Raw genomic sequence first — 222,779 nt, 5'->3', positions numbered from 1 at the left:
CTTGCCTGAGAACCCAGAGCTAGCTGGTTCCTCAGATTTCTAATAAAAAAATTGAGGACAGAGACATCTACTCATACTTGTCAAGGCTGTTTTGGCTTCAAGTGACAAAAACCCAATTAAAACTAACTTCCACAAAAAAAAGGGAATGTATCAGTTCATTTAATTGAAAATTCTTGGTTCAGGCATGGCTAGATCCAGCTGTTCAAGCACTGAAACCAGAAATCTGTCTCTGTCTCTCTTTCTGTCTCTGTCTGTCTGTCTGTCTCTCTTTCTCTCGGTCTCTTTGTTATGTTTTAGCTTCATTCACATGCTGACTCACCTTCAAGAGGTAAGGACTACTCTTTCCTGATATTCCCACAAAAATCTTGGGATTGACTTTAATAGGCCAAATTTGGGTTACGTGCTCATCCCTGAAGTGTGGACACTGTGAATCTCTGTGGACAGGGTGATGTCATAGGAAAAGGAAAGGATATACTGGGCAGCCAAAAACATCTGTACAAAGTGTCTGACACAAAGTTATAAACTCTCAAAGCATGGTGGCTATGACAATCTTTAAGGTCCTTTCTAGCTATGAAATTCTAGGATTCGTACAACTTCATACTTTGATAAAAATCCAGCTGTAAATGTTGGCCATCAAGGGAAGAACTGGATAACAACTTGAGTCCATACAAGGTCCAGTCAAAATATCATAAAATGAGGCGGCTTCCTTGGCCATGCAGTAGTTAAGACTCCATGCTTCCACTGCAGGGGGCGTCGGTTCGATCCCGGGTCAGGGAGCTAAGATCCCACATGCCTCACACTGTGGCCAAAAGAAACCCCCTCAAAAAAAAAAAAAAAACCATAAAATGAACTAAGAAGGGCCTGAAAAAGGAAGCTGGCCTAACAAGGCTGGGGAGTTAATGATCTCCTACAGCAGAGGATAGCTGCCTGTGGTGTGCCTCCTTTTGTAGCTGAGCCAGAGACAGTGGCAGTGCCAGGGTCAGAATGGCCCTGGAAGGGATTCCCTGTGGCTCTGGGGTCTGCTACATCCATAGCCCCTTCAAAGGATTCTGCTTCACATAATCTGGCTGGCCTGGTGGCTGGACCAGTTCTGGGAGCTGAAGGTAAACATGGACAGGCTGGAGGGGAGGACGGAGCTGCAAAGACTGTCCAGTGTGGATGCTTTGGGTTAGGTGGTAACCAAGAGATCCCATCAGAGCCTTCTCTGAGGCATGGGTATTGTACTTGTGCGTGTAGGTGGCAAGTTCAGAGGAGGTAGGGCATGGAGCTTAGGTAACATCCTGGGGCTCATTCATACTGTAAACCAGGTAAATGATGCTCCCTGGAGGTGTGTCTTGCAACAGCTCTTCTGGCTTCCATAATACCTGGAAGTGGGAGGGAGGTCTGTGCCACCAGAATGAGGTCCACATCCAGCCTGTTTCCCTGCTGCCTTGGTCCCACTACCAAGAGTTGTTTGGATATGGTTCCATCCTCCCTCTTTGAAAAGTTATTCTTTTCCCAGATATGCTGAGTATTATAGATGTATTGGTCACCTAGAAGGCAGGCAAGGTCAGAATTCCTCCTGGCAGAGAGGATCAGAGAGGCCCACCGAGTGTCTGAGATCACAGAGCAGAAGGAACAGTTGTATTCAATCCCAAGTCCCCTGTCCATCAGCAGCCTTTCCTAGCACTGTAGAATCCCATGATTCAGGAGCAAAAAACTCATGGTGGTGTCCCCACCAGATAATGAGAGCCCCAGCAACAGGGCCAGCGTTTTGGAGTCTTGGGTCTGGGGTCTTTGGAAGGCCCTGGAAGCTACTAGTCCTTCCCTCAGGCCAGAAGAGCTGCTCCTTAGGCAAGAGACATGTATCAGCACCAGGAGCCTCTGTCAGCTTTTGATGAATTTTCCCGCCACTAGTGCTAATTTCCTGAAAGCCTTTTCTTCCACCTTCAGGCTCCCCTTCAAAATGGTCCTGGCTCATTCACGGTAGAAGATACGTAATGGTCACCCAGTGACTCCTTGGTGAAGCCACAGGCATGCTTCTCCATAGCACGTACGGCTGCACAGGCTGGGAGTAGACAGGAGTCCTGGACCATAGCTGGAAGGGCCCGGGGCTGGAGCAGTGTCCTACCCCAGAGATTGCTCCCAGTGCACTGAAGAGTGGAAACCAGACCTCGATAGGCAAGTGGCTCGCTTGAGGACACACACAGAGGAACAAGCCTAGACAGGAACACACAGCTCCCAAACTCTGCCTAAAAGAGATATGTTGACCTCTGCTCCGTGAGGCCACCTGCTCTCAGCCTCTGAGTTCTTTCAGGGCTCACGTGGACCTTCCTCCCCTTCTGATTTGCTCCACAGACAAATAGGCCCAGACTCAACCCCCTGTGGCCATGGAGCTATTGCTGCAATGATAGAGGGTCAGTGGCAGGAGGCTGTAGTACTATCTTGATTAGCTTATGCAGGGGGAGGGGGCGTGGAGGGGGGAGCTTCCTCAGCAACACCTGGCCCTGCCTGTGCCCTCACCTTGGACTGGACTCCCTCTTGGGGCTTTTCCTAGTCCCACTTGGTTGGGGCAGAGATACCCCAGGCCCTGCGGAGGGTTCACATGAGTTCCCAGGCTGGGCTGGGTGGGAGAGCTCTGAGCCAGGGGCCCACCTGTGGAAGGGGGAGAGGGGGTGTTCAGAGTTGACCTCGCTCATCTGCTTTATGAAATTGTTTGCTCTGTTCCATGTCCAGAACTCACTGTCCAGTTCTGCACCACCCTCCCCCGGCCTCCCCACTTCTTCCCTCTCCTCCTCCAGTTGCTCTGTACTCTGTAACCTCCTGGAAGATAAGCCTGACCAGGACATGTCCTTCCCATGGCTCCCCAGTACCTCAGGGTAGAGGCCGTGCTCTCTCCCAGGCTTACAGGACTGGTCCTCCAGCTCTGGGCCTGGTTCCTCTTTTAGCCGTCCTGTGTGGGCCAAAATGACGCAGAACTGTTGGGATGGAACAGGCTAATTCCTGCCTCCAGGCCTGTCTTTCTGCTGTGCCTCTGATGCAGCTCCCCCTCCCTCTCCACCTCCATCCCCTCCAGTCTTTCCTACTGGTCCTTTCAGGTGCTCCTCCTGGAAGCCCTCCTGACACCCCAACCCAACCCAAGATAGGTCATCCCTGTGCTCCCACAGCCTTTCCAGATGACCCTTTCTATCATGCCCCCAAGGGCCTTGGCAGTCAGACAACTGAGATGAGAAACAGGGCCCACTGCCCCCTTCTGAGTGCCCAGGTACTGCCCTTCTCCAGCCTGGACAGCCCCCGGCACTGCCCTGGCTCTCTGTCCATTTGCTTGTCTGGGCGTGTGTCCACCTGCTTCTGTTTCTTTCCTCCACTCCCTGGCTTTCTCGGCAGATCGTTCCACAGCCTCTTTCACCTGTCTCCGTACCTTTTCTCATGCTTTAATTCAATGCGCTGTCATCTCATTCCACAAAGGACCCAAGGTGCTATCTGTGTCATTGTCTCCCTTCCTCACTCAGTCCCCATGCCCCAATTTCTCAGTTTTCCCCCCTGCCACACACACAGCTAATGAGCTTGGTACGGAGAAAGGGGAATTCTCACTCCCTTAGAAGTGATCCCTTCTCCCTCACAGCAAGTCTGGCCCACCAGGGCCTGAGTGAGGTTCTAGGGCACAAGGCAGGCCCCCAGCCCTTCCCTACCAAGGCCAGACCTGAGTGGGGCGGGGGGGGTCACAGGGAAAAAGCCACCCTGAACCCCACACTACTGCATCCAGGACTGGTCAAGGGACTCAGCACCTCTAACCCAGCCCCTTGTGGCACAGGTGGGGGAAACAGAAGTATCCTGCAGTAGATCTCTTTGGTGAACCCCATTTGTGAACCTTCCTGCCAAACCCTTCCCCACTGCTTCTTCCCTTCCTCAGCCTCATCCAGAGTGTGTCCTGGGCTTAGGCCCACCTTGTCCCTCAGTACAGGGCTCAAGTGTGTCCAGCTTGGGCCGAAAAGGAGTCAGTTGGGGGAAGGGGAAGCCCTGAAGTGGTAGTGCCTGCCCCTTTCCTTCACCTGAAGTCTCCCTGGACCGCAGAGTTTCCATTAGCTTGGGATCCCAGCCAAGCCCCTGGAGCTTCTGCCCACAGCCTGAGGGCTCCTGGAGGGCAAGACTGATGCCTCTTGGGTCTCCCAAAGCCTACAGGTGGGTGAGGCAGGTTGTGCAGGGCAGGGACCCAGCGGAGGAAGTCCATGCATTCATGCAACGGTGAAAGAGACCTGTGGCCTGGCACTGCCCACCCACCCTTCTGTCCACCTCCTCTTGCACGGGAGCGTTAATCAAGCACAAGCCGAGGCTTACTAAAGTCAGGTCCTGCTAAGGCTTCCAAAAGGGAACTGCTCTGGGCTCAGCCAGCCTAGGCCAGAGCTTCGGAGGTCCCGAAGTCAAAGGACCTTGAGGCTGTAAGAGGGCCTCCCCCACCCTCCCCCACCCCCACCCGCCCGTCGCTGCGCCGCTGCAGCCCGCCTGCCTGGCTATTGAAGAAGGCAGGCGCTGGGGCGCAGGCCGTCGGGGGTGCAGGAGCCCTCACAGGGAGGGAGGCCCCGTTCCGCTCACCCCCACCACCCAGCGGTGGCGAGTTGCAGCTCCCGGCGCCCTCGCGTCCGCCCGGGCTCTGGCCCCACGCCAGGCGCCTGGATCCATCACTGCAGTTGGCTGGAGGCCGGACGGCGCGTCCCCCGGGGCTCCCAGGCGGCTGGCGCTGTCTGCCGGGCAGGGAAGGCGGCGGCGCTGCGGGGCTGCGGTCAGCGCGGGCACAGCCGAGGGGCTGCGTCTCCCGCACTAATTGGCCCTTCCCCAGGCGCCACGGCCGGTAATTGCTGCTTCAGTGGGTGGGGATCTCGGGGTGTTGGAGGAGAGGAAGGGGCGAGCTGAGCCGCAGAGGCCCGCAGGAGACGCGTGTGCGCGCCCGGTTCCTAGGCCAGCTTTGCAGCGGTGCGCCTCCGTGCTCAGAGTGGCCCGGGCGAGCCGAGGTAAACTTGGAGAAAAGCCACAGAATTGTCCTGGGGTCTTCACCAAGATCTAATCATTTCTGAGAACCGCTCCCTGCCTGGTAGGGTCTGGCAGGGGATTTAGGAAGGACTCTGGGTGGCCATCGGGGGATCCCAGCGAAGGCATGAAGACAGGGTGGAGACAGGGCAGTGGGTAGCCCTCTCCAACCCCTTCATCCAGGAGTGCCATCCGCGAGGAGCAGACAGGAAGAGAGGTACCCTCCGGGGCGGATGGGGAGGGTATGAGGCAGGGACGATGGGAGGCAGGGGCCCAGCTCACCATCCAGGCTGCCTACCGGAGTTCTTGCTTGAATTCCTAGAGAAGGTCCTAGAGTTTCCCAAAGTCCTTTATGATCCTCGCAGCTGCTGCAGCCTGACTGGCTTCCGCTCAGCTGCTCTCCCTCTAATTTGGGGAAGAATAGCTTCTGGGTGGCTGTTTGGAGAAACTCCCTTCCCCAGACCTGTGTGAGAAAGCCTGAGGAGGGGAGAACTGAGGGACCCTCAGAAGCAGGTCTGGACCAGCCTGCATCCTCAGGGCAGAATGTCCTCTGTAGGCACTGGGGTGAATCAAGCCCAGCTAAACCTCAGCCAGGTGATGAAATGATGAAGACTCTGAGCACTGCGGTGCTACTCTGGGAAATGGCCTGATGGAAGAGACCCCAGGCTAGGGGTGATGTCACCTGCAGGGGTGGGGAGAATTGCACCCATGAGATGCAAAAGTGGGGACCACTGGCCATGGCTGGGCAGCCTGAAGGCACTCAGAGAGGGCAGAAGCTGGGAGGGAGTCAGGAGTTCTGGGCTGGAGTCCTAGACCTAGAGCCAGTGCCGTCCTGTCTCTGGGCATCCTTGTCCTGGTCTGTTCAACGGGCCCCAGGGGTCCCAGAGGGGATCTAGTGTTGTTATAGTGGTTCTGCTGGTGTAACAACCAGAAAGGGCCTCCCTCTGCTGCTGGGCTAGCAGTGTGGGAGAGGGGGCCATATGCTTCCCAGGGCCCCAATTATCTGCACTGATAGCTCTTAGCCTTTCTCTGCTGCCCAAGTTGGGGGGAACAACCATATCTGAGACCCCCATCCTGTCCCTTGGGCACCTCAGACTTCATGTGCCCAAAACTTCCTCCAGCCACACCCTATCTGGGTGTTGTCCCTTACCCATAGCATCCACCTAGCCCCAGGGGCCTTCCCTCTATCCTCTGGTCATCCGTATGCTGCAGCTGGCCCTGTCCTGTCCACTTGGCCTCCTGCATCACTCTGCAGCCATCCTCTACTGTCCATCCTTTCTACCTCTATTTCAGAAACAGCCCCCATTAGATATGCCACCCCCCACCCCAAGCTGGTCTCCAAGCCTCTGCTTGTGCTTCTTTTTAACCCAGTTCCAGCAGACTGAGCCAACTCTAAATGCACATCTGATTGTGTCACTCCCCTGCTTAAAATCTCCCCCTGCTTGGGACTTCCCTGGTGGCGCAGTGATTAAGAATCCGCCTGCCAATGCAGGGGACACGGGTTCGAGCCCTGGTCTGGGAAGATCCCACATGCCGCGGAGCAACTAAGCCCGTGCGCCAAAACTACTGAGCCTGCACTCTAGAACCCGCATGCCACAGCTACTGAAGCCTGCGCGCCTAGAGCCCATGCTCCGCAGAAAGAGAAGCCACCACAATGAGAAGCCCACGCACTGAAATGAAGAGTAGCCCCCACACGCAGCAACAAAGACCCAATGCAGCCAAAAATAAATAAAGACCTGACCTTTAAAAAAAAATCTTTCCCTGCTCTCTAGTGCATTTTCAATAAAGTTGCTTAAGTTCTCTGGGCCTCACTTTCTTCATCTGTAGAGTGGAGAAGACTTCTCTTTTTGCAGAGGGAAGAAAGGGAATACTCTTCTTTTTGGATTGTTGAGCTTATTAACAAATGAATACACCTAAGGTGCTTAGAAGAGTGACCGGCACATGGAATGTGCTCCAGTGTTTGAGCATTGTTATTGTGGCCCACAAGGCCTTGTGTGATGTGGTCCCTGCTCACTGCCCAGCCACATGTCCCTCACAGGGCACCTGACCTTACACCCACAGTACAGGAACACTCCAGGTCAGTGGTACCCCAGGAGTCAGGGGCAAAGCCCAGTCTCTAACCCAGGCCTGACTCCCAGGCCTGGTCGGTGGCCCCAACCCTGCCCAGAGGGCAGATGGGGGGCTCTGTTTCAGGCATAGAGCTCTGAGGGAACGTGGAGGGGCAGGAGGTGCTGGGTGATCTTCATGGCCCACCACATCCATAGTGTTAGCATTGCCCTTCCTGGGCTGGCTTGGTTTTCTCATCAGTGCTCCCTGAATGTAATGGACATCCTTGGCTGTGCGGGGCGTACCCATGGCAGGGGTGAGGGCAGGTCTGTGGACCGGAATGTTCTTGCACATGCAAATCTTCACACGTATCTGTGCAGAAACCGTAGGCCATGCGGGCCTGCGTCCCTGCTTTGGTCTATCTGAGTACTGCACTCACCAGTCCCGAGATGCACATGGCCCCTGATGACAGGCCAAACAAGGTCACCCAACCTGGGTCTCCGCCGAAAGGCTGCGATGTTCTTCGGCACCCAGCGCAGAGCTGCAACCTGGTCCCGCGGCGCCCAGTTCCCGCGGGCCTGGCTATCGCCTGTGCTGAGCGCGCGGGGCTCACGATCAGGGTCCGGAGCCCCGACGCTTGGGTACTGGGGGCCCCCGCCTCGCCCCCTGTGTCCCTCAGAGACTGGGTCTTACCACCGCATCTCCTTCCTTATAATTGGGCACCGCCCCATTGAGGCGGTAGCAAGCACCTGTCTGCTCCAACAAGCATTAGACCATGCCCCTGTCACGCCCCTCACGCGGACACGCCCCATAGGGCGTGCCCCTTTCCTTCCGCCCAATCCTCTCTTCCCCCCTCCCTGAGCCCAAGTCCAGAGGAGGCCCCGCCCCTGGTCCCCGCCTCGGGTTCCCGGCCCCGCCCACCTAAGGAAGCCCAGGACACCGAGGCTGTGGTGCAGAAGCACTAGCACCACTTTCTCCCGGGCCGCCAGTTTGGAGCCATCATACGTGGAAGCGGAGCCCACGAGGAAGGCGTGTCCTGGGAACCAGACCATCACCTGGGCGAGAAGGGCTGAGGCCTGAGCGGGACAGTGGGGTGCTTGAGTGGGATGGTGCGTGGTTGAAGGCTGAGTACTCACAGGCAGCAGAGGGTCCCCGAGCGCTCCTACTGGCGCGCACACATTCAGGTACAGACAGTCCTCACTGAAATGCAGCCACTTGTATTTTTTGTGTGTGTTGAAGTACATGGAGGTGATCTGCCCCCAGGACTCCTGAAGGCACCTGTGGGCACGATGTGAGTTGGGGCCCAGCGCTGCGAGAACAGTGGGGAGAGTGGTTTCAACCCAGGTTCTGCAGTGAGGGGCCAGAACCCAAAGCAAAATCCAGGCAATATGTGTGTATGTGTGTGCGTGTGTGTATCCGTGTCCTAGCAGCCTTCACTAACGTTAGGTCCAGGGATGGGAGGCAGGTTGGCACCCCCTGCCTGTGCCTTGCCTTATGGGTCTGCCTGGGGAGCGGTTCCCTGCTCCTGCTGGAGACACATTGGTGCTGTCAAGCCATAAACCTGGGTGCCCTGGGCACCTCCTTTCCTTCATGCCCTGTCCTCCGCTCAGTCTCTGTTCTGCCTCACAAACAACCTTTGAATAGGCCCCCTCTGTCCATCTCAGGGCTGCTGCCCTGTGAAGGCCACCACCACTCTGGCCAGGACTCTGCCCCTGCCTCTTCATCTCCCCTGCAACTCATCCTCCACATGCTGGCCAGAGAGATTGATAGACAACACAAATCTGACCACGTCATTCCCCTCCTCATTACCTTCCCTGGCTCCTCCTGCCCTCATGCACCCACACTGACCTAGGCCCTCCTTGCCATCTAGTCATCTCCTTCCCAGCCATTCTTTGTTCCAAATACACATGACCCCTTGCCTCTCACCTGCAAGCCCTTGTACTTCTGTTCTGTCTACCAAATGCCTTCTCCTCTGCCCAGCAAACTCCTACTCACATTTAAGGTCCAGCTTAAGTGGTGCCCCCTCTGCTGGGCACTTTCCCCTCTGTGCTTCCCAAAGCTCTATCCACCATTGACTACAATACTGGGTTGGAGTTATTTTGATTGGTTGTTTTTACTCCCAAAGGGCAGGGATGTAGGTGTATTCATCTGATTCCTGGCACTTGGCCCTGTGCCTTGCACTGTGTGGACATCTGGTATACTTATGGAGCTTAGGCTATTGGTCCACCTTGCCTTTTCTCCCTGCTGGCCCAGCCCTGAGGGTGGCTATTCTTATAACAGCTGGGGCTGGGCCCATTTGACTGAATGCAGGAATCCCTGTCTACCTATTCCTCTGTTCCTTTCTCTTGTCCCAGCCTGTCTTCAGTGTGTGTATGTGTGTGTGAACGTAGGTGTAATCCACTCTCACCTCCCTAACCCTAGAGCATCACCTGCTCCCTTTCAGTCTTCCCAACAGCACTTCAACATACCTTGGTCCAAACCTATCCTCTACCAGCCACCTTCTCCAACAACTATGCTATCTCTCTCTTCCCCTCAAGGCCAAATGTTTCAACAAGTTGTCCTTCCCTCCGCCCCCACCAGCCGCTCCAAGGTCACCAGCAGGCAGCTTGTCTCTGTCTCTACAGATTGTCTTCGGCCTTCCTTGCTTGACCTCTTGGCAGCAGCTAGTGTTGTTAGGATGCTGTCCGATAAATCACATGCAGCATCCCAGCAGGAAAGCCAGGTCTCTTACAGCCTAGAACAGGGGTTATAAGCATTTGAGGCATCTGTCCCCAACCCGCCACCAAAGACATTTTCGTCCAGGTCACCAGTGACTTCCATCTTGCTGAATCTCTCTCATCATCTTACTTGCCCTGGTAGCCCCTCTATATGGTTGACCACACTCTCCTTCTTGAACAGCTTTCCTTCTCTGGGCTTCTGTAATCCCACTCTCCTAATTTTTCTGCCACCTCACACCTCCTCTTCTTCCTGGCCTAAGCTGGAGAGCGGCCCAGGCCTCAACCCTCATTTCTCTTTTCATGCTGATTATTCTTTCCTGAGCTGCTGTCCTTCAGGCCTAGGGCTCCACACTGTTAACCTGCTGATGCCCAGTCTCCTTCCAGCCCCATTTATCCAGACTACCTACCCCACATCTCTACATGGATAACTGTTAGGTATGTCAAACTTAACATGCCCCCAAATGAACTCTTGTTTTGCCCAAAACTGCTCTTGATCTAGTCTTCTCCATTTCAGTAAATTGTACCTCTATTCCCCTTGCTGCTCTGCCCTGAAACCAGTTATTATCCTTGATGATTATTCTTCCCTCGTGGCTCACATCCAATTCTCTAGCAAATCCTGTCAATTTTACCTTCAAAATAAATCTGGAGCCTGACCACTCCCACCACCTCCACTGTAACTACTCTGGTGGAAGCCACCATCTCTGTAACAGCTTCCTCTCTCCCTGTTCCCCACTTAATTGCCACCCCACAGTCTGTTCTAAGCCATCCACACATTCTTACACCTAACACTCTGTGTCCCAAACAGCCAGTGTCTGACAGCTCATGGCCAATGTTCCAACAACTGACACCCAGACTCCTATGCAAGGGACACCCCAATCTCTAAACCCTTGATCCTCAGGGTTCTAACAATGGTTATTCCATGTTCTGTCACCTGATCCGTGGAGTTCCAAATAACAGTCACACAATGTTCAGAATACCTTGGTTTCTCTTAGTGATGGCCAGTGTTTTAACAACCAACATGCCAGTGTTCTAGTAACAGTCAATCATGTTCTAACAGTGGACTCCGTGTTTTTGGGCTTCCCTGGTGGCGCAGTGGTTGAGAGTCCCCCTGCCGATGCAGGGGACGCGGGTTCGTGCCCCGGTCCGGGAAGATCCCACATGCCGCGGAGCGGCTGGGCCCGTGAGCCATGGCCGCTGAGCCTGCGCGTCTGGAGCCTGTGCTCCGCAACGGGAGAGGCCGCAACAGTGAGAGGCCCACGTACCGCAAAAATAAAAAATAATAATAAAAAAATAACAGTGGACACCGTGTTTTTAACAACTAGACATCCAGTGTGGTGGTTGTAGTTTTCTATATCACCTGACACCCAGGTTCTCACAGTAGACATTTTTCTAAAGCCAATACTTTATCCAACTGATGCTGAACACTGTTAATGTTCACCACAGAATGTTCTGGACAGTGGGTTACTCAATGGTCTATGTAAACAGTAAATACACTTGTTCTTGGTAAACTGCCAAGCCCAGTGCATCAAAGGGCAGCCATTGTCCCAACATGCTCATGTGATTCAGGGCTTGAGCCCAGCTAGAGGTTGCACTGAGACCCTGGGACATTAAAACTGAAACTGAGCCCATGCCCTCCCCATTTTGGCCTCCTTCTGCAGGGAAGGGCTGGTGGTACCACGTGGGCTTGTTCTTAGGTTCAAGCACCAAGGAAGAGGGAAGAGCTCAGGGTTCACTCTGTGTGTGTGTGTGTGTGTGTGTGTGTGTGTGCGCGTACTGCTCCTCACACACATTTAGGGAAACTCAGCTCCCCAGCAGGTCCTGGGGGCACAGTCAGTATGCACCTCCTCCTTGCCTGGAGCTCTCGCATGAGAGAATCAAGAACAACATTAACAGTGCCTTAAACACCATCTGGACCAGCCACTTCATTATATAGGTTTGGAAACTGAGGCCCAGAATGGTTGCCAGGACTGCCTGTGGCCACACAGAGCACCCTTTTCAGTGGGTTGTACAAACCCCGGCCCAGAGGCAGGCATAGGTTCACCGCCTTCCTCAGGGTCTGCCCACCTCCCAGCTGACAGTCCTCTGGCTCTTACATTGGGGCATAGGTGGTAGCATCTCTGAGTCCTTCCCAGGACTCTGGGGGTTCTGGGGCAGTGAACCTGCAGGCACCCACAGGAGGTCTGTAGAAGGGAACTCCTAGGAAGGCATTGATGGGTGTCTTCCCCACGTGTACCTGCTTTCTTGGAGGGTCCCATATTTGGTAACCACTAGAGGCTCCTTGGTATGCAAGGCACCTAGGAAGAGAGAAGAAGGGTCACCCTGGACACCGAAAACACCTTGGCCCATCTGCCACGGGCACCAGCACCAGCTTGAAGCTTTTCACAATTGTGTATTTGTCTTCTTTTTCTGTGTTCCTCTTAGTATTTTTCTCTATCGTTATTTGATTTAAGATTTCAAAGTTATGTTGGTAGATGCGTAAAAGTTCATGTCTGTTATATGAATACTTTTCTGTTGGTCATTTAATGTATCATTTAATGTCAATAAATGTGTCATTTATTTTGATTTCTGTTTGTCTGATATTGGTATGACTATATATCTTTCTTGTTGCTAACATCTGCCTGGCATTTTTCTGGGAAGAAGTCACACACATATATGCATTCTCACACATATATCCACACTCACATTAATATTTACATGTACACGCAAATTTATACAAATGGGTATATATGAGCACAGCTCATTTACAAAAAAAAAAAACATGGGGAAACACAAGAGTTAAATGCATGCCCAGGGCTTCCCTGGTGGTGCAGTGTTAAGAATCCATCTGCCAATGCAAGAGACATGGGTTCGAGCCCTGGCCCGGGAAGATCCCACATGCCGTGGAGCATGCCTGGCTCCACAACCACTGAAGCCCGAGCGCCTAGAGCCCATGCTCCACAACAAGAGAAGTCACGACAATGGGAAGCCTGCACACCTCAACGAAGGGTAGCCCCCACTCACCGCAACTAGAGAAAGCCCACGCGCAGCAACGAAGACCCAACACAGCCAAAAATAAAGTTAAAAATTAATTATTAATCTTTAAAAAATGTGTGCCCACATGCATATAAGTATAGTTATATATAGGTTACAATGTATCCATATGTAGCATACATTCACATCTGTACACTACAAGCATACCTACACCATAGCTATCTCTTGCAATGGATACAAACTACACCAAGTTGAATTTAGACTCTGCCAATGGACACCTCTTGTTCTACGCCCTCACCCTGCCTCGCTCCTGTTGCTGAGGGTCGCTGAGACCTCACATTTCTTGCCCCTTCCTGAAGCACCCCTGTCCTTTCTTTCTCCTCCTCCCCATTTATCAAAACTGAATTTTTTGGGAATTCGCTGGTGGTCCAGTGGTTAGGACTCTGCACTCTCACTGCTGAGGGCCCGGGTTCAATCCCTGGTCAGGGAACTAAGATCTCACAAGCCACATGGCAAAAAAAAAAAAAAAAAAAAAACCTGAATTTTTCTGTGCCCTGGTCCCCTGGAGGCTCACTCTGCAAAGTGACAGAAGGCAAATCTGATCCAAATTTTATTGAACTTGATTGTGCATGAGAATCACCTGGGGGAATCATTGGGAAATTCAGACCCTTAGGTACCCCCTACACCCTCTGAAAGGGAATCTCAGGTTGCATCAGGAAATTAGATTTACAACCCTCTCTAGGAGACTTTGATGCAACTGCTTTTTGGAACATCATTTGGTATTGGTGTGGTAAGAACACGCCCTCACACCCCAGCTGCAGGTGGCCAAAAATACCTCTCTGCCCACATCCCCAGGTCTCTCCTGGTCTTACATAAGCAATATCCAGGCCCAAAGAACTGGCTGTAATGGTGGCCCTTCAGGCATGGAGGCAGGTCAGTGGCAGCAAGGGGCCATCTCAAATCTCCTCTGTGTGTGTAGCCCTTTGCAATTTACAAAGCCCTTTCACATGGTCCTCTCACATAGGCTTCTCATTTGCCCTGGGAGGAGTGGGGTGAGGCTTGGAGGCCCAGAGATGATCAGTGACCAGCCTGAGGTCTCATAGGACAGAGCCAGGAGGCCAAGGTCTATCATATTACCCAGATTTGCCCTGAATTCTGGGTCCACTTATTGAATAGCCGACGACTGTGATTGACTGGGCCTTGATTATAGCTTGGTGCTGTGCCAAACACTTATGTGCCATTTTACCTCATCCTCCTAAAACATGTATAAGGTAACTGTTACTATGTTCCCACTACACAAACGTGGATGGAAGTTCAAAGGGTTATATAACTTGCCCAAAGTGACACAGAATGGCTCACATCAGAGTTCTGCTCTAAAGAGTAGTATTTTTTGTTTTTGTGGTACGTGGGCCTCTTACTCTTGTGGCCTCTCCCGTTGCGGAGCACAGGCTCCGGACGCACAGGCTCAGTGGCCATGGCTCACGGGCCCAGCCGCTCCGCGGCATGTGGGATCTTCCCGGACGGGGGCACGAACCCGCGTCCCCTGCATCGGCAGGCGGACTCTCAACCACTGCGCCACCAGGGAAGCCCAACAGTAGTGTTTTACTGTCCTCACCCCAGCCACTGGGGGCACCTAAGCACGTGACACAGTGCTCTACACCCCTGAACAGGAGCTGAGGTGGAGTGGTTTCCATCCCAGCTCTGCTATCCAGAGGCAATATGTAAGCACTTATGAAAACAATATTCCACATTTTTAGTAGTCATAAAATGTTAATTAAAACCAGGAGTCACAATTTCCACCTAATAAATTACAAATGATGGCACCCAATTGTGGTAAAGATACAATGAAAAGGACATTCACATATACTGTTAGTGTAGGATAAATTGATACACCACCGCAGGAAAATAATTTGGCAAATGTATAAGAGCCATAAAATGTTCACATAGTTTTCTGACTATTTTCATAAGGGGTCCCACCCTTATGAAAATAGTCAGAAATGCATTAAAAGAAAGACTTTTATGAACCATAGTCATATATGCTATCGTGAGTACGGGAAGCATTATTTGTATCTGGGGACCAGGCAACATAAATATAACTATAAACTTAAGTTATAAACTGTTTATGGTATGATTTTAAGTGAATAAAAGCAGAGTATAAAATTGTATGCATGCTAATATCACAGCTATATACAAATATGCAATAAAAAAACTGAGAGAAAATGTGCCAAAATGCTAAAAGCGGTTTTAGCGAAGTTTCTCTCAAGTTAAAAAATTTTTTAATGCAGGGACTTCCCTGGTGGTTCAGCAGTTAAAACTCCAGTTCCACTGCAGGGGGCACAGGTTCGATCCCTGGTCGGGGAACTAAGATCATGCATGCTGCGTGACGTGGCCATTTTTTAAAATGCATTAATATGGGCAAAACTTATTTATGATAGAGGTCAGAACAGTGGTTACTTTGAGGGTATTGACTGGGAAGGGGCATGTCAGGTGCTGGAAATGTTCTAGATCTTGATCTGGTTGGTGGTTACATGACGGTTTTACACACACACATACACTAATATATATATACTAATATAATACGAATTTTATATAATATTAATTTTATAAAGAATATAAATATACAATCATAAATTATAAACATATAAAATTATGTAAATTATAAGATACATTTAATAAAAATGTAAATATAAATGTCCACACTCCCAGCTCTCTACCACCCATCCTCCCAGACGTCTAAGAGGTTGAGCTGTTGGCCTGTCCCTCTGTGTGTGAGTATCTATGTCTGGCGCTGGGTATGTACATGCTTGCCTGTGTCTACTGGGAGCATCTACCAGTCCCTTGCCTGGTGGCTGGGTCCAGGTGTGCACGTCTGATCCTGCCGTACGCCCTGGTGCTCACACACTCACAGTGCTCGCAGGACCCTTCCTGTCACCCTGCCACGGAGAGGCTCCCTGGGTCTACCAGTGCCTGCCCTGCAGGGCCTGTTCCGTCTGAGTTTGTGGGTGCCCCTGGCTTGCTCCCCTCAGCTCTGTGGCTCTGGGTCCTGGGGCAGGGCCATCGGTGGATGGAGGATGCCCTGGCCGGCAGGGGAGGGGAGTTCCGTGAGTAGTGGCCCAGGGAAAGGAGAATAAAGAGGCAAGAAGACTGGAATCCCAGGAGCACCCCTTGTCTGAGCACTCCTCCAAGCCACTGGGGCCGTGCCAGGCCATTCCCCTCCCTCCCCGTGAGGAGAAAATCCTAGAAGCTGGGGGGAGGAGGAGGAGAGGCAGGGAAAGTTGGCAGTGAGACAGGGTCTGAGGCCTCACCGGCAGGCTTGCCCAACCCCTCAGAGCCCTTTGGCAATGGTCACACCAAAGCTGGTGACGTCCCCCGCCCAACAACCCCTGCCTCCTCGTGGCTGCCAGGTGTGCTGCACCCTCAAGCCCGCAGGAAGAGGCCTGTTTGTACATCCAGCATGGTCAAAACCGAGCGCTTGATTCCCAGCCCAGTCCTGCCCGCCTCCATGCAGCCCCGGGAAGTCTTCCTTCTCCCACCTTTGTGTCCCCCTGGATACCAGGTCTGCCTGTTGCTTCTAAATCTAGAGCCCACCAGTGCCTTCCACCTACCCAGAAGCCCCCACTGACCCCCTCCCTGCTCTCCCTGTCCGCGCTCTCACCGACAACCTCCAACCTGTTCATGTCATCCCCGGGTTACCAGTCCAGCCCACAAGGGCCCTCACAGTCTGGTCTTTGTTGGCCTCTCCAGATGTACAGAACTGTGTTTTCTCAGCACATCTCAACCTCCAGGCCTTTGTTCCTGCCGTTCCCTCTACCAGGAACACCCTTCCTCTTTGTTCCCATCCCTCGAGGCTACTCTTCTGGCCAGTGCAACTTCTGCTTGTCCTTCAGGTCTCAGTTTAGATGTCCCCCCTCCCCTGTCCCAAGTCACAGCCGGTCTATGCCTCCTCACGCCTATAGCCCCCTTTGCGTCCCCAGTGACACACTGGGAATGGGGCCTGTTTAACCTGTCAGGCTCTCTTATCAGCTTGTGGGGGCAAGTTTCCTGGTGGAAAGAGGGGAGAAGAATAGGAGGCCTTCAAGGCCGGTATAAAGAACTTGAACTTGCCCCGGGGGTGACAGGGAGCTTTTGAGCAGAGGAATGGCACGACTCAGAACCCCTCTGGTTTATGACTCTCTTTTCTGCCCCAAATAAACTTTCCCCAGACACAACTGGTCTCACCTGCAAGTGTTTTTCATGTAACCGTCAGCAGCCAGGAACTTAGTCAGACTGAGGAAGGGTATGTGTGGGACCAGAGTTGGCAGGATGGGATTCAGCGGGGGCAGGGGGAGTCATTGTGATATGTATTAAAATCCAGATTTCTCAAGGGAACGGTGCATTGATCCTCAAAAAAAGAAATGTGTGCCTCCCTACTCAAAAACCTCTGGCTGCTTTTTACCTGTTGTAGCCTGAGTGGGTAGACCTCGTCTACCTTGTGACAACAGCCTGACTGATGCACTAGTCCAGATGCCTCCCCCAACCTGTTCTCCTGTGTCCCGGTGGGTGCTCCGCAACCTGTGCCAAGCAGCCCAGAAGGTGATCTTCCCTAGCTGGAGCGGGAGGAAAGAGCCCAGGCAGGCCATAAAGGGGTGAGGTGCTGGCGCTGGGAAGCTTGCATCTCACGTCCAAGGGTCAGGGCTCTGGCCCTCCTGGACTCTGCTCTGCCTTGTACAAGGGCCAAGACTGGGCAGCACGGACAAAGGGACTTCCCTCAGCCCTAGTCAGAGGCCTCTGGGGCCTGAGATCTGTTCTTGGCTGGATCCCCTTATGCCTCAGGACTCCTCTGACTCCAGGTCTCTGCCGTCGGAGTCCGCCCACTCTTCTGGTCAGGGAGGACAACACCTGTGCAGAACTAAGCGGAGCTGTGGTGCCTAAAGGGCCTGGGTTCAAGTCCAGCAGTCACCGTTCTCACACTTTCTCAGTCTTTCACTCACTCACCTCTGATTCCAAGTCCTGACTGATCCAACTATGGGAGATGCAGAGTGCGGTCGGGCTGATTTCCACACTCAGAGAGCTTCTCAGAGCAGGACAGAAACACTGACACTGACAATGCTAGCTTAGAGTGGGCTATGCTGTAATGGACACAGATAGGGCCAGGACCAGAGAAGGCAGGGAAGACTTCCTAGAGGAGGAGGGTCCTCTGGGGAGCTTGAGGTATGAGCTGGAACTCGCCATGAAGCAAGTGGGAAGAGGGAGAAGTTTGGGCAAAGGCCCGCTAGATGGGCAGTAGGTGATATGTCAAAGGAGTCATGGAGGGGCTGATGCTTTAAGGGACATGACCACCCATCAGCCTGGTTTGGGTTAAAGTCTCTTAGCAGGGGTGAAGGAGGCTGCCTTGTTGGGACGTGGCCACCCCTCAGGTTGGCCCCCAGCCCAGAAGACCCAGGACCTGCCTCCGAGCTCCCCCTGGGCCTTCCTGCCCTTCTGCTTCTGCTGCCACTGCCAGATCTTGGTGGGAAGTGTCTCTGCCCAGAACTGCTGTCAGGCCTTCCTTAGCTTCTGGCTGACCCGTGGCACCAGGCTGATTTCCAGGTATTGCTCTGAACAGTTGAATGGGGGCCAAGGAGGCAGCCCCTTGCCATTGGGAACCCTGGCTGGGAGGAATGAATGAAGACAGAGGTCTCCTGTATTGCTCCCTGGGAGGCAGATCTGAGTAGTCTAGGCCGAAAGCCAGGCATGCCTCTTTGCTTACTCACCCTGTCCAGGAGAAGTGGGTCCACTGGGCCATCATGGTGAGGCTCAGCTCCTGCTCCTCCCCTGTGGCTTCTGGAAAGGTTATGAGAGGGACAGACCTGGATCAAGGTCACGTGGGTCCTGGAGGAGACTCAAGGGTCCCCTCTGATGACCTGAGACCTCTGTTCCTGCATGCCCCGCCCTACCCTGGTGGAGCCGGCAGCCTAAGGATCTTGTGTCCGTTCATCCTCACCCGGCATGGAGCTCTCATCCATGAGGAAAGGACCCCCGAAGATGAAGGTCTTCTCAGCCCCATGATCAGCCCGCACCCAGGCCGGCTTGATCTTCGCAAAAGAACTGGGTCGATGCTGGAACTCATAGAAAAAGATGGAGACCCCAGAATCTGTGGAGAGATGGCTGGATGAGAAGTAGATACCCACAGCCTGATCAGGTCCTATCTTTGGTAAGCCAGGCTCATCATAACACCAATACAAGTAATAATAATGATGATGACAAAATGATGAACAGCAAGCCTTTACTGAGTGCTTGCTAGGTGTTAAGCACCATTCCATGTACTTTATGTGTCATTGTTCATTTTATCCTCATAAAGACCTATGGATTGGGCTTCCCTGGTGGCGCAGTGGTTGAGAGTCCGCCTGCCGATGCAGGGGACGCGGGTTCGTGCCCCAGTCCGGGAGGATCCCACGTGCCGCGGAGCGGCTGGGCCCGTGAGCCATGGCCGCTGGGCCTGCGCGTCCGGAGCCTGTGCTCCGCAGCGGGAGAGGCCACAACATTGAGAGGCCCGCGTAACGCAAAAAAAAAAAAAAAAAAAGACCTATGGATTAGCTCATTATGTATTATTATTGCCATTTTACAAATGAGGAGACTGAGGCACAGAAGGGTTAGGTATCTGCCAGAGGTCACAAAGACAGGAACCTGGAGCTGTTCTAGGACTGTGTTAGAGATTAGCCATGAGGTTTGGAGGAAGCAAAACTTTTCTCCCAGGAGAAGGGCTGAAAGCAGAAGAAATCACTCATGAGTCAATTGAATCCCTGAGAATTGGTGATAAGTCCTGCTGGGTGACCTTTGGCAAGTCACTGCACCTCTCTGTGCCTTGGTTTTCTCCTCTGCAGAGTGCCCTGCCAGAGTCGCCTCTCATTGCTGTGACACTGCATCCCTGAGATGAAGTGGAGAGTGGGGGTAGCAGTGGAGCGTGGCACCATGTCACTTGTGATAACTCAGCTCCTGGGCCCAGGTGGGAAAGGTGGGACAGGTAGACAGGGATAGGCTTACCTTGGAGGTTTCTGGAAAAATTCAATGTTCATGACAACATTGCTTATCAATTCCTGGAAGGCTTCTCATTTGGCTTGTCCATCTGAGCTGCTGTGTAGGTATTCATCTATAATGGTGGCATCACCTCAGTGGGCACATCCTGGGGCAAGAGGCCTGCTCAGGTCCCACAGCCACAGCAGACCCTCCCAAGAAGCTCCACACCCTCCTGCCTGGCCTGTCTCATGTCCCAGGGCTCATGTGCCAGGAGCTAGCCACTTGCTGTCCTTGGGGGTTCTAGATGGTGTCTGGGAGGGATAAGGTCAGATCTGGAGTAAAATGCTAGCTCTGCAATCACTGCTTGGCTGTGTGACCTCAGACAGGTTGCTGAGCCTCTCTGAAAGGTAGCTCCTCCCTGGAAGGTTGTTTGGCAGCCTATGTGAAGTACAGCATTCTGGCCTGGAGCACGTGCTCAGTTGAAGTTAACCAGGAAGTTAGTGAGAGAACAAATCATGGGCACTCCCCATGGCTCCAGAGAGCGGTGATGAGGTTGTGTGAATGAGGAGGGCTCTGGGGGGTCTCAAAGAAGGGAAATGAACATAGATTGAGCACCTCCTGAATACCAGCTCCTTGGTAGACTCTTCAAATGCAGCATCCAGTATTCTTCTTAAACAGCTCACATGGGTGGGATGTATCATCCCCATTTACAGGTGAAGAAATGGGCTCAGAGGGGTGAGGATAACTGTGGACAAGTAGCTAGGGTTGGGATTTGACCCCAGGTCCACCTGGTTTCACATCTGACGATGCAATCTTAATAGCTGAAGCTCTGGGATCAGACAACTGACTCAAGCTCTGCCTCTGCCCTTTACCCATCATGAGACCTGGAGCCTCAGTTTCCTCATCTGTAAAATGAGGATAATGAAAGTCCCTACTTCACAGGGTTGTAATGTGGGGGATCAAAGGAGATGAATGCCTGTCCCAGTGCTCAGCACAACACAGTTCCTGGCAGAGAGTATGTGCTCATTAAGGGGCAGTCTAGGGCTTCCCTGGTGGTGCAGTGGTTGAGGGTCCGCCTGCCGATGCAGGGGACATGGGTTCGTGCCCCAGTCCGAGAAGATCCCACATGCCGCGGAGCGGCTGGGCCCGTGAGCCATGGCCTCTGAGCCTGCGCGTCCGGAGCCTGCGCTCCGCAACGGGAGAGGCCACAACAGTGAGATGCCCGCGTACCGCAAAACAAACAAACAAACAAAAAAACCAATTGTGTTTCTATACACTAGCAATGAACAATCTGAAGATGATATTAAGAAAACCATTCCATTTACAATAGCATCAAAAAGAATAGAATACTTAGGAATAAATTTAATAAGGGAAGTTCAATACTGTACATTAAAAACTAGGAAACATAATTGAGAGAAATTAAAGAAGACCTAACTAAATGGAAAGATGTTCCATGTTCATGGGTTAGAAAACTTAATATTGTTAAAATGGTAATACTTCCCAAACTGATCTATACATTCAGTGTGATCCCTATGAGAATCTCAGCTGCTTTTTTTTTTTCCAGAAATGAACCAGCCGATCATAATTCACTTGGAAATGCAAGGGACCCAGAACAGCCAAACAATTATTATGGATTGATATGTGTCTCCACGTAAAATATATGTGGAGTCATAACCCCCAGTACCTCAGAATGTGACCTTATTTAAAGATAAGGCCGTTAGTCAAATTAAGATGATTACAGAGGTGGGCCCTAGTCTAATATGCCTGGTGTCCTTGTAAAAGGGGGAAATTTGGGCACAGAGACAGATGCGTCAGAGGGAAGACAATGTGAAGCCAGAGGGAGAATGCCATCTATAAGCCAAGGAATGTGTGAGGCTACCAGAAACTAGGAAAGAGGCATGGATTCTCTCACACAGCACTCAGAAGGAACCAACCCTGCTAACACCTTGATTTCAGACTTGTAGCCTCTAGGATTGTGAGACAATTAACTTCTCTTGTTTAAGTCACCCAGACTGTGGTCCTTTGTTATGGCAACTCTGGCAAAATAATACAGCAACCCTGAAAAAGAAGAACAAAGCTGGGGAATTCACACTTCCCAATTTCAAAACTTACTACAAAACTACAGTAATCAAGATAGTGTGGTAGTAGCATAAGGATAGACATAAAAATTAACAGAGTAGAACTGAAAGCCCAGAAACAAGCTCCTTCATTCATGACCGATTGATTTTCAGTAAGGGCACCAAGACAGTTCAATAAGTGAAGAATAGGTTTTTTTCAACAAACGATGCAGGGACAGCTGGATAACCACATGCAAAAGAATCCCTAATTCATACCATATACAAAAGTTAACTTCAGATGAATGTAATTCATTCATGTAGCAGTTAAAACTATAAAATTCTTAGAAGAAATCATAGAGGTAAATCTTTATGACCTTGGATTAAGCAATCATTTTTTAGATATGACACAAAAAGGTCAAGCAACAAAAGAAAAAATAAATTAAACCTCATCAAAATAAAGAATTTTTGTGTTGCAAAGGTTACTGTCAGCAAAGTGAAAAGACAATCCACAGAATGGGAAAAATAGTTGCAAATCATATATTGGATAAGAGACTTGTATCTAGAATATACGTAAATCTTTACCACTCAACAATAAAAAGGCAAATAATCCAAATGGTCAAAAGATTTCAGAAGACATTTCTCCAAAGGAGATATAAAAAGGGCCAATAAGCGCATGAAAAGATGTTCACTATTTTAGTCACTAGGGAAGTGCAACTCAAAACCACAATGAGGTACCACTTCACACCCACTGGGATGACTACAATCAAAACAAAAGATATTAACAAGCATTGGCAAGGATGTGGAGTGATTGAAATCCTCACACACTGCTGGTGGGAACATAAAATGGTGCAGCTACTTTGGAAAACAGTTCAGCAGTTCCTGAAATGATGAAACAAAGAGTTGTTATATGACCCAGAGTTTCCATTCCTAAGTATATAACCAAGAGAAATTAAGTCATATGTTTGCACAAAAACTGGTACATAAATGTTCTTAGTAGGGGAATCCATAAGAGCCAAAAATGTGGAAACAACCCAACTGTCTATCAAGTGATGGATGGATAAACAAAATGTGGTATATCCATACAGTAGACTATTCAGCCACAGAAAGGAATGAAGTACTGATACCTGTTACAACATACATGAACCTTGAAAACATTATATTAGATGAAAGAAGTCATACACAAAAAACCATATACTGGGATTTCCCTGGTGGTCCAGTGGGTGAGACTCCGAGCCCCCAATGCAGGGGTCCCCAGTTCCATCCCTGCTTGGGGAACTAGATTCTACATGCGTGCCACAACTAAGAGTTTGCATGCCGCAACTAAAAGATCCCGCATGCCGCAACTAAGACCTGGCACAGCCAAAATAAATAAACAATATTTAAAAACCAAACGACCCCCCCAAAAAAAACCCCCAAACCCATATATTGTATGATTCTATTCTATGAAATGTCCAGAATAGGCAAATCCATAGATTTGACAGAAAGTAGATGCGTGATTGTCAGGGGCTGGGGGTGGTGGTGCGGGGAGGGGTGGGAAGTGACTGCTAATGGGCACCGGCTTGTTTTTGGGTGATGCTGATGCAAACGTTCTGGACTAAGATAGTGGTGATGGTGGCACAACTTTGTGAATATACTAAAAACCACTGAACTGTACACTTTAAAGGGGTAAATGTTATGGTATGTAAATTACATTTTAAAAAAAAGTTGAGATTTGGGCTTCCCTGGTGGTGCAGTGGTTAAGAGTCTGCCTGCCAATGCAGGGGACACGGGTTCGATCCCTGGTCTGGGACGATCCCACATGCCGCGGAGCAACTGGGCCCGTGCGCCACAACTGCTGAGCCTGCGCTCTGGAGTCTGCGAGCCGCGGGTGCTGAAGCCCCCCGCGCCTGGAGCCTGTGCTCCGCAACAAGAGAGGCCACTGCATTGAGAGGCCTGCGCACCGCAACTAAGAGTGGCCCCTGCTCGCCGCAGCTAGAGAAAGCCCGCACACAGCCACGAAGACCCAACGCAGCCAAAAATAAATAAATTTATATTTTTTTAAAAAGTTGACATTTAAAAATTGTGGTCTGCAAATGCTGGTAAAGTTGCAATGAAACTTGTAGACTCCAGGGACTTCCCTGGCGGTCCAGTGGTTAGGACTCCACGCTTCCACTGCAAGGGGCATCGGTTTGATCCCCGGCTGGGGAACTAAGATCCTGCAAGCCGTACAGTACTTCCAAAACAAAGCAAGACACCTGTAGACTTTGCTGGTGGCAGTTTAAATCGGCAGAGCAGTTTCAGAAAGTGTTACGCCAATGGTGACATGTAAGAAATGGAGAGGTCTCCATAAGGTATATGAGTTACTTTCCATGGCTAAAGCTTTCACCATGGATATTTAGTAAACAGCTAGTTGGCTGAAAAATGTACAGTTTATGGAAATTCACATAACATACAATAAACCATTATAAAGTATACAATTCAGTGGCATTTAGTGTGCTTGCAATTTTGTGTAACTACTGTATCTCTCTAGTTACAAAACTCTTTCACTTCCCCAGCAATACACCCTGTACCCATTAAGTAGTCACTCTCCATTCCCACCCCTACCCCCCTCACCTCACACAACAATACCCCCATCCCCTGATGACCTGATAACCATTAATCTGCTCTCTGCCTCTATGGATTTACCTATCCTGGATGTATCACATAAAAGCAATCATACGATATGTGACCTTTTGTGTCTGGCTTCTTTCACTTAGCACCATGTTTTTGAGGTTCATCTAAGTTGCAGCACGTATCAGTACTTCATTCCTTTTTCATGGCCGAATAATATTTCACTGTGGCTGTACCACAATTTTTTTTATTTTTTTATTTATTTTTTATTTTTTTAACATCTTTATTGGGGTATAATTGCTTTACAATGGTGTGTTAGTTTCTGATTTATAACAAAGTGAATCAGCTATACATATACATGTGCTCCCATGTGTCTTCCCTCTTGCGTCTCCCTCCCTCCCACTCTCCCCCTCCCACCCCTCCAGGCTGTCACAAAGCCCCGAGCTTATATCCCTGTGCCTTGCGGCTGCTTCCCCCTAGCTATCTACCTTACTACGTTTGTTAGTGTGTATATGTCCATGACTCTCTCTCGCCCTGTCAAAACTCACCCTTCCCCCTCCCCATATCCTCAAGTCCGTTCTCCAGTAGGTCTGCGCCTCTATTCCTGTCTTATCCTTAGGTTCTTCATGACATTTTTTCCCCTTAAATTCCATATATATGTGTTAGCATATGGTATTTGTCTTTGTCTTTCTGACTTACTTCACTCTGTATGACAGACTCTAGGTCTATCCATCTCATTACAAATATCTCAATTTCATTTCTTTTTAAGGCTGAGTAATATTCCATTGTGTATATGTGCCACATCTTCTTTATCCATTCGTCCGATGATGGGCGCTTAGGTTCTTTCCATCTCCGGGCTATTGTAAATAGAGCTGCAATGAACATTTTGGTACATGACTCTTTTTGAATTTTGGTTTTCTCAGGGTATATGCCCAGTAGTGGGATTGCTGGGTCATATGGTAATTCTATTTGTAGTTTTTTAAGGAACCTCCATACTGTTCTCCATAGTGGCTGAACCAATTCACATTCCCACCAGCAGTGCAAGAGTGTCCCCTTTTCTCCACACCCTCTCCAGCATTTATTGTTTCTAGATTTTTTGATGATGGCCATTCTGACTGGTGTGAGATGATATCTCATTGTAGTTTTGATTTGCATTTCTCTAATGATTAAGTTGCAGCACGTATCAGTACTTCATTCCTTTTTCATGGCCGAATAATATTTCACTGTGGCTGTACCACAATTTTTTTATCCATTCATTCATTGAAGGGCATTTGGGTTGTTTCTACCTTTTGACTATTATGAATAATACTGCTATAAACATTTATTTATACATTTCTCTGTGGTCCTATGCTTTCATTTCTCTTGGCTGTATAGCTAGGAATGGAATTGCTGGTCATATGGTAATTCTGTGTTTAATGTTCTGAAAAACAAACAAGCTCTTTTCCACAGTGGTTGGATGATGCCGTTATAGAGCCTCAGCACCTTGGGCCTGAGCAGCTCTGCCAAGGGGCCCGAGGACTGAGGATACCCAGGGTGTATGTTGGGGGTGACTCTCAGGTAGGCCTGCTCTCTTGGAGGACCCTCAAATGACAGGGCAGAAGCAGGGCACTACCCTCCAGTGGCCCTGAGACCCGGGGTAGGGATGATGGAGGAAAGGGGGCAGGAAGACTGCTATTAACAACTCGAATCCCATTCCAAATGCAGGGAAGATGTGACTTAAGAGCCAGACCTCCTGCACTCAAATCCTGGCTCTCCCAAGCGGCAGCTGTGTGACCTAATACAAGTTACTTCACAGCTCTGGGCCTAGTTTTGTCATCTATAAAACAGTGATGATAACAGGAACCAACCTCATAGGGTTAAAGTGAGGTTACATTGTGAAAACACGAGGTGAGAAACCAGAGCCAATGGGAGCCTGTTCTTGTGTCAGGACAGGGTCTCTCAGGGTGTCTGTCTCTCTGCTGGCTTGGGAGACTCCCACTCCAAGGCGGGGCAGGACTTACCTCTGGGCCTCAGTGTCAGGAACATGGCTGGCTGGGAGTGGGAGGTGGGGGGATGGGTGGAGAGTATGAGGCACTGGCAAATACTTGCTGATTCAAACGGTTGGATGTGCTGATTCAATGAGGGACAGGGTGAGGGTCATGCCTGGACTAGGTGCCAGATCCTCTCCTGGGGTTCCAGCTGGCACCTCGAGTTGGAGAGCCGGAGGATCAAACTTCTGCCAGAAATAACCAGTGCAGCTTCCTGAATCCTCTTTGGTTGGAAGGCTCCCTGGTGGGGCTGTTCCCTCTCCCATAACCTTGACACATAGGTACATTCAGGGCCTCATGAGAAAGAGAGAGACTGAGAAAGAGAGAGAGGCAGGTAACCAACCACAATGAGATGCCACTACATACCCATTAAATTAATCAAATGTAAAAGACTGATAAGACCAAGTGTTGGCAAGGGTCTGGAACAATCGGACCCCACCTATAGGGCCGGTGGGCGTGCAGAAATGGGGCAGTCAATTGGAAGGCAGTTGGGCACCTTCTTTAAAAGTTAAGCACACACTCTCCACATGACCCTGCAATTCCACCCTTAGCTATTCACTACTTACAAAATGAAAGCATACGTCCACACAAGGACTTATCTGAAAACGTTCATAGCAACTTTACTGAAAATAGCCGAAAAATAGAAATCACTCAGATGTCCATCAATGGATGAACGGATAAAAGGTGGCATGTCATATATGGAATACTATTCAGCAAGAAAAGAGAACTACTAGTTGAATCTCAAAAACATTATGCTAAGAGACAGAAGCTGGTAAAAGAATGATTTCACTTCTATGACATTTTAGAAAAGGCAAACTATAGCAACAGAAAGCGATTTAGTGGTTGTGAGGGACCAGGGTCAGGGCAGTGCAAAGTGGCGTAAAGGAACTTTTTTTTTTTTTTAAGATTTTTTTTTGATGTGGATCATTTTTAAAGTCTTTATTGAATTTGTTACAATATTGCCTCTATTTTATGCTTTGGCTTTTTGGCCACGAAGCATGTGGGATCCCAGCTCCCCGACCAGGGATCAAACCCACACCCCTCGCATTAGAAGGTGAAGTCCTAACAACCGGACCACTAGGGAAGTCCCTAAAGGAACTTTTCTGAGCAGTGGATGCATCCTAAAACTTGATGTGATGGTGGTTGTATGTCTTATACATTTATCCCAATTTATCAAACTGTACACCTAAAATGGGTGAATTTGATTGTATGTAAATTATTCCACAATAAAGCTGTTAAAAAAAAAAGATTAACTAAAACTAGTCCTAAAAACTAGTTCTGGGAATCCACTTTTGGGAAGTATACTGTGCATATTCAGGACTGAAAAACAGAGGCATGCATGCCATAGGTGCTCAACAAATGCTTTGAGGATGCGGGGGTGGCGGAAGCATTAGCACCAGGCAGAGTTCTTTAGATGGAAAGCTCCTTCCGGCTCCAGAGTTGGTCATCTCAAGCTTAAGGTTATGCTTGTCTGCCATCTGGTGGCCATAGTTGGCAATGCAGGAATCTCCAGCCTTCAAGCCCAACTTCAGGAGGCTCTATGGTGGGGCAGAAAGAAGGGGGACCTTCCTCCTGGGAAACCTGGTGCCCAGAGGGTCAGAGATAGGGAGTCCTGGATCTATGAGAAGAGGGATACAGCTTCTTAATAATAGAGAGAAAGTACTTTGGTTGCACAAACAGGCAGAGTGAACATAATTGGTACCTCTGCATGTTGAGATAAAATGTAAGATAGGGTTTTTTTGTGGGCTGGAGATGGTGCAGGGGGAATAAAAGTTTGGGGAAAACAATGAGATAAGTAGGAAAACTAATCACGTGGATACCCACATTGAATTGGTGAGTTGGGCGATGCTCAGCAGAGGGGGTGGGGGAGGGGGGCAGGGTAGCAAGGGGAATTCTAAAAGGCAAGAGGAGACCTCCCTGGATGAAGAGGCCCTTGGGAGCCAGCCGACAGGAGTCTCTTCCCCTAGATATGCCTGGATCTTCTGACCCCTCAATCCTACTTCCAGGAAACATCCCACAGATAAACATCTTCATGGATGTGCTACAGTCATGTAAAGCTTGGGCCCTACAGTGTCTGCAGAACCACTGAGAATGAAGACAAACTTCCGGAGGCAGTGACTGAGGAACCTGCCTGCTTCTCCTGGCCAGTGGGCAGCTGGTCCAGGCTCCAGGGACCCATGGACAAGCCCACTCTGAGTTCCTACAAAAAATGGGGTCAGTTACCTCCGTGGGACACTGATAAGTGAATGAGTAGGTTGTTTAAATGTCAATGATAGACAACACTTAATCTAGGGGACAATGAGTGGGGACAGGGACACTTATATTCTTAGTAGTTGGGAGCCTCAGTGGGGCTGAGATCTCAGAGCTCCCAGGCTCCTGGTATCCAGGCTTCCCATTGGCCATTTACAGATGGAAAGCATGGGGGCCTTGCTGAGAGCCAAGTGTGGGCGACATGCCCCAAAGCACCTTCCTTCAGAGGGAGAGGAGAAAGAGGGTGGGGCGGGAGTGGAGGTGAGGAAGGGAGGATGGGGCCCAGGGCCCAGTGGGGTGTTGAGGAAGGTAAACTTCCATTGGGGTTTGCTCATCCAGCTTCCTGGGAGGGTTTATGGATTGTGTCTAACAAGAGAGGACCCATGGCAGGCTTGGGAGCTAACATCGTGCAGTAGGTTCTTCAATGTTTGCTGGATGGATGGATGGGTAGACAAATGAATGAATAAATGAATGGCTATGTGAATGAAGGAAAAAACTACTGGCTCCTCACTGGGTGTGTGTGGGCACATCCAGCAGACCCCCACCTACACTCAAGCCCACCCCTCCACCCCCCTCCCCCCAGACGCAGGCAGTTACAGTTCTGTGTGCTTCTCCTTGGCCTCCATTAGCTCCCGTATCTTCTGGGGTAGGGTCTTCGTCCAGAACTGCAGCCTGTGGGCCTTCAGGGCTCGGCCCACTGCAGGCTGCGTGTTCAGCTGCATGTACTGCTCCTCCTGGTTGAACACAGGCCAGTGGGGCAGACCCTCGCCGTTGGGGTTCCTGTAGACATGCCCTCCCGTGGGGCAGTGTAAAGGTCATTGTGGGCCCTACCCAGCCCAGACAGAGCACCGTGACTGGGATCAGGCAAGGCAGCCAAACAAGCTTGGGGAATGGGGGTGGGGTTCCAGAAGGAGGAAAGAAGCTACCTCCCACCAGAGCGTCAGCTCCGCAGGGGACAGGGCGGCCTCTGTCCCTTCCTGATAGAGGGAGGCTCTGCAGATAACAGCACTGTCACCCCCCATCCAGGTCACCCCAAGATGGAATGAGTGTCCAGCACCCATAAGGCCCCTTTCTGTCCAGGAGGGTCCTGGAGCTGGGGAGGGGGCTGCCATGCAATTAAGGACACATCCGCTAATGAAGTCACCACAGACAAGGGGAGCCCAGGATGGGCTCAAGCCCTGCCCTCCCCACCGTGGAGGTTAAAGTAGGAGTGTGACACCTCACCCATTTCGAGCAAAGTTGGCCCAATACTTCATCATCTTCCTGCTCAGCAGCTCCTCCTCCTCAGTGAGTTGGACTACAGAGCAAGAGGACAAGCGTCCAGGTCAGGGCAACTCCGTCCGGCATGTGGGTCATTCCCCCTCACCCCATCCCAGGCTCCTCCCTGCCATCCCAAGGCCTGGCTCTCTGCCCGCTCCCCAGGCCCTCTCCTTGCCCAAACCCCATATATTCATCCCGGCCTCTGGCCGACCCAACACTGGGCTCATCCCTGACCCAGAAGGCTCCCATCTTCTGACAGCAGAAGGCCATTTAAGAAATAAATATGGGGCTTCCCTGGTGGCGCAGTGGTTGAGAGTCCGCCTGCCGATGCAGGGGACACCGGTTCGTGCCCCGGTCCGGGAAGATCCCACATGTCGCGGAGCGGCTGGGCCCGTGAGCCATGGCTGCTGAGCCTGCGCGTCCGGAGCCTGTGCTCCGCAACGGGAGAGGCCACAACAGTGAGAGGCCCGCGTACCGCAAAAAAAGAAAGAAAGAAAGAAAGAAAGAAATATGAAAAAGAAAGAAAGCAAGGAATGAAGGAAGGGAGGGAAAGAAAGAGAGAGAGAAAGGAAGGAAGAAAGAAAGAAAGGAGGGAGGGAGGAAAGAAAAGAAAGAAAAAAAGGAAGAAAGAAAGAGAGAGAGAGAGAGGGAGGGAGGGAGGGAGGGAGGGAGGGAGGGAGGGAGGGAGGAAGGAAGGAAGGAAGGAAGGAAGGAAGGAAGGAAGGAAGGAAGGAAGGAAGGAAGGAAGGAAGGAAGGAAGAAAGGCCTTTCAAACACCCCCTCTGCACCCATGCCAGAAACCCAAGGTCAGGGTGGGGAGAGGTGGAGGGAGCACGGGTTCCAGTCTGAAGAATATTACACTCCAATTCAAGCTCAATCTTTCTAGCTGTCACATCTTGGACACCTGATCCCCTCCTCCCGCTGAGCCTCAGTTTCCTCGTCTGTACAGTGAGGGCAATCACCCTCACTCAGGGTCTTAGCCAATGTCCCATCCCACATCCTGGGAATGAGGAGTCTCTGAGAGACCCCCACCTAGGAAGACTCACTGTGGCTGCTCCCCAAAGGACTTCTGAAGATGAAGTGAACCTCATCTCCATGGTCTGCCCTCACATAGCTCGGCCTGAAATCCCTGAAGAAGCTCGGCTGATGCTGGAACTCGTAGAAGTAGACAGGGGCGTAGGAACCTGGGGAGGTGCGGAAGACGGGCCGTGACCTGGCGGCCCCTCACCTGGGGCTTTCTTGCATCACCCATGGTGATGACATAGCTAAGTCCAAAGCTGGTTGGAATCTGGACAATGGGGTGGAGGAGCCCCAGGCTGGAGCAAGGGCAGTGGGAAGGGCCTGGGTTCAAATTGTGGCCTTGGAACTTCCTAGGCTATGGTTTTAGACAAGTCACTGAAGGTCACTGAACCTGTTTCCTCCTCCGTAAAATGGGGTAAATGTCTGTCTCTTAGACTAGCCATGAGGATTTACCACGATGAAGGATATCAAGTGCCAGGCACCAATAAATAGACATGGTCTATTTGGACACCAGTAGACCTCATCTGGCACCTGCAGCTCTGAGTGGCCCCCTAGCCAGTCTGCCCTTAGTGCAGATGTACTCACACTGCAACTTTGCTACTTGGAGTGCAGGGATCACGAAGATGCAGTCCCCCAGGATCTCATGGAACTGGATTCGGAGGGTCTGGGGGTCCTCACTGTCCCCTATGTACTCCTCCATCAACAGGTCACCAAACTCAGGCGGCATCATCTGCGCCAGGGGATCAGGAAGAGGCAGGTTAGGCAGGCTGGCAGGGCCGGGACGCAGCAGAGGCAGGACCGGGAGACGGATCCTGGGATGGGATAGGGAATCGGGGAAAGGGGCCAAGCTCTGGGCGAGGGGTGCTGCTTGCACAGGATATCTGGGGGCTGGGTTTCCCGTGCCTTGGGAGAGGAAAGGAGCCCCCTCCCCATGTGGGCAGGTCCCCAGGAACCTCACCATCATTTTTGATATTTTCTGCAAGCCATCCTTTATGGTCTCTCTGTCCATTTCCTTCTGGGCGTCAGAATTGTTCATGAACTGGGTGGTGGGGGAGTATGGAGTTGGAGATACGATGGGCCTGGAGCTACGAAGCCCTGAGGCCTTCCCACTGGATGGGCTCCCCCGCACCTGGAGGCTTGGGAGTGGGCCTCACCGAGGGGATGATCCAACTGTATTCATCGTTGTTTACACCAATGATGCTGGGGACAGGGTGCAAGTCGGCAGAGGCCAGCAGCTCCTGGGGGTGCTTGGGCAGGAAGATCCCGTCCACCAGGCCAGGGATGATGCTGAAGGGCTAAGGGACACTCAAGGTCAGGTTGCAGACAATCTCTGATGCCGCAGACAGCTTCCACCCCTTCTTGGCTCGTCCCAGAATGCTCACACCCACCCCAGCAGGTCCTATACCTGCCTCAGCATGGCCTGGCCTCGATTTCCCATCCAGGGCTGTGAGGACACCAAGGTGAGGAGCTACAGTAACTTGCCCAGGGAGGATGAAGGGCACCCAGGCTTGCCTGCCCCACACCTACTGGACCCTTCCCTCCACAGCCATGTCCATCAGTCAAACCTTGTTGATGGCCAGAATCTCCTCTTCACTCTTGTGCCGCAGGCAGTCCACCAGGGCCTCTGAGTCAACCTGGCCACAGGCAGACAGGTTGGCCACCACCTGTAAAGAGACCAGGCAGCGGCTGGCTCATGCTTCCAGGTAGGGGAGAGAGGTTTGCCCAGTGCCCCAACTGGAGGCAGGTGTACCCCAAATCTCACAGAGTATTGTGAATGGATTCCTACAGTTTTGAAATTGTTCCAACTTCCCTGATGCTCAGAGGACTCTGCCAGGGGGGCCATCCCACCTGCCTATATGGTCCTGCCTATGATGGGGGCTCCCAGTGCAGCAGTCTTGTGGGCCACAGAATGTACTCAGCCTCTGCACTGACAGAGGTCTGTGAATTCTGACCCTTGAACAATCCCCACATAGGTGGCTGTTTCCAAGGTCCTCTGATGGCAGGGGAGTCCTTGTTATCCCCATTTAACAGACAGAGTAATGGAGGCTGAGAGGTAAGAGATGGGGCAGCAGGTCTGGGCTTCCCACGGTTGGGGGCACTCACTGTGGAGACCACGTCAGATGAGTTGGCGGTGAAGCTGGGCAGCAGGGCCACGCCACTCTCCATGATGGCACAGTGGAAGAGTCCTTTGGACATGGGGGACACAACATGCAAAGACACGCTCATGCCACCCGCAGACGCGCCAAAAATGGTGACATGGTCAGGGTCGCCTCCAAAGTAGATGATATTCTGCTGGACCCAGCGTAGTGCGGCCACTTGATCCAGGTAGCCCCAGTTGCCAGTTGCGTGTTTGTCTCCAGTGCTGAGAGGTGGCAGGGATGAGGGTCATGGGACTGTCCTGGCTCCATCAGCCTGTGTTGCCGAGCCCAGCCCCAGTCTCACCTGAAGAAGCCCAGCAAACCCAGGCGGTACTGGATAACGACCACCACCACGTCCTCGAAGGCCGCCAGAGCAGAGCCGTCATACGTGGAAGCCATGCCCATGACAAACCCACCACCGTGGATCCACACCATCACCTGGCGAATCCAAGGCACAGACACCATATGGCTCCCACCAAGCCCAAACCCCATCAGTGCTGCTACCTAAACTAACCACCACTTTGGCTCTGTCCTCCTAGCCACACGGACAGAACTCCAGCAAGACAAAGTGGTGTCTTCACGACCTAGGCTGAAGGCAACCCAAGTTCTATCAGGAAAACCGGGCCTCCCACACTTTGGGGCCCGTCCCACATACCGAAGCCCAGCTCCATTTCTCCCAGAACCCTCTCTGACATGGAAAGAAAAGGGATGTCTCTCTGATCACCCCACATGCACGCACATTAATTACAAGTGTGCTCTATTCTCATTGGCCCAACAGATAATCCATGGCTGGGGTCTCCGGCCACCGCAAAGTGCATCCCTCAGCACCTGAGTGGGTCCTGGGTATGAGTTGGTTGGGTATAGGTCCTGGGTCCCTACCAGGGCCACAGTTTCTGACGTCTGGGAGCAGCCAGGGTTCTGTGACCCTGTGCCCAGGTATCAGCCACACATGCTGGGTAAGAAATACTCTCTTGGATCTGATAGTAAGAAGCTTCTTAACAGGGTCCACACTGCAGTGGGGCCCAGGCTGATCTTGTTCTTTTCAATCTTCTGCGGAAGAAATGTCCTCCCACCCCTTAGCCAGCTGTGGCCTGGCACTCACAGGCAGCTTAGAGCCCTCATGGGAATGGGCAGGTGTGTAGATGTTGAGGTACAGGCAGTCTTCAGACATGGAGGTAGAAGGCAGGGTCACATTCAGTAGTTTCAGAGTCAGTCCTTTCATGCTAGCGAAGTCCTGCAGACACCTGGTGACCATGGCAGGCAGTCAGTCCTGGGGCCATGCAGTGGCCATAACCAGATCCTGGGCCCAGATATGCTCCCAACTACCCTTAGTCCCACTTCCTCTGATACCTCACGCACATGTGATCCCTCCCTAAAGCCCCTTTGCACCAAGCTACAGGCCACAGACTCTGGGGAAGCTGGGATGGAGCCTAGTCTTCCAGGAGGCCTCAAGCTTATGAGGGCCTTGGATATCAATCCTCCTGAGGTTGAGAAATCTTGACTCTGGAGGGTCTCTATGAGAACGATTGGTTGCATGTGTTGACATTCACCACCATATCACTGTACTCAGGCAGACCTGGAACAGGGGAGTAGCCTGTATACATGTGCTGCCAAAAGGAATGGATTAATTTCTCATGAGAAGGGCAGTGGGACATCCCTCATCCCAAGTCAGACTCTCAGGGAACCTCATCACTCCCACAGTTTCCAGTTTCAAGAACATATACACACCCCTTGGTCAACGGCATCTGGCCCTGTCGGTTGGCACAGTGATTGTGCAGAGCGGGGTCTTCTGCTCCTCAGGGATCTAGTGTCTGCTGCTAGAGTCAGGAGCTCCTACGAGGTTCAAACCTCTCCCAGAGATACCTCCTCTGGTGGCAGAGATCACCTGTCACAACTAGAACCTAGGGAGTTGTGTGTCTCTGCTTGTCCCTTCAGCTTGTGGCGCTAATGCTCTTTGAGTGCTAAGCCCTCAGTCTGGGAAAGTTACTTCACCCTTTCAAGCCCCTGCATGCTTATCAGAAAAATGCATGTGAAAATCCACCAAACTCAGAGGGAAAACTGGCTGTTTTGAAATGACATGAAATGACAACTGCAGCCTGGCCCAGAGCTCAGAGTACCCTCTATCCCAGGGCTTAGAGTTCCCTGGACCCCCTGCTTACTTGGCTGGGTGGGAGGTCCCATCCTTTACACCACTCCAAGATTCCGGGGGCTCCGGGGGCGCAAACCGCAACAGCCCTAGAGGTGGCTTGGCGAAGGGAATTCCCAAGAAGGTGTGGATCCCCACATCAGTGTTCTTCACATGGACGAGGCTCCCCCGCACCTGGCCCGTGTGCGTGGTCCGCACGGGGCTGGAAGAGTCCTGGCCTGTGGGCAGAGAGATGGACATCAGGGTTGGGTCTCCCCATTTAGCCGCCCTCACAGACTGCTGATGTCGCCACCTCCTTCCTGTCCTCAGCTCAGCTCAAGGGACACTGATCTACCAACACTTGCTTTACAGATTTCCTGCCCGTAACTCTGCGCCCCCCACCCCCAACTGCCTTCACTGCCCCAGCCTTTTCCACCATGCTCACTGAGGCTCCTTGGGGCTCGGCACCATGGTTTAGCCCCATAGTTTAGCCTCAAACAAATAGTCACAAATGAGCTTGATGGAGTGAGAGTGTCCTTTCTACTCACTGTGTGCCAGGTCCTAGGAGGCAGTAGGAGAACTGTGGGAATCGGACAGACAAGATTCCTGTCCTTAAGGATCTCACACTCTAGGTGGCAAGAATGACATAAAGAAAGTATCCTCCAAACAAAGAGTGATAGTATGAGGAGAACTACAAAGAGAAGGGCAGCTGTGTCTAGAACATAAAAAGCACAGCCCGCCCTGCTATGGGGATCAGGGAGGCAGAAAGAGATTGAAAGTCCCCTAACAGAGAAAAAGCTGATATTATTATTTTTGTTTTTTAAATTTATTTATTTTATTTATTTATTTTTTGCTGTGTTGAGTCTTTGTTGTTGTGCGCAGGCTTTCTCTAGTTGCGGCGAGCGGGGGCTACTCTTCATTGCGATGCACGGGCTTCTCATTGCGGTGGCTTCTCTTGTTGCAGAGCACGGGCTCTGGGTGCACGGGCTTCAGTAGTTGTGGCTCGCGGGCTCTAGAGTGCAGGCTCAGTAGTTGTGGCACACGGGCTTACTTGCTCTATGGCATGTGGGATCTTCCCGGACCAGGGGTCGAACCCGTGTCCCCTGCACTGCCAGGTGGATTCTTAACCACTGCGCCACCAGGGAAGCCCAGAGCTGATATTCTTAATAGATAAAGAATTTCTATAAATGAATAAGAAATATGCCAGCTACGCATATTTGGTGAAAGAATATTTTCAGACAGAATAAGGAATATCAGTAAATGGCTCTTACACAATGAGGAGATGTTCATCTCACTCATGCTAAGAGAAATGCACATTGAAATCTGACTGTGATGTCAACAACTTATTTTGTCACAGAAAGCAAGACAATCAGACATTCTATGTTTTCTGTTGGAAGTCCACTGCACCACATATGAAGTAGTCTTGTCCCCAAACAAAACAAAGCAAAACCTAAAATCTGAATCTGATCAAGCCTCTGGAACATAAATACAAGTTTACAGGCATACAGGGGACAGAGAAACAGTTAAAAGACACCCTAGGGATGTAATCAGCAAGACCCAAACTCTGTTATATGTGTAATCTAAAAAAATGATACAGATGAACTTATTTACAAAACAGTGACTCACAGACATAGAAAACAAACTTATGGTTACCAAAGCGACAAAGCGGAGAGGGATAAATTAGGATTTGGGGATTAACACAAACACAGTACTATATATAAAATAACCAACAAGGACCTATTGTATAGCACAGGGAGTTATACTCAATATCTTGTAATAATCTATAAGGGAAAACATTCTGAATATATAATATATATAACTGAACCACTTTACTGTACGCCTGAAACTAACACAACATTATAAATCAACTATACTTCAGGAAAAACAAAAACAAAAAAACCCTCAAACTCTGGGATACTCTCCAGAACAAACTGGTTTCTTCAACACAGCAACAAAATTACAAGAAAAATAAAAGAGAGGCAGAGGAGGAATCTGAAGATTGAAAGAGACTCATGAAATACTTCAAAAAGATAGATAATAATAAATATTGGAAAGGACGTGGAAAAACTGGAACCTTTGTATATTGCCGGTGGGAAGGGAGAATGGTGCAGGTGCTTTGGAAAACACCCTGGCAGTTTTTCAAAAGGTTAAACATAGGACTTCCCTGGTGGCGCAGTGGTTAAGAATCTGCCTCCCAACGCAGGGGACACGGGTTCGAGCCCTGGTCCGGGAAGATCCCACATGCCACAGAGCAACTAAGCCCGTGCACCACAACTACTAAGCCCGTATGCCACAACTACTGAAGCCCGCGCACCTAAAGCCCGTGCTCCGCAACAAGAGAAGCCACTGCACCGCAACAAAGAGTAGCCCCTGTTCGCCACAACTAGACAAAGCTCGCGCACAGCAACGAAGACCCAACACAGCCAAAAATTAATTAATTAATTAATTATTTTTAAAAAAGGTTAAATATAGAGTTACCACAGGACCCAGCAATCCCACTCCTAGGTATAAACCCAAGAGAATTGAAAACATATGTCCACAAAAAAACTTGTGTATGAGTGTTCATAGCAGGATAATTTATAATAGCCAAAAAGTGGAAACAATCCAAATGTCCATCAACTGATAAATGGATTGATAAGATGTACCATAGCTATACAATGGAATATTATTCAGCAATAAAAAGAAGTACCAAACATGCTACAATACGGATGAAACTTGAAAATACGCTAAGTGAAAAAAGCCAGTCACAAAGGGCCACATATTGAATTATTTCATTTATACTTCCAGAATTGGTGTATTCATAGAGACAGAAATGTTGGGGAAAGAGGAATTGATGTGGTAAACTCTGTGACTATACTAAAAACCACTTTAAATGGGTAAAAGTTATGCCATGTGAATTATATCTCAAATCTGTTATTAAAAAAAGCACATCTACTAATGTTTAAAGAACTTTGTTTAAATCATGGTTTTAAAAAAGTCATAAATATCATGAGATAATATGAAATAAGAATATTTGACTAGATGTTTGATTACATTAAGAAATTATGAGACATATATTTCTTCTTTTAGTAGGACATGATAAAAAAAATTACAGGTGAGGGGCTTCCCTGGTGGCACAGTGGTTGAGAGTCCGCCTGCCGATGCAGGGGACACAGGTTCGTGCCCCGGTCCGGGAAGATCCCACATGCCGCGGAGTGGCTGGGCCCGTGAGCCACGGCCGCTGAGCCTGTGGTCCGGAGCCTGTGCTCCGCAACGGGAGAGGCCACAACAGTGAGAGGCCCGCGTACCGCAAAAAAAAAAAAAAAATTACAGGTGATATGATGTCTGGGATTTGCTTCAAATAATGGTGCAAAGGAGAGGTGATAATCCAGACAAAACTAAGTTGCCCAGGTCTTGATAACGTTAAAGGTAGATCATGGTACACTGAGTTTGTTATATTATTCTCGCTACCTCAGATGAGGAGCCCTGAGGTGCTGTGTGACCTCGGGCAGTCCTGACCCTCTCTGTGCCTCAGGGCGCAGGGAGGTATCCAGTCAGGCTCCCAATTCCCCTGGTGTTATCTCCACTGGCTCCCACCTCCCTAGCGCCTTTCCTCCTGCAGGCTCAGGCTCTGCTTCTGCAGAATTTGGCAGATTTGAGCCTGGTTTCATAATAAAAAGTAAAAAAAAAAGAAAGAAAACAAAAAAAAAAACATCCTTATGGAACTATATTACCCTACACCCATTAGATTAACGTGGATGAATGCACCTGACGACACCTGGTGTGGGTGAGGCCGAAGTTAGCAGCTATTCACATGCTCCACAGAGGGCAACTGAACAATGCCTTTCCAAGTCAGAAGATTCATCCTTCTCCCGAGGAACACGCTGTCTACATAAGTCCTTTGTGGGATGTAACGTCTGCCCATGTAATTCACTGCCTCCACCGACCTTTAATGCTTGATGTTTGTTGTAGCAAAAGACAAAACCTGCTAAAATGTTCCTGAGCAGAGGCTAGTTACATCAAGGATGCTTCCTCCTTGAAGAGAAGCCCTTTCATTAAACAGTATGAATAAGTTCTACCATGTGGGCATGTGGAGAGGTCACTCCCTGTGTCAGGAAGTGGAAAAGCCAGGGACCAAAAAGGGAGACAATGTGTGACCATTTGGGTGAAAACCAAGGATGCATGCACACATCCATTCTTGGGTAAACTCCTGGTTAGTGTGTGGAAGGCCCTGGGGACCTAGATGGTCCCTGCCTATAAGCCAGGACTGGGTGGGAAAGGAGAGGGTCAGACCCATCATCTGTGCTTGCCAGTTCTTCTTTTCTGAAAGTGGGTCCCATCCAACATAGCAACATTTTTAGAAAGAGGCATCAGCGAGGCCTCGCAGATCGTGGTGCTGGAAGGTTCCAGTGACCTCTTAGAGCCTGGTGAGCAAGGGGTAAGGGCAGAAGCACGATGGGTTGGGCCTCGGGGTAGTCCTGAGTGTGGACGCTACCCAGGCAGATTCGACTGGGAAGGGAGAGGATAATCAGGTCCCACAGGCAGAGCCCGTTTGGATTAGAGGATCACGCCCTTCAAGAGGAGTGCAGGGAAAAAAAAAAAAAAAAAGAGGAGCGCAGGGGACTTCCCTAGTGGCCCAGTGGTTAAGACTCCACACTCCCAAGGGGGGGGGTGTGGGTTCGATCCCTGGTCAGGGAACTAGATCCCACATGCTGCAACTAAAAGATCCCACGTGCTGCAACTAAAGATCCCGCATGCTGCAAGGAAGATCCTGCACGCGGCAATGAAGATCCAGCGTGCTGCAACTAAGACCTGGCGCAGCCAAATAAATAAAAAAAAATTTTTTTAAAAGAGGGGGCACAGGAGCTGGAGCTGTGCCCAGGTGCCGTGCCCACATAGTGTAACCTATAAAGGCTACCAGTAAGGGCTGGCACAAAGAGAGATCACCTTTGCCCTGGAGGTCAAGACCTGCCCTCATTCGGGGTGGGTGCATGGGGTGAAGAGAAGCACGTGGAAGTCTGATAGTAGGATGTGGTGGCTGGGGATGGGGGCTTCTGTAAGCTTAGCCAGTAACCTTGCCCAGGGCTCCTGTGGAGAGGGGATCAGTGGGTGTCAGGACACCCCTCTGGCCAAGGGCCGAGCCAAATGGCGGCGGGAAGGTATAATTATTGCTGTTATTACCCCCGTCAGCACCAGCTCCACCACAAACAGTCGCAGGGAAATGTCCCAAATAACTCCCCAGCCCCAGCGATGCTCAGAGCCCCTAGGGCCTGCTTGCGCCTTGGGGTAGTGCGACTTGGGGCAGCCCAAACTCTCTCTGCGCCTCAGGGGGCGCAGAGATGGCGTCGTATCCCTCACACGGTTCTGGTGCTGGAACTCTCCACCGGCTCCCACCTCCCGGACGCCTTTCCTCCCGCAGCCTCAGGTCCTGCCTCTGCAGAATTTGGCAAATCCTACCCCGGTACCTGCCGCCCTGCGTCGGAGCCTCACCCTGGCCCGGGACAAGGAGAAGCAGGACCCCGAAGGCCACGGCTCTCAGCCGCTTGCGAAGTCGGTCCAGCTGCATCGTGGGCTCACAGGTCTTTTCTGCACTATCGACGGACATGCTGCTTTTCACCAAGAGGCTGCGCAGGGACGCATCCAGCCGTCGACGATTGAGTGTCTCGCCCAGGCCTGGACTTTGTACTGGGAAGGGAGTAGGCGGGGAAAGACGGGTTTGGCAGGAAAGCAGGACAGAACGGGTAAAGGCCAGTGGCAGGTAGGGGCTAGCACAGCCACTTCCCCTCTGTCCTCTTGGGCCTCCTCCGCAGGGACCTTGAGGCTTCTGCAGCCCCTCCGCAATACCAAGAACCCTCTCCACAAACCTGTGTTCAGTGTCCTTATAGTCACAGGCCCGACAAGTGTGTTCCGAGGGGGAGAGAGAGGGAGCAATAATCTGTGATTGGGGAAACGAGGAGAGCTTCCTTGACGAGGTGCACGATCAGGATTCCCATAGACAGATGAATAAAAACGACCTTCGTTCAGAGTGAAAGTAACTGCCCGAGTAAAGGCAGGGAAGTCTGACGGCCCTTCATTCCAAAAACTCCTCCTTGCTTTCGGGGATCGATTTCCTGGGTCCGCCTTCATCCCCCTATTGTCCCTGGTCTGAGGGTCTCTGTGGGCCCTCCTCCCTACTCGGCAAAGGCCGGCCTTCTGAAATGCACACCTGATTGTGGCACTCATCTTAAGGACACCCTCAACCCCACCCCGTGTCTTTCCCTGTCCCCACCTCCCGTCAAAATCGAGGTCACGGTCCTTTATCCATTGGACAAACATTTGAAGAACGTCTTCAGGGCCGCACGCTGGGAACCGGGAGAGCACTCCCAGGCCCAAGGTGCAGCGGGGGCTGCAGGTGCGTCACTGGGAAGTTCCGAAACGCAGCGAACCGTGCCAGGACAGAGGCAACTCTGGGCGCCCGCCCAGCCTAAGGGGCAGGCCTCTCGGAGGAAGTGATGCCTGACGGTACGCCTGGCTCAATCTCAAGACGGGTCTTTAGTGCCCCAGCCTTGGCCTGCGCCGCCAGGAACCCTCCCGATTCGCACACCGTGGTCCCTTTTCTGTGTCTTTGTTGGAGCGCTCGGCATTTTCTCGGATCCGCGTAGAGAGCGCGCGGAGGCAGCCGCCCCACCCAGACCGCAGGCGGCATACCAGCAGGGCCGGGTGTCCCTCGCGTTACCCCGTCGCCACGCCACGCCACGCCCCCTTCCCGTTCCCCGGAAATGCACCGTAGGAGCGGAAGCGCCCGCCTGCAGTTGCCGGCAGCAGTTCCGCGATGGTGGGCGGCGGCGGGATGGGGGGCGGCCTCCTCGAGAACGCTAACCCCCTCATCTACGAGCGCTCTGGGGAGCGGCCAGTGACCGCGGGCGAGGAGGACGAGCAGGTTCCAGACAGCATCGACGCGCGCGAGATCTTCGATATCCGCCGCTGCCGGGCGCGGGCGGGTTCGCGGGGGCCTGGGAGGTGGTGGGATGAAGTGATGTCCAGTAGTCGGTGGAGCTGTAGTAGGGCCGGGCAATCCCGGGGGGGGGGGTTCTGAGTGGGCAGAGGCGCAGAGTCCCCTTTCCTTCACTTGCCACATCTGATTCGCTCCATCAATGACCCGGAGCATCCACTGACGCTGGAAGAATTGAACGTAGTAGAGCAAGTCCGGGTTCAGGTGAGTCACTCGCAGCGTCCAGGGGAGCGACTTGTTCGGGAGAGTCAGAAGGGCTCAGCTGTGCACCAGGGGCCTGGCGTTCTCTCAGCTCACGGACTCCTCAGGGGATCTTTGGAATGGTGTGTGTGTGTGTGTGTGTGTGTGTGTGCGTGTGTGTGCGCGTGCCCATTTTATGGATGAAGAGACTGAGACGCATACTGATTAGATGACTTCCCTGAAGCAACAAACTAAGAAGAGGGTCAATGGGCTGGACGGGCCATGACTGCTAACATCCCACCTCCTAACATCCCACCTCTCCAACCAGGTGAGCGACCCCGAAAGCACAGTGGCCGTGGCCTTCACACCCACCATTCCGCACTGCAGTATGGCCACACTTATTGGCCTGTCCATCAAAGTCAAGCTTCTGCGATCCCTTCCCCAGCGTTTCAAGGTAAAGTGGAACTGAGCCCTGGGGGTGGGGCAGGCATGAGTGTCTGCTACTGAGGAGGACATGGAGAGCATGAACTTGAACATCAGAGTGAGATCTGGAAGGATCCCAGCTAGCAGAGATGAAACTGGGAGGAGGCTTTCCAGTTGGATGGGACAAGAATAAAGACCCAAGCTGGAAAGTGCAGAAAAGTAGTGAGGAGTGTGGCAGGAAGGGCAGTAGGGAGCTGTAGGTAAGTTTGGATCAGGGATGGGGCGCAGGTGGGCCTTTAAGTCAGTAGCAATTGGCCAGTCCTTTGGGTAGAGATGGAATGGCTGTGAGTGGGTTTGGGGTGTAATGGAAGGGCCGGAGTCCAGAGGCATGATTAGGAAGAAGGATCAAATGGAGGTGGTGAATGGGGAGAGGGGAAAAGGGGGTAGCCAGGTGTGTGAGTGCTCAGGCCCCACCTATCTCCCTCCCAGCTGGACGTGCACATTACACCAGGGACCCATGCCTCGGAGCATGCAGGTAAGTATGGGCTGGTGTTGAGGCATTAGCCCGGAGTCTCCCCGCTTGCCATGGTGGTCTGTAGGGCAAGATTAGGGGGACGGTTGGGGGTTTGGCACTAGGTGGGTGACTCCCCAGTGGAGGTGGCAGCCTAGACCTAAGCTGGCCTGACTTGAGTGTCCTGTGTTTACCATGTTCTCCCACTCCTGCCCTCTCCCTCTCCTAAGTACACAGGACCAGGGTTGTCAGGCTTTATAGTATAGGAAGCAGACATGAGTGGCCAGGTGGGAAGGGGTCACAAGAAGGTGGGGTAGGTGTGGGCTCAGGTGGTTGGGGTAGCCTGACCAAGGTTTGGGATCCTGGGAAGGCGGCGACAGGAGGGCTTTGTTGGTGGGGGTATAAATATATTTCACCACTCTCTTCTTTCCACCCAGTGAACAAGCAGCTTGCGGATAAAGAGCGGGTGGCAGCCGCCCTAGAGAACACCCACCTGCTGGAGGTTGTGAACCAGTGCCTATCAGCCCGCTCCTGAGCCTGAATTTTTGCTCCCAGCCCCACGCAGGGCTCATGGCCTTGTTTTCTTGAACCACTGACAATAAGAAACATTTTGCATTTTGTAATAAACCCTTAATTTATATTCATTTCCCAGCATGCCTGAGAGTCTTTCATCTCAGTGGGGGTCACTCCGGGTTTGGGGTAGGGGTGGTAGTGAGTGCCTATACAGGCTGGGTCAATGAGGTTTGGTTCATTTTTTAAATTTCTGCCAATGGTTTGATTGGGAAAAGTTGCAAGTGTGCCAAAAAATTGAAAGAATATTGTAGTGAACACTTTTGTATACCCACCACCTAGATTTAACAGTTGTTAACATGTTGCAGCTTTGGTTCTATTTATGTGTGTGTAGAATATAAATATACTTGAAAGTAAGCTGCAGACACATGACCCTTCACTTCTCAGTACTTCATCCTGTGTCTCCTGAGAATAAGCCTGTAACCACAGTACTGTTATTTGGCCCCTAAATGAACAATTCTCTGACACTAATATCTAATATCCAGGCATGTATGAATTTCTCCCAAAATGTCATTCATAGTTGTTTTTTAAGTCAGGCTCCAGTCAAGTTTCATGTATTGCATTTGGTTGTCATCTCTCTTTAGCCTCTTCTAGAACTGCCTCTCTGCCTCCCTACCTTTTTTTTTTTTTTTTTTTTTTTTTTTTTTTTTTTTTGCGGTACACGGGCCTCTCACTGTTGTGGCCTCTCCCGTTGCGGAGCACAGGCCCCGGACGCGCAGGCTCAGCGGCCATGGCTCACGGGCCCAGCCGCCCCGCGGCATGTGGGATCCTCCCGGACCGGGGCACGAACCCGTGTCCCCTGCATCGGCAGGCGGACGCTCAACCACTGCGCCACCAGGGAAGCCCTGCCTCCCTACCTTTTAATCTTTCTTGACACTGACTATTTTGAAAAGCCCAGGTGAGTTGTCTTGGAGAAGTCCCACAGTCTGATTTGTTGTTTTGTCTGCTGTGTTTCCTATAAACTAGGAGTTGGTTGAGTTCAGGTTTGAGTTGACTAGTGAGAACCTTGCCCAGGAGTGTTTTATGTATCCTTAGCATCCATCAGTAGCTGTGTGATACCAGCTTGTCCCCACTGTTGGTGATGATCAGTTTGGTCCCCTGGTCAGGGCAGTGCCAGCAGATCTCTCTGCTGAAAGCCATCTGAAGCACTGTCTCCACCAGCAGCCTGGGAAACGTGTGGCACCCCAGGTGCTCAGGTCTGGGGCCTCTGCCTCGCTGAGCACAGTTGGTCACCAGGATAGACCGTGGGGCTTCGACTTCGGATCAGCCAGTCAGGAGTCCTAATGTCACAATCCCCTGCCTGCATTTCCTTCTCTGAGGAAAAATGCAGATATTAAGAAGACTTGCCCACCTGGTGGGCAGAGGCCTCAGCAGGGACCCTGGCCGCTTGGCAAATCTGTTCTTGGGGGCCTCCTGACAACATTGGACCTGTCCTGAGAGTGGGCATTGGCCGAAGGTTTTATATATACTATCCAGTCAGTCAGTCCTCAAGCCAGCCCTGTGTGGCAGTTGCTGTTCTTTATCATCTCTGTTTTGCAGATGAGGAAAGAAGAATCTAGAATAAGTAACTGACTCCCCAAGACCTCCAGTTAGGGAGTAGAGGAACCTCAGCTGGTCTGTAACGTCAGGTACTGCTCAGCTGGCAGGGGGTGCTGTTGCCTAGCTGGAGGGGCCTACGCCCACCTCCAACCCCCACTTGCAGGCGGGAGTAGCTTCGCCACCTAGTGACCAAGATCTGGCCGCTCAGAGGGGTTAAGCCATCGACCCACGTCACCCAGTTTCTTCATGTGTCATGTGGGGAGACACAATAGCTTAGGACTGCTCTGGAGATTTAAAATGGATCTGGGACCATTTCAGGTGATCTTCCAGGCAGAGTACCTCCCACTCAGTGCTCCAGAGAGGCAGGAGGCCACCCAGGGCCCCGCAGGCCCCAGGGAGCCTCCCCAACCACCAATACCCAGCTGTAGGCTTTACGACGTGTGTACTTCTGCACTGACAGCCCGCTGTGTCTAGGTGTCTGTGGTGTCTGTGTTCACCTGGGAGTGGGAGGTCACGGGGGAGGCAGGTGTCACTGAGTCATTCATCTGGCTCTCTTGGCATCCAGGCCACGGTGGACGAGGATCATCAAGCTGCTCGTATCCAGCTGGCATATCAGATTGTCCCCTTGTCAGTCTTGACTCATCTGTGCGTGGCCCACGGCTGCCTGCAGGGACACCATTTGTGAATCCTGGGCTAGTGCCCAGGGAACTTTCTGGAATCCCAGCTGCTGTCTGAGAACATGGGGGTTCCCAGTCTCCACACACCCCAAACATGAGTAAGGAAGTTTTAGGTCCCTGAAGCCCTCCACCAGGGGTGTGTGGCTGTGCTGTTTCTGGCCTGTGACTTCTCAGGCCTCGGTTACCATGTCTACAAAATGGGAACAACAAATCATAGCTGAGTGAGACGGACCCAGAGATTAGATGACATGTACGAACAGGCCCAGCTATGTCCATTTTTGCTCATCATCATTCCCAAAGCACAAGGGCCTGGCACACAGTAGTAGGTACTTAGTACAGGTCGGTGGAATGAATGAATTGAGACTTAGAACGGAAGAACTGGGGTGTGGGAGCTGTGGTGTAAGGAGGGCCGGGAATACTGAAATCCAGCCAAGTTGCCTTTGCAGCATTTTGCTACCCGAGGGAAGGGGAAGGGCATGGGGTCCCACAGAGAAAAGGTGGGTATGGGGGAGAGGGGAGAGGTATCTGCATCTGCCCCTCTCCTGGGCAGACCACCATTCTGGAGAGAATGGAGCAGAAGCAGGAAAGAAGAAGCAGGAGAGGGCCCAGGGATTCACTCAACCTGTCCTGTCCAACTAAGGGTGATAATAAAAGTGTTCATATCAAGATATTACTATAGGCCAGACATGTGCCAACCACCTTACCTCTGCATATTGTGTTATTTATATCTTATAACAAACCCCATGAAGACATTATCCCTGTTCTACACAAGCGGGAACTGAGGCTCAGCCAAGCTAAATGGGCAGAGGTGAAACAGCTAGTAAGGTGCAGAGCTGGGATTTGAAGGCTGGGCTATCCTAGGGGTATTCAAGCCTCAGTTTGCTCCTTCTGGGCAGCCAAGCTCAGCCCAGAGAACTGAGAGGACCAGGAGGTGGGAAGGGGGGTGTTTCAAAGTCATGTCCTGGCATGGTTCCCTGGGCCCCTGGCCATACCGATACTTGTGATGGGTCTGGCCTGTTGCAGAATGCTTGGGCCCTGAGTGGCCCAATGTGGATGCAGTTCCCTTGGCAATGAGGAAACATTGCTGAGGTCAAGAGCTTAGATTATCAGAGGGGAAACCCAGCCCTAATTCCTTGCATGGCTCCCTGCTTGGAAGGACCACAGCTACCCCCCACACCCACCCTCTGTTGGACATCCAGGGGCTCTTGTCAGCAGCAAGGTCATGTGTAAGGTGGTTAGGAGGGGCCATAAGCAGCCCAGCAGCGTTCCTGATGGGAAGTAGTTTGCTGGCTCTTAAGACTTTTGTTCCTTTTGTTTTGCTTTGTTGTTTTTTAATTTTTTGGCCATGCCACACGGCATGTGGGATCTTAGTTCCCCAATTGGGGATCGAACCCATGCCCCCTGCACAGGAAGCGCAAGGTCTTAACCACTGGACTGCCAGGGAAGTCCCAAGACTTTCGTTCTTTCACAGAAGGCTTAACCCATGACTCCCTCTTCCCTCTGGATCTCATCCAGGAAGCTAGAGCCAACATGGGATTGCCCAGGCCTCCAAGACCCCCCAGGCCATGTGAAGAACACAAATAGATAGGCCTCAGTCCAGGCCTTGTCTAACTTTGAGGACCTCAAGTACCAGACGGGCCTGCATGAACCCTCTTAAGCAGGCCCTCCTCATTCCAAGGCCCTCTCAGATGTTGCCAAGGAAACTGATGCAGCAGTCAGACAGACCTGACCCAGGTCTCCATGACAACCTACAGCAGCCCACTAGGATCCATCCCTCCGTGATGTCACCTGAGCCCTGAATGGGTGCCCCCACCACACTCATCACAATCATACGTCACTCTAATAGCGAGTCCCTGTCACAAAGTACCTCACAGCGTGCCTGTTCCCAGTCTCCACACACCCCAAACATGAGTAAGGCAGTTTATAGCTGGCCACCCTGAGGCTGGGAGGGAGACAAGACCCAGGAGCCTGGAGGCAGATTCAGGACTAGAGCCCAAGCCTCCCCATTACATCTCCTCCCCTCTGTGCCCCAGCACCCTCCCTGGGTTGAGGAGGGGCTGATCTCTGGGTAGTGGTAGCACCAAGTGGTGGCTAAACCCCTACCCCGCTGACCCCATCCCTACTCTACAACTATGCCCCTTCTGAATGGGAGTCTGAACCTCCAGGCCCTGTGTGTGCCCTGAACTGCAGGCGCAGTCTGAGACTAAAGGGAAGGAAGGAGACATTGCAGACTCTTAGAGTGGCTGGAGCTGGACCTGACCCTGATCTAGTCTCACCCCTATCCGCTCCTGCTGGCATCTGACACCTGTCTGCCAGGATTTCCCCAACTTTGGGCAACCTCCAGGCCAGGAGCAGAATGACCAGGGCCAGGTATTTTTAGCAGAGTTACAGGCAGCTGCCTGGAGGGCGCTGAGGGGGAGGTGGTGCTGACTTCATCCTTTTCCTTCTCTGGGCCTGTATTCCCTCCCCAAGGTTCAAGCTGCCCCTCTACCTGCACCACACTGCCAGCGGGCCTCCCTTCCTTGCCCCCTCCCCCAAACAGCTCTCCAAGGGCCCCCAGGGGCTCAGGTGTCACTAACCCTCATCCTGAAGGGCAGGCTCATCAGGTGGAATCTTCAACTGCCAAGGGCAGGGATGAGAGTGGGGAAGGACCTGGTGCTGAGGCTAGAAGCCTGGATTTAGGGCCCCTAAATTCTAGCTCAGATACCAGCGGGTGGGGAATGGGTGACATGGGCAGTGAAGGGTGAAGTCTGTCCGACCTGTAACTGGTCTGCTTGCTTGGGCGACAGGCCAGGACTGGGAGAGAGGGAAAGGAGAAATCACTTTTAAAGGGCCAGACCTCAATTCTTCCCTAGTGGGGACTTGGCGCACTCGGCTGGTCGGGGCTTTCCCCCTGGCCCCCACCCGTGGTGGCACCCTCCACCTCCATCGCCCTCCTCCGCACCATTCACGTGCTCCCTTTTCCCTCCTTACCTGCCCCCCTCCCCCCCACGCCCCCCCCCCCCGCCACACACACACACACACACACACACACACACACACACTCAGACCGGGCCGTTGTCTGCCCCTGCCCCGCCCTGGCGGGTGAGGCGGGGGCTGGGTGGGTGTGAGGTTCTAGGAGGAGGGCGGGGAATTCCCCTCGGGAGAGGGGGACGGACACGTCAGCCCCCGGACAGCGCAGCCCTGGGCGAGCGCGGGGGTGGCGGCGGGGGCGGGCAGAGGCTTAAATAGGCGGCTCTGGAGCCCGGACCCAGTGCGGACCGAGAAGGCAGCGGCTGCGACAGCGTCGAGTGTCCGAGCCTGGGTCTGCGAGTGGACTGTATCCGAGCCCGGGACCTACCTAGTCCTGACCGCGTCCGTGTGTGACTGGGTAAGTGTCCTGGCAGAGCGGGGTGGGGGTGGTCTCACCGTCTAGGATGAACGAGTCAGGACGATGGGTCACAAGTCAGGGTGCAAGGACCTTCTGCGGCATGTCCTGGGCCCCGAGCATCTTTCTTGACCCGTGGTCGGGCAGGCGCGTCCCGGGTCCAGCTTCCCACTCCATCTCCACCGCGGCTCACGCGGCCATCTGGATTCCCGTTCCCCAGACGGCGTCCGACGCGATGACTCTGAACGGCGGCGGCAGCGGAGCGGGCGGGAGCCGCGGTGGGGGCCGCGAGCGCGAGCGCCGTCGGGGCAGCACACCCTGGGGTCCGGCGCCCCCGCTGCACCGCCGGAGCATGCCTGTGGACGAGCGCGACCTGCAGGCGGCGCTGGCTCCGGGAGCTCTGACAACGGCTGAGGCTGGGACTGGGGCCCAGGGTCCGAGGCTGGACTGGCCCGAGGGCTCCTCCGACTCGCTCAGCTCAGGAGGCAGCGATTCAGACGAGAGCATTTACAAGGTGCTGCTGCTGGGGGCGCCTGGCGTCGGCAAGAGTGCTCTGGCGCGCATCTTCGGTGGTATAGAGGACGGGCCTGAAGCAGAGGCCGCAGGTGAGGGGCTGGGAGGGACTGTTCAAGGGAGGGGCGAGCACAGGGTTAGGACTGGGAGCTACAGGACTGGGGACCAGGATTAAAAGCAGCAGATAACAACGGGATTCTGAAGACACTTTGAGAATCTGCCTCTACCTACCCCTTTCACAGATGGGGAAACTAAGGGAGAAGGTACCCCAGCCCTTAGTAGGGAAAGAAGTGCTTAGAGTAGTAGAAGGGCATACGATTAATTACTCTGTAGTCTGGGGACAGGATATCCCTCCCTGCCAGGATGGGCAAGAACCCAGCCAGAGGGAGTTTCTAGGAGAGGAGTCCCAGGTAACCAAGGTCCCCAGGGGATGTCTGTTCTAACTTAGGCCACTGTGGTCAGAACCACCCTGGGTCTCAGGCTACAGGAGGGCAGGGAGCACAGGAGTGGCTACCCAGGACATTGCTAGCTTGGGGAAGGGGTGCCTAGGTGGAGGCCAGGCACACCGTGCCCTCCAACCCCCCATTTCTCAGCCCTGTCACTTCTGTTGCTACATAGCAGCCATCAGTGGAGGAGAAGGTTAGGAGGGCTCTGGGGAGGAGTTGAAGGGTGTGGCCAGAACAGGAAACCTGGTGTATTGGAGGAGGGTGGCTCTTGGCAGCCAGCAGGTAACCTACTGGTCTCCTGCCTAGGGCACACGTATGATCGCTCCATCATGGTGGATGGAGAAGAGGCAGCGCTCATGGTCTATGACATTTGGGAGCAGGTAAGATGCAGGCTGAGACCAGGACAGGGTGGGAGGGGTGAGCTGGGGGTAGGGACCTGCTGGGAGTGACAGCCTTGTAGCTGGGGCGTGAGGACTATTGGGTAAATATGTGTCTGTGTTCCCTAGGATGGGGGCCGCTGGCTACCTGGCCACTGCATGGCCATGGGAGATGCATATGTCATTGTGTATTCAGTGACGGACAAGGACAGCTTTGAGAAGGCCTCAGAGCTTCGGGTCCAGCTGCGGAGGGCGCGGCAGACAGACGACGTGCCCATAATCCTAGTGGGCAACAAGAGCGACCTGGTGCGCTCTCGTGAGGTCTCCTTGGATGGTGAGCAGGGAGTGGGTCAGAAAGGGAGGGAGATCCTGGCTGGGCTGTGGTCCACTCAGTCTTGACTCAGCTCGAGTCCCTGGGGATCATCAGTGGCTAAAAATGTTTAGGAAGAAAACTCAGGGAGATGGGGGAGAGCTTCTGCCCTCCCACAGGACTCCCAAAGACCTGAGTGCTGGGGAAAGGACCAAATGAGCTAGGGGAGGTGAAGGCTGCTGGACGCTGGGCTGGGCCACCTCAGAGCCCTTCTTTTCTGTCTTCTTTGTCCCTGGCCTGGCATATGAGGGGTGAGGAGAGTGCAGGGAATCAGGCCAGGAGTTCAGAGCCTGGATTCCAGGCCAGGGCCAGTCTCAGCGTAGTCTTGCCCTTGGGGAGCAGCCCCCTCTTGGACTCCGCATCATCCTCTGTGGCCCCCAGACCTGAGCCCCACAGAGGAACCAACCGTGACTTGGTGATGTCCCCCCTATTCTCCCCATCATTCATCATGATATAACATCAAGCCATAAAACACTAAGCTGTTCAGCAAAGTTTTCATTTTGTTGACTACTACAGCACTTCCATTTAAATATCAAACTTCAAATTATTTCAATAAATGAGTCTCCTTTTGTGGGCCTCTGTGAGCTCCTTAAACGTGGGCACACTCTGCCAGTTGGGTGACCCAGTGATGCCTGGGCCCCTCTGTACAGGAGCTGGTGTCTTTGTGTTTCTGGGGAAGACCCAGGGATGTGGTAGCTGCCATGGGGTGGCCAGGGTTTGAGTGGGCTGCTCACCCCCCGCCCCACCCTTTGTTTATTGACTTGTGCCTGTCCGCACCCACGCCAGAGGGCCGGGCCTGTGCCGTGGTCTTCGACTGCAAGTTTATTGAGACGTCGGCTGCGCTGCACCACAATGTCCAGGCGCTGTTTGAGGGTGTCGTGCGCCAGATACGCCTGCGCAGGGACAGCAAAGAGGCCAACGCACGTCGGCAAGCGGGTACTCGGCGGCGAGAGAGCCTTGGCAAGAAGGCGAAGCGCTTCCTGGGCCGCATCGTCGCTCGAAACAGCCGCAAGATGGCCTTGCGTGCCAAGTCCAAGTCCTGCCACGACCTCTCCGTGCTCTAGGTCCTGGGGCACTCACCGTGTTGTGCAGACAGATGGGCAGATTGGTGGGCTGGCCCAGCCAACTGCCCGAGGTGCCCCAGGGCTGGCTCAGACTCTGGGTATCCCCCACCTCATGGTCATGGACAGAGAGACAGTGCTGCCCAAGGAGGTGGCTCCCAGTGGCCGTCAAGGGCTGGGCCCACAGAGATGCCTGTGCAGGCCCCTGTGCATCCACGCAGCAGCCTGAGCCCAGCCTGTGGAGCAGGCCTATGAGTGGGGAGAGGACTCTGCCTTTCTCTGCACCCGTGGTGTGCATGCCCTGGAGGGAGGCTGTTCAGTGCCGTGGCTATTTGTTTACATGCAGATTTTTGTAATAAAGACTATTTCCTGATAGGTCAGGGCTGTTGATTCTGTGTTTCCTTTGATTGGGGGGCTGCAGGAGCAGGAAGGTTTCCTGAAGTTGAGGAACATACGAGGCTGGTTCCTGAAGCCGCCCCACCCTAGTGTGTGGCCTTGACTATTCTAATGTTTGGGCCCAGATATAGCCAGCTGGGTCAGAGGGGCAGGTGTGGGTGGGGACCTGGCTGGGGAGTCTAAGCAGCAGGAAGAGACATGAATCCCAGCCAGCCCGTTATCCAGATTCTTCTGAGCTGGAGCCTGGCATTGCCTAGCTGATAAAAGGCTCAGTTACCCCACTATATGTAAGGGAAATGGAGGCTGCCCAAGGGACCATGTCCTGCCCCAGGTGTCATAGCCAAACAAGAACCCTGGGTCTGGCTCCTGGGCGGGTGTCTCTGCCCTGCTCCCCACTGAGGGACTGGAAATCTGCTGAGGTGGAGTGGCTGTGGAAGACTTCTGAGACTCCCTGGCTGGAGAAGGAGGCCGCTGGTTTGTTAAGGCTGGGATGAGGAAGGCGCACTCAAGCAGACTTGAGTCCACATGTCTCCCCACCTCCCGGCTGAGGCTGGCCTACTAGGAAGGGAGTTGGGGGCGGAGGACAGGGAGGGTTCACTGTTCTCCCCGCTGTGAGTGGCCAGGCCAGAGCATCCCATGCTCCGCATTGGCTAATGTGGGAGCAGGTCCCTGGAGCCCTCCTTTCCTGGAAGGAGAGTCCTTGCATTTACGCATAATGGAGGTGTGCATCTCCCCACCACCCACACCTGGGAAGAGGAGCCTTCTGGGCATTGGTGCCTGCTAGGAGTTTGCCCGCATCATTTCAGGAGGGAGCATCCCCATTCAGCAATGGCAGACAGGGGACAGAAGCACTTGCCCGAGGCCACACGGGCAGAAGTGGCTGAGTGGGGACTGGTATATATGTCTGCCCCCCTTGGGAGACCAGAAGCAGCCTGGGGCAAGGCTGGGGACAGTTTCTGAGAAGGTTCCAGGCCAGGGTCCATACATTTTTTTTTTTAATTTATTTTTATTTTAATACAGCAGTTTCTTATTAGCTATCTATTTTTATACATATTAGTGTATATATGTCAATCCCAATCTCCCAACTCATCCCAACACCTTCCCCACCCCTGCTTCCCCCATTGGTGTCCATACATTTGTTCTCTACATCTGGGTCTCTATTTCTGCCTTGCAAACGGGTTCATCTGTACCATTTTTCTAGATTCCATATATATGCGTTAATATATGATATTTGTTTTTCTCTTTCTGACTTACTTCACTCTGTATGACAGTCTCTAGATCCATCCACATCTCTACAAATGACCCAGTTTCGTTCCTTTTTATGGCTGAGTAATATTCCATTGTATCTATGTACCACATCTTCTTTATCCGTTCATCTGTCGATGGGCATTTAGGTTGTTTCCATGACCTGGATATTGTAAATAGTGCTGCAATGAACATTGGGGTACATGTGTCTTTTTGAATTATGGTTTCCTCTGGGTATATGCCCAGTAGTGGGATTGCTGGGTCATACGGTAATTCTATTTTTAGTTTTCTAAGGAACCTCCATACTGTTCTCCATAGTGGCTGTATCAATCTACATTCCCACCAACAGTGCAAGAGGGTTCCTTTTCTCCACAGCCTCTCCAGCATTTGCTGTTTGTAGATTTTTTGATGATGCCCATTCTAACGTATGTGAGGTGATACCTCATTGTAGTTTTGATTTGCATTTCTCTAATGATTAGTGATATTGAGCATCTTTTCATGTGCCTCTTGGCCATCTGTATGTCTTCTTTGGACAAATGTCTATTTAGGTCTTCTGCCCGTTTTTTGATTGGGTTGTTTGTTTTTTTAATATTGAGCTGCATGAGCTGTTTATATATTTTGGAGAGTAATCCTTTGTTTATTCGCTTGCAAATATTTTCTCCCATTCTGAGGGTTGTCTTTTCATCTCATTTATAGTTTCCTTTGCTTTGCAAAAGCTTATAAGTTTCATTGGGTCCCATTTGCCCCCTCATTGGGGGCAGGGCCCCTGGTCAGCCCTGCAATTCCCTCAAGGTCACCTGAGCTGGCTCAGTCTTTTCTCTCCTTCTCAGAGGCACAAGACAGTACATTTTCCCAGCCCGGTCGGTGTCCAGGGGCTAGTGTGAGCACTTAGGGAGGCTCAGGGGATCTCACAGGCTGCTGTCCCCCCACCCCACCCCCTGGTCCCACTGGTGGGTGGTGTGGAGCCCTAAGTATCCAGTTCAGGTAATGCACTGCTCCCCTATCCTGCACGTGCCACCTCTATCTCCTTATCTTAGTTCCACAAGCCACCTGGGAGCTGCCAGGGCCGGGCAAGGGCCAGATCATTACTGGGTCCCTGATTTTTGCTCTGGAGGGCTTCCCAGTCTGATGGAAGAGACAGCCAATGACAACCTGGTGTCCTCTCTGTGTTGATAGAGATAGCACTTGTCATGGGGGCGTGGGTGGGGGCCAGATATTCCCACAGGAGAACGCTGAACAAGCTTGGGAGTCCAGGGAAGAGTTCCCGGGAGAGGGGAATATTTGAGCTGAGTACTGAAGCCGGAGCAAGTGCTTAGCAGACAGATGAAGGGGTGGGAAGGGCATTCCAGACAAAAGGAACAGAGTGGGCCAAGGCACAGCTGCACATGCTGGTACGCAGCGGGGAGAAGGGGGAGCGAGTCTGGAGCCACGGAAACAATAGGTCCAAACCCAGAGGGCTGAGAAGTATCCACTGGGCCGTGTAGGGGTGGGACAAGCACCAGGTCGATGATCTCCCCACCCCCTGGGGCCGGCGGTCATGGATGCTGAGCAGCCCCCAGCTTTCCAAAGTCAATGAATAACTTGGGGGGCTGGGCAGGGCCAGGCCTGCTGCTGTGGGCCCAGTGGTGTTTTCCACTCCTGAGCGAGCATGGCTGGCCCGCCTACCTGCTCAAGTGTCCGCCCTGCCCTGTTCCACCCGGTCCGGCCTGGCCAGCACTCCCCGTAGAAAGAGTTCTCTCACCTGGAGGCTGGACCAAGGAAGCCAACCTCAGGCACCGGCGGGTGAGGGTCTGGGAGTGGAGGGTGGGCAGGGCTGAGGATGGTGTTGGTGGTGGGGGAAGGAGAAACACTGCCCTGTCGTCCAGGGAAGAGTTCCCGGGACTGGTTGGCGGGGCTGTCTGTGCTCTGTGCGCCCAGCTCCGCGCTAAGTGCTGGAAAATGCTGAGACGAAGGCAGGGCTCCTGCCCCGCGGGGACTCCCCCATGGCTGAAGGATGGCAGTGGGCGGTAGAACAGTCCTGTAGACCCTGAACCCTGAGTCCTCTGTTCCAGGAGGAGTTCTCCTGTGGTCAAGTCTTCCGTGACCTTGGTCAGGCTCTGCCCTTCAGGCCTTGCCGGCAACGTGAGGCGACCACAGGAAGTGGCCCTCAGAGTCGTCAGGGTCTTTCGAGTTTCAAACTTTTGTGACTTGGGGTGCTTCTGGGAAATGACCACTTTGGGATCTACGAGCTGGGGAGGCCATGGGGGGAAGGAGACAAAGGTCTGGAGGTGAAACTCCCATGGAGACCCTTGTGGGCACAAGAATGAAGAAATGCAGGGCAGCTGGGCCTGGGGGTCTTGATGGGCCTGGCCAAGGAGCTGGACACTACCCTGCAGGCAATGGGGAGTGGCAGGCCCTTAAAAGGGGAGGAAGAGGAGGCCAGTCTGTCCTGAGGGCCCTCTGGCTATGTGTATGCAGTGGGCTCAAGCAGGGGACAAGGGTGGGGGCAGTGTCCAAGTGGGTGGGAGGGGGAGGGGCAGCTCTGAGAGTTGCTGGTCCAGCTGAAAAAGGAGGGACCGTTGTACCCCATGGGGCCTGGGGAAGCCATGGCCCCGGGGCTGAGGGGGGATGAGGGGAGGAAGACTTCCTAGAGAGAGGAACCATCTTGCCCACCGATCTGGGCTGGATCCTTACTGCCATGTCCCTCAGGCCCATCCTGACCATGGTTCCTGCCTGGCTGTGTCTGCTTTGCCTCTTCATCCCCCAGGTGAGCTGGGCCCTGCTCCTCACCCTCAGATCCTAGCTTTGGTTGGTACCCTCGCCCGCTACTCTACCTGGACCAGTTGCACTGACTATGGATGGTAGTGTTTGGGGGATGGTGATGAGGGCTGGCTACAGGCCTGTTGTGGGGTCAGGAGGTCAAAGGCCAGGGGGTGGATGGGCTAAGGTATGGCCAGGCCCAGGGAAGGGGCAGAATTCCCCTTCCCTGTCAGGTCCCGGCCCCCACGGCAGGAAGGTACAGCTTGCTGACGTGGTGAGAATCCTCCCACAGGCTTTTCCTGGGGCCCAGCCTGCAGAGGTGTATGTGGACGTCCCGGAAAACTACGGTGGAAATTTCCCTTTGTACTTGACCAAGGTGAGCCTGAGATATGCGTGGGCTGCCCTCCCCCCAAGTCCTGCTTCCCCTACCTCCAGCACTCCTTTCTCTTTCTTGCTCTGGCTTTCTTTCAACCCTGCTTTCGAGACAGTATGTGGTATAGCGTGAATGACTAATAAGATTTTAATCCCAGAAGAAAGTAGAGCTTTAAGTTTAAGGATGAAGTGACGGAGGGGGGGTTTCAAGCTTTAGAAAGTAGGTCACAGAGTATAGAGAGCATCAGGCACAGAGGAAGGAGCCCTGGCTTTGAATTTCCGCCCTGTTCCTTACTGGCTTTGTGACCTCAGGCAAGTGCCAACGCTCTCTAAGCCTCAGTCTCCCCACATATAAAATGGGGCCATAAGATGGAGCGGGCATCCTCCAGGCCCGGCCCCCACTCTCTTTACCTCTGTTCTCTCCTCGCCAGCTACCACTGCCCCGTAAGGAGACTGAGGGCCAGATTGTTCTGTCAGGAGACTCAGGCGTGGCAGCTGACGGCCCCTTTGCTGTGGATCCACAGTCTGGCTTCCTGCTGGTGACCAGGGCCCTGGACCGGGAGGAACAGGCAGAGTACCAGCTACAGGTGTGACTGGGCCAGGGGTAGGAGAAAGCCAGCAAGGCAAGGTGGGGCACTGACTACCCTTCCCTGCCAGGTCACCCTGGAGACGGAGGATGGACGCGTCTTGTGGGGCCCGCAACATGTACTTGTGCGCGTGAAGGATGAGAATGACCAGGTGCCCCATTTCTCCCAGGCCATCTACAAAGTTCAGCTGAGCCAGGGCACCAGGCCTGGTGAGTGCCCAAAGCAGCCAGCTCACAGCAAGGTCAGGTGGCCACTGATGGGAGAACAGAGAGTAAAGAGATGGCCATAGAATTGGCATAGGGACAAGGCAGTCAGGGTCCAAGTCGCCCCCTCCCATTTCTGTCCCATCCTGCACCCTCCCTACCGCACTGAGGGTCCACAGGTGAGTTCCATCTACTCTTGGCCTCAGTTTGCTCATCTATGAAGTGGGGTGAAGAGCCATGGCTCACCTTCAGGATCCTGATATGATGATGAATACAGAAGGAAGACCCAGGGAGAGATAAAGGAAGCTTGGGAGACTCTCCCCACCCCTTCACCCCTAATGGTGAACCCTCTCCACACATACCAGGTGTCCCCTTCTTCTTCCTTGAGGCTTCAGATGGGGATGCACCAGGCACAGCCAACTCGGATCTTCGATTCCACATCCTGAACCAGGCCCCATCCCAGCCTTCCGCAGATATGTTCCAGCTGGAGCCTCAGCTGGGGGCTCTGGCTCTCAGCCCCGAGGGTGAGCCTGAGCTGGGTGTGAAGAGGCGGGAGGGTTGGGAAGAGCTGGGGAAGGTTGCATGTGAGCTGCAGGATGGGTTGGAGCTTGAGAGATAAAGCAGGCGGGAAAAGTATTCCAGCTGGAGAGAGCAGCAAGGCAAAAACATGGGGGGAGGCAGGACGATGCATGGAGAGTTAAGGAATGGTGTGGATGGAAGTGCCTCAACCCTACATTCTGCAGACTTGGGCCTAAGAGACAAGGATATGAGAGACCTGAGGGGTTATGGCCCAGGACACTGCTGGGAGACCTTGGGAGTGATGGCAGGAGAGACCTGGACCTGGGAGTTCAGACCAGAGGCACAGGTCGGGGAAGGAAAGAAAAGCCAGTCACACACCCACTCAGCCAGCCACCCATTCATCCATCTACCACGCAAACGTACATACAGTCCATCTAACCAACCGTCCATCCACATGCCCAAATCCCCATCTTTCTACCCTCTCAAACCCCCATCCATCCACCTAGTCAACTGTCCATTTATCCAACCGGTCATTCACTCATCTACCTATCCACCCGTTTACCACCCCCCATCCTGGTCATCCACCTACCCAGTCTATCAACCATTCATTGTGTGGACAGATGTGGAAGTGATTTTGCAAACCGTCAAGTCCTGGTCAGATGCTCACAATGGTGCTAAGGGTCCCTCTCATCCATTGGCCAAGAGAGTATCCTGAACACCTGACATATGCTTGGCTTTGTGTTTGGTACCAGGATGCACTGGCCCCCTGTTCAGCTGACCACCCTGCCCCTTCTAGGGAGCACCAGCCTAGATCAGGCTCTGGAGGGGCCATACCAACTGTTGGTACAGGTCAAGGACATGGGTGACCAGGCCTCGGGCCACCAGGCCACAGCCACCGTCGATGTCTCCGTAGTAGAAAACACCTGGGTGCCCCTAGATCCTGTCCACCTGGCAGAGAATCTCCAAGTTCCGTACCCACACCACATTGCCCAGGTGAGTAAGTGGGTGTTAGCAGCTGAAATAACCCCATGGATGGTGTAGCTGGGCCTGAGTCTCGTGGAGATTTGGGGGGGTGGGTCTGGGGCTCAACTTGACCCCCTGTTCCTCCCCTACCTATGCTCCTCCCTCCACTGTCCCCATCAGTTCTCAAGATGGAGTGAGCGTATCAGGCCCTGGGACCAGGCCCTTTGCTCCTCACCTGCTATCCTCTGGCGGGCGTGGCTCTGTGCTCTGACCTCCTGAGCTGACCCCAGGCTTCCTCAGCAGAACAGCTGCCACCTCCTTGCTGCCATGGGGATTGTCACCCGGGCCAGGAATGTCTCAGGCTCCTCGAGGAATGCCCTGGGGTCAGGCCCAGCCTGAGAGGGCAGAGAACAAAACAGCCTGGTCATCCAGGCACTTTGGGCAAGATCCAGGCTTGGACCAGGGCAAGGCCACCGTGGAGCTGTCACAAGTGCCCTGAAAGAAAAGGACCCTACCTGGACCCCAGACAGGGCAGCAACTTGCCTGGGGTCACAAAACAGTTGGGGCCCAGGCTCCCTACCCAGGAACAGTTGGAATATAAGGGCTGACATGGGCTATTCCTGCCCCTTGTCCTGGGGGCCCTCATTCTGTGTCCCCCTCCCAGGTACATTGGAGTGGGGGGGATGTACATTATCACCTGGAAAGCCAGCCCCTTGGACCCTTTGATGTGGACAAGGAGGGGAAACTCTACGTGACCAGGGAGCTGGACCGAGAAGCCCAGGCTGAGGTGAGGTGAGGGGGAAGCCAGGAGGACAGGCTGAGGGGTGCTTGGTCCCCGTCCAGTGGGCTTCCGGGGGTGTCACATCCCCCACGGGCACTGAGGCAGAAGAGCTGGAGCTGGCCACCAGAAGGGAACCCAGACCCAGGCCAGGCTGGAGCTGCCCCTGGTCTTCATCTGAAGCCCTCCACTGCCCGCTATAGTACCTGCTCCGGGTGCGGGCTCAGAATACCCGTGGCGAGGACTACGCGGCCGAACCTCTGGAGCTGCCTGTGGTGGTGATGGATGAGAATGACAACATGCCTGTCTGCCCCCCACGAGGCCCCGCAATCAGCATTCCTGAGCTCAGCCCCCCAGGTGGGCTATGAGCCTTGTCAGGGGGTGGGGGAGGGGTGAAGTCCCTGTGAGCTATCCCATCTTGCTCTCCTCTGGGATGAGACAAGCCCCAGGCCCCTATATCAATGTCTCACCCCCAACACATACACACACACGCACACACACACAAGAAGAGTGGGTGAGGAAAGGCCTCGAGGCCTGGCTGTGGTCCCATCCATGTGGGTGATGTCTTCGCAGGCACCAAGGTGGCTAAGCTTTCGGTAGAGGACGCAGATGCCCCCGGTTCCCCCAACTCCCACATTGTGTATCGGCTGCTGAGCCCTGAGCCTGAGGAGGGGGCAATGGGGAGGGCTCTCGAGCTGGACTCCACCTCGGGCAGTGTGACACTGGGGGATGCCCCCCTCCAAGCTGGCCGGGACATCTTGCTTCAGGTGCTGGTCATTGACCTGGGAGGAGCAGAGGGCGGTAAGTGCCCTGAAGGTGACCAGGGATCCCTGACCCCTCTGTTCCCACCCTGGCCTCCCCAACATGCCCTCCCCTGCCTCAGGCCTCAGCAGCACCTGTGAGATTGCAGTCACAATCACGGATATCAATGACCATGCCCCTGAGTTCACCACTTCCCAGGTAAGCAGGAGCGGGGAGGACACCTTGGGAAGGTGCTAACGGGGGGGCTCACAGCCCCTCCCCATCTCTCCAGATTGAGCCCCTAAGCCTCCCCGAGGACACAGAGCCTGGGACTCTGGTGACCACACTCATGGCCACTGACGCCGACCTTGAGCCTGCCTTCCGCCTCATGGACTTTGCCATTGAGGCAGGGGATGTGGAGGGAACCTTCGGCCTGGATTGGGAGCCAGGCTCTGGTCGTGTCCAGCTGCGACTCCTCAAGGTAAGGGGCTAGGGATGGGGGAGTGGCGCACGCATACACACATTCATGCACAGGGTGCCACGCCGTGGCCCACACAGTGACCCGGGCCCCACTGGTTCCAGAACCTCAGCTATGAGGCAGCTCCAAGTCACAAGTTGGTGGTGGTGGTGCGGAGCGTGGCAGAGCCGGTGGGGCCAGACCCAGGCCCTGGAGCCACAGTCACCGTGACTGTGCTGGTGGAAAGGGTGGTGCCACCCCCTCAGTTGGACCAGGAGAGCTACGAGGCCAGTGTCCCAGTCAGCACCCCTGCTGGCTCCCTCCTGCTGACCATCCGGCCCTCAGACCCCATGAGCAATCCCCTCAGGTGAGCCAGAAGACCAGCCCCTTAGCTGGGCTGGACCACCCCTGCTTCCTCGGATGATCCCAGGGCCTCAGAGGGAGCTCACATTATCTACAGCCTGCAATGTTCCTCAAACCATGGTTAATGTGACGGTTGTGGCTCCTGGTGGGGATCAGGGCTGGATGGAGAGGGGTGTTTGGACCCCGTGAGGGCTCAGATGTTGCTTCCCCATACTGTCCTGGACCAGGCCCTCTTCCAGCCGCCCACCCAGACTGCAGCACCGGGTGCTGTTCCCAGGCTCTCGCTCTATCTGGCCCCTTTGTGGGCTGACCTGGGAATAGTGGAAATGAGTCAGGCCCCCCAGGCTCTGAGAGTCCCCTCCCTCAGCCACAGTATCTGTGGTTTAAGCCCTGCCCCCCAACAAGTCCCTTAAGCTGGAGCGAGATCACGGGCACTGCTGCTGCCCTCAAGTCACAAAGGGCATGTGGAACTTGGGCAGATCACATGACCCAGAAGGTCTCTGGGCAAGACATCATATGTGGTCCCTGCCTCCCTGCCCCATCTTCTTTGACCCTCAGGTTCTCCCTGGTCAATGACTCAGAGGGCTGGCTCTGCATAGAGGAGGTCTCCGGGGAGGTGCACATAGCCCGGGCCCTGCAGGGTGCACAGCCTGGGGCCATGTACACAGTGCTCGTGGAGGCCCAGGATGCAGGTATGGCCAGGCTGTGGTGGGGGCCTCTGGGAAGGTGAGAAAACCTAAGACAGACAGGCAGGGCGAAGCTTCCTCCCCAGCGCCCTTGCTGGCACCCGCTCTGCTCCAGGCAGGAGGCATGGGCAAGGGGCTGCGGCCAGTATACTTCTCTGAGAAGGCCTGGCCTCTGCCTCCCCTCTCAGACCACCCTTCCCTCCAGACACACCTGCCACCCCCCAACCTCAGCCCTGGAGGGCCTCTCAGGGTGTCAGTTTCAGACACAGGCTGGGAGCAGAGGGGGTGGGACTGGGGCGTGGGGAGGGAGGGCCAGGGGCTCTCCTGGGGCAGGCGTGCCAGGAAGTGAGCCTAGATGGGACGCTGAGGTCAGGTGGGGAGGACTCTGAATGCCATTTTGACAGGCTGAAGAGCTGGCCCAAGGGTGGGTCCGTCAGGAAGGCAGGTTTCAGCTCTGAGCTGGGCTGTCCTGTGACAGGGGTGAGCTCATCTATAGTCAGGGCATTTCCACATTGTTGGGCCCTGGCACCAGGGGCCAGGGTGGGGTGGGGGGACAGTGAGAACGAGCTTGGCGTCCAGAAGGGCACAGAAAGGCCTGGCAGCTGTTTAGATAGTGAAGGGGTAAAGTGCATTGTGAGGAAGAGAGAGGGGATGGAGAGGAGGGGGTCAAGGGGAGGGAGGGGGCGTGGAAGGGGACTCACAGGGTGAGACTGATGGGCTGTGGGGAAGGGGACCAGGCCAGGGACTCTGAATGCACCCCACCCCCAGAAGGGCCCAGGCCAGCTCAGCACGACCTCCTCTGCAGATGAGCCAACGCTGAGCACCTCTGCGACCCTCGTGGTCCACTTCCTGAAGGCCCCTTCTGCCCCAACCCCGACTCTGGCTCCTGAGCCCTCCAGACACCTCTGCACACCCCGCCAGGACCGTGGCGTGGTTGTCGGTGGACCCAGAGGGGACCCTGACCTGGCCGGCGGACACGGTCCCTACAGCTTTGCCCTTGGTCCCAACCCCACGGCGCAGCGGGATTGGCGCCTCCGGGCTCTCAATGGTGTGTAGTGGGGGAAGCAGGGAGGCTGTGGCCAAGGTGGGGAGTGGATGGCGCTTGGAAGTGAGATGCCATGGGGCTGGGCCTCGGGGAGCGGGCTAGTGACTCTGATCGCTGCTTATGGTCCCAACAGGGTCCCATGCCTACCTCACCCTGGGCCTGCATTGGGTGGAGCCACGCGAACACGTAGTCCCCATAGTTGTCAGCCACCATGACCGGGTGTGGCAGATCCAGGTCCGAGGTGAGGCCGGGCTGGGGTGCAGCCAAGGTCAGGGGCCTGTGGTTCCTGAGGGAACCCCTGAGATGCAGGGGGAGGAGCTGGGCAACACATCTACGGGCTCATAAGGACAGCATATGCCTGAGTACACCTGCATATGTGTGGCTGGGCGCACAGACTGCAGTGCACACACGCACGTGCACAGAGGAGCTTGCATCCCCCTGCCACACACATGAACACAGCGTATGCACCAAAACCCACATACTGACCAGCTGGGCTGGGCTGAGGGCTCTGAGGAGCTGGGGAGCCCGCCTCCACTGCCCTTACCTTCCTCCCCTGCCTCTCCCCAGTGATCGTGTGTCGCTGCAATGTGGAGGGGCAGTGCATGCGCAAGGTGGGCCGCATGAAGGGCATGCCCACGAAGCTGTCAGCGGTGGGCATCCTCGTGGGCACCCTGATAGCAATAGGTAATGGAGGTTGGGTTCCTGTGTGGGGGAGGGCAATGGTGGCTGGAGCCACAGCCTCTGGATAAACAGTGCCCCCCGTCCCATGGTGTCCCCACAGGGATGGAGAAGGAGCCCCCCAACTCTTCTAGTCATGATGCTGTTGCCTCCTGTTATCATAGTCAAGATCATCCTCATTGATAACAGCATTTACTGTTACTGCTATGCATTAACTGTGTATCAGGCCTTATGCCAAGCATAGGATTATTGCGTCAAATCCCCCCTACAACCCTGTGGCGCTGGCATTTCCCCATTTTCCAGATGAGGTCACTGATGCTCAGAGAGGTTAAGTGATTTGTCTGAGGTTACACAGCCAGGGTGTGGCAGAGCCCAGCTCTTTCCAGCCTAACTCAGTCCAAGCCTCCCTCTCTATCCCCTTTGTTTTTTAGCCCCTTAAATTTTGTTCCTGGCTGGTTTTCTTTGCTGGTTCTAGCACATTACTACAGTGTGCCTTTCTCTCAGAGGTCCGTGGGAACAACTCACTGGCTCCCAGATGATCCCCACCCAAACTGTTCCCCAGAGAAAGGGGTCTTGGAGGCTGGGGTGTTCTGGCCCTGGTGAGGGCTGAGCAGGCCAAGCAGTCAGGCTCCTTCAGGCACCGGAACCACAGAGTCATACCCAGCCCAGCCTTGGGGATGCTGTCTAGGGAACTTTGCTGCCTTATTAAATCAATACCAACAGCAAGGAGTCCCTAGTGATAGACAAGTTCTATGGCCCTTTCAGAGGGCTGATCCATCCCTCTCCGGCCCCTCAGGCATCTTCCTCATCCTCGTCTTCACCCACTTGACCCTGGCGAGGAAGAAGGACCTAGACCAGCCAGTAGACAGTGTGCCCCTGAAGGCGGCGGTTTAAATGGTCCAGGCAGCCCCTGCTGGGAACTTGGCCTCTGGCTCCATCTGAATCCACTGGGAGATGGCCCAGCACTCCAGATCCACGAGGGCCAGGACAGGGCAGAAGCCCCTTCACCTGCCCTAGGGTGGAGGCAACATCACCAGACGTATCTGCAGAGCCTGCACACGGACTAAACGGGCTGCCCATGGGAGCACTTCATATGGCTCATGTTTGTCCAATAATAAAGCCTCGGAGAACTGGGCGTGGGTCCTAGAGGACTGTGGGCCCATGTCCAGGTGTCCATGTGCGTGTGTGCATTATCCATGTCCACCTGCCCTTTCATCCCTTCCCCATCTCCAGCTGCACAGAAAGGGTGTGGGGGCTTGAGGGATGAGCCTGGGGTCCCCAGCGGGGAAAGACACAGGGGCATCATATGGGCTCTTGGTGAGATCCTGAGGCTAGAGCAAGGTGGGTCATTTCTGTGGGCATTCGGAGAACACTGGCTGCAGGCCCTGCATGGGTTAACTGTCCAGGTGACGGTTGAGGAGGGTGTCCCTGAGAGTGTTATTTCTGTGTTTGCCTGGATATCATCTTTGCTCTGGGGGGGTGCACCTTGTGAGTCCATGTCCTGTACTCATGTGTGAGCATACTCGTGTCCAGTCTGCAAAAAGAGAAGGGGGAATTATTCAGATGGACACCACTGGGGTGGAATAGGAACCCTTGTGGCTCACCCTGCCCCTGCCTCAGGTGAACCCCTTCCCCTGGCCGAAGATTAAGCCACGGCCCTGGTGCTAAGCCCTGACCACATCTCCAGACTGACTTCTAATCCCTGACCTTTGACTGACCCCAGACACATGCTGATCCCCCATGCCTTCATCCCAACGGTCTCTGGGGAGCCGGGGTGGGACTTGTTGTCCCAGGCACCCTGAGCTGATGATGGTAAATCACGGGGAAGGGAGAAAAACAACCTCATTGGGGCCCAGGCCCTATTTTTAGGAGATAATCTCTTCACTCCTGGCAGATTCTGTGGGATGGAGGCCAAGCCCAGCCAAGAGAGATGGGGCAGGCATCCTGGCTGGCCTGGGGGAGCGTGGGAAACTCAGCCTGGATCCCCAGCCCAGGGAGAGACTCTGAGGCTGATCCCAGCCACTCTGGGCCCAGGTCCCCTCTCCCCACCCACACCCCCATCCTCCACGGGAGGCTCTGCTGACTACTGTGGTCCAAGCAGAGCTTCCCGTCCCTCTCCTAGGATCCTCTGCTTGGCCTGTACCCACTCAGAAGTCTTCAGGGTGCAAAGTTCTTCGAAAGCAGGTCTCATCTAATCTTTCCGTCAACCTACGAGGGCAGGCTTATCGGCCCCATTTTCCAGTGAAGGATCTTGAAGGTCAGGGAGATTAAGGGCTGCTGCTGGGAGTCTTAGAAGCAGGGCACAAGGTGAGACTGTCTGGTCAAGGTTTATCTTACCTCTCCAGCAGTGTCCACAGCCTTCAGCTGGGCTCTGCCCCCATGAGATCCCCCAGAAGAGCCTTAGAGAGCACTGAGGCCAGCAACTTCTAATCAAGTTGGAAAAGTAAATCACAAAGAGGTGGGGAGACCTTCCCAAGTTCATCCAGCCAGTGGGATGCAGCACCTGAGCTGGAACCCTGGAATCCCTGCTTTCTGGGTCCTTGTTCTGGATAGATAGATAGGCTGATAGGTGGGTGAGTAGATGCATGGATGGATGGGTGGGTTGGTGGATGATGGATGGGTAGATGGGTAGATGGATGGATAGGTGGTGGTGGTGGGGGTAAATGGATGGATGTATGGGTTGGTAAGCAGGTAGGTGGAACCCCAGCCAAGGAAAGGATGGATGACAGGATACCAGGGCATATTAAGGCATCTGCCCCAATTTGAGGGCTCCTTTCTTAAGCCTCCAGACCTCAAAATACTTTCTGCTTGTGGGGCTGACAACAGGGTCCACAATCCCCAGTTTTCCTGAGCATTTGTGGACATAAGCCTCTCCTGCAATCCTCAGCCCCTTCTATAGAGTAAAGTGAGGGTCATAGAGGGGCGTGGCTTCTCCCGGGTCTCAGAGGGAGAGAAACAAGAAGCTGGTGCTTGTTTGTGGGCTTGTGCAGATTTGCGCTAGTGAGCGGGCCTTACTCTGCAGGCAGCGGGGCCTGGACCCTGCGAGGGCCAAGTGGGGGATAACTGGTGGCTCAGTGTGGGCAGAAGAACACGTGATTCATGCTCTGCCTCATCCCTGCTGTGTGTTCCCAGGTGAGTCTCGTTACCTCTCTGAGCCTCGGTTTACTTGTTGATAAAATGGGCTGGCTCAGATGGAGCTGTTGAGAGGACTACGCGAGATAATCCCCCCAAAATGTGTAGCATAGTGCCGGGCACACAGCAGGAGCTCAATCAACATGGCTTTCCCTGGTCCATGGAGTGTGGGGAGGACTTACCTCAGATGCGTATAGCCACAGACTCTCACAAACTCCCCATGGGCCCCATGGGCCCAGGCTTTTGCGGGGCGGAGTGTGGAGAGGGGCCCCAACTCCAGCTCTCACACGGCCCTGGAAAGACATCTGCCTCCAGCCTTGGCTCCTTGCCAGCTCCAAGGCTCTCTCTGGGTGACGCTGAGGGTTCTCATGGGGTTCAGACTGGTCTGAAGGCTACCCCCGTTGGGGAGCTCATGGTCTCCCTCTCCCAGGCTCCTTCCAGAGGCACAGGGCCAGATCAAAGGGACCCAGCACTGAGGATTGGGAGGCGGGCTTGGAAAGAATGTAAACATGAGGATATTTTTAAACTTTTTCCAGCTCCAGAGATTAGGGCTCTTGAAGCAAGAGGCCCAGAGGTCAGTCTGGCCCTTGCTCACAAAGGAAGAAACAGTCTTGGGACCTCAGAGACCCCCCACCCCACTCACATCCACCAATACCCATCCTAAGACTCTAGCTTGGGCCTCAGGGCAGGAGTTCTTCCTCTGATCTCACCTCCAGACGTCCTGCTGCTGCGGGGTAATGTGTCTCTAATGAGGGGGTCTCAGGGACATGTGAGGACCCAAAGGGTTGAGGGGTTTGGGGGGCCTACCTGAGAGCTAGTGCTAAGAGACTGAGCCTGGAGACACCATGGCAGCCCTGTCACTCCATCAGGTGTGCGTGTGTGCCTGTGTGCACACGCATGTGTCTATGGGTGTGTAAGTGTGCGTTAAACTCTAGTCTGCATGGTGTAAGCGTGCGAGGAACCCATCCCAGCCCCTTCCTTCTTCCCCCTCCCTAGCATACCTGGCCCCTTCCCCCTGGGACTCCTTGGGTCAGTGGGGGACATGGGGGGGCAGGCAGGAGGTAGGCTTGAGGGTCAAGGAGAAGAGAACAGGGAAGATGAGGAGAGCAAGCGTGCTGCGAGGGGTGAGGAGGCTGGGGGAGGAGCTGGGTCCAGGTCTGAGCCATGCAGTGAGTCAGGCTGTGAGAGCTTCAGGGGCCACCGATCTGGGGACTGCAGAACTCAGCCTCATCTCCCTTAATTACCCCCAGGTGTCACAGTGACTCAGGAACTTGGATGCAAGCCTCCTTAGATGTCCCTGCCTCAGATAGCGTGGTGACGCTCATCCTGGGTTCCATGACAACAGCCTCTTCCCTCAGAGTGATGCAGCCACCCTTGCACACCCATGTGACGCAGTGGAGCACACACAGGAGTGTCACAGGGAGACTCATAGAGGGGACTCAGCCACAACATGTGCCATATCCCAGGGACTCCCATACCCTTACCCCATCCACATCCCCACTGACCGGGAAGTCAAAGGGTCAGAGTTCACACGGGCACTCAGGAGACGCCAGGCAGCAGGTACCAGGACCACAAGGGCCCCTAGCATGTGGAGAGGCCTTGCTGGCCATTTTCCATGCTTCAGGGAGCTGCTGTGCTACCTTACCCTGCTTATCGGCCCAGTGTCTGGCTCCAGGTCACACAGCTCGTCAGTGGAGGGCAGGGCTCAGGCCCCAGGCCAGGATCCACAGGGCAGTGTGCTCCCTTCCATGTCCCTTCCACTGAGGCAGCAGGGGAAGAGGATGAGGCTTGGTGCTTTATCATAAGGTGTGGTGGGACTCAAGGACAATGGGTGGGAGGTGGCGAATGAGTCTGATGGGAAGAGGGACATGGAGACTTATCCTCAGTCTGAGGGCCAGAGCTGCCTGCCTGAAGCTGTCGCTGTGCTGTCCCTGTGTACATGCCCACTCAGCAGGGCTGTTGCTATTCTTACCCACTTGGTGGTGGCAGCAGGGTCAGAGATAGTGGCTAGGTGGGAGCGAGTCATGAGCACCAGTCCCTTATCGGACACGTTCCCTGGAAACTTGGCAGGGGCTGCCAGGCTCTGGGAGCCTGGACAGGGCGGGTGAGGCAGTCATAGGGACAGGGTGGGGGGATGGGCTCACTCGGAACAAGGCCCTGTGCCAGCTCAGCTGTCTCTCCTACAGCTAGGCAAGCTCCCATCAGAATTGGCCAGGGGTTTCCAGTGGAATTTCTGCCCATGTGGTCATTAACACCCTCAAGTCATCCTTAGCTTCCTACCCAGTCCACCCCAGAATGGACCACCTCTGAGCTTTCAATGCCCGAGAAGGTAAGGTGTTGGCTTCCCCAGCGAGGCTGTAGGCAGGGGCCACATTTACAGGGAGAGCACTGTCCTGTGAGCCACAGGGGCCCAGGCTGACCGCTGTCCTGCCCGCTTTCTAGCTGTGTGACCTTGGGTAAGTCACTTCCCTTCCTCTGAACTTCTGTTTCCTTGCCATTTCCGGGGCTGTTGTAGGAATGACAAAGTCCAACAGTCAGGAAGGTGGACTGAGGGCTGCAAATACGTGTGTGTCTCTGCACACGGCCAGGATGGGGAGAGGGAGACACGTGGGTTCCCCACCTTGGAGACTCCCGCCCCGTGGATTTTCCATTGGCACGTCGGCACCCTCTCCCCAAAATAGTCCCTACGAGCCGTATGCGACAGAGCCCAGACTGAGGGGACTTTTTTTAGCCGCCCTTTGTCAGCTCTCGAGCGGCCGCTATTTTGAGCCCCAACGCCTGAAGGAGTAGGGCCAAGTGAGGGCTGGGGTCAGCTCAGTGGGTCTGGCTGGCTCCCCGAAGGCATCCCCGAGGGGGCCAGCCATGCCCTCTCAGGCCCAGCGCTGCTGGCAAGGAGAACACAGCATCCCCTGTGTATTGGGCCTGAGGGCTCAGTAGTCCACCTCCAGGGAAGCTGCAGACCTGGCAAAAACCATCCTCATTTATGGCGCTTACCCCATAGGTCACTGGCCATGGCCTCCGAGAGACGAGCACGTTGTAGGGATTAACTGAGATAACACAAGCAAAACCCTAACTTAGCACAGGGGCTGACACATAATTGGCCCTCAAAAAATGGGAATAGCTAGGATTATTATTGTCATCACAGCTACAGTCATTCTTGGTTTAGTTGTTACAGTAACATTTTTATCAGGTTTCCTTCTAGTCTTTTTTTCTGTGCATTTATCTTATGTCACTGAGTTCAGGTCACAAAACTCCTCCCCCCTCCACACACTTGATTTCAGCAGAAAGGAGCCCCTAAGTCTGCTGGGGTACCTCTCTCTGCATCTCTGGGCCCCACTCCCAGGGATCACCCCTCTATAAATAGCCTTTGGGGTCCATGACCCCTAAGACTGTACTTGACCTTCCAGAGTGTCTATGGTATGCCCACAGCTTCTGTCATCTCCTCAAATGTCATCAACCACTGCTCCATAGGATTCCAGGGTCCAGAATCTGAAAGTTGAGTTTAGGAGCTGGCTTCCCAGATGGCTCCTGCACCTGGATTCTAGAACTCTCTGGCTACCACCTAAGGAAATGGGGCTTGCTTCCACAGATAGATGTGAGAAAGAATTTTCTGGCTGTTCAGGTGCATAAGATTAAGCAAAGGACCATGAGGACAAATGATCCATTTGTCAGTTTCCTAGTCTTTGTCGGGGTTGGGGGAGAGTGTGGGCTGCCGGGAAGAAGGGATGGGGGTAGGGAGCCAGATTCTGGAACGTGGCTGGGCAGGGCAAGAAAGGGAGCGTGGCTGAGCCAGGCCTCCGCCTTCCCCACTGGGGTCAGTTCCCAGCAGGTCAGCTGGGACTGGGGAGTCATACGTTTTACCCTCACCCCAAGGGGTTACTGTACAAGGTGAGACTTCCTTGTTACCCGAAGGACAAAAATAGATCCCAGGTGATGGTCAGTGATCCATGCCCAGAACCACCAAGGTTATTCTGAGGGTGGCAGGCACAGGGCCAGCCCAGGCTCGGTCAAGTGGGACTGAGCTGGAAGTCGCATCCTGAATCTGCAGGCTGTCCCTGCCATGTTGGGAATCCTGAATGGGGTGGGGGGACTGGAGCCATAAGCAGGCCGACCCTCAGTAGGTGGGCTTAGATAGAATTCTGACTTGGCCATGTGACCTTGGGCAAGCCACTTGGTATCTCCCAGCATCGGCCTCCTTGTCAAACGATGGGGACCTTGATCCCTGCTTCTCAGGGTGGTTGAGAGAACCATGTGAAGCTGACAGATGGTGCTCAACAAATGCATGAATCTCCACTTCAGCTGTCCTAGAATCCAGAGACGGGACTTCCCTGGCAGTCCGGTGGTTAGGACTCTGCACTTCTACTGCAGGGGCATGAGTTTGATCCCTGGTTGGGGAACTAAGATCCCACATGCTGTGTGGCGTGGCTAAAAAAAAAGAATCCAGAGAAGACAAGGGCCTTGCCTGTGTAGCTCCGCCACCAAAACGCCCCTGCCCCGCCAATCCGAAGGAACCAGAGTCAGGCACAAAAGCACATTTCTGGAAGGGCCAGTGGGGATTTTCCAGGAACAACTCCATCTAGCTGGAGAATTCCATTTCTGGCCCTGCTGCCCAGGGCTCAGGCTAAGGAGGGGATGCTCTGGCTCATTCCAGTTCTGCCCACTTCCTGCTCCTCGCCTGCAAAGCCCAGATCAGGGTGTCCCACACTGTATTCTCTTGCTGTTTTCTCTGGAGTGTGAGGGACCCGAGGTTCTGAGGTCCCCCTTGGAGCCCTGACACAGAACAGTGCTGGGCACACAATTGGTCCTCTCCTGACCCCCCACCCCTTCCTGGGGTCCTCCCTTTCCTTCATCCAACATGTCTTAGCATTTTCCATGGAGCCAACCCCTGACCTCGGGGTCACCCCCGATGAACACGGACAAGCCAATACGATGGACACTGACCTGGGGGACAGATGGCACCTGACCCAGCTCATGGGTGGAGGTGACCCAGGCAGCTGGAGTGGGGAAGTGTAGCTAGTTTGGGACAGCTGCCTGGGCAGAGGCTCAGAGGGTTAAGACTTACTGGGATGTTTCCGTGAAGGAGAACGGGTTTGAGGGAGTCGGGTGGGCATTGAGGTCCAGGTGGGAGCTGAACTGAACTCATTTATTTATTGAGCTGGAACTGGACCCCAGTCCCCTTCCCAGTCCAGGCCTCTCCCCTCCACAGCTACCTGCATGAGGGTTTTCCCTGGGTTTGTCGAGAAACGGAGAGAGTCCTCTCAGGGGAAGGCCAGACTGGCAAGTAGGAATCTCAAGACATAACAGGGCATTAGAGCTGGGCCTAAGGGGACGCAGCTCAGCTCACCACAAGGGATATTCCACCCTCTAGGATATTCCTGCACCCACAGTATGCACTTTCCGCCCACAAAGGTCCCTGTGGAGTGACAGGACACTCTGATCTGCTGGGAGCAAAGCTCTTATAGGGTCCCAGCTGGGCCTCATGGACCCCTAGACCCATTCTGCCATTTTATCGCAACTTCAGCCCACCACCTGTGCCGTATCCAGCTTCGGCCACCGCTCTGCCCCTCGGGACGGGGAACACGGTCCCCCTCCACCCTGTAGGCTGGCGCCAAGGTTTATGATCCAGCACAAAAGACGCTGAGAGCCACAAGGGTGGAAAAAGTTACCCAGTTCTAAATCAGCCAGTCTTTGGGTGATCTCATCCCCTTCCCAATATAGTCGCAGTCCCCTCCCCCATGAACCAGCCCCTGGCCAATGCAGTTAGTCACGAGGGAGCTGGTGGAGGGGCGGACCGCGCGCGCCTGCGCGCGTGCACGCATGCGTGTGCGTGTGCGTGTGAGTGTGTGTGGGGGGGAGTTCTGGGGGGAGGGATTTCAGCTTGGGGTTGTACTGTACATTCTGTTTTGCAATCCGATTTCCTATCCCCTCATTTACAGGATTTACATTTAGTAGTTTTCCTGTCCAATAATAAAGATCTTCCATCATCACTTTATTTTTTCACTATCACTTTTAAAGTCCACCAGGATGGTTGTGCTAGAATCTATTTGTCCAGTATGTAGAGGAAGGACATGTCAGCAGTGTCCAGTTTCTCTTTCTTACAAATACCAGTGCTATGACCATTTTTGTTCAAACCCCTTTGTACCGTTGCCTGATCCTCCCTCCCTCCCTCCCTCCCTCCCTCTCTGTCTGTCTGTCTGTCTCTTTCGGATAAATTCTAACAGGTGCTGGGTGAGAGAACAGGCTTCACTGTATGACTGATGAGTTCTGAGCCCTCCCCTAAGCCAGAGGTGCCAGGCCCAGGGCAGGGAGGGGATCCAAGACCAATCCAGGGCCACGGGGTCAGGGGAACAGGGCAGGCTGTGGTCTGCTGGTCCCTCCTGCTGCTCAAGGCCAGCCTCCACCCCTAGCTTCCACCTGCTCTTGCCTCCCCAACTCCACAGGCCAGACCGACTGGGGACGCAGGGAAAGGCCATATACGAGGTCTGTCCTGTGTTGTATTCACATAGTCCCACCCCAGGCACAAGAGGACCCCACAGTCCATCCAGTTCTCGTCTTGCCAAGTATTCCCCGCAGCTTCTGCTAGAATGCTTCCACGGACCAAGAGCTTACTCCATCCTGCCAGGCTTTTGGGGAGCAGACAGGGCATTTTTAAAAAAATCAGATGAGTAGATATTCAACAGAATTGCATGATCTCTTAGCAATTGCACGAAAGCTACAAGGAAGCTTTGGAGACAAGCACCAGGGTTTGAAACTCAGCTCTGCATTTACTAGTTTTATGACCTTGGGCACATAATTTTACCCCTCCAGGTTCAGTTTCATCATCTGTAAAATGGGTTCATAATACTTGCTTCATATGGTTGCGAGGACAAGGGATTGGCTCTTGTGATTATGGAGGTTAAGTCCCACCATCTGCTGTGCAAGCTGGAGGCTCAGGAAAGCCAGTGGTGTGGTTCCAGTCCAAATCCAAAGGCCTACGAACCAGAGGAGCCAAGGATATAAGTCCCAGTCAGAGTCCAAAGGTCTGAGGTATCCGAGGTCAGAAGATGGATGTCCCAGCTCAACAGAGAGCAACTTTCCTCTTCCTTCCACTTTTTTGTTCTATCCCAGCCCTCAATGGATTAGATGATGCCTACCCACTTCTTTACTCAGTCTACTGATTAAAATGCTAATCTGTTCTGGAAACACCCTCACAGATGTGGACCTTAAAACCCTTACCTTAAACCACAACCAGGAATAAGAGGTGGAGGGTTCTAGGCTATATCCCAGAGGTGACAGGGCGCTGGCCTGACCCTTACAAGAGGTGACTCCAGCTTGTGGGGTAAGACAAAGACCGCTTTCTCTTTTCTCACTCCTTCCTCTATGTGTGACTGTTGTGCCCGCACACCTGGGGAGGAGGATTCTGAGCTTTCCCTTGGAGCAGAGGAGTGACACGGCCAGATTTGAGTCTGACCAAGACGGCTCTGATAGCTGTATGCTGGGAGGAGTTGACCAGAGAGGGCATCTATTGTTTGGGGGTGGAGGAGGGTAAAGGTGGTTTGGACCATTCTTGGGGCTGGGACAGGTGGTGGGCAGGAGGCAGTGAACCCCAAAGCTGCTGGTGGGGGCTGTGGGACTGGCTGCAGGGAGCAGAGTGTGGAGGTGGGAAGGGTTCAGAGATGTGGGGCAGTCCCCAGAAAGGAACACCCACACTGGGGGAGACCAGAAAAGGTGACAGCCACCCCCTCGCCTCTCTTAGGATCCCAACAGCCCCTTCCCCACAAGGCAGGGCTGCGTGACCGCAGGACAGGGTCCTTCCCCTCCTACCACCCACTCGTTCAAGCCCCAAGGACATCCAGGGCCAGGTGAGGCTTCCGGAAGGGGGTTCCAGGCTGCAGTCCCCGGAGACCCTGCTCCACCTGGGCGTGAGGCTCAGGGCCTCGTTTTCTCTGGAACGCTTTCCTCCCACTCCTGCTGCAGCGGGCGCCAACGTGGCTCGATGCTGACATCTAGAGGCAGCCACCCGCCTCATGTTGCTTGACCACAGCATCCCACGGCAAAGGCCTGTGCCACCAGGGCTCCACGTTGGTGCTCCTGTCATGCCATCCTCAGATTTAGAGACCAAGCCACCAGGCAGAGCTCTGAAGAGGTCCAGCTCCTCCACCCTTCCCTGCCAAAGCCCAGTGTGTGGTCAGCAGGGCCCCTGGAACCCCAAGTCAGCCTGTGGACACCCTCACCTTCCACAACCAAGGAGCATCTTGGCTTATTGACGACATTCCCCCATCCCCCCACCCACTGCTCTGCTTTGTTTCAGAGGAAGGGTCATCCCAGCAGCTCAGCTCTCACAAAGCCAACTTCTCATCTCTACCTCACTGTCTAAGCCCATCCTGTGTCCTGAGTCCCACGTGAGACTACACAATGGCCCTCATCTTTCCTTAGTGATCTTTTTAGCTAATTGTTCATTTTCATCCATCCACGCCCACAGTCTTTTCTGGGTCTGGACACTCCTCACCCGCCTCTCCTCACTTCCATGCCACCCACTCATAGTTTTCCCCCTACTTCTCTGATCTCTCTTTTGCTGGTTCCTCTCTATCTGCTCCTCCCTCGATCATCCATCCATCCATCCATCCATCCATCCATCCATCCATCCATCCACCCATCTGCCCCCCATCCCTCCTTATTCATTGTACAATCAGTAGGACAGGGGGCTAAGCCTGACATGACAGGGATGAGGGTGGAGAGGAGAAAAACAAGGACAAATGCCCAGCAGCACCTGGTGGCAACACCGCAGGGCAAGTGGGGGGATTGAGGTGAGGCTTTCTGCGTTGCCCCACCCCACTCCGCGCTGATGAAGAGCAAGCCATGTCCTCTCTGAGGTCGCTGCGTGGCCTTGTCCACTTCCCCATCCCCAGAGATCACCTGAGGGGCTCCTGCTTGCCCACTCAGCCACTTTTGGCCAGCTCCCCCTCAACCTTCGCTACAACTTTTGCCCCTACTTCCACAATATCCCCAGAGCCCGTCCCAGACCCCCGGGCTGGCCCTTCCCCATCCCCATTGTGCCCAGTGTCATGAGCCAATCCCTGGACAGCTCTGCATGCCGGGCCCCGGGGCCACACAAGGTGTTTGCAGGTGGACTGGACAGAGCAGTAGCTCATGGCAGACATTCCTTCTATTCATCTGCTGCACGGAGACGGTGCTGTGAAGCCACACACCTCAGATGGGACTCGAACCCACAATATTCCAACTGAAAACCACAACTCGTCTCAGGACTTAATGAAACTCAGGTTCTTTGTGTCTCGGCACAGAAGTAATTCAGCAAGAGGCAAAGTGACAGGTAAGAAGTAAATTTATTAATAGCCTTTGTAAAGAGGCTGCAGGAAAATGGGGCCTGAGAGGATGGTCACGTCCCAGGTCTCTGTCGAGTTCCTGGGACGGGCTGCCAAGCGAGGGTCCCTGGCTTCATGCAGGGGAGAATTCAAGAGCTAGCGAGCCATAGTAAAGTGAAAGCAGAGATACACATTTCCATAGGCAGAAGGTGAGGGGGCCCTGAAATACAGGGTGGTTAGTTTTCTGGTTTGGGGGTTTTTAAATTTTATTTTATTTATTATTTATTTTTGGCTGCGTTGGGTCTTCGTTGCTGCGCGCCGGCTTCCTCTAGTTGCCATGAGCAGGGGCTTCTCTTCACTGCGGTGCGCGGGCTTCTCATTGCGGTGGCTTCTCTTGTTGTGGAGCACGGGCTCTAGGCGCGTGGGCTTCAGTAGTTGCGGCATGCGGGCTCAGTAGTCGTGGCTCGTGGGCTCTAGAGCGCAGGCTCAGTAGTTGTGGCGCACAGGCTTAGTTGCTCCACGGCATGTGGGATCCTCCGGGACCAGGGTTTGAACTCATGTCCCCTGCATTGGCGGGCAGATTCTTAACCACTGTACCACCAGGGAAGTCCCTAGGTGGTTAGTTTTTATGGGCTGGGTAATTTCATAGGCTAATAAGTGGGAGGATTATTCCAACTATTTTGGGGAAAGGGCAGGGGTTTCCAGGGTGATGTCTTGGTAATCTCAATCATGCGCCTTCTGGTTCCAACCAGTCTGAGGTCCACAGTGCTTGTGGTGAGCCCGCAGTCACCATCCTCCACCTGGGGTGGTGGGGTGGGGTTTAGTTCCTTCAGAACAACTCAAAGCTAAGTGTCAGATTGCTACGTATTCACCTTGAGGAGGAACCGTTTTATCCATGAGCTATTGTCATTACTTTTGTTGTTTAACTGGTTTTCCTTTGTTTCTGAATTCCCTCACTTCCCTAATTAGTAACTCTTGTGCCGCTCTTTGGAACTCTGGGAAAGCCTAGGAGACCAGGGCCTTTTCTACAAATAAAAAACAGGAGACGGGAGGAGGGGGGCAGCTTTTGTATCCAGGGGGCCCCACAGGGTCCTGTTCGGTTTCACTTATTCCATTGCCAGTGAAAGTCGGAAGGGGAACTCTGGCCCCCTTAATCCCCACTTGCTCCTCCCAGCCAGGAACAGGTAAGGTCAGGGCTCAATGGAACAAACACACTATGGCCCATGGAGGTCCAGTAGAGGGAGTTGCTTGGAGTGCCAGCTACCCACGATACAGAGGGTCACTAGCCTGGGAACTATTTAAGGCCATTTAGTAGCATCAAATAAAATGGAAACAAAAACTCTAGAGGTGAAAAGAACAGTATAAATTGACTTTCCCCTCTAGTTAAAGAGCGCAATGTTTAAAATTTAATTCTCCCTGTTTTCCCTCTATGTTTATCAAGTTCCAAATGATGGGATATTGGAATGCATGGGTTATTCATCTAGCTTCTTGTCACCAAGCCCTACTTCTCCACCCACCCACCCTGTGCCAAAAGTGGGCCATGAGATTTTTCCTGCATTATTATCCCTTTCTGAAAGCCCAGTACTGGGACATGTGCACAGCACGGTGGACTTGGTTCAAATTCCTGCCCTACCACAGTGTCAGGGGCAAGTTTTCAAGCCTCTGGGCCTGTTTTCATCATGTTATAAAGAAGGAAACAGCTCCTCCATCACCCTTAGCAGACCTCAGACATTCCCTTTTCTATCTTTCTCTCCCCCAAATCTGCTCCTCCTCAAGGCCCAGTTTAACCACCCTAGCCCATACTAAATTTAACAACTTAATAGTTGTATTTGCATTTTAAGAAGCACCCATTGGAGCTGTCCTTATGAGCTGTATCACTCAGAGGCAATAAGATAAAACTCAGTCAGGGGGGGTGGGATGGAGTGGGGTCTTCAACTCTATCTAGGTAGCTAACTAGACATCTTCCCCAAAGCTGGCTCTGAATTTAAGATTAACAAAGAAGCTGGTTTTACAAGGCCAGTTAAATAATGTGAAATCCCAGCAGGCCTTGGCCCTGAGTGTGTGGAGACCCTCACAACAAAAGCCTTCACACTTCCTTTTCATTCTTTTCAGCTTCCCACACACTGTTAACATTAAGCAAGGACTTCCTGTGTGCTCAGCAGTCATCGAAAATTTGCAAAGAAAATTTCTCTTTTGGGTGGACTATTGAATAGACCAGATAAAGGTGGTGAAACAAAGGCTGGCCTAATCTAGTACCCTAAGGACCTTAAAAATATGAATATTCAAAAACAAAAGAAACCAAATCTCATTTTTCCTCTTATTTACAAATTTCATTTAAATCTCTCTCATGGTTAGAAAATCAATGTCAAAAAAACATTGGTATACACTTTACAATACAAATGTCAGTAAATATTAAAGAACATGGTTAATAATTTTTCCAAGTAAATGTTTGATAAGAAATATTTTCAAGGAGGCCAGTTAAACTAAACGTCAGGTGCCCAAGGCATCGGGAACAGAGCCTCAGCCTGCTCAGTAGACAGTCGCACTGCAGTCCATGTGTGTTTTCCACTTGGTAACACACGTGGCAGCTCACAGGAAAAAGCGGTACCACCAGCCTTTATTCCCCAGCCTCAAAGCCACACCAGGGCATTCTCTGCTATGGGAGTCATGTTCAGCGACAAATGAACCACTAACAATGAAACTAGGATAGCTCAGTTCCAGGATATCCTGATTTAACCTGGGAAGTTAAGGTTTCCCCAAGATTGTCAAACGAAAAATAGGTCACTAGGGGCTGATGGATGGAAGAGTCAAGCTAGACTCATTCCGAATACACTGTCGTGTTCTATACAATTAATTATTCCATTCTTTAATTCAAGCTTGAGCTGTTTCTATTTCCCTCATATAAAAGGTGTCAGCTCAGTTGTGTCTAAACTAAGTCTTAACCCACTCGATCTTTTAGGCCAATCGTACTTCTGGGAAAAATATGTTTATATATTAACATACCTCAAAGTTTACACTTTCATTATAATAAATTAGCTTTAAGGTTACAAATAACGTCTCAGCAAACTGAATAAGTAACTTGACCTAGCGCGCTAACTTGAATTTAGAACTTCTCTATCCATTTTGACCAATCCCCAATCAGCACAACTGTATTATTTACATATAAAACAACAACTAAAACAGGCCAATATTACCATTTCTTACCTAAAACAGTAAATATGCTGTTTAAAGCACCAAAGCATACTTTATTCAAAAGTGACATCCTAAACATTAAAGATTCAATCTCATTTTTTTAGTTCATTTCAGAAGTCTCAATATCAGAATCTTTACATAAAAGGAATGATAAATGTTTCCGAAGACCTGACAAAGTACCACCAACCCCCTCTCAAATCCCAGTGTCCTCAAGTGGTAGTCCACGTGCCTCAGGAAGGCCAGTGACAGCAGAACTGTGGTCAGGGAATCAGACATGCTGGGGTTTAACCAGAAGGTGCTCCGTGGAGCATTCATGGCAAGAGCAGACAGAGTTCACAATGGCAAAAGGCAGACAAGAAACCAGCCTTTCCTCTCTCTCAATATACCAATTAGAAAGCAGGAAATCTATTAGGCTGAGAAAAAACAGAGATACCCTTGAAGGAACAGGTGGGAAGTCTGTATTCTCTCAACTGTCACACAGGTTACTTAATCAGATGTATTTATGACCCAAGCTAGGCTCCAAAACAGGATTCAGACCCCGTAATCCCGGTAAATGAGAGCGTGCACCAGGGTTTAGCTCGCATAAAGAACAAGGGTATCAGACAAGCAGTCTTCGGCTCTAGTAACAAACCGTCATGCAAGCTGAATGACAGGGCTTCACGTTTTATTTCTGAGTTAAGATCTAGGAGATCAGAAGGAAGATTAATAGTTTCAGAATAAAAGGACCAAGGCTTAAGCACTCAAAGGAGAATTTCTTAGATGAAGCCATATCAGTAAATGCACAGGGCAGTAGCCGCAGGCTAGAAGTTTCTCAACACTTGAATGTCCTGAATGTGGACAAAAATGTGGAAGTCAAACCTAGCTGTTTGCTTTCCTTTCAGTGCGAAAGGGGGTGAGGAGAGCGATCAATGAAGACAGTGCAGGAACATAAAAAGTGTCAGTTTTTGTGGGATTATATTTGTGTTTCCACTTAGGGACACATTTCCTGTTTAAATGCTACAGCAATTCAGAACATGAAATTCATCCCCCCAGAAAGGATCCACATGGTTTAATTTTCAAATAAACACAGACTGTGCAGCCCACAGAAGCCAGTACAGGTTACATTTGTTTTTGCCCCAACTCCTATACTAAATAAGGCCTAGTTCCTAAGGAGTAGCAATGGCCATTTATCCCACAATCTATGGGCAAGTGTCCCATCTGAAAAATCTCACTCCTCCCTCTTCCCCACTGCCCCTCGGGATGCATGCAGCTAGGGAGACTAAGTGACCGTTCTCAGGTCCTTCATGTTTTTACGTCTCCAGATTCAGGCTGAGTTTTAAGTCTACAATCCACTGTATAAGCTGTCCTGCCTAAACTGTCTGTCACAATTACCACATGCAATCTTGAATTTTCTCCTTCCCTTCAACCATGTGAATTGGGAGCATTCTTTCTAGACAGGATTGCACAGTCAGCAGCAGGGTGAGGGAGTTCAACATAGCAGAGGGGGAAGGAACATTAGGTGGAATTAGAAGAATGTCTGAGAGGTATAATCAGAAAGGTTAAGTGCTATGAGTAAATCTGCAGAGATTTACTAAACCCCGGAGGAAATTTTATTAATGCAGGAAAGGAGTTAAGGCTCAGACAGAAGTAACCTCCTACCATGGCTCAAAGGTTCAGGGGGTGGGACTCAGTGGAAAGGTCCGAAAGCTGCACAAATAAATTCAGCCGGTTCAGAGGCCTGGCCACCTTCACCCTCAGCTGAAAACCAAGAAAACTCATTCCAAGCATGCTCGCTTAGAGCAGGCCTGTTTGCAAGTTTGAGGACTCAATTTTAAAATAAACTAAATCGGAACTAGAATGCAGCATTACAAAATGTTTTCACAAGTAAAATCACACACACAAAAAAGTTAGAATATTGCATAGAAAAGTGTCCTGTAATATGCTTTATAAACCTAGGTCTTTAGGAACTTCAAAATAAAAAACAAACAAAACCTCCCTTCATAGTCTAGAAGGCCATGATTACGAATTGAGAATTACCAACTTTGCAGATTTTCGTATCAAGACCTCATAAGATCCTGAACTTCTTCATATCCTTAGAATCATGATTAATTTTATACTTCGCAGGCTCAGGCTGACACAGTTTAACAACAGTGTATTTATAAAAGGACTTGGGTTACACGAGCCCCAGCCAAGTCTACGGTCTCTGTGTTCCACCCTTTCTGCGTAGAAGAGGTGACCAAAACATGCAGGGACATAAAATCACTACTATTGTTTTTAATCCTAGGCTGTTTTTTCTCTCACGTTAGTCTATTATTAAGCAAGCTACATCTGCCTGCCCTTTAACAACAAGGTCTAAATAGCCAGTTTAAGAGTAAGTGAAAATGTCTTAGAAAAGCATTTAAGTTAACCTTGGCAACAGGATGGGAGACTCTTAACTCCCCTTGTAAGATGCACCAATCGAGTCTGAGTTAAAATATACCACAGTGACAGAGATATCATCCCTGTACATCCTTGCCAAGTCCTCCGGCAATGTCAGCATCGCCGACAGCCGCTCAGGCTCCATCTCCCCGTACTCGTTGCTGCCTATGGCGTATCTGATCAGACGTGTGGCTGCGTTTTGGTCGGTGGCGTGGAGCCCCTGGGCTTTCCTCTGCAGCAGCAGGCTCTGCATGAGTCCCAGGTTGGCGGGTCTCTGGGCCAGGTCTGGCTTGTGCCGACACACTTCAGCCAGGTGCTCCACCACCAGCCTCACCACATCCTCATTGCCCAGCACATCCCACAGGCCGTCAGAGGCCAGCACAAGGAACTTATCCTGGGGCCTCAGCCTGTGGTATGTGACCTCAGGCCTGGCCGTCAGGTAAGGTGGAGTGTAGTAGTGTGTGGGGGTGAACTGGTAAATGTTGAGGGCCTCGGTGTCAAAGCCCCGCTCCAGGACACCGCGCTGCAGCTCTTTACTCCACTTCAGCTGGACGTCCCCGAAGGCCCTGCAGGGCATGAGGACACCCAGCAGCCTGTTGTCCATGATGATTGTCCTGTGCTCTGACTCAGGATGCTCCCTCTTTAGCCGTGACAGCTCGGTTGGGTTCCAGGCATTGTGGTCCCGGGTGAGGGGCAGACAAGACCACATGCCATTGTCCTCCTGGACACCAAGGATGGCCCGGCAGTCACCAGCGTTTGCCACATGCAAGTGAACTCCATTGACATGGGCCATGCAAGCTGTTGCCCCTGAGAAAGCAACCTGGAGTGAAAGGTTCCTGGTCATCTCATCTTCCAGGGCGGCCTGGATCTCTAGCGAGATGTCAGAATCCAGCCTCTGGAAGGAGTACATTAATGCTTCCTCAATGTTCAGCCCCATTTCCATGTGCAGGTTCAGCAGCTCCTGCCAGTAGACACGGAGGTGATCAAGGTGCACTGACGTGACATCCTTGTAGATACTGTCCCCTGGGCGCTTGAGCCACTGCAGAATGGGCAGCAGGGGCTTCATGCTTTCCATCGCCCCCTCCATCTGCTCCAGTGTCTGCTGGGACATCAGTGACACTGCCACATAGTAGAAGAGCCTCTCGCTTACCGCTTGAGCACATGCGTGGCCCCCATGTCCATCGAAGACACCAAACATCAGCCCATTGGTCTGCAGGCAGGCGGCTACACCTCCCCGGTCCTCCACTGGGAAATTGGCAGCCAGCTGGTTGCTCTCAAACCGCAACACCGAACTTGGGACTCCACTGACAAGGTCAAGAATCTTGTGGGCCGACTCACCGGCTCGCAGCACTTCATTTACCTGCTCAGGGCTGAGCGGCAAGTGGAAATCATCTTCCTCTGTTGATGTGTGTCTATAGGCTTTCTGCAGAGCAATGCCACCACATGAGGCATTGGTTTTTAGGGTGACTGGCCCCTGGGGAAAGAGCCTCCATTTTGATTTAATCCTGTTTGAGGCATATCTTGAATATAAACGTTGTCCCCCTTGTAATGTGGCAATGCTGTTTCTTGCAGAATTGAAAATCCAGTAGGACACAGTACTTGACATTCTGAAACTGTATGAGCGAATGTGTTCCTTCAGCAAAAAGGGTTTTTTTTAAACCTGAAAATTTGAGAGTTTAAGAAAGTTTTAAATTTAATTTTTTAAAAATAATGACTTCTGAAAACACTAAATCTCAAAATACTTAAGCAAGTCTCCACACCTCCCATTATAATATATAATCACATTTCAGAAAATGGGTTTTTAAACACTCTCTGATCTTAAAGAGTCACTGAGGGCTACCCCAGAGGCCACCTTTTCCTCCTTCCCAAATCCTTTCCCTTGCCAGGGCCCTGTGCTCAGCTCCCACGTTCACTCTCCCCAGTAGGCTTTAAGTGTTCATTTAAATATAAGCTCGTTCTTGCTCCCCAGCTATCTTGGTGGCTGCTTTCTGTTGGACGCCATCCAGCACCTAAACCAGGAAGATGGTGGCAGCAAAGAAGATGGAAAAGTCGCCGGAGACAGATCAATTCTAGGGTCCAGCTGGTTATGGTAAGTGGAAAGTATGTGCTGGGGTACAAGCAGACTCTGAAGATGATCAGACAAGGCAAAGTGAACCTGGTCCTCCTCGCCGACAACGGCCCAGCCTTGAGGAAATCTGAACTAGAGTACTACACCATGTTGGCCAAAACTGGTGTCCGTCACTACAGTGGCAATAATATTGAATTGGGCACAGCATGAGGAAAATACTACAGAGTATGTACACTGATCCAGGTGATGATTAGAAACAAGCCAGAAGAAACTGGTGAAAAGTAAATCATGCAAAGTTTCTTTAATAAAACTGGCCAGAGCTTGTTCTACATGTATGTAAATGAATGCCTCAAACAGTGGCTAAACATGGCCATTTCAGAGGCCCAAAAGCACATTAGGTATGATACTAGCTGTCTAGCAGCAGACACACTACTTCACTTGCCTGAGTTCCAGTTGTCCATCCGTGGAATGGGAATATTAGTTTCATACGGTTTTGTGACGGTTTAAAGAAATATAACCCTTCGGCTCCGAAAAAGGTATTATTACTTTTATCATTAGGTGTATCATTGGGGATTAGAGGTTGTTTCCACTGTGTCTCTACTTATAAAATACCAAACTGCAACGCCTAACGCCTCAACCTTTCCCCTACTTAGGGTTGTTTTTTGTTTTTTTTTTTTTCTTTTGTGATACGCGGGCCTCTCACTGTTGTGGCCTCTCCCGTTGCAGAGCACAGGCTCCGGACGCGCAGGCTCAGCGGCCATGGCTCACGGGCCCAGCCGCTCCGCGGCATGTGGGATCTTCCCAGACCGGGGCACGAACCCGCGTCCCCTGAATCGGAAGGCGGACTCTCAACCACTGCGCCACCAGGGAAGCCCCCCTACTTAGGTTTTAACCTACTTATTTCCCAAGGCTGGCATCAGTAGGTCAAAGGGTGTAGACTCATATTGCCAAACCGAGTTCCAAATGGTTCACATCTGCCTCCACAAGGGCATGAAGGAAGCAGTTTCCTAGCACTTTCAACAGCCTCTGGTGGTATTTTTCCTTAGACAAAAAAAAAAGCTGCTCTATTTTCTATTTTCTCTGGTGACCCGGGAGGAGAGTTTCCACGTGTTTTCAGATTTCGTTTATGAATTCTGCCCTCCTCAAGTTTGTCTGTTGGGGTGTGGAGAGCGCCCACACTTGAGGACCGCCCCCTCTCCCCAGCCCACCCCGCCGAACTACGAACTGGTGCGGTCGGGCAGGGCGCGCAGAGGGCGCCTCCCCGCGCCCCCCAACCCCACCCCCAGCCTTGCAGAGAAGCCAGGCGGCGATGCCCGACGCAAGGCGGTCTGCCGCAGACCGGACCCAGACAATTTCGCGTATCTAAAGAAAACAGATCCCAAAGTCAAGCCTCACAGATAAGAAAGAGCGCTGCCTCCTAAGTCCAACAAGCCCTATCTCCCTCAAACCCTGGAGCGGCCACGTCCCTGAGCCCCAGCTTCCGGGTCTATAAAAAAGGAGAATTCAGTTGAGATGCTGAGCTCACAGAGGGTACTCCGAGGGCTAAAACAGCTACTGCGGAAGTCCCAGTACACAGCCAAAGGCCCTGAGCAAGGCCGCGAACCCACGTGGCGCGTGCGCGCGAGACGGGTGACCGTAGCTGTGACCAAGGCCCTTCCCTGTCCGCCGCGGGCCCGCCCCCTCACCTCACCTCCACTCTCCACCCCATCACGTGAGCCGATGCTGCGGGCCGGAGCGGACCAGGCGAGGTTAGAGGTTTTCACATCCCGAGCTCACCCCCTTCCTTACATCGCACCCTGGTCCTCCTCTCACCCGCTTGCGCCAAAGCCGCCGGGTCCGCCAGTCAATTCTGCGCCAGCCTACGGTGCCGCAGCTGCCCCCACCCCGGACTCACCTCCCTGAAGGGACCTCTTGTGCTGATCCAGCTAGAGAAGGAAGCATCCTCTCGCCACCCTTTATTGGTTCATCCGTGGAGGCGGGCACCTGACGGACAGCGTAATTGCCCAATGGCTGAGGAGGGAGAGAGGGCGGGATCCAGAGGGGCCCAATCTGGTTCCTCCCCCTCCCCCGCCCATCCTACCCAACCTTTACCCACACCCCCCTCAGGCTCTGACCTTGGGTAGGCTCGGCGCCGGGCTTCGGGACCAGGCTGTCTTGTGGCTGAGCACCCCCACCGCGTGACACCCCCCCTCCCCGTTCTGCGCACCCCAAACCGAGCAACCTCTCCCATTCCTCACTGTTGTTAATAATACCTCACGGCTTCCTCTCCATTTCTGTGCTGACCAGTTCAGACCCCTCTCCCAGGCGCCACACCCTTCTATATCCACTTGGACGCCTCCCTCTGGAGGCCCTATGTACACCTTAAACATAGCTTGTCTGGAACTCATCTTTCGCCAGACCTGCTCTTCCTCTCCTCCCCTAACCCAGTAACGGCCCCATCATCTGCTCAGAGACCCAAGCCCCAAGCCTGGGAGTCATTTTGACTCCTCTTCCCTCACCCCCACCCGTCTCCTGTCTGTTATCTAATCCTGTTCATCTCACCTCCTAAATATCTCTCCAATCCAACTATTTGCCTCCAGCTACCCTCCCACTCCACTGCAACCTTCTCATCTGGTCTCCCCACCTGTGACTTCAACTTAGCCCTAGTTGCTCTGCTTCTACAGATCAGGTAGGTGACCCTTCTACAGCTCAAATTGCTGCTGTAAAGACTTCATTGGCTCCCCACCAACCACTGGGCCTTGAACTGACAATTACATTGGCATGGCCACTGATGGTTACCATAATAGTTAGTGGTTGGTACGTTGAGAAAGGCTGAGAACCAGGACACCAGATATTTCCTCAGTCCCTTCCATTGTGGAATTCCAGTTATGGCCTGCTGAAATTGCTTTACTAGAACTCACCTATTATCTCTGATAAATCAAGTGCAGTCTTCCCTGGAGGCAGAGAAAAATAGGAGACGACCAGAAAAGGCCACTTAGAGCCCTGAAAAGGTGGTCTTCTGGAAGGAAGACACACTGGCTTACCTGGGGAGCCTGGCCAGCCCACCTGGATCCAAGGACATGGCTGCCATAAAACAGCTCCTGTCAGACTTGCCTCTGATATGATATTCATACCGCCACTCACCCTTGGCCCTTTCCGGAAGTTCTACCAGTAAGTAAGAATTTGCAATATCTCTCTTCCTGGGTATTAAGATGGCTGTTTCATACTTAAACTAAAAATAACTCCAAGGGATTCTAAATAAATGGGTACAATTATTATTATTTTGTATAGATAGTCCACTTGGGGTTACAGAAGGTTGTCCTTCAGCACAGAGGCAGCACAGCTTATAGGTGCCTACGATATGTCAGGCCCTGGGCCAACTGCAGGGGACACACAGATGGCTGCCCTCACCACACTTTCCTGAGAATATTACATCACTCTGCTGTCTGAAACCACTGAGTTTCTAAGTTACCACACACACACCACTTCCAAAGTAAAAATGCACCCTTGAGGATTTTGTGTGCACTGGAACTTTTGTTTAAAGGGTATAACCAGCTTAGTTTCCCTATACATGATGGCTAGCCCAAGAACCCTATCCAGTCTCCCAAGGCTTCCTTGTCACAAGGTCTTATTAGAACAAAAATGAAGGAAAAGGACTTATCTCTGCCCTGAGAAAGGGAAAGCAGCAGCTCAGCTGTCATTTTCCAAGAAAATATGTAAAAGTACTCTGTCTCACTCAAAACCAAGCAAATGTGAATTAAAATGAGATACTGATTTTTTTCAGTCAACCTGACAAACATTAAAACATGATTAATACCTAATGTTGGTGAGTGGGCATTGCTATCTTGGCAGGTGGGAGTGTAATTTGAGGCTGCCCAATGGACAGATCTTTGACCCACTAATTCTACTTCTTCTAATTTATCCTACAGAGGCAGTCAAAGGCAAACCTTACAAATTTTCTACAATAAATACACATTACCCCATCTGTATAATATCTTGTATAATTAGAAAAAAAAAAAAAGAAGCAGGGGCTTCCCTGGTGGCGCAGTGGTTGAGAGTCCGCCTGCCGATGCAGTGGACACGGACGGGTTCGTGCCCTGGTCCGGGAAGATCCCACATGCCGCGGAGCGGCTGGGCCCATGAGCCATGGCTGCTGAGCCATGGCTGCTGAGCCTGCGTGTCTGGAGCCTGTGCTCTGCAACGGGAGAGGCCACAACAGTGAGAGGCCAGTGTACTGCAAAAAAAAAAAAAAAGAAGAAGCAAAACTGTATTTTAAAAACGGAGGAGTGGCGGGCGTAGGGAGATAGATCTCTTAGATGATTCTGGCCAAGTCCCCTGATTCCCTAGCAATGCAGATAAGACCATCTATGGAATGTTAAGAAAGCTGGATTTGAGGATGATCTTGTGTCAGGAGGAATTGAGATGGTGGCAGAAGGTTTTTGTCTAACTGTCAAAATCATATCTGGCCTGATATCTGGGAGAGTTTATTAAAAAACCTCAGATGGGGCTTCCCTGGTGGCGCAGCGGTTGAGAGTCCGCCTGCCGATGCAGGGGATACGGGTTTGTGCCCCGGTCTGGGAGGATCCCACATGCGCGGAGCGGCTGGGCCCGTGAGCCATGGCCGCTGAGCCTGCGCGTCCAGAGGCTGTGCTCCATGGCGGGAGAGGCCACAGCAGTGAGGGGCCTGCGTGCCGCAAAAAAAAAAAAAAAAAAACCTCAGATGTCTTCTTTGCCAACATGAGCTTGCCCTTGCAATGTTTCTGTGTTATCATTGCTGCCCAAGGCAGCTGAATAAGCCCAGAAAAGCCTTCTTGCTGATCTGAGCACATTTGTGCCATCCTAAATCAAGTGATTTAACTTCACCACCTTTTAACCAAGCAGGTGGCTTTCCCTGGCACTGTCCTCTCCCAAACTGATCACGCACGGGCACGTACACACACACACACACACACACCACCTCCATTTCCTTTAGAGGGAATGGTTACCAATTCCTGCAGAGCAGCAAACTCAGGGACATATTTAGCAAGTCTTGAGGATGCTCGTGACAAAGGCTTGGGAGTTTTTGAAAAATACAAGTCCTGCCTCAGCGCTCTTAAACCTGTTCTGAAGCAACAGCACTGACAGACTTGCCAGTTTATCAGGAGGCCTCAGAATGGTTATGTTAAGCTCCTAGCTTCTAGAGCCAACCTAAGATTGCCCTTCAGTAGAAGATGGGCAGAGCTTTTGAGGGGAAATACGACCTGTGTTTCTGTCTCTTTAAGGCTTCTCCAAACACAAGTCAATCTTTTTCAGCTGCCTGATGGAACAGCTGCAGCCAGGGCTGTGATGACCTAGGCCAGGGGGCAGCTTCTTCTGTGACACTCAACTAATCATTCCCTTTGCCACCACCATCCCACACCCATTCTCACTCAGGCCATATTAACTGGCAAGCTCAGAATTTTCCATCACCCTGGAGTCCCAAGCCTGAGGCCCAGCTCTGCCACCTACTTGCTATATGATCCTGGGCCAGTCATTTCCTCTCTTGGAGTCTCTGTAGAACTACTTGGAGAGGGCAGTTGTGTGGCCCTTGGAGTTGTCGTTTGGACTCTAGGTTGCCAATGACGTATCTCTTCTTGAAAGTAAATCTGGAGAGAAGTAGAAGAACAGAAATAGGGGCCTAGTGTGGGGAAGAGGAAGCAAGAGGAAGTTGGGAGATGACCTGGAGCCCCCCAGAAGCACACTTTCTGTTCTTTCCCTTGCAGCTCCATCCTTTGCTACCCTGTGAAACAATAGTCCTCCGGGCAACTTTGAATGCTCTCTTGCCCCTCCTGTGGAGGCCACGCCCTGAGCTCCCAGGGTGCCCCTTTCAGGCAGGGTCAGAGGTGGAGTGTCAGCACCTTGGCCTGAGCACACCCCCAACGCCCAACAGGAAGCCAAGAGTCAGGTTGGAAAGTCCAGGAAGGAGCTATTGACCAGGACAGAATTCAGATGGAAAAACCAGATTACAACAAAGAAGAGAAGGCATTTGATAATAACAGCAATTATTTCTGCATCTCTCCCACCCCCGCTTTCTCTTTGCACATGCCTTTGTGGGCAAAGAAAAGTTTAGTATACTGGACACATGCCAGCAGTTAACAATGATTATCTCTGCAGGAACTTTCACATCCTTTGCCAGTCCATTTATTTCTTTATTTCCTTTTTTTAAAAATGTTTTTAACAGGCAGCATGTATTTAATAATCAGAAAAACCCCAATAATGTCTATCCGACATAATTACACATGGGAGTGGGAAGGAAGAAGGCACAGCACAGGCTTGGTAGGGGCTGTTCAGGGGCAAGAGAGGCAGCTGGGGATAGGACAGGGTCCTGGAGGAGCCTGATGTTTTAGATGGGGAATCAGGAAGTTTTATCTGATAAGATAAGCTTTGGACAGACATCTGAAGGAAGTTAGGGAGTAAGCCTGGCAGTATCTGGGAGAAAGCATTTGATGGAGAGAAAATAGCAGGGACAAAGGTCCTGGCCTTGCTAACCAAGGGAAGGGCTTGAATTTTATAGCCAGGTCTGCCTGTCTCATCTCCAAGACTTTGGCCAGGGCTGGGAAGAACTTGAGGGAGCATCTCACCCATGCTTTCCTAAAGTGTGCTCCATGGAACATAATCCCAGAAAATATTCTGAGAGAAGAGGACCACATCCATACTACCCTGCACTGGAAGAGATTCACAATGAACAATGGCTTAGTCAAGGTGCTGAAAAATTGTGCAGTAAAAGAAATTCATCCGGGCTTCCCTGGTGGCGCAGTGGTTGAGAGTCTGCCTGCCGATGCAGGGGACACGGGTTCGTGCCCCGGTCCGGGAAGATCCCACATGCCGCCGAGTGGCTGCGCCCGTGAGCCATGGCCGCTGAGCCTGCGCGTCCGGAGCCTGTGCTCCGCAACGGGAGAAGCCACAACAGTGAGAGACCCGCGTACCACCAAAAAAAAAAAAAAAAAAGAAAAGAAATTCATCCAACTTCATAGCAGCAATTCAAAACAGTTCACCATGAATCTCCTTTTTGCTGTAAAATCTAGTCACATCTGGCAGAACACATATACTTTGTGAGATGCCCATATATCCATTCTTGGAAGAGCAAAATAGAGTCCGAAGACCTGAACAGACTTCGGCATGTTCTCCTTTAAGCTTGTGGTTAAGAGGAGTCTGGGCCTTGGCCTCTGCACTCTCAGCCAAGCCACATTCCTAGAAGCTTCTTATCTATATTTGATAGCCTGAGGGACCAGTTTAGGCTTCTCCAAAGCCAGAGAGAGAGCCCCTGTACACTGTACAGGGTACCCTCTCACCATGCTGTGTTTTTGTTTAGCCATCTTTAGGTAAAGACTATAACTTAATAGGAACTTCATCTTCATGGATGCTAACAATGTATGCGTCTTTTCTGAACCTGGTCCTCCAGTGGGCAATGCAGGGCTGGTGCATTTCAACCACACTCATGACAAATCAAATATACTTTAATCAGGCAATAGTGACAATTGAAGCCTCTATCTGAACACCCCACTTCTGGTAGAAGGCTGGGAGTCTGTGGACTGGGTTTGTTTTTTTTTCCTATAGGATTTTTTAAAAATTGAAGAATAGTTGATTTACCATGTTGTGTTAATTTCTGCTGTAAAGCAAAGTGATTCAGTTATACATACATATCCATTCTTTTTTAATATTATTTTCTATTATGGTTTATCATAGGGTATTGAATATATTTAGTTCTATGTGCTATACAGTAGGACCTTGTTGTTTATCCATTCTATATATAATAGCTTACATCTGCTAACCTCAACCTCCCACTCCATCCCTCCTCCAACCCTCTCCCCCTTGGCAACCACAGGTCTGTTCTCTATGTCCATGAGTCTGTTTCTCTTTTGTAGATAGGTTCATTTGTGTCATATTTTACATTCCATGTATAAGTGATATCATATGGTATTTGTCTTTCTCTTTCTGACTTACTTCGCTTAGTATGATAATCTCTAGTTGCATCCATGTTGCTGCAAATGGCATTATTTTGTTCTCTTTTATGGTTGAGTAGTATTCCACTGTATATCTGTACCACATCTTCTTTTTCTTTTCTTTTTTTTTTTTTTTGCAGTACGCGGGCCTCTCACTGCTGTGGCCTCTCCTGTTGCGGAGCACAGGCTCCGGACGCGCAGGCTCAGCGGCCATGGCTCACGGGCCCAGCCGCTCCGCGGCATGTGAAATATTCCTGGACTGGGGCACGAACCCGTGTCCCCTGCATCGGCAGGCGGACTCTCAACCACTGCGCCACCAGGGAAGCCCTGTACCACATGTTCTTTATCCATTCACTTATTGATGGACATTTAGGTTGTTACCATGTCTTGGCTATTGTGAATGGGGTGCATGTATCTTTTTTTTTAATTTCTAAATTTAATTTTATTTATATTTTTATATAGCAGGTTTGTATTAGTCATCCATTTCATACATATTAGTGTATACATGTCAATCCCAATCGCCCAATTCATCCCACGACCACGCCCACCTCCCTGCCACTTTCCCCCCTTGGTGTCCATATGTTTGTTCTCCATGTCTGTGTCTCTATTTCTGCCCTGCAAACCGGTTCATCTGTATCATTTTTCTAGGTTCCACATATATGCGTTAATATACGATATTTGTTCTTCTCTTTCTGACTTACTTCACTCTGTATGACAGTCTCTAGATCCATCCACATCTCTACAAATGACCCAATTTCGTTCCTTTTTATGGCTGAGTAATATTCCATTGTATCTGTGTACCACATCTTCTTTATCTATTTGTCTGTCGATGGGCATTAAGGTTGCTTCCATGACCTGGCTATTGTAAATAGTGCTGCAGTGAACATTGGGGTGCATGTGTCTTTTTGAATTACAGTTTTCTCTGGGTATATGCCCAGTAGCGGGATTGCTGGGTCATATTGTATCTTTTTGAATTAGAGTTTTGTCTGGATACATGCCCAGGAGTGGGATTGCTGGATCATATGGTAATTCTATTTTTAGTTTTCTGAGGAACCTCCATACTGTCTTCCATAGTGGCTGCACCAACTTACATTACTTACTTGCCAACAGTGCTGTGGACTGGGTATTTTTTCTTCCCTGCTAAGGACCAGTGTGGCACTGTGGCCTTGGGACTCATTTATGAAATGCCAAGCCCCTCAGTACTTTTTACACCTGCCTTCCCAGAAGACAAGAGCCTCTTTTGCCTCTGAAAGCGCACCCCGTGTAATGTGGTTTCAGAGGCTGGGCCTAGGGTTGGGCAGACACAAGAACCCCAGCTCTGCCATTGATTGGACACATGACTTGGGCAGGGGGCCTCGGATGAATTTAGAGCCTCTGTTTCTCCATCTGCTGAATGGGGGCAGCCATTCCCATGTATGTTGTTGGGGTGACCCCCCCCCAGGTGTGTTGTGACTACAGAATGGGGCAGGGGACAGTATGTGGAGTGTTGAAGCAGAGCTGTCCTCCTTTTCTTGGCTCCAGAAATATTTCTGTCTAAAGAACTAGGACCTGTCACTGTAATCAGGGCACCCCCGCCCCCAGACTCTGCTGGAGACTGGGTCAAATTTAATTCAGCTTTTTTCCATGCTCACCTTCAGTTCCATGTAACTACCTCCAGGCCTTTGTCCCTGTTGTTCCCCTGCCTGGAGTGCCCTCCTCTATCCTCCATACCTTTGGGAAACAGTGGGACCACTGTCTCAGACTTTCATGCATGCCCTCTCCCCAGTAGCCCAGTGGTCTCGGTGGCACTGACCAGCTGCCTACTCCACCCAGTGCTGGACCCCCTGGGCAGCAGAGGAAGCAAGAGCTTAGGATGCTAGTGAAGCAGGAGCACAAACAACAGCAAAAAATATTTTAACAAGTAGTAACCTGCTGGGCAAGTTTGTTTGCCAGCACAGCTGGGCTGGGCCCCCAATAGTGATCACTGGCTGGGATGGACCAAAGACCAAGCTACACATGGCCACCAGGGGGCGTAAGGCGTAAACACACTGCGGGAAGCACCTGAGTGTGTTTGTGTGTACATCCCTCCACAGTGCTTAGTGCCAGGAACTGACAGTCAGTGGTGGAGAGGCTGAATGCCTTTTAAGGGGCTTACAGAGTGGTGGCTCAGGCTTGGCTCTGAATGTTGGCCAATGCTGATCCCAGCAACTCCCGCTCTGTGACCCAGAGCGAGTGTCTTAATCAGTCTTATCCTCAACATCTCATCTGCCAAATGGGAATAAGAATGGTGCCCACCTCAAAAGGTATTGGGTTTAATTAAATGAGTCAGTCCATGGATTGTGTTCACTGGTTGCTCACACCGCAGGCTCATGGAGCATGTTCTCAGGGTCACCAAAGGAAGGTGCTTTAAAATAATTTTTTATTTAATATTTTATTAAAATAAAAGCATAATGGGAGAAATCAGAACTATGTTTAACTTCTTTATAGTTACCTGTCAGTTTCGTATCATATTGTATTGTTTTTGTATCTGATTACACAGGTGAGGGTCCTATAATCCTTTTGGTGTTTGGCTTAACTGGCTTTTCAGCCCAGAGAGGTCCCCAGAGGTCCCCAGCTACAGATGATGGGGCCCCCATGTCTGTTGGGAGGTGCACTTCCTGAGAGATCCAGAGCAGTTGAGCAGATGTCCATGCAGGGCCCAGGAAAGTAGGCCCTGGTGGCATCCTCTGAGGGAGGAGTTGGGGGATGGGTAGCAAGGTGCACATAGGGTCCCCAATCCTCCATGCCCAGAGACCAGCCTGCTACCCAGGAGCTGGCCATGGGGAGGCCCCACCTTAGAAACCCCATCAGTGCTCTCATCCATGCCCCCTCCTCCTTCAGGTCACGCCCAGCCTTCTACCCTACACCCCCCCAGGTGCACACCCTGTGGTTCTCTGACCCCCAGATGACCTCCCCATTTGTCCCCTAGACTTGTGGTACCACCCCAGAAAGCATTTGGAGAATCTGGGGTCAGTTGTCACATGGCTGAGGAGACCCTGGCATTTGGGGTGGTCAGGGTGCTAGGAGTCCTACAGGATAGATTCACGCAACAAAGGATTGTCTGAGTCTTGTCCCACCTTCAAACATCTCACCTGGATGTTCAAACAGGTGAAGAATCTGTTTATCTCCATTGGAGTCTACAACCTTGTTCCATTTTATTTGGAAGTACAAAGTAATGCCTGCACAGGTTTAATATGTAGCAAATTATCATACTTTGTGTCATTTGGTATTTTACCAGGAGTTGTTCACCAAATAGGAAAGTCTCACCATGATGGCAACAATACTTGTGCTCCTCTGCCTGGAATGCATTCGTAGCTGCCATGTTATAGGGCTTCTGAGTATGGGCGCAAACACAGGAAGACTTCACTACATCCTTGTGCCCCAGCATTTACATACTGCCACACATATCACTTTATTGAAAATTATATTATTTGTATATATAAATATATCTTGTTATGCATTATGAATGACTGTGCTTTATATTACAACTAAAGTGTTACACTGATTTTTTGAAATTATGGGTAGAGATAAGTTATATTTTCTTCAGTTTTCATTGTAGGCTCATAATGGGAGGTATGGCGTTTATTATTCTAAAAAGGAGGCTCTGAGAATCTCACGAACATACTATGAGCAAAAAATCCAGAAACCAAGGATATTTCTGAAGTAAATACTTTCATTTAGTTGAAGTTCGAAACCAGACAAATGTAATTTATGCTATTAAAAGTCAGGACAGTGGTGACTTTGGGGAGGTAGGAACGTAATGAGGACTTGGGGGGTATGGAGTGCTGGAAACATGCTTTTGCTGATCTGGGTGCTGGTTGCACATGTGGGTTCAGATTGTGAAAGTTCATTGGCTATATGTACTTTTCTGTATATATGTTATGCTTCCATTTAAAAATAACAACAAAAAACAAAGTTAACATCACCAGTGATGGGACAAATCAATACCATGTGCTGAAGCAACATGGGATTGTTTTGTGATATTCCCACAAAAAGTACATAACCCGAGTCTCTTCAAGAGAAAACACCTGACAAACCCAACTGAGGGACATCCTACTACATCACTGGCCTGTGCTCTCCAACCGTATCAAGGTTGTGAAAGACAAAGATGCACTGAGGAACTTGTCCAGAGAAAGGGAGACTTAAGGGACTGGACAACTGAATGCAATGCATGGTCCGGGAATTTGGGGGGTTTACAGAGACGTTATGGGGACAGTGAGGAAAATTTGAATAAGGTACATTGATTAGATAATAGCAATGTAACAGTGTTAATTTCCTGATTTTGATTCTTGTACTGTGGTTATGTAAGAGAATGTCTTTGTTTTTAGGAAAAACCACTGAAGTATTTAGAGGTGAAAGGGTATCATGGCTGCAACTTATTCTCAAAGAGTTTTAAAAAATGTATATATGAAGAAAGAGAGTGGGAGAGAGCAAAAGTGATAAAATGGGGAGCCTGGGTGGCCAGTCTATGGCTATTCATTGTATTTTTTCAACTTTTCCATAAATCTTAAAATATGCTATAGTAAAACGTTGAGATTTAGGGGCTCCAGGTCTGATAGTGGAACCCTAAACGTTGGCTCTTCCTTTTTCTTTTCCCACGGCCACAACCCCAGTTCTCCTGGGTGTCAGTGTGAAGAGGGACAGATAAAGAAGGAAGTAAAGCCTGGCATTTCCTGACATGGTGGCGAGGTCTTGTGTGGGCGCTGAGGGCCCATCTCTAAGCGTCTTAACTTACAGCAAGGCTTAGTGAAGTTGGCTGGGGTTGGTAGCTCTTGCCAGCTGCCTGACACCTGACTTTCTTTCCTCAGCATGACCTCTGACCTCAGGGGGCACTGGGATCAAGGCAGGTGCCCCAAAGACTGTAGAGCTGGCTGCTGTGCCCCGACCCCGGCTCCCAGAGTTGCCGGAACTGCCACTGGCGCCAGCTAAAGCAGCCAGATTGGTGCTCAGCGTTCCACCCCCAGCCCAGGGTCAAAGGACGCGTGTGAGCAACTGTACCCGGCCGATCTGAGCTGCACGGGATAAGGGCCCCCCCTCAGTCCCCTCTGCTGCCCCCAGAAACCACAGGCTTCTGGATTTAGTGCTGGGGCCAAGGCTTTGAAGGCTTGGCTGCCCCCAAAATATCTTTTCAGCTCACCTGCCCCTGCCTGAAATTATGCCATTTGAGCTCTTCTCTCCTAGGAGAGACCATTTCCAAACACTGACTTCTAAAGTACAGACCTCGTGTTGCAGGGGTCATAGTTCATGGACTTGGGTAAACACATTAAATGCCGTTATTTTCTGTAAATCAGTCGAATCTAGCTCTGAGCTCCCATTACATTGGGCTGGGAGGAAATTCATCCCAGGTATTCTCCCGTCACATTGATGGGCAAGGTCCTGGGGGTCATGGGAGGCTCTTCTGGTCATCTGTCCCTGCAGTTTTGTCCCAGCACTATGTCCCCTTTCAGTTAAGGGGGCACAGGGGGTCACCTGCATCCTGAGATCCAGAGCTGTCTGCCCCCCACTCGGTCACAGCCTGACTCTCCCTCTGGGAAATCTGCTTTCTCTCCTCCCTCAAGTCCTACCTTAAGCCCCTTGGGCCTCCCATTAACACATTTTACAGATGGGGAAACCAAGGCCAAGAGAAGAGATCACAGAGCAGACTGAAAAGGAGGTGATAAAGTCATCCCCCCGTAAGTTACTGTGTGCCCCTTCCAGAGCCACTTGCCTTTCATCAGAGAACCATTCTCAACTGTGAGCACTGAAGCTCAAATGACAGGATTTCAGGCTCCAAGATAGGCAAGCAGGGAGTAATTCGGTGTAGGGGTCTTTCTGCTACATTAGGCTCTCGTGATGGGTGAAGAGCACAGGGCCAGGGGTCATAAATCCTACCTCTCCCACCAACTTATTTCAGCAGACTCTGTACTGTGTCTGGGCCTCAGTTGTTCTATCTGTAGAGTGGGGTCAGACCAGGAATCCTCTAGGCCTGGATGCTCTGGGATTCCCTGAGCAATTTATTGATCCCTGACATGGCTTCCTCTGGCTGAAAAAGGTATACCCCCAAATTCTACTCCTGAACACTCAGGAGAAACAGCAGCAGCAAGGATTCACCACCCCCCAGTTCCCCCAGAGGCTGGGCAACCGGAGAGACAGGGCAGTGAGACACCCGTGCCCAGACACCTGTGCCCAGAGCAACCAACAACTTGTCACTCAGAGCAGGAACGGAGAGAGGAGGAGCAGGATAAAGAGCCCCTTTCTGAAGACCCAAGAGACACATGGGGGCCCAGCTGAGCCCGGGGCACCTGTGTCCCCATGCCTTCCCTGCAATGCCTGTCCCAGTAGGGCAGCTCAGTGGGAATAAAGAGCTACCAGCTCACCTTCACATGCCCCTGAAGACAGCATTTGGGTTGCAGCTGGAGGGATTTAGATTAGACTCACAGACTGCCAAACCAGGAACTGCCAGGGCACGGGCATGAGTCCATTCAGCGGGGCCAGGGAGGGGCAGCAGGAGGAGCTTATGAACTGCACCTGACAACATTTGCACTTGAGCCCCGAGTTAGAAGGTGAATTCAGGCCAAGATGCCCAGTGCTTTCTGAGCCTCAGGGAGAGTTTTCTTCCTCCAATCTGGGAGGCTTTTAGCCCCTGCTGTAGCCCTCCAGTGGCTCCTCATGGTTCCTGGATGTAAGGGCAAACTCCTGCCTGGCATTTGAGGCCTCCAGAGCCTGGGGACTCGTGTGTCCCCAACCACACATCTCCTCTTTGTCGATACATGCTGAGCAAGAGCCAGGCCTCCCTCCTCTCTGTCTGGTAAATGTTCACTGCTGCTGAGGTTTTTGTGCCTCCGCTGGGACGCCAACGACTTTGCTCTGGGCCCCTCTTCCAGGAAGACCTCCCAGATTAGTCAAGTCTCCTCAACCAAGCCAGGATCCTTCTCAGGGACACTACCACCTCCCCCAACTCTTGACAGTCTCTTGAGATCAGTTCCTTCCTGAGGGTCTTGGGCTTTTTCCCAGTGGAACAGCAAAGGTCCTGCAGGGTGGTCTGGGACAGGGCCAGCCAGGCTGGAGGAAGGTGGGGAGTTCGGGAGGTTTCCTGGAGGAGGGAGGCCCTGACAGAGGGAGCCAAGTTGGTATCAAATGTTCTGAGAATGCCCTTGTCGAGGACAGAGGCTTGGAGCAGATCTGACTCATTCCTGCCATCGCGTTGTCTGGCTCTGGGCCCAGCCAGAGGGCCTGCTTGGACCCCTTGCTAGCAGATGGCCTTGCAAAGAGTGACATCTGTTTTGGGCTATGCTATCCAATCTGGTAGCCATTGGCCACATGTGTTCTTGGGCACTTGAAATGTGGCTAATTTGAGTTGAGATGTGCAGTGAGTGTGAAATACTCACTGGATTTCAAAAATTTAGCCCCTAGGGCTTCCCGGGTGGCGCAGTGGTTAAGAATCTGCCTGCCAATGCGGGGGACATGGGTTTGAGCCCTGGTCCGGGAAGATCCCACATGCCAGGGAGCAACTAAGCCCATGTGCTACAACTGAGCCTGTACTCTGGAGCCTGAGAGCCACAACTACTAAAGCCCTCGAGCCTAGAGTCCGTGCTCCGCAGCAAGAGAAGCCACTGCAATGAGAAGCCCGCGCAACCCAACGAAGACCCAAGCCAGCCAAAAGTAAATTAATTAATTAATTTTAAAAAAAAATTAGCCCCCCAAATAATGTAAAATATCTCATTAATTTTTCATATTGATGATATGTTAAAATGGTAAGATATTTTGGATATAACTGAGTCAACTAAAATATATTCTTCAAATGAAATATACATTTTTCTTTTATATAAGGTTTTTATTATTTTAAAATTTTATTTTTGTTTTTTTCTTCCAGTTTATTGAGATATAATTGACATACATCACTGTATAAATTTAAGGGGTACAGCATAATGATTTGACTTATATACATCATGAAATGCCTGTCACAATCAGTTTAGTGAACATCCATCATCTCGTATGGATAAAAAATTAAAGAAATAGAAAAATCTTCCTTGTGACGAGAACTCTTAGGATTTACCCCTTAACAGCTATCACGTATAACTTACAGCAGTGTTCATTATATTTATCATGTTGTACATTACATCCCTAGTACTAATTTATCTTATAACTGGTTTGTGCCTTTTGACTGCCTTCATCCAATCCCCCCCTACCCACACACCCCCGCCTCTGGTAACTACAAATTTGATTTCTTTTTCTATGAGTTTGTTTTTGAAGTATGATTGACCTACATCACTATGTTAGTTTCTGGCACACAACATAGGGATTCGATATCATGATACATTTCAAAATGATCACTGCTCTAAGTCTAGTTACAATCTGTCACCATACAAAGATATTACATAATTCTTGACTATGTTCTTCACATTGTACATCTCGTGCCTGTGACTCATTTATTTTGCATGTGGGACTTTGTACCTCTTGATCTCCCACATCTATTACTTTCCTCCGCCACTCCTTCCCCTGGGCCCTCCAGTCCAGATCTCTTAGAAGGTCACCTGGCTGCCCTGGGAGGGCCTCTCTGGGATCTTGGGGGCGAGCAGAGCCCACCTTGTCTTGGGTACCCCAAATGTGCTCAGCATTTGCTCCAGGAAGCAATCTTGCCATGGATGAGGATTCAGGACCCAGTCCTGGGTCCCTTGAGGTTGGCCATCCCTATTGGATGTAATAGAGTCAAACCTTGCACTGTAATTATAACAGAAGAGGCCACTTTGGTTTTAAACTAGTTTTAAGTTTAAAAAATGGGGCTTCCCTGCTGGCGCAGTGGTTAAGAATCCGCCTGCCAATGCAGGGGACACGGGTTCGAGCCCTGGCCCGGGAAGATCCCACATGCCGCGAAGCAACTAAGCCCGTGAGCCGTAACTACTGAGCCTGCACTCTAGAGCCCGTGAGCCACAACTACTGAGCCCATGTGCCACAACTAATGAAGCCCACGTACCTGGGCCCGTGCTCCACAACAAGAGAAGCCACCGCAACGAGAGGCCCGCACACTGCAGCAAAGAGTGGCCCCCACTCGCTGCAACTAGAGAAAGCCCATGCGTAGCAACAAAGACCCAACGCAGTCAAAGATAGTAAATAAATAAAAATTTTTAAAAAATAAATGAATTAAGTGGAAGGATGTAAGGAATGAGGAATCTTGGCAGCCTTGGGATAATTATTTTAAAATCAGCTCCCATTTCTCAAGTCCTCTGCAGTGCCAGGACTGTGGTGCCACCATCCCTGGGAGGTGGCGGTGGGGTGCTAAGATCCCTGGCAGGACCAGTCGTATTAGGCCTATTTGTTCACCACTATGCTCAGTGCTCTGGCGTAGAGCAGGAGAGTTAGCAGACAGATCCAGCTTCAAATTTTGCTTGGCCACTTGCCTATTTAACCTCCCCCAGCCTCATCTTCCTCATCTGTAACATGGGTGTGATGACAGTTCTTAGATCATAGGGAGAGTCAGACATCTGCCCCAGGCCCTTTACCTGCCTTCAGGGGCAGCATTACTAGCGTTACTTCCCTGCGGCCACCTGCCCCCAGGCTGGGCAAACACTGTCCTCCAGACAGTATTCTTTTCACCATTTCCTGAAACATGGAGAGAGCAAATGGCCCCCAGATTGGGCCAGGGGTGCCAGCCGGGCTGAAACTGTGTCTGGCCCTGTGCTGGAGCAGCATTTGCTGAGGGCCAATCTGGGGACAGGTTTGCCTCGAGCATGAGAATGGAAGGGGGGAGTCAACAGAGCAAGACTCTCCCTTACGTGCCTCTCTGGTCTCGAAGCTAGAAGTCTAAGGCCTAATTCTACCCTCTCCTCGTGGCCTCACCCGAAACCCAGAAGTATCCCATGACCCTGGAGTGCCCTTCTGGTATAGTGACAATGACAGGAGCTGTGGCCAAAGTGAGTAGACCGATGCGCCCCTAGCCCCGCTGGTACCTGCACCTTGGCCTCCTTCCCAAGGATGTTCAGACACACCACCGGCCCATCTTTCCAAAAGCCTCGACCCTGTGCCCCCTCAGCTATCACTTTCGTCCCCTTCACAACCACACGTATACATTTGCTGTCCCAGTTTTACTTCCCCTCACTCCTCAGCCCCCTCCCTGTCCACCACCTGCCCCTGTCCTGGCTCATGGGGCACAGTGATGGCTGGGTCTCTAAACCTTCTGGACTGGGGCCGGGACTAGGGTGAGTCCAGCGAGGCACTTACGGTGCACATTTAAGGAGACACGCACCCTCAGCGTCATACAAATGCAGCGTCGGGGCCTGAGGGTGTGTGCCTCCTTAAATTTTGCACCCTAAGAGATCACTTGCCTCACCCCAGCCCCAGCCCTGCCTCAGACTCCTCAGCAGCCCCCAATGCGCCTTTCCAAACTCTCTCACCTAGGTATCTCAGATGCCACTCTGTGGCTTTCCCTCTGAGCAGATCCTCCACAGGGTCGTGCGCTGGTTCTGTGCTAGATCCTGGGTCCCTTCTCTCACTGAGCACCCTCCCCCTCCCTCCCCTCAGCCTCACCCACCACCTTGAGTGAAGATGCTCCAAAGCAGCCCCCTCTACCCTCCACCTCTCTCCTCGGCTCAGACACCAACACCCCAGAGCTTCCTAGCACTCCTCTCAGGGCCCCACAAAAGCTGTGTGTCCATCCTGGTCTGCTGCTGCCCAGGCTTTCCTGTCCTCTGTCTCCGCCCAGGGACACACCCTGCACTCCCCTCCACCCTCACAGAGAGCCAAATGCTATCTTTGGGCTCCACCTCCTAGGTCTCTCTCATCCAGCCCCCTTCTCCCGGCCTCCACCACCCTGTATTCTTTCTCCTGGCCACCGGCCACCACCTTCTCTTGCTGCCAGTCCTACCTGCCAACTCACACTCTACGGGGATCTCCCAGCCTTTGCACATCTGCCCCTGCCCCTCCTCTACTCCAGATCCTTCCTGACTCTCATTAGCCTTGGGAGAGAGTCCCAGGCCCTCCCCCAGGGCTCCAGCCCCACTCCTTCTTCTCTGTTCCACAAACACCCTGGGCTCTCACCTGGGAGCCGGCACACCTGCTCTTCCCTGAGCTCAAACATGCTGTTCCCTTCTCTCTACCTTGGAATACTGGTTGGAATTTAATTTCTTCACCAGATGAGGACATCACAGTGTGAGCTCAGGGTGGGGGAAGTAGGCTCCCCCTTTTCTCAGCCCCCACGGCCCCTGCCCCGCCGTCTGTATCACCCTCACCTGTTCGGTGCCCACGGCCCTCTCAACATCCTGTGCTTGACTCATCACCATGGCCTCCCCGATGCCTGGAACAGCACTTGACAGAACACAGGCACTCAACGGGTATTTGTTGCATGAATGCATGAATTTATTAATCAGTGCATGGATGGATTGTCATGTAGGTGGCTTTGGTGGCTGGGTGGGGACGAAGGGAGATACTCCGTAAGCTGTAGCCAGTGCCTGCCTATGGCGGCAGGTGGCTGGAGGGAGAAGGTCATGTCACCTCCAGCAGGCTGGGTCCTGATTTTAATGGCCTGGCAGTGAGGTGCGTGCATGGCGGAGGCCTGCAGAAGAGGTAACACCGAGAGGGCAGCTCTGCCCACTTCTAATTATTGCTTGAGTCTTTCTGGCAATGCCAGCTGCCTGCCCTGGAGAGTTTGGTCTCATCCATCACAGTGTGAGCTCAGGGTGGGGCTGCTGCCATTGCCAGCGGGGAAGACAAGAGGAGGTTCCCAGGGGCCTTTGGGTGTTGGAGAGCAGAGGCAGCCTTAGGCTCGGACCATGCTCAGCTCCTGTCCTTCCTGTCCCCAGGGCAGCTGAAAGGTGTCCCCCGACTTGAGGGTCCCATCGAGAAGCCTCCAGCATGGCCAAGGAGCAAGCCAGCTGAAGTGGGGTCCACAGCAGCCCTAGGCAGGGAGCCTTGGATGGTTTGGTGTCTGCTGACATGGAAGCCCTTGGGAAGATGGTGCTTCAGTGGCCGGCTGGGCAGGTAGGCAGCTCAGGCCCAGAAGGAGGCCTTGACCACACGGCCCTTCAGTGGCTGTGGCGGCCGGAAGTTGTTCACCATGTGGACCCTCTCATCATCCTCTGTGGTGAAAAGCAGGCTCCGGAATTTCTCCATCTTAAGGCAGAAGAGATACTCAGTGCAGAATGGGGGCGCTGTGGTCCTCTCTGATCCCAGACACAACATCTGGCATACCCTGCCCAGCCAGTTCTGCCCCTCTCTCCTCTTCCCCCTAGGGCTTGTCCCTACTTCTCCCCACTCATTTCCTCTTTGGGAACCCAACCTCAGTTACTTACTCACTAAAGAGCCTCTGAACCTGGACCCCGCTCCACCTAGTTCCAGTTCCCGTCTAGCTAAGAATCATCGGCAAAGGCAGCGTTCAGATTCTAACACACGAGGGGTGGTCCCAGGATCCAGGGATCTCTCCTTCTAGTCTGTGTCCAGGTCCTAATAACTAACAACCAAGCTGACTCCCACCCAAGAATCTAAACATTTATTAGCAAAAGATGGGAGCCTTGATGGTGGGACCACAGGCTGTGGGCTGCTGGTTGGGAGAGTCACACTGTCCGGGTGTGCCTGAGTGTCGCATCCTTCCATCTGGTACTCTGGGAGGGCTCACCTGCCTCTCAGAGATGCTGATGGGCTCCCGGAGCACAATCCAGGTGACGCTCTCGCTCAGTGGGGGTGTTGTCAGGGAGCCAGGGTAGGTCCAGTAGTGCCGGCTGGCAGGCAGGAGGTACTTGGGGTTGAAGCAGCTGAACTGGGCCTTGGTGCCCTGGGGCACGGTGCGGGACCCAGGAGTCAGCAAAGACCTCCCAACAGGATGAGACCAACACCCTCCCCACCGATTTCTGTCAATAGGATTTAGGCTTCTCCTTGGCCCATTGATGCAAATTGTGGCCAGATGTCTGTGATCCCAGAGGCTATATTCCAGCCTGGCTGGCCCTCTCCACCCATACCCTTGTATGTAAAAGCTGTGGTTCCTAAAGCTCTTTGGGCACCATGTTCTCTCCCTTGCCTTCAACAGAGCTTCATGGCGCTGCTGGTCAGAGAACCGTTAATGTGACAGGCATCTCATCAATCCTATGCCCAACCAGACTTCACGCTGGGCATTCAGTGGGGCCGTGGACCCTGATGACGAGGAGTCAGTTGCAGGGCACCACAGGTGCTGACCTGCACCCTTCACCTCTGCCAGGGTTTGCTGCCAGGATGGAGGAGTGGATGGGCCCACTCCATGATCTAGCCTCTTCCTTCCTCCCCACCAGGCTGCTGTAGATCAAGAGCATGGACCCCTGGTCTCACCTTAAACCGAACCATGTAGAGTGCATCTGTCAGACGGTTCATGCTGGGGTGCTCGTCCCCCGTCTGTCAGGGAGAAGTAGTGTGAGGCCAGATCTCACTGTGTCCTGGAACTAGGGGTGGTACCAGGCCTCCCACGGCCTTCTGGGCCCAGGTAACCCCCTCACCTCCAGGAAGACACCAACCACAGCCAGGCCATCGGGTGCTGAGGCCGCCTCCCCAAAGGTGCTGTACTTCTTGGCATTCCAATGAACCAGGTGCAGCTACAGGGGCAACGACAGGCCAGGCCAGTGCTTAGTGCCTCCCAGGGGCCATGGGAGCTCAGAGCCAGGCTTCCCTCACTCCCACCGGACTCCTGGCCCCTCTGCGGGAGGGGCGGGCCACAGATAGCATTTACCCTGTTCTGGGCCTGACCCTTTTCTGAGCCCCAAGGGACCAAAGAGATCAGGCCCTGCCCTCCGTGAACTGTGAAACAGATAATGACTATCCAGTGTGACACCTCCCTGAGGAAGTGAAGCCTGCAGCTGAGTCCAAAGAATAAGAAGGGGGTTATCAGATGGAACTCTTGGGACAAGGTATTCCAGGCTGAAAGAACAGCAGCCTGGAGATACGAAAGAGCCAGGTGTGGGCAGGGGATTCATCACATGCAGGTCAGTATGGGAAGAGGTCAAGGGAGATGAGGCCAGGCAAGGCCAGTTCATGCAGGGCCTTGAATGCCAGGCTTAATCCTTGAAGGGTTGTTAGTAAGGCTGTGGTGGGACTGGATTTGTCCGTCATAAAATTCCTTCTGGACACACAGATCAGGACGACAGTAGGCAGAGTTCAGGTGGAAGACCTGAACTTCAGGTGAAGGGCGTCTCTCCCAAAGGTCCCCGAGTGACTTCACTCTCTCCAGTACCCCACACCAGGCACCTGTCAAGACCCTGGCTCCCCAGTCCCCAACTCCTTCCCCAAGTGGTAAAGGGATTCAGGTAGAGGAGGGTCTTACTTCGCTGGGGAATGACTTGCCGTCCACCGTGTGCTCTGAGCCCTCACTGTGCTTCTTGCCCCAGTGGAAATGGAGCTGCTTGAGCCGGTAGGGCCCATCCAGGGGGCCCCCAGTCACCACTGCGGGGAGAAGGGCGGTGTGTAGCAATTGCTGTGAGAGAGCCCACACCGCCCGCAGACAGCAGCGCCAATATCAGGGCAGTGCTCAGGAGAGGGATAAACTTTTCATTTGCAACATTCCTTGCTCTAAGTGGACTTGGATCAGCCCCCGCCCAGTTCCCTATGCCCTTAGCTGGGCCAGGGCAGAAATCCTGGAGCCCTGTAGGTGACAGAGGAGTCTGGTACACTGAGTGGGTATATCTCTCCATCTGGATCCTCCCCACTCTTGCCCAGTTTCGAGTGGAAGCTGGGACTTTGCCTCTCAGGCCCCGATTATCACTAACAATAGACCTCCCAGGTCTGGAGCCCTGACCCACAGCTGGGTCGGAAAAATTCTTTTCTTTAGTCCTCATAGTAGCTCATGAAAGACAAAACCTATTATTATTTCTATTTTATAAAGGAGGAACTGAGGCACAGAGAGGGCAAGGCATTTGCCCAAGGTCACACAGCAAGGCACTGAGCTAGGATATAAGCCTGCATCTACTTCATATAAGTTCAGAGCCCAAGGCCCTAATCACCAGGTCGTGCTGCCTCCCCAGAACCTGGAGGCTCCCCAGGACCTGATGTCTAGAGGCCAGCTCCTAAGGGTCCCCACTCTGATGGTCAGGCCCAGGTACCTCCAATGTCCCTCCTTCATGCCCTCTTTGGCAAGCCCCACTTATGCTGGTTTTGTGAATTTCCCACTCTGATACCTGGCGAGCTGGGGCCACTCACAAGGCCTCCTGGGACTGATTGAATTTCCAGCTGAAAGAGATCTGGCAGTGGAGGGAGCCCCAGCCAGGGCAGAATGTGAGCTCCTGGATCAGGTGACGGCCCTGGGCCCCTTGAGGGCGGGTGACCAGGGCAGGGCCTTGCCCCCTGTGGGCCCTTCAAGGAGGAGGACCATGGGACAGCCCAGAGGCCCATTCTTGCTGTCCTGCCTCATCTGAGAAGCGGGGCCTGTCCATGGCAATGCTGGGTGGTTGACTGAGCCTGGGGGTGATGGCTGTGGGCCAGGGCCCAGTCAGGCTGCTCCATCCTGGGGAGGCAGGAATAGGCAGCTCCCTGCTATGGGCTGGGAGGGCCCACTCTTCTGAGCATGACCCACCTGGGACTCCACAGTGCAGTCTCTTAGGGAGTGAACTGCCTCCCTAAACCTTGAGCTTGGCTCCCTTAGCCTCCTCCCTCCACCCTGACCATAGAACACACTGCCGTTCACTGTGTACTTCCTATGTGTTCAGCAGTCTGCAGACATTAATCCCCACAGTGACCTAGAGGGGGACACATTGTTACCTGTTACCCCCTTGGCCAGACGTGGGACTGAGGCTCAGAAAGGTAGGTATCCTGCCCAAGGTCACACAGCTGGGGAGTGGCAGAGACCCAACTGTCTCACTCCCAAGCCTACTTTCTTCCCACTGGTCCTCTACCCCTGAGGCCTGGGCATTCTGATAGGGGACGGAACCCAAACCAAGTCAGAAAGTGAACCCCTGGATCAGTGGTCCAGAGGAATGTTTCCTTGGGCCTTCCCCTGCCAAGAGTGGCTTTCACTGAGCTATTGATGTCTGAATTGAGCCCTCAGTGCCCTCTGAAGGCTGTTTAGAAGATCCAATTATTTGAAAACTGCTGCTTCATAAACTGTGATCTAAGGTCATCAAGAGCTCCATGTCCCTCCCCAAAGTTCTGGGTGGGAGGCTTTTCTTAGAATTCAGTACCAAGAATGCTGTGTCTCTCTTCTGAGGATCTGTTGGATTTCCTACCTTCTGCAACATGAACTATAACTGATCCTCTTTCCCCTTTTCCCTAGCCTACCAGGGAACTCAGAGTTAAGCAACTAAGATCATTCCTATCTGGCTTTCCTCCCCTTCTCTGCCCTTTGATTTTCTATTTGAAACTTAAGTTTCCCTGAGTGCTTTCATTGTGCATATGGGGGGGTTGGGGGAGGCGACAGAGGGGCAAAGTACCAGTCACTTCCTTACATAAGAAACTTTAGCAGGTTCCCTCCTTACCCCACTTCATCCCTCACAGGCCTGGTCATAAGGACAAAAATCCCTTTACTAAGGAGCACTCCCGAGGCTTCTGTCCAAGAATTTATCATGAAGGAACCCGAACTCTAATCCCAGGGCAAAGAGACCTTGGAAGGAGCTGCTACAAGTTCCCACTGGCCTCTCTTTTGTCCAGGATGGTTGGGATCTTGAGGCTGTAGGTGGGTTGGAGAAAAGACCTTTGGAGTGGGACCAGGCTGGTTCTGGCCCTCCCCAGCTCAGTGAGTCTCTACTTGCCCAACTTAGAGGTAGGTTCTTGAGAAGAATAAAAGAACTGCCTGTGACCTTAGCAAGGGGCCTGGCACACTGAACATTTTATTTCCGTTCTCTCTCTGCTGGGCTTGGCCAGATCACACAGAGAGGAGGGTTTGGCCTTAGGCCCCACAGCAGCTCAGTGATGGGGCAGGGAGTGAAAACAAACCTGACCTAAAGCACAACTGAAACAGAAGAAAGAGAATTAGCATTTCTTGAGCATCTGCTATATGCCAGCACTACAAACATCACTTCAGTTTTTCATTTCTCCTCTCTATGATCCTAGGGAGGAAAATAGGGTCTTAATGCTCCCATCCTATGCACCAGGAGACTGAGGCTCAGCCTAAGGCTTCACAGCTGGTAAGAAGTGGAGCCTTCCTTCCCTACCACAGCATGCTGCCCCTTCTGAGCCTGCCCGAGACAGGTTAGGATCCCAGGGGGAAGGGTACCAGGGTCCGGCAAACATCACCATAAGGGCCACTTACCAGTTCGGTCATCACTGTCATTGAAGTCCACTTGGACAGAGTGGCCATTGTTGGCGATGCTGAGGGACGTGCAGGACTCATAGGAAAGCTCCAGTGTCCTCAGGCTGGGCGAGTACACAGCCTTTCTGGATACGATATTGATTGGTGACTGGCGGTCTCCCTGGGCAATGGGATACAGCTTGTGCCAGTGTGAGGGGCCTGCAGATGGGGAGAGGGCAAGGACTCAGGCCAGCCTGAATCTCTGGGCTGCAGACTGCGGGCACCTGTAGGGGATGGTCCATGGCTCCCTGCTTTGGAGCCATGAAGTGTGGAGCTCCAATCCCAGCTCTGCCACTTCCCCTCTCAGCCTCCATTTCCTCGTCTGCGAAATGGCCTCACTAAAACTCTCCACCCAGAGCTGATAGGAGGCCCAGAGAGGTAATGCATGGAAGGCAGCACAAAAAAGCTACAGGCTCAGGGGCAGTTTGGGGTAGTGGGTCCTCCCCGACAGGCAGTATTGCTTAGAGAGGTCCCCGGGCTCCCGAACTCCCTTACCTGACCCTACCAGGTATCTGGCCTCTTCCTGCACTTTGGCCAAGTTCGAGTTGGTGTTTGTGAAAGTGACAACAAAAGTTCACATCAACCTCGCTTTGGCTCTGTGACATGAATTTGCTCCTCATACCAGCCTCGTGAAGTAGAAACGAGCATGATCCCCATTTCACAGATGAAGGAACTGAGGGCCACTGGCGCATGTGCGCGCACACACTTGGGCACTGGTATAAATACACAGTGTGTGCATGCATTGCCCCCAGCTGCCCTCCCCAGACATGTGCAGGTCCGGGGAGATTTTCACGTGTGCACACATATATGCACAGTGACCTGAGCTCACCGCACCCAGAGCCATCAGGCCCAGTAACACATGTGTACAAACACATAGCCCTGCCAACTACCTCTGACACACACATACGCACCCTCACACACAGCTATCCCCTTGCAAACCCAGGTCTGCACTAAGAGACTACAGCAAAACACATGCTCGTGCACACACATACACACACGCACACACACGCACACACACCTGCATGCACACCCACGAGCACCCACCACCTGCCTCCCAGAGACTCCATCTGCAGCCGAGAGGCTCGGCATCTCCCCGGGGAACATCCTGAGATGCAGCCTATTTTTAGAGCTATTGCCGGCTGGTGCTTCTCCCCGTTTTTGGCTTCTTAAGTTTTCCTGAGAAAACAGCAGCAGGTGCCGACAAAGCTGTGTCCCCAGTGGATGACTCAGAATCATGGCCCAGACCCACTGGGTTATTTTTGAAGTCCTGTGAGCATGCTGCATGCCAGCACCTCCATCCTCTGTCTTTTCCTCCCTCATCGCAACTAGACTGGATGGCCCAGGACTGGGCGAGGGGCAGCAGCTTCAGGGTGGCCAGCTATGGGGCAGGCCTATTGGGATACTGGACACAGTGCTGGTGGGCAGGACCAGCAAGAAGGCTGGAGTCAGGGGGAAGCACCCCGAAGCTGGCTGGGAGCAGGTGCTGGGAGGGAAGAGGATCTTCTATGGGTCGTGTCAACCTGCCCCTTCTCTGCCTCTCTCTACATCTCTGCTGATCTCTGTTGCCTTTTTCTGAAAGTCTCTTTCTAGCTTTTGCATGTCTAGATTTGGGGTTCTCCCCTCCAGAATATTCTCCTGTGTGCTTGGGGTCCCAGAGGGGCCAGAGACACCACAGCACCTCCCTAACTCCTTCTGGCCCATTGTAACCTCCAAACCCCCAGACTTTGTAGCCTAGGACCCCCGCCCACCCTCACAGAGTGCCTGTCTCTCCTCAGATGAGTGGGACGGGGGCGTTCCTCCCACCAGCACTTCCGCTTCTCCCCACCCCCACCTGCCTTGCCTGGGTTTCATCCTGGCAGCTTGGATCTTGGCTCCTCATTGTTCATCTCGGGAAAAGCAAGAAACCCTTATCCCACACCCCGACCCCAGTTTGGTAAGAAATAGCCCAAAAGGAACTGACTTGCCCCAGTCTCACACTCAAGCCTTCTGGCTCTCACCGTCGGCCTCTTCTCCCTTCCTCTGCATCTTAAGTAAACTGAGGCAGGACCGAGGAGCTATTCTCCCGGTCAGACCAGGAGGCTGGTGTGGGCCACGGGCTCCCATGCCTCACACCTGGACGTGCTCAAACACCCTGCCCGAGGCAGACACCCAGACACATCCGTGAGCCCCCAGATGCTCCCTTCCTTCACATACCTGCCGACTCGAAAGCTCGGACGCTTCGACCGGGAAACTCTCTGCGCAGGACACCGCGCCCTTGCCCACGGGGAGCCCAGCTCGCCGGAGGTCCCGGCACACACGCGTGCGCGCTCCCCGCACAGACACCGCGCACAGCGCTCCGCCGGGACCGCCCCCCGCTGCCCTGGGCTACCTTCACCCGCTGCGCACTCCGACGATGAGTGAGTGTCCCGGCCCGGGTCAGAGCGAGCGGGGCCGTCAGGGGCTGCGCGGAAGAGGCGGCTGGACGCGCTCGGCCGCGGGGTGGCTCGCTGGCGGCGGGGCCGGCCGGGGTGCAGCGCGGACTTTGCGCCAGGTGCGGGGGGAGGCAGGGCTCGGGCCGGGCGGGTGGGCCGGGTTCTGGGGGACGGATGGGAGAGGGATCCCGGTCCCGCCTAAAGGATAGGGGGCTTGAGGGTCCCGCAAACCCGGCTGGGCGCGAGGGTCAGGAGCGAGTCCCAGCGGGTGGGGGCCGGCCGGGGTCTGCGCCTACCGTCGTTGTGGCCGTAGCCCCAGCCGTGGTGGCCGGTCATGCTGTTGCCGTCCCCGCAGCCGTGCACCTGCCGGCGCGGCTCAGTTCTGCTCGCTCGGACTGCGGCTCCGGCCCCGCTCGCTGCCGCGGAGCAGCCTCTTAAAGCGGCGGCAGGCGGGAGGAGCAGTTCCCAGGCGACCCGCCCCCCCCCCCCCCCCCCCAAGCAGGGCGAGAAGGGCCGGCCCTGCCCCGCCCTCGCCCACCCGCCCTCAGGCCAGTTGAGCCCCGAGTTGAGATGCGAGATGCGGGGGGGTGGGTGGGGGGCGGTCAAGGGGACCTAAACCCCAGCCGCATCCCCACCCTGGCCCTGGTCGGAGCACTCTCCCTCCTTACCTCCAGCCCGTGTACAGGCTCTGGGGCAGGAGAAACGGCCAATGCTGAGGGCGGCCTCTGTTTCTCCACATCCCATCTATTCCCCAGGCTTGTCACTGGGCAGTAAATCCCACCACCAGAGACCTGGGCTCTGGGCCCTGAGTCCTCTTGGACTGGGACCCTTTTAAACTGCAGATTGCACTGACCATCAGGTGTCCAGAACTGGAGCTTCCCCTGTTTGCCAGACACTGGCAAGTTCTGGGCCAAGCTTTGGGTCCTTCCTGTCATCTAACCCTCTCAGCTTCCCTACAACAATGGGTGGTCCTTCCATTAGCCCTATTTCACAGAACAGGAGACTGAGGCCCAGAGAGGTGAAGTGACTTGCCCGAGGTCATCTAGCCAGAGAGTGAGGGATTTACTCTTAGTTTGTCTCACTCCTAGGCTCTTGTGCTCTTTACTACTTCCCCTTGGTGCTGGGGGCAAAGGGGTCCTGTGGTTGGGATCTGGGAGCCCTGGGCTAGGAGGAGGCCTCAGGCAGAACCGGAGCCTCAAAGCGGGAGTGGGGAGTTTGGGCTTTAACCACTGGTCATTAAGACAGACAGACCCACAGACACCAGCTGGCTTTCCCATGGAACTAAGTCTGAGGCTTTGCCTCCACCCTCTCCTTCTCCTCCTGGCTTCCTCCTCTGTCTGGGTCTCTTTGCCTATTCCTCTACAGCCCGCTGTTTGTCCCTCCTTTCCTTGCCTCTCCATGACCTTTGGCACACCTGCTGGGAGCTCAGGGCCTCCACCCTGCACTCAATCTCAGTGTCTGCCTTGGCCCAACATTTTCCCACCCACGAGGCCTGGTCCTTGCTGTGCCCTCCACCTGGGACGTCCTCTGTCTTCCACCCACTGGCTCCAGCCGGCCCAATCCGACTCATCTGAGGATGTGGCCTTATGCCAAGGATAGGGCTTGTCTCTGGCTAGGCCGCAGCAGGCAGTTTTGGGAAGACAAACAGATGAGTGGATAGAAGGACAGACAACTGATCCCACCCAGGGGCTTGTACCCAACCAGAGTTGAAGGGCCGTTTGTGAAATGTCTGCTGGTCTGACCTCTATCAGAGGAGACTATTTCAGGCCCTGTTGTTGGCTGACCTTGTGAAGGAATGTGCCATCTTTTCTGCCAGGCTCCCCTATATCTGTGTGGCTGTCTTGGTTTCCCTCTCCCAGGCCCTGAACCCCTCAGGTCCCCAAGTAGAGTTGTGGAGATCAAGGGACAACTGGTTGCTGGGCCAAGGTCAGTCAGTGACTTCCCAACACTGCCTAGATGCTCCTCCCTGATCCAAGAGCTGGAAGGGGCCCTTAATAGAAATCTGACCCTAGGGCAGGGGGGCAGGGCATCATAATAAACATGTAGGGGGTGGCCCCCAAGACTGGCATGTGACAGGGCATGCAACCTTGTCAAGGTCCCAGGTCTCCAAACCAGAAATGTCATCTTTAGACCAAGAAGACAAAGACTAGCTTCAGAGTGAGGACTGCAATCTCTGTTCATCTCCCAGAAGAGCCAGCCACTCTTCTCCTGGGGGAGTTGCAACACTTTCAGGGCCTGGGGATGGGCCCAAATGCGTCTACTTCATTGACCTACTTCCCCCTCACTGTGACCCAGAAGACATTTCCATGTTTATTTATAGTGCTAAAAAAGTTGGGATTACTTAGTTTTGAATCCAGTTTCATCCGCACAGCAACCCCACTTTACAGATGAGGAAAGCAAGGCTCAGAGAAGTTGAGTTAGGCTGTACAGTGAGCAACTGAGCAAGAATGAAAACCCAGGGCTGCTGAGTCCCTTATTCAGCATGTCAAAAATCACCAGGAGAGGAGAGGAAGTGGATTTTAAATTTGATTATCATTTGTGTATATATGCAAGACTCTCTTCACAATGACTTAAGAGAAGCTAGGGAGAGTGTTTGCCTCCAGGGTGGAGACTGGGAGCCCCGAAGGGTGGGGGAGGGTGCAGAATGGGGGTGGGAGGGACACTCTTTACTGCCTACTCCTTTTGAAAGAATTAAAGTATTGCCTCTTTAACAACCAGATAAAAGTTGATCTAATTCTTTCCTTCCTATATCCTGTCTTTGGCAATTTTCTCTGGGTGCTGGAGAACTGGGAACTCAGGTAGGTAAGAGGAGCTGATGGAGTCTGCCTGTCTCAGGTGAAGCTCCAGTTTCCCTGCAGCCCACTCAGGTCAACTTGGGAAAGACTGTGCCCCCATTCAGGCACCTCCTGTCTCAATTACGTGCCGTCTTTAAAGCTGAATTGATTTCACTGCTCTGGAGTTTACTCTTTGGTCTCACTGGCATCAGTGGCCTCCTGGATTTGCTGTTTCTGGCGGAGAGGGAGGGTAGGGATGTGTGAGCCATAAGGAAGGGCTGGAGAAGGAGGGCAGGAGCAGATTGCACAGCCACACCTCATTCATTGCGAACTTGACCAGATCTCACTTCCCCTCTCAAAGTTACAAGTCTCTCTTCTCTATAACAATGAGGTGATTAGGGCATCATCTCAGCCCTGACCACCTCATGGGATCCCTGTGAACATTGGTTGAGACAACAGTTGTCCAGTGCTGCACCAACAGGCAGAATCTTGCCTGCTCTTCACTGTGTGTTGTGCACATGGCCAACGGGCCAGACCGAAGACCTAGAGACTCTAAGATCAAAATTACAGCTTATTGTGGGTTGTTTTTTGTTTTTTTAAAAATTTATTTATTTTTGGCTGCATTGGGTCTTCATTGCTGCACGTGGGCTTTCTCTAGCTGTGGAGAGCAGGAGCTACTCTTCATTGGGGTGCATGGGCTTCACATTGCGGTGGCTTCTCTTGCTGTGGAGCACGGGCTCTAGGTGTGCGGGCTTCAGTAGTTGTGGCTCGCGGGCTCTAGAGCACAGGCTCAGTAGTTGTGTGTGGTACACGGGCTTAGTTACTCCGCGGCATGTGGGATCTTCCCGGACTAGGGATCGAACCCGTGTTCCCTGCATTGGCAGGCGGATTCTCAACCACTGCACCACCAGGGAAGTCCTGCACCTGTTTTCCGATCTATCAGATGGGAATAGAGAATCGAGAGGGCTAATAGGATGGTCAGGTGAGGTGATATCTGTGAGTGTCCTGGAACCAAGCATGTACTCTCAGACCTCTGTTCTTTCCCCTTCTCCTTAGCTTGTTTGGGCATATTTAAACCAAACATTCCTTTTCCAGTTACAGTGGTAGCACCTATTTATTGTAGAAAATTTGGGAGAATCAGAAAAGCATAGTAAAGAAAATTAAAATCACTGGTCATATTACCACCCAAGAATCACCACTGTTAACATTGTAGTGACCATACTGCCGGGCTTTTTCAATATGTATTAGTAGTACTTAAAAGACAATCGGAATCATATGTGGAGCTTTGTGACCAGTTTGGTTTTTTTTCACTTCATGCCCTATGATAAGCATTCCCCTGTGTCATCAGTCTTGGAGAACTTGACACTTAATAATTGCACAGTGCTCTAGTATGTGGATTATTTCCAGTTTTCACAATTGTAAATGCACTGCAGTGGGCATCCTTATTGATACATCTTTGTGTGTGTGTGTGATGATTTCCCTGGGAAAGTGGTATAACCAAATAAGATGAGGTACACATTGTGGGTAAGGCATTTTAAAATGTAGAAGGTATGGTGGAAATAGTTTTAGAAATTTATTCTTTCATTCAAAGCATTTATTGAAGACTTACTAGACGCGAAGGGCTGAGCCAGGCATGGGTGATACAATTGTGAACATTACAGACCCACAGTTTTCTCAGCCGAGGGGTGGAGGAAAGAGGCAAGAGATTGGCCAATGAGCACCAGGATGAGAAGGGCTGGGATAGATAAGGTCAGGTAGGGGGGGCTAGTGGCTAAGGCCTGGGAGTGTGTCCTAGGTTGTGATTCATTCTTCCTGGCTGGTTTCCCACAGATTATAACCTCTTCCAGGGCAGAGGTAGCCCCAAACTTCCTGGAAGCCCAAGTATCCTGTCTCCTCCAGCTGAGACCAACCAGGATGGGTAAAATAATAGACCTAAGCTGGGTCTGGCTAGATCTGTAGGGGTGTTTGTTTCTAATCCCTGTGCCACCTTTTAATAGCTGTGAGAATTTGGAATTTTACTCACCTCTCCAAGTGTCTGCTCTCTTGGGTATAAAATGGGGTAAACAGTAGTATCTATTGCATTGGGTGAGTACAATGAGCACAGAATGGTGATGCGTGTCAAGGGCCTGCCTGGCATATGAGTACTCAGTAAACAGAGGTTGCATAGGGATTTGGGGGCTCAGTTTTCCCACCTGTTCAGTGGGAGATTGGCCTAGGTTGGTGGTTCTCAAACTTGAGCATGCATCAGAATCACCAGGAGAGCTTCTTAAAAGTTTCCGAGGCCTCACTCCAGAGTTTCTGTTTCAGCAGGTCTGGAATGGGGCCTGAGAATTTGCACTTCTAACAAGTTCCCAGGTGATATTGATGCTTCTGGTCCAGGGCCTCACTTAGAAAACCAATGGTCTAAATGAATGCAGCCTTTGTTTCCTGGTCTGATACCTTTAATTCCCTGTGTTCTATAATAGGAAGAACTTGTGAGGTGCCCTGAGTTCCCAGATGGCGGGGTTTGTGTCTGGTCAACCGCCATGGCTCCATCACAGGCACCTTTACATGCTGTTATGGGTTGAATTAGATTCCCCCAAAAGTTGTTGAAGTCCTAACCCCCAGGACCTTTGAATGTAATCTTATTTGGAAATATGGTTTTCGTAGATATAATCAAGTTAAGATGAGGTCATTAGGGTGGGCCCTGATCCAATGTGACTTATAAGAAGAGAAGAAATACAGAGACATGAGGGGAGAATATCTATGATGATGCAGGCAGAGACTGAAGAGCTACATACAGGTGTAAGCCAAGGAGTACTAGCAAACCACCAGAAGCTAGGAAGGCAGGACAGATTCTTCCCTTTAAGCTTCAGAAGGAGCATACTGCGCACACTTTAATTTTGGACTTCCAGCTTTCAGAACTGTGAAACAATGAATTTCTATAGTTTGTACCAGTCTGTGGTACTTTGTTACAGCCGCTTTAGGAAAATAATACACTGAAGTATCTTTTTTATGGGACACCACCAACACAAACCTTTTTCAAAATCTTATATTTCTTCATAGGCAGTATGACTCCCCTCTGCCAAATTTGGGGATGTTTTCATTCATGCAGTCCATGATTGCACTGAACCCTCACCTGTTGCCTTTTGACCTTCCCACATTCCGTGGTTGTATTTTATTATCCCTTATATTTCACCTGTCCAATTGAAAGGAGGACATGTGACAGCATAAGCACATGACAAACTGGGAGAGTCTCATGCCTCTGTTTCCCATCAGTTGTGTTCCATGGGTGCTATGTAGGGATCAGGGAAGTCATGAGTGGGTGTGCCCCCACCTGATCCTGGAGAGAGCACCTGGGGGAATTACATCCATCATTGCTGCATCATTACTGTCAAACTGTGCTCCTTCCCCTGTTCCCATTCCAGGGTGGGTTGGGGTGGAGATCTGTGCCCATTTTCACCTTATTTCAGGTAATTATTAACCTGAAGATGCCTGTAGAGTCTGGGAGATAGAGAGGAAGGAATCCTCATGTCCCTCCAGTCTCCTTTCTCTCCCCCTTCCTCATGGGGTAATCCCCTTCTTTGGCATCCATCCCCAAAGGGATGTTTCTTTTCAGGAAGTGGAGGGCTTTAAATTCCACCTTGCTTTTATGTTCTCTTCTCAGTCCTCGTGACCTGGCCCCTGCTGTCCCTCAAACTTCCCCTGACCACTCCCTACCCTTCACCTAACTCCACACCACACCAAAGTTTAGTGCCTCAGCCTGTCATGCCTTCTCTGCCTCCCAGGGATGACACCGGCTGTTCCTTCTGCTTAAAACATTCTACTTTGCCCACACCACGTGAAACATTCCTGGAGAGGGGGAGTGGGTGGGGTTCCTCTGCCCACCTCTCAGCTCCCCAGCTTCACATTGTCTAGTGAGTACTCGTTTACTGTCCCTCTCCTGTCTTGGGACGATGAACTCCCCTAGAACAGAGCCCCAGACTTATTCCTCTTTGCATCTGCATCCAGGAGCAGCTAGCTTTGTGATTGGAAACCTGCCCTAGTGTGAGCTTGTTGAATGACAGGATGGAAGAAATGGGTGAATAATAATGATCATAATAATGAAAGTTATTATTCAGACATGATTTTTTGTGAGTCTTGTTCTGTGTATTCAAAATCTCATTAAAGACTAATAGAACTCTGTGAAGGAGGCTCATTTATCCCCATTGCACAGAGGAACAAACTGAGGATATGAGCGGTAAAGAGCAGATCTCACAACCAGTAAGTGGTTAAAATCTAAATCTACCTGATTCCAAAGCTCGAGTTCCCCACAGCTACTGCGTACATATTCTCGGACTGGCGGACTAGAGGGTCTGGTGCACTGGGGAGGACTAGATTACCAGCCCGGAGACTGAGCTTTGGCCGCACACGCCTGGCGTACAGGCGACGCGTGCGCAGTGCAGTGACGGCGCCCCCTGCGGGCAGCGCGCAGGAGGCAGCTGCAGCGAAGGGGGCTTAGTGCGCCTGCGCGCTCGTGGAGGTGGTGGCCGTTCTCGGTAGTGGCCCGGCGGCTCATCCGCGCGGCGGGCGCGGCCATGGCGCAGCCGGGAAAGCTGCTTAAGGAGCAGAAGTACGACCGGCAGCTGAGGTGAGCCAGGGCTCACCGAGTCGGGCGGGCCAGCGGGTTCCTCTGCGTCCGGGCCGGGGCTAAGCGGGCGGGCGGCGTGGTTGGGCCTCCCTCAGGCCTCCCACCGGGCTGGGCCGGGCCGTGCAGCCGGCGCTCAGGGTTCCGGCCTGGGGCCGGAGGTGCTTCCCGAGGGCCGGGACTCGCCTTCCCCGAGGGGCGCGCCCGCCCGCTCGCCACGCTGTGTGCAGGTCGAGGTGCACCGTCCCAGCGTCAGCCGGGTCACCGGGGCGGCTGCCAGTTCCACCTCGCTGTGCTCAGGCTTCTCGTTTTGCAGAATGAGGGGATCGGGAATACCCCATCCCGGCCGCAGAGAGCAGCACCGAGTCTTAGGTATTGTTCTAAGCCGGAGCTGTCCACTAGAAATATAATGCTAGTCTCATGTAAACCACCTGTGTAGTTATATATATTTTTTGGTAGCCACATTGAGAAAGGAAAAGTAAACAGGTGAAAATAATTTTAATAATGCAGTTTACTTTATATAACCCAATATATCCAAAGTATTACCATTTTAATGCATAATCAGTATAAAAAGTTATTAGAGATATTTAACATTTTTTTCCATTCTGTCCTTGAAATCCAGCACTTTACACTTATAGCACATCTCAGTTTGGACTAGCCTTATTCATTAGCCACATGTGGCTAATGGCTACCTTAATGGACACTGCAGGTCTAAGCCATTGGGCTGGTTCTTGACTACTTCCTCTCCCATGCCTTTTCTCCTAACACTCCCCATTCCTTATTTATTGATCATCTTCTGTGTGTTAAGGCAGCAGAAGTAACACAAATGTTTGGCCCGCTTCCTTTCTGGAGCCCCCAAGCCAGAAGTTACAGTATGTCCCTGAGGACTGGAACCCATTTGTACCTACAGCTTAGTGCTGGGTTAGGGGCTTTATGCACTCAATTCGGAGAGCAGCCTTGAAGGTAGATATTCTCTCTGCTTTATAGATGGGGAAACTGAGTCTTAGAGAAGTTCTGTAACCTGCCCAGTTTCCCATGTATTTGAACCAGGATGTAAACTCAGGTCCTTCTGGCTTTTTCAGAGCTGGTACTATCTGCTCCTGAGCTTCTGGGGAAAGAAGCAAGGTGGCAGAGCCCTTGTAACCAACTTGTGTTCTCTTGTAAATTCTTGGAGATCCTTGTGTTTTGAATGCAGATGTAACCATACATGACAGAGCTGAGAAAATATTTTAGATTACTAAGTAACTGTGACAAAAAAGCATTTTTGCTGAGTCCAGTCCATTAAGGAACTGTTTATTGGCTTTGAAGTGTCAGAGGGAAGTGGTTACAAGCAAAGCAGCAAAGCTGTTGAGCCAGCTAGCAGTCAGCAGGCCCTGCTTTCCTTAGGCCAGCAAGAGAATAGAGAGGATTGATTTCTTGTTTGGGCCGTTTCTTGAAATATATTACCTAGGGATGCACCAGTATTCTTTTAGGCTTACTTTCCAACTACCCGGGTATCCATCAACCAAATATGTCAGGTGTCTTCTGTGTGCCCTACTTTCACAGAAAAAACAGACATTTCCAGTCTGTCTGGTTCTTCTAGGCTATTCCTCCATGCATTTGACAGTTATTCAGTGATCACTTATCCTGGGCAGAGCACTGTATCGGGCATTGGGGTTCCAGTGGTGAACAGTGGGAGTGGTCTGGACCCTTATGGAGCTTAGAGTGGAATGGAGAGATGGGTGTTCAGCAAATAAAACACCAAATGAGGGCTTCCCTGGTGGCGCAGTGGTTAAGCATCTGCCTGCCAATGCAGGGGACACGGGTTCGATCCCTGGTCTGGGAAGATCCCACATGCTGCGGAGTAACTAAGTCCGTGTGCCACAACTACTGAGCCTGTGCTCTGGAGCCCACGAGCCACAACTACCGAAGCCTGCGCTCCTAGAGCCCATGCTCTGCAACAAGAGAAGCCACCGCACTGCAACGAAGAGTAGCCCCGGCTCGCTGCAACTAGAGAAAGCCCAGGCACAGCCACGAAGACCAAGCACAGCCAAAAATAAATAAATAAAATAAATTAATTAAAGAAAAAAACCCCAAATGAGGCAGTTACAGTTGTGATATGCTCTGGAGGACATATGGGCTACATAAAAAGAGGGAATCTGCTTTAGATCAGGTGACAGGGAAGGCACCTTAAAGTCTATCAGTCCTCCAGGCTATGAAACTTTTCTAATGACTTGGGCTCCCCCTCTACTAGTTCCTATACTGACAAGAAAAGATATATTAGTTAATAGGCTTTCTGGGCGAAGGTAACCAGGTTGGATCAGCTGTCATGATGCTTATTTGATCATGTACCTTGCCATGTTGATGATATGCTGGTGTGACAGGATATAACATATATTTCAGGTTATAACATATATTTCTAATCCTTATTACATCTTTCTGTTTGTTAATGTATGCATTTATTAATCATGCTATTAGAATGTTCATTGGGAATTACATTTTAAAGCACTCTTATTGAAGTCAGTGTGAAGGCTTTTCAGATGATAATTCAGTTTTCTTGGTAAAGCTTTTCTCACTCTTGCAGACGTCATGGTGATAAGTCCTATGTCAAGATCTTAAATATTCTGGATCCCTATAACTTAAGGAAAAATGAAATAGAGAATAATAGGTTTTAAATCTAAGGTACTTCTCGGGACTTTCCTGGCGGTCCGGTGGTTAAGATTCCACACTTCCACTGCAGGGGGCGCAGGTTCAATCCCTGGGAGGAGAACCAAGATCCCACATGGCCCACATGCCGCGTGACACGGCCAAAAAAAAGAAGAAGAATAATAAATAAATCTAAGGTTCTTCTCTAATGTTAATGACTACAAAGACTTTCTGTTCTGTAAGTTATCTGGCTTGAAAAGAGTAATGGACTAGGAGCTGGAAGACCAAATTTTTAGTTCTGATTTAACTCCCCCTTTAACCATGCCAGGCATCAACCTGTTTGAGTCTCAGGTTAGTCAGCTATGTAATCCCCATAACACCTCCTGCTGTTCCTGTCTCGCATATTTGCCGTGGTTGTCACATCAGTTATTCTATACGAGAACACTTTAAAGATCAAAGATCATGATTCAAATAAAGTTGTATTTTCATGAAAGCTTTGAAAACGTTAAATTTGTGTGTTCTTTTGTAGGTTGTGGGGTGATCATGGGCAAGAGGCTTTAGAATCTGCTCATGTTTGCCTAATAAATGCAACAGCTACAGGAACTGAAATTCTTAAAAACTTGGTACTACCAGGTATTATACTTTTGTTGTTGTAAATTTACTTCTTTAAGGTTTTGAGCTGGAAATATATATTCTTGACTGACTCTTGTTTTGTCTCCCAGGTATTGGTTCATTTACAATTATTGATGGAAATCAGGTCAGCGGAGAAGATGCTGGAAATAAGTATGTTCTATTCTTTTCAAATACCTGCATGTTAGGGAAGGCAGTGCCTTGTCATGGGAGAGCAAGGCCTGAATCGCAGCTTCAACTCCTCAATCAGGGTGACTTAACTTCCAGGTGGAAATAGTCCCTATGCTTAGGATCATGGCAAGGATGAAGTGAGTTAATATAGGTAAAGTGCTAGCACAGTGTCTGGCAAATAGGCCTTTAGTAAAAGATACCCATCATTACTGTCTTTATTGTTGTTATTAATGAAAAAGGGTAGTCATTATTACTTTATTTGTGAAATCTGGATCCTTCCTGAGTCCTTATATTGATTCCTAGATGTTAGTATATAATTAACAATAATTGTATTTTCGGATTATAAGATAGTAAAAGCTACCTTTTGTTTGTGGTGTCTTCTAAGCTTAGTCCAGGTATATCTCTTTCTACACTATACTGTCTGTAAAAATGCTGTTCGTTTTTCTTTTTATAAATTTATTTATTTATTTTATTTTTTTGTCTGTGTTGGGTCTTCATTACTGTGCACAGGTTTTCTCTAGTTGTGGCGAGCAGGCATTACTCTTTGTTGCGGTGCGCAGGCTTCTCATTGCGGTGGCTTCTCTGGTTGCGCAGCACGGGCTCTAGGTGCGTGGGCTTCACTAGTTGCAGCACGCGGGCTCTAGAGCGCAGGCTCACCAGTTGTGGTGCACGGGCTTAGTTGCTCTGCGGCATGTGGGATCTTCCCGGGCCAGGGCTCAAATCCGTGTCCCCTGCATTGGCAGGTGGATTCTTAACCACTGCGCCACCAGTGAAGCCCTAAAATTGCTGTTTTAAAGATGGCCTGCATATCATTCTTTAAAGATGATCATATTTAGACTTTCAGAGCATTCCCCAATTTGGATTTCATGCTTGCCTTTTCAGGGACTTGGAGTCTGGGATCTCTCATTATATTTGTCAGTAAACAACAACAATGAGTAAATAGAAGGGAAATCAGAATTTGGTTCATATTGAGCTTTGTTATCTTTTCTCTGGGTGGTAATACAAGTTTCACTACCACAACACCCTTTTATTGGTATCTATAAAGAAAAAGTCCATTTATCTTTGCTTGCTTGGTTGGTTAGAACAGGGTATAGTAAGAATGAAGTTTCTTTCTCTTGTGGAGCTGCTGAGCTTGTGCTCCAAGGGTACCCTGACTCTGATCAGCAGACTCAGATCTGGACCTTGGGGCACAACAAGGGTATGTGTGGGAGGAACCCTGAATAAATCTGTTATAGTTACCTGCAAAAGCAGACTATTCAATGCAGCATTTCCCAAGTGTGGTCAGTAGCTGTTAAATGGGCAAATGGATTCCATGGTCAAATGAGTTTGGGAAATGGGTCAAATTAAACTAAATATTTCTTTAGTGTAAGACTTCAACATCATGCGTATTACATATATTATGAATTTCCAAGAGAGAATATAACATATGTTGTTTCCCAAACTTTTTAAAGCCCGGGAACCCTTTTCTCTCAGAGCATTTTGTGAAATTCATGTTCTGTGGTACATACTTTGGGAAACATTGATTTATTAGCCTGTCTTTGGTTACAGGTTTCATCCAGCTTTCTTCCTCCAGGAAGGCTGTTACAGTCTGAAATTAAAATATAGTTTGTTTTAAACTATGAATGAAATGCACCTGGTATTACAAATAACCTTTCCTTTATAGTCAGAGAAGCCATTAAATTTGTTTTTATTCTGTTTTAGTTTTTTCCTTCAGAGAAGCAGTATTGGCAAGGTAAAAAATCAGTTTGTTATAGAATATAGTTGTATTTGAACATCCAGTGATGCCACTGTGTTTCGATTGTTTGAAAAGCTTTACTTTAAAAGAGCTTATTATTCCTCTGAGAAAAAAGCTAATTATCTCATTTTTTTTCTGATCTCGTAAATCTTTATATGCTTGGTAGTTTAAGAACTTAGAAGTACTATTCGTGTTTTTATTATCCTGTATTAAAGTTAAATATTCAGTGATGTTAATGTTCAGAGGTTGGAGTATTTTGGTTAAGAAGATTTTTTTTTACCAAGAGTTAGTCAGAATGTGTCTTAGTTTTGTATTTCATATTAAAAATCTTACAAAACCATATGGGTCAACTTAGTTTAGTATTCTGAATAGAAATGACTGTTTCTTTAATGACTGACCTCTCATGTGCAGGACTGTAAACGTGGGAGGTTAGAGTAAGTCTCAACTTGACTCAGAATCTCCCTGCCTGCTCCCCAGGGTTTTCTGGTCATTTGCCTAATCAGAAAAGTAGAGTGCAAGTCATGTAAGCATTTAAGAATTCTGAATAATGATGGTTTAGCTCTGTTTTAAGTAATACTCTGGTTTAGTCCCAGTTTAAACACTATGAAAAGCAGAGTTGTCATATCTGTGCATGGAATTTGGGTTGTTTTACAGTGTTTTTGCCTGATCTGTAAATTAAGGGGTTACATTTTAACCAAATTTTTTTCTAATTCAAGTAAAATATTTTGTTTTTAAAAAGAACCGAGCTCAAGCCGCCATGGAATTCTTACAAGAATTAAATAACGATGTCTCTGGGAATTTTGTGGAAGAGGTATATATATATATGTATATATATACACGTTATTATTTCTGGTCAGAAATTTAATTTTTTATTAATTCAGAGCCCTAGGAATTTAGAATTTTGAATCTTTGTATATTTATGTTGAGAGTTGAATTATTTTAACATTGGAGTCTAGCATTTACCTCACTTGTTCTAAAGTAGCTTAACTGTTTCTGTCATCTTTAATATGATTGTCAAATTGTTGGATTTTCTTTCCCCTGTCCTATTTAGAGTCCAGAAAACCTTCTAGACAATGATCCTTCATTTTTCTGTAGGTTTACCATTGTGGTTGCAACTCAGCTTCCTGAAAGGTAAATTTTTAAGTTAATTTGTTTTTATTTTAATCTCTTATTAGATTTGCATAGTTTTGTTTTCTCTGCAGAGTCTGGGGTCCTTAAAATTCTTAAACTCCATAGAAATCTTTAATTAGAAGTGCTTATAGATCTCCAGCACTAAAAAGATAGGGAAGAGAAAAATACTGAGATGTGAAACGTTAAAAAAAATATATTTAGAACAGTTAAATTGAACATTGGTTATTTTTTTAGTGAAAAAAAAAAAACTAGTTAGAATTAATTATAGGGAGTGCTTGGTGCTGTATACAAAGGTTTTATAAATATTTTCTTCTTTATTATGGAAATGTTTAGGAGATGTCTTTCAGTAGCATTCTCCCTAATACAAAGGACTAGGTTTTCATATCTCTCTAGTCCAAAAGATATACTTTCTTTGAGACTGCAACCTTGTGGAATTTCTTGCTTTTCAGCATATGTTTATGTAAATATGCTGTATATGTAAATGCAATAGATATATCTTTGCATTTATTATTTAGTAAGAAAGTTGCTTTATTTTAAAGCATTTTCACATTTGGCATGTTTCCATTTGCTTATGTTCTTATCTTTTGTGCCTTCTTTTACAGTACATTACTACGTTTAGCAGATGTCCTCTGGAGTTCCCAAATCCCTCTTTTGATCTGTAGGACATATGGACTAGTTGGTTATATGAGGATCATTATAAAAGAACATCCAGGTAAAATTGTTGCACATATGGGGCTTCCTATTGGTTACTTTAGCTATAATTTTAGGAACTTGACAATTTAGAAAGTCAGTTTTAAATCACAGAGTAAATTTGTAGCATCTCAACTCTGGTTATACGTTCAAAGTGGCAGTCAGAATCAGTAGGCTTTAATCTTTGTATTTCCTTTACTTAGCATTATAGAAGGATACAAAGCAGGAGATACAACAGGTGCAGCTGCTTCATCTTATTAGGAGGCCCAGCAGCTATGCAAATACCTAGCTTTTTTTGCCTCCTAACCTACATAGGGCATGTATGTCTGGCACAGGTAAGAGCCAAGGTATGTGGGTTACACTGACACAGAAAGGATATGCCACCTTTTCCCCCACCAGTATTCTATTCCATTCTCATACAGGCATTAGGCTTCCCCAGTTCAGGTGTAATTGCACACAGCAAGCAAGGCATTTACCTAACTACTGTTCCAAGGAAACAGTGTTTATAGGAGACTGAACTCATCCATAGGCAGGCTTGCATCAGTTCAAGTCCCTTTATTTAGAAAATTTTAATCTTAAATTATCATATAAAGTTTTCGTTCAGTACTCCTGCATTGCTCTGAGCCAGGTACTCTGCTAGTGTAATGACAGTCATTGGCATTGGTAGCATCACTGAAAAGTGGTATCTGCCTGGGCAGCTAAGGAGTGGCTTTTGAGGATAAATTTTTGGCAGTGGTGCTGGGTCATTTAAGAGTTGTAAGTAGGAAAGTGACGAGGTAAACATTTTGTTTTAAACCGGTCACTCTGAAACCCGGTGGAGAATGAATGGATTTGAAGGGACAAAGATTGGAGACAAGGGTTGCTTTTAGGAGATTTTCAGTGGTCTAGGTAAGAGAAAGAGAGAGACAGAGAGAGATCCCCTGACTGAGGGCAGATGTTATAAGGATAGGGAAGAGGGGGTAGATGGTAATGAAGGTTAACATTGCTAGCTGTGTGCCTGCCTTTATGTGGATTATTTCATTTAATCTTTCCAATATCCTTGTAAGGCTGATACTGTTTTATCTGCTTTTTACAGATAAGGATGCTGAGGCATAGAGAGATTAAGCTATTTGCCTAAGGTCACACAGCTGGCAAGTGACAGAATGGAGCCTAGCTCTAAACACTCACTGAAATTACACTTTCCCATGCTCCCCTATGTGGAGAGCTGTGTATGAAGTGACATCAGAATGTGGGGAGGGACTGATACTGGGCCAAGGAAGCTCGAAGTCAGGGAAGACCATCACATTTCTAGGGAAGAGGTCTAGGTAGATGGTGATGCTGTCTGTTGAAGACCACAGGCGGAGGAAGGGTAGGTTGTTGGGTGCTATCGGAACGCAAATTTTACCTATTTTGATCTTTTCCAATTGTAATAAGAAAATTCTTCACTAAAGGAATCTTGGTTTTACTTTTATTAAAACTATAGTCCAAAAAAAAAAAAAACTACAGTCCACTTAAAATTTGTGCATTTAGTAAAATACAAATGTATATGTAAATTTAACTCAATAATGAACAAAACCATGAGAAAAACCTGTAGGCCCTATGCCCATTTAAAAATTACAGATTTCCTGGCTTCCCTGGTGGCACAGTGGTTGAGAGTCTGCCTGCCGATGCAGGGGACACGGGTTCGTGCCCCGGTCCGGGAAGATCCCACATGCCGCAGAGCGGCTGGGCCCGGGAGCCATGGCCGCTGAGCCTGCGCGTCTGGAGCCTGTGCTTCGCAACGGGAGAGGCCACAACAGTGAGAGGCCCGCGTACCGCAAAAAAAAAAAAAAATACAGATTTTCTAAGTTCCTATAATGTACGTACTGCCAGCAGTATTGCTAAAGAAGTAAGTTTATCTTTTGGGATTGTTTGTTTCACAGTAATAGAATCTCATCCAGATAATGCATTAGAGGATCTACGACTGGATAAGCCATTTCCTGAACTGAGAGAACATTTTCAGTCTTATGATTTGGATCATATGGAAAAAAAGGTTGGTAGTGTGTGTGACCTTCCATTTATAGGTATACTTAAAACTTTGTTTTTAACCTAAGGTTTTTGAATTACAAAGTGAGGAAATACTATAAACCTCCGTAGTCCTGTCATCCAGGTCACATAGTAACAACATTGTACCTAATTTGTTTTAAATAAATCTATCTTTCCCCAAAATTTAAAAACTTTTTTATTGAAGAAAAGTACATTAACTGAACATATCTGTGTAATCAACACCCAGGTCAAGAAATTGAACATTAACATATCCCAGAAGCCCTCTTCATGGCTCTTTCCTAAACAAATAGATGTCCTTTTTAAAACAGTTTGAATTTGGGGTGGTGTTTGTTGAAATTGACTCCTCTTAAAACTTATTTTTAGTGTTTGAGAATTACCAAGGCAACTGCATATTTCATTATAGAAATAATGATATTTATAACAGGTCATGTAATTTAAGGCATACACACACACATACACACACACATATATTTTTTTTTTCCCCTGACTACCCATTAATTAAATGCAGGTATTTGGTTCATCAGAAAACACAGAAAGGATCCCTTTTCCTTAGTCTAGGATTGGTATCTGAAATCAAGATACTTGAGCTTTGTTTTTGGGTGGCAGTCCCTGAGACAGTTTTCTTAATGGTAGAATGGGGACAATCATAGTATATACCTGCCTTATTAGAATTAAATTGGACACTGCCTTCAAAATCTTTGTAAAGCAGTTTTTGTTAACCCAGTTCATTTTCCTTTGTTCATTATTCCACATATACTGAGAGATGTAAACATTGTTGAATAATTGAATTTAATAAATATTGTTGAATTTGTTGAAAATGATATGGTATAGTGAAAAATAAATGTCAACTAATTAATGTTAACTAATACTGATATTTCCTTTGATTCTTTTATTTTTAGGACCATAGCCACACTCCATGGATTGTGATCCTAGCTAAATATTTAGCACAGTGGTATAGTGAAGTATGTCCTTTCTTGAAAAAAGAAATTCCATATATGACTGTATTTTTTCAGTTTATTATAAAGAACTTCATTGGAGGGGGTGGGACATTGATTTTTTTTCCTTATGTGGTTATAAGGCAGCTGATTTAAACTGCTAGTTTAAATCTAGCAGTTTCTCTTTTGATACTGACATTTTTATTAACAAAATGAAATTTGAACAAATGTCATTCTGAAACTGGCAGTGGGGAATGAATGTAGAGAAGTGGCCCACAGTTTCTGTTTTCTATCAAGTCAGCTGATTTTACCAAGGTATAGATTTGCTGATGAAATCTCATATGGATAGGGGGAAACTGGACTTTCAGTTTCCATATTTTGAGTTTTTACAACTAGATTAAAAATTTTTTTAACCCAATTTAGACTAATGGACGAATACCTAAAACGTATAAAGAAAAAGAAGACTTCAGAGATTTGATCAGACAAGGTAATATGGGATGTGATTAAATGTATAAAGTTTGAAAAGCATATTGCTTGAAGCTAATGGTTATTGAATTTCTGTCAACACCTTTGTCAGATGATGCCATCATGAGATTTTCTTTTTTTAATTTGTTTATTTTTGGCTGCACTGGGTCTTCATTGCTGCACATGGGCTTTCTTTACTTGCGGTGAGTGGGGCCTACTCTTCGGTTCGGTGCATGGGCTTCTCATTGCGGTGGCTTCTCTTGTTGTGGAGCACGGACTCTAGGCGCGCGGGCTTCAGTAGTTGTGGCTCGTGGGCTCTAGAGTGCAGGCTCAGTAGTTTTGGTGCACGGGCTCAGTTGCTCCGCGGTATGTGGGATCTTCCTGGACAAGGGCTTGGACCGGTGTCCGCAGCATTGGCAGGCGGATTCTTAACCACTGCGCTACCAGGGAAGCCCCCATCATGAGCTTTTATTTTATTTTCCTCGGGAGGTTAAGGAGCCACTCCTTGTGTAGTTTTAAGAATGACCAAAAAAAAAAAAAAAAAAAAAACCCAAAAAAAAAAAAAAAAAAAAAAAAAAAAAATGACCAGTGGGCTTCCCTGGTGGCACAATGGTTGAGAGTCCGCCTGCCGATGCAGGGGACACGGGTTCGTGCCCCGGTCTGGGAAGATCCCACATGCCGCGGAGCGGCTGGGCCTGTGAGCCATGGCCGCTGAGCCTGCGCGTCCGGAGAGGCCACAACAGTGAGCGGCCCGCGTACCGAAAAAAAAAAAAAAAAAAAAAAGAATGACTAGTGATGAGCCATATTTCTTCTTAAGGTTCAGTATCCAGTCCTCCCTTCAGAATCTGACAAGGTTATCTCCATAATGCTGGGGGGAGAGAAAGAGTGAAAAGAAAAGGGCTTTGTTTGCTAATCAATTTCTATTTTAATAGGAATTCTAAAGAATGAAAATGGGGCTCCGGAAGATGAAGAGAATTTTGAAGAAGCTATTAAAAATGTGAACACAGCACTAAATATAACTCAGGTATTAAGAGCTGATGAGGTATTCACAAATGAAAGGTGTTTTCTGAAGTCCTCATACGTGAAATAGTTGATTTTAATTTTAAATTTCTCAAACTGTAGAGTTGGTTAGAAATTAATATCTATAATCAGCTTGAATATTCTTTTAATAAGATTCTGTATTGTCCTTGTTAAAATGGATCTCAGTGCTTCAGCATATAATTTGATACAGTGATTTATATAAATTAATTGTTTGAAGTACATGATTTGTGAATAATAAGTGTTTTGGGGTAGGAATTATATAATGAAGGTGGTATTTTGCTGGTCCAAAATAGTGTTGCCTGAAAAGTTAAATCTTACCCTGCTTTGCTTTTGACAGTAATTATTTGGATATATTGGAAGATGTTCTTAATGACATTATATACCTTAAAAATTACTTGGAGGGGGGCTTTCCTGGTGGCTCAGTGGTTGAGAGTCCGCCTGCCGATGCCGGGGACACGGGTTCTTGCCCGGGTCCGGGAAGATCCCACATGCCGCGGAGCGGCTGGGCCCGTGAGCCATGGCTGCCGAGCCTGCGTGTCCGGAACCTGTGCTCCGCAACGGGAGAGGCCACAACAGTGAGGCCCGCGTACCACAAAAAAAAAAAAAGAAAAAACCCCAAAGAAACAAAAAAGATTTGTACATTTGGCTGAATGTAAAATTTACCCCAATTAAAAAAAACAAGGTTCTCATGGTTGGGGGACAGTGAACTAAGCAAACAGACAAACGTACCAGGTGCTGTGAACAAAATAAGAGTAGAACAGAGGTAGAGCATGATGGAGAGGAGGTCTGGGATCAGGAGGGGCCAGGGAGACTCTCAAAGAGATGTGTTTAAGCAGAAGCCTAAGTGAAGTGTCATGCAGAGGTCTGGAAGAAGAACTTTTCAGGCCAAGGAAGCACATGTGCAAAGGCCCAGAAGTGGGATGATGCTTGGCATTTGTTCAAGGATCAGTATGAAAGCCACTGTGATTGGAATGAAGTAAACAAGGGGGAAAGAGGTGGGAGGGATTTAAGTTTGGAGAGGCAGAAAGGGCCTGATCATAAAGGCACTGCAGGCCACTAAAGTGTTTTGAGCCGGGGAATGGAGTGACCTGATTTATATTTCTAAAAAAATTATTCTGGCTCTTGTGAGGTCAAAAGACTGTAGGGGACTGGGAGTGGAAGCAGAGAGAGCAGTTAGGAATTACCAGTAAGAAAGTTCTTTTTTCCACACAACAGTAGAATCAAAGCCTAAGATTTCTATAGTTTTTAGTGATGTATGATGTTCTTGCTAGCATTAAACGTCCTTAATTTAACTACCTCATTTCTGTCAGAGTGGTTGTCTCTTTCAGCAGTCACTAATTAGGGTGTAAAGGTTTCAGATTTTTGACAAGATGGAAAAACATGAAGGACTACAAATCTAGCTTGGTATTAATGTCTGTTATCTTTGTTCTGTCTTCAAATATGACTATAAAAAGATTTACTTAGGCTCCTTCTTTACTCTATTTATGATGTAAGAGAATAGGTCAGTCTTTAATGCTAACAGCAGTGGGCAGGAGGGGACTTTCTTCCCTTCACTCTTTCGCCAATAAATCTCCATCTGGTGGTGATTCTGAATAAAAGTCTTAAGTTTGTATTTGAACTTGTTTGGAAAATTGCAGTGGAAGTTAAAGTGGGCAGTGAAAATAAAAGTGAACTTATATTAATTCTTAGTATAAGTAAATGTTTCCTGTTCCTTTGTTAGATCCCAAGCAGTATTGAAGATATATTTAATGATGATCACTGCATAAATATCACCAAACAGGTAACAATAACAAAAAAAGTAAAAATAATGCCACCTTAACCTATGGGTCAAATTCAGATGTCACTTAATATTAATTTTTTTTGCTTCTTTTAGACTCCGACATTTTGGATTTTAGCTCGTGCCTTAAAGGAATTTGTGGCCAAAGAGGGTCAAGGAAATTTACCTGTTCGAGGCACAATTCCCGATATGATTGCAGATTCAGGCAAATATATAAAACTGCAAAATGTGTAAGTCACCTGTTTTCAAACTATGTAGTAGAAAAATCAATCTGTTTATATTAGAGATGAACATATTTTATCAGTCTACCAGAAATCAGAAATCAAATGGAAACCTGTTATAATCTTATCACTTTAAAAATAATCTAAGGGACTTCCCTAGGGGCATAGTGGTTAAGAATCCCCCTGCCAATGCGGGGACACAGGTTCTATCCCTGGTCCGGGAAGAGTCCACGTGCCGCGGAGTAACTAAGCCCGTGTGCCACAACTACTAAGCCTGTGCTCTAGAGCCTGTGAACCACAGCTATGGAAGCCTGCACGCCTAGAGCCCGTGCTCCACAACAAGAGAAGCCACTGCAATGAGAAGCCTGCACACCACGACAGAGTAGCCCCCGCTCGCCACAGCTAGAGAAAGCCCATGTGCAATAGCGAAGACCCAATGCAGCCAAAACTAAATTTATAAAAATAAGCTAAAAAACTTAGGGGGCAGATTTTTAAAATATATATATATTTTTTTGTGGTACACGGGCCTCTCACTGTTGTGGCCTCTCCCGTTGCGGAGCATAGTCTCCGGACGCGCAGGCCCAGCGGCCATGGCTCACGGGCCCAGCCGCTCCACGGCATGTGGGATCTTCCCGGACCGGGGCACGAACCCGTGTCCCCTGCATCAGCAGGCAGACTCTCAACCACTGCGCCACCAGGGAAGCCCATGTTTTATTTTTAAGAATAGTTTTTTTTTTTTTTTAATAAATTTATTTATTCATTTATTTATTTTTGGCTGTGTTGGGTCTTCGTTTCTGTGCGAGGGCTTTCTCTAGTTGTGGCAAGCGGGGGCCACTCTTCATCGTGGTGCGCGGGCCTCTCACTGTCGCGGCCTCTCTTGCTGCAGAGCACAGGCTCCATACGCGCAGAGCTCAGTATTTGTAGCTCACGGGCCCAGCTGCTCCGTGGCACGTGGGATCTTCCCAGACCAGGGCTTGAACCCATGTCCCCTGCATTGGCAGGCAGACTCTCAACCACTGCGCCACCAGGGAAGCCCAAGAATAGTTTTAAGTTCACAGCAAAATTGGGCAGAAAGTATAGAGTTCCCGCATACCCCCGAAGGGTCAGATTTTGTTTTTCATATTTCAAGATAAAACCTAACATTTGAGCACTTAACTCTGTGCTATCAACTGTTCTATGTATTAACTAATTTAATATTCACAATAGCCCTATGAGAGAGATACTATTATTGTCCCAGTTTTACAGGTGAGAAAACTAAGACATAGTAGAGGTAATTTTTTCAGGGTCTGACAGCTGGGAAATGGCAAAACCAAGATTTGAATCTATGCAACTCACCTCTGTACTCTTAACCATGGCCCTATACTCTCTTTTGTCTGTAATTTAAAACTTTGAAGTCTTCAGTTTTGATGAATTTTTTGTCATTTTCATAATTTAAAGAGTTCATGACTATAGATAGATACCTATCCAGGTATCACTAGCCTGAACCCAGGTAGATTGTCATAAGGACAGGTCTCAATGGATATTACCCTTGTGTACTTCGGGCATGGTGCTGATGAATCCAGGGCCACTGGCCTTGTTTCTTCAGGGGCCAGATAATGACACACAGAGAAGGTCTCTGTTGCCTAGACAGATTGTATGCTTCATCTCAGTCATTCTCTAACACATCTTTATTGCCCTAGCCTAAAAGTTCAACTACCTAAAACTTGGGAAAAGTCAGTTGAGGACAAAAGAATTATGACCTCATATCAGAGGTAGTCAGCTTAACACTGATTGTCTCTAGAGGGTGAAAGTGTAAATAGACTTAAAGAAAAGTTTTACATGAATTTGTAGATGGACAGTTTTGAAGTATTTAACTTGCCTTGGACTTGACTTCAAGGAGATGGTGTTCTTTTGCAACATATTTTGTTAGGTCCTCTGTCAGAGAAGCATGGATCATGGATCTCTCTAGAAGGGCAGTTTTTAAGTTAGTATTGAGGGAGCCTAGGTTATTAGTGCAGTCCAAGAATCCATCACCAACCACTAACAGGTGCTGGTAGAATTTCCATGGCATTGTCACATTTGATGTGTTTTCAGATCAGTATTTTTTCATGAAAGGGAAAGACATTTTTTGTTTGATTCATGGTGAGATTTAGATTTGGTAATTATTTATTTATTTATTTATATTTGGCTGCATTGGGTCTTTGTTGCTGTGCACGGGCTTTCTCCAGTTGTGCCGAGTGGGGGCTACTCTTCGTTGCGGTGCACGGTTTTCTCATTGCCATGGCTTCTCTTGTTGTGGAGCATGGGCTCTAGGCACGCGGGCTTCAGTAGTTGTGGCACGCGGGCTCAGTAGTTGTGGCTCATGGGCTCTAGAGCTCAGGCTCAGTAGTTGTGGCACATGGGCTTAGTTACTCCGCGGCATGTGGGATCTTCCCGGCCCAGGGCTCGAACCCGTGTCCCCTGCACTGGCAGGCAGATTCTTAACCACTGCGCCACCAGGGAAGTCCCCAAATTTGGTAATTTAAATATTCGTTAATAGTAGCTTTTTGTTGTTCTTTTCCAGTTACCGTGAAAAAGCAAAGAAAGATGCTGCTGCTGTGGGTAATCACGTTGCCAAATTGCTTCAGTCTATAGGCCAGGTAAGCTGCCGGGCACACTGCCTTTGATGGACAGTACAGCTCCATATAGGCCTGATTGCATCATGTAACTCCAGCCAGAAAAGGCTTAGAGAGAAGGTGTGGCACTGGCTCAGAGCTTCTTTAGAGGTGTCCTCACTTGCCTGCTAATGAGAAGGCCTGTCATAGTGATGGGCTTTGTGCTGCACCCTCTGTTAATCTGCTTTTATACTGGAGCAAAATCTGCATTTATCTCTTTACAGGCACCAGAGTCCATTTCAGAGAAAGAATTAAAATTACTCTGTAAGTCACCTTGACTTAATTTCCTTATTTTGTTTGATAAAAATGTGCCATGGGAAATGTTCCCAGCAATTTTAAATGGTTGAAATTAAAATTTTTCCATGGTCTCAGTGGTATTGACACAGGTAATTATTGGGTAAGGTTTTTTTTTCTCATGATAAATGGAGAGGGTGTTCTAAGACTGGTCAGAGGTAGAGCATATTTATCTAATGCTAAAAAGACATGAAGATCAATTAATTGAAAATTATCAGTAACACAATTATTTTCAGCTTACTCATTTTAAATAACTTGGGAAAGTTTTATCTGAAGGCTTTGGGTGTGAAGTCTTGAGTCACATGTACATTGACAGTATTGGTTTAAATACTAACTTCGGTCAGTGTTAAATGACTGTGATAGAATTAAGAATTTTGCCATCTAGTTTCAGAGTGGCTAGGCTCCTGGGGTCTTCTCGATAACTCCTGAGTAGGCCCAGAGAATTTAAGAGTTAGTTTAAGAGTAATAAAATCTGTTTTACATGCCATCTGAGGATTTTTCCCTGTAGCTATGACCCCTGGTTGCTGCAAAAGTCTACATTTTGTATGTTACCCGTCCTTAAAATTATTTATCCAGATTATTCATTTTAAGACTCTTCAACGTTTGTTTAGGCTTAGTTTCAATGTTTTGTTCCACTACTGATCTTACACCGTGTTTATGCATTAGTGTTTGTGCTACTAGATTATATGATACCAGATTAAAAGCTGGATGTGTTGGGTATTTGGGAGTTTATTATTCTGGTCTCTATTGGAATATGTTTGAAAATTTCCATAATACAAAGTTTTTTGCTTTTTTTTTTTTTAAAGCCTTACATATTCTCAGAGCACAGTATGTATAACACTCTCCTTCAGTACTGCTTGTCCATAATAATGATAAAAACTACTATTCATTGAGCCCTATCAGGCATTCTGCTTGGTACGTACTGTACACAGTTACACTCTTGATCCACAGAACAGCTCAAACGTAAACAATATATCTCCATTTTACAAGTGAAAACTGAGGCTCAGAGAAGTGCCATCACCTATGTAGTCAGTGCTGAACTGGTTGTAATGCCAAGGACATGAATTTAAGATAACTTGTGTTCTGGTGCCATCTCTGCTAACTATTAGAACCTTTTCTTCGTACTTCCATGTCTGTAAAGAGGATACACAGAATTTCCTCTTCCTAATTGGGATAGTCATGTATCTTAACCATTTACTTCCATAATGTCTCTTCTGTGTTCAGGCAGCAATTCTGCATTTCTTCGAGTGGTGAGATGTCGATCCTTAGCTGAAGAATATGGCTTGCATACAGTTAACAAGGATGAAATTAGTAAGTAAGAACCTTTTTTTTTTTTAAAGTGAGGTTTTTTCCTTTTAAAATTTATTTATTTATTTATTTTTGGCTGTGTTGGGTCTTCGTTTCTGTGCGAGGGCTTTCTCTAGTTGCAGCGAGGGGGGGGCCAGTCTTCATCGCGGTGCGCGGGCCTCTCACTATCGCGGCCTCCCTTGTTGTGGAGCACAGGCTCCAGACGCGCAGGCTCAGTAGTTGTGGCTCACGGGCCCAGTTGCTCTGCGGCATGTGGGATCCTCCCAGACCAGGGCTCGAACCCGTGTCCCCTGCATTGGCAGGCAGACTCTCGACCACTGCACCACCAGGGAAGCCCCAGTAATAACCTTTTGATGCTAGGTTATTAATTAATTCTAAGGATATAAATATTTTGTGTATAACAGAATGTATAGTAGAGTGTATGGTGATAACATAAAGGATAATGTAAATATTTATACTCTAAATCTTATTCTATAAACCTATCTAAGAGGTCATAATTTCAAATATAAAACTTAATATATACATACATAAAATCCTATTTAGGTCACTGAGTAAGTTGTGTGATATGTAGAAGAGCTAAAGTCAGCATACTACTACCATAGTAGAGGTTATGTGACCATAGCTAATAGTCTATAAGACCTTTGGGTTTTATCTCAGTAACGTATCTCCCTTTATTTTATAGTTATTTATCATTTTCTATTTTATTGTCACAAAATATTTAAATTTTATGATAGAATTGCCTTGTATTCTGAAACTTTTTGAGTATATAGTAAATTCAGTCCTTCCTTGTTTTTATGTCATGAATTATACAAATTATACTGAAATTTTTTTCCTTTCAGTTTCCAGCATGGACAATCCAGATAATGAGATAGTATTATACTTAATGTTACGGGCTGTTGATAGATTTCATAAACAACATGGTAGATATCCAGGTAAGAATAGCAATCAAATTATCAAATACAATAAAATCTTGTTTTTTGGCCGCACAGCATGGCTTGTGGGATCTTAGTTCCCTGACCAGGGATTGAACCCACGCCACAGCAGTGAAAGCTCCAAGTCCTAACCACTGGACCACCAGGGAATTCCCAATAAAATCTTTTTTTTTTTAATTAATTAATTTATTTTTGTCTGCGTTGGGTCTTTGTTGCTGCGCGCAGGCTTTCTCTAGTTGCAGTGAGTGGGGGCTACTTTTCTTGCGGTGTGCAGGCTTCTCATTGCAGTGGCTTGTCTGTGTTGCAGAGCACGGGCTCTAGGCATGCAAGTTTCAGTAGTTGTGGCACATGGCTCAGTAGTTGTGGCATATGGGCTTAGTTGCTCCGCAGCATGTGGGATCTCCCCGGACCAGGGCTCGAACCCATGACCCCTGCATTGGCAGGCAGATTCTTAACCACTGCTCCACCAGGGAAGTCCCCAATAAAATCTTAAATAAATACTTAAATAGAATGAAATCTTAAAGGATTCTTGGGGTGTTTGCAGTAGTGATGCTTGAAGTCACACTGTAAACTATTTACACCTGGTTCATCTCAGTGAGGAAATACCATTTGGTTTTTAAGTGTAACCAGTTGCAAGTAGTGTTTGATTCAACACGGGACTGTTGGTTGATTGCATATAGGATAAAATTTTTTCCTGTCAGTTTGTACAGTTTACTTCTAAGACTCACACTGAGTTTGATTTAGTGGAATGAGAAAGCCACAAGAAGTATGCCTGTGATTTCTGAGCTCAGAACTCTGAGGATGTTTCTTTGCTCAGTATCTATTTTTTGTTATCTGTTAATGTAGTAATTGGGGAATTGGCATATGCTCAAAGGTCTTCAGTTGCCCAGGATATCTTTATTAAGATTGTAATTTTAATTGTGCAGGATTATTGCATAGCAGCACATTCTGGGTGTGTCATAAAACCTGTTGCCCCAACTGATGTAGTATACCCACTGAGTTATAATCTTAATGAGCAAGCTTACCAGAAAAGGAAAAGGAATAAACAGCAAATATGTATTGCTTTATTTGTATTGTTTGCTTAGAATGTATTTTTGGTTATCTCTTGCATAACCAACCATCCCCAAATTTAGTAGTTTAAAACAATCGATTTTTCTGTCTCATTGCTTTGTATGGGCTGGGCTCGGTTAGGCAGTTCTCACTGGGGGAAGGGGATCTCATGGAGTTGCATGATGCCTGGGGCTGGAGTCATCCAAGAAGACATGCTCACTCACGTGTGTGGCACTTTTAGTTGGGATATCCGGAACTGCTGTGGGGGGAGCGGGCGGGTACTGGTCAGGCCTCTGTCTCCACATGGCTACTTGGGGCTTCCTTTTAGCATGGGAGTCCTAGATTTCTTACATAGTGGCTGCCTTCCCCAGAGTTAACATTCCAAAAGACCCAGGTGGAAGGTACAAGGCTTTTTATGACTTGGCCTTGGAAGTCACAGCATCACTTTTGTCATGTTCTGTTGGCTTCACAGGGTCACATTAGATTAAGAGCAGAAGGGGGACCACACAAGGGCACGAAGAGGTGTTCATTGGGGAGCCATCGTGGGAGATTAGCTATTACATAGAGCATAGGCTTTGGAGTTAAACCTAGGTCCAAATCCAAGTTCTATCTATCACTTATTATCTCTTGATCTTGGGTGAGTCACTATTTCCCTCCAAGTCTCAGTTCTCTCAGTATGGAAAGGTGATAATAATAACTACTCTATTAGATTGTAAGGGTTAGATACGTGATGTATGAAAATCACTTAACATACTGCTTAGCTTTTTTTAAGTACTCAATAAAGGGTAGATGCTACTATTTTGAGAAGGAGTGATGATAGGTTTTTTTTTTATTAATTTTTATTTTTGGCTGCATTGGGTCTTTGTTACTGCACACGGGCTTTCTCTAGTTGCGGCAAGTGGGGGCTACTCTTCATTGCGGTGTGCGGGCTTCCCGTTGTGGTGGCTTCTCTTGTTGCAGAGCACAGGCTCTAGGTGTGCAGGCTTCAGTAGTTGTGGCATGCGGGCTTAGTAGTTGTGGCTCGCAGGCTCTAGAGCGCAGGCTCAGTAGTTGTGGCACACGGGCTTAGTTGCTCCGCAGCATGTGGGATCTTTCCAGACCAGGGCTCAAACCCGTGTCTCCTGCATTGGCAGGTGGATTCTTAACCACTGCGCCACCAGGGAAGTCCCAATGATAGTTTTTAAACTAGAGGGGTTAAAAAATAAAATAAACTAGAGGGTTTTAGTAATACCTGGATATTATGGCAATTACATTTTTCCTTCCAGTAGTAATAATAATAATAGCTTACCTTTGGAGACATCATAGTTTCATCATTAAGAACTGCCTGGGCTCATATCACAGTTTTGCTACTTATGAGCTAAGTAACTCGGGCAAATAACTTAATCTGTCTGTGCCTCAGTTTCCTTATCTGTAAAATGAAGATAATAATAGTGCCTACTTCATAGGGTTGCTGTAAGGATTAAATGAATTAATATTATAGATGGTGTTTAGAACAATGTCCAGCATCTATTAATGCTCTGTAAGTGTTACCTATTATTATAGTTTTATATATGTCATTTAGTCTCCTGGAAATGGGTAATAAACGCTATAAGTTTTATAAAGGGTATAAATAGGACATTACTTTCTCATTCATTCAGTTCTATCAAATAATTACTGAGCACCACTACGTGTCAGATACTCTTCTAGATACTGGGTAAGGAGCACTGAACAAAGCAGATTTGTCAAACTCAAATTTTTAATAGATTTTAGATGGTTTCTTTGATTGTTACAGGTTTGTGATAGCTGCAAATATTTGTCTCATACTTTCCATTATTTTTGTTCTTAATTCAGTTTTACACCTTAATGTTTTGACTAGAATACCTAAAACTGGATTAAATAAAGGAGATAGCCAATAATTTTGAGTCACATATTTATTTTAATGAAAATTAATTTGCATATATATATTTTAGGGGTATCTAACTATCAAGTTGAAGAAGATATAGGCAAGTTGAAGTCTTGTCTCACTGGCTTCCTTCAGGAATATGGATTATCCATAATAGTGAAAGATGATTATGTCCACGAATTGTGAGTATTTTTTTAGGGAATGCAAGAGACAATACTGTCCTGTCATAAGGCTAATCTATGTTCATGTCTCCATCCTTTCCTGTAGTTGCCGATACGGAGCTGCTGAACCACACACCATTGCTGCATTCTTAGGGGGTGAGTTCCAGAGATGAGAAGACTGTCACCTGTTGTTATATAGTACAGTTATGAAGTTTTGTTTTCCCAGCTGTTTTAACTAGGGAGGTCAGTGAAGCACATGTTAATATTGAGTTTAGATTATTTTGGTACCCCCCAAACTTGTTTCCCTGCTTTCCATCTCTCCCACTGCTGTCTATTTTAAACTCCTGGAGAGTAATTAATCTTTCTAAAGCATAGCTCTGATTGTGTCTCTCACTTAACCCTCTCACCTGGCAGTACACACATATACACTACAGTAGTCCTCGGAAAATAAATCCAGAGTCTTTCATTTGACATTTAAAACATTCTGTGTTGGGCTTCCCTGGTGGCGCAGTGGTTGAGAGTCCGCCTGCCGATGCAGGGGACACGGGTTCGTGCCCTGTTCCGGGAAGATCCCACATGCCGAGGAGCAGCTGGGCCTGTGAGCCATGGCTGCTGAGCCTGCGCGTCTGGAGCCTGTGCTCCGCAACGGGAGAGGCCACAACAGTGAGAGGCCCGCGTACCACAAAAAAAAAAAAAAAAAATTCTGTGTTCTGGTTTTACCCAGTCTTTCTGGCCTTGGTTTTTTCAAGTTACTTGCTTTTCCCCTAGACATGCCCTTTGATTTCCCGCTCCTTGAATCTTTACCCCAATCTGGGCCCATTTGCCTTAAGTCTCCCTGTTGCCTGCATGTCTAAAATCTACCTGTTCTTCAGGACCCAACTCAACAATACCATCTCTTAAATAAAACTCCTTGGAGCCTGGAAGTTTGAGGTCAGGGCCAGCATAGTTGGTTTCTGGTGAGGCCTCTCTTTGTGGCTTGTAGGCAGTCACAATCTTGCTGTGTGCCATAACCTCTTCTTTGTGCAGGAAGGTGAGGAGGCTCTCTGGTGTCTCTTCTTATAAGTATACTAATCCCATCATGAGGGCCCCACCCCCATGACCTCAATTACCTAATTACCTCCCAAAGACTTCAACTCCATCGCCAAATATGGTAACATTGGGGGTTAAGGCTTTAACATATGAATTTTTGGGGACATGCATTCGGTCTATAACATGTGCATTCTATAATCATTCTGCACAAGTCATTTCTTTCAGGTCTTTTTAAAAATATTATCTTCCCTGTGAGGCCATCCCTGATTCATTTAAAACAGTCCCTCCTCTTGCATCATATCCCCCTTCCTTGCTTTTTCTCCTTAGCACTTAGTCACTTGATGTTTTACTTATTTGTAAATTCTCTCTCCCTCACTACTGAAAAGTAAGATCCATGAGGATAAGAACTTTTGTTTTTTGTTCCCTGCTGTATCCCTAGTGCCTAGGACAGTATCTGGTACACAGTAGAGTCTCAAATTTTATTGAATCAGTGAATGTGAAAGCGGAAGCTTCAGATTATAAAAGATGAAAAATTGTTTTCTTGGTAGTTTTTTTTTTTTTTCTGTTGTTTTGTTTTGAATAGTAACTTTAAAACTTGTTACTGTTACTATATACTCAGACTGTTACTGAGTATAGCAGTCTGGGTATCTAATATAGATCCTTTCCAAATTACACATATTCCTTTACCCTCCCTTTTTTTTTTTTTTTTTGCGGTACGTGGGCCTCTCACTGTTGTGGCCTCTCCCGTTGCGGAGCACAGGCTCCGGACGCGCAGGCCCAGCGGCCATGGCTCACGGGCCCAGCCGCTCCGCGGCATGTGGGATCTTCCCGGACCAGGGCATGAACCCGTGTCCCCTGCATCGGCAGGCAGACTCTCAACCACTGCACCACCAGGGAAGCCCTACCCTCCCTTTTTAAAAATATTTATTTATTTATTTTTGGCTGCATTGGGTCTTTGTTGCTGCACGCGGGCTTTCTCTAGTTGTGGTGTGCGGGCTTCTCATTGTGGTGGCTTCTCCTGTTGCAGAGCACGGGCTCTAGGCACCCGGGCTTCTGGAGTGTGGCTTACGGGCTCTGGAGCGCAGGCTCAGTAGTCGTGGCACACGGGCTTCGTTGCTCCATGGCATGTGAGATCTTCCTGGACCAGGGCTCAAACCCGTGTCCCCTGCATTGGCAGGCAGGCAGATTCTTAGCCACTGCACCACCAGGGAAGCCCCTTTATCCCCCTTTTTTTTTTTTTTTTTTCGGTACGCGGGCCTCTCACTGTTGTGGCCTCTCCCGTTGCGGAGCACAGGCTCTGGACGCGCAGGCCCAGAGGCCATGGCTCACGGGCCCAGCCACTCCACAGCATGCGGGATCCTCCCGGACCGGGGCATGAACCCGTGTCCCCTGCATCGGCAGGCGGACTCTCAACCACTGCGCCACCAGGGAAACACGCCCCCCCCCCTTTTTTTTTTTTTTTTTTTTTTTTTTTTTTTTTTGCGGTACGTGGGCCTCTCACTGCCGTGGCCTCTCCCGTCGTGGAGCACAGGCTCTAGACGTGCAGGCTCAGCGGCCAGGGCTCACGGGCCCAGCCGCCCCACGGCATGTGGGACCTTCCCAGACCGGGGCGCGAACCCGCGTCCCCTGCATCGGCAGGCGGACTCCCAACCGCTGCGCCACCAGGGAAACACACCCCCCTTTTTATTATAAAACATGCACAGGGTAAAATTCAAATGCAACAGAAGGGTATCCTTTGAGAATCCTTTCTGCCTATATTTAGCCTTTAAAAAAAGTGCAGTCATCCATACTATTGTTTTGACTTTTTCTTGCTTAATATATTTTGCCAGTCTTTTTAAACCACCATAATTAAAAATACTTCTTTTAAACTGTGGCATAATATGCCAGGGTGTGAATGTATATAACAAAATTTTTATTTCCTTTAATAACATAGTTATAAAAAATTGTAGTCCTTTGTTTTGATATGACTCAGTAAGTTATGTCTGTTTTGGATTACTTTTAAACATCTTTGGTTTCGGAAAGGAAAGGTTTTCTGTACAGAATTGAATATTTTTATACAACTCTTGAAATTTACCTTTTTCAAAGATTTGCTTTTCTCCTTTTTCCTTGCAGGAGCTGCTGCTCAAGAGGTTATCAAAGTAATCACCAAACAATTTGTAATTTTTAATAATACTTACATTTATAGTGGCATGTCACAAACTTCAGCAACTTTCCAGTTGTAGAATAAGTACCCTATAGTGTGTTAATGATTGAAACTGTAATTGCCTTCAGTTTGTGCTCCAGTCTGTAAGGTTCTGCTAAGGGAGAACTGTTAAGTTGTTTCCTTAATAAACATTTTTCTCACTTGTAATAATGTAGTCTTGTTCTTTGGGGAGCTGAAGTGGAGGGAGGAAGGAAACGGTTTTCTCAGAGAATAAAAGCTATCCATTTCTAACTGAGCTCATTATTTCTGGCTTGCTATTTCAAAGTTACTTAACATTGAAATGTCTTGTATGGACCTCCCTTGTGGTGCAGCGTATAAGAATCCGTCTGCCAATGCAGGGGACGTGGGTTCGATCCCTGGTCCAGGAAGATCCCACATGCCGTGGAGCAACTACTGAGCCTGCACTCTAGAGCTTGTGAGCGACAACTACTGAGCCCGTGTGCCACAACTACTGAAGCCCATGCGCCTAGAGCCTGTGCTCCGCAACAAGAGAAGCCACCGCAATGAGAAGCCCACACAGCCCACACACCGCAACGAAGAGTAGCCCCTGCTCACCACAACTAGAGAAAAGCCCACAGACAGCAATGAAGACCCAATGCAGCCAAAAATAAATTTTAAAAATTTAAAAAAAGGTCTTGTGTTACATTAGAAATAGCTTAAAATATTTTTTCTTATAATCTTAATGAATTTAAGGCACGTGCAGATTTTAGCTGTGGACATCTTAATACCGTCACTGTTTGTTAAAATACAATTTAAAAGGGGCTTCCCCCCAGGACATGGAAGCAACCAAAGTGTCCATCAACAGATGAATGGATAAAGAAGATGTGGCACATATATAAAATGGAATATTACTCAGCCATAAAAAGAAATGAAATTGTTATTTGTAGTGAGGTGGATAGACCTAGAGACTGTCATACAGAGTAAAGTAAGTCAGAAAGAGAAACAAGTACTGTATGCTAACACATAAATACGGAACCTTAAAAAAAAAAAAAGGTTCTGAAGAACCTAGGGGCAGGACAGGAATAAAGATGCAGATGTAGAGAATGGACTTGAGGACACGGGGAGGGGGAAGGGTAAGCTGGGAGGAATTGAGAGTGGCATAGACATATATACAATACCAAATTTAAAATAGATAGCTAGTGGGAAGCAGCTGCATAGCACAGGGAGATCAGCTGGTGCTTTGTGTGCACCTAAAGGGATAGGATAGGGAGGGAGATGCAAGAGGGAGAGGATATGGGGATATGTGTATACATATAGCTGATTCACTTTGTTTTACAGCAGCAACTAACACAACATTGTAAAGCAATTATACTCCAATAAAGATGTTAAAAAAAATAAAAGGGGCTTCCCTGGTGGCACAGTGGTTAAGAATCCACCTGCCAATGAAGGGGACACGGGTTCGAGCCCTGGTCCAGGAAGATCCCACATGCTGCAGAGCAACTAAGCCCGTGTGCCACAAGCTACTGAGCCTGTGCTCTAGAGCCCGCAAGCCACAACTACTGAGCCCATGTGCCACAACTTCTGAAGCCTATGCGCCTAGAACCCGCACTCTGCAACAAGAGAAGCCACTGCAGTGAGAAGCCCACGCACCGCAACGAAGAGTAGCCACAACTAGAGAGAGCCTGCAACACGGCCAAAAATAAATTTTAAAAAATTATTTTTAAATACAATTTAAAAAAGACAAATATTTCAGATGTATAGTTTTATCAGAAAACAAGAACAGGATACAAAAAGGAGGGAAGGTTGTAAAAGATTAATGATGGCAGTGCTTGGGGTTCAGACGGCCTCCTCCCCACGCCTGCGCACACCTACCCAAGGCCACGACGCCGGCCTCAGCGACCCCAGAGCCCGTTCTCCTAACTCCTTCGGGCGAACGCCCCTCTAAGCAAAGAAAGCCCTTTACACAGGGAGCAGTGAGATTAGAGGATTTCCCCTTCGTATTGCGACTTTCCACTACTTAAACAGGCGCACACTCGCTATCCGCTGCCCTTTGGAATGTGGGTGAGCAGTGGCCGGCGAGAGACTCGGCGTGGGGGCGGTGCGGCCGGAAGTCCCGCCCCACCGAAGTGCGCCGGGTATTCTCGGCGGGAAACCAGGTCGGGCGTCGTGCTAGGCAGGCGGCGAGGGAGAAAGGGCGAATCCCAGGGCGCTGCGACTTAAGGGTAAAGGCCACGGCCTCCACTCCTTGCGCGTTTGGGTCCTGCCTCAGCCCCGCCTCGGAACCCGCCCGTCGCCTCCTGTGGAAGGCCTGGGATGCAGAACGCCCCGCTCTAACCTTCTTAACCGACCCACATGAGGGGATGGGGCGATGAGGCGGGATGAGGCCTTTCTGGGGAGGCGGTTGCCCCGGGCTGAGGCCCGCACAGGGAAAAGGAGAATTGTCACGTACCACTTAGGCGGCTAGAGCCTGGCCGAATGTACTTCAGCATCCTCGGGCGCCTCACTAGGTGGTTCTGATGTATGAAGGGGGTGGGCGCTGCTGGGGCAGTTGTTTCTCAGATCGGGAGGTGGGAACCTGTGTTCCGCATCGCCTGAGGGGGCGGGCACGTTAACGGGGCGGACATTCAGACCCACCCGATGACCTGCCGGTGAATCGCCCGTGGTGGAGCCGGCCTGGGGTCGCTAACGAGCGGCCACGTCCCTGCAGGAGTTGGAGAACCCTGGTCTAAGAGGGAAGGGCCCGAGGGACCACCTGTGCTCTTCAAAAGGAGTTCCTCCAGCTCTTTAGGTGAGCCAGGTCGTGGTGTTAATGAGTGCAAATGGACGAAACAGGGTGGAGTTAGTCTTCTCTCCCGGGAAAGATGTCTGTCGGTTACCTGTGGAAACTGCGATGAGGTGATGAGGATGAATGCGGAACGGCTGCTCCAGTCTCCTGAGGCCGGGAGTGTTGATGTTGTAGTGAAATGGCTCCTGGTACCCTCAGCCTGTTTCTGGACCTGATCAACTGTTTTTTCTCAATCTAAACTACTGTAACAGAAAGTTTACGTTACATTACTTGCATCTTGGCCGTTTCTCCCTTGCCTCTCCTACTTTAGGGGAAAGTTTCCACTTGGTACGAGCCCAAGCTGGGGATCCACTGTCAACAACTTAGTTGTGGCAGATATGGTGGGATTTTCAGCCCTGCCAGCCTTATGCACAGAAAGATGTCATTTATCTTTCAGATATTTTGAGGGTGCTATTTAGATTTCAAAAAGCTTTTCATGTTAACATTTTCTAGGCCACGTAAAAGAGGAATGTTCAGCTCATTTTCTTGCTTAAATTTGAATTTAACAGTAGTGTTTTGGGGAATTTTGAGCGCAAACTGTAAGTAGGATAGTTTCTTCCTGTTACCTGGAAAAAAAAATCCCTTTTTCCCCCTGTGAGAATACAGTAAATAATTCTGAAATCTTGTTCATGGCAGTCTGCATCTATTCACTAAGTTACTGAAAATACTTAATATGTTTTATTGAGCAGATGATTTTGTTCTTGGGATTATACTATATTTTATACTTTTAAATATAATTTTATAGTTATCCCTCCCTTAGAAGTCATAACTTGTCCTTTGCTGTGGATGTTTTTAAGCATGTAGCAGGTAAATAGATGACTTGTATTAATGCTACTAGATATTTGGCAAACTTTATCTTATTTTACTGTGCAAAGTAACCATTTATTAGAAAACAGTATAAGAAAGACAGACAAAGGGGAACAGAAGGTAGTTTGTGTTGTCAGCTTCAATTTAAAACATATCCCTCTTTAAGTATGAAAATTATATTAAAAAGCAGAATAGATTGACTAATTAAAATTAAGGAAATAGTCCTTAAACTCCCTCACAAAGCAAAAACCTCCATGTGTGGTACGTCTTTTCTTTTTAACAGGCTGTTTTTTAATCTAGTCTTTTTCCAAATCCTAACCCATTTGCTCAAAGATAATGCAACCTTTAAAAAAGGATGTAAATTTTCCTGTAAATTTTCATTTATATATAGTATAAATGAAACAGACATATAGTATGTCTGTTTATAATATGTCTCCAAATTATATGTAGGAGGCAGTATAACAAGATAAGAGTGTAGCCCTTGCCTCAGATTTTCTTGGTTCCCATTCTAGCTCTGGCACTTACTAGCTGTTTGAACTTGAGCAAATTGTTTACTTTCTCCTCATCTATCTTTATCCTTATAGCTCCCTTGTAGGGTTATTGTAAAGACTAAAAATATAGTATTTATAAGGTTTATAGGGGTTTATAGAGCCTGGTCTATCATTGGGCTTGCTGAACATTAGAAGCTTCTATTATAAAACTTGTGAAAAATGAAAAACAGTGAAATAAAACACCACCAGCTAAAGACAACAAGTGTTAATATGTTGCTCTTTTCCATCTAGTTTTATTTTATGTTTGCCTCTACATAATTGGGGTCATACTGTAGATAAAATTTTGAGTCTTGCTCTTTTGATTACATTGTTTTTTTGTTTTGGCGGTACACAGGCCTCTCACTGTTGTGGCCTCTCCCGTTGCGGAGCACAGGCTCCGGACGCACAGGCTCAGCGGCCATGGTTCACGGACCTACCCACTTTGCGTAATGTGGGATCCTCCCGGACCGGGGCACGAACCCGCGTCCCCCGCATCAGCAGGCGGACTCCCAACCGCTGCACCACCAGGGAAGCCCTTGATTACATTGCAACATAAGCATTTTTCCATACTGTCAAACATTTCAAGTAAATGTCAATATTCTTGTAACAATATCCTGTCCTGTGGATATACTATGATGTACTTACCCATTCCTTTTTAAATGGAATATTTAGGTTAAAAAAAATGACAAAACTAGTAAATATTTGTATATTACTTTATAAAAGATTCTCATATTTATCATTAAATTATTTGTTTGGGAATTTTCAGTTTGAGAGTTAAAATGAAAGAAAGGATAATTAACTATCTCTCTTTAACCACCCAGTGCTTTAGTAAATAAGAATTTTAGAGTTCTGTGAGTCCTGAATTATAGCTCTAAGAAATTAATTGGACTCTGATGTATTTTTCTAAAAAGTCAGTTTAGCATTTTAAAGAATGTGAGAGGGCTTCCCTGGTGGCGCAGTGGTTGAGAGTCCGCCTGCCGATGCAGGGGACACGGGTTCGTGCCCCGGTCCGGGAAGATCCCACATGCCGCGGAGCGGCTGGGCCTGTGAGCCATGGCCGCTGAGCCTGCGCGTCCGGAGCCTGTGCTCCGCAACGGGAGAGGCCACAACAGTGAGAGGCCCGCGTACTGAAAAAAAAAAAAAAAAATAAAAAAAAAAAAAAATAAAAAAAAAAAAAAGAATGTGAGAGGCCGTATTAGGGTTGCCAGTTATTTTAAAAATTCATCTAATGAATATAAACAGAGGTTTAAGCTTGAAAATAGCCATGAGTTGTTAGAAAAAATTTTAGTATTAAGCTAAGCTTGTGAAGAGAAATGCACATCTAAAGAGTGTGTGCATATTTGTGTTTTAAACCTCTGGTTCATGGAGGAGTGCCCAATCTGAAATCATGGGATAAAACTTTACAGAAAAGAAAATAAGGAAGGAGAACCAGAAGTGGAGCAACTAGATTCAGTCAACCAATCATTCCTGTGTTTGTTTAATAAAATGTGTTGAATGCCTGTAGTACTTGAGTGCGAGGTGCATTTATGTATGTTTTCAAATTTAATTCTTGTAACAACTCTATGAAGTTGGAAATTTATATTTTACAGATGAGGAAACTGAGCCTTAGAGAACTTAAGCATACCTAATACCACACACCTAATAAGTTTCAGATTCAATCTTTGCTCTTCTGGTTTGAGAAAGCTATTCTTTTCCTACCCCTTTGCATATATAATTCTGGAATTCTCAAAATTGATTTAAACTGAGAAAATACCTTTATCTTATAGATGAAATATAAGGTAAAAGAATGCAGACAAGCATGGAAAGTGAGGACACAAAGAAAATACAAGGTGAGAAATTTATGGATCATATATCTGAAATTTGTTTTATAGTGTATTTGTGGGATATACTGCAGATTATCTGACAGGCTTCAGGAAATGAAAGAATTATTCAGCAATTTACATGAATATCTATTAAGCATCTACTCTGTGCCTGTCACACTGACTTCAGGAAACTGACATTCTAATGGGAGATGGCATGTTGATAATTAGAATACCATATGATAGCTGATTTAATGGAGGTATATATAAGAACAGTGGAAACCTGAGAGGACCACCATCAAATTTCAGAGCTGTCCTCAGAAAAATGGAAATTTAATTCATGGGCATAAAGGAGGTTAACCAGAGAGGAAATATTAAAATAGAAAAGGATGGGGAATAGTATTCCCTAATGGACCCCATCACATCAGGGTTTGGCTGAGGAAGAGGACCCTCAAAAAAAGACCGAGCAAAACATTTCAGAAAGGTCGGGAGTGTGGTATTTTGGAAATCAGCCTTAGGAGAATGCTTTGAGAAAGATTATCCAAGAGCCTCAGTGTTAAGTATCACAGATGAAGACTGAAGTATCCACTGGATTTTTCATTTAGGAGGTCTTTTGTTTTATTAATAGTAAATTTAATAGATTTCAGCCAGATTGCAGTATATTGAGGTCTGGGTGGGAAATAGTCTGGAGACAGTATGAATAGCTTACTCTTCTTAAAAGCTTGTCTGAAGATATATGGCATTAACTAGAGGGAGGATGTAATGTTAAGGAGTCTTATAAGAGGTATAGAGATAAGAGAATATGTGAAGAGGGAGTGGGGATTATGGAGAGGGAGAAATTGAAGAAACTGGAAAGACGGGATAATTGCTGGAGATGCTCCTCTCAGATCATTTATCACACTATGGGAATTACTTACATCCTCTTCTGTCTCTATCACCAGATTGTGAGTTCCTTGGAATCAGAATCCCTATCTGATACAGAGTAGATGCATAGTAGACATTCAATAAAGATTTGTTAAATGAATATATATATTTTTTTTTTTTTTTTTGCGGTACGCGGGCCTCTCACTGTCGTGGCCTCTCCCGTTGCGGAGCACAGGCTCCGGATGCGCAGGCTCAGCGGCCATGGCTCACGGGCCCAGCCGCTCCGCGGCATGTGGGATCTTCCCGGACCGGGGCATGAACCCGCGTCCCCTGCATCGGCAGGCAGACTCTCAACCACTGTGCCACCAGGGAAGCCCTAAATGAATATATTTTAAAGAAGGTCATAGGCCTGTAATAGTGCCTTTTGAGTTGTATGCGAGAGAAATACAACTCAAACTAGTTCAAGAAAAAAAAGGAAACGTATCAGTTCATACAACTGGGAAACTCAGAGTTGTGAGGAAATGTTCTCCGAAGGAACCACGAGAAGGAAGAGGGAAATCATTCTGGGCAAGAAAAAAACTATAGTACAGTTGAACCTTGAACAACATGGGTTTGAACTGTGTGGGTCCACTTATATTCAGATTTTTTTTCTGATAGTACTACATGATCTGAGATTGGTTGAATATGAGGATGTGGAACCACAAATATGGAGGGCGGATTACAAATTTTATGTGGGTTTTCAACTGAGTGGAGGGTCGGTGCCCTTAATCCCCGTGTTGTTCATGGGCCAACTGTAGTTGTAGTCATTGCAGGATCCCAAAACATAGGTGAATGTGTTAACCATGAACAGGATGGGAGCTGGATCCTGGTGTGATATTGTAGAGGAAGAGGTAAGAATGGGTGTGGCTGCAGATATTTTTGTAGGAATTCTGTGTTGTGGAAAGTGTCCTGGGAATTCTGTGAAGGCCTAACATCTGTGTCTTTTTGACCGAGAGTTTATTATAGCATTTATAACCTGCTTTGCCCAGAGAGCAAGGCCGAGACAGAGATGACAAATAATTAATGGCTTATTCTCTGGAATCAGCCCTAAACAACTGACGGGAGCTGATAGATAAATACTCTTCACACTTTGACTGGGATGACTCTGAGACACATGGCTCTACCCTAGCTCCCAGAGTTTCCTGGTGGGGTTGCTTGTGTCTACCTTCCCTTTCTGTTTCATCTTTTCAAAAAAGTACTTGCACTCAAATTTTTGTTTCATGGTCTACTTCTGGGAGGCCTGAAATTAAAACATGAAGTGGAAGAGAAAGAGATGAGGTTTGAAGAGAGCTGAAGATTTGGAGTAGCCATTGAGGAAAATGGGAGAAACAACAGAAGGGAATTGGAGATGGAGCTGACCATGGATGGGGTTGCTGAGTAGAGTTGGGGGGTGTAACCTGGAATGCATACCAAATATTTGCAATGGCATAACTGCTTAATTTTTTTTCCTTTTAGCAATGCCTAAATTTGAGCTGAAAGAGCAGAGAAAAGAAACTGTTTTGAGTCACAATTAGGATTATAAAACATGTTTGGTAGAAGGAGAAGGGGTCCAAGGAATCCTAGCAAGATAATGGTTGAGGTGATGAATCATGGGATCTGGGATGAAGAGGGAAGGAAATGAAACCAAGTCTCTGAGAACATGAGTAAAGTAAGTAGAGATCATAGGGGTCAAGGAGTAAATATAAGAATAAGGAAGTAAGCCAGTTGAAAGAATTAGGAGTAATATTCAGAAAATGAAATAATGGAGTTGAAAATATCAGTGGTAGAGCTGTTCTGACTAATGAATGACAAGAGTCCAGATTTGGCCTTGGAAGTGAATAGCCAAATTTACATACAGTCTGCGACTTACAAAGGAGAGAGACTGTGTCTTTCCCAGCATCCATATCAATCACCCAAAAGAACTGTGACTGGGGCCACTTCAGTCATTAGGTCAACTGCAGAGCATACCAGTAATTAAAAATATATATATATATATGTATACCTACAAATTTATTAAGATGTAATTGACATACCACGTAATTTACTCATTTAAAATATATAGTTCACTTGTTTCACAGTGTTGTACAACCATCACCACAATCAATTTTAGAACATTTTCATCACCCTCAAAGAAACCTGTACCCTTTAGCAGTCACCCCCCCACACACACACCCCTGTTAACCCTAGACAACCACTAATCTGTTCTATGTCTCTAAATTTGCCTATTCAGGACATTTTATATAAATGGAATCATATAATATGTGGGCCTTTTTGACCAACTTCTTTCGCTTAGCATAATGTTTTCAAGGATCATCTGTGTTGTCTCAGTATCTTCATTCCTCTTTTTTGTGGAATGATTCCATTGAATGGATATATCATATTTTATTTATCCATTCAAGAGTTGATGGACATTTGGGTCTCCACTCTTTGGCTATTATGAATAGCGCTGCTATGAATATCCACGTATAAGTTTTGGGGTAGACATATGTTTTCATTTCTTTTGGGTATATACCCAGGAGTGGAATTGCTGAATCTATGGTAAATTTATGTTTAACCTTTTGAGGAACTGCTAGACTGTTTACCAAAGCAGCTGTACCATTTTACATTCTCACAGCAATGTATAAGGGTTCCAATTTCTCCAAATCTTTGGTCAGAATGTTAGACTATTTTTGATTATAGCCATCCTAGTGGTTGTGAAGTGGTATCTAATTGTGGCTTTAGTTTGTATTTCCCTAAGAACTAATGATATTGAGCATCTTTTCATATACTTATTGACCATTTGTATATGTTCTTTGGAGAAATGTCTATTTAAATCCTTTGCATGCTTTTTAATTGGGTTGTCTTTTACTGTTGAGTTTTAGGAGTTCCTTATGTATTCTGAACACAAGCCCCTTATTGGATATATCTGATTTGCAGATATTTTCTTTCAGTCTGTGAGTTGTCTTTTAACATTCTTAATGATACCTTTTGAAGCTCAGAAATTTTCAGTTTTAAGTCCAATTTATTGAATTTGCTTTTATTGCTTGTGGTTTTGGTATTGTAAACACTTCAGTTTTTGTTTGCTTGTTTATTTTCTTCAGGAATTATTGAAGGAGCTAGCTTGCATAGCCTGGAGAAGATAAAAACCCAGTTGTAGTTATCAGTAGGTGCTTTGTCTGGGAAGGGAGGGATTATGATAGGAAATAATAAAGTATGAAAAAGAAGTACAGAAGGAATTAAGAAAAGTACATAAAAAGTTTCTGTGCCTAGAATTGAAAATCACCACGCCCCATCAAAAATCCTCTTCGGCTTGTTATTGATGATGAATGGCTTATTGATATCTGTACAGTCACACTAACCTTCTTATGGTTTCTATTAATGTAGAACATGATCAATAAAAGTTTGCTGTTACTCCAAGACAACTCAGTGATAACCTTTGTACTATGATATTTTACTAACAAATTGAGTCATGAATTATTTCATTGAACCAAATTGCCAGTTGAATTTCTGTCAAGAGGAAGACTAATTGATTCACAATAGATCTTAGTTGTTTTTTTTTAGTGTGCTTCTCTATATTTTTTCCTCCTTTCATTCTATATCTTTGAAAACTTTAAATATTAATTCAAGCATTATGTCAAATTCTATGTACAATTTTATTTAAATCCTTAAAACCAAGACAAGAAATTGTTTAAAGGCTATTGTAAAGAATTTTATAGGAAAATGGAAAATGATTGTCTATTGTTTCCTTTTAGTTGTAAATAAATATGGGGTTTTTTTTGGTTTTTTTTGCGGTACGCGGGCCTCTCACCGCTGCAGCCTCTCCCGCTGCGGAGCACAGGCTCCGGACGCTCAGGCCCAGCGGCCACGGCCCACGGGCCCAGGCGCTCCGCGGCACGCGGGATCCTCCTGGACCGGGGCACGAACCCACATCCCCCGCATCGGCAGGCGGACCCCCAACCACTGCGCCACCAGGGAAGCCCGTAAATAAATATTTAAACTTTGTATTTTGATAAATTTTAACATGTATATATACCCAGCATTGTGTAAACATCAGCACAATCAGTATAGTGAACATAGCCTCATGTCCCTTTGTAATACCTCCCTTCTGTGCCTTCCTGGACCTCCTTTCCCCAAGCAACCACTGATGTGCCTTCTGTTACTGTAGACTAGTTTGTGTTTTTTCAATATGTGGAATTGTACAGTATACTATCGTATACTCTTTTTTGTGTGTAGTTTATTTCACTCAGCATAAGTATTTTGAGATTTATCCATGTGGTTGTATGTATGAATAGCTAATTCCTTTTTATCACTAAATAGTATTCCATTGTATGGTTATACCACAACTTCTTTATCCATTCATCTGCTGATGGACATTTCAGTTGTTTACAATTTTTGGTTATTACATATAATGTCACCATGAACATTTGTGTACAAGTCTTTGTATGTACATATATCTCCTTTTATTTTGAGTAAGTACTTAGGAGTAGAATGACTGCATCAAATTTTAGGTGTATGTTTAACAATTTATGAAACTGCTAAACTTTCAAAGTGGTTGTACTATTTTATGTGTCCACCAGCAGTATATGAGAGTTATAGTTCCTTTGTATCCTTGTCAAAATATGTTGTGGTCAGTCTTTTAAATTTTAGTCATTCTAGTGGGCATGTAATAATGTCTCCTTACGGTTTTAATTTGCATTTTCCTAATGATTAATGATGTTGAGCAGCTTTTCATGTGCTTATTTGCTATCTGTGTATCTTTTTTGTCTGTTCAAATCTTTTGTTCATTGTTTTATTGGGTGGTTTGCTCTCGTTGAGTTTTGAAAGGTCTATATGTTTTCTGGATATGTTTTTATCAGATATGTGCTTTACAAGTATTTTCTCCATTTGTGGCTTATCTTCACTTCAGAAAACACTACTTTTATTTTAAAAATTTATTTATTTTATTTATTTTTGGCTGCGTTGGGTCTTTGTTGCTGTGCGCGGGCTTTCTCTAGTTGTGGCGAGTCGGAGCTACTTTTCATTGCGGTGCATGGGCTTCTCACTGTGGTGGCTTCTCTTGTTGCAGAGCATGGGCTCTAGGCGCCCAGGCTTCAGGAGTTGTGGCTTGCGGGCTCTGGAGAGCAGGCTCAGTAGTTGTGGTGCACGGGCTTCGTTGCTTCGTGGCATGTGGGATCTTCCTGAGCCAGGGATCGAACCCGTGTCCCCTGCATTGGCAGGCGGATTCCTAACCACTGTGCCACCAGGGAAGCCCCTAATATAGTGTATTTTCATTTTCATTCAGTTCATTCTAAATAGCAGATATTTAAACCAATGTGGCTTTAATTAAAGAGAATAATATTTGGATTTTCTTTTCATATATTTCATGCAAAGGGAAAATCAAATAATTATGAGAAGTTCATTTCAAGTTATATTATCTAAGGAACATCTTTCTTTTACATATCTTTATTGCTTATTAGATTTTTTAAAATTTTATTTATTTATTTGTTTTTGGCTGTGTTGGGTCTTCGTTTCTGTGCGTGGGCTTTCTCTAGTTTCAATGAGCGTGGGCCACTCTTCATTGCGGCGCACGGACCTCACTGTCGCGGCCTCTCTTGTTGCGGAGCACAGGCTCCATACGCGCAGGCTCAGTAGTTGTGTCTCACGGGCCTAGTTGCTCCGCGGCATGTGGGATCTTCCCAGACCAGGGCTCGAACCCGTGTCCCCTGCAATGGCAGGCAGATTCTCAACCACTGCGCCACCAGGGAAGCCCCTGCTTATTAGATTTTAAAAAGTAATACATATTATTTAAAAAGCAAATACAAAGATATGTATTTAGAGTGTGAAATTTAAATGGTTAATTTTTGAAAGGAAATGTTTGGTTTAAAATAATGAAATTTTTGTTCTTTAGGAATGAAGACTGACCTGAACTTATTATTGGAGTGTCTGAAGTATCAAATGGACAATGCTTTTTCGCAAAAGGAAGCTCTAGTCACTATTCATTCAATTTGCCAACAAAACAGTAAGACATGATAGTGAATTTTTATTTGTGATTCTAGTTGTTTAGTATTGTGATATATGAAATATGCATAGTTCTTTCTCTTCTACTCAGTTATTTTACATATTATGTTACTGGGTTCATGTGATTTATTGTCTTTAAAATAATAATTATAATAAATATTCTTCTTTGTTTTGTCTGAACACTCTACAGGTAATGCAGGTCTTTATTTTCGGGAAATTGGTGGCTTGATGTTTGTAAAAGATCTTGCAAAGTCAAGTGAACATAGTATGGTAAAAGAAGCAGCATTATATACATTAGGAGCTGTTGCAGAACAAAATGGTAAAATAAGAAAACTTTATTTCACTATCCTTTAATCATTGTGTTATACTTAAACTACTAAAAAATAATTTTAGAGTTCAATTCCTTTTTTACATGTCTGGGTAGTTTTTTACAGGTATTTTATTTAAATTAATGCATACCAAAGATTTTATTTATCTTATTAACTAATGAGGGAACGAGTAAAATGTTACAACTGTTTCAAAAGTAATGGCAAAAAACAATACTATAGGCATTTGGGAAAGCTGAAATTTAGGAATAGGCACATAACTGGTCAGTGTCTGCAGGTTAAAAATCAATGTTCTACTCGTCGAAATGTTTTGCATTTCTGTGGACAAGAATAACTTGCATTAATATCAGTTTTCTACAATTTACAGAGTTATAAAATAGCCCAAAGACAGTAAAAGACAAATAATCTAGAAGGGTGTGCTAGACAGGACATTCAGTAATTGTTATCATCCATTTCAAAATCTTTCACAATTTTTCTGGCCATTAGTTGAAAACATTTTTTTTACTTTGTCTTTTACTATGCTTTTTTTTTTGCCATATGAATGTTTTTTATTTTTATAAAAATAAAATTCATCATTCTTTCTCTTTTTTGCTTTTGGATTTTGAATCATAAGAAAATTTTCCATACTCCCAGATTACAGGGGAATCCACCCATGTTTTCTTTTGGTACTTGTATGATTTTATTTTTTAGTTATACATGTTTTATTCTTTTTGAATTTTCCTGGGATATGATGTGATGAAGTTTCCAGTTTTATCTTTTTTTAATATGGCAATCCAGCTATCCCAACACTTCTTATTAAAAGTAGATCTTTTTCACATTGATTTGAGATGCTACCATTATCACTTAATGAGTCTATTTCTAGTTTTTCTATTCTGTTCATTATCTATATATCCAGGTACTTGAATCAGAATATGAAGATAACTTACAGCCATCTTATATGTGGATAAATATGCTTTCTGTATGGCCAACAAAAACATGTTTCTGTAGCATACCTGAAATGAGGTTAAATCTAAACTATCAGTTTGTCAAATAACTTTATATTCTTATATTTTCAACCGTTAAATATTTCTTCACCACTTGTTGAGAACCAAGCTGTGTGCTAGGCATTGGGGATAAATAAGACATTGCCTTTGCCTTTGAAAGTGTCTAAAAGCTGTTCTAGACACTGGATATATGTGTTCAAATTATTTTTTAAAAATTCTGCTTATTGCATGATTATCACCAAAAAGCCTCTCCTGTCGTGTAGGTATCATTTTTGTCTTTGGGAAAGATATTTTTATATCTAGAAAAGTCTTTAAAAATACCACAAGTATCATTTGTCCTTCTTTTCTAAAGCAGGTTTCTGAATTTTCTTAAATTTTTCTTTGGCTATGTTTTGTTACTTATCATCAATTTTTTGGTCATGTTTTATTTTAAATTTTTGTTCAGTTAGGCTCACAGAAATTCTGTGAGATTGCAATACATGTTTTAGAACCTAGATCAACTACTTCTGATTAAAATATTGCTTCTTTGGTCTGTTAATTGAGTAAGCACATAAGTTTGTCAGAATTTGTTTTATGACTAATAAATGTCAGTGAAATGAGAATTGGTTGAGAATTGTCCATATGGCAATTTTATATTTTGTTCAGCATATTTTAAAACTTGTCTGTGCTAATACATAGAAATTAAAATTATTTTTTCATATTTCAGTTTACTGTCAGCAGACTTTGTGCACTTCAGAATTGTTTGAAGACTTAACTTGGTTCTTATCTAACAATGATTCAAACACAAATTTGAAAAGAATGTCTGTCTATGTTATTTTGGTTCTAGTTTCAAATAATAGTAAGTACATTCTCTTATGTTATGGAAATATTTTTAAAATAATAGATTGGAACAGTCATTATTAGTCCTTTTATTCTAGTCTTTATGTCAGTACCTTTTTTAATCTTACTAACTTCTGAGAACTACGGCTTTAAAGAAAAGAGAATTAATAGCATGCATTTAATTGTTTGATATTTATTAATTTAGTATTTTAAAAAATACTAAAGTGATTTGCATTATTTAATTAACATTGAAAAGAAACAGCTTTAAAAGGAAAAGGGAAGCATTTAATGAATTAGTTTGGTTGATTTTCCACTGAATTGGCCATTTAATTATCATTGTATTTAAGATCATTTTATCAGTCAGCAATGGTGTTAAATTTTATGTAGCTCTTGGCGAAAGTTTTACTTTGTTTTTGTTGTTTTAGTTTTTATTTTGGAACAATCTTAGATTTACAGAAAAGTTGCAAGGGTAGTGTATAGAGTGTTCCTGTATACCTATTGCCCAGGCTAAGGTTATTTTTTTAACATTGCTTATTTAAATCTTCAAATTGTTAGAAATTTTATATGCATTTTAAATGCTTCTAGATTTTATTTTTTCTATTTTTATGTTTTGAATTAATTTTTTTTCTATTTTGGGGCGTATTTTGGTATTGTAACACAGAACCATGCAAAATAAGTGTTTTGCAATTTTTAGAGGAAATTTGAATACTATCATTCTCTAAACGTAAGTAATGTATTTTCCGTAATAATCTTGATTACAGATTTTTACCTACTGTAATTCTGTATTGTACTTTATAATACTTTAAAGTGACTGAAAGTTATTTATTAAAAATACTACTGGGCTTCCCTGGTGGTGCAGTGGTTGAGAGTCCGCCTGCCGATGCAGGGGACACGGGTTCGTGCCCCGGTCCGGGAAGATCCCACATGCCGTGGAGCGGCTGGACCCTTGAGCCATGGCCGCTGAGCCTGCGCATCCGGAGCCTGTTGCTTGGCAATGGGAGAGGCCACAACAGTGAGAGGCCCGCGTACCGCAAAAAAAAAAAAAAAAAAAAAAAACTACTTAGAAAAATACTACTTAAATGTTGTTCTCCATTTCTACAAAATTATTTTCTAAATAGAAGTCATATTCATGTAATATATGGCTATTTTTTTAAGGGACTGGACAGACGCTTGTGAGAGAAACAGGTTGTATTTCAGTTCTATCACAGTTGTTCAAGTAAGTAAATATACATCTCTTGTTATTAATTATTGATTTCTTAAGACCTTAACACATTTGTATTAATTACTTCCTTTTCTATTTAACCTAATAGGACAGTTCTTTCAAAATATGAGTTGAATTTGTCAGATGAAAATGTTTTCCAGAGTTATCAGTTGTGGTCTTCAGTGTGTAGTACTCTGTGTGTCTGTGTCAACAATCCTCAAAATGGTAATTTTCTCAAATATTTACATATAAAAATAAAGATAAAAACAAATAAAAAACTGATATTTTCCAAGTATATTAAAATATGATTGCCTTTTTCTCCTTTCAGATGAAAATCAAATGCTTTGCTCTTCACTTTTTCCACATGCTAATGACTGGCTAATAAATTGCACGAAACCTGAGATAATTCGCCCTATTTGCTCATTTATTGGACTCACTCTTGCAAATAACAGTAAGTATTCATTATTCTCTAGGTCATACTTTAAAAAACATATTTTAAAGCATAACAAAAACCTATTGAATTAATGAATTCCAGTAAGTTGTGTCATTTTGGATCCATTTATACTATTGTATAAGTTAAAATCTTATACATAGAAAATCTTAGAAATAGATATTGTTAAGAAGCTATGGGAAGATGGTGGTGGCAGCATAGTTTTGAGTCTTCCCATATATCCTCACAAAACAGAACACCTACACAGCAAAACTGTAAAAACCCACAGAGAGTGTTCTCTGACCACATAGAATTAAATTAGAAATTAATAAAAGTAAAACATCTAGAAAAGTCCCTAATATCTAGAAATTAAGCAACACAGTACTAAAAAAACCCACATCAAAATAAAAATACAAACCTATGAATCACAAATCATAAAGGAAATTAGAAATGTTTTTAACTTAATGGTAATGAAAACACAAAATTAAACAGTGGGATGCTGCAAAATCAGTGTTTAGATGGAAATTTATAGCAATAAGGCTTGCATAGGGAAGAAGGAAGGTCTCAAATCAATTATATTAGTTTCCACCTAAGAAACTAGAAATCAGAGCAAGTTAAACTCAAAGTAAGCATAACAAAGGAAATAACAAAGAGAAGATTAGCAATCAATGAAATAGAACAGAGTAATCAATTAAATCAAAAGCTAGTTCTTTGAAAAGATCACTAAAATGGATCCTTTACCCAGACTAACCACGAAATAGAAGGCCCAAATTATAAGAGATAAGAGATGACATCTCTATATCTTAACAGATATTAATAGGATAACAAAGGAATAGTAGAAACAACCTTATGCCGTTAAATTTGATAACTTAAATGAACTGGACAAATTCTTTGAAAGACACAAACTACAAAAGCTCACTCAAGAAGAAATAGATAACCTGAATATTCCTATATCTAATAGTGAAATTGAATTTGTAGTTTAAAACCTTAACACAGGAAATTCCAGGTCATAAAGGCTTCACTGGGGCTTCCCTGGTGGCACAGTGGTTAAGAATCCGTCTACCAATGCAGGGGACATGGGTTTGAGGCCTGGTCCGGGAGGATCCCACATGCTTCAGAGCAACAAAGCCCGTGCGCCACAACTGCTGAAGCCTGTGCTCTAGAGCCCACGAGCCACAACTATAAGCCTGCAACCACAACTATGAGCCCGCATGCCACAACTACTGGAGCCCACGTGCCTAGAACTTGTGCTCCACAACAAGAGAAGCCACCACAATGAGAAGCCCGTGCACTGCAACGAAGAGTAGCCCCGACTCACCACAACTAGAGAAAGCCTGCACGCAGCAACGAAGACCAACCGCGGCCAAAAATAAATAAAAGAAAAGAAAAAAGGCTTCACTGGTGCATTCTACCAAACATTTAAGGAAAAAAAATTCTACATAAATTATTCCAGGAAATACAAGTAGAAGAAACACTTCCCAACAAACTTTTAAGGGCAGCATTATTTCCACACTAAATCTTGAAAAAGACATTACAAGAAAACTGTAGGCCAATATCCTTTATGATCATAGATGCAAACATCCATAACAAAATATTAACAAATCAATCCAGCAATATATAGAAAGGATAATATATTCTGACCAAGTGGCATTCACTTTAGGCATGCAAGATTGGTTTAACATTAGGAAATTCACCATATACATAGACTAGAAAAGAAAAACTATATGATCTCCAAAGATGCAGGAAAAGCTTTTCACATAATTCAACATACATTCATGACAGAAGATTTTGGTAAGCCAGGAATAGAAGGGAACTTCCTCAATGTGATGAAGGGCTTCTACAAAGTACTACAGCTAACATACTTAAATGGTGAAAGACTTAATGCTTTCCCCCTAAGATTGTAAAAAAGACAAGGATGGCCACTCTCATTATTTGACTGGACATCCAAGTCAGTGCAGTAAGGCACGAAAATGAAATAAAAAGCATAGAGATTGAAAAGGAAGAAGAAAATGTAGTATTTATTCATAGATGACATGATTGTCCGAAGAATCTACAAAAAGCTACAGAGCTAATAAGTGATTTTAGCAAGGTTGCAGGATACAAGGTCATATACAGAAATACTAGCAACACTTGGGAACTTAAAGTAACTGCCATTTACAATAATATAAAAAAAACAAAATACTTAGGGGTACATTTAATGATTTCATCTGCTATATCTATATGCTGAAAACTATAAAACGTTGCTGAGATAAAACTTTAAATTAATGGGAGAGATATCATATTCATGGATTGTAAGATTCAATATTGTTATACTGTCACTTCTCAAATTCACCTCTAGATTCTTGGCACTCCCCATCAAAATCTCAACGGGCTTTTCTGCAGAAATTGACAAGCTGATTCTAAAATTTACATGGAAATGCAAAGGGGCTAGGATAGTCAAAATTATTTTGAAAAAGGACAAAATTGTAGGGTTTATATTACCTGATTTCAATACTTACTATACAGTAATCAAGAGTGTAGCATTGGTGTAAGTGTAGACATAGATCAATGGAAAAAGTAGAGAACCTAGAAATAGACATATATATATGATTGATTTTCTACGAATGTTGATTTTCTATAAAGGTGCCACAGTAACTCTGTGTTGGAAAAGGTAGAAACAAATGATGCTGGAAAAAGTACTTATCTATCTGTGAAATATGAAGCTCAACCCTTACCTTACACAGTATACACAAATTAACTTGAAATGATCCCTACACCTTAATGTAAGAACTAAAACTATAAAACATCTAGACAAAAACATAGGAGCAAATCTTTATAATTTGGGAGTAGACAGATTTCTTAGGACACAAAAAGCATGAGCCACTAAAGAAAAGATTATAAATTGGACTGCACTGAAATTAAAATCTTTTACTCTTCAAAAGATCCTGTTAACGTGAAAAGGCAAGCTATAGAGTGGGAGAAAATATTTGTGAAATGTACATCTGATAAAGAACTTGTACCCAGGAAAACCCCAAGGAGATAGCCCTGTACACCAACTAGCATGGTTAAAAGTAGAAAGGCTAGTGATAATAGTGATGAGGATGTGGAACAACTAGAACCTTCTCACACGTTGCTGGTGTGTATCTATATTCAGATGTTTAAAGCAAATAGTCACGTTTCACATGCAAAGGAACATATCTCTATAATTTCAAAAATTGAAATCTATTTCCATGATGCTTTGACATTTCCTCTTTCTTTAAGTACCAACTTAGATGAGTAATACTGCTGTGTCCTACTTATAAGACCTTATTACTCTCAGCAAACTGACATGAAATAGATTAGAAGTAATTTGAAATATTCAGTGTAGAGGTGTAGACTAGGATGTTCTTCTGCTTATAAGCCTGAATTTTCATTACATAGACTATAAATGAAAATTTTTGTGGTAACATAGTGCCCAATTTCATCTAAGAATTTTAAGATACTTCCTTTTTTAAAGATTTTTTTAATGAAAATACTTTGTAGTAAAGAAGCCTATTTTGGAGTCTCCATAATATTGAAAATGTTTGCTTATCCTTAAATAACATTTCCTAACAGTTCTGTTCTGATGTAGAAATTTTTGAACATGATTTTTTTAGATTAAGATTTTTGTGTTTTATTGAACAATACAAAAAGTAATTTTTGTGTTTAAATCATCCTGGCTCAATTTGTGGTACTAGGGTAGACTGGGAAGAAGGTTTGTGACAGAATTATAATCACTAGCCCATATATCCATTTGTTATATGCCCATTGCTGGGATAGGGGCTGTTGAATTCACAGACCTGTGGGGTACTTTGCCATCAGAATCATTTCCTACAGGGGAACAAAAGACTAAATGCTTTTTAAAAATGTATCTGTCATCCAGTCTTTGCTTGGAATAGTTGTTATGACTCTCAACCATATGTTATACTTTTATGCTCCAAGAAGTAAAAGAATTAGGCTTAAATAAGATGGATGAAATATGTGGTTTTTTTGAAACAGTTAATTTTCTCTGCCCTTTGTTGATTCAGATTTGAGGAATGAGTTATGTTGGAATTCAGAAAGTAGTCAGCCTGCTAATTGTAATACCAAGCTAAATGAATGAATCTATTCTTTATAGCTCTTGAAGGACTTGAATTTAATAATGTCATTCTTGCAAAATATACCAGTTCTTGCTAAATGAAACAAGATATCTAACATACAAGAAAGAAGTACTGTGCTATACATGTAGTTGTACTATGTCAAAGTGAGTTTCTTATGTAAGTAAATAAAATCAATCTTGTGATTATGTATATGCACAGGTAAAGATTGGAGTTTTCATTTTTTCATTTTGGGATTTTTAGTAAGTATTTTAAAAAGTCAAGTTAATGTTATATTTAGTGCAAATTAATTTAATGAAACCATATACTTGTTTGAAGTATAATAGTTCTGCTACTTTATTCCTTAAGCATACGTGCAGAAATACTTTATATCTGTGGGTGGACTGGATATATTGTCTCAAGTTCTTGTGCAGTTGGAATCTGATTCACACAAGACTCTTTCCAGTGCTAAGCTTGCAGTGGTGGTGACAAAGACAGTGGATGCATGTATTGCTGATAATCGTGAGTGAAAACACTTAGTAATTTTTCTGCAATTGCATTTTGCTTCAATTCAGCATGGTGAATGTTAAAATGATAGATTGAACGCTAACATGGATTGGACTTCCAGTTTCTCATAAGTGGGAGAGAAACTTAGAAATTATCTAGTCCAACTCCTTATTTTCTCATGGAGGTTGTGACTTCCCTAAGAATTCAAATCTAGGTCTTCTGACTTCAGGTTTGATGATAGAATCAAGATAAGAGTTTGTCAGTCCTAAACCCTTGTTTCACTTAAAAAGCTGCATTAAATGAAAAAGTTTACTCCACATGGCCCGTGCCAATGCCCGGCTGTTTGGCATCCGGGCAAAAAGGGCCAAGGAAGCTGCAGAACAGGATGTTGAAAAGAAAAAATAAAGTGCTGTTGGCGACTTGTGATAAAAAGAAAAATTTAGATGAGAAATCAAGGGACATTTTGGAGACATAGGGAATGGAAAGCCCAATTTACAGATTTTAAAAAGTGAGATAAAGAATTAAGGTATGCCTCTATCTGATAAGCGTGAGATAGACTTACCCTACTGTAACCAGTGAGTAACAGAACCACACTTGAACTCATGGCTGCTTCTCACATGTACAGATACTGAGGAATGATAGTCTATAAATCTCTGTAACTCTCGACATTCACAAATAACTGAAAAAAATAGATCATTTTTTAAAAAATCAGTTATTTAGGGCCTGCTATGTGCTGGGCTCTATGTGAGCTCTAGAGATACAAAAATTATTAAGATGTAGTCTGCTGAGGAATTCACAACCTTTTTGTTGCTGTCAGTAGTTAGACTCTGAACTCTGTTAAAAAAGAAAAAAAAAACACCACACATACACACAAAGAACAAAACTGTGAGAAGTGTAGCTTAAATTGGTGGACTTCTTGAATTTTTCACATCTCAGTATAGCTTCAGGTATGCTTCACTGCATCATTAACGTCAGTAGAACTATGGCCAGTTAATAGTGTATTTCAATGACAGGCAGGAATCGATTTCATAGGAAGGACTTTACTGTCAATCTAGATAAGACGAGGAATGTAATGTGAGAGTAAGTAGCTTTTAGGAAGGTGGTATCATTACTTCATATTCACAACATTATGCAGGACAACTTAGAAGAAAGCATTCTTCAAAAAACTTGCTTTAGTATAATGTCTTTAGTATGGGAAGAGGAATTAATGAGGGCTATATAAGCCACCATTTTATTACAATGAATTTGTTTATAGTCACACATATATATACATATATATTAGATGTTATATGAGATGTGAATTTTAGATATTATGTAGATACATAATGTCATTCTCCCAGGATAAGATCTGAAAAATAGTATAATGTAATATCTGGAAAATACTATATGTCTAGCTATACGTTTTAAGTTTGTACTTGTTCTTTTTTTCCTTTTTTAGCTACTTTTGGGGTAGTACTATCCAAGTACCACATTGTTTCAAAACTTCTGGCATTACTGCTTCATGAAAGTCTGGATTCAGGAGAAAAATTTAGTATCATACTTACTGTTGGTCATTGTACAGAGGATTGTGGTAAGTATTGGATTTATTTTGTGTGTTAGTTAAAACGGTGGAGTGGAAATACACTATTCCTCCCCACCCACCCAGCTTAAAAGTATTGCCTTTCTCCTAATCCCCAAACCAGTCATTTTGCTCCTCATCCTTCTTCAGCCGTGGCATTCAGTCAGTCCCTAAGACCTGTGGCTCTACTTCTGTTTACCCCTCCTTATTCCCTTCTGCTTAATTCCAGTGCTATTTTCCCCGTTTAAGCCCTCAGCCCCTCAACATCTGTCACCAATGTTATTACAATAGATTCCTCCCTGTGTCCTCTTCCTTCTATCTCCATTTTTCAATCCACTCTTCACACTGCTGCACAGATACGATCCTGTTTTTCCTTGTTGAAAACCTTAGAAAGTTCTTTCTTTCTCTACTTATCATTCTCTCCTCTCTCTCTTTTTTCTCTTCCCATTTTCTCCTTCTCTCCACTTTCCTGCCATTCTTCCTCTTTCCACTTTCCTCCTTTCCAACCCTCTTCACTTTTTTTAAAAAATAAATTTATTTATTTTGTTTTTGCATTGGGTCTTTATTGCTGTACGTGGGGTTTCTCTAGTTGCAGCAAGAGGGGGCTACTCTTCATTGTGGTGCATGGGCTTCTCATTGCAGTAGCTTCTCTTTTTGTGGTGGCTTCTCTGTTGGAGAGCACAGGCTCTAGGCATGTGGGCTTCAGTAGTTGTGGCGCACGGGCTTAGTTGCTCCGTGGCATGTGTGATCTCCCCAGACCAGGGCTTGAACCCGTGTCCCATGCATTGGCAGGCGGATTCTTAACCACTGCGCCACCACGGAAGTCCCCCAACCCTTTTCACTTTCCTCTCTCCTTTCTCTCTTCCTCCAATCTCCTCTCTCTCCTCCTCCCACTTTTCCACTTCCCTCTTTTTATTCTCTCTTGCTTCTTCTGCCCTCTCTTCCCTCATTTTCCATTCTTTCCATTCGTTTATTTCTCTATACTTTCTCTTCACCTCTGTATAATTTAGGATTCACTATACCTTTAAAATTTTTAATTTAATTTTTATTTTTTTATTGAGGTATAATTGACAACAAAACCTTTTTTTAAACCAAGTGAGGGCAGTTTCTTTACTCTTATGAGGTGTGACAGTGCTCTGTGGCTGTGTTTATCACTGTGTTTAAGAGATTATCATTTATGAGACTTAGGTATCTTATATAAGTAGACTATTTTCTAAATTGAAAATACCTTTAAACTTTGTTTTTCTGTATTTAAAATTTTGAACTATGTTCATAATTATCACAAGGAAGAATTATGACCTCATGCATATAGTTTAAGATAAAATAACTATTGGGAATTCCCTGGTGGTCCAGCAGCTAGGACTCTGCACTTCCACTGCCGGGGCCGGGATTCAATCTCTGGTCAGGGAACTAAGATCCTGCAAGCCGCGCAGTGCGGCCAAGAAATAAATAAATAAAGTAACTATCTTCTGCTTTAATCTTTGATGTGTTTTCCAGAGGAAAATCAGTATGACCTTTTTAAAAGCAATGGGCTTCCACTCATGATACAAGTCTTAACTGAATCTCAGAACGAGGAACTAAACAAAGCTGCCACTTTTGTGCTTCACAACTGCAAAAAAATTAGTAAGTTTACTATTACTTTAAAAAAATACCAACCAAACTTTATGCAAGAGAATTATATCTGCTTTGATGAACCAAGCCCCTTTAGCTCCCAAGCTCTTCTTACATTTGAAAAGCAGATTATATAATTTTGACGTGACAACTAGAGTACTACAGCGTGTAAAAAACTTATATGGAAGAGAACAACAGTATAGATAATTCACTTATTTAATGCAGTGTGGACAGATTTAGCTGTAGGACTTAAATTTGAGGGCTACAAGTGACTTATGATTAAATCATAACATAAAGTACCTTAATTTGTTTATTTAAAAAATGTTTGAGTGTCTCTTATTTGCCAGGCACTGTGCTAGGCATTAGAGATACAGTGATAAGAAACAATAGTCTATGTGTTTACAGAGCTTAGTGTAACTAGAGAAATAGGTAGTAATTGAATAATCCCAAAAATGAATGTGTTATTATAAATTAACGTACAGGTTAAGAATGGATGGAGCACAGATCTTAACCTGTAACAGGGACTGTGACCTAGACTTGGAGCAGAAAAGGCTTTGGGAGGAAGTGATTCTTCATCTGAGATCTGAATGTAGAGAGTTAATTAGGTGAAAAGAAGGGAGTTTGTTATGGTCCAGTGTCTCAGGCATACGCAACAGTGAGGCACAAATGTCCTGTGAGAGGAGGGAGCCTGGTGCATTGAAGGAATTGATGGCTGAAGCATAGAGGAAGTGGCCATGATAAGGATTTTGGTCTTTTGGGAGAAAACTGCTGCCACAATATGTAAAAAGAGAATTTAAAAGAATATAGGAAGGAACCACTTTATGGAAACTGTGTTAAAAAAAAAAAAAAACTAAAACCAGTAGCCATAAACCTGAGGGTGTTTATATGCCTAGCATAACATGTTTTCTTGCTATTTTCTTTTCTCTATAATTCTGAAGAGTAAAATCTAATTTATGACTCTTTGTGTCCTCAGCCTCTGCCAAGCACTTGCTTTCCACTTATTTTCAGTACCACTTAGGCAGTTAAGATGGTTCGGATGTGCAAAATTTAGAGAAGGGGGTATGGGGTATGAGTTTGTCCTTATTTAAAGTGTTAAAATAACATTTCTAGTAATGGATAAACTCCTATTTTTTCCCATATTATAAAGCTGAGAAGTTATCTCTAAGTCTAGGAGAATATTCTTTTGATGAAAATGAAGAACAATTAAAGGACATAAATATGAAAGAGAAGAATCTTGAAGATTACTGGAAGAAAGCGAAGGAAATTCTACACAGAATAGAACAGCTTGAAAGAGAAGGAAATGAGGTTGGCTTCTTTGTTTCAAAGAATGTAGAACTTCTTTCAAATATTTTTTAATAATGCAGATTGGAGGGTAAAATATTTTTCTTGCCAAGTTACTTTTTATTTTAATGGTTTTAAATTTAAAATTCATTAGTAATACTTGAGGAATCATCCTTGAACACAGAAAAAAATATTTTTAAAAAGTGGAAATGATGACTGAAAAAATAAGAGACATGGAAGATAGAGCCAAGAGATCTATCATTTGTATAATAAGCGTTCAAGAAGGAGAAAGAATGGAGAAGTAATAATCTCTCTCTGTATGTGTGTGTATATATATACACACACATACAGTTGACCCTTGAACAACAGGTGTTTGAACTGCTTGAATCCACTCATACATGGATTTTTTTCAATGAATATATACTACAGCACTACACAGTCTCAGGCTCTCAGGTTGGTTGATTCAATGGATGTGGAACTGTGGATATGAAGGGCTGACTGTAAAGTTATATGTGGATTTTCGACTGCCCCATGTTGTTCAACGGTCAACTATATATATACACATGTTTATGTATGTATATATACACATACACGCATTTCCATATTTTAAAAAAATAATTTATTTATTTATTCATTTTTGGCTGCGTTGGGTCTTCGTTGCTGCCCCCAGGGTTTCTTTAGTTGAGGCGAGCGGGGACTACTCTTCGTTGCCGTGTGTGGGCTTCTCATTGCAGTGGCTTCTCTTGTTGCTGAGCACAGGCTCTAGTCGTGCGGGCTTCAGTAGTTGTGGCATGCTGACTCAATAGTTGTGGCTCGCGGGCTCTAGAGTGCAGGCTCTGTAGTTGTGGCTCACAGGCCCAGTTGCTCCACAGCATGTGGGATCTTCCAGATCAGGGCTCAAACCCATGTCCCCTGCATTGGCAGGCAGATTCTTAACCACTGAGCCACCAAGGAAGCCCCATTTCCATATTTTTACTATGTATGTATGCTTTGTGTCTTTGTATGTGCATGCATTAAAAAAAATAAAAACACATTATCTAATTTAGTATAGTAATTTTATTCTTTTAACTGACTGAGTAGTATTCAATATCATAGATTACCATATTTGATTTAACTAGTCTTTTATTGATGGACATTTAGAAAATATTTAATCTCTCACCAGTGTAACCAACTCTAGAGTAAGGATCCTGCTACATTTATATCTTTGTAAGAGCTTTATTGAGATATAAATCACATTCCATACAATTGACCCAGTTGAAGTATACATTTCATTGGTTTTTAGTATACTCACAGAATTGTGTGACCATTACCACATTTAATTTTAAAACATTTTTATCACCCCAGAAAAGAAACTCCATACCATTTAGCAGTCACCCTCTGTATTCCCCCATCCATCCTCCCCCAACCCTAGGCAACCACTGATCTATTTTTTGTCTCTCTGTATTTGCCTATTCTGGACTTTTTATATAAATTGAATTATATAATATGTGGTCTTTTGTGACTGACTTCTTTCATTTAGCGCATTTTCAAGGTTCATCCATGTTGTAGTATATATCAGTACTTCTTTCCTTTTATAAAAAAATAGCTTTATTGAGATGTAATTTATATACCATTTGCCTATTTAAAGTGTACAGTTCAGTAGTTTTTATTCACAGATATGTGCAATAATCACCAAAGTCAACTTTAGAATATTTTTATTCCTTCAAAAAGAAACTCTGTACCCTTTAGCTATTTCCCTGAACACTCCGACCCGCAGCCATAAGCAACCACCAATCTTCTATCTAACTCTACAGATTTGCCTATTCTGGGTATTTCATAAGAATGGAATCACATAGTATGTGGTCTCTTGTGACTGGCTTCTTTCACTTAGCATGTTTTCAAGGCTCATTCATCTTTCAGCATGTATCAGTATTTCATCGCTTTTTATGGCCAAAGAGTTTTCCATTGTGTGTACTACATTTTACTTATCCATTTAATCAGTTGATGGACATACTCTATTTTTTAAAATTTATTTTTAATTTATATATTTTTGGCTACATTGGGTCTTCGTTGCTGTGCATGGGCTTTCTCTAGTTGCGGCGAGCAGGGGCTACTCTTTGTTGCGGTGCGCAGGCGGGCTTCTCATTGTGGTGGCTTCTCTTGTTGCGGAGCACAGGCGCTAGACGCGGGGGTTTCATTAGTTGTGGCTTGTGGGCTCTAGAGCACAGGCTCAGTAGTTGTGGTGCATGGGCTTAGTTGCTCCGTGGCATGTGGGATCTTGCTGGACCAGGGATTGAACCCATATCCCCTGCATTGGCAGGTGAATTCTTAACTACTGCGCCACCAGGGAAGTCTCTGGACATACTCTTTTACCTATAGCCTATGTCTTTATAGTTAGCATGGATTTCAGTATATAGTTTGGTCTTTATTATCCTGTGTATTTCTGCTTTTTAATTGATGTGATCATTCCATTTCCATTTAATGTAATTACTGATATATTTGGGTTTAAGTCTACCATATTGCTATTTGCTTCCTGTTTGTCCCATTTGTTCTTTGTTCCTTTTATTCCTGCTCTCCTGCCACCTTTTATATTATTTTTAAATATTCTATTATATTTCATGTTAGATTATTGGCTAAATATTCTTGGTTTTTTAAGGGATTGCTTTAGGATTTATAATACACATCTTTAACTCATCATGGTCTATATTCAAATAATATCATGCCACTCATGTAATATTGTAAGACCTTTGCAGTAGTGTGCTTACATTTCCATTTGTTCTTTGTGCTATTGCCATACGTTTTACTGCTACATTTGTCATAAACTGTCCAGTAATATTATTTTTGCTTTAAACAGCTATCTTTTTTCTAAAAATATTTTAATGTTTAATAAAATAATATTTACATACAATGGTAATCACACATTTTAAGCATTCAGTTTGACTTATGATATATTTTCTTTTAATAATTTTTTTTTTGGCCATACGCGGGCCTCTCACCGCTGTGGCCTCTCCCGTTGAGGAGCACAGGCTCTGGACGCGCAGGCCCAGTGGCCATGGCTCACAGGCCCAGCCACTGCGCGGCGTGTGGGATCCTCCTGTACCAGGGCACGAACCCGCGTCCCCTGCATCGGCAGGCGGACTCTCAACCGCTGCGCCACCAGGGAAGCCCTATAATAATTTTTTTTATTCCACAAGAGATAATCTTCTAAGTTTTATTTATTTATTTTGAATTTTAGAATTTTATTTATTTTTTTATACAGCAGGTTCTTATTAGTTATCCATTTTATACATATTAGTGAGTATATATCAATCCCAATCTCCCAATTCATCCCACCACCACCGCCCCCCCTCACCGCCACTTTCCCACCTTGGTGTCCATACGTTTGTTCTCTACAACTGTGTCTCTATTTCTGCCCTGCAAACCAGTTCATCTGTACCATTTTTCTAGGTTCCACATATATGCATTAATATATGATATTTGTTTTTCTCTTTCTGACTTACTTCACTCTGTATGACAGTCTCTGGGTCCATCCACGTCTCTACAAATGACCCAATTTCGTTCCTTTTTATGGCTGAGTAATATTCCATTGTATATATGTACCACATCTTCTTTATCCATTTGTCTGTTGATGGGCATTTAGGTTGCTTCCATGACCTGGCTATTGTAAATAGTGCTGCAATGAACACTGGGGTGCATGTGTCTTTTCGAATTATGGTTTTCTCTGGGTATATGCCCAGTAGTGGGATTGCTGGGTCATATGGTAATTCTATTTTTAGTTTTTTAAGGAACCTCCATACTGTTCTCCATAGTGGCTGTATCAATTTACATTCCCACCAACAGTGCAAGAGGATTTCCTTTTCTCCACACCCTCTCCAGCATTTGTTGTTTGTAGATTTTCTGAGGATGCCCATTCTAACTGGTGTGAGGTGATACTTCATTGCAGTTTTGATTTGCATTTCTCTAATAATTAGTGATGTTGAGTAGCTTTTCATGTGCTTCTTGGCCATCTGTATGTCTTTGGAGAAATGTCTATTTAGGTCTTCTGCCCATTTTTGGATTGGGTTGTTTGGTTTTTTAATACTGGGCTGCATGAGCTGCTTATATATTTTGGAGATTAATCCTTTGTTCGTTGATTCGTTTGCAAATATTTTCTCCCATTCTGAGGGTTGTCTTTTCATCTTGTTTGTAGTTTCCTTTGCTTTGCAAAAGCTTTTAAGTTTCATTGGGTCCCATTTGTTTATTTTTGTTTTTACTTCCGTTACTCTAGGAGGTGGATCAAAAATGATATTGCTGTGATTTATGTCAAAGAGTGTTCTTCCTATGTTTTCCTCTAAGAGTTTTATAGTGTCCAGTTTTACATTTAGGTCTTTAATCCATTTTGAGTTTATTTTTGTGTATGGTGTTAGGGAGTGTTCTAATTTCATTCTTTTACATGTAGCTGTCCAGTTTTCCCAGCACCACTTATTGAATTGAAGAGACTGTCTTTTCCCCATTGTATATCCTTGCCTCCTTTGTCATAGAGTAGTTAACCATAGGTGTGTGGATTTATCTCTGGCTTTCTATCCTGTTCCATTGATATATATTTCTGTTTTTGTGTCAGTACCATATTGTGTTGATTACTGTAGCTTTGTAGTATAGTCTGAAGTCAGGGAGTCTGATTCCTGCAGCTCCATTTTTTTCCCTCAAGACTGCTTTGGCTGTTTGGGGTCTTTCGTGTCTCCATACAAATTTTAAGATTTTTTGTTCTAGTTCTGTAAAAAATGCCATCGGTAATTTGATAGGGATTGCATTGAATCTGTAGATTGCTTTGGGTAGTATAGTCATTTTCACAGTATTGATTCTTTCAATCCAAGAACATGGTATATCTCTCCATCTGTTTGTATCATCTTTAATTTCTCTCATCACTGTCTTATAGTTTTCTGCATACAGGTCTTTTGGCTTCCTAGGTAGGTTTATACCTAGGTATTTTATTCTTTTTTTTTTTTTTTTTTTTTTTTTTTTTTTTATTTTATTCTTTTTGTTGCAGTGGTAAATGGAAGTGTTTCCTTAATTTCTCTTTCAGATTTTTCATCATTAGTGTATAGGAGTGGAAGAGATTTCTGTACATTAATTTTGTATCCTGCAACTTTACCAAATTTATTGATTAGCTCTAGTAGTTTTCTGGTGGCGTCTTTAGGATTCTCTATATATAGTATCATGTCATCTGCAAACAGTGACAGTTTTACTTCTTTTCCAATTGTATTCCTTTTGTCTTGTTCCTGATCTTAGAGGCAGTGCTTTCAGTTTTCACCATTGAGAATGATGTTTGCTGTGCATTTGTCATAAATGGCCTTTATTATGTTGAGGTAGGTTCCATCTATGTCCACTTTCTGGAGAGTTTTTATCATAAATGGTGTTGAATTTTGTCAAAAGCTTTTTCTGCATCTATTGAGATGATCATATGGTTTTTCTTCTTCAATTTGTTAATATGGTGTGTCACATTGATTGATTTGCGTATATTGAAGAATCCTTGCATCCCTGGGGTAAATCCCACTTGATCATGGTGTATGATCCTTGTAATGTGTTGTTGGATTCTGTTTGCTAGTATTTTGTTGAGGATTTTTGCATCTATATTCATCAGTGATATTGGTCTGTAATTTTCTTTTTTTGTAGTACTTTGTCTGGTTTTGGTATCAGGGTGATGGTGGCCTCATAGAATGAGTTTGGGGGTGTTCCTTCCTCTGCAATTTTTTGGAAGAGTTTGAGAAGGATGGGTGTTAGCTCTTCTCTAAATGTTTGATAGAATTCATCTGTGAAGCCATCTGGTCCTGGACTTTTGCTTGTTGGAATATTTTAAATCACAGTTTCAATTTCGTTACTTGTGATTGTTCTGTTCATATTTCTATTTCTTATTTCTTTTTTGATGTGGACCATTTTTAAAGTCTTTATTGAATTTGTTACAATATTGCTTCTGTTTTATGTTTTGGTTTTTTGGCTGTGAGGCATATGGGATCTTAGCTTCCCAACCAGGGGTCGAACCATTACCCACTGCACTGGAAGGCAAAGTCTTAACCACTGGACTGTCAGGGAAGTCCCCGAGTTATGATAATTTTATACAGTTGTGTAACTATCAGGACAGTCAAGATATAGAACAGTCCACTCACCCTAAAGTGTTTCCTTGTGTCCCTTTATAGACAGTCCCATTCCCCATCCTCAGCCTAGGCAATTCACTGATCTGCTTTCTGTCATTAGTGTCCGTTCTATAATTTCATGTAAATGGAATCATATATTATATAATATTTTGTGTTTGATTTATTTCACTTAATATATAATGTTTTTTAGATTCACCAATGTTGTTTTATTAATATTTTGTTCCTTTTTACTGCTGAGTAATATTCCATAGTATGGACACACCACAACTTGTGTATCCATTCACCAACTGATAGACATTTGGGTTGCTTCTAGATCTTGGCTACTAGCAATAATATTATGTGAACATTGGTATACACTTCTGTGCCTGTAGTGTACATTTTCATTTCTCTTCAATAAATACCTAAGAGCAAAATCACTGGACAATTATATTTTAGAGAAATTATGAACCTCTTTTTTTTTTTTTTTTTTTTTGCGGTACACGGGCCCCTCACCGCTGCGGCCTCTCGCGTTGCGGAGCACAGGCTCCGGACGCGCAGGCCCAGCGGCCATGGCTCACGGGCCCAGCCGCTCCACGGCACGTGGGATCCTCCCAGACCGGGGCACGAACCCGTATCCCCCGCATCAGCAGGCGGACTCCCAACCACTGCGCCACCAGGGAAGCCCTACGAACCTCTTTTAACATTTCCTAGAATACAAGTCTGCCTCCACTTGCCTCCACTCAAAACAACACGGCACCAAAAGAAGAAAAAGTCCCTTCTTTTTCTTCCATCCTTGTATTGCCCCTCTAGCACATTCTGATGTCAGAGTCTAACACTGGCTAGCCCTAGAATAGTGGTCTTATAGAGTCTAGTTTAAGTTTTACAATGCAGGACAAAGGAGGATAGGTTTGGAGTTGAGGAGCAATAAATTAAGAACTGGTACATCCTTTATGTCATGTACACAGCTGTTACCCTGGGATACTCCTTTACCATCTTAATGATTCTCTTTGTATCTTTCCTTGATTCCTGATTTCCTGGATCCTGTGTCATTCTCTCTTTTTTGGTTTAGTTTCCCATTTTGATGGGCTACATTCTTCTTTAGCTTTCTGAAAAAGGGTACATAGTATGTAATTTTTTTGAGACCTTGTAAATATGAAAATAATTTTATTTTGCCTTCAGAATTAATTGATAGTTTGGTTAGACAAAATATTCTAGATTGGAAATCACCTCAGAATATTAAAAGTGTTGCTCCATAGTCTTGTAGTTTCCAGTGTTACTCTTGAGGTCCAAAGCCATTCTGATCCTTTGGTGTGACCTGTGTTCTCCTTCTGGAAGCTTATATAATTTTTATCCCCAGTGTTTTAAAATTTTACAGTGTGGTGTCAGTCTCTTTTCATTCATTGTGTTATATACATAGTGGGCCCTTTCAATCTGTCGACTTATGTCCTTCAGTTCTGGGAAAGTTTATAGCATTATGCTGTGATGATTGCTTCCCTGTTTTCTCTTTCCTTGTTTTCTGAAACTCCTATTATTTATTTGTTGGACTTCTTGAGCTGGTCTTCCTTCTTATCATTTCTCTCTTATTTTCTTCTCTTTTTTTGTTCTACATTCTGGGAAATGTTCTCATATTTACTTTTTAAACTAACCTATTGAGTTTTTCACTTCTGCTATTATGTTTTTAGTTACCAAAGCCTCTTTTTTACTCCTTTTCAATTATCTTATTCTCATTTCATGGACTTAAGACTTAACAGGCATTCTTCTTTTAAATATATCAATGACAATTCTAATTTTTTCTCCTGGTTTTCCCAAAGAGTTTATTGGTCAGACCTGGGGATGGGGAGGCCCTGCATCTAAAACAAGGTGTTTTCTCTAGTTGCGGCGAGCAGGGGCTACTCTTCATTGCAGTGCTCGGGCTTCTTATTGCGGTGGCTTCTCTCATTGTGGAGCACGGTCTCTAGTCGTGTGGGCTTCAGTAGTTGTGGCACGCAGGCTCTAGAGCACAGGCTCAGTAGTTGTGGCACGTGGGCTTAGTTGCTCCGCGGCATGTGGGATCTTCCCGGACCAAGGATCGAACCCATGTCCCCTGCATTGGAAGGCAGATTCTCAACCACTGCGCCACCAGGGAAGCCCTGCTTCATTTATTTAAATTCAACTTTATCAAGTCTGCTAAATAGGCTGTCATTCACCTATCTGCTTTCCAATTCCAAAATTTTGTTGCATTTGTATCTTCTTCCATTTCTCCTTGTGGAATTTATGCTTCTCCTTGTGGGTTTATGCCTTTTTTTTTTTTGACTGCGTTGGGTCTTCATTGCTGCACACGGACTTTTCTCTAGTTGCGGCAGGTGGGAGCTACTCTTCATTACGGTGCGTGGGCTTCTCATTGCGGTGGCTTCTCTTGTCACAGAGCACAGGCTCTAGGTGCACGCAGGCTCAGTAGTTGTGGCTTGCGGGCTCTAGAGCACAGCCTCAGTAGTTGTGGCACATGGGCTTAGTTGCTCCGCGGTGTGTGGGATCTTCCTGGATCAGGGATCAAACCCATGTCGCCTGCATTGGCAGGCAGATTCTTAACCACTGTGCCACCAGGGAAATCCCTATGCCTTTTTATTTTTTATTTATTTATTTTAATAAATTTGTTTATTTATTTATTTTTAGCTGTGTTGGGTCTTTGTTGCTGCGCCACCAGGGAAGTCCACCTATGCCTTTTTAAGAACTGTTGTTCTAATTTTTTTTTGGAAGGAATGAAAATAAATATGGGTGTTAAAGTCATCATCTTTACCTGGAAGTCCTATCTATCTATCTGTCTACCTATATATCTTACAATTGCAGAGTATTCCACTGATGGATATGCTAGTTCCCCTTGAGATGAACTTTCAGGTTCCAACTTTTAGCTATTACAAACCATACTGCAGTTAATAACATTAACATTTTGCACATGTAAAAGTATATCTATAGGATTTTTTAAAAAGATATACACAATGTTTTTTTTTGTTTGTTTGTTTTGTGCTGCGTTGGGTCTTCGTTGCTGCACTTGGGCTTTTCTCGCTCTAGTTGTGGCCAGCGGGGGCTACTCTTCGTTGCAGTGCGTGGGCTTCTCATTTTGGTGGTTTCTCTTGTTGCGGAGCACAGGCTCTAGGCGCGCGGGCTTCAGTAGTTGTAGCACGTGGGCTTAGTAGTTACAGTACGTGGGCCCTAGAACGCACGGACTTCAGTAGTTGTGGCTCATGGGCTCTAGAGCTCAGGCTCAATAGTTGTGGCACACAGGCTTAGTTGCTCCGTGGCATGTGAGATCTTCTCAGACCAGGGATCAAACCGGTGTCCCCTGCATTGGCAGGCGGATTCTTAACCACTGTGCCACCAGGGAAGTCCCACAGTTTTTATTATGAAAGATACTGTCAAATTGTTTCTCCATAGAGGTGTACCAGTTTACACTCTCCCCCATAATGTACAGAACGTTTCCCTATACCCTTTTGATCTTTGCCAATGTCATAAATGAAGAAAGATGTCTAGGGACTTCCCTGGTGGTGCAGTGGTTGAGAGTCTGCTTGCCGATGCAAGGGACACGGGTTTGTGCCCCGGTCCGGGAAGATCCCGCATGCCGCGGAGCGGCTGGGCCCGTGAGCCATGGCCTCTGAGCCTGCGCGTCCGCAGCCTGTGCTCCGCAACGGGAGAAGCCACAACGGTGAGAAGCCCACGTATCGCAAAAAAAAAAGAAAAAGAAAAAAAGACGTCTATGGCACTTCCCTGGAAGTCCAGTGGTTAAGACTTCGAACTTCCAATGCAGGGGGCGCGGGTTCGATCGCTGGTCGGGGAACTAAGATCCCACATGCTGTGTGGTGGGGCCAAAAGGTAAAAAAAATAAAATAAAGAAAGATATCTCATTTACCTTTAATGTTTATTTCTCTTATTAAAGTGAGATGGAGCATTTTTCATATGTGTAAGAGCTATTTATTTATATTTCCTTTCTTGTGAACTGTTCATCTCCTTTGCCTATGTTTCTACACTGTTACTGATCTTTTTCATAGTTCATTGTAGTAGCTTTTTATAAATGTTACTAGAAAAATTCTACTGTAGCTCAAGATATGACATACATATTCTTTCTAGCTGTTTTGATTTGTATTTGATTTTGCTTTTGGCCCTTTTTTCCTCTGGGTCCCCACCCCCCAATATTCTTCATCTCTAGCAGAACTTAAAAAAAATTTTTATGTGGTAAAGTATAGGTTTTTCTTTTATGATTTATTGATTTTTTGTAATACTTGGAAAGGTATTCCTCCCATTGAGAATATTAAAACATCATGGTTTCTTTTAGAACATATATAATTTCATTTTTTTATATTTAAATATTTAGTTAATTTTTACTTTATTTTTGTGTAAATTGTGAGATATGTATTCAGTTTATCTTTTTCCCAAGTTGACTACCCAATGTCCCCAAATCATTTAAAGAATATTCTCCCCTTCCTTCCTAATGTAAACTACCCCCTTTATAATGTATATTCTATTGACAATCATAAACTTTTTCTGCATTATTTAAAGGGAGTGTAAATTGAATTATAAAGCAAATGATTATTTTGAAATTATTTACTTATTTTTACATTACAGGAAAGAGTACAAAGAGTAAAATATAAGGATTATGTTTCATCTATGAACATAAATATTCAAAATACATTGAAACACCTCCATGCAGATAGCAGTGGTGGAGGTTCCAAAGCAGAAGATAGGGATAAAAGCCAGTCTAGAAAGCTTCAGAGTTATAAGTCCCATGAAGTCATGTCCAAAGCATGTACAAATGATGATCAAATGAAGACCCTGTTAAAGAGTGCAAATCCAGTTAATGCTTGTTATAGGGAGAGTGAGCAAAATAAGACTTTATGTAAAGCCAATTCAAGCTGCAATCAAAACTTACGTGAAGAAACAACCTTTGAAAAAAAGAATTTTGTTTCTCAATCAAGGTATAGTTTAATAATTGTTTCTAACTTTTATTTATTCAGCATTTGTGTGTGTGTGTGTAGTACTATGTGCCATACTCTTAAACACTGGGATATAGAAATGATAAGCATGGTTTTAAGAGGAGCCTAATGTAGGAAATGTTGGGAAAGGAGTTTGGATGGGCCAGTATGGGCCAGTTTATCTAGGGCCTTGCATGTAATACTACTCAAGATTTTCTGTTATAACTTATAGAGTATAGGGAGCCGCTGACGATTTTAAATTGAGTGACACGATCAGATTTGAATTTTAGAAGGGATACTCAGAAAACTTAAACTGAACCTCTGTAGCTGAAATAACAATGCACGTATTGATAATCCATCAGCAATTTAGCAAAAGCCAGTTTGTAAGTTTAACTTGATAAAAGGGAGTAAGGAGTGATGAAAATCTGGTTTAGGCTTGTCTTTTCATTTGTTCCCTGTACCTCACCTCCAGTGTATGTCCTTTCTCGCTCATGGGTAGCCTGTGGGGCTGGACCTGGAATTGCAGCTTTTCTTCCTAAAGCCTTTCTTGTGTTCTGCTCTTCTGATAGTTACTGGGCTAGGAGGGAAACTGAAGAGAATGGTGCTATGTTCTGGGGAGGCTGCAGGGTAAACTAAGTGTTAGACAGATGGATTACATCATCACACCCCCTTTTTCCTTTTCAAAACCGTTCTTCATGTAATTTTAACCCGATTTCTCAGGGATATAGAATTGGGAAGTAGTGGGATATGCTCTTGGGCCAACCTTCTTGCCCTCTGGCCCAATGAATTTGTTATTTCCTCTTTTTTGCTCTCCTTCCTTCCTATTTTCCTCTTTTATAACTTTTTATTCCATGTTTCTGCTGGCATCAGTATTATTGACCTCTGGAGTCTTGTTTAACTCCACTTTTTTTTTTTTAATTGAAGTAGAGTTGATTTACAATGTTTCAGGTGTACAGCAAAGTGATTCAGTTTTATATATATATATATATATATATATATATATATATATATATACACACACACACATACACACATATATATACTTTATCAGATTCTTTTCCATTATACATTATTACAACATATTGAATAAAGTTTCCTGTTCTATACTATAGGTCCTTATTGTTTATCTATTTTTTATCATATATAGTAGTTAACTCCACTTTTAGAAACAAGGCTATAACCATTGCATACCATACTTTGGCAGAATTTGGTAGATTTTGGTAGATCCTGACTCCAGCTCTTTCTGCCTGTCAAACATCAGAATCACACTACTGCTTATGGAAAGATTTGTTCACATACCAAACAATATGTTTACTTTTATTAATCTGGTGTCTATTTTCTTTTAGCGACCATATTTTTAAACATCCAAATCCTATTGGCAAAAACACAAAGCAACAGTTACCAGTAACAGGTATGACTAAAAATGTTTCTTCTTTGATTGTTCAAGAAAATATATTTAGGTGATTAATATAGCTAAAAGTAATATCGTCCCTCTAACATATAAGCCATGCCTTTGACTCTTTTTCTGGTCTAAACGCCTCAGTCACCTTTTATTGATATCCTTTCCGTATATCCACCAGGATGACTGGAAGTGGAGTACTGGGCTACAGTTTATGAAACTCTTGAGAATTAATAAATCTTATAAATGTCAGGTCCTTTTCACTAATCAAAAATATCTTTCATTTTGCAATTTTTTTCCCCAGATCCATTGACATTATGTTCAGATATAATAAATAAAGAAGTCATTGGTTTTCTAGCAACAGACAATTGTTCCAAAATATTGAAGTATAGATGCTCAGGTAAATATTTTTTTAATTGTAGTTGTTTCATAATTAAAGCTTTATATGATGTTAATTAACTAGAATTTGTAATAGTTCTACCTGTGTGATTTAAAGTTCATTCCCTTTGGAGAAATAACAATCTGGGGTCTCATAAAACACTCGAATTAATACCTTCTATCTGCATTAGTCTGTGTTCCCAGTATTTGTTCATATGAATCAATACAGCTAATACTCTTTTTTCTTTTTTTGAATTTTATTTTATTTATTTTTTTATACAGCAGGTTCTTATTAGTTATCCATTTTATACATATTAGTATATATATGTCAATCCCAATCTCCCAGTTCATCACAGCACCACCCCCACCCCAGCGCTTCCCCGCTTCGTGTCCATACGTTTGTTCTCTACATCTGTGTCTCAATTTCTGCCCTGCAAGCCAGTTCAGCAGCTAATACTCTTAAAAAATTACTTTATTATTCTCTTTCTGTCACCATCTATAAGTTTAATTTTACTGAGTAAGGTAAACATTTTTTATATTTTCAGAGAGCCAATAAATAGGGATATGTTCTGGATTATAAATAATCCAGAATTCCACAGTGCTTATTCCATCCCTTCTTCTCCTTCATATCCCAGTATTTGCTCTTTGTTTACTCTTACTGTTGCACCCTGCTCTTTGGAGAAAACTGAGGCTATTCCACATTAGGCTCAAAATATTACTATTCTTCTGTCTTAGATGAAGGGTTTATCTCTTTTACTCTAAAACTGATATCTAGCTATAATCCAAATCCCATCTATGTTTTCTCTCCATTTTATAATAATACTTGTGTAGGCTTTCTCTTTAGTCCCTTTCTATTCATTACCTCCATTTGCCCCACCTTAAACTATGTTCATTTCTCCTCATCTTAAAAAATACCCAAATACTTTGTGTGATTTGCTATCCCTTCAAGTATTCATCTGTTCTTTCTTCCACCATCTATTACCAGATTCCTGCTCTTGTTCCCTTCTCTTTCAGCGTATTCTTTCCCTTCTTAACTCCCTGCAGTCTAGCTTCTTTTATTGCCATTCTACTAAACTTTAATGTTAAAGGTTACCTGAAACCTCTTTTTTAACCCCCAAACCAATGACTTTTTAAAAGATTCTTATTGTCTTTAGTATTTCTGCACTGTCAACTACCATTCCTTGAAATCCTCTCCTCTCATTTGAAAACCATAGTTCCCAAACTGTCCACCCGAGCTCCCTGGGGCTCTGCAGTGAACTCACAAGGGCACTACACAATATTTAAAATTTTATAAGTGAAACACAAAATGGTCAACATCTTCTGGACACCACGTAAACTACTAGCTCAAAGTAGTTCACAGTTTCACCATTAGATTGTACTACATCTCTTTTGATGATGTCACATCTTTCTGAAGCTGGGTTTTCAGTGGTTGTTGTGATTTTTTAATTAATTTATTTATTAATTTATTTATTTTTGGCTGTGTTGGGTCTTTGTTGCTGCACGCAGGCTTTCTCTAGTTGTGGCGAGCGGGGGCTACTCTTCGTTGTGGTGTGCAGGCTTCTTACTGCGGTGGCTTCTCATTGTGGGCATCAGTAGTTGTGACACGCGGGCTCTAGGGCACAGGCTCAGTAGTTGTGGTGCACGGGCTTAGTTGCTCTGTGGCATGTGGGATCTTCCCAGACCAGGGTTCGAACTCGTGTCCCCTGCATTGGCAGGCGGATTCTTAACCATTGCACCACCAGGGAAGTCCCAGTTGTTGTGATTTTTAAAAAGCAAGCACCACATGAAAATCTGTGGAACAGGAAATGAGGGTGGCAGTGTCCAGTCTGATTACAAGTTTTGAGAACTTGTGCTGTACCCAATTGTTGCACAAATCCCATTAGAAAGTAATTGTAATTAATAAGAATGAAATACAAATATATATATTTCAAATTTAGGTCTATTATTTTTTTAAATGGCTACCAAGTTGTTAGAACATAAATACATATTGAGTTGTTTTGGACCTAACAGAACATTTGGTATTTCTTTTGGCCTAAGGGTGCTGTGAAAAAATCACCAAGATCTTTTTTTTTTTTTTTTTTAATTTTTTTTTGGCTGTGTTGGGTCTTCATTGTTGCGTGCAGGCTTTCTCTAGTTGCAGTGAGTGGGGGCTACCCTTTGTTGCAGTGCGCGGGCTTCTCTTGCTGCAGAGCACGCGCTCTAGGTGCAGGGGCTTCAGTAGTTGCGGCATGTGGGCTCAGTAGTTGTGGTGCACAGGCTTAGTTGCTCCGCAGCATGTGGGATCTTCTTGGACCAGGGATCGAACCCGTATCTTCTGCATTGGCAGGTGGATTCTTAAGCACTGCGCCACCAGGGAAGTCCCAATCACCAAGATCTTAAAGATGCCACAGAGTGAGACAGTTGGGAACCTCTGGTCAAAAATATTCCAGTTCGTAGAATGGATGCTCTATAACTGTTAACTCCCTTTCATCCCTTAGTTTGTCTGATATAGTTCCTTCCTAGTTGCTTTGCTCCCTCAGTGACCATTCATTTTGCAGACACTTAGGGAGTGCTTATTCTGCAGCAGGCCCTGGAATCAGAGATGAATAGAACTCAGTCCTCACTTCAGGAAGTTTACAGTCTATAAAGCTCTCCATTTTATTACCTTTATTCCTTTATCTTATCTTCCTGCCAAATTTCTACAGATACTCCCCCCAATGTATAGTCTACAGCACTTACTCAACTCTGCTGCAGCATCATAGATGCAGCTGGCATCATCTATCGTTTTACCAATGATTTTCAAATCTGTATCTCCATACTTCACTTCTACTTTGGGTTATAGCCTCATTCTTCCATATCCAGCTGTACCTAGGACATACTCACTTTAATATTTTGTTATTTCAAGCTTAATGTATTCAAAACAAAACATCTTTCTCCCTCTTAAACTGCCCCCCCTCCAGCCACTCCATTTTTATTAATGTAGCCATTATTCTTCTGGCCCCCCAGATTTCAAACCTTGAATCATCTATAACTATCTTTTCTCCTTACATCCCCTATTTCTAGTCTATCATATTTGGTTCTTTCTTTCTTTCCCACACAGGCCCCTTTTCCTTCATGCCTAAATTACTAGCAGTCTTTCAGTCTCAAGTCTCACCAACCCCCAAGTAACGTGTATTGCTATTAACTTCTCTTCCTCATATGTGCTTTGTATCATGTCACCATGCTAAATAACCCTCAGCACTTCTCTGTAGCTCACTAAATCAAACTCTCTGCCTGGCTTTCAGAATTGTGTGGAACTTTGTCCTGCTTCCACTTGTTAAATTTTACTGCAATTTGTTCTGTTTAAGTCCACCAGAAATGTGCCATGCTTATTCCAAACTTTGCCATTCGATCCATTACAATCGAATTGTCCTAAATGTCTCCCTTACCCCGACAGCTCATTATTCACCAATTTTACCTCAGAAATCTCTGCATTCTCCCTGCAAATGCTGTGTTTCAGAACCTCCTTATTTATCTGGACTGTTTAAGTTACCCCTCAACTGATCCTCTTACCTTCAGTTGAGCTTTCTGTAGACAAATCTTGTCATTTCCCTGCTTAATAAATATCCATCAGTTCTTCCCATTGACTTGAAGATAGTAGTTAAAAATCCTTAAGATGACTTTCAAGACTGTTTTTGACCTGGCCCCTTGCAGCCCTTACCAACCTCAACTTTTCTCCCACAGTTCTCTCATACCTTATACTCCAGCCACACACAGTACCTGTGATTCTCTGAACATACTATGCTTTTTTACTCTTCTGTGCTTTTGATGTGTTCTTTGTACTTGAAATGTCCTCATCCTTGCCAACTTTCTGCCTGGCTAACTTTTCCTGTAGGTGACAGGTGGATAGAGAACTTTATAATGGATGGATGTAGCTAACATTACCTGAACCTACTGATCAATCTTAATATCATAAAAAGAGAGATAGTCAAACTTTATGTTCCTGTTAATGTGATGCAGTAAGAAGTACACAATACTACCTGTGAGGAGTTCTACGAAAAACGATTGAACCTGGGCTTCCCTGGTGGCGCAGTGGTTGAGAGTCCGCCTGCCGATGCAGGGGACACGGGTTCATGCCCTGGTCGGGGAAGATCCCACATGCCGCGGAGCGGCCGGGCCCGTGAGCCATGGCTGCTGAGGCTGCGCGTCCGGAGCCTGTGCTCCGCAACGGGAGAGGCCACAACAGTGAGAGGCTCGTGTATCGCAAAAACCAAAAAAACAAAAACACACAAAAAAACAATTGAACCTGAATCTGATCAATCATCTAGATCTAATTACAAGTTTCTTGGGCACACAGGAATATTTTAAAGGATGCAGCTAGGATGTAATCAGCAAAACCCAGCCTTTGGGAAGCTGCACATTACAAATGACCCAGGGTCTACAACAAGTAAATGACAAAGAGGAAGAGAGGAGAATTGGTAGATTAAAAGAAACTCAAGAGACATACCAGCTGAATGTAATGGCGGACCTTCTTTGGATCATGATTCAAATAAACCAACTGTAAAGAGAAAGTTTTGAAATGATGGGGAAATTTGAACACTAACTGGATATTAGATTATATTAAGCATAATTTTCTTAGGTGTAATAGTGGTTTTGCCATTAAAAAAAATAAAACAAAGTAAGTGTTTTTTTTAAAAAGAGTTCTTATCTGTTAAGAATGCATATGAAGTATTTACAGATGAAATGATACTAGAATGCAAATTGCAGCCTTCATAATCCAGTGTGTACATGGGGGGCAGAGCTGAGTAGGTGGGGGAAGATAAAATATGACAGACCATGAGTTAATAATTGTTGAAGCTGGATGATGGATACGTGGTGGGTAATTATACTTTTCTCTTTATTCTCGTGTGTTTGAAATGTTCCATAGTAAAACATTAAAAAAAAGAAGAAGAAAAAAAAGACGACTGGGCATAAGGGTCACTTCCTTTGGACATCTTCCCTGATAGTGACTCCTGCTCAGAATTAGGCCAAGGTAGATGCTGCTTTTCTATATCACCATAACTCTGTTCACACCGCTATGGCAACAGTTATTTCACTGTATTATATTTGGTGTCTTTACTCTCTCACATGACATGACTTGGAGTTTCTTGATGTATTTATAATTAAGTTGCTGATTTCACTTCAGGTACCATCATAAAGATATTTGCTTTCATAAATTTGTTATTAGATTTTTTGTAACATCTGTACATCACTTAAATTTGTTTTCTTTTAGGTTGCATAGCAGTAGGAAAATTCCTGAATAGTCGAACTTTTAGCAAGCTCTTACACTCTTGCCCATACCAATGTGATCGTCACAAAGTCATTGTGGAAGCTGAAGACAGATATAAAAATGGACTAAGGAAATCACTTATCTGTAACAAAAGTAATTAATTCAGCAATTTTAAAACTGTAATTATAGTAAGTGAGAAAGAGAAAAACAAATACCATACGCTAACACACATGTATATAGAATCTAAAAAAAAAAAATGGTTCTGAGGAACCTAGGGGCAGGACAGGAATAAAGACGCAGACATAGAGAATGGAGTTGAGGACACGGGGAGGGGGAAGGGTAAGCTGGAACGAAGTGAGCGAGCGGCATGGACATATATACACTACCAAATGTAAAATAGATAGCTAGTGGGAAGAAGCCGCATAGCACAGGGAGATCAGGTCGGTGCTTTGTGACCACCTAGAGGAGTGGGATAGGGAAGATGGGAGGGAGACGCAAGAGGGAGGAGATATGGGGATATATGTATATGTATAGCTGATTCACTTTGTTATACAGCAACAACTAACACAACAATGTAAAGCAATTATACTCCAATAAAGATGTTAAAAAAACCCAAAACTGTAATTATAACCATACCTTCTGAACTATGATCTAGAACATTAAGTATATTAAAAGATAAAGGGTAAAATAATGTTGAAAAGAAAATCTGGGGCTTCCCTGGTGGCGCAGTGGCTGAGAATCTGCCTGCCAATGCAGAGGACACGGGTTTGAGCTCTGGCCTGGGAAGATCCCACATGCCGTGGAGCACCTAGGCCCGTGAGCCACAATTACTGAGCCTGCGCGTCTGGAGCCTGTGCTCCACAACAAGAGAGGCCGCGAGGCCACGATAGTGAGAGGCCCGCGCATGGCGATGAAGAGTAGCCCCCGCTCGCCACAACTAGAGAAAGCCCTCGCACAGAAATGAAGACCCAGCACAGCCAAAAATAATTAATTAATTAAAAAAAAAAAAAAAAAAATAAAATCTGTCTCTGAGCAACTGTGATTTAAAATGTTCCCAGGGAGTAGGTTTAGTCTCTAGTAATTTAAAAATTCTTCCTAATCCGCCTAAGGATTCCCATTAGAAGAGGGAAAAAGGGAATATCATACTAATGGAATTGATGTGATACTACTCAGATTGATACTCTAAGTACACTAAATGTTTTCTGTATTTTTCAGAAATTCTGCTGACCCCACGTAGAAGAGGAAAACTCAATAATGAATCTACTACGCCTGGAGGAATAAGTGAATATATTTAATTTTTAAATAAATATAAATTTCATGTATTCCTGAAAAAGAACAGCTGAATGATTGTTCTCAGTCACATCATTAATGGCTTTTAAATGATAACCCTTGCTTCTGATGAGGGTCATACTTCCTGCCAAAAGAGGCTTCCCTCTTCCCTTTTTCATGTTGCTTGCTCATCTATTACTTTTCATCTGGGGAAGGGGCAGGAGAAAACTAACGTTTATTAAGAACCTCCTATGTGTTAGTTGTTTTATACATGTTATTTGCTTTATTTCATATAATGACATTGGAAGATAAGGTATTATTTTATTCCCACTTTAATTTGTTTTCTTTTAGGTTGCATAGCAGTAGGAAAATAGCCGAAATTTGCCAATGAGTTGGCAAATGGCAGAACTTAGATTCAAATGCAAGCCTGTCTTTCTCCAGAATCCCCTTTTCTATCCTCAGGATCACTTTTCTGTTTTAAGAGCAAAATTATTCTCCTATGCACAAGTGCTTCAGACAAATTTTGTGGAAGATTTTGGTTCACATCTGTAGCACTTTGAACAATCAAAATTGAAGAGACAAATAGTATAAACCTTAGAGCCCTGTTTAAAAATTAAAATATTTCTAAACTATGAGTTAATTTACAGGAGTTTTTCTTTAACTACAGGGTTAATCACCATTTCAAATTTATCACAAGACTTAAAGAACATTACCATTATCTTCGGTTCATATGGAATTAGTATGTGCAGAGTAAGACTAAGCAGTTGAGTACACTCCTTGTCAAAGTCACCTTGAAATTAGTAATATCTGTAGAGCCATTCAGTTATTTATTGTGAAGACATTTGGACTTGATCCATACAAGAAACATTTTGCCACATACTTTTGTTTGGCCATTTTCACTGCCAAAACCTTGAAAGAAATTTCAAATTTACTTTTTATAACTAGGTCTTTTTCTAGGTTAAAATTTCTGCATACAAATTAAAATTAAGCGCAGTACCACTACAGGGTAGCCCACTTTTTGAAGTAATATTTTCTGTAGAAACTGTTAGAAAATGGGTATTTTTCCATAGAAACGTTGCAGTTGGAAATCTTTTTGACAAGGAGTTGGCATCAAATAATAGAATTTCTTTTCTTTTTTTTTTTTTTTTTTTTGCAGTACACGGGCCTCTCACTGTTGTGGCCTCTCCCGTTGCGGAGCACAGGCTCCGGACGCGCAGGCTCAGTGGCCATGGCTCATGGGCCCAGCCGCTCCGTGGCACGTGGGATCTTCCCAGACCGGGACACGAACCCATGTCCCCTGCATCGGCAGGCGACTGTCAACCACTGCACCACCAGAGAAGCCCAATAATAGAATTTCTTGAGCAGCCTGTCTTAAAAGCAAATATATAACAACTAAAAGTATTCTATAATCATTTTTCATAGTAAAATCATTTGCAGAGCATCATGAAATATACATAATTATGGCTATATATTGATTATACAGAGGGATCCTAAATATTTTTAAGTCACTTTCAGCTCGTAAATACCTACATCTTTTTTGTAGGTTCGAGTTGCTTAGCTAAAATCCAATAGTTAATAAGTTGGCCTGCTTTTTTCAAATTTAGAAAGACATCTTGAGGAGGTAGTGATTAGATTGGTCTTATATCTCTTTTACAAGCAGGCCAGGAATATTTGATGTACTGCCATTTTCCCCCCTCTTAATAAATTTCCCTTTCATACTAGAGACATTCATCACCTTTCATTTGGTTATAGGTTACACTCAAATTTGAGACTCTTCTTTTGAGAAGGGACCATTTGCAGTATCTAAGTATTTAAAGAGCCTTGGGGGCAAGGCTCTCTTTTAGGATGGATTGATATCTTGAGAGGGTTTGAAAAATAAGAGTCTCTAGGACTGAGCCCTCTTGCCTATTTTTCCCTGCTTTTTTCTAATGCCCAGTCAGTATTAGGAGGAGCACTAAAGAAGTCACAGGAGAGAGTCTTGTGGTGTAGAGAGCTGTTTCCTTCTTCTAGTCTGTCAACTATGCTGCTGTGGTAACCTTTGAGGTATTTGGCACAGATGCTAATTTAAAGTCAGTGAGATGGCAACTGCAGGGGAAAAGTGGGGATTGGCTCTACATGAACACCCCCAGGACCCAATATCTTGAATGTTATAATAACCCATCTGGTCCTGATTATAATGAGTTCAAATCATTTAGCAAGTGAAGTTGAAATCATCTATTTCTCGGATAACCACAGTTTTCCAGTAGACCCAAGTAAGAATTAACTTCATTGATAAGTTTTAAAACAGTTTTTACTGGTAGTAACATTTTTCTGTCAACAAATATTTATTGATCACCTACTATGTGTCAGATACTGTCTTAGGCACTGGGGACACATGAGGAGTAAAACAGACAAAAATCCCAGTCTTCATGGAGCCTGCATTCTAAGGAATACCATTAAGTAATATTTAGACATTATTTTCATTGATTTCTTGGCCTTCTGCTGGTAAGATTTTTCCCTCCTGCTTTAAAAGATCTGAACTATGGCTCCTATCTGAGGAGAGATGGACTAACAGTCATGACATGCAAAGGCAAGATTTTCGAAGGTTGTCCCAGCATAGCTATCCAAGGTCCTACTAAAGTAAATAGCAGACTTAATTGGAAATACAAAAACTCTTCCTCATCTGCATCTACCCACAATGATAATGTGCATTAACAGTGAATTAAAAAGCTTAAGGGACTTCCCCGGTGGTCCGGTGGTTAAGAATCCACCTTCCAATGCAGGGGATGCGGATTCTATTCTATGAAGTTATGGAGCCCTTTGGGAAGACTGTGTCTGTAAGATAGGTAAGCTGTTTGTTAACTGTCCTCACAGGAATGTTGAGAGAATTAACAATCAAATGTTTATAAAATTTTGTGTTTCTTGATCGAAGGATTTTGCGAATATTATCACAATAGGATTGTTACAATTATTGAAGAGATCACAGTGATAGCATCTAGTTTAATAGTAAGCACTCAGTTTTGTTTTGTTTTAATTGAAGTGGATTTCTATATGATGAGTAGTCCAGGCATGAAGTTTTCTCACTGTGTAATCCATATCCTTAGAATAAGTTAAGCATTTATTTGGGTCTCAAGAAATCTTTTTTCAGCAAGTACTAATGTATCCTACAATTCTCATTAATTGCAGAAAAAAGAAGAATTCGTAAAAACTTTACTGAAGAAGAAGTAAATTACCTTTTCAATGGAGTTAAGAAAATGGGAAATCACTGGAATTTAATTTTGTGGTCTTTCCCCTTTCAGCAAGGACGGAAGGCTGTGGACCTTGCTCACAAATACCACAAGCTGACCAAACGCCCCAAGTGTGTGGCTCCTTGATTGGAAGACTTGTTAGTTTTTAGTTTGATATCTTAAAGTACAGTGTGTTGAAAATACAAAATTTTAAATATTCTTATAAACTCTTATGAGGCAGGAAATGTGGCAATGGGGATACTGTTTTAATTACTTTTTGTGATGCTGTAGCTCATCAAACTATTAAAATAATTTATAAAACAAATACACTTTTGGATTTCCCTGGTGATCCAGTGGTTAAGACTCCACACTTCCAATGCAGGGGACATGGGTTTGATCCCCGGTCAGGGAACTAAGATCCCACATGCCTCGCAGCACGGTCAAAACAACAACAATAACAACAACAACAAAAATTGTTTAAAACAACTTTTTATTGTTTGCTTTTAAGTTAGTTTTCTTCAAGTTGGAAACCAAACTATTAGATCTCAAACTTCTATTTTTCTTACTCTTTTTATATTCCATCATGCTGATGCATCCTCCATTATACCTAAAATGCTGTTGCTATGGCAAAGTGATCAAGTATCAAGGCATGAAAGCTCAGTTGTGCTTATGTACTCATTGGGTCACTGCTTCATGTCATTCATATAAATACCAAAGGGTATTTCCCTATAAGCATGGATTCTTTCACCTTTCAGATCATGACTATGTCTACTTAGATAAAGCAGAATTTTTATTAAATATCTTTTATTCTGATCCACAATGAAAATTCCAGAGGGTTAATAAGCAGAAAAATTTTAAGCATGAGAATAATTTACAATTAGGAAAATTCTTTGTATCATTTAAAGTGTGAATGACTCTAGTCCATTATCTGTCAGTATTTCCTAAGCACTATGGGGATGATTTAAATGATCTGCTGGGTTATTTTGATGTGTATTTCTCAAGATGTATGAATGTTGTTTTAGGTCAAAGGGGAAAATATTTTGTCTGTTGCCTCAGCCTTACTGGCAATAGTTTTTTTTTTTTGATTGATTGGAAATTATCTATGTAACAGGAAATCAAATACTACTTACAGAGCATCCCCAAGAGTATGACATACTGTAGCTGGGACACTGTTTTGTGTCAGTCACTGACACTATATTTAAAATAACCTATACTGCCTTCTGAAACCTTGAAATTTTATCCTAACCCTTGGCTAACTTTTGGTTAATGTGAACTGCTTTTTTCCCTCAAATAGAATTTGGTAGTAAAGTAAGTGAATACACATCAAAAGGAAAGCCAAAGAATGATCCCATATTAGAGGACTGTTTGACTTTAGGGACTCAGACCTGGCCAGTTCAACAGGGAATAAAAAGGGATCTCTAAAATGTCAGACCCTTGGAGTTGGGGCTGACCTCAGTTATAGTTCCCTGCCGGAGGCATAAACTGCTGTACAACGATCTGGACATTGGCTATCTTTAGTTTTGCATATATCCTCAGAAACCTGGAATTTACTATTTCACAGGGTGATAATTGATGGTCAGTTCTTCGTTATGCTAAAATGAAATATACTTTTCTGGAGTACCTCCTGCAGAACCACAAAAGTTGAATCTCTTTTCCACATACCAGCCCTTGAGAGAGTTACAGATAGATATCTATCACTTTCTCCTCCATCCTTTATCCTTCATGCTGATGAGCCCCAGCTACTTCCTGTTTCAGCTGAACAGTGTCATGTCCCCTTATGAGCGTAGTCACTGACCACTGGATACCTTTTTGTTTATAAACTGTGTCCAGAAAGAAATGTGGCCTGACTGGCAGAGTAGGGGGATCAGCTTCTTTGCTAGGACCAAAGAGGTTTTATGGACCTTACCTAAGATACTTCTTGGCATTCTACATGACCAACTCTCCGATTATAGTTGATATAGTTAAGACTTATAATTTTTATTAATTTCTATCTTGTTCTTACACATGTATTTTTAACTCCACTACAGGACTTCAGTGGCCCCTGTTAAATTTAATCTTGTTAGAATTAGTTTGTACTCAGTTTGTCATCCAGTGTGTTAGGCCTTCCTTCCTGCTTCAGGTCATCCACAGCTTCTGTGAGTGTGCTGCTGCATTCTCATCCCAGTCATGGATGGCACCCTGAATTGGCTGGGTCAGGGCAGGAGATTGGGTCAGGTCCCTAGCAGCCTCCTCTGGTGGTCCTTGCTCATCAGCCCCCTCTGGGCCTGGTCTTTAACAAGCCTCAACACTATCATCCAGCCTACATTTCACTTTCTTGTCTATGATGTGCATTGGCAAATGCCCCGTTGAAATCTGAATTTTCAAGGTCTGCAGCATCCTCCTACCTGCTATTCCTGCAAAATAGAAACTGTAAATCTGGTGCTGTCTTTTCCTTTTCCAACTGGTCACATTAGAGAATTTCACCTAGGGCTGATGAAGTTCACTAGCCTGTAGTTTTCAACTCCATCTTTTGTCCTGTGAAAATTCAGACACTGCTTACCGTTTTATGACCTAGAGCACTTTTCCTGCTCTTCCTAGATTTCCAGGGTATAATTCTTAATAGGTTTTCACTCCCGTTGTCTTGTTTGAACCTTATATTCAGGTTGGCAGATGATATGCCCATTTGTTGGATCTGCCATAATTCATGCTGCCAAAATTCTGGCAGAGTCAGGATCAGAATCCTACTCATCTGGATCCCACATACATGGTTGCTTTTCTGACATATCCTACTTTCTTGTGATATTTAGAAATGCCTTGTAAAATGCCTCTGCTTCCGCAGAGGCTAGCAAGAGCCCTCAGGTAGCGGCCAGACCTAAAGTGAAACTCGATAGGTGAAATGTATTTTTTCTTTCCTTTTCTTCCAGTACCCTCTACCTTCCCCTTCTCTCCCCTGTCCCTTCCCCCTTCATATCTTTTTTCCTTCCTTCCTTCCTTCCTTTCTCTGTTTCTTTCTTTTTTCCTGAAGAAAGGAAATTAAAGCCTCCTATTTCTGGTGTCAAATGCTGGCTCCCAGAAAATATCATTAAGAAAAACCAAACACCTGTTTATAAGTAAAATCAAGCGAATTTCTACAGTAAAGATCACTACCTCGTGGTCTTAATAGGGTCAAGGAAGGAGGAGGTGAAAAGCAGGATATTTGTGAGGATTTGGGGGTCTAGTTTAAGCCCGGTTTTTCAATTCGTGGTTCGATTAGGATTAAGCAAAGTTCATGATAGAATAGGTTAAGATCGGTAAAATTGGAAGTACCGGGATGCTATCAGAAGATAGCCAGGAAGCACTGGGTCCTTGGTCAGGTTTCTCAAGATTTCTGAGCTTCAAGTTCCTCACCCGTTAAAGAGTTAGACAAGATTTAGTGAGATATCCTGTACTGATCTCATCCCAAGGCCTGAGCTTTTCGCTTCAGTCCGTCGGGTGCCTCGGCCCCAGACGGCGCAGCTGGAGCGGCCAGCTGACGGAGGACCGGGAACGGGTGTCTTTGCGCCCCTCGATCGGCAGAGGCCGCTAGCGCGCCCTCCACCCGGGTGGCTCCCGCTCGCGCCGCCGCCTCCCCGAGCAGGGCTGCCCCGGCGGCCGCCTGACCGCCGCCCACCTCCCGCCACCGCGTTGGCCTCAAGACCCTGCGGGAGCCGCGGACATCGCAAGCCCGGCGGAGCGCGGCGGGCGGCGCGGACCCTGCGGGGCGGGCGGCTGGAGGCGCGGCAGGCGCGGGCGGGCCGGCGGGGTCCTCGCGGGTCCTCGGCGGGCCCGGGGGAGGGCCCTCTTTGTGGCTGCAGTTGGCAAGATGGCGCCGGTGGGGGTGGAGAAGAAGCTGCTGCTGGGTCCTAACGGGCCCGCGGTGGCGGCCGCCGGCGACCTGACCACTGAGGAGGAGGAGGGCCAGAGCCTATGGTGAGACCGCGAGGCGGCCGGGCTGGGCTGGCCGGGCCGGGCCGGACCGTCGGACAGACTTAACGGGCCGTCGCGGGCCAGTCAGGTTCAGGCTGGCCCCAGGGCCGACCGCTGTGCCATTGTCCCCACAGGTCCTCGATCTTGAGCGAGGTGTCCACCCGCGCCAGGTCCAAGCTGCCGTCCGGCAAGAACATCCTGGTTTTCGGTGAGCGCCGGTGGCGGGGCGTTGCCCGGGGAGCTGGGGTGGGCGAGGCGGGCGCCCTCTCACTGGTGCCAGCCTTCTTCTCCCCTGCCGCCTGCCCGGGAGAGCCTGGAGACCCTGGCTGGACAGCCTGAGAGTGGCCAAGTCCACTACGGCCGAGGTCAGGACGTTGCCCCTTTTCGAGAGCCCAGGGATGCTGGCAAGGGCTCGTCGGCACATTCCATAGTCTTTTGGCCGCAACATCAGCTTTGCTTTAAATGTCCCTGACTTCCTGCGCTCATAGCCTCGAAGTTCACCGAACTGCGGGCGTAGAGAGGGGAGGGAGTAGATGAGGTTAGCGGAGGAGGCGGGCGAACGAGGTGACTGGGGGTCGTCGGGCTGTGGGGAGATGCCACAGGAGCCATTTCTCTATCTTGATGAGCGGTGCACGGTGGGAGGGGCGCTGCAAAGGACAGCAGGCCTTGGAGTCTTCCCCAGGGACTTTTCCTACATTATTTTAGCCTTCACTGCTGGGTTACCTGGGTTAGGTCTCTCAGCGTCTCTGGTCTCCTTTGCTCATACAAGTAAGGGAGTTTGGCTGGGTTCATTTATACAGCAGACCCATTTGTTGAGTGGGTCGTTTACTGTCGGTTGGGCACTGGGACAGCACAGACATTCCTCAGACACTACACAAGAATGTCAGTTTAGTGAGACACAGATAGATGTGTTGGTGATTGCACTACACCATGTTGGGCATAGACAGATGATTTGGGGCACATCATATGGCTTGATGCTGTTTGGAGTTAGGTGTTTTGAAGGGTAGGTGTTAACGTGTAGGGGCCCAGAGGGTTAGTGTTTGCAGGAATACAGAGGTGACAAGGCGAGGCGGGGGTGTTGGAAGTTACCACAGCCTCCTTGTGGAAGGTGTCTGATGAGGTAAGTCCGAGGCAGATGGTGGAAGGCTGAAGAGTCGATGCTTTTTCCTGAAGGCACCCGATTCTCAAGGGCCTTTTATTTTACCTCCATCCTCTGATTCTCACGGGAATCACTGTGAGGGTGGTTTTCCCACTGTTTTTGAGGTGAGTGGCTGGTCTTTAGTTGATGACCACTGCAGCAAGTAACAGAAGACCCTTAGAGGTCTTCACGAATTGGGGGATCAAGGGCACCAGATGTGTGTTTAGAAAGGGGGTGCTGGCAGCAGAGTGGCAGGTGGCTCAAAAAGAGCAGGTACTGAAGTCAGGCTGAGTGCTCACCGTGTCCAGATGGGATGTGGAGGGCCTGAGTAAGGTAGTGGCATTGGGGGTGGAAAGGAGGACTTGGACCTGTGGGATGCCTTTCAGTTCTCATGTTCTGTAATTCCATATTACTAAATCCCAGGGGTGCTTAGTAGTGTTTTTTGGTGGTGGCTCTTTCTGATGTTTAAGGTTTCTTTTGGGGGGAGGGAGAGTTGTTAGCTGGGTAGAGGGGGATGAGGGGGCTCTTGGTAATTACTAAGGTAGTGCTTAAGAGTTTTGCTTAGGTCTGTAATTATTTTCATCAGTTTCCTAGCCTTCAGGGTGCTTATGAAAGAAATGTACTAAAATCAAAGGTGAATAACAGCTTCATTCTTTATGATTATGAGGCAGGATCAGACTTTTTCAGTTCAGAGTCCCTAGGTTTTAAGGTTAATTATATTCTGAAGATTTCTTGCTTTCCTTATGGTAAAAGTTTATTTTGTGAGAAACTAGCCCCCCCTTTTACTTTCACTTTTCCAGATGCGTGTGTTATAAATTATAGGTAGGGCCTGCGGGCCTGCCTTCTTCCTTTCCTTGTGAGGTAAGGATGACTGCAGTAGATTGTCATTTTAGATCTTGGAAATTGCCGCCTTTATCACCTCTCCCCACCCTGACCACTCTTACAGCAGGTCCTGCTTTGTTTATGAATACAGGTGAGACCTCAATAGCAAGCTCCACATGAAAGTTCCTTGTGTGAATGTCCAGACTCCCCATCCTTGCCTAGAATAAGCGGTACGCTTTGTCTTACATGCATCACTTATAGGTGAAGATGGTTCTGGTAAAACAACCCTCATGACTAAACTTCAAGGAGCTGAGCATGGCAAAAAAGGAAGAGGCCTAGAGTATCTCTACCTCAGTGTCCACGACGAGGACCGAGATGGTGAGTGAAGCATTGATCCATGCAAGTCTCTGACTCCTCGGTTGCCACTCCTGCAACATGCCCAGGCATTCTCAATTTTCTCTTTAGGGCTAAGAGAATTAGTCACAGGGGAATAGATGAAGTGTATCTCTTTGTAGGACTTTACCTATTTTTCTTTACAGAGTATGTTAGCAAAATGGGGAATGGGCCTGTTACCTGCTGCTCTGGGTAGCCCTTACTTAAGAGGAGAGACTGAGGGTAAAGTTTCAAATGCAGATAAAAGTAAGAAACTGAGAAGTTTTTGGACTTCCCTGGTGGTTCAGTGGTTAAGAATCCACCTGCCAATGCAGGGGACACGGGTTCGAGCCCTGGTCCAGTAAGCTCCCACATGCCGCGGGGCAGCTAAGCCCGTGCACCACAACTACTGAAGCCCGTGCACCACAACTACTGAAGCCCGCGCACCTAAAGCCCGTGCTCTACAACAGGAGAAGCCACCACAATGAGAAGCCCGCGCACCGCAATGAAGAGCAGCCGCCGCTCGCCGCAACTAGAGAGAGCCCGCGTGCAGCAACGAAGACCCAGCGTGGCCATAGATAGATAGATAGATAAAATTTATTAAGAAACTAAGAAGTTTTTAAGTGCTTTGGACTTTTCTATGAGAGAAACACTTGGCAGACTGATCTGGGCACCGTTGTTACTCTGCCTAGTTTTAGTGGAGAATCTGAAATTGATGTGGTTTAGAGTATAAAAGCTTAACAGATATTCACAAAAGAGTTTTGAGTCTTTTTGTGACAGTGTAGAAATGCTGATTGCTTGTGTGTTTTTGTTTTGTTTTGTTTTGTTTTTTCCCCCAGTGGAGAAAATAGAGGCTCAGAGGTAATAATGTTCTCTTAATTTCTCACGTCTAGAATGTGGATAATAATCGTTTTCTACCTTCTGGGTAATTGGGATGGTTAAAAGTGCATGGTAAAAAAAAAAAAAAAGAAGTGCGTGGTAAGCCCTATTATAAGGATTAGATATCATTTAAAATTGTGATAAGTACGATTGTGAGTTGGATTGGAATAATGGTTTTTGGTTACCACTAGTCAGTAATACCTCCTTTGTAAAATTTTAGGCTTTGTGTTAGATCTTGGATGGCTCTAAAGTAAATAATTATTAATGCCTAGGTTTTTTTATTTGTAGAAAAGTTACACTGTAAGGATGAAATATCTTCATTAAATTACTTTCTTAAAATTGCATTTACCCATTTGTACAGTAAGGACCATGATGTAGGGGTGATTATATAAGGGGGCAGATCCCACCACCTCTGGTTCCCCATTTCCTTATTGCTAAAATGAAGAAGCTGAACCCAGGTCCTTCCTTGCACCTTAATTCTTCGAGATCCAAGAATCATTTAAATAGAGGGGAAAAACCCTTTAATCTTAACTTAGTAGTCACCTTAGGACCCCAAGATTTTATTCCTGCTCCTTCTTCCCTGGCTTCCTTTGCCATACTGAACATTCTCTGAAGGATGTGAAAGAAAGGTAGGAGGTAGACCTGGTGCTAAGGGCTCTCCTTGTGTAAGGAGAGCAGAGGCTTTCCAGTGCCCACCTAGGCCCACTGGCGTTTGTGTAGGTAGGGTTGGGAGTCAGGGGTCACCGAGCTGGGCTAGGGGGCCTCATATGTCTGAGTGTTTTGCTTCCTGTCTTTGATGATTATTGTGGAAAGAACTTGGGCTTTGGAGCCAGGCAGAACTGGTTCAGAATCCACTCCGTTAGTTACTAGTTGTGACTGACTTAACCACTCTACACCTCAGTTTCCTTATTTGTAGTATTGGGCAATGGTACCAATTTGTAGGTTGACAGAATGAGAGGTGGCATGTGTCAAGTGTAGCTGAGTGCTTGAGACAGGTGGTAGGTCTAGTACCCTTTTGAAAGTATATGAAACATGGTGTAGATACTCTGACATTGCTATAGCTGCTTGTTTCAAAGGGGCATAAACATATTTCATGCCAAGCATCAAAGTAACTATATTCACTTACCTTTGAGTTAAAATACATTAAAATCTGTAGACTTCAGGTACAGTTTGTTTGTTTGTATTTTGGCCACGTCGTGCAGCATGCGGGAGCTTAGTTCCCCAACGAGAGATCGAACCCGTGTCCCCTGTGTTGGGAGCACAGAGTCTTAACCACTGGACCGACAGGGAAGTCCCAACAGTGCAGTATTTTTGAAGGCATTCGTAGAATCCAAGTCAAAACCGCTATCTGAAATGCATTAGAGTGTTGAAAGTATAGCTAGATGTAGATACCTTTGTTGTACTGTTGAAATAAAGTCATGAATATAAAATTTTTCACAGCATGTTAGTGAATTGATTATACCCAAAAAAAGGTAGCTAACAGAAGACAGGTTTTTTAAAGGGTAAGTTGCAATTTATTGGGGAAGAAATTAATGAAATGATATTTTTGATAGTAGGATTTCTCCCTCATGGTGCTTTTATTAAAAAAAATTCTCAAAAAGATGTCTAAATTTTTTAAAAAAGTATATTATTAATTTGGAGAACTATCTTCTACAGTTTGATCTTCCAGATATAATTTGAGAATCACATGCTTCATTAAGTGTCAGCACTTGCACATTTGTCTGTATATGTTTTTAACTTTACTGTGGAAAACAAAACTACATAAAAGCATAGACTATTTTGATGAACCCCAATATATCTGTCACCTGCCTTCAGGTTAAAAGTTCTAGGTCAATTTTATTTCAGCTGTACTCTCACCCTCTTCTCTTTTCACTCCACATTGGATTATTAAAGCAAATTTCAGACATTATATCTTTTTATGTGTAACTACTTCCATATGTATGTCTAAAAGATTAGGATTTTAAAAAAATAATCATATTATCATATCAAAAATAAGTGTAATTCCTTAATATTATCAGGCACCCCATAATTCATATCTCATTTTATATAAGTAATGAATTTATCTTGGCATTTAAATACAAAGGTCCTGTCTCTTTGGCACCCTTTGTGGTATGTGAGCACACTGTTTAGTGTGACTGACACAGGAAGAGCTTGTTTAACCACAGGCTCTTCGGCACAGCTTGCTGCCTCACAGATTGCTGATATCTTAGAAGAATGGATTATTTAGACTATGGCACAGTCGTCCGGGGAACATTTGTAGCTTTTATTAGTATCTTTTGATGCTTACTGAAAGACAAAATGTCCTTCACTCTTTACTCCTCAGACATTGCTGGAATCTTTTTGGATGTGGACACAGTATATTATGGTTGTTAAAAAATTTTATAGTTTAAACAGTTCACAAGGCACCTTGATGAAGAGTTGCTGCCACTGAGCACTTGGACCCTTTTCTGGTTAGGGTTTCTGTCTCTGTTCTGTGTGGAATTCTGTGGCTGTCACCTTTAAGTTCTTCCTTATGTGGCTCTTTGAGCTGTGCTGATGGTCATTGTCAGTAACTTAGCTTCACTTCTTTTCTTAGATCACACACGCTGCAATGTGTGGATTCTGGATGGAGACTTGTATCACAAAGGTCTGCTGAAATTTGCAGTTTCTGCTGAATTCTTGCCGGAGACCCTGGTGATTTTTGTTGCAGACATGTCTAGGCCTTGGACTATGATGGAATCTCTACAGAAATGGGCTAGTGTTTTACGTGAGCACATTGATAAAATGAAAATTCCACCAGAAGAAATGAGGGAGCTGGAACGGAAGTGTAAGTAAAACAGGATTTTCTTAATTGGAAAATTCACTCGTCTTTTTGGATGGTTCCAGCCACCTTCCTTTTCACAGTGTCAAGAGGCTGCAAAGCTTCCCTTACAGAGTGTTTGTGTTTTGTTTGCACCATTTATTTCAGATTTGCTTTTGTAGATTCAGTAGTCAGAAAGTCTTCAAAGCAGTCTTTATCTCAGCTGTCACAGTTGAAGAAAGTAAATCAGTATTCCTTATTATTTTCATTGGTTCTCTTTTATAATAAGGGTTCTTCCCTCACCCCCAAAATGTGATCAGTTCTGTGAGTCTTTTTGCTGTTCTGTTAACTCGTGGTCTGCTGAGTTAGTATCAGTGGGTGTAGAGATTTACTGGGATCTCTGCAGCTTGAGTCCATTTCCCTGTATTTCCATTGAGGTCCTATGGACCCTCTTGTTGACAGGTTTAAAGGAAGACCCACAAAAGATAAATCTTTGAGTTCCTACCTTAGTTCCTTTGGGGCTCCAGCAAATATGATTTTAGTTAGAAATAAGAAATTCTTTTTTTTTTTTTTTTCATTAAAATGAAAGGATATTTTAAGACTCAAGGCATCCAAGCCCTTTTGAGAACAGAGAACTTTAAAGGAAGTTCTTTTTGTTTTGTTTTGTTTTCCTTAATGTGGTTCAGAAGCTTGTTTTTCCTTTTCGTTGCTTCTGTGCAGTTACATCAGCTTCTGTTCACTTGCCAGGGAAATGGGAGGGGCAGGGGCTGGAGCTGTGGCAGCAGCAGTGCTGTCTTGGCCAGGGCAGTCTTGGCTTAGCCTGGCTTATTTCCACGGGATGACATCATTCCGTTTAGTGAATTAATGAGGGCTTCTGGAGCATGGCACACAGGATCTTCAAACGTACTGGCAGAAGGTTTCAGAAATTTTGATGTGCTTTTCAAATCAGATTTCTTGCTGTGTGTCTTCCTGTCATAACTTCACTTGCTCCTGACTACATTAGCTAAAACAGGGAGTTTAACATAGAATTCTTTAGTTTGCTGTGTGCATGTGTGTTTCCTGGGACACCCACGTGTGCTGCAGTGATTCTTATGCAGCTCAGCACATCTGTCCTCAAACACTGACCTTTCTAGATAAAGCCTATTTTTCCCCTGAAATAGAGACCCTAAAGACAACTTCTGAGAATAGTTCAGAGCCTGAAGAGCTGTTCTCCTTTCGCTACGCATTTACCATCGTACCCAGACTAGTGGGTTAATGCACAGGAGATTTCAGTTTCTGAACCTGTTTTCCTAGAGTTATAACCTTGTAAAGATTTGTTAAAACAAAAAAAGGAAGAGATTGAGCCAAGGATATTTTTCTTTCCCAAATAGGGAGACTGTCTGCCTGGTGCCAGATCTGTTCAAGGCATTGGGGATACATACAGCAGACAAGGTGCCTGCTCCTGGGGAGCTTGTGCTCCCATGACACACTGAATTTATTTTGTGGTCTTAGTCATTGATGTCTGTGTTGCTTAGGATTAGATTGAGCTGCTTGTGACACAAGCCCAAAATAACACTGGCCTAAACAAGACTGGGTTTTATTTCTCTCTCCTGTGAATGAAATCCAGAGGCAGTTCAGGCCTGGAAAGCATCTTGAGGAAGACAAGTCAAGGACCCTGGCTCCTTTGTGCTTACTGCTTTGTCATCTTTAGGGTGTGGTTCTCTTCCTCTTGGCCACCAGAGCTCCAGCCTTCACATCTGTGTTGCAGGCAGCAGGATGGAGGAAACTCAAAGAAGGGCTGAAGGGTGTGTGCCTGCTGTCTTCCTAAGGAGACACTTCCTAAGGAAATGTAGTCTGTGTGGCCGTGTGTTCTAAGTATCAGTGCTCGGTTTGGTTGTAAGGAGGAAGAGGAGAGGACACTGGAGGGCGGCTGGCGATTGCCGGCACCACATCCGTGCCTCATAGCTCTGGCTAACCTTCTGAGAGCCTCTTGTGTGTTCACCACCTTTCCTCTGAGGTGTTTGGAATGGTACTCACGCCTTTCTGTTACCCGTTGAAGGAGTGCCTTTGTTAGTGCTAGTTTTAGGTTACATTTTAATAAAGTGGTTGGCCATCCTCTTGCTTAGAGGACTCCCACTTTGCAGATTAATTGGACTCTAGGTATTGTATTGAATGAGCAAAGGGCTGTCACCCAACCTGCTTTCTGATCCAACACCAGTCTCCAATCTGCTGAGTTTGGAAAGCTGCTCCATGGCCAGCCAGTCTCTTTCTGGATTAGGTTCCTCAGTGGTCCTGAATCTGCGGCAGCTGCTTGGCTGCAGGGTTTGTCTGAGGGGGAGGGCAGAGCAACCCCTAAAGCTGCCAGAAGGTGGTGCTTGTGTGTAGGTTAGTCTTGTCTTTACTGCTTTGTGTCTGGGGTTTCAGTTGCTTATCAAGTAGAGGAAAAAGATTAGGTGCAGTCTCTTGGGTCTTCTCAGAACTGTGGAACTAACGGGTGATCAATGAGGTAGGAGGGAAAAGAAGAGAAAGAGGCGGCGCTCTGCAGTCTCCTTCCCATAGCCACTCCCATCTGATGCTAAAGGGGAGCCCCTGGTGGGCTGATGGCCCCTGCTGTGAAATACTGGCCATCCCACCTCCTAGAGAGAAACTGCTAATACTGTGGTATGTGTGTACCCTAAGGGAAATGCACATTTTATTATCCAAATTACACAGTCCTCACTATGTTTTTATCATTCCTTTTCACCACCCCCGTTACGAATATTTGCTCTGCCTTCCAGCTTATTTTCTAAAATGCTGAGTTATTAAAAACACATGTGCATTTCCTACTGTTTTTGGATAGCCATAATTCAGTCATTCCTTCAGAGAATGAATAGCCTAGCCCAGGGTTTCCCAACCATTTTCATATCATGGCCTATGTAGAATGCAGCAGAGTTTATACAGCATGCTGGGTAGTGGAGGTTCATGGAGCAGACTGCTGGAGCTGCCCCACCCCTGCCTTCCTTCCCACAGTCACTTAGCTTACCTGTAACCTGTTCCAGGCTCTGCCATGCTCACTGTCTTGGAAGCCTGGTTGAGTGCCTCACGTGACCTTGGGCAATTATAGATATTACCCAGACGGTTAAGCCATTGTATTTTTCATTGACTTGAAGATTTGTTAAAATGCTTTTAAAGAGAAAATGTGGGAAGACTAAAAAGAGTACATATTCTCAATTATATTTATATTATAAACGTAATTACATATGTAAATGTAATTACATACATGTAAATTACATTTATAACTCTAGAAAATGCAAACTAATCTGTATTGAAAAAAAAAGCAGATCAGTGGTTGCCTGGAGTTAGGGATGGTGTTGAGGACAGGTGGGGAAGATAGATTACCAAAAGGTACAAGGAAACTTCTGGGGGTGATAGATAAATGCACTTTTTTTTTTTTTTTTTTTTTTTTTTGGTACGTGGGCCTCTCACTGTTGTGGCCTCTCTCGTTGCGGAGCACAGGCTCCGGACGCGCAGGTTCAGCGGCCATGGTTCACGGGCCCAGCCGCTCCGCAGCATGTGGGATCTTCCTGGACCGGGGCACGAACCCATGTCCCCTGCATCGACAGGTGGACGCTCAACCACTGCGCCACCAGGGAAGCCCCCGAATGCACTGTCTTGATTGTGGTACTGACTCATGGGTGTATTCATATGTCAAAAATACCAAATTTAGGGAGTTCCCTGGTGGCCTAGTGGTTAGGATTCCAGGCTCTCAATGCCGTGGCCCGGATTCAATCCCTGTCAGAGAACTAAGATCCTGCAAGCCGTGAGCCATGCCAGAAAGAAAAAAAAAAATCAGATTTACATTTTAAACATGCGCAGTTTCTTGTGTGTCAATCTTGGCTCCATAAAGCTAAAGTAAAGCAGATTTAAAAAAAAAAGAGAGAGAGAGAAAATGTGGGAGCCTTTGATTTCTTAAGAGCCTTCAGCAATCATCAGAAAATGCTTCTCTGTTTTTGTCCAAAGTGCAATGCAGTAAAGATCTCTTGAGTATTCATTTATTGAATCTGAAGAAATAAACTGCACTGATGGTTAAAAAAAAAAAAAAATCTCTTGAGTAGATTGTTTTTGTGCGTTTTTTTTTTGTTTTTGGCCACACGGCATGCAGGATCCTAGTTCCCCGACCAGGGATTGAACCTGCGCCCCCTGCATTGGAAGCATGGAGTCTTAACCACTGGACTTCCAGGGAAGTCCCATGAGTAGATTATTTATATTGGCAATGAAATTATATGAATGAGCTAAATTAAAGAGAAGTTGTAGAGATGAAATGTCATATCTGTGCTTTAGGGTTTAGGCAGTGGTTTTTTCCCAGTATTATATGAAAGATATTGTGCTCCCAGATAATTCCAGAAGCTTATATAACAATAACCTAAAGCCTTTGTAAATTAGGACTCACTGTTTTAAAATATTCGAAACCTGTTCTGTGGTTGAAGAAGAGTACATGCACTTTTCTCTAGATTCTCTTTAATCTAGTTGTCTGTGTTTTCTCAGTGAGCATGTTGTGGATGAGAGTAAAAGTCCTTTTGGTCCTTTAGTCATGTTGTGTGTAGAAGAGTAGAGCTGCCGGCTCGAAGTAGCTTTAATCACCATGTCCTTGTTCTCTGGCCTGACATAACCTTGAAGCACCCAGGAAAAGGTGCAGGTCTGTGGACTTTGTGTTCACTTGCCTTAACCAAGACCATGGACTGCTCAGCTTGAAGGCCCTCCTGTGGGGTTGCACCCATGGCCAAAATAATGCCAAGAAGTAGATGTTATATCACTCACCCCTTATTGTGTTAGGCAGGAACAGGTCCATGACACATGTGACTCAGGATCTCCTAAAGATGAAACTGAGTCCACAAGAGTGAGGATGATGAGATGCAGATGGTGCTGGCAAGTCCAGCCTCGCTCTTTAGCACGGACGCACCTCAGCTGTATGGCAACAGCATGTTCTTGGTAATTCAGGTGGTTCTGATGAGAACTCTGAGGAGTTTTATAAGTTGTAACCTATTCTAGTGGTTGCGTCTGTTGAAGTAACACAGTTCGACTATCCTAATATTTGAAAATGTAAAATATATAGGAAAAGTGTTGGGAATTCCCTGGTGGTCCAGTGATTAGGACTTGGCTCTTTCACTGCCATGGCCTGGGTTCAATCCCTGGTAGCGGGACTAAGATCCTGCAAGCCTTGCAGCGTGGTCCAAAAAAAGTGTTTTGTTTTGTTTTTCATAGTAGGAACTATTGAAGCCTTAGGAGTTTTTTTTTTTTTTTTTTTTTTTTTTGCGGTACGCGGGCCTCTCACTGCTGTGGCCTCTCCTGTTGCGGAGCACAGGCTCCGGACGCACAGGCCCAGCGGCCCTGGCTCCCGGGCCCAGCCGATCCGCGGCATGTGGGATCCTCCTGCACCGGGGCACGAACCCGCGTCCCCTGCATCAGCAGGCGGACTCTCAACCACTGCGCCACCAGGGTAGCCCCGCCTTAGGAGTTTTTAAAAACCTGTTTAATTGTTAAGAGTTAGATGCAATTAAAGATGACCAGGGGAATATCTTTACTGCTCTGAAGTTATACTGCTCAGACTGACTGAAAATGTCAGAATTGAGGTTTTGTGTCACCACCCTTAAATCCCTAATATTGCAGTTAAGTCAGATGCAGTTAGGAAGTTTGTCACAACTCTTTATGTTTTGTGCTTATTACTACCTGCTTCAGTTTTCTAAAGCTGGCATGTGCATTTTTTACTGTGTGTGTGTGTGTAATTTTCTTCTTCTTTTTCACCTGTAGTTGTGAAAGATTTTCAAGACTATGTTGAGCCTGAGGAAGGTTGTCAAGGTTCCCCACAGAGAAGAGGGCCTCTGACCTCAGGTCCTGATGAAGAAAATGTTGCCCTGCCTCTTGGTAACAACGTGCTGACTCATAACCTGGGGATCCCAGTGTTGGTGGTGTGCACAAAGGTGTGTGCCAGGGAATTGTATGCTTGGCTGGGTTTGGCAGTGCAGCAAATAAATAAATTAAATGCATTAAGAAAAAAATCCAATAAAGAACAAACAAAAAAATGGGGGGTTTCAAAAGTTCTTTGATCCTAGTCAGAGCCACTAGGTTGCCCAACTGCAGCATGTGCCATTCACATCATATTCTGTGAGAATGGAGCCCTGTGGAGTGTGCAGTGCACAGCCATGTCCAGTGGGCCTGTTCCCTGATGTGACCTTGTTTGATGCTTAGAGCAACCGTGAGGTGATCAGGGCTATCATATCCCTACTTTATAGATGTGGAAACCGAGGCCCAGGATGAAAGAAGAATCTCCAGTGGCTTTTCACTCTTGTCTATTTAATTAACGCTTGGACTTTGGGCTGTGGCTGCCTTCTTTTTTTTTTTAATTAATTTATTTATTTTGGTTGCTCTGGATCTTAGTTGTGGTTGGCGGGCTCCTTAGTTGTGGCATGCGAACTCGCATGAATGTGGCATGAATGTACGATCTATTTCCCTGATCAGAGATTGAACCCGGGCCCCCTGCATTGGGAGCGCGGAGTCTTAACCATTGCACCACCAGGGAAGTCCCATGGCCGCCGCCTTTGAAGCCATGATACTTTATTACTGACGAAGACAGTGTTCCCATCCTTAGCAGGCAGAGAGGCAAAAAGATGACTCCTTTCTCTTTCTGTCTTACCTGCAGTGTGATGCGGTGAGTGTCCTGGAGAAGGAGCATGATTACAGGGACGAGCACTTTGACTTCATCCAGTCACACCTACGGAGGTTCTGCCTCCAGTGTATCCTTGGGGCGCTGTGTTGGGGCCCAGGGGCACAGGCTCCCTTCTGTGTGTGCTAATCCAGGCTTCCTCCAGATGGGGCATCTTCAAAGAGATAAAGTACTTCCTGAATCCAGAATAGTTTTTTGCCAGGGTGAAATTGTATACATCAGCGGTCCCCAACCTTTTGGGCACCAGGGACCGGTTTCGTGGAAGACAGTTTTTCCACGGACCACGGGGGGCGGGGGAGGGTTCAGGCAGTAATGCTAGCGATGGGGAGCGGCAGATGAAGCTTCACTTACTTGCCCACCACTCACCTCCTGCTTTGTGGCCCGGTTCCTAACAGGCTGAGGACCAATACCGGTCTGTGGACCCGGGGTTGGGAACCCGTGGTATACATCATTTTACTTTCTAAAAGTTTACTGTGTTAGAATTTGAGACTTAATAATTTGTGCCTATTTTTGATTACTTTTTATTTTTAATGGTGTACATTTGATAGGCTTTTGTATTAAGAAGAAAGCTGATATGTGATACTTTTATTGCAAATTATTTTTATCATATCTTGGAAATCTTTTTAACCTTTGCTTTTTTTATAGGAAAGGTCAATTATCCAACATGATAGTGTTTTGGCTGCTACAGGGTTTCCTTTATGTTTATGTTTTGTGCTGTCCGTGAGAGAGATGCTGTGTCAGCAGACTTTTGAGTCTTGTTTCTGTAAAAATCCAATAGCAGTTGGTGCCATCATCCCACATCCTGGGCGGGGGAGGGTAAGGGTGGGTTCCACTACTTCCTTTGGGCTCTTAAGCTTGTCCAGCTCAGTGGAGGGTGCCAATAACATGTAGGTACCCAACTCTTGTATGCTTGATGACCAACTTGATCACATGTGGGCATCTGTCTAGGAAAGAATCTGTGTACCTTGGATATGCTGAGGGTTTTCCTCGGCTACCCTCAGAACCATTAAGTTGACTGCTTGGGACGCAACCTGATGGGTCAGAAGACAACAGTTTACATGTTCAGAAATGAACTACGTGGCCCGCTATCATCAACATGCTTTATGCTTTTGACCTGCTTCTGCTACTATTACCTTTTTAGTTCTTAACATTTTAACACTTTCTATTAATTGTGTGTTGATCAAAAACTGAGTATCCTGTGACTAGTACTTTGAGGATTGTGCTTGTATGTATTTGCTTTTGTCTCCTCTTGCAGTGAATTGGTTTTCCTTAAGCAGATTGATTAGATGGAGCGGCCTTGATTTACACATCAGTGAAGGAAGAGAAAAACCTCGACTTGTTGTATAAGTACATAGTTCATAAAACATATGGTTTCCACTTTACCACGCCTGCCTTAGTTGTGGAAAAGGAAGCAGTTTTTATGTGAGTTCTTTATAGGTGATGCTTTCAAACGCTTCTCTTCCTGGTACATTTGCTCTTTACATTCTATCCTTCCAAGTAAGATGGCTCTGTCTCTCTCTTATACAGCCAGCTTTCTACTACCTTGGGGCAAAGTGCTTGGAGTTGGACCTCACAGGGGATATATACACCCACCTTTCCATCTCTGCTCTTTTCCAGATTAGTTGCCATTCTGCTTCCAGTCTGGGGGAACTGGGTGGAGTGAGGTTAGGGATGCTGCCTTTCTTCATTGAGAGCAAGTTGCTAAAACATTTTTGCCACTTACTGTCAACTCTGGTAGAATACCGGCTGAGTGAGGGAGTTGCAGTATAGGGAATTGGTGCTTTGAGGATCCTGAACGTTTTCCGTTGGAGCATCTGGTTTATTGGCATCCATTGGCAGGGATGACTGCCTACGCCCTCCTTCGCGCCCCATCAGCTTGGGCTTTGGCTGTACTGAACGCCTGTTGTGTTTCCGGTGTTTCACATTTGAGGAGCCACTGGGGCTGATTGTCCTGGCAGAGACTTGGATACCTATTAGTCCTAATTTGTGTCATTCTCTCAGTGGAGAATGGTGGGTGTTGTGCATGCATAAGTAAATGTTGAAGGTGTGGTCCCTGAGAGGACTTGTGGTAGTATCATGCTTTTAGGCTTAGATATCCTCTTAAGAAAGAATTACAGTTCGTTCAACAAATACTGAGCACTTCTTCGGAGACCAGGTTCTATGCTGAGGGCAGAAATGAACGAGATGTGGTCCCTGCACATGGCACTTTAATGGACACACACAGCCGAGGAGGGGTAGGGCAGTACTGGGGTAGTAGAGGCAATGTGGCAGGGAGAGCAGAGGAGTGATGCTGGGAGGGTGAGTGGTGCGTCCCAGGCAGGCCAGAAGGAGTGGAAGGGTGGGAGAGTCTGGGAGAAGACTGAAGGTGTGACAGCCGAGAGCTCTCGGGACCGAATAGGCTGCCTCCTCAACATTTAGGGAGAGCCTCACTTGGGCTCTTCCCAGAGAGCAGACATAGAGACTTAGACTGATTTTAGAGAATCGTTGTCTAGAGCAGTCAGGCCAGCACCAAAGCCACAAGCTCTCAGTGAGTGGTATGCTATTGGAGTCAGTCAGTACCCAAATCACTTGTGATCCTGAGGAGAGGGAGGATCAGGGAGACTGGATGTGTTCAGGGCTGGTCTGGAGTGGAGAAGCAGCTCAGAGCTTCTGAAGGTGACACGGGTCATGGCAATATCTTGGTCATGCTCTGTCCCTTTGCACCTTTGGTCCTGTTGGTAGTTGCCTGTTGGGGAGCCAGTGAAGTCGTCGGAGCCATTGGGGTGGAGAGCCCTGGCTAAGCACCTTCTTGGTTCTAGAGCTGTGGAGCAGGAGTTGGATGGAGAATGAGAAGCCTGTGGGAACAATCAGTTGCCATCTTTTAGAGCTTCTAGATAAAAGTATGTCATATAGGGCATTTTACAATTGTTCCTTACCCTAGGCTGCAGCTTAGCTTAATGGAACCTGGGTGCCATCCTGCCCTGCGATGTCAAGCTGGGCAGCTCCCACATAGGATCCTCAAGAACTCCTTGTGTCCCTCTGGTTTGAGGCCCAGGATAGTGCAGGTCCTGCTACTCCCCTTGGCTCCAGGGTAGATATTGACACATCAGTAAAATTAACCAATCCATAAGAAAACTGTTGTCAGAAGAGTTCTCAGAGAAACAGCCCCATCCTGAGCTCTGTCCTATGTGTTGCTCTGTATTCTCCACTCTGTCAGAGCAGGGCCCCATTGTGTCCTTGTTCTTCTCAGCAGAGTTGTGGAAAAGCTCTGAACACTTCCTGTGGGTCAGCATGTATAGTCAGTAAGATCTCGCTCTGGCTCCTTAGGCCTTGGGCCTCATGAACTCAGTATGGAGCAGGACCTGTGAGGTTGAGCTGATGGACTACACTTGCAGTGAATATTGGCTTGTCTGCCAAAAGCTACAAGCCGGCCCAGCAACTGCAGACCAGAACTTGTGGGAAAGGATCTCAGCCAGGAGTCCTCTCTAACCCGGAGTGTGCTGAGTATTCCATAAGGCAGTCCCAGGAAAAGCAAGTCAGTCTCTGTGTCTTTGCCTTTAGACCTGCAGGCTGGGACAATGAAAAGAAAATAGCTATTTTACATGAAAATTTCACAACTGTGAAGCCAGAAGATGCATATGAAGACTTTATTGTGAAACCTCCTGTGAGAAAGGTACCCAAATCAATCACTTTAAGAGTTGCAGGTGGGGAATTCCCCAACGGCTCAGTGGTTGGGACTCTGTGCTTTCACTGCCGAGTGACTGGGTTCGATCCCTGGTCAGGGAACTAAGATCCCACAAGCTGCGCCAAAAAAGAAAAAGAAATAGTTGTAGGTTTTTTTCATGGGAAAAGAAACATAAACAAGTCTTACACATTGAACCATTTGGGGGGGTAAAAAAAAATCCAAGGGCCTTTTAAAAAAGTCTTTAGATGAAATCCTGTTATGTAATTGGCTCTGGGTGGCACAGCATGAGTGATGGACTGCTGCCTCTGGATTACTGTTAGTAGATCCCACTTGCTCCTGTGATCACCTGCAGACCCGGATCTGGGAGGTATTGTTTAGAACCTGCCAGACTTAAAAATGTCATTTGGGGCTTCCCTGGTGGCACAGTGGTTGAGAGTCCGCCTGCCAATGCAGGGGACACGGGTTCGTGCCCCGGTCTGGGAAGATCCCACGTGCCGCGGAGCGGCTAGGCCCGTGAGCCATGGCCGCTGAGCCTGCGCGTCCGGAGCCTGTGCTCTGCAACGGGAGAGGCCACGGCAGTGAGAGGCCCACGTACCGCAAAAAAAAAAAAAAAAAAAAAATGTCATTTGGCCATATGCCAAGGCTGGTCTTGGAACAGGGTCTTTGCCAGGCTAGAAAGACTTGACCTCTGCAGTCTCCGCAGGGACTCCCCAAACCCATGTTGAGACATGAGCACAAGATTCTCCTTTCAGCATGAATTTTGACAAGTAGTTGGGGGTGCTCTTGGTCTGTGACCACGAATGAGTGTGTCACTTCACTTCGCAGCTGGTCCACGACAAAGAGCTGGCAGCGGAGGATGAGCAGGTGTTCCTAATGAAGCAACAGGTAAGAAGACCAGTGAGGCCAGAGCAGAGGCCTTCTCGTGAATGAAACCAGCTCCCTGGCGTGAAGTGGGGGTATCACAAAGAGCTTGCAGGGACACAGGGGTTGCCACCAGTTCTTGTTCTCTCCCATTTCTAGGATTGGTACAGGGTAGGGGGCCTCTCAGGGGATCCCCTTCCTGCCTTGCAGATTCTCCTACAGTGATAGGCTTAGTATCTTATTAAGTACCTGTTCTGTCTGCAAATGTAGATTTTCTGGCGTAGTATTTCCCATGTTGACAGTTTACCAAACGCCCTGACCTCACTTCCGTTAGTTCACATAGTCCCACACAGCCCTGTGCGTGAAGGCAGGTGAGCTGATATACACATTATGTAGGTGAGGAGAGTAAACCCAAGCTGACAGTTCAGAATGCAGACCCAGTCCCACCTTTCTGTTTCACTGAGTGGTGTTAGACACATCACGGGTTTGCCTGATGATGCAGGCAGGTCAGCAGGGGGCGTTGATGTTTCTTCTAACCAACTTTTCCTTTTGTCCTCTCCTTGCTTCTTTAGTTTCAAAACTGGTTACTGGGAATATTTTTTGTTCACCATATACCAAATTGCTCAATTTAAATATTTTGCATTTATAGTGTAGAACCTCTGACTTGGTTGTTGTTAATGGTGCCCTCTAGTGGAATACTTGGAAGTGTTTCTCCGGACCTTCAGTACACGCAGGCCTTGGTTAATGGTCGGTGTGTCCCTCTCTTTGCAGTCACTCCTTGCCAAGCAGCCAGCCACACCCACGAGAGCCTCCGTGAGTACCTTAAACTAAACAGAGGGTCAAGACCCAATGTCATGTCTTCAAACTTTATACCATTATTTGTGAGAGCTTACATTTGTGTGAGCTTTTGTATATTCGGAGGGAATTTGGTCCCCCTAAAAGCCCAGGGCCAGGAACATGGTAGGAACTCAGAAAACGTCTGATGAAGGAATACAGCTCTGGGAATTAGAGTGAACGGGTTTTGTTATCTTGGTATCTCTTCTCTCAGGAGAAATTGGGATCTAAAAAAGGGACTGAGCTGGGCACAAACTCCCATTCCTGCCACCCTTCTCCCTAGACTGTGAAAAATACCCTGCAGAAGCATGTCTTCATTTTTGGAATATGTACTTTCTGTTATTTTTATGCCTGTGTGTGACTTGGGCTGGTTTTGGACTTAGGAATCCCCTGCAAGAGGACCCTCTGGCTCTCCAAGAACCCAGGGCCGGGGAGGGCCAGCCAGCGTGCCTAGTGCCTCCCCAGGCACGTCAGTAAAGAAGCCGGACCCAAACATCAAAAGTATGTATCCTGTCTCTTTGGAGAGTGGTTTAGTCCTAGGCCTCATTCCTACTTTAGGGGCTGAGTAGCTGGGTTTGGAAGGTGGAGACTCAAGGCAGCTGAGCTGTTTTCTTTCCCAAGAAGGGCTGCTTCCCACTTCCTCTCTCTGAGAGAGGGATTTCATGGTTGGCAGAGACCAAGGCCTCTTCCTTTGTTGGAATTGGTGGCCCTTGCACCTGGCTTTGTTTAAGACCTTGGTTAGGCCTCTATATTCAGAGAAGAATACAGCATAAGAAGTCACTTTAAAATGTATATTTTGAGTTCTCGGTTTTGTTGCTTATTAGGTTTATATTATTACCATTTATGAATTGTCACTTGTTTTGTCAAGCTCAGTTACTTACTAGTTTAAGTAGCCCTTACCCCAGTGACTTAATAACACCCCAAGATGTTGGCTGCAGTAAAACCCTCAAATTATATTTAATTCTTGCATGTTCGATGACTATCTTCTATTCTGAATGAGAGCTTTTCACAGCAGCTTTGGAACGTTACAGGCTTATAAAACTTTGAAAAACACTGCCTCATGGACAGGGAGATGATGTGGAGCACAGGTTATCTGTTATGCCTCTGAACAGGTGGGAAATCTAAACAGGTTTCCACTTATTAATTATGCTAACACATAATCAGCCTTAGCAGTGGCAATGTATAAGGCATCATAGTGAATGAATCTGCTCAGTATCCTAGGAAGATCATAACCATAAATGGATAATTCCAAGCTGAAAAATAGTTTGATGCTGTTTAATTAGGTCATTCAGTTTGTGTGATGCTTTTTTTCTTACTGTTTCCTTAGATAATGCAGCAAGTGAAGGGGTGTTGGCCAGCTTCTTCAATAGTCTGTTGAGTAAAAAAACAGGCTCTCCTGGAAGTCCTGGTGCTGGTGGGGTGCAGGGCACAGCCAAGAAGTCAGGTACTGAAGGGCCCCCAAAGACTTAGGACCCTTGTGATCAAGGAGTGCTAGAAGGTGGGGTGGTGGACAGGAGTGTCTGCTTTCACTGACCTGCAGACCCCTTGATGTTCTGAACAGATTTCCACCTTACACGGAGCAGTATACCTTACAGTAGGATTACCTTATTACCATGCGTGTTTCTTGGTACATTTAAGGTGGGATTTATGTATATTCAGGTTCTCAAGAACTGACTGTTGAGTGAGTTGAGGTAGATCCTAAATATTGGGCTGGCCAAAAAGTTCGTTCAGGTTTTTCTGTAACATCTTACATAACGAACTTTTTGGTCAGCCCAGTACATGGCCCAGGTGTAGAAGTTCTGTCCATTGGAAGTCGTGGTCTAGAGTGTACCATTGACATTTTATTTAGTCTTTAATATTCTGCGTTGCTTTATAAGGATTTTGCTCACTCTACTGCCTCCAGTCTTGCCGTTAGCTGCCTGTGAACCCTCACTGTCTCACTGGAGGGTCGTCATTTTCTCCTCCATGAAGCTCCCCACCCTTGTCACACATAGACATCTCTGTGACAGCCCACCCATCTGTTCTTCCATGTGGGCACATAGGGCAAGTCTATGTCTTTTTGGTCTCTGAAACAAAAGAACCAGGTTCCTTGGGAATTACAAATTTTCCCAGAAAGCTTGAGGCCATTTCCAAAGGGTTTTAATTTTCCATTGGCTATAAGTAATATTAATACAGTATTTTCCTTAATTGGTGTTTTCCAATCAAAGGAAACCCTCAAGAAATCACTCCATTGTCAGGTCAGCCTGTGCCTTCAGGTGCTCTGGAGTTCTTGAAGACTCAGAGTCTGTCTGATCTGTTGGCCCAGGCTATAAACTGGTATTCCCTGGGAGAAAATAGGGGTCACTTCTAGGCCCCAGTTAGTGTTCAACAACAAAAAATATGTGCACCAACTTTGTGCTGTATCGAAATGGCCAACCTTAGTCTTACATTCTTATTGAAATATGGTGTTCCAGGATATCCATGTGAATCAGTTGTAATTAGTAACAAAACATAAACACCTGTTCTGTCTGAGGCACAGAAAGTCGTTTGCTGCATGCCAGAAACTCAAATACGATCTCTAGGAAGATGGTGATGAGAGAGCATAGGGGCGAGAGGGTTTTCAGAAAGGCCTTTGTGTTTGGCACAAAGGCATCCCCAGGCAGGGGGCAGTAATGTAGTTGGGGAGCCCAGACCTGTGGCATTTGGAATTAAGAAGGGCTGAATTAGAGCCTGTCTCCTTATAACCATTGCAATGAAAAAAGACTTTCCTCATTCTTATTGGAGTTATTATCACCAAAAATGATTATAGAAATCTGTATAATTTTTTTTGAAATCTGTATAATTTTAAATGTTACTTAAAAAAAATTTTTTTTTTCTTCTCTCATCACTGCTGCTTTTTTTTTCTTTGAAGGACAAAAGACTGTGTTGACAAATGTTCAGGAGGAACTGGATAGAATGACTCGAAAACCAGACTCCATGGTAACAAACTCTTCAACAGAAAATGAAGCCTGATCCTCCTTAAAAAGTGCATATGTAAAATGACCAAATAACTATATTGATCTGCTCTAAGACCAGGATTTTTCTGATATGGCACATGCTATCAGTTTTTTGGGGCAGGGGAGATGAACTTAAAAAAAAATACTTCATTGGCTTGTCTGAGTGTGAAATGCACCTTTAGGAAGGTTATGTGTCAGACCCCTTTGTGAAGGATAACCCTTGGACTCTCAGGCATGTGGCTCTCTCATGGGCAGCAAGTGCAGCTGGGCTTCTTGGGGAGGGGAAGGTAGATGGAGAGAACGAGGGCCCACTTACTTTCAGGGTGGAGCCAATGAGACCAGGAAGTCATTGATCAGATGGTGGCTAGTCTGACCAGTTGCATGTTAACAGATTCACTTGTTCTTGGGAAGCAGATTAAGGAGCAGAAAGTCCAGGAAAGAGAAAGACTGAAAGGAGGAATGAGAGAAGTGTTGGTAGGGAAGCTGAATGTTGCAGGAAGTGGAGGAGGAGGAGATGAGCAGTGTTAGTAAATACTGTGTGTTCAGTAGAAGTCGAATAATCATTTTTAAGACTTAAAATCAGAAGCATTTCCAAACTAAACACTAAACAAAATGGGAATTGGACTTGTTCTGAATGCATCTTTAACTTACGAAAGATGTGTTAAGTGTGGGGATGCCTGAGTCAGGTGGAGCTGGTATGGGGGTGGGGAAGATGGCAGCTGCCCAGGACTCACGTGCTTAGCCCAGGCCATGTCCTTGTGGGAGGTGTTGGGCTCCACGCGTGTGTGTCGTGGGGCAGTCACTGTGGGGTATGTTTAAAGTCAGCAGTTACAAATTTAGTTTACTTTGAATTGTGTTTTCTAAATAGCTTCTGCTTTGTTTTAAAAAAAATTTTTTTTTTTTTTAACTACCACAGGCTGGCCTACTAGTAGAGAATGGGTGACCAACCTCTCATTTTACCATAATGCAGTGTGCTACAGAAAGTTTGAAGGAGGTTTTTAATGTAAATACACTCCAGTTAATTGGCTTACACCAGTCCCTGCGTTATGGTCATTGGAAACCTTCGTGGAGTTCCATTGATGCAAAAGGGTTTTGTCCTAGCTCCCTGGTCTGATCAGTGCTATCAGATGGACAAATAAGTGTGAATGTTTTATATTGAAAATGGAAATTTCTCTTGTTTTATGTTTTTCATAAACTGTAGCATTTTTTTCTTATGGAAATAAGTGTTTCAAGTGTCTCCATGTAGGGCAAATTCATGCACATTGTCATGTCACACCACCATCCTGGAAGTGACTTCTATGGATTTAAAATGGCACTTTTAATTTTATACATGACACAGAACATAAAATGCAAACACTACCATTAATTTAATATATAAAACATTTGTTGTCAAATCAAGGGAAAAACTACAGTTCACTTATGTGGAATTTACTTTTTTTATATGAATGTTTGTTGTACTGTGTCTAAGCATAACTTCCCTAATGTCATTACTTTTACATACCAGATTTGACTGACCACTAACCATACTGGACATAACTTAATATCGTATATTATATAACAAGACTCTAAGGCTGTCTTGAGTTGCTTTTCTGTAAAGGTCTGAACACTGTTAAGGAGAAAGCTGAGTATTTACTTGCCTTTCTGACAAACATAAAAATGTGTTTCTTGTGCCAGTCTTATTGTTGAAAATACACTTTTTTTCCCCCTTTTTAATTCAGTTTTTTTTTTTTTTTTAATGTATTCTGGCTTCCAGTTACCAGATTTTCCAGGTAATGACAGTAAACTGACTTGGAATGATGGTTGTGGTATAATGACCAATAGATGCCAAACAGCTTGTGGCCACACGAATGATGGGGTCACTTAATCCCTCCATAGCAGCTGGCAGGGGCAGGGAGCACAAAATGAGTGACCTCAGAAATAAAGAATTCTTCGAACGGCACATGCCTAAGAGGGATACAGTGTGATTTTAAATTTTAATGCAAAACTTTACTTTTTTTTATTTTTTATCATTTAAACTGATAAGCACTTTTTGTGTCAATATAAAATGTACTAAAACCGAAGAAATGCTAAGACACCTGTCTTGTGAAGGAAGGTTTCTTGGAGATCACTTTAGTTTCTCATAACAAGTGGATACTCCTAGGATCAGAAGAAACTGATGTATAGTGTCATGTGCTCAGTGGTTGCCAAAGTCTACCAACTTTGGGGAGCTGCAGGGTTCTTTTTAGGGGGGGTGGGAGGAGGGAGCATATTTTTTGTTATTTTGGGGTTTTCGTGCATTGGAACCAAAGGCCAAATGATAAACAGCCTTTACTTTTTAAAGTAAAATTCATTTCATTTGCAGAATACACTTGTATGGTAGACTGTTAAAGATAATTTTATGACTATTTAAGTACATTGTAGTGGTTACATCTGCTGTTTGTCTTTAAAATGGAAAAATCAAAGAAATAAGCCCAACCTTGAAGATAAGGCCATGATAACGGCCATGAATTAGTCTTTCCTAAAAATGCAACGGGTATGCTGCTAGAATTATTTAATTTTGTTTGCACTTTTTTTTTTTTGGATTGGCATTTTTAAACCAGTATTTAAACTGAAGATGTGTTTTATTAGTTTAACAAAGTTGAAAGTGACTGCTCTGTACATCATGACCTTAACAATGTTGATGCTGTAAGTGAAAGTTCACTGTTGTCTCTATACTAGGTTTATTGGTGTTTTTAACTTAAAATTAGGACTGCAGATTATTCCCCCACCAGCCTTAGTCCAGGGGTGTGGCTCTGTCCAGATGCAGTATGCAGTCATGTGGAACCTTGCTTTCTAGTGCTGGAAAAGAAGATGTCTCTAATTACTGGCTTCAATAAACACGAATCCAGACTGCTTACAATTTTTGGTGACTTTCTTTATGATAAATCATCCCACTGGAGATACACTGAATTGTCTGCTAGTCATATAAGGTATCTACCATGTAGCTAAAAATGTATACCTCTCTCATTTGAAATTATCGGAAATTCTGTTAAAGAATATTTTAAAACCATATTTTGATATATGTGGAGTTCCAGGCTGTAAGTAAAGTGCAAGGGGTGTGAGTTGTCCAACATATTTTCTTGTCTATTAGATAAGTTTTTGATTATCTGAATTGGGTAAGAAATTTTCACTTAACTAATTTAGAAGCCTTGAGGATTCATAGAGGAATTTCTGAGCAGCTGTACCATAATGCTTCTCACCTGCTGAAATGGGCAACAGTAAAGTATGTTTAAGAAAATCGGACACTTTATATTAGAGGTGAATTGTGTTTCTGATTATTAACACTTTAAGCATGTTGAATTTTCTGTTCTTTAAAGCTGATCTATTACACAGCTTTTCTCCCCAACTTTTTATTTTGAAAAATTGTAAACCTACAGGAAAGTTGGAAGAGGATATATTGAATACCCATGTTCTTTTACATAGATTCACCAGTTACTAACTTTTTGCCATATTTGCTTTCTCTGTCCCTCTCTTCCTCCCTCCCTCCTTCCCTGTATCTGTCTCAATACACACACATATACTTTTTTCCCCCTGAGTCATTTAAAATAAGTTTTAAACACCAGGGCATTTCACCCCTAAATATATTAGCTGAGTCCAGGCCAGTTGTCTTATAGAATATCCCACAATCTGGATTTGTCTTATTGTTTCCTCATGATTTCATTTAGGTTAAACATTTTTTGTAAGAATGCTATAAGTGAGATTGTGTATGTTTCAGTATTGCACATCAGGTTGTCCCTGTATTGGTGATGCTGGGTTTGATGCCTTATTTAAGGTAGTGTCCCCTATATCTATCAAAGTGGGGTGATACCATTGAAGATGTTGGATTTCAGCCACCTTTTACACATCATTTTTATAACATCCACTGATGATCTTACCTAAATCAGTTACCACATTAGGAGTTCTTAAATGGTAATTTTCTTATCCCATCATTCCCCTACATGTATTAGCTGGCATTCATCTATAAAGAAGAGTTTTCTTTCCTCTACCCTTTTTGGGTAGTTATTTTCACTATGAATTTACAGTTTTGTTTTTTTAATTCAAAGTGTTATAATCTAATAACTCATACTTTTTGATGCTCAAATTGTTCCAGATTTGATGAGTGGGAGCCTCTTCAACCAGTTGTGTCCTTTTTTAAAAAAAAAATTTTTTTAAGGGAATTCCTTTATTTTTATTATTTATTTATTTTTGGCTGTGTTGGGTCTTTGTTTCTGTGCGAGGGCTTTCTCTAGTTGCGGCAAGCGGGGGCCACTCTTCATCGCAGTGCGCGGGCCTCTCACTATCGCGGCCTCTCTTGTTGCTGAGCACAGGCTCCAGACGCACAGGCTCAGTAGTTGTGGCTCATGGGCCTAGTTGCTCTGCGGCATGTGGGATCTTCCCAGACCAGGGCTCAAACCCGTGTCCCCTGAATTGGCAGGCAGGTTCTCAACCATTGTGCCACCAGGAAAGCCCCTTTTTTTCCCCTTTTATTGAGATACAATTCACAATATAAAATTCATCATTTTAAAATGTTCATTTCAGGGCTTCCCTGGTGGCGCAGTGGTTGAGGGTCCGCCTGCCTATGCAGGGGATGCGGGTTCGTGCCCCGGTCCGGGAGGATCTCGCATGCCATGGAGCGGTTAGGCCCGTGGGCCATGGCCGCTGGGCCTGCGCGTCCAGAGCCTGTGCTCCGGGACGGGAAGGGCCGCAGCAGTGAGGGGCCCATGTACCACAAGAAAAAAAAAAAAAAAAGTTCATTTCAGGGGTTTTTAGTATGTATATTCACTCTGTTGTGCACCCATTGCCACCATCAAATTCCAGAACATTTCCATCACCCCAAAAAGAAACTCCATACCTATTAGTCCCATTTCTTCCCTCCCACCATTCCTAGCAACCACAATTCTTTTCTGTCTATGGATTTGCCTATTCTGGATATTTTACATAAGTGGAATCATACAATATGTGGCCTTTTTGTATCTGGCTTCTTTCATTTAGCATGTTTTCTAGGTTCATCCATGTTGTAGCATTGTGTCAGTGCTTCATTCCTTTTTGTAGCTGAATAATGTCCCACTGCATGGAAAACCATATTTAGTTTATCCATTCATCTGTTGATGTATATTTGGGTTATTTCCAATTGTTATTATGAATGAGGCTGCTGTGAACATTCATATGTAAGTTTTTGTGTAAACATATGTTCTTTTGGCAGATACCTAGAAGTGGAAGTGCTGGGTCATATGATAATTCTATTTTAGCAGAAAATCAGCAAACTTTTCCATAGCAACTGAACCATTTTATGTTCCTGCTAGCAATGTATAATGTTCTTTCTCCATATCTTGGCCAACACTTGTTTTCTGGGAGTTTTTTGTTTGTTTAACTAGAGTTATCCTAATGAGTGAAATGGTACCTTAGTGACTAATGATGTTGAGCATCTTTTCATGTTGTTATTGGCTATTTACATAGCTTCTTAGGAGAGATGTCTATTCATATCCTTTGCCCACTTTAAAATTATTTGTCTTACTGCATAATTGTAAGAGTTCTTTATATATTCTGGATACTAGACTCTTACAGATATAGCTGTGTCCTTTTGACTCGCCCCCATCGTTCTTTGAACATTTCCATACTTCCTGGCACAAAAAGGTGTTCCAGGCCCACCTTGCATTTCCCCTGCCTCTGACCTGGAATCAGCCATTTTCCCAGCGAGTCCTGGTTTCTTTTAGTGGGGATTGGTATTTAGAAACCAAGATCTGGACTGTAGGCATGCTTAGTGTTACTGGGTGCTGTTGCATCTAGGCCCTTTTGGTGGACATGCAATATGTACTTTTTCACTGAACATTGCCTAGAAGTTATTTTATATATCAG

At 46.7% G+C, this 222,779-nt stretch overlaps 10 protein-coding genes, 1 non-coding gene and 1 pseudogene across 20 annotated transcripts; 8 read left to right on the top strand and 4 right to left on the bottom strand.

Annotated features, from left to right (window-relative positions):
• Positions 1–4,654: 4,654 nt before the first annotated feature.
• Positions 4,655–20,413, bottom strand: LOC116744745 (carboxylesterase 4A-like). The gene is given in 12 exon segments (XM_032614816.1): positions 4,655–5,686; positions 7,490–7,558; positions 7,560–7,644; positions 7,972–8,105; positions 8,187–8,328; positions 11,861–12,061; positions 18,470–18,539; positions 18,700–18,849; positions 19,740–19,762; positions 19,764–19,854; positions 19,857–19,878; positions 20,339–20,413. Coding segments are annotated over 12 exon segments (1,158 nt in total). The 3' UTR covers positions 4,655–5,590.
• Positions 13,155–13,227, top strand: TRNAE-CUC. The gene has a single exon. It is a non-coding gene; the product is annotated as a tRNA-Glu (tRNA).
• Positions 20,414–21,035: 622 nt separating the features above from the next.
• Positions 21,036–41,868, bottom strand: LOC116743945 (cocaine esterase-like). Of its 3 annotated transcripts, XM_032613152.1 has the most exons (14): positions 41,426–41,868; positions 40,648–40,842; positions 35,213–35,417; positions 34,156–34,297; positions 33,358–33,491; positions 33,019–33,277; positions 32,481–32,579; positions 32,070–32,210; positions 31,874–31,954; positions 31,501–31,645; positions 30,942–31,079; positions 29,860–29,932; positions 29,233–29,415; positions 25,709–26,698 (listed from the first exon to the last, which is right to left on the bottom strand). In XM_032613152.1, exons 2-14 carry the CDS (start codon positions 40,760–40,762, stop codon positions 26,566–26,568), a joined length of 1,848 nt encoding a protein of 615 aa, XP_032469043.1. In that variant the 5' UTR covers positions 40,763–40,842; positions 41,426–41,868; the 3' UTR covers positions 25,709–26,565. The 3 variants fall into 3 exon arrangements, with proteins under 3 accessions (XP_032469044.1, XP_032469043.1, XP_032469042.1); XM_032613153.1 differs by lacking the exons at positions 25,709–26,698; positions 41,426–41,868 and adding an exon at positions 21,036–21,770 and having other exon boundaries at positions 40,648–41,418; XM_032613151.1 differs by lacking the exon at positions 41,426–41,868 and having other exon boundaries at positions 40,648–41,418.
• A 15-nt stretch (positions 41,869–41,883) lies between these two features.
• CIAO2B (cytosolic iron-sulfur assembly component 2B) lies at positions 41,884–43,906 on the top strand. The gene is made up of 5 exons (XM_032613154.1): positions 41,884–42,110; positions 42,273–42,352; positions 42,657–42,782; positions 43,241–43,286; positions 43,700–43,906. The coding sequence occupies exons 1-5, from the start codon at positions 41,969–41,971 to the stop codon at positions 43,795–43,797; spliced, it is 492 nt and encodes a 163-aa protein (XP_032469045.1). The 5' UTR covers positions 41,884–41,968; the 3' UTR covers positions 43,798–43,906.
• A 5,400-nt stretch (positions 43,907–49,306) lies between these two features.
• On the top strand, positions 49,307–52,562 carry RRAD (RRAD, Ras related glycolysis inhibitor and calcium channel regulator). Of its 2 annotated transcripts, XM_032614702.1 has the most exons (5): positions 49,307–49,418; positions 49,636–50,020; positions 50,681–50,754; positions 50,881–51,085; positions 51,908–52,562. In XM_032614702.1, exons 2-5 carry the CDS (start codon positions 49,651–49,653, stop codon positions 52,183–52,185), a joined length of 927 nt encoding a protein of 308 aa, XP_032470593.1. In that variant the 5' UTR covers positions 49,307–49,418; positions 49,636–49,650; the 3' UTR covers positions 52,186–52,562. The 2 variants fall into 2 exon arrangements, with proteins under 2 accessions (XP_032470593.1, XP_032470592.1); XM_032614701.1 differs by having other exon boundaries at positions 49,307–50,020.
• A 2,919-nt stretch (positions 52,563–55,481) lies between these two features.
• CDH16 (cadherin 16) lies at positions 55,482–65,147 on the top strand. Its single transcript, XM_032614773.1, has 18 exons — positions 55,482–55,605; positions 56,512–56,569; positions 56,855–56,938; positions 57,366–57,521; positions 57,592–57,730; positions 58,090–58,248; positions 59,040–59,236; positions 59,871–59,993; positions 60,188–60,341; positions 60,558–60,785; positions 60,868–60,944; positions 61,018–61,206; positions 61,308–61,549; positions 62,104–62,237; positions 63,037–63,279; positions 63,410–63,517; positions 63,844–63,960; positions 64,751–65,147. The coding sequence occupies exons 2-18, from the start codon at positions 56,525–56,527 to the stop codon at positions 64,846–64,848; spliced, it is 2,493 nt and encodes an 830-aa protein (XP_032470664.1). The 5' UTR covers positions 55,482–55,605; positions 56,512–56,524; the 3' UTR covers positions 64,849–65,147.
• A 13,546-nt stretch (positions 65,148–78,693) lies between these two features.
• Positions 78,694–86,003, bottom strand: PDP2 (pyruvate dehyrogenase phosphatase catalytic subunit 2). 4 transcript variants are annotated; one of them, XM_032613912.1, is made up of 2 exons: positions 85,940–86,003; positions 78,694–83,637 (listed from the first exon to the last, which is right to left on the bottom strand). In XM_032613912.1, the coding sequence occupies exon 2, from the start codon at positions 83,581–83,583 to the stop codon at positions 81,991–81,993; it is 1,593 nt and encodes a 530-aa protein (XP_032469803.1). In that variant the 5' UTR covers positions 83,584–83,637; positions 85,940–86,003; the 3' UTR covers positions 78,694–81,990. The 4 variants fall into 4 exon arrangements, with proteins under 4 accessions (XP_032469803.1, XP_032469802.1, XP_032469804.1 ...); XM_032613911.1 differs by having other exon boundaries at positions 85,736–85,970; XM_032613913.1 differs by having other exon boundaries at positions 85,858–85,944.
• Positions 84,000–84,330, top strand: LOC116744328 (annotated as a pseudogene).
• A 17,307-nt stretch (positions 86,004–103,310) lies between the features above and the next one.
• Positions 103,311–112,028, bottom strand: CA7 (carbonic anhydrase 7). Its single transcript, XM_032613588.1, has 7 exons — positions 111,920–112,028; positions 109,174–109,371; positions 106,258–106,376; positions 105,437–105,532; positions 105,273–105,335; positions 104,590–104,745; positions 103,311–104,087 (listed from the first exon to the last, which is right to left on the bottom strand). The coding sequence occupies exons 1-7, from the start codon at positions 111,957–111,959 to the stop codon at positions 103,965–103,967; spliced, it is 795 nt and encodes a 264-aa protein (XP_032469479.1). The 5' UTR covers positions 111,960–112,028; the 3' UTR covers positions 103,311–103,964.
• A 6,853-nt stretch (positions 112,029–118,881) lies between these two features.
• NAE1 (NEDD8 activating enzyme E1 subunit 1) lies at positions 118,882–144,176 on the top strand. Of its 2 annotated transcripts, XM_032613809.1 has the most exons (20): positions 118,882–119,006; positions 122,158–122,261; positions 122,351–122,411; positions 124,131–124,161; positions 124,904–124,975; positions 125,216–125,295; positions 125,898–126,007; positions 127,887–127,996; positions 128,910–128,972; positions 129,369–129,432; positions 130,343–130,434; positions 132,172–132,231; positions 132,325–132,458; positions 134,992–135,067; positions 135,307–135,346; positions 136,601–136,687; positions 137,524–137,616; positions 140,616–140,730; positions 140,816–140,865; positions 143,851–144,176. In XM_032613809.1, the coding sequence occupies exons 1-20, from the start codon at positions 118,954–118,956 to the stop codon at positions 143,958–143,960; spliced, it is 1,605 nt and encodes a 534-aa protein (XP_032469700.1). In that variant the 5' UTR covers positions 118,882–118,953; the 3' UTR covers positions 143,961–144,176. The 2 variants fall into 2 exon arrangements, with proteins under 2 accessions (XP_032469700.1, XP_032469701.1); XM_032613810.1 differs by lacking the exon at positions 124,904–124,975 and having other exon boundaries at positions 118,885–119,006; positions 143,851–144,086.
• Positions 144,177–149,811: 5,635 nt separating this feature from the next.
• TERB1 (telomere repeat binding bouquet formation protein 1) lies at positions 149,812–192,326 on the top strand. The gene is made up of 17 exons (XM_032613937.1): positions 149,812–149,871; positions 156,590–156,700; positions 156,890–157,018; positions 158,715–158,846; positions 159,983–160,043; positions 160,138–160,253; positions 160,357–160,479; positions 164,901–165,053; positions 166,477–166,608; positions 168,094–168,219; positions 169,355–169,512; positions 180,174–180,523; positions 181,867–181,931; positions 182,224–182,319; positions 187,528–187,677; positions 188,740–188,805; positions 191,959–192,326. The coding sequence occupies exons 1-17, from the start codon at positions 149,829–149,831 to the stop codon at positions 192,144–192,146; spliced, it is 2,199 nt and encodes a 732-aa protein (XP_032469828.1). The 5' UTR covers positions 149,812–149,828; the 3' UTR covers positions 192,147–192,326.
• A 3,460-nt stretch (positions 192,327–195,786) lies between these two features.
• On the top strand, positions 195,787–220,187 carry DYNC1LI2 (dynein cytoplasmic 1 light intermediate chain 2). 3 transcript variants are annotated; one of them, XM_032613032.1, is made up of 14 exons: positions 195,787–195,926; positions 196,058–196,131; positions 198,145–198,261; positions 201,710–201,940; positions 207,680–207,849; positions 208,569–208,662; positions 209,879–210,014; positions 212,133–212,244; positions 213,082–213,141; positions 213,889–213,930; positions 214,335–214,452; positions 215,279–215,395; positions 216,842–216,909; positions 217,843–220,187. In XM_032613032.1, exons 1-14 carry the CDS (start codon positions 195,820–195,822, stop codon positions 217,867–217,869), a joined length of 1,473 nt encoding a protein of 490 aa, XP_032468923.1. In that variant the 5' UTR covers positions 195,787–195,819; the 3' UTR covers positions 217,870–220,187. The 3 variants fall into 3 exon arrangements, with proteins under 3 accessions (XP_032468923.1, XP_032468921.1, XP_032468924.1); XM_032613030.1 differs by having other exon boundaries at positions 195,792–195,926; positions 216,842–220,187; XM_032613033.1 differs by lacking the exon at positions 201,710–201,940 and having other exon boundaries at positions 195,792–195,926; positions 216,842–220,187.
• Positions 220,188–222,779: the final 2,592 nt, after the last annotated feature.

The sequence above is a fragment of the Phocoena sinus genome, chromosome 19, assembly GCF_008692025.1.
Source record: "Phocoena sinus isolate mPhoSin1 chromosome 19, mPhoSin1.pri, whole genome shotgun sequence".
Lineage (NCBI taxonomy): Eukaryota > Metazoa > Chordata > Mammalia > Artiodactyla > Phocoenidae > Phocoena > Phocoena sinus.
Note: the sequence above shows the minus strand (reverse complement) of the source record. Positions and strands in the feature narration are given on the sequence as shown.

Bases quoted from the DNA above. Each gene is read 5' to 3' on its own strand.
- LOC116743945 (XM_032613152.1), bottom strand. From the start codon at position 40,762: ATGTCCGTCGATAGTGCAGAAAAGACCTGTGAGCCCACGATGCAGCTG. The intron at 29,933-30,941 runs GTGAGTCTTCCT...CTTGCTCTGTAG, and splicing joins TCCTTTGGGGAGCAGCCACA to TCCAACTCACTGAGGAGGAG. The intron at 29,416-29,859 runs GTGAGGTGTCAC...GCATGTCTACAG, and splicing joins GCCAACTTTGCTCGAAATGG to GAACCCCAACGGCGAGGGTC.
- CIAO2B (XM_032613154.1), top strand. From the start codon at position 41,969: ATGGTGGGCGGCGGCGGGATGGGGGGCGGCCTCCTCGAGAACGCTAAC. The intron at 42,353-42,656 runs GTGAGTCACTCG...CTCTCCAACCAG, and splicing joins TAGAGCAAGTCCGGGTTCAG to GTGAGCGACCCCGAAAGCAC. The intron at 42,783-43,240 runs GTAAAGTGGAAC...TCTCCCTCCCAG, and splicing joins CCCTTCCCCAGCGTTTCAAG to CTGGACGTGCACATTACACC.
- RRAD (XM_032614701.1), top strand. From the start codon at position 49,465: ATGAACGAGTCAGGACGATGGGTCACAAGTCAGGGTGCAAGGACCTTC. The intron at 50,021-50,680 runs GTGAGGGGCTGG...TCTCCTGCCTAG, and splicing joins GCCTGAAGCAGAGGCCGCAG to GGCACACGTATGATCGCTCC. The intron at 51,086-51,907 runs GTGAGCAGGGAG...CACCCACGCCAG, and splicing joins TCGTGAGGTCTCCTTGGATG to AGGGCCGGGCCTGTGCCGTG.
- CDH16 (XM_032614773.1), top strand. From the start codon at position 56,525: ATGGTTCCTGCCTGGCTGTGTCTGCTTTGCCTCTTCATCCCCCAG. The intron at 56,939-57,365 runs GTGAGCCTGAGA...TCTCCTCGCCAG, and splicing joins TCCCTTTGTACTTGACCAAG to CTACCACTGCCCCGTAAGGA. The intron at 59,994-60,187 runs GTGAGGTGAGGG...TGCCCGCTATAG, and splicing joins ACCGAGAAGCCCAGGCTGAG to TACCTGCTCCGGGTGCGGGC.
- PDP2 (XM_032613912.1), bottom strand. From the start codon at position 83,583: ATGTCAAGTACTGTGTCCTACTGGATTTTCAATTCTGCAAGAAACAGC.
- CA7 (XM_032613588.1), bottom strand. From the start codon at position 111,959: ATGACCGGCCACCACGGCTGGGGCTACGGCCACAACGACG. The intron at 105,533-106,257 runs GTAAGACCCTCC...TTGCCCCTGTAG, and splicing joins GCAAGTCATTCCCCAGCGAA to CTGCACCTGGTTCATTGGAA. The intron at 104,746-105,272 runs GTGAGACCAGGG...ACCGTGCCCCAG, and splicing joins TCTACATGGTTCGGTTTAAG to GGCACCAAGGCCCAGTTCAG.
- NAE1 (XM_032613809.1), top strand. From the start codon at position 118,954: ATGGCGCAGCCGGGAAAGCTGCTTAAGGAGCAGAAGTACGACCGGCAG. The intron at 128,973-129,368 runs GTATGTCCTTTC...AACCCAATTTAG, and splicing joins TAGCACAGTGGTATAGTGAA to ACTAATGGACGAATACCTAA. The intron at 132,232-132,324 runs GTAACAATAACA...TGCTTCTTTTAG, and splicing joins GCATAAATATCACCAAACAG to ACTCCGACATTTTGGATTTT.
- TERB1 (XM_032613937.1), top strand. From the start codon at position 149,829: ATGCAGACAAGCATGGAAAGTGAGGACACAAAGAAAATACAAG. The intron at 156,701-156,889 runs GTAAGACATGAT...AACACTCTACAG, and splicing joins TTCAATTTGCCAACAAAACA to GTAATGCAGGTCTTTATTTT. The intron at 165,054-166,476 runs GTGAGTGAAAAC...TTCCTTTTTTAG, and splicing joins TGCATGTATTGCTGATAATC to CTACTTTTGGGGTAGTACTA.
- DYNC1LI2 (XM_032613030.1), top strand. From the start codon at position 195,820: ATGGCGCCGGTGGGGGTGGAGAAGAAGCTGCTGCTGGGTCCTAACGGG. The intron at 196,132-198,144 runs GTGAGCGCCGGT...CATCACTTATAG, and splicing joins CAAGAACATCCTGGTTTTCG to GTGAAGATGGTTCTGGTAAA. The intron at 213,931-214,334 runs GTGAGTACCTTA...TTTTGGACTTAG, and splicing joins CCACACCCACGAGAGCCTCC to GAATCCCCTGCAAGAGGACC.